The 280,095-nt window shown below is 43.8% G+C and overlaps 4 protein-coding genes across 4 annotated transcripts; 2 read left to right on the top strand and 2 right to left on the bottom strand.

The window, feature by feature from the left end:
* Positions 1–4,579: 4,579 nt before the first annotated feature.
* Positions 4,580–25,562, bottom strand: PRR11 (proline rich 11). Its single transcript, XM_060258826.1, is given in 11 exon segments — positions 4,580–5,018; positions 7,240–7,336; positions 7,467–7,526; positions 7,665–7,774; positions 9,821–9,919; positions 12,125–12,214; positions 12,216–12,350; positions 20,957–21,088; positions 21,737–21,875; positions 23,359–23,505; positions 25,505–25,562. Coding segments are annotated over 10 exon segments (1,041 nt in total). The 5' UTR covers positions 23,469–23,505; positions 25,505–25,562; the 3' UTR covers positions 4,580–4,949.
* A 246-nt stretch (positions 25,563–25,808) lies between these two features.
* On the top strand, positions 25,809–52,936 carry SKA2 (spindle and kinetochore associated complex subunit 2). The gene is made up of 5 exons (XM_060258825.1): positions 25,809–26,224; positions 39,223–39,312; positions 44,013–44,189; positions 45,591–45,677; positions 52,578–52,936. The coding sequence occupies exons 1-5, from the start codon at positions 26,036–26,038 to the stop codon at positions 52,605–52,607; spliced, it is 573 nt and encodes a 190-aa protein (XP_060114808.1). The 5' UTR covers positions 25,809–26,035; the 3' UTR covers positions 52,608–52,936.
* A 10,150-nt stretch (positions 52,937–63,086) lies between these two features.
* On the top strand, positions 63,087–114,355 carry TRIM37 (tripartite motif containing 37). Its single transcript, XM_060258815.1, has 25 exons — positions 63,087–63,125; positions 67,438–67,539; positions 69,536–69,576; positions 70,349–70,465; positions 71,242–71,329; positions 73,076–73,198; positions 76,398–76,521; positions 77,746–77,813; positions 78,392–78,516; positions 79,576–79,626; positions 80,515–80,596; positions 81,621–81,697; positions 82,904–83,083; positions 84,086–84,200; positions 85,007–85,219; positions 86,021–86,157; positions 87,775–87,869; positions 90,292–90,492; positions 94,680–94,988; positions 97,497–97,628; positions 105,900–106,086; positions 108,110–108,228; positions 112,229–112,390; positions 113,146–113,230; positions 113,681–114,355. Exons 1-25 carry the CDS (start codon positions 63,105–63,107, stop codon positions 113,682–113,684), a joined length of 2,958 nt encoding a protein of 985 aa, XP_060114798.1. The 5' UTR covers positions 63,087–63,104; the 3' UTR covers positions 113,685–114,355.
* A 216-nt stretch (positions 114,356–114,571) lies between these two features.
* On the bottom strand, positions 114,572–255,630 carry PPM1E (protein phosphatase, Mg2+/Mn2+ dependent 1E). Its single transcript, XM_060258816.1, has 7 exons — positions 255,491–255,630; positions 144,741–144,859; positions 124,433–124,632; positions 123,442–123,630; positions 121,680–121,823; positions 120,686–120,779; positions 114,572–119,534 (listed from the first exon to the last, which is right to left on the bottom strand). The coding sequence occupies exons 3-7, from the start codon at positions 124,619–124,621 to the stop codon at positions 118,465–118,467; spliced, it is 1,686 nt and encodes a 561-aa protein (XP_060114799.1). The 5' UTR covers positions 124,622–124,632; positions 144,741–144,859; positions 255,491–255,630; the 3' UTR covers positions 114,572–118,464.
* Positions 255,631–280,095: the final 24,465 nt, after the last annotated feature.

Here is a 280,095-nt window from a genome sequence, read left to right as displayed (position 1 = left end):
TCTTGAGGAGGTTCAGGCACAGTATAATTGTTTACTTATGTATAATAATGTCCAGTGGCTGAGTGGAGGACGAGTCCTGGAGAGATTTGTAGCCTGCTTGGATGAAATTAGGCTGTTTATGAATGAAAAAGGGGAGGAATATCCACAGCTCACTGATATGGCCTGGCTTACCAACCTAATTTTTTTTTACAGATTTTACACTACACTTCAATGTACTGAACAAACAACTACAAGGGGTAGGGAAAACAGCAGAGAGGATGTTTTGTAATATCAAAACATTTGAGAGAAAACTGCAGGCTTTTGAAAGAGACCTTGAAAGTGGGCAGCTGAAATATTTTCCAAATCTAAAAATGCATTTAGAAAATTGCACAACATTTGCAGACAATCCTACAAGCCATCAGGAAACTTACAAGGAATTTTCTAGCATTGTAGCTGCTACAAAGGTGAATTTTAATAACAGATTTTTACAGTTCCGTAAGATGGAGACAACCCTGTGTTTTCTTACTTCTCCAGATAAAGCCAAATTTGAAGAACCTGATCTTTCCTGTTTACACTGGTTAGATTTAGGAAATCTGGAAATGGAGCTATTGGGATTTCAAGAAAGCTATATCTGGAAAAATAAATTCTATGACCTGCGTGAAACACTTGAGAAGACAGAAGGGATGACAAAAGGGCAGCACAGTTAGTTCTGAAAATGAAATCCTTAAAGTGTGGAATTCTCTGCCAAATAATTTTAAGTCGATGAAAGCACTTGGGATTGCTTTCCTTACTTTGTTTGGATCATCTTATGCTTGTGAGCAGCTGTTTTCAGCTTTGAATAATATCAAATCTGACACCAGAAACAGATTAACAGATGACCTGAGTGCTACATGTGTTGCTCTCAAACTTACAAAGTATGAGGCAAGGCTAGACAAATGATCAGCATGAATATGACAGCAAAAATCATTAATTGCTCAAAAGCATGCCAAATGCAAACTTTTACCATTCAATAAAAGTTGTTTGTATCATTGAAAGCTCTGTTATCATGTTTTTCTTTAAGACAAAGATGTTACTGTATGAATTGTTTTTTCTAAACTAAAACCTCAGTATTCAGGTTAAATTGCGGTGTTGGCAATTTGTGATAAGTAGGTTTTGGGTTGCAGTTTGGGCACTTAATAAGAGCCCCGTGGCGCAGAGTGGGAAAGCCGCAGTACTGCAGTTGAACCCTCTGCTCACGATCTGAGTTCGATCCCAGCGGAAGCTGGTTCAGGTAGCCGGCTTGAGGTTGACTCAGCCTTCCATCCTTCCAAGGTCAGTAAAATGAGTCCCCAGCTTGCTGGGGGGAAAGTGTAATGACCGGGGAAGGCAATGGCAAACCACCCTGTTAAAAGGTCTGCTGTGAAAACGTTGTGAAAGTAGCATCACCCCAGAGTCGAAAACAACTGGTGCTTGCACAGGGAACCTTTCCTTTCCTTTGGGCACTTGGTCTCTAAAAGGTTCGCCATCACTGACCTAGAGGCTGTAAGGATATCTCAGGTTTGTTCAATATACAGTACACATATGGCTTTTCTTGCAGAAAAAGCCAAGTAGGAACTCATTTGCATATTAGGCCACACCCCCTGACATTGTTTTGCATAGGGCTTTTTAAAAGAAGCAGCACAGTAGGAACTATTTGCATACAAAGCCACACCCCCTGACACCAAGCCAGCCGGAACCGCGTTCCTGCTCAAAAACCCTGTGTGTGTGTATACACACACACACATGCATGCCTGGGAATCCCTTGAAATTACAGTTCATCTCCAGAATATGCATATCAGTTTCCCTGGAGAAAATGGATGGTTTGGAGGTTGAACTTTATAGCTATGTATCCCACTAGCCAGCCCAAGCAGGCCTCGCTCACCCAGGGAGTGGAGAAAGGGTGGCATGGGCTTCTCCAGGAGTTAATGAGAGCTGCTGGAGGTGTGGCAAAGCCGCTGGTGGCTGGCATCAGGTTGCTTTTGGCTGGTGGGGGACAGCATATGCTAATGAGCGCCACCACCTATTTTTCTACAAAACGACCCCTGGGTATAGTGATTGTGATGAAATGAAATTTGAAATAGATTTCTCTACGTAACACTACACCTCACCCCCCAAAAAGGGGTGTGTGTGCTCTTTGGCATCTTTGTGCTTGATGAATGGAGCATCACGAGTCTCAGTTAACTTCCAACAATTAGAAAGGATTATTTTACACATTTATCTCCTATTTTGACATATTTATTGCTGCAGTGTTGTCCCACCTTAATTAAACCCAAACAACTGTTGACCCTATAAGCTTGTTATTCCTGTTTCATCTCAGAATCTCTTAAAATATCTTCATCACGTTACACGCTAGTTTGTTCAGCCTCTGTCTATTAAGTTTGAACGGTTATCTTCCATTTCTGTGTATCTGAGGAAGTGTGCACGCACATGAAAGCTTATACTCAGAATAAAAGTTTGTTGGTCTTAAAGGTGTCCCTGGACTCTAACTTTGTTCTATTGCTTCAGACCAACACAGACTCACCTGGATCTATACCCCAGAATACTAATACTACTCCCAGGAACTGCCTCTCTACTCTGGGGGCTGTCACTGACAAACCATCATTCCATTCTGGAGGCTATGATTCCAGTCTCAGGACACTTATGCTACTCCTAGAGGTTATCAATGCCAGCAGCTTGGGTAATGCATTTTAAGTTGCTTTCTTTCCACCCCTCCCTCTCATCTTGCAGCTCTCAAACATTTGATGTCCATGTCTTGCAGCTCTCAAACATCTGGCATTTATTCTATGTGGCTCTTATGTTAAGCAAGTTAGAGAGCCAGTTTGGTGTAGTGGTTAAGTGTGCGGACTCTTATCTGGGAGAACCTGCTTTGATTCCCCACTCCTCTGCTTGCACCTGCTGGAATGGCCTTGGGTTAGCCATAGTTCTCAGAGGTTGTCCTTGAAAGGGCAGGCGCTGTGAGAGCCCTCTCAGCCCCACCCGCCTCACAGGGTGTTCTGTTGCAGGGGGAGAAGATACAGCAGATTGTAAGCCGCTCTGAGTATCTGCTTCAGAGAGAAGGGCGGGGTATAAATCTGCAATTCTTCCTCTTCAAGTTTGGCTATGCCTGGGTTGTACCTTCCTGCCACAGTCATTAAACTCTGGTGTGTTTTAGCATCGGTTTCTGATCAGCGTATTGCATTTTTGATCCAAGGTGCTCAGGCTATATGGATGCCTGCCACAGTGAATGTAATGCATTCCGTATGGGCCTGTCCTTGAAAACAGCTTGGAAACTCCACCTGGCCCAGAATATCACAGCTCAATTGCTATAGGGAGTTAGGCAGAGTTTGCATAGGACACCTGTTCTGTAGTCACTCTATTAGCTATTGGTTAGGTCCTAAGTTCAAGTAACGGTGCCGCTTACAACTCCTGGCCCAGGACCTGCATATCTGTAGGTTTAAGTTTAATCCCACCCACCCCCCAGTGATGACTTTATATCCTACTTATTCTTCCTGAGGGTGTACTTGCACCCCCATTACTTACAGCTATTAGGTATAAAAAAAATAGCTTCTGAGCATGTTCAGAATGCCTTTAGGCTACAGCTGTTCCCTGGAGAAATAGGATTTCACAAACCTGGCCATGTTCAAAGGATCTGTGGGTGCTCTTTTTAAACATGCGCACAGGAAGAATGCTAGCCCTTTTGTGGTTAGAACGACGTTACAGCCAGGGCTTTTTTTTGTAGCAGGAACTCCTTTGCATATTAGGCCAAACACCCCTGATCTAGCTAATCTTCCTGGAGCTTACAGTAGGGCCCTGTAAGAAGAGCCCTGTAAGCTCTTGGAGGATTGGCTACATCAGGGAGGTGCAAAGGAGTTCCTGCTACAAAGTGAGCCCCGGAACTCACAGCCCCAAGATACTCCCTGCCTGTGCTCAGAGGCACCGTTTCCTAAAGAGCTAAAACAAGCGAGGTGAGGGGAGACCAATATTTTTTGACACTGTGACTGGCCCCGCTGAAAAGCCCGAGCTCAGCTTTATCATGAAATATCCTGTTCTTACCTCCATTTTTGTACTTATGTCTACGCAGGTGAAGTAACTTGTCACAACCCCAAATCACTTTGCACTGGCTCAGAGGCACTGTTTGTTAAGCTATTGGATTTGGAAGATATTGGATTTATCTCCTGCCCCCCACTCCGAATTTCAGAGCAGCTCACAATCTCCTTTACCTTCCTCCCCCACAACAGACACCCTGTGAGGTAGGTGGGGCTGAGAGGGCTCTCACAGAAGCTGCCCTTTCAAGGACAGAGTCTCAGAACGGCCTACAATCTCCTTTCCCTTTCTCCCCCACAACAGACACCCTGTGAGGTGGGTGGGGCTGAGAGAGCTCTCACAGCAGCTGCCCTTTCAAGGACAACCTCTGCCAGAGCTATGGCTGACCCAAGTGCGAGTGGAGGAGTGGGAAATCAAACCCAGTTCTCCCAGATAAGAGTCCGCACCCTTCACCACTACACCAAACTAGCTCTTAAGGTTCAGGCAGACCTCTAGCACTGTGCAGAATTCTAAAGGCACACAATCTCTCCAGGTTTACAAATAACAAGGCCTTGAAATAGAAGTTTAAAAAATTATTTTTACAACACAGAAAACTGAAATGCTATTGTCATACAAAGCTACCCAGAGAGGTTGAAGCATGGCCAAGACCGTTCAGTGGTGATAAGTGGCAAAGAGCCTCTGGGCACCGCTTTGGCCACAACACTGATATGGCTCCCCCAAGCCACGTTGGCGCATACAGCCAGGACGAACAGAAGGATGATGGGGCAAAGTTTCCTCTTGCCTGCTTTTCTGGGAAGCAGAGAGCTTTGCTCTTGAGGACAGCAGTGCTGACCCTTTCCCCCATGCTTTCTTAGTAACAGACTCCTTACATCCGAGGAGAGTCATTAGTGACCAAGAGGGCCTTGAACACAAAGCTGGGCGACGCGGTATTAACTTTGCTCCCCAAAGCTGCTTCCTCTGGGCAAGTGGGACGGAGAGGGACTTTTGGGGTGAGCCAGCTGTTGAAGAGACAGAAAGGACAGAAGGAAAGGTTTCAGTTTTCAGTAGAATCTTTGATTGCTTAAAATGGCAAGCAGTTTGGGGCGGCACTGGGGTGAAGCCTCCACGAAGGATGTGTGAGGCTGCTACCATGCCAAAAAAAAGGTTAGCTTCCGAGACCTGACGGGATCGGGCAAAGAGGTGTGCTACTGAAGCAACATTAGAGGCTAGAATTAACTGTCTCCTGCGGTAGCCAGAATTCAATACAAGACTCCAAGGAGGGTGACAAGCAAATTTTTGCAAGGTATGCCGGGGGTGGGCGGGCAATAGCATGGCCTTCTGGCTAGCTGGGCCTCCCGGAGGCCTTGTGGAAGCACTGTCAGTCAGAGTAGGTGGCCCTAGGCTAGACTGACCAGTGGTCTGACTCCATACCAGACAGCTTCATAGATTCATAGAAGGAAGGGCCATTGCTTGTGTTCCCTCTAAGGTGGGCTAGTGGGAGCTAGCTCACAGCTCTTTTGCCTCTGACGCGCACATTTTTGTCTTAGCTCAGGAAAAATGGTCCCAGAGTGGTCCCAGAGCAAACTCATTGATGCAGGAGCTCACAGAGCAGAATTTTTGCTCACAAGACTCCACAGCTTAGAGGGAGCATCGGTCATGGCTCCGTGGCAGAACACTTGCTTTGCACACAGACAGTCCCACGTTCCACCCCTGCTGCCTCTAGTTCAACACAGCAGATGTCTCTGGTAGCAGATCTCCCTCTGTCCAAGTCCTTTGAGTACAGGCATTGAGCTCATTTATTATGAGGGCTGGATCTGACACAAACGTCACTTTGTCAGGCCGGGCTGTGTGTGCCATAAAACAACACCAGGTACCAGGGATGTAAACTATTTAAAAGGCAGCAGCTGGTGAGCTCCGAGTTGTGTTATTTCTCACTGCAGTGCAAAGGAAAACCCACACGAATGGACTGCAGATCCAGCAGCGCAGCAATGGGTAGATACTCCCACACTGCTTGACTGCTGCGCATGAGCATTCTGACATGACGTAGCTACAACTGGAGCAGCTCACCCCCCCCCCGAAGGCCTGTAAATGTCCCATGTGGAGGAGGAGTGGGGAGTCACATCTGGTTTCCCAGATTAGAATCTGCTACTCTTACCCACTACACCAAGCTGGATCTCTAGAGCAGGGGTGTCAAACTCATTTGTTATGAGGGCCAGATCTGACATAAATGAGACCTTGTAGAGCTGGGCCAAGTCGGGTTGGGCCGGGCCATGCGTGTACCTATTTAGGGTTCGGTAGCAGAGATATAGAATTCATAAAGGACACAGACAAATACAATATTTTTTTTTAAACTTAAAACATGTTTAAAATGTTAGCACTTGTTAAGGTACTTTCTTTGTATTTCTCCCATGGGATCCAGGGAACAGGGCAAAGGAAGCTCTGGCTCTTTCCTTCCTTCCCCAGGGGACTGGTGGGGGAGGAGCCTCAGCCAATAGAATGAAGAGAGGCTTGGCTCAGTAGCTCTGCTGTGCTTTTGAGAGAGCCTGGCAAAGCAAGCTCTGCCTTCCCCCCCTCCTCCCCCCAAGGGATGTGCCTCAGCCAATGGAGAAAACAGAGGTTTTGCTCTGTAGCTTCTGTGCAATTGAGGAAGTCTGGCAAAGCAAACTGTGATGCAGAAGGAAGCAAGAGGAAGGGAAAAGGAAGCATATATATATATATATATTTATTTATTTTATATATTTATTTATTTATATATTTTTTGGCCACTGTGTGACACAGATGGGCCATTGGCCTGATCCAACATGGCTTCTCTTATGTTCTTATGTGACACAGAGTGTTGGACTGGATGGGCCATTGGCCTGATCCAACACAGCTTCTCTTATGTTCTTATGGAACTCCTGATGGCACCTGGGTTTTTGGGCCACTGTGTGACACAGAGTGTTGGACTGGATGGGCCATTGGCCTGATCCAACATGGCTTCTCTTATGTTCAGATGACAGCTGGTTGCTCGGGGGCCTATAGGAGCCCTCCGGGAGCCTGATTCAGCCCCCAGGCTGCATATTTGACATCCCTGCTCTATAGCTCTCTAGATATCAACTGGTGGTGGTTGCAGGGACCTCTGAAGACTAGTGACAGGCCACTGAAGACCCTCTATCCCCACTTTGTGCTGAACATCTGCCACTCATGCTTCTGTTGGGCGGCTTCAATTTAAGGTGCAGTTATTATGATAGATTGCCTTGCCTGAAATTTGCGGCGAAGCGCCTGGGTCATGAGCGGGGTCAATCCTGTGCCAGTCTCAAGGTTCTCTTTGTGGGTTAAAGGGGTTCCACCTGGGCTCCTGCAAGAGATGAAAGAGTAAACAACAACCAACACCAGAGAGCAATTGCTTTCATTTTCAGTTTCCCTAAAAGACTTCTGCACCACCCTTCCCCCCCCCCCCCCCGCAATGAAAAAATAAAAAAGATTACCTCTGAATAGATACCCTTCTTAAGTGTTTTCGAAAATCTAAGCAACTTCTGCCGGGTGTGCTGGAGGGAAAAACAGGACGCAAACAGTAAAATTCAAGCCCAGGATTGAAAAGCAGACCTATACTGTTTTACTGTTAGTTTACAAGCGTCAGTAACGCAGACGTCTACGAAATCAGAGGGAGCAGCAGAAACCCTCACCTTGAACCGTTTGCACTGCCGTTAGGTGGCGCTGCAACTTTGGATTTCAGATTAATGCTCTGTAAATCTGAGATGGTAATTAACGCCCTCCGTTTCTGCAAAGGCGATCCCTTCAGAATATTAAAAAAAAAAAGAAAATTATATATATTTTAAAAAGTCCATCAAGGTCACAAGCGGTTGGTAGCTCTATAGTTATGGCATCTTGCATTCCTAAAACTGAAACAATTCCAATGATAGCCTCTGCTCCACCCCAAGCACGGTCCACTAAGCCTTACAGAACTTGCTCAGCGTGTCCATCTGGCAATGGAGATTACTGGGAACTACCTATACACTTTGAAACCAAGCTTTTTCAGGGGCCACAAACTTTGTTTTTCACAGGTAAAGCCGTGAGGAAGCATTGAACAAGCTCTTATAGATTACCTCACAGGTGACAGCTTTCATGCCTTTGGAGTCCTCCAATACCAAAAGAAATTTATCTGACTACTCAGTGCAGGTTTAAGTTCACCAAGGAAAGGATGAAGGTGCTGCCTGCAACTAAAAATCTAAAAGGCAGCCCCATATATTCATTTATGTGTATTTTTATCCAAGTCCTACATTTTTCACAATGACTTGACTGTATGTTGTTGAAGGCTTTCACAGCTGGAGTCCATTGGTTGTTGTAGATTTTCCGGGCTGTGTGGCCGTGGTCTTGGCATTGTGAGACCTGACGTTTCGCCAGCAACTGTGACTGGCATCCTCAGAGGTGTAACTAGGGTTGCCAAGTCCAATTCAAGAAATATCTGGGGACTTTGGGGGCAGAGCCAGGAGACTTTGGGGGTGGAGCCAGGAGACATTGGGGGTGGAGCAAGGGTGTAACAAGCATAATTGAACTCCAAGGGAGTTCTGGCCATCACATTTAAAGGGATAGCACACCTTTTAAAATGCCTTCCTTCCATAGGAAATAATGGATAGGGGTACCTTCTTTTGGGGTTCATAGAATTGGACCCCCTGGTCCAATAGTTTTGAAACTTGGAGGGTATTTTGGGGAGAGGCACCAGATGTTACACTGAAAATTCGGTGCTTCTACATCAAAAAACAGCCCCCCCGGATCAATTTCCCATTATTCCCTATGGGAATTGTTCTCCATAGGGAATAATTGCCCAGTAGACATTTTTCCCCTCCCCCCCGGCTGCTTTCTGATGACCCTAAAGCGGGGGGGGGGGGGCCTCCAAACCTGGGGACTGGCAACCCCCTCTCTCTCTCACACACACACTGGGTCTGGTTCCTCCACAAGGACATCTGAAAAGAACAGGGGCTACGCTGCTCTCTCTCTCTCTCTCTCTCTCTCACACACACACACTTAGTTGCTCTGAAACTAAAGCAAAACAAACAGAGGGACTGTGTTGCTGACCCTTCCCATTAAGTACTTCCTGCTCAACTTTAAAGGCACACACACACACTTTGAAACAGACCTGTTTGCAGGCTTCTAAACCTGCCCAAGATCTAGTGTGGTGGCTGTGGGAGCGGGGTTTCCCCCGCCAACCAGCTAGCTGGGGGCAGGGGGAGGCCTGTAAAACCGGGGGATCCCCTGCTGGGACCTGGGGATTGGGAAGCCTAGGTGTAACCCTGAAAACTGGATTTCTCTCTGGGTCAAACGACTTGACTGCTAACTTGTTCTTAATTGGCTATGAGTGGTGATTTGGGGTCAGTGAAAAACACAACGCAACCCACCAACCAACCACTCAAGATTTGGAACCGTTGCTTCTACCTGGCCTTCCCACAATCCACATTCAAAAGGCTGCATAATTTAGAAAGCTGATATGTGATTCCGGGAGAAATCTTGGTATATGTGTGCCCACAAGGAGCGGCTCGTTTTAGTTTTACCTTTGCTCCCTAAATTGAAGCTTATAGATAGGGGTACAGAATTCTGCTCTTGTACAGGGCAGTGACTGGAGCCAGGGAGCAGTTGTACCAAATGACCCCAGATACAATTTGCCGGGCACATCCACAGAGTCTTCCTTACAACATCGCAGCTTCCATCACTGTGCTGCCCCCAGGTTTGTTTCACCAGGTCCTGTGTTCCAGTCTGTTGCCACAGAGGCAACTCAAAGGATTCTTAGGCTGCCGCTCCAAACCACCTAGCCCAGAGTATTTTAATATTAACTGTATTTACATACCTTTTCTATTTTCAGGCAACTTTGTGTCTTCTTTAATTTCACGCTGAGGAGATCCTTGAGGGTTATTTGCCTGGGCACATCTGTTTTTGACAGAGCATCCTGTACCAAAAGGCGAAAGTGGCAAGGCAATGAAAGGGGGGAGGGAATGAGAAAGGAGTTAAGGTCACTTCGGCAGAGCTCAGATCCCTAAGGTCTTGCTGAACTCTATAGTTCGGACTGAACCACTGTTCCCTCTAAGCTGAATTAGTGTGCGCTAACTCACAGTTTTTCAGCCTCCAGCTCACACATTTTTGTCTTAGCTCAGAAAGGATGGGCCCAGAGCACACTAATTTATGCAGGAGCTCTCAACTTGTTATGCTGTGTGTGTCTGATAGGTGTGGAATGGTAACTACTTTTTTTTTTTTTTTTTAAAGAGAGCTTGGATAGAATCATACCAGAATGGTGTCTCTATGGCTGTTAGCAACAAGAAGAAGAAGATATTGGATTTCTATCCTGCCCTCCACACCGAAGAGTCTCAGAGGCTCACAATCTCCTTTACCTTCCTCCCCCACAACAGACACCCTGTGAGGTGGGTGGGGCTGGAGAGGGCTCTCACATCAGCTGCCCTTTCAAGGACAGAGTCTCAGAGCGGCTCACAATCTCCTTTCCCTTCCTCCCCCACAACAGACACCCTGTGAGGTGGGTGGGGCTGGAGAGGGCTCTTACAGCAGCTGCCCTTTCAAGGACAACCTCTGCCAGAGCTATGGCTGACCCAAGGCCATGCTAGCAGGTGCATGTGGAGGAGTGGGGAATCAAACCTGGTTCTCCCAGATAAGAGTCAGCACACTTAACCACTACACCAAACAAGAGTTAACTCACTTGTAAAGCCCACCCCCCCCTGCAAAAAAAGGGGGGGGGAAGGAGGGGGGACAACAAAACCCCAACTCAAACAAAAAGATTAACTAAAAAGGTTCCATGAGCAAACTCCAAAAACACAGAAGACACACTTAAATTATAACAATAAAGTACGTTCAACAGCAGACAAAGAAAACCATAAAAAGAGTTTATCCCATGCTAAATAGCCAATAAACCATGATAAGCAATAAAGATATGGGTAGCTAGATCTATAGATTTATTGTAGACATTGATTTATTGGCTATTTAGCATGGGAGAAAGTCTTTTCTGTTTTCTATTGCTGAATACATTTTAGAGCTAGCTCAATGACAGCCAGAGGGGGATAGTAGTTAGGATGTCAGACCACAGAAACCTCAATTCATGAAAAGAGCAGCGGCCCAATTATTTTCTCCGTCAGTCAAACTGATCCTGCATTCCAACTTCACTGGCTACCAATTTCGTTTCCAGGTCCAATTTACAATGCTGAGCTGGAGCATTAAAATCTTGAACGATTTGGTTCCAGGACACCTGAAGGATCACCTTCTCCAGTAGGTTCTTACCTGGACTCCAAAGTCTTTGGATGAGGCCAACTACATGCGCTGGCGCCTGAGCTGTGGCACAGGACAGCAGCAAGAGCATCGAGTCCTCTCTGCAGGAAGACACGGCTGGCACCCTGCTTGCTAGGATGTAGGAAGCTGGTGCAGCTAAGTGAACCCATCTGATCCTTGCTGCTTGTGTAACATTTTGATGTGATCTTATCAACAACAACAACCTTTAATGGCAATCGAAAGGTTGTTGTTGTTGATCTCATCAGTATCTCCCCTTCCTTGTTGCTGGTATATTGTTTATTATTATTTTTAAAGATTCTACTGTCAAAAAGCAGTTATTTAAATACTTTAACAAATCCGTAAAGAATAAATCCAAGGTCTGGTATGATGCTTGAACATATGAAGCTGCCTTATACTGAATCAGACCCTTGGTCCATCAAAGTCAGTATCGTCTACTCAGACTGGCAGCGGCTCTCCAGGGTCTCAGGCTGAGGTTTTTCACACCTACTTGCCTGGAGCCTTTTTAGTTGGAGATGCCGGGGATTGAACCTGGGACCTTCTGCTTACCAAGCAGATGCTCTACCACTGAGCCACCGTCCCGCCCCAAAGGTCACCATCTCTCCACCTAAGCCTGCCTCACAGCGTTGTTGCGAGGATAAAACAGGAGGGAGAGAAGCTATGCGCACCTGAGCTCCCCAAAGGTGGTGTGGACAAGCAACCAAATAAATCATAGAAACATGTAAAAATAAACTGACCCTCGACCTTCAGAAGCAGTCTATTCCTGAAAATCAGTCTGCCTTTCATCACCACCTCCCATGTTTCCAAAACACAATATACTTGTCTAAACGAATCTCTGACCAGACAATTTGTACAATCACATCACCTGTTTCTTAGTGCCTTCAGTCTTACTGAGACACCGAGGTACTGGTGGAGGTGGCAGTGGAGGGGGAGGAGGGGGGGGGAGGAGGTGGGGGCGCAGGTGGCATCAAAGCTTCAGAATGCAAGGATGATGATTCCACAGGGCGAAGAGGCACTTGAGAGGAATGCTGGCACTGGTCATCCTTTGCCGTCTGGCAAGATGTTTTTTCCAAGGCAACTACAGTCCCCTTCTGTTAAACACAACAACAGACAGTATTTATACCATGGGGGTAAAAGTCTTGTGATCAACCAGCTCAGGTTCCTATCCCACAGTGAGCGGACCTTACAGTTGGGCTGACGGCTCTTCTTTATGCAACCGGACCAAACCCCTCCCCTACCTGGTTTTAGAAGCTTGCTATTAAATAATCAATGCTTATTAACACCAAAGCAAGAAGTATTTATTTGTATTTGTATGTGTACGTGCACCTGGAAGTCATGGCGACCTCTGGTGACCTACTAGGAGCATGGAGATTATTTAGAGAGGTGACTGAATAAAGGCTGGCCCTGCCTCCGGCTCTGGTATTCTAAGGAGGTCTCCCATCCAAGTTCTTGCCAGAGTCAACCTTGCTTAGCTTTCGAGATCTGATGAGATCAGGCTTGCCTGGGCTATCCAGGTCAGAGCCAAAGCGAGATTTATGAACAGTTATTTGCCTGTGGCGAGAAGAAATGACAACCAAATCTTTCCAAAAGTTGGTGGGGTTAACTGCAAATGATTAATACTACCCACAAGGATGTGTAACTTTTGAGGTGTCAACCCAAAGAAGTTTTGAACTGCTCGTGAAAATTCTCCCACAGACGTCAATAAGGGTTAATACCTGGCCCGCCAGTTGTTATATCTAATAGCCAATTGTACCCCAATCTGTAGATACTTAAATTCCAGGATTGGGCAGATGGAGATGCAAGCTTAGGGCCCAAGGTGTGCAGAAGAATTTAAATCATTTCTCTGCTAGAGCAGTGGGGGGAAGCTACTGTAGCCAGGCAGGAGTACACTTCATCTGGACACCCTAGGGAAGTAGCAGAAGACAACCCTCCAGAATCCAGACCTGGTGCGGATCCCTGATCCCCACCTCTCTGAATCCCAGTTTTGCTGCCTCAGTGGTGGCAACTCCCCTACCCCTCCCAACAAATGAGTTCGATACCCCTGCATTAACAAGTATTACATGTCTTTATTAAAAGTCTTACTACTTTCTTTGCACAGAAAGACAAAATACATATGTATGCTTTTTACAACACAACCATGCTAGAAGGAGACTTTTTAAAAAACAAAATCCGGGAATAACAGTCTCCATAAGAACAGCAAAGGGAAAGGTTAGGGAATTATTTTTTGCAGGGCTTTTTTGTAGAAAAAGCCAGCAGGAACTCATTTGCATATTAGGCCACACTCCGTGATGTCACCATTATTTCACATAGAGCATTTTGGTAGAAAAAGCCCAGCAGAAACTCATTTGCATATTTGGCCATACCCCCTGACACCAAGCCAGCCGGAACTGCATTCCCGCTAAAAAAAAAACCCTGATTTTTTGGCATCAGAGAGAGAAGGAAAAAACAGGTTGCTTACCTGTAACTGATGATCTTCGAGTGGTCATCTGTGCATTCACACCCATGGGAACAGGGCACCTGCGCTGATCCAGATCGGTACATTAAAAAGCCCGGAATTTTAGTGCTCTGCAGTCAGTGGGCATGTGCAGAGCCCCTACTGCGCATGCCCACTGGGCGGGGCACAGATATCCCGCCAGTTCCTTCTGACCGCTGTCAAAAAGTTGTTTTTTGGTTTTTTTTACTAAGATCAGCAAAGAACCGACAGCAGTGGGGAAGAAGGGTGGTGTGAATGCACAGATGACCACTCAAAGATCATCAGTTACAGGTAAGCAACCTGTTTATCTTCTTCGTGGTCTCTGTACTTCACACCCATGGGAGACTAGCAAGCAGACCTACCTGGAAGAGGGTGATGGAGGTCAGATCTAGGTAGCCGCCTGCAACACTAGACATCCCAACTGAGCCTTCTGATGGCGGCGGAAGTCCAGAGCATAGTGCTTCGTGAAGGCATGCGGCGAGACCCAGGTCGCTGCTTTACATATGTCAGACAGAGAGGCACCCTGAAGAAAGGCCGTTGATGTAGCCAATGCCCTTGTGAAATGTCCTCGTATAGGGCCCAGTAGGGGTCTTTTAGCTAGCAAGTAGCGCAACTTGATGGTCTCTGTAAGCCACTTTGACAACTGTTGAGCAGAGATTTTAGTACCCTGCCTGCATGTAGCATAGGAAATGAACAAATGAGGGTCTTTCCCATAGGTTCTTGTTCGACTTAAGAAGAACAGCAAGGCTCACTTTGCATCTAGAGAGTGCAACTTCTTCTCCTCTAGAGAAGAAGGGTTAGGGAAGAATGTTGTGAGTGTGATTTCCGAGTTCAGATGAAATTTAGAGACCACCTTGGGAAGGAAGGTGATGTCAGGTGCAAGGGACACTCCGTCATTGTGGAAGCGTAAGTATGGAGAATCAAAACGGAGTGCCCTGAGTTCTCCCACTCTCCTTGCTGAAGTGATGGCGACAAGAAAGGCTGTTTTCCAGGATAGGAGAGTCAATGGACAAGTCGCCCTGGGCTCAAAGGGTCTCCCCGAAAGTTTATCCAAGACTAGGGGCAAGTCCCAAGGAGCTGAGATCTGCTTGGTTGGAGGGTGTAACCGCAGTAAGCCCTTCAGAAAGCGTTTAGCCAATGAATGGGCAAACACAGAGCAATTGGGAGGAACGGTGGCTCAGTGGTAGAGCATCTGATTGGGAAGCAGAAGGTCCCAGGTTCAATCCCTGGCATCTCCAAAAAAAGGGTGCAGGCAAATAGGTGTGAAAATCCTCAGCTTGAGACCCTGGAGAGCCGCTGCCAGTCTGAGAAGACAAGACTGACTTTGATGGACCAGGGGTCTGATTCAGTATAAGGCAGCTTCATATGTTCATATGTCTATAGTCTCGTGGTTGGCAGAAATAGTAGCCAAGTAGACACGGATCGAGGAGTGGTTAAGTCCAGAATTCACTAAGGACAGTATCAAATATCACAGGCAGTCTCACCTTCGCTGGATTGGTACTGTGAGAGCCCACAAAGCAGGTAAATTTCTGCCATTTGTAGTTATAAGATTTGCGTGTAGAAAGTTTGCGATTGTTTAGAAGGACATGCTGCACTCTCGTTGACAAGCCAGAGGAACAATCCTCCATGCTGTCAGCTTGAGGTGAGGAATGTTGTGAAGTAGCAGCTTCCCCCCTTGTAGGGACAGGAGATCTGGTTTCAGAGGGAAGTGTCCTCTGGACAGGCCCACCAGCACGGAAAACCAACTCTGATGCGCCCACCAGGGCATTATTAGTATGCAGTCTGGATGGTCGCGTAGTATCTTGACAACCTTGGTCAGCAACGGCAAAGGTGGAAATAGGTAGAGGGATAGACTGTTCCATGGAAGCAGTAAACTGTCCACCAGCAAGTTCTCGCCCCTGCCCCCTCCCCCAAAAAGTTGTTCCTACAGGGAATAATGATAGCAAGCCATACAGGCTGAATAGTTAGAGATTTTAACGCCCAGGGCTCCTGCTGAATAAAACTTCCTGCCAATGTTATTCTACCCTCTTTATCCAGAGGGGTAGACGAAGGTAGGCTGCTACTAGTACCCCCCGGAACAGAACAAGGGGCACTTCTTGTTCTGGTTCGCTGCAAATACGTCGATTTTAGGTTGACCCCAGCGACGGAACACTGGTAACAAATAAGCCCAGGATATCTCCCACTCGTGAATCTGAGCAGCTCCCCTGCTGAGGGAGTCCACCTATACATTGAGTTCCCCTGGTAGGTGGGTTGCTACAATAAAGATCTGCAGACTGATGTATTCCCCCCAGATCTCCATTATTAGAGTGCACAGCTTCCTTGAGACAGCCCCCCCCCCCCCCCCCGTCGGTTGATATAACTGAGGGCTGTTGTATCGTCTGTAAGGATGGCAACCGTACGTTGAGCTATGAGAGAGTGGAATGAGCGGAGAGCATATTGAATCGCCAGGAGTCCCAAGAAGTTTATGTGGTGTTGCAAGAGGGAAGGGTGCCAGGGGCCCCCCACACAGAGGCCATTCAGGTGAGCACCCCATCCCCAAAGGGATGCATCCATCACTGTTACCAATGGGGGAGGAAGGTGGAAGGGTGCACCTTGTAAGATGTTTCCTTCCTGCTTCCACCAATCCAAAGACTGAAGTACTTCCTCGGGAATCCAGAGATTCCGAAGAGGCCTGGCTGAGCAGTGGCAATGTCTTATGAACCAAAGTTGCAGAGTCCGCATGTGCAACTTGGCGAATAAGAGTACACTGGTTGTTGCCACCATCAGTCCCGGGAGGCGCCGGAGCTGTAAGACAGTGCCTGACGTCCGCGTTTGCAGTAGGTTGATCAGGGACACAATGTCACTCGCTCACTGTTGTGGAAGAAGAAGAAGAAGATATTGGATTTCTATCCCGCCCTCCACTCCGAAGAGTCTCAGAGCGGCTCACAATCTCCTTTACCTTCCTCCCCCACAACAGACACCCTGTGAGGTGGGTGGGGCTGAGAGGGCTCTTACAGCAGCTGCCCTTTCAAGGACAACCTCTGCCAGAGCTATGGCTGACCCAAGGCCACGCTAGCAGGTGCAAGTGGAGGAGTGGGGAATCAAACCCAGTTCTCCCAGATAAGAGTCCGCACACTTAACCACTACACCAAACTGGCTGGAAGGAAAGCTCGATACCCTCCGGTGTCCAGCACCACTCCAATAAACTGTACCCTCGTAACCGGGGTTAGATGAGATTTTTTGGCATTTATTCTCAGACCTACCCTGGTGAGAAGACCAAGGGTGGTTTCCGGGTGTTGAAGGAGGAGGTCCCACGAACTCGCGCCCCCCCCCCCCCAATCATCTATGTACGGGAACAATATTACTCCCTGGAGATGAAGGTAGGCTGCTACTACCACCATAGTTTTTGTGAACGCTCTTGAGGCAGTAGACAGGCCAAAGGGGAGGGCCTTGTACTGGTAATGATCGGTCCCAATAGCAAACCGGAGGAACATCCTTTGGCAAGGGTGGATGGTAATATGGAAGTATGCATCCTGTAAATCCAAGGTAGCCATCCTATCTCCCTGCTTAATTAGAGGTAAGATGCCTTGCAGAGTCAGCATACGGAGTTTTTGATACCCGATGAATTCGTTCAACCCCCGGAGGTCCATGATGGGTCTTATCCCTCCATCCTTCTTGGGAACTGCAAAGTAACGGGAGTAGAATCCTTGTCCCCTGTAGTGACTGGGAACCCGCTCCATTGCTTACTTTTCCAGGAGGTTCTGTACCTCTTCTAGGAGAACCTGGTTTGGAGGAGTTATCGCAAACACAGACGTGGTCAGGAGTTGAGCAAATTCTATCCCATAACCCTCCTCTATGATGGCAAGGACCCATCGATCGGAAGTGATGAGACGCCAAGCTGGTAAGTACTGGTAAAGGTGAGTGAATCCAGAGACTGGGGGGGGAGGGAAGTAGGGATGGCCAAAATGGGAAAGTCAAAGATCCCGCTTGGGGTTATGAGCCCCCTTTGATCTCGGCTGCTGTGATGCGAATGATGCAAACTTATGTTTGTTGTCATAAGACGATCTCCCTCCTGGTTGAGACAACCGTGGTTTCCAAGTTTGGTCTGGGGACTGTTTCTGGAACAGACGCTTGTTCCAGGGCTTATGCCAAGGTTTTGTTTTGGGTGTTTTAGAAGTAACAGGAACACCGAGATTGCGTGATGTCTTGATATTCTTATCCATCTCTTGGAGGACGGAGTCAGTAGTTGAGCTAAATAACCCCTCACCTTCGAAAGGGAGATCCTCAATATAGGCCCTGGTGTCGGATTGCAGGGCTGTAGCCCTAAGCCAGGCATGGCGACATAGTGTGACAGCTGAAGTCAAGGTATCAACCATGTGCTTTGATGCTGCTAACTGCTGTCTTGCAAGCATCATACCTTCCTTTTGAAGTTTCTTGGCAAGGTTGCTTTTGTCCTCAGGTAGGGTGGCAAGGCACCCCAAAAGTTGTTCCTACAGGGAATAATGATAGCGAGCCATACAGGCTGAATAGTTAGAGATTTTAACGCCCAGGGCTCCTGCTGAATAAAACTTCCTGCCAATGTTATTCTACCCTCTTTATCCAGGGGGGTAGAATGTACCTTCCTAGTCTTACATGATGAGAATACCACGACAGAGTTCAGCCGAGGATGAGTGAATAAGAATTCTACTCCAGGCTCTTGCAATGATACATATGGTCCAGTCTGTGGGAGGAGACAGGTGTGGAAGCCGGTTTCTTCCAAGGTTCCTTGATGGGCTGCAAAATCACTTTAGTGACTGGAAGGACTATAGCTGTAGAAGTGTCCCTTTGCATTATATCGAAAACTGTGTCATCGATTGTGGGTTGAGGCTGGACAATCGGTAGAGAAAGAGCCTGAGCCATTCGCTTAATGAGGTCACCATAGGACTTGAGATTCTCCGACAGGGAGATAGGCAGATCCTCGTTGATTTGAGGATTAGGAGAGGGTTCCGCAGGTGATTTATCAATGGAACCTTCAGCGTTGGAATCGGAGGGTGCTCCACCAACTTCAGAGTGTTCAGACAGGCACGGTGAGGAGGGCGCATCGACGGCATGAGTCTCCTGAGGCATTTCAACAGGCTTAGACACACGTGGTTTTTCCAGCTTGTGAGACTCTGGTTGAATAGGAGCCGGAGTAGTAATCGGTGCCAAGCGTCGGGTTGGAGATCTATAAGAGACTCGGGAGCGAAAGGATGCTTCCGAGCATTGATCCCAATCAGGTAAGTCATGTGGAGGGTACCACAGGTATGGTGGGTTAAACAGGTAGCCCCCATACAAATACGACCATTGGCGCTGGTCCCAGGTAGGTGGTGGCGGTGGTTAGCGAAAACCCAACTGTTGGACTAAATCAGGTTTGGCTAAATGTCTCTTATGCGGTTTATCAGGCATAGGATCAAGTTGAGTACCTTCTGGATCGGAAGGGGAGTCTCTGTCACTGTTTCTCTGGGAACCAGAGCAAGAGGATGATGTCAGCTGAGTCAGGTCAGTCTTGGGCTCGGAGTTCGAGAGAGGCTGAGTCCACAGTTGCCTTGGTACCAAGGGGCTTCTTCGACGGACAGGGGAGGTGAGATTTCGCCTGTTTAGAGAACCTGGCACAATGAGCACAGGAGTCGACTCAATAGCTCTCTCCTATGCACAGCAGGCAGAGCTTGTGGCCGTCTGGAGGGGCGATTTTATTTCCAAAACGCACACAGCGTTTGAAGAACCCCCAACGCTTGCCCATAGACTATAGAGGGTAGCGGGAACCAAGGAATTGGGGGGGGGGTATACCCCGGAGGGTCGAAAAAGTCACTAACTGGTTTTTTAAAATATATATACTCAAACAGGAACTAAAGACGAAAAATGACGATGAAGAGAAGACGTAGAAATGGGCAGAAAAAGATTTACAAAGGTAAGTACCAACCGGAGCTGCAGAAAAACGGACGGTTCGGCACAGCGGTCAGAAGAGAACTGGCGGGATATCTGTGCCCCACCCAGCAGGCATGCACGGTAGGGGCCCTGCGCATGCCCACTGGCTGCGGAGCACTAAAATCCCAGGCTTTTTAACGTACCGATCGGGATCGATGCAGGCGTCCTGTTCCCATGGGTGTGAAGCACAGAGACCACGAAGAAGATCACACACATACCATATAAATCACTAACCACCATTTTCATCATTGTGCATTTCTCTTTGCCTTGACACCAAGGTTAGTAAATACAGCTCCTATAACAGCTATGAAACTAAGGGGGAACCCTGTGCTGCCCTCTTTAATTATTATTTTTTTTAGTTCAAAAATACTTTTATTAAGAAATTTCAGAAGAATACAGAGTAAAAAAAGAGTCACCACATAAACTATTACAGCAATGACAAGCAGGATCACCTATAGTTGCAGTATAGGCACAACATGGCTTAAGAACCTGAGAATATTCAATCATAACTGCATCATGTGGATTGAACTTACAGCAAACAACCTAGCACCAGGGATACTTTTTAAAATGGAAAATCCAGATGATGTATGAAACAGAAAAACGAAAGAAAGAAAGAAAGAAAGAAAGAAAGAAAGAAAGAAAGAAAGAAAGAAAGAAAGAAAGAAAGAAAGAATTACATAACTACAAAGACATAACTAAATCAACCACTCCTGTGCCCCAGAGAAGAGAAGAAAGAACAGAAGTCGAGAAGAGAGGTTAGAAGTACACTAGAGACATTTGTGAGAGTTTCCTCTTTAATTCCATTCCTCCTTTCAGTGGCTTCCTTGGCTCTTGCACTCTCTTTCCCTGCTCTAGGTCTCCAGGTGACCTCTGTGGTGGAAGAGAAGAGCTTGCAAGCTAACCGGTTTCCCCCTCCTTCCCTGCTTCACACACTGTGGAAATAGTTATCTACCTATGGGTCAGTGCTCAGAAGCTGACTGAGGTAAAAATTCTAAGCATGCTTACTTGAGAGTAAGCCTGCATAAAGTTCCTCCTTAACCTCTGGGAGCCACACAATATGTGTGAAAGAGCCGTAGTTTGGCCACCTCTGGTATATAGCTTAACACAGAGCAGTCATCTGGCTACCCATAAGCTTGCCCATTGTGCTTGGATGGGAAACTTCCTGGGAATCCAATGTAAGTGTAAAGATGAAAAAAAAAGTGGCTTGATTACTGTCCTGTATGAATAACCTCCTTAAAATAGAAAGAAACTTGAGGGATACACGTGTGTTAGAAAACTCAAACTTTGCAACAAGTGATCTACCTGGATTGTTGATTGTAGCGCAGCAAATTCTGTTTCAAGCTTTTCCAAACGTTCCCTAAGTGCATTTAATTCCTCCAGGGGCACATGTGATTGAAAAGCTGTGTTCTTGATGACTCGGAAAAACTGGAGGAACTGCAGGAGAAAGAAAGCTGGTTTCCTCTAGAAGCAGGCACAAGACCAATGCACACCACAAGAGAGAGAGAGAAAGGGGGGGGGGAGGGAAAGAGTCAGAGAGAGCAAGCCAGAAACAGAGAAAGAGCCTCCCCCCTTTCCATTTCTTACAGATGGGAAGGGGAGAAACCAAAGAGCACAGCTTGCATGACTGGTGGCTCAGTGGTAGAGCATCTGCATGATAAGCAGAAGGTCCCAGGTTCAAACCTTGGCATTTCCAACTAAAAAGGGTCTAGGCAAATAGGCATGAAAAACCTCAGCTTGAGACCCTGGAGAACCGCTGCCAGTCTGAGTAGACAATACTGACTTTGATGGACCTAGGGTCTGATTCAGTAGAAGGCAGCTTCACTTAATTAAACCAAGCCTGCTATTGCCATTCAGCATCTCAAATCATCTTTATAAAGTTTATATCTCTGATATTTGTGTTAGATATTATGGCACAGATCGCCTGGTCCAACAAATGTCAGAGTTGGCCCTCTTAACAGTTTGACACTCCTGCACTAGTTCTTAATCACAAGTGTAACAGCACTGTTTGCAGGTGTGCTCACTTCAGCTGGTGACAAAGGGGAAAAAAATTAGGGGATTTAAAAATCAACAACAAACTCTTACCTGGATGACACTGCTCTGGCACCAGCAGTACCAACGGAGCAATGTTGTGACCAAAGGCCTCACTGCTTTTGTTATGTTAGAAAGAGTCAAAGCCCAGGAAGGAAAAGGCCTACTTTGGTTCAAGGTTGAAACTGGAAGCCTGCCAAAGACAGTGCCAAACAGAAATTTTAAGGTGACTTGGAACAAAATTCCACATCTATTCTTTTAAAGCATATTTAGAACTATAAACACTTCTATTCCAGGGAGAGTCCATGCATGTCCTTATTCTAGAAGCCAAAAGGTGAAGGTACAGTCTTCCTTCTTAATTGTTTGCTCCCAAGCCTGACAGTGGTGGAACACTGAGTAAGTCCAATTCAACAGGGCATATAACCACAGGAGGTGGCGGCAGCTACAAGCGTAGACAGTTTCAAGAGGGGAATGGATAAGCATATGGAGCAGAGGTCCATCAGTGGCTATTAGCCACAGCTTATTGTTGGAACTCTCTGACTGGGACAGTGATGCTCTGTATTCTTGTGCTGGGGGGGGGGGGGCAAAGTGGCAGGGCTTCTAGCCCCACTGATGGACCTCCTGATGGCACCTGGGTTTTTTGGCCACTGTGTGACACAGAGTGTTGGACGGGATGGGCCACTGGTCTGATCCAACATGGCTTCTCTTATGTTCTTAACATCCCATGGCTTGAAGAAGTCCTGGTCAGTTTCAACAATAGCGTAGACCAAGGGTGGCCAAACTGCTCTTTCACACATATTGTGTGGCTCTCGAAGCCCCCACTGCCCTGTTGGCCAGCTTAGAGAAGGTACTTGTTTCTTTAAATCCCTTCTCCAAGCCAAGCCAGCTGGTGGTTTGGAGAATGAATTTAAAGTTAAAATTGCTTTCTTTTCTCCTTCCTCCTCCATCTATTTGCCTTCCTTCCTTCCAGCTCTCATACACCTGACATTCATGTCTTGTGGCTCTCAAAAATCTGATGTTTATTCTATGTGGCTCTTACTTTAAGCAAGTTTGGCCACCCCTGGTGTAGACAGTCCCAAGAAAACATGGTCAATTTGACAGATAGGTACCAAACGAAGATTTCAAATTAAAACATTCCAGCGTGTATTTTACTGTGATGCTTGAGTTTTACTGAATGGCACTCTTCCTGAAGATGTTTGGCCACAGAGATGGTGCGATAGGGAGGACCAGAGGTGGAATTCTAGCAGGAGCTCCTTTGCATATTAGGCCACACACCCCTGATGTAGCCAATCTTCCAAGAGTTTACAAGGCTACATCAATGGGGTGTGGCCTAATATGCAAAGGAGCTCCTGCTAGAATTCTACCCCTGGGGAGGACATTCTCCCCACTGGGGGCTGTGGAAAAGGCAAGAATGAACCAGGACTTCTGCACAAAACAGGATTTATTGGGTCACATTCTGATGTCACAAAAATTCTGTTTGTCCATGACTGACAGGAGCACAGCTGGCAGGGCTGTAGCCATCAGGGGGAGGGGCCTGCTAGGGCCAATCAAATCTGCAGTGCCCCCACTCACTCTTCCCTTTCAGGGAAGGTTACTGTTATTCTGTCATTTGCATAGCATAACTCTTTGAAAAAACACATGAATACAAATGTTAAAACAAAGCTGGGTCTACTTACTTTGACGGGAGAATGCTTGAGCACTGTGGCAAATGGATTCTTTCCTGCTTTTTAAACCTGAGCGTCACACTGGCTCTTGGTTTTCTGCGTCGCTGTTTATATTTGGCCATTTCCCCCCCAGCTTTAGGCGGAAGTTCATCTGGAAGCCTACCGTAAAATAATAATTTTGAGTTAATTTTTTAAGCATATGAAGAAATACTTTCCAGCAGTAATGCATACATTTCTGCCTTTCTAGTTCAGCATATATTATTCTTAAATGTAGAAAAACCCCACCGATTAATTTGGGTTAAATGTCTGCAGCAATATTTGGGGAAGGGGGGGTATTATCCTGGTTTTTGTCCAGGTCCTGTAAAGAAATATTTCTTCAACAGTCTTAATATTTTAAATTTGTTACTGGAAACTGAATGAAAACCAACCATGGTTTAAAACCAATAGATAAATATATATATAGATATAGCAAATAAACAATAAAACCCACTGATAAAGAGGAACAATATGTTTTAAGGAAATAAGATATCATAGAGCTGGAAAAGGTGCAAGGGCAGCCAAAATGATCAAAGGGATGGACCAGGGGAAGCCAAACTGTGGCTTGGAAGCCACATGTGGCTCTTTCACACATATTGTGTGGCTCTCAAAGCCCCCACTGGCTGGCTTGGAGAATACATTTAGAGTTAAAGTTGCTTTCTTTCCACCTCTCTCCTTCCATCCATCCATGTATCTACCTTCCTTCCTCTCAAACATCTGACGTTCATATCTTGTGGCTCTCAAACATCTGATGTTTATTCTACATGGCTCTTACATTAAGCAAGTTTGGCTACCCTTGAGCTGGACCATCTTCCCTACAAAGAGAGAGTAAAATATCTGGGGCTTTTCAGCCAGAAAAAGAGATAATCAAAGGGAAGGGGATGATAGTGGAGCTTGGATAGCCGAGGAGGACATGGGTGTCCAGACATTCTCTGACAGCTAACACACACCAGCTAAGAGAAGTAAAGACGACGACATTGGATTTGTATCCCGCCCTCCCCTGCTTTTTCAAAGAGAACCTCTGCAAGAGCTACAGCTGACCCAAGGCCATTCCAGCAGCTGCAAGTGGAGGAGTGGTGAATCAAACCCGGTTCTCCCAGATAAGAGTCCTCGCACTTAACCACTACACCAAAAGGAGGGTAAACGGGAGTAACTAAAACACTCCCCAGAAGCTTGCTCTGTCCACACTGAGAACGCTTCTTCCAAGGGAGTAGAGCACCAGAGAACGCTTGTCATTGTAAACACAAAAATGTTTAATAAATGAAAAAGGGCATATCAGTTAATCACAGAAGAAGAAGATACTGGATTTATATCCCACCCTCCACTCCGAAGAGTCTCAGAGCGGCTCACAATCTCCTTTACCTTCCTCCCCCACAACAAACACCCTGTGAGGTGGGTGGGGTTGGAGAGGGCTCTCACAGCAGCTGCCCTTTCAAGGACAACATTGGATTTGTATCCCGCCCTCCACTGCTTTTTCAAAGAGAACCTCTGCAAGAGCTACAGCTGACCCAAGGCCATGCTAGCAGGTGCAAGTGGAGGAGTGGGGAATCAAACCCAGTTCTCCCAGATAAGAGTCCACACACTTAACCACTACACCAAACTGGCTCTCCACAGCAGATCTGTTCTACAGGATGGAAATATTCTCCACTGAACCTGCATCCCTAAGGAATCCTCATTGCATCGGACTGACAGTTGCAAGTCTAAATAGATTTACAGCATTCTAAATCCACTCCAGCTTGCAGGGGATAATGAACAAGATTCAGCTCCAGCTGAGAAAACTCTAACGAATACTTACACTATGTTTTACCTGGCAGTTCCATGAGACAATCTGAAATCAGGCTTTGGCTTGCGGGAGAGGAAAGCAAGGGAAAATATAAGCAACAATCTTTTCTGTCTTTCTCCCCCCACCCCCACCGAGATCCACCACAGACCATACCCCCGTCTTTCCCCCTTACCTCTTAAAGCACAAAAAAGCATCAGAGGTAAAAGAAAAAGGATTCTTCTTTCTGAAGAAGTCTACATGCACACAAAAGCTTATACGCAGAATTAAACTTTGTTGGTCTTAAAAATGCCTCTGGATTCAGACTTTGTTCTGCTGCTTCAGATCGACACAGTTACCCACCTGAATCTACAAAAAGGATCCTCAATCCTCCAGACCCCGGCTGCATCTGCTCAGCTTCCCTTTTACCACACCCAACAGTTCAAACTGAGAGCCTGCCTCCTCTAGAGCCAATCACGGCTCGACAAATGAGACCACCAATCAAAGCAAGTTTCTCTGTCCTCTGTACGCCAAATTATGTCACGAAATACGTGATTGGACAAATTCCAAACTAATTAGCATTCCAACGCGAAACAGGAGCCAATCAGATCAAAAAGCCGGAAGGAGCGGGCCCCCTACAAAACAAGCGGAGGAGAAATAAGAACGGCGCCCTCAACGTCCAGCCCGCCTTTAAAAAAATGAAAAAGGGTAACCAATAAAGATCCTCGTGCCTAACCTAGTGACCAATAAACGAATGAAGCTCCAGCTTTGTTCGCAGGCCAAAGTTGCCCCGTTACCGACCAATCAGAGCGCAGTAGGTCTCATCAGCACCGAATAGGGGCTTTCCTCTCATGTTCTGGAGTTACCTTATCGTGTCGTCCAATAGGCTCGCAGATGTCTTTGCAAGGAGCCAACCAGGCGGCGTTCCGAGTGACAGCTGACCAATGGGAAGCGCTGTCTCTTCCCGTTCTCCGTTTTCCACAAAGGCGGGGCCGGTTCGGCGAATGGAAGGTGGGCGTGTCGGTGCCTCAGGAGCTTCAACGATTCAACATGGAGGCGGCGGTTAACACTCTCGAGGCGATGGTGAGTGCCGGGAGTGTTGAAACGGAGCTGGGCCACAATCCTTTTTTGTAGGCTGAGGGGAAAAGCAGCGCGCCGGTGAGGCGGAACCGACCAACAGCACAAAAAAAGGGGACGAGGAGAAGAGGGAAGAACGTGAAGGGACATCCTTTTTTTTTTTTGGTTAAACCATTTTCCACGCTGGGGGGGGAGACGATTGTGTTGGGTGAGTCCACTTTCCTTTGAAAGCGGGGGGAGGCTGAAGAAAGGGGGAGAAGTCGATGGTTGGGGAAGCGGTAGTCTTTCCCACCTCACTCTCAGGGGGCGTGGCTAGTCCCGCGAGGGGGCGTGGTCTGCCGGGCTAGTCCATTTTGTCCAAGATAGAGAAAAGCATGGCCTCTTACACTGGTCTCTTTCCCTTGCTCGCCTTATTTCAGTGCAGGAATCCTGTTAGCCTGGTCTGTTTTCTTAGAAAACGTGTTGGAGAAAACAAAGGCAGGGGAGGGCTTGGAAGTTATTTATTTAGTGGATTTATATTCCGCCCTTTCCCAAGTGGACTCAGGGCGAATTACAGCATAATAAAACCAGTTAAAATACAGCAATAAATTAATAGAATACAAGTAAACAACACAACTCAGTAAAGATAGCAAAGGCGGGGCAGGCTCATGTAATAATAATTCAGACGATACATTCGAAGTTAACTTGGACCAGTTCAATTCCCATTAATGTAAGGAGCTGAATGAAGGGGAATGTTATCAGATCGTTGTGGATTGTTCTTATCCTTTAGGAAGAAATAAATGGGCATGCAGCTTAATGCTTGTAGGTATCTTTGCAGCACGCCTGGTTCTACCCAAGCACCCATTAGACTTTGGAACAACTGAATGGAGGCAACAGGTGTGTGTCTGTTGGAAAAGAGTGTTGTTGTGTTTTTAAAGAAAAGAAAACACTTGTTTCTGTGAGTTGGGTAATCCATGTTGAGTAGGCAGGATCTTGCTTTCTGTGGATCTGCTGCCCTGTGCTGCTTTGGCTCCACCTGTGCTGGAGCATCTACAATTAGAAAACTGCAAAAATGCTGTTAAGCCGCTAGTGCACTTTTCTCCAAGGGCAGAAACCTATTTCTGGAACTTATTACTCCTTTGAAACAGGGTATAGACATCAATATTTACTTTGTTCCTTTATATCCTCTGTTTTTTATCCTCACATAAACATGATAGAAGTTTACAAGATGGGTGACATGATAGAGGTTTACAAGATGGGTGACATGATAGAGGTTTACAAGATGGGTGACATGATAGAGGTTTACAAGATTATGCATGGGATAGAGAAGGTAGAGAAAGAAGTACTTTTCTCCCTTTCTCACAATACAAGAACTTGTGGACATTCAATGAAATTGCTGAGCAGTCGGGTTAGAACGGATAAAAGGAAGTACTTCTTCACTCAAAGGGTGATTAACATGTGGAATTCACTGCCACAGGAGGTGGTGGCAGCTACAAGCATAGACAGCTTCAAGAAGGGAATAGATAAGCATATGGAGCAGAGGTCCATCAGTGGCTATTAGCCACAGCTTATTTTTGGAACTCTCTGTCTGGGGCAGCGATGCTCTTGGTGCATGGGGGGGCACAGTGGAAGGGCTTCTAGCCCCACTGGTAGACGTCTTGATGGCACTTGGGGGTTTTTGGCCACTGTGTGGCACAGAGTGTTGCACTGGATGGGCCATTAGCCTGATCCAACATGGCTTCTCTTATGTTCTAAAAACACCAGAAGGCAGCTTGGGCTGAAAGTATGTGGCCCAGAAGTGGGGGTTTAAACCTGGGTCTCCCATATTCTTATCTGACACTCTGATTCCTACTCCATGCTGCCTCTCAATCTGGAACTTTTAAGTAAAACAGGCTTGCTCTGAGGAAAAAGCCTCCTTCCTCTGGAGGAAGTTTATTTAACCTGTCTTTCTCCCCATTGGGAACCCAAAAGTGACTTGCCTCACTGTCCCCGCCTCCATTTTATTCTCACAACAGCCTTATGAAGTTGTTTAGGCTGAGAGTGTGTGACTGGGTGAAGGTTTTATGGAAGATAAGAATTTCAGTTGGGGTTTCCCAGATTCTAGTCTAATGCTACACCACATTAGTTTAACTTGGTGAAGGGAACATAAGAGAAGCCATGTTGGATCAGGCCAATGGCCCATCCAGTCCAACACTCTGTGTCACACAGTGGCCAAAAAACCCAAGTGCCATCAGGAGGTCCACCAGTGGGGCCAAGACACTAGAAGCCCTCCCCCTGTTGCCCCCCCCACTCCAAGCACCAATAATAAAGAGCATCACTGCCCCAGACAGAGAAGAGAGTTCCAACAATACCCTGTGACTAATAGCCACTGATGGACCTCTGTTTCATATGTTTATCCAGTCCTCTCTTGAAGCTGTCTAGGCTTGCAGCCGCCGCCACCTCCTGTGGCAGTGGTCAGAGGGCTATGTTTTACTGTAGCAAACATCTGTGCTTTGTGAGGCTAGCAGGGCTGTTTGCAACTATAAAACCTGCAGTGTTCTGTTAGTGGGACTAAACCCCCTTCCTCCCCCCCCCCCCAAGAAACACACACACTTACAGTCAAGGTAACACCATCTAAGGTACTTATCTCACATATAGGGGTTAACATGGTGCAGTGTACAACTGAATGCGTCCATATGAACATATGAAGCTGCCTTATACTGAACTGGACCTTCGGTCCAGTCAAAGTCAGTATTGTCTACTCAAACTGGCAGCAGCTGTCTAGGGTCTCAAGCTGAAGTTTTTCATGCCTACTTGCCTGGACCCTTTTTAGTTGGAGATGCTGGGGATTGAACCTGGGACCTTCTGTTTACCAAGCAGATGCTCTACCACTGAGCCACCATCCCTCCTACCATCCATTCCGCTCTTGTCCCAGTAGAGGCATTTTTTTCTAGTCCACATTCCTGCTAAATGGGTAGCAGTAGCAGATCATGTTTAGGCCAGTCCATTCCATCCTGGTATTGAATTAAGCAAAAACTAGGGAGGACTAGTTGGGACCAGTTCAGGGTGAATGGGTTATATGTTGCTGGCCTGCTCTCCTTATAACCTGTATACAAAAGATGCAGTTGGAGAATACCTGGACCTATATATTCTCTTCTGTTTTCACTTCATTTGGCAAGGTTTTTCAGTTTCATTTTCTGCACTGATCAGGATTAGATCAGTGCTTATCTCAGTTAACTGACTTTGTTCAAAAGCTCTAATTGTTCATAATATATATTCATAAGTTTATATACAGTTTGGTGTAGTGGTTAAGCGTGCAGATTCTTATCTGGGCGAACTGCGTTTGATTCCCCACTCCTCCACTTGGACCTCCTGTCATGGTCTTGGGTCAGCCGTAGCTATTGCAGGGGTTGTCCTTAAAAGGGCAGCTGCTGTGAGAGTTCTCTCAGCCCCACCCACCTCACGGGGTGTCTGTTGTGGGGGGAGAAGTTATAGGAGATTTTAAGCCATTCTGAGTCTAAATCTGCAGTCTTCTTCTTTTACACAAGGTCTTACTTTGGCATACTGATTCTTCATATTTTCCTCTCATTTAGGCACCTGCAAAATGTTTGCATTTGAAGAAATTCCTATTTGCTTTTTTCAAACTTCCTAGTTCTGGAAGAAGTAGATAAATTTCTTCTGTATGCAGGTTTGTGCCAAAAGGTAAACAACACTTTATTGATATAATTTGTTTTAAAATTTAGGCCTAAGTAACACATCATATTCCAGTTGTCCTAATAGAGGACAGCAGGTCCTCTAAATCCTATCCCCAGGCAGGGTCCTGATAGCGCTCAGGATCCCCCACTCCCAATGAAGGGATGTGGAATTGCTATTCCATGGAATCGTCTCACATTTTGCTTTCAGCATTCAGTGGACCATTCAGAGACCAAGCAGCCTTGTGTTCTTGGACTTGAATTCCTTTTCAGGAGTTCAGGACTGCTATGTAAGATGCTGCGGTCATTTAGGAATAGGCTGAGGGTCTTAAACAAACATAGTATAACTTTATTCAGATTAGAGAATGAAAAGACCTAACAGACCTGGTTTTTTTCCTAAGTCCTTCATAGCAGTTTGCCTGGCCAATTTACCTCAAGCCATCAGTAAAATCTGGTCTGAAACTGTCCAGATTTTGGTACCATGAAACCATAAGAAAACATGACATGGGCTTCTGAATATTACACGTTGCTTTCAGTTTTGGAGTCTCTTACGTGGTGCCTTTCTTAGGAAAGTGTAAAGCGAATTGCTGTTTTTCATCTCTGCAGATTCTGGGCCAGGTGACATCCTAGACAGCAGATCTTGGCTTGAGATTACTATTGGAGGAGTTGGCCTGGTGGCTCACAGCCCTCAATTCTTCTGCCTTTAAAGTTGGTGTGTCTTGGAGATGGAGCTTTTGTGGATGTGTGTGTTAAATGAAGCGCTGGGATTATCTTTATTCCCCCTCCCCTCAAAAAATATACTGGAAGCCCGAAATGAGATCTTACTGTGTTCATAAACCACATCTTTTGTTGGGTTTCATCTCATTCTTTAAACACTGTGCAAGCCTTCATATGGCATTCTTTCCAACTTTGGAGTTACCTGCTTTTTTTCTGGAGGATGGGGAGGGAGTATTCTTCCGAGGTGGTTTAGTTCTGCTGCCTTCTGGATGGCGAGAAGTGTCTGTCCACTGCCCTTTTTGTGTTGTACTACTAGCGAACCTGCACAAAAAGCAGTGCAATGTTAAAAGGGCATTGGCCAGCAGTGCTGTTCGCCTCACTGCATTGTTCCGGATGGCCTTGCCCAGTCAGCTAAAACACAGCTGGAAAGGACGGATGCCATTTGACTGTCGTGTGTCTGTTAAGAGATGTGTTAATGTCTAGAGCAGGGGCACGGAATACTTTACATATCTGGATGGGATAATACACAATACTTATTTTTCTGGGAAGCCCAAAGTTTGTACTGCTTTGGTAACATAAAATGTGTGAAATACATTACTTAATTAGCACACAAAATCAGATTGTTAATTATAAAACTATAAATTTCAGAATTTAGAAGTACAAATTCTTTTTTACTGGCAAAATTATAACTTATACCCAGTATCAGACAGCAAGAGCTGTCGAATTTGACTCCCTATGCCACCTAAGCAGGTTTATCATAATTTTTGTCACAAGATGAGATATGAAAAACAATTGAAATTAGTAAACAGATTTTGCAGTAAAAATAGTATAGACAGAAATGTCTAGTAGCAACCAAAATTGCTACTAAAACTAAGCTATCAAGTTAAACTTTCTAATATTGAACTCTTTAATAATGGGTTGTCATTAAACACATTATGGCATATTAATTGTTGCCCAGATTGTTGATGTTTAAACAATAAACATACCATTGGAAATGTTAAACATCTGTACGGTATACATAAGATATCGCTTTATCATTCTGTAGATTTGTCTTGCACAAAATGTTCATGCTGCACGTTTACAGTATGAATTTCCTTTTCTTAAGGATAATTTTAGTCGTTCCAAAAGAGAAAATGTTTCATTGGAATTTTGTTTAGTCTTTCCCAACCCTCCCCCGTATTTTCTGTTGGAAAAACTGAAGGCCCCAATTTTTTCCAGAATGTTTCTAGTCTCTTCCCCCTCCCCCTGGCCTTCTCGTCTGTGGAGTGGACACTAATCAACTTGATTTGGACCAATGATTTCTATGCCCAACAGTTCTGATGTGTCTGCACATTCATTCCATCCTGATGCACATACAGCGGCCTCATAAATAATCCCATGAGTTGCCAGCCTTCAGATCTGTTACTCGCTTGGATGCCAGCATGTGCCACAAACTATTACCTTAGCACTTCCAAAATATATAAACAAAAATCCACTCTCCCAATCAGTAAACGCTTCTCAGCTTGCTCACTTGCAGGTCATTTTTCTTGCTACTGATGAGTAGGTGGGTGGCTGTTTACAGGCCTGACAAGCGGGTGCATGATGCACCCAGAAACGTGTGCTTTCATTTTGTGCCTCCACGCTGTGCTAGCTTGGCTGCAGCTTGTGCACAGCAATGCCGAAGAGGAATCTGCAGTCAGGAATGGGCTTCTTCTAGCCGCCTGTTAAAGAAAATGCCCTTGAGCCAGACCACTCAACTCTGGGAGAGGTGGACTTTAGAGCCAGCAAACTAAGGCAGCTTGCAGGTTAATGCAGTTTTAAGACTAGCGCAATATGACAAGGTCCCAAACCTTTTTGAGCCTTTGGGTAGCCTGGGTGCTGGGTGCATCTGCAAAATGGCTGCCATAGGAGGTTGAGCCGCACGCTGGAAACCCAAGTGCAGGGGAGAAGGGGGAAATTTTAAAAGCACCCTGGGAAAGAGGAGTTAAGAGTAAGACCAATATTGTGGTGGTACCGGCTGCTGAAACGATGTTATGTGCGCAGCCAGTCAGAAGCCTAGCTGGGCAAAAGCCCCACCTGGACCCACCCACTTTCTAAAAACACTTGGTGGACTCAAAGACATGTTCCAGCAGGCACTACTGGGATCCATGTAGAGTAGGGTGTGGAGGAGTTTCAAATGGGCTGATGGAAAGGGTCATGGGTATCTGATTTTGATCCCCCCCCCCTCTCGCTATGGTTTAAAGATAAGGAAAATCTTGGGGGGGGGGGGTTCCAATCCTACTAACTGAAGCTTTCTTGCTCATACCGTAGATGACAGTCCCTCTTGTTTTTTTAAGCAGCAGATTCCTGGTGCTGACCTCAGAAGTATCCCTCTGCTGACGAGCGCTCTGACTTCATTGCACTACTGTTCCTTCCAGCTAGCAGTGCAATAGTATTGTCAAAGCACCTGTGAGCAGAGCCTGCAGCGACTACCTTCTGGCTTCCATCTGCTATTTCAGAGTTCATGCAAGTGAATCTATCCATGGAGCAGGCTGGAAGATGCTTCCTTGCCTTGCGCCGGTTATTAGAATGACAAGCTGCAGGAAGGAATCCTAAGTGGGTCTATTCACCATCCTACTCCTGTCTATTCAGTGAGGCTTACTCCCAGGAAAGTGTTTTACGATTGCACTGTTAGTTGATGATAACTGTAATGAATTAAATACCATGTTCTTTAAACAGGTCTGGCAGCTGATGTGGTCACTGCCCTTGTCGTCTCTTTTCTAGTTGAAGTGTCTCTTGAGTAGACACTTGGTAGGTGGGGGTAGTGTTGGACAGATTTGACCCAAGCGCAATCATTATTGATGCTTAAAGTGCTTGATTGAACTGAAATCTTGATGAGCTGGTTGGTAATGAAAGCTTTGCTCTTGGTTCTCGTTTGTCTTCTGTAAATAGGGAAAGAAAAAGAATGTTTAAGGTGGCCTTTCTTTTTTGAATAAGCAGGAACCCTTTGGCTATACATATAATTAGGGAGGGACGGTGGCTCAGCGGTAGAGCATCTGCTTGGTAAGCAGAAGGTCCCAGGTTCAATCCCCAGCATCTCCAATTAAAAAGAGTCCAGGCAAATAGGCATGAAAAACCTCAGCTTGAGACCCTGGAGAGTAGACAAGACTGACTTTGATGGACCGAGGGTCTGATTCAGTAGAAGGCAGCTTCATATGTTCATTCATACATACATACATATATATATATATATATATACACACACACACACTCTAATTGAATTACTTCTTTATGTATCACAAAACGGCACATAGCAGCTCGGGAGAACTTTAAGCTGTATTTCAGTTGTGGTAAAAGGAAGACTCAGCAAATGGATTTTACAGTCGTTTGGTAGCCCCTAGTTACTTTGAGGTCACTGTTGTCCTCCATCAAGCCTGTGAATATTGTAACAGTATCGGGATACTAACATATTTGTTTTTTTCCCCTTTTACTGTTGAAAAGCAGGTATTTCTTGCACACATGGCCCTCCTGGAAGTTCAAAACTGGCTACTTGTTTCTGAGTCAACATCCGCTCTGAGCATAGTCACATAACTCCTTTAAGTACCCAGACAACTGGGGATAAATGATAAGGAATATTGCAGAGGTTCAGGTACCACCTTCAGCCTTTTTGAGGGGGCTGGAGAGGAGCCAGACAAACCCTATTCTAGCCTTAGTGTATCCTTATTGTTGGTTGCAAAGCGTGGCTGTCTTAAATGGCTCCAGGCAGCAGGAGGATACAGCTCCTATATGTTTGCCCTTGCTCCTTTAACAGGTTCTCTTGCTCCCCTTTGCCCACCATTGGCTGGAAGGGAAAATGGAGACAAGCTTGTAACAGCTATTGGGAGAAAAGCGTAGAGGAGAGAAGCACTGGCAGAATGGAACAGGAAGTACAGTGGCTCCATTCTCCTTGTCTATCCTAAATAGAGCCAGTTTAGTGTAGCAGTTAAGTGCACAGACTCTTATCTGGGAGAACCAGGTTGGATTCCCCACTCCTCCACTTGCAGCTGCTGGAATGGCCTTGGGTCAGCCATAGCCCTTGCAGGAGTTGTCCTTGAAAGTGCAGCTTCTGTCAGAGCTCTCTTAGCCCCACCCACCTCACAGGGTGTTGTGGAGGAAGAAGATAAGGAGATTGTAAGCCACTCTGAGATTCAGAGTGGAGGACGGAATATAAATGCAGTATCTTCTGTCTCAGGCTGTATAAAGTCGGTCACAGGTGAAGAATTAGCGACTGTAAGTAGCCCTGAGTTCATGGCACTTGCCTAATGCTGCTCTTTCTAATGCATTCCTAAGCCAGAACAGTGCCAAAGGTGTACATCTTCTCTGATCCCTTCTAGGCCTACTGAATTTTCATCAATCAAAAATATTTGCCCTCTTTAAAAAAAAAAAGAAGGCAGAACTGCTTGTTGAGTTGCAAGCAATAGATTCCTCGGTTCCATGCTGTGTGACAATTTTTATGTCGGTTTTGGTATCTGATGCCAAGTCTGAACATGCGCAGGGTGTAACTGGGAAGCCTTCAGCCACTGGGTGGCACCGTCTTTAATGATGGAACCTAACTGTAGTTTGGGCCACAAAATGCAGTGCTGCTTGGAGAATCCAGTGGCCCCTGGGAATGAAGAAGGTAACTGTGTGTGTTACTTGCCATCATGTTGCTTCTGACTTAAAGCGACTCTATGAATTAATGTCGCTTGGAAGTAAATATACCGTGCCCTAAGTGGTGCGCTGTCTGTGAAGGCATTCTTTGCAGTGCTTTTGCAACTTGGGTGGTAACGCTGTTCCCAGGACTCCTTACAAGATACTTTGAGGAGCCAGTCAAAGTTAATTAAGTAATCATTCTGAAACCTTGCCATCTTCTTTGGTTCCCCAGTGGCTCATTTACCCTGAGTACAGGGTTAACAGTGAGGTTACAGTGAGGTTTGATTATCCATTCGTTAAATTGTGATGAACTGGTTTGAGAGCATTTTTTTAAAAAACAAGTGGGTGAACCTGCAATATAGCGGGGAGGAATAGTGGGAAGCATGAAATGATGGCCGTCTGGCAGTTCATCAACGTTCTCCCATGTGCGTGGACTGCTTGCATAAATAAAAACCATGAATGTGCTTTCCGGTGGCTGATCTTTTTTCCCCAAGGGGAGGGCAGCTGCTGAAGGTGGTTCTTTTTTCATAACCTTCCTCAAAATCCACCCTTTAAAATAACACCTTCAGGGAAGCTTAGCTCAGCTGACGTTGCCTTCGCATAAATGCAATCAGAGCAGCAGCACCGATTCAGTGTGCACCCTGCTGTCTTTGCCTCTCTAGGCCTTCCAGGGGGCTGGCTCTTTGGTTCACAACAATTTTGTTTTTGAGGCAAAGGCATTCTGTTATCAGGGTGTGTCTTGTAAATGAAAAAGCGCTTGCTTTCTCACCACTCTTCAAACCTAGGCATTGTGCAGAGAAATCAGATTTAAGGTGCTGTCTGCAAGACTTGTAATCAACTGAGACAAATGCGGGGGGGAGGTAAGATGGGCATTGGGTTTCGAAGGCTGTGAAACAAGTGGGTCTTCAAGAGAGACGTTGCTGAATGTTGAACACTTCAATTTTGCTTAGAAAACATTAATTTCTACTATCATGGGCAGTCCCCACTCATGATAAATCTGCAGTTCCATCCCTTCTTTGTATACATATCAGTCATATTCTTGGATCAGGGGTTGTTGCCTGATCCCAGTGCTAAGTTGTGTACTGCATGGAGTCTTTGCCCCAAAGGGGTATTTTCCTGTTTCTCACCCCTCTCGTGTTAAAATTCCGTAGACCCAGCAGCATGAAGCGTCCACATTTAGAAGAGCAAGATTCGAGTCCTGTGGCAAAGATTGGCAAGATTTCCAGGCTATTAGCTTTTGAAAGTCAAATCTCCCTTCTTAGAGAGCCAGTTTGGTGTAGTGGTGAAATGTGCGGACTCTTACCTGGGAGAACCGGGTTTGATTCCCCACTCCTCCACTTGCAGCTGCTGGAATGGCCTTGGGTCAGTCATAGCTTTCACAGAACTGTTCTTGAAAGGGCAGCTGCTGTGAGAGGCCTCTCAGCCCCACCCACCTCACAGGGTGTCTGTTGTTGGGGGAGGAAGATAAAGGAGATTGTGAGCCACTCTGAGATTTGGAGTGGAGGGTGGAATATAAATGCAATGTCGACGTCCTCTTAGTATCTAATGAAGAAAGCTGCAACTCTCAAAAAAGCTTGGAGATCTTGTCAGCCTTTACGGTGCCACTGGATTCTAACTTTGTTGTTCTGCTGCAGACCATCATGGCTATGGATCAGTCACATTTTCTCATTGTATGTAACGCTTCCACCAGGACTTTAATTCCAAACACTTTATCGTTCCCCACCGGATTGTGCCCAAGCTCTAAGGCCTCCTCATTGGACGATGTGGCCCTGAGGATGAGACTCTTGTTATACTCGTATACAAACCCAGGTTTTAATAAAACTTTATTTATATATGAAGCATATTGGTTTTAGTATGTATAACTATAATTTCAGTGGATAAAACAATGGAAATTAATAACTGCTGAGGTGTCACACTCCACTTCACTAGGGATGGTGGCTCAGTGGTAGAGCATCTGCTCGGTAAGCAGAAGGTCCCAGGTTCAGTCCCCGGCATCTCCAGCTAGAAAGGGTCCAGGCAAATAGGCGTGAAAAACCTCAGCCTGAGACCCTGGAGAGCTGCTGCCAGTCTGAGTAGACAATACTGACTTTGATGGACCGACGGTCTGATTCAGTATAAGGCAGCTTCATATGTTCATATGTACCACTCCTCACTCTCAATTCATTCTTAAGGTTCTGTCTGCTTCTTTCTCTCACAGTCTTATAAGACTGTGACAGTATTAGGGTTGACTCTCTTCAGCCACTACTATGTACTCTTAGTATTATCAGTCTCTTCTTTAGAAACTTTTAATGCCTTTCACAGCACTAAATGGGCTTCTAACCAGAAGACTGTGGTTTCAGACTGTAGGCTGTTTGACCAGAGCCAGTTTGGTGTAGTGGTTAAGTGTGGGGAGAGAGAAGGGTGGGGTATAAATCTTCAGTTGTCTTCATCTTCTGATGCTCAAAACTGCTGATTTCTCTCTCTCTCTTTTTCTCCCTCTCCACACACACACATGCTTTAGCTCTACCCACACTCAGTTTAGCCCCATCCACACTCAATCACCCCACTCACTCATTCTTCCTCTTTCATCCCCCTTTATCTACCGCAACATACCAACAATTGAAGGGAACACACATGCATTCAAATCACTACAGTATCTATCCATATTTAGAGGTGGTGTAACATTCTTCATACCAGTGCTAATAGGCAAATCAGGACAGACTTTGGCCTCTGTGGTATGTTTGTTGGTCCCTCAGGGCAACTACTTGGCTCCTGTGTGAAGCAGGATGTTGGATTAGACAGACCACTGGTCTGATCCAGCAAGGCGTTTATGAAAAATTGAAATTCACATCCACATATTTTTAAAGGTGCCCACAAACGGTCAAAATGCCAAAATAAGGGCAGTTATACACCAAGGGTGAGTATCAAAAGATACAGCAGTGATTCCCAGACAATGTGCCAAGGTTTGCCATAGTGTTATCGAAGTTAAACGACTAAAATAGAGCCCATATTAAGGCTTGCATGAACCTAAGACACTCCCCCCCCCGCCTCACCTGGTGGGGGCCTCTTTTGTGGGGCTGTGATCCTGTTGCATCTCTGAATGATGCAGTCATACCCGATAACAGTCTATTCCAAGAGAGAGAGCCTGGATCGATTGAATGAGGGCATGGCTACCTGGATGAGTTAGTTTACCATTTGCAAGTCTGCACAAGTCATTTCTCTGAGTTTTTCTCCTACCAGATAGGTTGAATACCTAAAACAGCAACTTCCATGTACACATACAGGGAAAGAAGATCTTTCACAGCCTGGGAGTAAACTTTTATAGGCATAAGAGCATTGTGCCCCCCAGCTTTAATTTGCAAAGGCAGTGTGCATTGGCTATCAGACTTGGGGAAACTTTAAAACAGGTATTCAGAGCATACATTCTTGGTGGCGGGGTATTTCGCAGAACTAGTAAGCCTTCTGACCCATGGACTACTGCATGTCAGTAGGATTTTTTTGCCAACCAAGGACAGGATCTCCTTTCAAATATAGCTTTGATTCTCAGACTGTTGATCTCATTTTTCTGGATTGTTCCAGCAGCCTCTTTTAATGTAACAAGCCGTATTGTTGCTTTCATGCTCATTGTACATTTGTCGCTGTTGTTCAGTCGCACAGTCGGGTCTGACTCTTTTGCGACCTTATGGACAAAGTCACGCCAGGCCCTGCCACCAAGTATGTATGCTCTGAATACCTGCTTTAAAGTTTCCCCAAATCTGATAGCCAATGTACGCTATCTTTGCAAATTAAAGCTGGAGGCACAATGCTCATGCCTATAAAAGTTTACTCCTGGACTTTGAAAGATCTTCATTCCCTGTATCTGTACATTACATGAACTGCTCTTCCTGAGGCTTTATCCATGTTTCTCATTGGGTTATTCTGTTCTCTCTCCTTCCTGATGCTGCAGCGTTGCATGAGGATATGCAGTCGCAGCCCTCTCATTTTAAATGTACAGACGTGGGGTTTGATTGATCATTCTGGGTGTTCTAGTTCCAGGTGGCTGAATCTGATCTGGACAACATTCAGAGCATGCTGGAGTTTGAAACGATGAAAGGGATCCCTGGTGAATTGTCTCAAGAGGTACTGTTCTCAGACTTGAAACTGCAGTTAGCTGTACTAAGAAATTTCATTAGCTTTTAAGCAGCTGCAGCTGGGGTAACTAGCTCATACTCCTTGGGTGATAACAGATGGGCAGTTGGGAGCAATGTTCCCTTTAAGCTGCAGGGTCTTGTGAGCAAAAAATCTACTTCATGAGCGACTGGCATTAAAGTTGTGAGCTCCTGCATGAATTAGTGTGCTCTGGGGCCATCCTTCCTGAGCTAAGACAAAAATGTGTGAGCTGGAGGCTAAAAATCTGTGAGCTGGTTCACACTCACTCAGCTTAGAGGGAACACTGGTTGGGAGGCATCCTGAATTGGGCCGGCTCAAAAAGAGCCATCCTGAAGCTTCCACACGCTCCCCGGTGAGGTGGCCCCATCCTGTCTACAAGGCGACTTGGCACATTCAGATGGGGAGTGGACTCAGAAGCCGGACTGCTCTTTTTCTCCCTTGAAGAGTCAAGTCCTTGTATGCTCACGTGCTCCAGCGCTCTGGTTAGGTTTTACAAAAAAAACAAACAAACTGGAAACGGCTTGGCAGTTTCTCTTGCGCCCTTCAGCTTCCAGACTCGGACAGGGGAACTGGCTGTTGGCTCAGAAATTTGCTACCATTTCAGGAGTGGTAGCTGTTCGATCCAGCCTGTGGAGGCCAGAGGATGGGGTGAGTATGGAGCAGGGACAGGGGGGGGGGGCAGGTGTTTATGTGTGGAAGGATTTTTTGGGTCAGTTTCAGAGCCATCTCTGAGTTGGCCCAAAGTGTCGGTCTGTTATCACCCCTTGTGTCTTAAGTAGCTTGGCAAGAAAGGTCATTATTTTGCTGGCCTAAAGAGGTGTGGATGTTCCACTTAACCATCATTTCTTTTCCTAAATAGTCACGGGAATTGTCGAGCGAGGCTGCTGACTAAAGACCTTGGCTGTTGCACAGAATAGCAACCTCCATGGCTTTGTGAACCAACTTACGGCAGGGAGGGAGCTTAAACACGTTTGAAAAAAAAGAATGCTTTGATTTAGCAAACATGATCTGTACAAGAATCAGTTTTAGCAGGCTGGTTTGTTTGTAAGGGTTGGATTTGCAGATTTGGACACTGGTTGTACTGGTCTTAGACGCAGCAGTTGGCTCCCAGCCTTTTATTTTTTTGTGGGGGATAGACTACCGAGGAATGCATGTGATAGATGTCTATAAAATTATAAATGCAGAGCCGGTTTGGTATAGTGGTTAAGTGTGCGGACTCTTATCTTGGACCGGGTTTGATTCCCCACTCCTCCACTTGCACCTGCTGGAATGGCCTTGAGTCAGCCATAGCTCTGGCAGAGGTTGTCCTTGAAAGGGCAGCTGCTAGGAGAGCCCTCTCAGCCCCACCCACCTCACAGGGTGTCTGTTGTGGGGGGAGAAGATATAGGAGATTATAAGCCGTTCTGAGTCTCTGATTCAGAGAGAAGAGCAGGATATAAATCTGCAGTCTTCTTTCTGACTTCAGCTCTGGGTTCCCTGATGAAACTGATCAGCACTAGGCTCAGAATGGACAAACGAACATGAGATGTGATGATAAGCACATGCGTTAATTGCATATACTAGCAAAACTTTTGATCATCTCTAATTTGAAGAAGAGCAAAAAAAGATTTATTCCTCATTGAAGCAATGCAGATAACATACAAAGAACTTAAAGTATCAGGCCGTACTATAAATATTCCAACACCTGCCAAGTTTATCATTGCACGACATTCAACTGCCTGGGGGAGAAAAGAATTCACTTTGAAACAGATGAAATTTGGCCTGGGGTTAATTAGAATAAGTGAGGCTTTATATGAGGAACCTCATGTTCATGTGAAAGTGATCAATTTTGATCCAATGAGTTCAATTTGATCCAATGAATTCAGTTGTTGGCATGGGGGGACAAAACTGTGCTTTTTGTATTCAACAACACTTTCTGCTGAGCCTTTTGCCAAAGCAGTTGGAAATAAAAGTAAAAAGTTATGCCATAAAACTAGTTTGATAGTTTTATACTCTACAGAACTTGCAGTCTCGTTGATAGCAATTCAGAATTTATTGCAGGGACATAGAGAAGTTCCTGGGTCTCTGGTATTTTTTTTTTAATGAAACTAGAATTTTTTTGACTACCAACCTAATTGAAAGCAAATGTATGAACACAGCTAAATAGAAGTGGGTTACTAATATATGAAAATACTTAGGAGTTACTGTATTTACAAATGTAAATGCTCTAATTAAAAGTAATACGAACAGCTGGAAATATCATTAAAAAAAAAAGGCATAGCAGACTGGAGTAAGGTGAAATTCTCCAGGCTTAATAGAATCTCTGCAGTGTTGGTTCTTACCAATGATGCTATGAGAGCAATCCGAAGCAGGTCTACTCAAACGTAAGTCCCATGTTAATCAGTGGAGTTTATTTTCAGGAAAATGTCCTGAAGATTGCAGCTCATGTCTTTTTCTAACCATTCCATTGATACTACTATCAGAAAATACTGCAAAATGGCAGAAACATTGCCTGATATAGTATTTTATTACAGCCATAGATACCCTCCTGATATAGGAGGAATGGGAGCTCTGGAGTGCCAACTCTAGCAGCACTTCAGCTCAGAAATATTCTTCCATTTATTTCAGGGAGCTTTGGCAAACATTGCATAGACCTAGAAGAATTCTCTGTTAACTGTTATACTTTAGAGCAGGGGTGCCAAACATGCAGTCTGAGGGCTGTAACAGGCCCACAAGCAACTAACTGTTGTCTTCTTTCTACTCCCTCTCTTGCTCTCTTCTGCATCACAGCTTGCTTTGCTCAACCAAGTTACAGAGCAAAACCTCTATTTTCTCCACTGGCTGACCAGCACATGAAGCAACTTATGTACAAAAGCTCACAATGCCCAGCCATTTCAAATCAGACCCTGTTAGCATATACTTGAAGCTGGAATTGTTTGTCCAAATGCATCATTTCAGTACTTACCAACATGAATCCCTTTGCCCTATTGTTGCCCACTCACCCAGTCATCCTTGATTTTCACCATGCTGAATAATTTTGTATCATCTGCAGCCTTGGCCACTACACTGCTCTGGATCTGTGCTCCCTAACTGTGTAAATAAATAGAAAGAAAATTTTAATTGACCTATGGACCCTAATCCACCATTTATCTCCGTCTGCCTCTGTTAAAGTTCAGACTTTCAAGTACCTCTAGTGAGATTACAGTATATCTACAAAGAATACCCAGCCTAATCGAATTAGTATAAGAAACCAAAATAGGTTCTGGCCGTGATGGAACGCAGTTCTATTTCACACTGCTGTGTAAAACTCTGGTAAATGGTGGGTCAACAGGTGGCTGCTCTGTTTAGGGTATTTAAAAACACTGTCAGTTTTTGACATCTTGGATTTTTCTGTAAAGCAAAGAGTTCCTCCAGTCTATCAAAAGATCTCGTTTCTCTGCAAGGCCCTGATCCACAGGTTTAAGTATCTGCAGATGGGACCATGTTGCGAACTAGAGAGATCAAGGGTTTGGAGCATCCTTCCTGTGAGGAAAGGCCAAAGAGTTTATGGCAGGGGTGTTGAACTCATTTGTTATGAGGGCCGAATCTGACATAAATGATCTTATCAGACTGTGTCATGGGCCAGGCCATGTGTGCACCTATTTAAGATTAGGTAGCAGAGATATAAACTTTTTAAAGGACACAGACAAACAGGACTAAAGTTTTTTTTTTTTAAAAAAAACCCCTTAAAACATGCTTAAAACGTTAGCACTTGTTTGTCTTAAAGGTGCTTTCTTTGTATACCTCCCATGGGATCCAGGGAACTGGGTAAAGGAAGCTCTGATTCTTCCCTCCCTCCCCAGGGGACCAGGAGGGGGAGAAGCCTCAACCACTGGAGAAAATAGAGGTTTTGATCTGTAGCTCCTGTGCGATTGAGCAAGCCTTGCAAAGCAAGCTGTTATGCAGAAGGAAGCAAGAGAGTGAGAGAAGGAAGCGGGCAAAAGCCAGTTGTTCGGAGACCTGATAGAAGCCCTCGGGGGCCTGATTTGGCCCATAGGCCGCATGTTTGACACCCCCCTGGCTTATGGCTTTTCCACCTAGGAAGAAAGGAAGATGGCCAAGGTAAGGCATATCAAAAGACATATGGTATAAACTCAGTGGGGAACATTTCTCAACACTAGAACTTTTTTGGGGGGGAGGGACATAATTCAGTTAGCAATTCAGTTAGCAATAATGGGGATGGGTGCACATTCTTTTGGGGCTCATAGAATTAGACCCCACAACCAATCTGCTTTCTGATAACCCTTATGGCCTCCAAACCTGGGAATCTGCCCCCAACTGGGGACTGGCAAGCCTGTGACCCATTTTGAATGGTTTCAACAGATACTTTGGCTACTGCTGAGAAGTACTTGAATGGAACACGGTTGAAATTAGTGTGTGTAGTTTTAGCCTTTCACCCTGACCTGGATGGCCCAAGTTAGTAGCCCTTTGTTTTCAGATGTTGGAAGCAGGGTGGTCCTGATTAGTATTTGGATGGGAGACCACCAAAAAAGTCCAGGGTTGCTGCACAGAGGCAGGCAGCGGCAAACCACCTCTCTTTATCTTGCATCTCAAAACCCCCTGCGGGGTCGCTGTAAGTCAGCTGCAACTCGGCAGCACTTTTCACCACCAATTTTAGCCTCTCAAAACGTTTTTCTTGCCTCCTGCCCTAGGAAAACCCTCTGGCTCTCATACAGCAGCTATCAGTAATGAAGTCACGTTACAAAATGTTGTGCGAGCGGCTGGACAGGATCTCTGCAGAGCAGCAAGAGTCGGTGCGTTCTATCAACGCGACCCTCAATAAAACGCTGAGGCTGGTTGAGAAGATACAGCAGCATGCCGGGATTGAGGTGATGCTTTTTGATGTATTTCATTTCTTGTATCTGTTTATCCTGAGCAGCCTACGGGGATCCCAAAGCCATCGAAATACAAAGGTTCCTTGTGGGAGGGGATTCTCAGCGGGAGTTGGATCCTGCCATGGTGGCCTCTCAGTGACTGCTGGAGGCATAAGAGCGTGAGAGTCAGTTTGGCGTAGTGGTGAAGTGTGCGGACTCTTATCTGGGAGAACCGGGTTTGATTCCCCACTCCTCCACTCGCACCTGCTGGAACGACATTGGGTCAGCCAGAGCTCTCTTATCTGGGAGAACCGGGTTTGATTCCCCACTCCTCCACTCGCACCTGCTGGAACGACATTGGGTCAGCCAGAGCTCTCTTATCTGGGAGAACCGGGTTTGATTCCCCACTCCTCCACTTGCACCTGCTGGAATGGCCTTGGGTCAGCCATAGCTCTCGCAGGAGTTGTCCTTGAAAGGGCAGCTGCTGCAAGAGCCCTCTCAGCCCCACCCACCTCACAGGGCGTCTGTTGTGGGGGGAGAAGATATAGGAGATTGTGAGCCGCTCTGAGTCTCTGATTCAGAGAGAAGGGCGGGGTATAAATCTGCTGTCTCCTCCTCCTCCTCTGTGGGATCTGGGCATGATGGAGGAACACTTGTCTCTTTCCTAGCCTGCTTCAGGTGGCCTGATCCATTTATTTGTCGAATTTCCGTAGCGATTCTCCAGAAAAATTCTACTCAAAGCAGTTAACAGGCAATTTAAAAAAAAAAAAAATCACAGCACAACAGAATTAAGAGCAAACAATAAAATCATACCAACTCTAAGAATCTTGAAATGGGAGATGTAAGAGCTGCATTTCCCCCCCCCCCCCGAAACTGTTTGTTAAATGTCTTCTAATGGCAGCATGGAAGATAGGGGGCCCTGAGTTTCGTAGGCCCCCCCACACACACACACACTGATAACAGTTGGACTTCTGTCACAGCAACAATGATGAAATTTGGCAGCCCTGATAATATAACATACCTGGGATTTCTCATGCTCCTCCCATGAAATTGTTAGGGAGTCCTCTGTAGAAGCACCAAGGAAGGCCGGTTTCTGAAAAGTCTGCCTGCTTCTTGTTGCCATTCTGAAACTTCAGGGGAACACTAAGCATTTTCCGAGGTTCAGTCCATGTTGGGCAATGCCGAGTTAGACCACTACTAAACAAACCCTCTTGTGCACTCCAGAAACAGCCTAGAATCTTTTGCAAAGTATGAGCGTTCCAGGGTGTTTGCTCTGGGATTCCCAAGCTGATAGATTTCTCTGGAAAGAGCTTCCTAAAAACGACTGTCTCAGTTGAATAATTTGGATGCGAATCACGTTTTGTGCTTGTGGAATTGCAGGAGACTTGCTTATAACCTGAATTCTTTTCTCCCTAGACCTTGCCTCTGTCTGAAGAACAGCAGCTTGCAATTCAGCAGATAAGGTGCCATGCCCTTCAGAAGACAGATGCTCCAGCAAAACAGGTAACTGGGACTTGGTTTTTGTGTGGCTTCTTTCTCAAGGCGCTCCATATAGGATCTTGACCATGTTCTGAAAAAACCAACTGCCAAGGTCTTCATCTGGTAAAAAGACAGCTGCCAGTTTCTCTGTATGTTTGGGGGCGAGCCCTGTAATGTTTTGAAGAGATCATGCGCATGTGTTAAGGGCTGGCGGCTGGCCACAGCTACCAGTATAGGATGCTTATGGTGTGCACTCAGTTTGCCAGTACTTCTTGGTGCACCTTATTATGTCTTTGCTCATGCACAGACACTGTACTGAGCACTGTGTAGATTCCATGCAGTGAAAAGTCAGATTCTGCAGCCTATGTAAATTAAGCAAATTGGCAACACTGTGTTTCTAGTGCAAACCTTCCTAGTGTATATCTTATTCAATCCTCAGCCACCTTTACGTTCTGCAGGGCTTTTTTAAAAAGTAAAAGCCCAGCAGGAACTCGTTTGCATATTAGGCCAACACCCCCTGATGCCAAGCCAGACAAAACTGCATTCTTTTGCGTTCCTGCTCAGAAAAAGCCCTGTATATCTTTACACTGCATATCTGTATAAAGCCACCTTTATGCTGTAAATCTAATTTGATCCTCAGCCACCTTTACCTTCTGCACCAGGTCTCAGGTACTGCTTGTGATCTAAACCAGGAATATTTCCCCTCTGCCTGCCTCTATTATTCACTATTCCAGGGCAGTCATAATGTCTAGAAATCTCCTTTGTCACCTTTTGAGCAAACATGTGCTTGATCAGTGTGAAAGTAGTCAAAGCACACTGTCAGTCTCTCCACAACCATATACGTCAGGGTCCCCCAATGTGGTGCCTATGGACACCACTATTGGTGCTCACCAAGTGTTAGGTAGCAGGTGGGGCTAGATAGGCCTTCTGCCCAGCTAGGATTCTGATGGCTGGATATTAAAAGAACCTTGTGTCAGTGGCATCTGCCACTATAGCATTTTTGTTTTCTTGCTGTTCTTTCCCACTGTATTTTAAAATTTACCTCTTTTCTTTCCTGTACTTGGGCTTCCAGTTTGGTGTAGTGGTTAAGTGTGCAGACTCTTATCTGGGAGATCCAGGTTTGATTCCCCACTCCTCCACTTACAGCTGCTGGAATGGCCTTGGGTCAGCCATAGCTCTCATAGGAGTTGTCCTTGAAAGAGCAGCTGCTGTCAGAGCCCTCTCAGCCCCACCCACCCCACAGGGTGTCTGTTGTGGGGGGGGGGAGATATAGGCGATTGTAAGCCGCTCTGAGCCTCTGATTCAGAGAGAAGGACGGGGTATAAATGTGTAGTCTTCTTCTCTTTATGTGTGGTTCTACATCCCACAATAGTCATTTTGTGGTTGTGACCACCACCCTGTGCCAGAATTCCAGAGGTACCCACAGGCTTATAAATGTTGGAGCCCCTGACTTATGAGGTGTAATGGTAGAAGCAGCAGGCTGGAGGCTCTCTCCATGGCCTTCTGACTCTATACAAGTTATTTGGTATCTGCAGCAGCCGCCTGTAAAATGTCTTCCCTGTTCAGATCATACATTATCAGCAGAGGCGTCACAAGGGTGGGTTGCACCCTGGGGTGTAACTGATTCAAGTCACCCCCCCCATTGGGCATCACCCCTTTTGGAGGGCTCCTCCCCTTGTCAGTCCAAGCCACCGATCTGCCTCTTTTCCCATGCCCCGGTCTCTCCGCGGCTTCTGCCCCGCCCACTCCCCCTTCCCCTCTTTCAGTAGTTTTCCTTCTGTCTCCTCGAGCCCCGCGCCTTCTGAGCGTCCCGCAGTAGAGGACGGACGAGAAGGCTGGGCGAGAATCAGCCCTGTGATGCTTCTGGAGGTATTTCTCCCTGGCTTTTCCCTCACGTGGTGGGATCCAGAGCGGCTTACAGCAGCCACTTTCTCCTTCTCCCTGAGACTGAGAACGAGAGAGCGGCTTTAGCTCTCCACCGCATCAAGTTGTAGGGAGTCTCAAACGTTGAGCTTCCCCAAGGGAGGGCTGGGTGGGACTCCACCTGGGGCAGTTTCCAGCTTCGCTCCTGAGCCTGCTGCAACCCAGGTGGGAACGGACTTCTGCTTAAGCCTGCCTAGGACTAAGCATGCCCAGGGGAGGTCCTTCCCCCTCCGATCTCGGACTTGGACCGCCTTGATGATTCACTACTAACAGGGGTGGCGTTCAGCGGAGAACTCTAGGAACCACCGCCAGAGTTTTCTGCGCACCAAGTTCTCTTAGCCCTCCTTCTCTCGCTGCAACTGACAATTTCAGAGAACGCCCCTGATCGACCGAAATCCCACTCGGGGGAGAGCAGCTCTCCGGCTTCCCTGCTGTGGAATAGTTGCAAAGGGTTCCTCACTGGAGCGTCCCCCCACCCCCGCACCTTCCAAGTCCGTCCAAGCCAAAGGGGTTAGGATTTGCGCTGTTGTCAACGGGCCAGCCCGTTGGGGGGGGGGCATGGGTCAGTGCCTGGGGCCAATAAGAATGCTCTGGGGGAGGGCCGATGGCCCCCTTGGCCCCGCCCTAGTGACGCCGCTGATTATCAGGTACACTCTCTTCTTCTGCCCCAGCCTTTTCTGATATCTGACAGTGTGGGAAGCTGTTACCAGTGCACAATATCTTGCTTTGCCCCTTCCAGAGTACTTAGCCATATCCTGCATCACCAGCTCTCTTGCATCACCCCACTTCAAACTCTGATCACTAAGGTGGGCTATGAGAGGTAAGACTTTCTTCTGGACAAAGAGACAATAGAAGCAGAACCAGCCTTCACTCGGTTTCACTGCTGGAAAGAAAGATGGCAGACTTTGCCTCATATTCAGCTTCCAGGACATCAACAGCTTTATCTCCCCCACAAGGTTGAAGATGTTAACTTTACTGTCTATATTTCCTGGCTCACTTCTTTTTTCTTTTTGATTTTTATTAAACTTTATATAGTACAGTTAGATATTTAACGTATAATAATCAGATATATAAATTTTTTTACTGCAACTAAATCAACTTATTAGAACAACCTAACAAGCCACTCTAATTAAACATTTCTAATTACAATTTCATTTCACTTCAATAAAATAAATTAACAAATATTAGTAGCCTTTACTTAGATGTGCAGAATTAGAAACATTTAAACATATCTATAGTTATTAGGAAATATATTATAGTTTGCCATATATTCTAATACCGGATACCAGGTTTCAGTAAATTAAGAACAGTGAGTACTAGAGTTTGTTTGTAATAGGATGTTTGATATTTTTGCTATAATAAAACATTTCTATATCTTGTCATACCACAGTGAAAGTGAGGGTGCCCTTTTGTCTTTCCATTTAGCAGTGATGACCAATTTAGCTGCACCTGTGAGAGTTAGAATATGGGGCAAGTGATACTCTGTATTCTTGGTGCTTGAGAGGGGCAACAGTGTGAGGACTTCTTGTGTTCTGGCCTCACTGATGCACCTCCAGATGGCACCTGGGTTTTTTTGGCCACTGTGTAACACAGTGTTGGACTGGATGGACCATTGGTCTGATCCAACATGGCTTCTCTTATGTTCTTATGATCAGCTGCTTTCTTGTTTGTGCAGATGTGAGATCCTTCAAAAAATTTAAAAGCAATGCTTCAGGAGTAAAAGTCAATTTGCATCTTATTGTTTCATGTATGTGCAATACTGCATCTTGCCAAAATTTATAAATGCATTTCCACCAGCAATAGATACTTTCCTAGATGTCCACAATTCTTCCAGGACATTGGATTATTTTCTCAATTTATGTGATGCTGTCTTAAAGGTGTTAGGTACCATCTGGCGATTAAATTGAAAGATTGTAACCCAGTATTGATAATACTTGATATAAAATGGGTGAATTTCTTATTTTATCCCAATCACGCACAGTAAAATCAACATTACAGTCTTTTTGCCCATAGACTTTGCTATCACTTTGCTGCTTCTGGAATGGCCTTGGGTCAGCCATAGCTCACGTAAGAGTTGTTCTTGAAAGGGCAGCTTTTATGAGAGCTCTCTCAGCCCCACACACCTCACAGGGTGTCTGTTGTGGGGGAGGAAGATAAAGGAGATTGTGAGCTGCTCTGAGATTCAGAGTATAGGGCGGGATATAAATCCAATATCATCATCATCATCTATCTCTGATAAGATTTATCTTATCTGGATCACTTCTGTTCAACTCAGGCACCTGTTTTTATATCTTAGCTTGGCCACAAGGTAGTAAATTTCAGCATTCTGCTGGTGGAGTTGTACCTTGCCAATACAAAGACTGCCCTTTGCCTTGTCACCATCCCCGGTCTTTGAGCGTGTGGCAACTGATGCAGCATATGTCGTCAAAGGGGTGACTTCCTTTCCTTTCAGAGATGTGTAACTCTTTAAGAGATTACTCTTGTCATTCCCTTCATCACTTGCACATTATCCTGTAGCAGTCTAGCAGTTGACAGAGAGCGGGGCGAAGACTTGTTCACATCCCACCCGAACTGTATCAGGGCACTCCATTACGACAACAGCTGTTGTCCCTTTGTTCATCAGCCCTTGTATTTGGGTTTTCAGGGACCGAGCTTCTCCTTCTGCGGCACTCCAGAAGGTTGAGCTGCCTGGTGGCTTCTTCTGCCAACACAAAGTGCCACAATTACAGCAGCGGAACAGGCACAGGGCAATGCCCTCCAGCTCTGTAGGAATCACCAACTCTCTTGCATCACCCCACTTCAAACTCTGTGATCGCTAAGGTGGTAAACAGAATAATTCATCAGCCTTGGTTTGCCAAATTCCTCTGTGGAGCCAGGTGACACGATCCTCCCAAGGTCTACCACCTTCTATCACAACATCAGGGCAGGGGTCTCCGCACCCAAATGTGGGCTCCCTGAGTCTTTTATGCAGAAGATTAATTCAGGACATCCTGTCTCAAGGGACCTCAAAGCAGGACAGCTTTTTCTCTCATCGCTCCTATAACAAAAAGCAGAAACACTTTTGTATGCATGCCTCTGCTCAGCAGTAGGATTCTTTTCTTAGCTCTGGGACTTCTATCCTAGAGCATCTGCTTTGTTACACTCTTTAGATTTGCTGTTCTTTTTCTCGATGGCACCACTTAGGCAGTTATAGACCCTATACACCTTCAGCCTATAGTGAAAAGGCTTCTTGAGGGCCCAGTTATGCTTCGCGCACTAATAAAGATCTCAGCCAAGGACAAATGTAGACTGTAAACTGCTTTCTGGGGCTGTCTAAGAATGCTCAAGCTGACCGTGTTCTCAGCATCTAGTAAAGGCATCTGTCTTGAATAATTCTGCAAAGCAGCTGCCTGGATTCTTATAACGTCCTGGATGCTGGACCCTGAACAGATGCCTTCTGTGGCAGAGCAGTGTAACATGCTGTGCTGCACCTATCCTTGCCTCCAGCTTGGTGGAGAGCCAGTTTGGTGTAGTGGTTAAGTGTACAGACTCTTATCTGGGAGAGCCAGGTTTGATTCCCCACTTCTCCACTTGCACCTGCTGGGATGGTCTTGGGTTAGCTATAGCTCTGGCAGAGGTTGTCCTTGAAAGGGCAGCTGCTGTGAGAGCCCTCTCAGCCCCACCCACCTCACAGGGTGTCTGTTGTGGGGGGAGAAGATATGGGAGATTGTAAGCTGCTCTGAGTCTCTGATTCAGAGAGAAGGGCGGGGTATAAATCTGCAATTCTTCTTCAGCTAATCAACTTGCTTAATCTCTTTTTCTCTCATTGATAAGAAAAACAAGTTGCTTGCCTGATGCCGGTGTTCTGAGTGGTGATCTTTGCAGTGTCCCAACCTGCCCTTTCCCACAACTGATGCTTAAAATTTGGCAGAACGTTCTTTCTTTAAAAAGAACCGAGCAGGTAGCTGTGGTGACTCCTGCCTCCTGGAGGATGTGCATTGGCCGTGTGGGCTCAAAAGGGAGACGATTTGGGCCTAAATGCCTAGATCTAGAAAGATCCAAATTGAATATGCAAAGAACACCAGCTACAGGTAAGCAATCTGCTTCTCTTCCGTCGATAGTGAAAAGGGACAGAGGAAAGCAACCCCCTGTCTATGCCTGGAATCATATTCAGGGTCAGGATAACACTGGAAGATGGCATTCTGTGGTAGTGGTTGCAAAAGTATGCTTGAAATTATTTTGTTAGATAGATAGATAGATAGATAGATAGATAGATAGATAGATAGATAGATAGATAGATAGATAGACAGACAGACAGACAGACAGACAGACAGACAGACAGACACCATGGGTGGCCAACAGTAGCTCTCCAGATGTTTTTTGCCTACAACTCTCATCATCCCCAGCCATTGGCCATGCTGGCTGGGGCTGATGGGAGTTGTAGGCAAAAAACATCTGGAGAGCTGCCATTGGCCACCCCTGATATACACGTTTCATGCTGCTGCTTTGTGTGCATCGAGTTCATAAGTCATATCTAAAGGAATATGATGAAAAAGTATAGCTTGGGATCACTGAAATGCAAGTGGAGTTGAGTCTGCAAAATAAAACTTTCCTGTTAACCTTCCTTCAGCTCCTCCACCAGCTGTTCCTGAAGATTAGGGATCCTACAGAACAGCGTGGAATGTGAAATGGGGGAGTGGTGAAGACATAGCTTATGGTTAGGAAAGGTTGAGAACCTCCTCCCCCTACTTGTGTAAAAGGCTTTGTGGATCCTAGCCCCTATCTAAAGTGTTTGGACCTGCGCTGGCTATTTCATATGTGAACACTGATTGTTTTTTAAAGGGTCGTCTTTTAGAATAGATATTTTTGCAAATATTAAAGAAGTCCAGTAGAAATATGACAAATCAAATTCTAAGCTTCTGAGGCTTTAGAGCAACTTCTTTAAAGTGCAGTGGGTGTTTTAAAGACAGGAAGAAGTATTTTGAGTTCCTAATATGTTTCAACTTATTTTCCCCTCCTCAGAACTGTCCAAAGGAACACCAGATCCATTGATTCCAGAAGAACTTGCCGAAGTTTAAGCGGCTAGACAAGTTTGCAGATGTTTTAACTTTGGTATCCAGCTCTTTATTACATAGTTCCTAAATTGTGTGCAGGCAACCAAGACGGCTGTGGTGTAAGTTAATATATGCCCGCAATCGTGATATTGTGTAACATTATGAAAATTGATTTTAACTGTCAAAATGGTGATATTTTTGTTGTATGGAAATTTTCAAATAGTGACCTTACGCTGCATCATGATAAGGTGAACTACAAAGTGCATGTGTAAATACTACTTGCAAAATAAATATTCCATGCTTTTAAATGGATGAAGTAATACAAAATGGGCTTTATGGGGCTCTTTTTTGAACTACAAGCTCTGTGGTAGGATTTTTTGCCTGATTGCTAGAAATAACTTGGAGGTTGGCTGCTCGGACGGTTGGATCCTGGTTTTGCTTCCTATTGTCACAGATTCCAAGCGGTCCTCTTTCTGGAATGCAGCAACCCCACGGCTGACTCGAATGGAAGCAACACGAGCTAGGCTTGGCGAATTGCATTTATTCAGCCGACATATTTATGGGCTGTCCTGTCCATGTCCTTTCTAAATAATAAAATAATGACACACATTAAACATTACACGCCCTCACAGATGACAAGACAGGACATGCCCTAAAACAAAGCTTTCCTTAGCAGCAAAAGATAACAGCAATTTTTTTTTAAAGGCTCTTTTCACAGTGGCTCGTTCAAAATAAACATGGATTTGGGCTACCTCTGTTAGTATAATCAAAGCCTGAGCTTGTGAACTCATAAAAATGACATGAGTTAATGAGGGAGAGCCGAACAAGAAGAAGTCTTGCTGGTGGGAGACAAAATAAATGCAACTTTGTACAGAGCTGTTTCAGGCGAAGCCCATCACTGTTAGACAGGAGTAGCTGTATGCTGGCTTGCAGTGTAAATGCCTTCTGTCAAATTCAGTACAGCTCAATTTAACTCTAGTAGGCTTGTATGTTCAGTGAGCGAATAACTGTGGGGCGATATAAATAGCAGATTCCAGAGAGGCAGCCGAGTTGTTTTGTTACAGCAAACATGAGCTTTATCAACAGATTTATTGCGGCGGAAGCTTTTGTGAACCAGAGCCTGCTTTGTCAGATGCATGCAATGCTGTAATTGGTCAGCAGAGATTTTTTTTTTTTTTGTTCTCTATGCCGTATCTTTAGCAGTGAGATTGCTGAACAAAGTTTGAGTCCGGTGGCACCTTTAAGACCAACAAGACCAATCGGGGTTTAAGCAAGTAGCCGTGTTAGTCTGTCCTTGTAAAAGGAAACAAAAATCAGTGGACTCTTAAAGACTTTAACATTTATTTCAGTGAGAGCTTTCGTAAGTCATTCATACTTCATCAGCTGCCACAATAAATCAAAGTAGAAGTCCCTACCATAGACCTTTATTGGCATTAATACAAGAATACAGTATACTTTAAAACCAACAGTGACACTATAGAATATAATAAGAAGTCAAGTTGCACCTTTAAGACCAACAAAGTATGAGAACGAAACGTCTGGAAGAAAAACTTTCTCCAGTAGAACACGGCACTTGATCCCGAAAGATTCTACAAACCCTAATGATGTTACCAGCCGTGAAAACCTGAAATCTTTGACAACAAAGTATTATTCAAAATGTAAGTTTTCGTGTATGCATGCACACTTCTTCAGACGAGGAATCAGGGCCCACCAAGCACCAAGAATACAGAGCATCTCTGCCCCCAGACACGGTGTTCCGACCCTGCTTTATTTTCCACACCAGACCAAAATGGCACTTTCTTTGTCCAGGGCTGCCTCTGGACCTTAAGAGTTGGTGTTTGTAAACAGCTGTTGCCCTCGTTGTTTCCTATCCTGATACGTCCTGCCCTTGACCACCTGTGTGATGGTTCCCATACTAGAACACTCTCATGAATGACCTAATTTTGGAACCTGTTTGGTTAACCAAACAAGGATTGAAGCTGTCCTTGTGATGAACAAGAGCGGATGTAAGAGCGGCTGGGTGCTTTTGCTGTCTATGAAACTAGGCAGTCCAGTCCTTGCTGCTCTGTCGCGAGTCTCCCAATTTGGTTTCCTCTGTGATAGTTACATTCTGCGTTGGATGGGCCCAGGCTTGCCTGATCTTATCAGACCTCAGAAGCTAAGCAGAGTCAGCCTTGGTTAGTACTTGGATGGGAGAACAGTGTGCTGCATTAAGTGTTAAAGAAATTACGTAACAGAATCCTGTTTACAGTTATATGCAGCAGTATAGATCAGTTGCAGTAATTTAGCCAAGGAAGTCTGTGCACCTTTTTTTAAAAAAAATTATAGTCTTTTTATTTTCTCCAAAACCCAAATACAAGAGTAAAAAACAAACAAAAAGAAAGAAAGAAAAAAATAGGATGGAGAATGCAGTTCCATACATGGCATTGCAATAATGTGCAATCGTATGTCTTATTCACAAATTTTTGTATCATAAGAACATAAGAGAAGCCATGTTGGATCAGGCCAATGGCCCATCCAGTCCAACACTCTGTGTCACACAGTGGCCAAAATACACACACACACACTGTGGCTAATAGCTACTGATGGACCTCTGCTCCATATTTTTATCCAATCCCCTCTTGAAGCTGGCTAAGCTTGTAGCCGCCACCACCTACTGTGGCTGTGAATTCCACATGTTAATCACCCTTTGGGTGAAGAAGTACTTCCTTTTTTCCGTTCTAACCCGACTGCTCAGCAATTTCATTGAATGCCCACGCGTTCTTGTATTGTGAGAAAGGGAGAAAAGGACTTCTTTCTCTACTTTCTCCATCCCATGCATAATCTTGTAAATGTCTATCATGTCACCCCTCAGTCCTCTTCCCCTCTTCACTCTACATATTACCTTAGTGACCTGTTAACCGGCTTCATTCTCAAAAGTAATAAAAGTTATTTATATTTGCATATTCAATCATCAAGCGGTGACCCATTCCATATTTCGTATTCTGTTCTGTTCACAATATATTTGGCAGAGAATCTATCACTCTCATCCCCTTCATCCTTTCCCCCCTCCCCCTTTTTCTTTCTTTTATTTTTGGGAGGATTGAGATCATTTGTCTACCAGTTTGTGTGGTACAGCCCTATTAACTGCGCAGAAAAGCTCTCAAACAGTTCAGTTTTGCATAGTTTGCAGAAGACCAGGAGAATGGGAAATTTCCTGACCTCTTCAGGCAGGCCATTCCACAACGTGGGGGCCAAAATGGAAAAAACATGGTGTATGGGCAGTTGTTGATTTTGCCCATTTGCAGGTTGGCACCTGCAGAAGCCCCGTGCTGATCCCCATCTTACAACCGTTTTTAAAGGTGGTTTAATCAAGAGTTTTAATGGTAGTTAAATGGAGCTCCATCTTCAGAGGCAAGAAACCACTCAATACCAGTGTTGGAGGAACAGAGGGAAGACATGGCCTCTTTGCCCAGCTTATGAGCCTTCTGGGGCCATCTGCCTGGCCTCTGTGTGAAATGGGATCCTGCTAAAACTCACTTTTGCTGAAAAGCCACAACCTGATTAGCCTGTAATCCCTACTGAAGCTAAAGCCAAATACATGCACCTGAAATGAATGAATATTCCCCTAGTTTATCTTCCTATGTTTCTTCCCTTTGTCTCAAACTTACATTGTACATTTCTTGGGGCGAAGAACTGTAAACTTATTGTGTTGGAGATATATTATTACAAGTGGACCTGTACTTTCATTTATAGTCCATTGTTCACACTCAAGGCAGGTAAGTATAATAATAACTTTTCAATGAGCGTGTCAGTAAGCAGATTAAAACAATATAACAGCAAATCAGTAAGTGGCTTACAAGATGGTGACAGCATTTGAATCTAAAACCAGGTGGCTCTTCCAAAAGGGTCCAAGTAAAACCAAGGAAGCTAATTTAACTATGAAATTTAAGGCTAATAAAGTAACCAGAAAGTGTGTCAGGAAAAAAAACTCACTAGTTTTTTTTTTTAATTTGTACTGCCTTTGTAGAAAATGGATGAAGAACAATTACCTTTTCAAGGCTTATGAGTGTTCCAGAGTGAACTGTAACTAAAGTAGGTTGTACAACTATTTGTTGGTTAGCAAAGGTGCTAGACTCCTTTAAGGAGCTCTGCTTCAGAGAACAATTCTGTCTTGTATCATTGTATGCCTATTTATTTGGGAATCAGTCCTCTTGAGGTCATTCTAAATAACTGCTATGGGTTAGCATTTTTCTGTCTGTTCAGCAACAAATCCTGTTTGGTTTGTTAACTGAAGATTCCTTTTGAAAAAGCAGTTTACGAATGAAAGAGCCAAATTTAGTTTCAAATTGTGTTCTGTGTCCAGTTCCTTTGAGCGTGTGCGGAGTTCTCACTACACTAGACCACAGTCTCATCTGGGAAGTCAAGGAAAAAGGCATCCTCACCTCTGCTTCTGATTTCTGAGGAAGAGCTGATACCTGTTCTATGTATAATCTAAGTCCACACTGTTAAAAGTGGTTGGAAGAGTTTTTTATGACTTTTATTGAGATTGTTTTTATCCGTCCCTGCTGCAAGGTCTCGGTGGCTAACAAGACAAAAATTAAATATTAAGACACACTTTCTATCTATAAATAACTTAAATAAATTTTTCCCATATTGGGGCCAAATAAATCGGCTGATACTAAATATTAGTCAGTGTGAACAACAGCATGGCAACAATGTTCGGGGTTTATCAATCTGAAAAGTATCATGCCAAAAAGCTGCGAGTCTTTTGAAAGGCCAGGAGGGAAGGGAGCTCCTAGTAAGCATGAGGAAGGTTGTTGTTCAGTCGCACAGTCGTCCGACTCTTTGCGACCCCATGGACCAAGTCACACCAGGCCCTCCTGTCTTCCACCATCCTCCGAAGTCTGCTCAAATTCATGTTAGTTACATCAGAAACGCTGTCCAGTCATCTCACCTTTTGCCTTCCCCTTCTTCTTTTGCCTTCTGTCTTTCCCAGCATCAGGATCTTCTCCAGTGAGTGCTCCCTTCTCACTGGGTGGCCAAAGTATTTGAGCTTCAGCTTCAGCATCTGACCTTCCAGGGAACAGTCAGGGTTGATTTCCCTGACTGATTTGATCTCCTTGCAGTCCAAGGGACTCTCAAGAAAATATTATAAACAGTGTGAACAACGGCATGTCAAAAATGTCAGGGATTTATCAGTCTGAAAAGTATTGTGCCAGAAAGCTGCAAGTCTTTTGAAAGGCCAGGTGGGAAGGAAACTCATAGAAAGCATGAGGAAGGGGCTGCCCTCAAAAGCCCAGTTACACAGGTGGGCTGCTTATGAGGATGGGTTTGAAAGCCACAGAGGATTTTAGCTGCTGCATGCATCCTTTATTCAATCTTCTTCCTGGGCAACTTAAGAGTTGTGTGGAGGCAGGTTAATCAGTTTTGTCCCAACATTCTCAGCATTCTTCTCATTACTACGGGGAAGCCATGATGGATACTGTTATAAAAGATCCAGGGTTCTAATGGAAATTTCTGTTTTAGTACAATGGGGAACAGAGGACTGAATGCACACTCAGCAGTAGGTAAGGGACAATTGCTGTCCAAATAGATGAGTAGCACTGCTTATTTGAGCTAACGATGCTTGAATGTTTACGGGAATCTCTTCTCCCAGCCGTCTTTTCCTAGCCGTTAAAAGAAGCCTGCTTCATGATTGCAGACGTTCTGGAAACTGTTGGAGCAAGAATCTACATAAACCCAGTCTGACAGCTACAGTATGACAGCTGGTGATCTAGCTGCCAGGCTAGGTCACAGTGACCTGATCAGCAGACCGGCTTGAGCCGGCAGAAGCCAAGTGATGCAATCTGCTGAGTCAGCACGGCCAGGATTGGCTGCTTGGACTATATATGATCTGTGTGTGCATCACACAGGTCTCTCCCTGTGAGATGGTGGTTAGGCGAAGCACTTTGTCCGTGGAGGTGATATTGTATAGACTGCACAAGAGAGCACTTGTTGTGTATATATGTTAATACACCTTTTGGCACTAGTTGCACGTGTCTGCCTGATTTTCTTTCCTGAAGCCCTGTGTCGGGCAAGTCATCTCCCTCACTCTGCTACTCCCGCTCCGACAGGGTTATGGGCCCAGGGCGGCTCCGCTGCGCGGAGGAGAGAGTTGAGAGTTGAGCTGACTGTGAGTTTGGAAAGAGCCGGAGGCGAGGAACGCCGGTGAAGGCCACAGAAGCACCACCGTTCTCTGTTTGAGAGCCAGAGGGACGTCGGCAGCCAGCTGTGAGGAGGAGTCGGCACGATGGCTCAGCAACAGCTTGGAGTAGCCGTTGAGAAGCTCACCTCAGCCAACTACGCGGTGTGGAGCCTGAGAATGCAACACTACCTCAAGCGTGAAGGGCAATGGCTGTTCGTGAGTAACCCCCCTGCTGACTTATCTCCTGCCGAGACTGTGTTATCGGATAAGGCACTGGCCAACATAGTGCTATCTATAGGAGATGACCAGCTGGTTTATGTGCGAGGGAAGGACACTCCCAAGGCTGCCTGGGACGCGTTGAGTGCGGTGCATGTTAGTACCACTGCTGGTTCCCTCATGGCCTTGACAAGGAGGATGTTCCGCACCGTTATGCCGGCTGGAGGGTGTGTGAAAGATCACATCAAACGGCTAACGGACTGTTTCGTTGAGCTGGAGGCAAGAGGCAAGACTGTAGCTCCAGACGACAGAGTGTACATTTTGCTGTCGTCGTTGCCACCTGAGTACACTCCCCTGATAACTTCTCTGGAGACGGTGGACGTAGCGACCCTGACCATGGAATACGTCTGTGCCCACCTGCTTGACTTCCAAGAGAGAATTGCGGCCGTGAGCTGTCCGGGGGTGTCGGCCGGGCAGCGTGCTGTTATCGGTGTGTCCGGGAAGACAGCCAAGAATGAGCCAGCTTCTGCTGCTGGCAGGCGTCCGAAGGTGGAGGAAGTGGAGCCGACTGCGTTTGCAGTCCGTCGCTGCTATGGATGCGGGTCGTCGCAGCACCTGCTCCGAGCTTGCCCTGAGAGGGAGAAGAGGCGGGGGCGTGTGCGGCGAGAGCGGAGGACCGCCAGCCCGTGTGAGGAAGCAACCCGGCTGGTCACGTCTGCAGTAGAGAGCACAGGGTCTGCTTGGATTTTAGACTCCGGGGCAACGAGCCATCTCTGCTGCGAGAAGGAGTTGTTGAAAAACATTGACAGTCCTGAGCATAAGTATGTGAGATTGGCTGATGGGACCACTGCCAATTCTGTTTGCTCAGGCAATGTGGAATTTCCTGCACTGAAATGTATGTTGCAAAATGTGTTGTATGTACCCTCACTGCAGTCTAACCTGTTGAGTGTTAGCACACTGTTTGACCAGGGATACCAGGTGAGATTTGAGAAAACCTGCTGCAAAATCCTGGGAGGTGGGGGAAAGTTGCTTGTGACAGGAAAGAGGGAAGGTAAACTGTATGTGGTCCAGAGTGATTGTGCCCAGGTGGCTCAGGTGTCGAATGAGCCTGTGCACAATAATTGTATACATTTGCTCCATAGGAGACTCGGGCACTGCGGATTTAGGGCGTTAAAGAAAACCCTGGAGCTTGTGCCTAGTTTGAAAGTAAATCCTTGCGAATGTTACTTGGATTGCCAGGTCTGCAAGAAGACCAAAAGCAAGGCGTGTGCTGTTGCTAAAGAAAGCTCAAGGGAAAGCACACGAGCCCTGGAACTAGTCCATTTAGACGTTATTGGCCCATTGCCAAAGAGTCTGTCGGGGAGGAGATACTGCTTGGTGGCCACCGACGACCACACGAGGTACGCGTGGGTTTTCACCATGGTGCATAAGTCTGAGGTGTATAAGACATTCACCAAGTGGGTCAAAGCAGTGGAGAGACAATTAGGGGTTAATCTCCTGGCTGTACAAACCGACAGAGGGGGGGAATTCTTATCTAACCAGATGAAACGTTGGCTGGAGAACAAGGGCATCGCCCACCGTCTGACGAACCCGGCAACGCCCCGAGAAAATGGGCATGGGGCTGTATTGCAGAATGTGATGTATTGCATGTTAGAGGATGCACAACTGCCGATGACCTATTGGGCAGAAACCATACATGCAGCTGTTTTTTTGCAAAATAGGGTTTGGTGTAATACTGTGAAAAATGTGCCTTACAGGTTACTGTTGAACAAGACCCCAGATTTGAGTTCTTTAAAAGTCTTTGGGTCACGGGCTCGGGTTGGCATCCACTCCACGAGTAGCGGGGAGGGGGATGTCCGGGCAGAGAGCCTAATTTTTCTGGGCTACAAGCCAAGGGCCAGGTGTTATCGTTTCTGCAATAGCAAAAGCAAGATAACACTTAGTAAGAGTGCCCAGTTCAATGAAAAAAGCAGCTGGCCAAGGTTGCACTCCTTGCAGAAACAATTTGTCCTGCTGCCAAGTAGCAATAACGATGTTGGAGCGCAGCCCAGAACTCCAGCCCAGGAGGTGGCACCCAGTGGGGCTGGAGAAGGTGAGCCGAATGCTGGCACAGAGCCTGACGAGCAGAGTCAGGAGGCAGAGCCTCAAATGCAGGAACTGGAGGTAAAGTGTGAGAGTCAGGAGGTTCAACGCCCAATTACAGGGGCAGAGCAACCAGCCCAGGAGGTGGGAACAGAGCAACCCGAAGAAGACAAAGCTGGTCCAAGCACAGGGCCACGGGTGTCTGCCAGGTCCACCAAAGGCCAACGTCCCGCTAGGTACAAGTGTCCCTATGTCACTCTGACTGTCAATCCAGACCCACCCGGATTTGAGGGAATGCTAAAAGAAAAGGCTAAGAAATGGAAAGCCTGGGTGGCAGAGTGCGAGGCAAGGGAGAAGGAGGCTGAAGCCAAGCGTCTGAAAGAGCTGGCTGAACAGGAACACGATGATGTGTTTTACAATCATGATGAGTTCCTGAACGAATTCCGGAAAGGGTTCCGAGCTACGTAAATATGAACTGTAATGTTGCTGGTGGACATGTATGTAAACTGTGTAAAGTGTTTGGGTATACTGGGTTTAAATAGATTAGGAGGTGTGTTGGAGCAAGAATCTACATAAACCCAGTCTGACAGCTACAGTATGACAGCTGGTGATCTAGCTGCCAGGCTAGGTCACAGTGACCTGATCAGCAGACCGGCTTGAGCCGGCAGAAGCCAAGTGATGCAATCTGCTGAGTCAGCACGGCCAGGATTGGCTGCTTGGACTATATATGATCTGTGTGTGCATCACACAGGTCTCTCCCTGTGAGATGGTGGTTAGGCGAAGCACTTTGTCCGTGGAGGTGATATTGTATAGACTGCACAAGAGAGCACTTGTTGTGTATATATGTTAATACACCTTTTGGCACTAGTTGCACGTGTCTGCCTGATTTTCTTTCCTGAAGCCCTGTGTCGGGCAAGTCATCTCCCTCACTCTGCTACTCCCGCTCCGACAGAAACTACCCAGCCTGCTTAGTTAAGAGAAACTGAAGTGAACAGTGACTCATGAATGTCCTTCCCCTGCCACAAACGTTGTTAGTCTTCAAGGTGCTCCTTTCTAAGAGAACCAGTGTAGTATAGTAGTCAGAGTGTCAGACCAGGAACTACGAGATTCATATTCGAATCCCCACTCTGCCATGGCAAGCTTGCTTGTGTGACCTTGGGCCAGTCCCACACTCACTTCCTAGCCTACCTCGCTGGGCTGTTGTGAGTATAAAATAAAGTAAAATAAATGCATTGTCATCAGGATTGTCGCAGAGGGCTGTCATACCCTTCAGTCTGCTGGCCTTTTGCAATGTCTTTGCTGACATAAGGAAACTTTTGGAGTTATTTAAGGAACGCATGACTCCAGACCTTTCCTAGTGCAGTCTTGCACTGGCTTTCCCGGCAGCTGTTCAGTCAGTCAGATTTTATTTGTATCCCGCCCTCCCCGACCAAGCGGCCAGGGCGGCTAACAGCAAAACTCAATGTATACATTATACAATAAATAGCATTTAACTATAATTAATTTTCAAGGCGAAAGGCCAATCATCTGAATGTTGCAAAAGGGGAGGGGGGGGACCTACTTTCCCTCTACACGTACATGTATCCTCCAACAAGCCAACTAAAGCTCCGTCCTAAATGCTGCAAGAGCCCGACAAGGAGCATGCGCGCTACTCCTCTCTTGTACTCCCGCAGAAATGCGCCGGAGGTACCCAACCGCGTCCCGTTGAGTGGCGCATGCGCTTTCGCATTGACCGGCGGCACGGCTGCGCAGGCGCGCTAGGGAAGCTGGCTGGTCAAGTTCTCTCCCCCGCCCCCCCTTTCCCGTGCTCGCAACCGTGAGGCGGGATGAGGAGAGCCCGTTAAGAGCCCGCTCGCTCGCGCCTTTTAAATTTTTACCTCAGGAGGACGTCGTCGGTACGGCTGGGGGCTGCCGTTAACTGCGAGGGGGGTGTGCGACTTTCCCTCTCCCCCCATCGCCGTTTCCCCCCCGAAGAGCTCCCGAAGGAGAGAGGGGCGCCTGGGAGGGCCCCGGCGGGGAAGCGTCGGCGCCATGGACGAGCAGAGCGTGGAGGTGAAGGAGTGAGGCGTGGGCCTGGCGGGCGGGGGGTGTTGGGGGAAGGTCCTCTCCTCCTTTAATTTAGTAATCTGATTTTCCCCTTTATACCCCGCCCTATCCCGCAGGTGGGCTCCGGGCGGCTTACAACGTCATCAAACCAGCGGTCCCCCGACCTTTTGGCCGGTTTTGTGGAAGGCGGTTTTTCCCATGGGGGGGGGGGGACGACGGTGGTTTCGGGGCGATGCCCCCCTGCGCTTCCTCTCTGTCTGCTCGGCGTCCCGGTTAAGCGGGCGGATCCTTACCTGGGTTCGATCCCCGCCTCCTCTGCAAGGGGGCTCTGGGCGGCTGGCAGCGTTATGAGCCTTACAAAAAACATGAAGCAAACCACCTCCGGACCAGATAATATCATAATTACGGAAGTAACAAAGACCACGGGGTGGCTGCCTGTCATTTTATCTTCCATTTCTGCATCTTTCTCCTCTAAAATGGGCAAGGATGAGACCATGACTGGGTGCCTGAGGAGTGACTGAGGGCCCGGCTCGGAGGTTGCCATAGCGCAGGACTCCTCCTGGGTCCCGTCCTCCTCCGCTTCCGGCTTCCCAAGGTTGGGGTGGGGGGGGGGGCTTCTTGAAAACCGGAGCTCCCGGGGGAGTGGAAAGCAGTGGACTCGGGGGGTATCTATTGTCATGGCGGGGCTTAGAGGCTCAGCTCCCCCCCCCCCCCCAGTGTAAACTGGCTCAGGTGCCACTGTCCCTCTGGCCCTCACCCTCCTCCGTGGGCTGCTAGGCGGCATAGGCAGGGGCTCTGCTTGGTGATGGCCCCAAGACCTGCTTTTTCTTGGGATCACGAGCAATGGTCCCTCTAAGCTGTGAGCAAAAATGCTACTTTGTGAGCTACTGGCTGCATTAAAGTTGTGAGCGACTGCATAAATTAGACCTGCTTTCTCTTGGGATCATGAGCGATGCTCCCTCTAAGCTGCAGAGTTTTGTGAGCCAAAATGTTACTTTGTGAGCTCCTGGCATTAAAGTTGTGAGCTATTGCATAAATTAGACCTGCTTTCTCTTGGGATCATGAGCAGCCCTCCCAGCCCCACCCACCTCACAGGGTGTCTGTTGTGGGGGGAGAAGATATAGGAGATTGTAAACTGCTCTGAGACTCTGATTCAAAGAGAAGGGCGGGGTATAAATCTGCAATTCTTCATCTTCTTCAATACTCCCTCTAAGCTGCAGAGTCCTGTGAGCAAAAATGCTACCTTGTGAGCTGCTGCATAAATTAGTTTACTCTGGAGCCATTTTTCCTGAGCTAAGACAAAAATGTATGAGCTGGAAGCTAAAAAACCTGTGATCTAGCTCACACTAAGCTTAGAGGAAACACTGATCATGAGCATTATAAGCAAGGTGGGGGCGGGGGGAACACCCTGTTCCTTGTAGGCACCGCCACCATCCCTTCAGTTGCAGTAGTTTGGTATGTTACTCTTAGGACATAGCAACAAGGAGATCATTTGGGGTAATAACAGAGAGAAGAAGGATTGAGAATAAGGATGGAAGGATTAAAACAAGAACCCATTAAGAGAGTGGTAGGAAAGGGATTGGAAGTTGCTATGGCCGGGCTCCACAAATCTAGGAGGCCATGGTGCTTAGCAATTTCATTGCTGCACCTAGTATTTTCAGCAGTCGAATTTATTGTCATGCCTCCTGTCTTATGACATAAAAATGTGTGTGTATGAAGTTTCTTCTGTTGCTTATTTGTGTACTTCACACCACTCAGTGACGGTGAATGAATTCATTTCTTAAACAGTTGTGCTCTGTACTGTCTCCACTATTTAATTAAATGCAGCCTTTAAGATGAGATTATCAGAAATTGAGAAGCTGAGTGAGAGGTTAGCTTTCTGCTGTGGTGATAAACTACCGAGGTTATATCATACTTATTTATTTATTTTTCATATATTTTAATAATAAATTAAGAGTTTAAGGATTGCATTTTGTGAGATCAGTGACTAGAAAGTATGGTCATTAAAATGCAAATCCCTGAAGGGTGGAAATGAATCTGGCTCCTACATTTTTGTGCTGGCTCCTAGAACCAAGGAAAATTTGTTGAGACCAATGCTGTTGTGGTGTTATGATTCCTGTGCACTAATCAGAGAACAACATGCATCTCTGTTGCTGCCTGCAAGAGGAAAGGGCCAGTGCTACTTGCCTTCTGGAAGTGCCTGCACGCTACTTTGGGATCGGAGCTTCTGAGTCTTTCAGCAGAATGGAAGCTCAAAGATGGCTGCTTGAAAAGTATTTGGTGCAGGCTGGATTTGACCCAAATATAGCTATGCCCCCCAAACCCCAAATCTACATTCCTACTGTTTAGGTACTCTTCTTCATATTTTCGCATATGTTTGGGAGGGACTGTGGCAGTGCTGGGTGTAGAGGCAGCATCGGGAGCTCTGGATGACATCCTTCTGACTTGCTCTATTCACCTTGCAGCCTTTGTGTGTGGGCTGGACATTCAGCTTGTACACTATCTGGTTTCTGGTTTTCTGGACTCTCCCTCTTTGTATGAAAACTGACAGACTCCACCTTAGAGATTGCATTGTCAGTTGAATTCTTCTGGGTTCTCTTTCTTGGTTAAGCACCTCTACATTTCTTGCTTGAGAAAGGGCTGAGATGTCTCTGCCTTTTGTGGTGGTGAGCTGGGGTTACCTCATTGACAGGAGGGGGCAGGGCATTATGTGATGGAGGAATAGTACATCAACTGGTCCCCTACTTGAAGGTTGTATTGTCACGAGGCTTGAATTCCAGCTTCCGTGATTGTAAATGTTGGAGTGAGTGCTCCTGTACCCAGGTGTGTTTAGTTCTGTGACACACAACAGATTAGTGTGAAAGGCACAAGTTGCAGGACTGTTTTCTGTGATGTGAAAGACTGGATTTAAAATATTTCTGAAGGCACCAAAGTCACTTTATATATGGGTAGATTGCTTCTGTCTCTAAAGGCACACTGCTGCTTATCAGAGTGGAGAATGTATCTAGGGAATATATTTAGGGTTTGTATCTAGGGAATGTATCCAGGGTTTGTATCTATACTGTGTTGGTTGTATGAATGAAGAACACAAGATAAAAAACTCTGAGATCTTCATTTGATCATCCCTATTTTTGCAGTGTCTGGTCTCATGTGACCTCTTTTCTATTTGATTTTTAAAAAATGAGATTGTGATTAAAGAAATGTTACATTTTATTAGGTTTACCACAGAGATGTTGAGACAGGAAATAGGAATGGCAATATGATCCCATATTTTGGTATCATATCTGAACCGAGAAGATGGACATTCTCCTGGTATGCAGATATGGGCTTTCTGTCTGTACAGTAGTGGTGAACAAGCCAGTGTGGTGTAGTGGTTAAGAGTGGCAGACTCTAATCTGGAGTGCTAGGTTTGGTTCCCCATTCTTCCTCCACATGAAGCCAGCTGGGTGACCTTGGGAAGTCACAGTTGTCTCAGAACTCTCTTAGTCCCACCTACCTCACAAGGTGCCTATTGTAGGGAGGGGAAGGGAATGTGATTGTAAGCAGTTTTGAGACTCTTAAGGTAGAAAAAAGCTGCTGCTTGTTCTTCTTTTGCTGCTGCTGAAGAACATCCATTCCCTTATGGGCATGTCCTTTTTAGGAAGTCTTCTGAAAGAATTTAATTTTCATTTAAGACTAGCTTTTATTGTATTCTGAATGAGTGCATTTGATTGTGAGCTCCTTTGGCTACCAGTTGAGAAGAAAATCAGTTTAAAACCAAAATAAAATTGAAAGAATTAGAAGGAATGCAATATTTGTTCTTTGAACTTGTGCAAAAGTAGGATGTATTCCACAGCCCAGGGAAGGTTTCTAGAATGTGTTCCTTCAAGAGAGTGTCTTTCAAGAAGTAAACACACAGCTGCAGACAAAGATGCTGTGAAAGATGTTTCTGATGCCAATTTGTGGGTGCTGCTCTACTTCTGTGGATGACATAAGCATCTCTTTGCTGAATTTTTTATTAGGATGAAAGTTAAAGTACCTGCTTACCGTTATGCTCTGATTACCAAACGCAAGCATAGAGTTATGAATTCGGAAGAAATGAAAACTTCAGCAGAGGTTTTTTTTTTTTTAAGTATGTTGGCAGTATTATATTTGCATGATTTTAAAGGCTAAATTTTAGGATATGCACACATAGAAGCAGGATACGACCGAGATCCATATTGTACAAGTCAGCAGGAACAAACTGGGCTGTGCATTTATGTATTCAGGGATGAGCTTATAGTATTGATATATTTATTTCGTCTTAATCATGTTTGGAATTTATTTATTTTTTTTGCAGAGCATTGCTGAAGTGTTCAGATGTTTCATTTGTATGGAGAAATTGCGGGATGCCCGCCTGTGTCCACATTGCTCCAAGCTCTGCTGTTTCAGTTGCATTCGGGTAAGCAGAGCTGGCATATGTTTCCATCTTCTGTGTATGAATGGATCAAATGAAGAAAAGGATATCTGGTGGTAGTGCCATCAAGTCACAACTGATTTATGGCAACCTTGAGGGATTTTCAAGCCAAGAGACCTTAAAGGTGGTTGGCTATTGCCTGCCTCTGCATCATGACCCTGGTATTGCTTGGAGGTCTCCCATCTAAATACTAATCAGGGCTGACCCTGCTTAGCTTCTGAGAACTGACAAGATTGGGCTAGTCTGAGCTGTATCTACCCCTGCTTTGTGTGCTACAGACCTTTTACTTTAGCTACCAACAGAATATGGAGAAACAGAATGGCTTCCAATTGGCAAATGTGTCAGACAAGGATATGTTTTATTTCTCTGTCTTTCTAGTCTATATGCAGAACATATCACATAAGAAATCTGGCTTAGATTTAGATAAAGGTGGAGTGAAAATTAGTGGAAGGAACATTAACAATTTGAGATATGCAGATTACACCAGATTAATGGCAGAAAATAGTGAAGACTTGAAATGACTACTGATGATGGTTAAAACAGACAGTGCCAGAGCAGGATTACAGCTGAACATCAAGAAAATAAAAAGTAATAAATACTGAGGAATTACACAACTTTAAGGTTGATGAAGAAATTGATTTTGTTAAAGGTTTTCTGTTCTTGGCTCAATCCTCAACCAAAAGAGAGAAATCAGAAGGAGATTGAGACTGGGGAGGGCAGCCATAATGGAACTAGAAAAGATCCTTAAGGTCGTTTTCGCACTCACCTTCAGCTGGCGCGAAGACCCTCTTCACCGCGCAGGATCTGCGCGGATTTCGCACTAACTGCTGCGGAGCAGCCCGAAAAGCCGGAAGCTCCCTTCGCAAAAGCCGCTCAAACGGAAACTTGCTTTTTGGCGGTTTCCGTTTGAGCGGCTTTTGCGAAGGGAGCTTCCGGCTTTTCGGGCTGCTCCGCGGCTGTTAGTGCGAAATCCGCGCAGATCCTGCGCGGTGAAGAGGGTCTTCGCGCCGGCTGAAGGTGAGTGCGAAAACGACCTAAGTGTAAAGATGTGTTGCTCGTGACCCAGATAATTCATATTATAGTATTCTCCCTTACTGTGTGTGTATGAAATTAGACAATTAAGAAAGTTAACAGGAAAACAGTTGATTAATTTGAAATGTGGTGGTGAAGGAGAGTTTCACAGATACTATGGATTGCTAAAAAGACTAAAAAATGGGTTCTAGGTCAGTGCAAGCCTGAATTCCCCCTCAAATCTAAAATGACCAAGCTGAACCTTGTTGTACTTTGGTCGCATTATGAGAATACAAGAGCTGCTGGAAAAGGCTAGGAAAAGTTGAAGACAGCAGAGAAAGAGGAAAGACCCATCATGAGATGGATTGACTCAAGAAAGGAAGTCACAGCCCTCAGTTTACAAAACTTGAGCCAGGCTGTTAATGATAGGATATTTTGGAGGTCAGTAATTCATAGGATCATCATAAGTCAGAAGCACCTTAATGGCACTTAACATGCACACCAAGTTTTATTGTTCTCTGCTAGTCCAATGTTGTTACTGCTGCATCTAAAAATTAGGTGGAATTGTAGTAAATGTCAGTACAGAGCTCATGTTACTTTCCACACTAGCCTGTGCTGATTATTTGTAGTCTAAAAGGTGTGTTAATGGAGGTGGGAATAATATGAAATTTCCTTGCCTAGTTAGCTGTAGCACAGGCCACTATCCTAAGGAGGTCTGCTCATGTTCTTAGTCAGGTCTATTTAATGGTGCTTACTCTGAAGAAAGTGTTTTCAGGATTGCACTGTAACTACCCACATACTGAGACCTCACCATCTTGTGTATTTCTTTTCTAAAGAAGGTAAATACCTGTGTGTGTGTTTGCATTTGCATCCCTTACCTAAGTCCAGACATAGAGAGATCTGTGATGTTATTTTCTAATATTTGTTCATTTCTTCTGTATCTTACAAACTCTATATCTTTGTTTGACAGCGCTGGCTTACAGAACAAAGAGCCCAATGTCCTCACTGTCGGTAAGCTATCTGTTACTCTTGGGAAACGCAGAAACAGAGGTGGAAGGGACCTCGGGTCATGTAGTACAACTCCCTTCACAATGCAAGAAGTTCCCAACTGCCTCCCTCCATGACCCCTGCTCTTTGTCCAGAGGAAAGCAGACAACCTCCAGGATTCTTGGGCCAATTTGGCCGGAAGGAGAATTCCTTCTTGACTCCAAAGTGGCATGTACTACTCCCAAGAAAAGTCTGCCCCATCCTATTGTTTCTCCTACCTAAATGCAGGACTGTACATTTATATCTGTTGAAATTCATTTTGTTTTCACCCAGTTTTTCAGCCCATCAAGATCATCCTGTACCTTGATTCCGTTTTGTACTGTATGTGCTACCCCTCCTAATTTAGTATTAGCTTAGTAAAAGCTGCAGATTTAATGAGCTTTCTTACAGGGGAGAATCTCCCAAAGCAAACGCAAAATTATTTGTAACCTCAGCTTGTCTTGTAACATGAGAATATCAGCATTTCACATTGATATTAGAACTACAGTACTGGTCAGAAAGAGAGTCTGTGTGTGAGTGCATGAAGGGAAGAGGCAAATTTCAATAGGATCTTTCTCTGTTCTTCCTCATTTATGTCTTCTGTTCCCCATGTAACACTATACTAAACTGACCCACATTGTGTTTTAGAAGTTGTTGATCGTATATAAAAGGATAAATGCCAGTTGCTGAAATATTTTCTGAGGGGCCAGAATTGATTTGGGATTGTTGAACTGAATTATTTTAATTTCACTTGCAGGTCTCCACTCCAGCTGCGGGAGCTTGTCAACTGTCGCTGGGCTGAGGAAGTGACCCAGCAGCTGGACACGCTTCAGCTGTGCAATTTGAACAAGCAGGAAGAAAATGAGAAGGACAAGTATGTGGGAGTGGATTAAGGGTTTTGAAAAGTTCTGGCCAAAGACTCTGCTTCAAATAGGGAACAAATTTCAGTTCTTTAAATCTCCATGGACAAGAGTGGGTATAATGCTGGGATTGGATCAATAGTTGTATTAATTAAAGTGTTAAACAAGATTCCATAGTGTTTAGGCCTATAATATCGAATAGAGGCTTGAAAGTCACCTGACTTTCTTTGTTGATGGAAGTGTCAGCCCAGAGCTCTCACAGTTGCTTCTACTCTGTTTTTGCCATCAAGAGCCACTGGCCCTATTGATGTTAGTACATATGCTTTATGTTGAGTTTCCTGGATGACGGGAGGAATGAAGTTGTGTATCCACCCTTGTGATACTCAGGGACTTTGCTTTTTCAGGCTCACCGCTTCTTGATAACTGTTTCCCGTAATTTCCTTATAGTAGAATTTAGTTCAGGTTTGTGGGAGGGACAGATGTTTGCAGAATAGGGTGACAAATGGAAAGGGAAATGATGTCTAAAGGTTTGGAAGACTATGTACAAATGAAAATATCAAAGAGAAAATATGAGAAAGATGCTATAACCCAAAGTCGACTCCTCATGCCTATATGAATAAGGTCGTGTAACTTATCTTTGTAATTTAGCAAATCAGAAATTCTTCTAAACCGGACCGTCAATGTATAATAAAAAGCTTCTTGGTGGCGGTGTACTTTAAAAGTAATTTTAAATACACTGGCTTTGCAAAAACAGCTTTTAAAAACTCTTAAACTTTTTCTTGTTTTAAAGGTGTGAAAATCATCATGAGAAACTGAGTGTGTTTTGTTGGACATGTAAGAAATGCATCTGCCACCAGTGTGCTCTTTGGGGAGGAATGGTGAGTAGAAAGCTGGGTATAACTGTAGAGCCACTGCTGATTTAAATTCTTAGTGTTTCTGGACTGCCAGTTGTGTAATTTTTTCTGTAAAAGGAGCTCAGCAACTGTGGCTTATTGAAATTAACTTTCTCGATGTAGGCTTATGATTTGTGGAGGAGCATCTTTCATAGGTTGTTTATATGCTATCATCTCAGAAGAACTGGATTTAGATTTCCTAAAAAGGAGCTAAACTAATCCTTCCTCTTAACTACAAAACATAGTTATGTCTCCTGATGTGACAAGCACCCTAACCCAAAATGCGTAGAGACTTAATGCTTTCTGTTTTAAATAACTTTGATTACCCCTTGCCAAATTTCATATGTCAGTTTTGGTGAATTGGGTGTACCCTTTAAGCTCTGTGACTTACTGACAGAATATCTGCCTTGCATGCAGATGGCCTAAGGTTCATTCTCTGGCAGCTCCAGTTTAAAGGATCTTGGGTAGCAGGTGTTGGCCCTTCTCTACATGGGAGAACATTACTGGTTATAACTGACAGTATTGAGTTGCATGAACCTATGTCTGACTTACAGCAAGGCTCAAATCCTGGGAACCAGGTTGCATGTCATATGTCTCAGTGATCCTCAGTGGATGTGCAGCACTTATTTATCATCTCACGTCAGAATATGCTTTGTTATATCTTAATTTTACATTGTTCAGTGTTGGTAGATGCACTCATATCTTGACAGTTTGCTTTCTTTCCTGGCTCCGGTATTTGAAGTAGTAATGAAAGCATGAGAAATTGAGAAGGTTGTGTTAAGGTTAGAGGTTAGCTGTTTGTTGTTATGATAGGCAGGGGTACTCCATATTTATTTCTGTACCACAGAACTTTTGTAATCCTTTTAATAAAAATAATGGGAAACAGTGAAGAGTTTAGGGTTATTCTTTGTGGTTAAAAAATCAGAAAATACAGTTATTAAAATACAAAGCATGAAGGCTGAGAAATGAATCTAACTCTTAAATTTTGGGATTGGCTTCTAGACCCAAAGAAAATTTGTCAAGGCCTGAAGATGGTTTAGTATTTTTAAAAGGAAGTATTTATTTGGACTGAGCGCACTGACTCTGAAAGCAGAAGGCATAGAACTTGCATGCCTTGCAGCTCTTGTAAAATTTTAAATTAGCAGATGTTAAACAACCATGATAGTGAGAATTCTGAGTGGAAAATTAAATAGGACAAGTACTCTATTGAAATAGTTCAGGTTGAAATACCTTCTTCCGTTGTAACATGACTTTTTAAATTTCAAAAATAATTAATTTGTTATAATATTAGTAATAATTGTTGTAGCTGGTAGCTTTTAACAGCTTTATTGAAACAATGTTCCTGTGTTTTAAGTTGCTGCATTAAAGAAAAACATTTATTCTTGATGGAGCAAGCTCTGCTTTAACATGGAAAAAAAGTCCTGGCTGCCTGCATTCATAAGCATGCCTAGGGTATTTAATTTGGCCCTCTTAGGGAATAAGAGCTCTAAATGTCTACATGTTCTGAGTGTTCAGCCAGTTTATTTTAATTAGCTAAAGAACTGTGCTGTGAATCTCATTTTTGGCAAGTGTTGTACTCTAAATCACTTTCTGCCTCCAAGAGACTGGAAGAATACTAATGCATCAGACATTGTCTACTCTGTGAAATAAGGCAAAAGGAAGCATCCTGTTTTGAACTGACGCAATGAAGCTAAAATGTGTGTGCATATCTCTCTGTGTCTTTTTTGGTAGCATGGGGGACATACATTTAAGCCATTAGCTGAAATTTATGAACAACATGTCACAAAAGTGAATGAAGAAGTTGCAAAGCTTCGCCGGAGGCTCATGGAGCTGATCAGTTTGGAGCAAGAAGTGGTAAGGAGGTAGCCCTTTCCCCTTCTTTTTGAACCAGTGTGTCTTCACTCTTCATAGTAAACTTGACAGTTGACTGCATGTTGATGGAGCAGCAAAATCATCATCCATAGATATCACATAAGTTTTGTCTGTGGGATACAGGGCTCAGGTATGGCAGGTGTGGGGATGGAGAAGGATAGAGAAACTGGCATGCTCAGTCTCCTGAGAGTTGATGATATCATGGAATTTAAGTCAGGAAAATTCCCCAGTGTTTCTCTCCATCTGGGATCTTCAGCTTGTCCTGTAGTCTGAGAATATCAGCATAACAGATTGATATTGTAACTACCGTTGGTCAAACAGGGTTTTATTATGCCTGTAACTGACAGCTTTGTTTTGTATACCTTATTATAAGACTACAGATTTAAGAAGCAGAAAAGTGTTCTGTTTGATAGTATCTTTTCCTTATGTCACCAGAGGGCGCTTTTGAGACTGTGATAACGTATACTGCCTGGGATTTTTATGTTATGTCTAGACAGTGTCTGTAATGTTACGAAGAGTAAATGATAGCCTGTCTTTGTGTCTGCAAGATGATCCATTTCAGTCTGGATTTAAGTCTGTGTTTGGGAAGGAAACAGCTTTTATCGCCCAGACTGTTGATCTTTACCAGATGGTCAATATGGACATTGTATCCCTGTTGGCTGTCTTGATCCTCTTGACTGTGACACTCTAGAGGGGACTGGCTGAGTTGTGTTTGTGGGGTACAGTGCTTTGGTGGTATAACACTTACTTGACTGGCCAACTCCAGAAGGTGGTGCTGGGAGAGGGGCTATGGCTCAGTGGTAGAGCCTCTGCTTGGCATGGAAAAGACCCCAGCATCAATCCCCAACATCTCCAGTTGAAAGGAGCAGGTATTAGGTAACGTGAAAGACCTCTGCCTGAAACCCTTGAGAGCCTCTGACAGTCCTGACTTTGATGGACCAAGAGTCTGATTCAGTAGAATGCATGTTCATGATTGCTACTCAGGCCTGTGACATTTATGCTGTGGAGTCCAGCAGAATTGGATAGGTCTTTGGAAGTGCCTGGAGATGGTAAGGGGGTGTATGAGGGTCAGTAAAAACAGAAGATTGACATTCTGTTGGTCAATGACAAAGTTGCAGTCCCCCTGAAGGAATATATGGCTTGAGGGCGCTGCTGGATTCGGGTTTATGTTTGAGGCTCAGGTCTCCTCTTGGGCATACAGCATCTTTTGTGAACTCTGTTAAAATGCCATGACCCTTCCTCAGTTGTTGTGATCAGGGCATGATGATCTATGCTGTGTTTAGCTGTGGATTGGATTATTGTAACACATCAAGTGGGGCTGTCTTTGGAAACTGTCCAGACACTTTTGGTGGTTCAAAATGCAGCAGCCAGCCTGCTCTCAGGAGTCACATATTGAGATCTTGTCATCACTATGATGAAAAATCTGCACTGGCTTCCCGTCCATTTCTGGACACAATTTAAAGACCTTAAGCAGTCTGGAACTGATGTATCTATGGGACCACCTCCTCCGCTATGTCCCTGGAAGAGCATTACGCTCTGCTGGTTGGAACTTGCTGGTGATCCCTGGCCCTAAAGAGGTCCAGCTGACCTCGATGAGGGCCAGGTCTTTTTCAGTCCTGGCCCCAACTTGGAGGAACACTCTGCCTGAAGACACCAGGGCCCTGCAAGATCTTCTACAGTTTTGTAGGGCCTGTAAGGTGGAGATGTTCCACCAAGCCTTTGTATAAGGATGGTGATAGTTGCCACGCTGGCACCTCTCTCCTTTGCCCTATTGGGGGGTCCCCCTCTGCCGCTGATGCAATGTCTGGTAATCTGTCCACACAGCACTTTAATGAGACTCCATTGGGATGTGTAATTTGTTTTAATTTAACTGGTTTTATTGATTTATTATTATTATTATTATTATTAATTGCATATGATGAATCACCCTGTCCTGGCTAGTGCCAGGTTCTGGGCGATGTACTACATTAAAAAATACATATATATAAAATCAGTTAAGTTAAGAAGGTTACAAACCCTGATAGCGTCTTTAAAGTGCTCTTATTCAGTCATTCACATCAGGGGTGGGGGGGATCCAGTTTGGTGTAGTGGTTAAGTGTGTGGACTCTTATCTGGGAGAACCGGGTTTGATTCCCCACTCCTCCACTTGCACCTGCTGGAATGGCCTTGGGTCAGCCACAGCTCTGGCAGAGGTTGTCCTTGAAAGGGCAGCTGCTGTGAGAGCCCTCTCAGCCCCTCCTACCTCACAGAGGGTGTCTGTTGTGGGGGGGAAAGATATAGGATTTGTAAGCTGCTCTGAGTCTCTGATTCAGGGAGAAGGGTGCGGGGTATAAATTTGCAATTCTTCTTCAAAAGGGGGTGGAGAGAAAAGGTGCCAGCAGCATGGCAACCATCGCTGTCCTCATGCAAAGGCTTGGCGGATCATCTCTGCCTTACAGGGCCTGCGAAACTGTAAAAGCTCCCACAGGGCCCTGATGTCTTCTGGCAGAGCATTCAACTGAGTCGGGGCCAGGACTGAAAAAGCTCTGGCCCTTGTTGAGGACAGTCGGATCTCTTTCGGGCCAGGGATCACAAGCAGATTTCGACCAGTGGAGCATAATGCCCTTCCAAGGACATGGAGGAGGCGGTCTCGTAGATACATCGGTCCCAGACCTCTCAAGGCCTTAAAGGTCATAACCAAAACCTTGAATCTAACCTGGTACTCAGCCGGCAACTAGTGTAGCTGGCGCAGCACAGGTAGAATATGTGCTGTCTGTGGTGTTCTTGTCAGGACTCGCACTGCTGCATTCTGGACCCATTGTATGTATGTATCCTATTTCTACATTGTACATTGCCCAGAGCCCGGCACCAGCCGGGATGGGGCAATTCATTAAGTCAGATGATGATGGTGATATATAAGTGCTAGTTCTTATCTATAAGGCCCTAAATGTTCAAGGATCTTCCTTGTGTAACTGAAAGTAAGCTGCAGCAGTCATTTTGTGGCTGACTCTGTCTCCTGTGACAGCCATTTTGTGCTGCATCTGCCACATTGGCTCAGAATTCCAGATATAGCCACAGGCTCAAGAAGGTTGGGAACCCTGGACATGAGGCAACCTATGAGTCTCTCTTGATGTTATTTCTTTTTTCAATGAATACAGACATAGCTGGCTAGAAGTGAATTAATACTTCATATGTCTTTCAGGAAAGGAATGTAGAAGCTGTGCGCAGTGCGAAAGATGAGCGTGTTCGAGAAATCAGAAATGCAGTGGAGATGATGATTGCTAGGTTGGACACTCAGCTGAAGAACAAACTTATAACACTAATGGGTAGGCTTATCGTTTTTTGCTTTTTGTTGATTTTGGGATTAGGGGATCTGGACCTAATAAAATTTTCCTTTGGGGATAAAACTAAGCTACACCTTGGTCATCCCACAGAAGTTCTGAGACAGCAGCAATTAGAATTTGGAAAAAGAAAAACACTGAGAGAAACTAAAATGATAGTTGTTGAACACAGTGACCAGTCTCCCACTCGCCTTATGCCGCTCTCCCTCTCCTCTTCTCTGCGGGGCTTCCTTCGGATTTCACACCATCTGCCCCAGGGGCTGCAACTAGCTTTACCTTTTTCGCACGGCAAACACAAACTGGTTTTCAGAGGATCCTGTTTGCTGTGTAAAAAAAGAGGCGGCGCAAGTTGCAGCCTCGGGGCAGCTTATGTGAAATCCGACAGAAGCCCTGCTGAGAGGAGGCGAGTAAGAGGCTAGTGGGAAATCGGTGAGTCACATTTTTGTAGCTTTGTTGTTAATACTTAGACCACCTTATGTTATCTTGATAACGTTTATCGCAACCGTGTGTTAATCAGCATTGTTTTATATGAATTTATGTTGGGGCTTGGAAGCCCACCCAGTGAGTTCATAGTTGAACTGAGTCATATCAGAGACTTCGAACTCATGGGTTTAAACCATCAGACTGTACAATATCCTTTTATATACATCTTTAAGTTCTAGAATTGGGTATGAGGACAATTGAAAAACATACCCAAAGTTGTCAGGGTTACCATGTTTAATCAATATCAGTAATTTTTTTTTTAAATTCTGATTGGTGCTCACCATTAATTGGTTGCCATTTTTTAAGGAAAATTATTTTTTAGCAACTGTTTGTAATATCTCCAGATAGCAGGCAAGTACTGCCTTTGGAGGCATTCCCCATTGTTTTTTTCTTGTACTTGCAGGATGGATTGCCTGTTCACAGGTAATGCCTTCTATGCCATACACTTGCACACCTTGTCTGAAACATGTACTTCAACTTCAGAACCATTGTTCTTTGTGCTGTTAATTGATCAGTTGCTCTGCTGAATGAAGCTAACCCAGTATTTTCGTTGCACTCTTTGGGGCACTCTTAGACATTTCTGGGTAAAGTGATCAGGGTTCTTTTGTCTAACCACACACTTGTAAAATTCATATTTCCCCTACATATTGTTGGGTGGGAATAAAGCCTCAAGCAAATTTAAGTCTGAAGAATTCTATCTTCATTTTCTGTTTGTCCTCCGATTAGGGCAAAAGACTTCACTAACCCAAGAAACAGAACTCCTAGAGTCCCTGTTGCAGGAAGTAGAGCACCAGGTAATGGAAACAAAATGGTTTTAAGCTAGCTGAGGACATTTCACCTGCTTGAATCTGTCCAATCCCCCCATAATGTGAACTTGGATTAGTTTGAAATTAGTTTTACATGCAAATTCTCTGAAGAACCTTATTCTTGTGAGCTACTGTAAGCTTGTTAGTAATTAACACCCCCCACAAAAACTAGCATTCTTCTGTCATCAATTAAATGTGTTGTCAGAAATACTAAAGTACCTGGGAAAGTTTGGGCCACTTTTTCTGCCCAGCTACCTTTTCTATGAGATTGATGTTTATTTTATTAATCATATTAATTTTTATTAATTAAATAAAATATATCACACCTTTTATTATGGCTCGAGGAGGATTACAAATTACAATTTCAAGAGTTCAAAATAAAGCCCTAAATAACCACCCTTCCATCTGAGTTCTTAGTGTTTACATGTCACTGCGCTAGATATCACATCCCAAGCATGCTATACCTATAACTGTTGCTACTGTTTCATCTGGAATCTAGCAAAAGAACAGCTGCTTAAACTGTTGCCTGACGTGGTTAATAATATCTCCTGCTTCCTTTGTTACAGCTGCGTTCATGCAGTAAAAGCGAACTGATAATGAAAAGCTCAGAGATCTTGATGATGTTCCAGCAAGTGCACAGGAAGCCCATGGCCTCTTTTGTCACTACGCCTGTCCCTCCAGACTTCACAAGGTACAGCCTCAGTAGCCTCTGACAGGCCTGCTCCTTCTTGGAGAATGTTGTAACAGAAATTATAAGCCTGGTTTACGCAAGCCTTCCCACACCCACATGTAGAATATGATGTCTGAAGAGTCCAACTTGTGTAAGCGATTGTTGTCCTTCTAATAGGCGGGCCGTGGGTCAAATCTGTGTGCAGAATTCCTGGGCAGGTAACACATGCCCTGTGCAAAGAGGGCAGAAGAGGTCATGCTTTAGCCATAGCTCATCAGTCCTATGTGCTGTGTAAAAAAGGCTTCTCATTCAGTTCAGTAGCAATCTCACCTCAGTTAAGTGTTTATGCTGGATTAATGTGCAGTCGCACGGATAAAAACTGTAACATAATATTTAGATTCAGGTGGATAGCCATGTTGATCTGAAGCAGCAAAACAAAGTTTGAGTCTAGTGACACCTTCAGAGCCAACAAAGTTTTATTCTGGGTATAAGCTTTTGTGTACAAACCCACATCTTCAGGTACAGCGTATACAAGATACAATATTGGGATGCTGTTTTTGTATGCCTGACCTGAGGCCTGCTCAGATCTCAGGGAGAGGTAGTGAGCGTGCCTCAGGCTATGAGATCCCCTTCCCCATGCAGGTGGAAGAAAACAAACTGAACTGGACTTGTCCAGTATCTGATCCTAACCTCTGTTCTGTTCAACAGCATGATCTGTAGTGGAGGTATCCCAGCATGACAGCCAGCCTAAGAAAATGTAATTAGCAATATTGTGGATGAAGTCTGAAGCATCCCTGAGTTTTGTGGGTGTATGTTTAGCAGGCCTCAGATTCAGTGGGAGCTCACAGGAGTGCAGCTCCTGAACCTTCCTGAGAATTCCACCTCCTCCTCAGAGTTCCACCTCCTTGTCCATTGAATAGTATGTGCAGCTGCATAACAATCCCTGGATGAGCTCCACCAACTATTTTTCTACAAAATGACCGCTGATGTTCAGAGTGCCACAACTTGTATTCCTGTCCATGTTTCAGTGACACCTGGAAATCCCACTGTCTTATTCATCATTTGTTTTTCTCCCTGCAGTGAGTTAGTACCAGCCTATGATTCAACTACCTTTGTCCTGGAGAATTTCAGGTAGGAACATGATTTAGGTAAGTATGAGTTTTTTGCTTGTATAGAAGTAATCTCAGGGCAAAATGCGAGGGAGGCTCAAACCCTAGAAGTGAGAGGCAAGTGCTGGGATTTGACCCCCAGCACAGGTGAATTAGGATGGGCAATACATTTGTATAAAAGGGAACTCCCCACAAATACACACTATTCCTTGTGTTATTGTTTCTGTGATGGGGGCACATTGAAAAATTGAGCAGAGCCAGCTGATCATATGTGACTCACCAGTTAGACTCATGTCATCAGCTCATTTTTGCAGATGGAGTAGAATTGATTCGGTCTGGACTGAACTGACCTTATGGTTCCGAAATCTGTTCCAGAAGCCATTCTCAGGCTTTGAAACTTGGGTTTCCATATCACGTGTTTGCTGCAGTTGGAATGTGCTTTTTAAGCATATACAGAGTGCCTCTCCCTGAAACTGCAGTGAAAATTTGAGGGCAAAAGTTTTATACCAAAAAGGACTGTGTTTATCTGGATGGCATAATGAAATTCAAGAGAAGTCCCACTTACAGAATTTTGTTCAGAGAAAGAAAAAGTTTAGTGTGGAAGTGGAATTAGGAGAAAGGATAATGTGTCTATGGTTTTGAGAAAAGTGAGGGAGTTAATGGCAGAAGCCTTGGAAGATGAGATGTGATGGATCACAACAGCATAAAATAGGATAGTGTTGAATGATGGAAAGGAGTAATTTTATGGTATAAGATGATGGAAGAATAACTCTGGTGAATAACACTTAATTTCACGGCTGGAAATAATGTGCTAAGAGGCAATCATTTCTTAAAGTTCTTCATCCCTGTTTTGTACTGAGGGCTTTACTTTAATCTCTTCATTGGAGATTTCTTTTCATTTTCTTTACAGTACTTTGCGCCAGCGGGCAGATCCTGTCTACAGTCCACCTCTTCAAGTTTCTGGACTATGTTGGAGGCTAAAGGTTTATCCAGTGAGTTTCAGCGATAGTACTAATAAAAAAGTTACTTGTTTTACCTATGAATTCCTCTCCCATTGCATTATAACATTTTCTAACTTGCTGTGTTCAGAAGCATTGTATTCTTAAAGATGTATATAAGAAATGTTTATGTTTTCAATGTAGGATGCCATTCCCATGTGGATGGGCAGACTTTTCCTTACATAGGGAAGCCATAGATTTGTGGAATACCTGCTTTAAAGAATCCTTTTTGTATTTTTTGAAGCTCGAGAATAAGAATCTCTCTGAAAGCACATGGAGCAAAAAGGGAGTAACAAAAATTCAATTTCATTGTGCTTAAATCCTGTCTTAGCATAACTTGGTCTGCTGGTATCCATTCTGTAAATTTGGGGGAGTGGGGAGTGCCCTGCCAGTGAACAACGTCTTAAAATGAAGAAGAATGAAGTGGCAGAGGGCATTGAAGAGACTCAGTGTGCAGACAGTTTCCTAAAGGTGGTGATTCTGGACTCCATCAGTATTGGCATCCAAGCATGAGTTTTGGGGGGAAGTAGGCAGCTGAAAGCTGCTATGGGATCCCAGACAAAGTTTCTTGCTGCCTCTTTTGCCTTTACATTCAGAACACATGCAAGGTAGTTGATTAGCATAAGCAGGGCTTTTTTTGTAGCAGGAACTCCTTTGCATATGAGGCCACACACCCCTGATGTAGTCAATCCTCCAAGAGCTTACAGGACTCTTACTACAGGGTCTACTGTAAGCTTCAGTAGGATTGGCTACATCAGGAGGGTGTGGCTTAATATGCAAAGGAGTTCCTGATACAAAAAAAAAAGCCCTGAGTGTAAGTATATTGTTACTATTCTCCTAACATTTGGGCCCCTAAAGTTTTGAATGCCTATCCCCCTATCCACACCAGCAGTCCTGGTAGCAAAATAATTTTCTGTCAGTTTATATTTTCAATTTGGGGAAACTGTGATATAACACACCTTCTTTTCACAGCCACTGGACACTTTATAACAGACTTAACTTTTTTTTGTCTTTAAAGGATGGAAATGGAGTTGTTCGAGGCTACTATTTGTCTGTATTCCTTGAGCTTTCTGCTGGATTACCAGAAACATCCAAGTAAGAAAAATGGCTAGGTGTTTCTCTTGCTCCCTCTGTTTTGATCTCCAGGGTACTGCAGTGCTTGGAAGGATGCTCACAAAAGCTGTCAGAAATTGGGACATCGGATTTAAAGGAGTTTGGGGCTTTTAATTTTTGGATGGTGGGCAGAGAAGGGAGCATCCTAGAGGCTTCTAAATAATATGCAGTGCAAAGTAAATGGGTAGAACTTCCTTCCTTTGCCCCAAATACTGCAACTGAGGCAGGGGTAGTATCCAATTAACTTGATGGGCAATAGGTTTAAGACTTACAAAGGAGATGCATTAACTTGCAGAACTCAGTGCCACAGGGTAAGTGATGTTTCCAGGTAGAAAGTCATGTTAGTCTAGTGGAACCTGGCAGGCTAACAAAATTTGTTGTATATTTTAATTTATGGCAAAATTATAAGCTTTTTTTTTTTTCCCATTAAAGGTCAGTTCATCAGATGCCCAAAGTGTTATATCCGTTAGGCCAGGGGTCTCCAGCCTTTTTTGAGGCTTGTGGGCACCATTTGAATTCTGACACAAGGTAGTGAGTGCAACCACAAATTAGCAATCGCAGGAGGTGGGACCAGTGACAAAATGGCCACACATCCAGGAAGCCTAGGTGCAAGTGATAAGAGGAGTAATTTTTAAAAATACACTGGAAAAGAGTGAGAATAAAACCAATACTGTGGTGGCAGCTGCCACTGCAACACTGTTATTTCAATCTGCACAGCAAGTCAGAAGCTCTGCTGTGCAGGAGCTCCATTAGGCAAAAATAGAGTCCCACCTACTTTCTAAAAACACTTGGCAGGCACCCTGTTGCTAAACTTTGCCTTAGGTAGATGTACTGATACTAATGACAGCAAAACAGAGGCCCAGCCATTGATAAAAGGTGGTTAACCTAAAATTAAATTTAGGAATGTGCAGGGTGAAACTTGTGCTATTCTACAAATCACAATTTTAACCTTTTGAGTCCTGATTGAATCTTGTCATCTGAATGCCATTTAGTTCAACTCTTCTAGGTCATCTATTAGAATTCAACTCTGTAAACAGAATATTTAGAGTCAGCACATTCAAATTATGGTAAAATAAAGTTTGCCAGCTCTTCACTAAAAATGCTACCTGTTTCATTTTAAAAGCACCTTTCTGGAGAATCGTTCTAGACCATTTGCAGATCATGGGGTTTGTTCTTTTGCCTTTTTAGGTATGAGTACCGTGTGGAAATGGTTCATCAGTCCACAAATGATTCTTCTAAAAACATCATTCGAGAATTTGCATCTGATTTTGAAGTTGGGGAGTGCTGGGGTTACAACAGGTTCTTTCGGTTGGACTTGCTTGCCAATGAAGGCTACCTGAACAGGCAAAACGACACGGTCATATTGAGGTAAGCAAGCACGTCACTGAACCAAGAAATAGTCTGTTAGTCATGCAGAAGCAATCACAGTAAGCCTGGCTGGGGCAATTGGTACTGCATGCTGTTCTGACCTCTAGCACTCATGCAGTGCTATTTGGATAAAAGTGTGTTACTAGAAAGATTTGGCTTAATTGTTAGTGCAAGTGTCAGATGATTTGAGGATTTCACCTAACTAAATCACCTGCCTTTCAGCTAATCTATAAATTAAATTTGGCTATTGCCGTTTCATCTGTGTAGGTGATCTGTCTAGTACTGAATGAAATATGGAATCTTTGAATCTATTGAACACGTGCCAGCATTCATTATAAAGAAAGGCCATCTGTAATATTTTTTCTGCTCCTTAAGAGTGGTAGAATATTAACATAAGAGAAGCCATGTTGGATCAGGCCAATGGCCCATCCAGTCCAACACTCTGTGTCACACAGTGGCCAAAAAAATCAAGTGCCATCAAGAGGTCCACCAGTGGGACTAGAAGCCCTCCCACTGCCCCCTGCCCAAGCACAATATTGGCCATAATGGCCTCAGTAAACAGTGTGTGCTCCTTTTCATCCTTATTTGGTTGATTTTATTATTTTTAAAACTGCAGGTTAAGGGTTTAGAGAGAAACAAGATGAAGGTGGGGAGTGCGATTTCTCCTACCCAGGGTTCTGCTTTAGCAACATTGGTGCAAGCGTTCCACCTGCACTGACTTTCGGGGGTTTTTTCCTTCAATATTTCAAATTTGTTCACAGTCATAATAGTTCAAGGATTTGTGTTCTTTTCCATTCTACGTACTTTGAGGAGGGGGTGTCACTTGAATAAGCGGATTCCTACCATGTCTGTGGGTGTCCTAATTTTTCTGATATTATGATTGGCTTGAAAACCAGCCACTCTAATATTAGGTACAGTGATTCTTCTTGCATGGGGCTTTTTTGAGTTTTATGAAGTTTGTTCGCCACCTCCCCTCCATGCTTCATGACCACTTCTCTAAAGGTTCCAGGTGCGTTCACCTACCTTCTTCCAGAAATGTCGGGATCAGCACTGGTACATTTCTCAGCTAGAAGCTGCTCAGGCAAGCAATGTCCAACAAATAAATAATCTCAAAGAGGTAAGCAGCAGCTTGGTATGCAAATGCTAGACTTAAGAGCAGTTAATGATATTGGATAACGCTACCGTTGGCTACACAGATGGCAGAGTCTTTGGGCTAGTGCGTTGTTGAGGAACAAAACATTACAGCATTTGTCTCTTACCAGTTTCTCACTAGTTTTGCTCTGCCCCCTGGCTTCTGTCCCCCCCCCCCCCCACGCAAGTTATCAATTTCCCACCAGTTGCTCTGTGGCTGCATTTTGATGCGGGGCTCCTTTCAGTTCCCTGCACAGCATTGTAATCCTTAAAAGACAGTATCACAAAACCATGTGGGGAACTGGAGGGAGCCCCACATCGAAATGCATCTGTGGAGCAACTGTGAGAAATCGATTGCTTGCACAGAAGCCTGGGGGTGGAGCAATGCTAGTGAGAAATCGGTCTCTTTTTTGTTCCCTCAGCATTTGCTAGTTGAGGCATGCTTTTCTTCAGAATTAGAAACATTTTGACTCTTACACATGAGAACTTTACTCTGTATGTAGCTTTTCTTGTTCCTTATACGCTCGCTCTTTCAGTTCCACCCAATGCAAAGACTGCCTCCAGGAAAGATCATGTAGATATGCAGTGGTCATCTTGCTCTTTAGATGGTGTTCACATGAGCCTTTAATGGTTTTGTTTAATACATTTCTCGTGGCTTGCTCTTGTGTGTGTCACCAAACACGCTACATTTGGGAATGGTTATTCTAGAATTGTATTGAACTACTATTGCTTTAGCACTGCTTTAGGTCTGTTATATATTAACATTTTCTTTTTTCTGTTTCGAACATTAAGAGGCTTACAATCGAGCTGTCCCGTACCCAGAAAGCCCACAGCGTGTCTCCTCCAGACACTCATCTTAGCCCACAGAGTGATGATGGCCCAGAAGCAAGACCCAAAAAGTCGGGACCAAACTCAGAATTGCGTCTTGAGACTGTGGCTGCAACAGCAGGGCCTCGAGATGCCAAGGATGAGGAAGAGGAGAAAGTACATTATGAAGACTTTAATGTAAGCGCCTATCTGTTGTGCTCCCAGCATTCCTGGCAAGCTTAAGTCTGTTCTATGCATTAAATAGAATGAGGTGACTGAATGCTGGGGAGGTGGAATGGAGTGGACCGCTTCATACTAGTGGCAAGCAGTTAATTCCTTTACCTGAGTAAGTGGGAAAACATAGGACTGCATGGAAAGAGCTAGACTAGAATCTTTGTTCTTGATGTGCCGACTTCACATAAAACTTCTCAGAGGGCAGGATTATTGTTTGCTTTTTGGCAGCCATTTGTTGATGATTATGCCAGTTCAGACCCATTCTTGCATAGATCCACTAAGTAATAATTTCTTGGAAGATACTCTGATTCATCTTAACACAATATTACGATGAAGTGGTGTTATGCAAAACCTAGTTATGCTGTTCTTTCAACTCATGCTCAGGAAAGGCTTGGAAACTTATTTAAAAATCATATCCTTTCTTAACTTAGACTCAAACGTTTGTCGTGGATAATGATTCCAATACCCATATGTAGCATGAGATTCTCACACTATAAATGGATGATGGTTTGGAATAAGTTGGTTCCTGGATCTTTCCTTTCTTCGTCCTTTGTGTATAGAAGTTACTAGTTCAGGGAGGGGGGGGGGAGTAGATTCTGAGTTTCACTCCACTGCTTTATATTTCAAAAGTGCAAGGGTCCTCCCATTGGCAGGGCCTAAGCAAAAGTCACTTGCATAGTCCTGTAATCAAATAAGGGGATTGACTTCCAGATATTCTTCTTAGTATTTCAGCTACTTTTTTTTTCCTGCATGACTTGTCTCCAGCATGAACTCTCAGATGGAGATCTGGATGTTGATGTTGCTGGGGAGGAAGAGATGAACCACCTGGATGGCAGCAGTTCCTCTGCTAGCTCAACAGCAACCAGCAACACAGAGGAGAACGATATAGATGAAGAGACCATGTAAGTGGCTGCAAGAATCTTTTCTATTTGTTGTTCATCTTCATTGCAATGAAATGAGGAGCTGCCTTTGTTTGAAAGCAGATTCATACATTTGCCAGGCAGCTTGCAGAGCCAGACCTGCACATCTTCAGCAGAAGAACTCAGCCAGGTGTCTTCTAATCAGTTCCTGTTGCAGTCTAAAAAGCTCTAAATATGTCCTGAGTCAGTGGCAATAGTTCCTATGGGCTGAGGACCTAGTCTTTGCATGCAGGAGAATGAGTTCTGGAATGGATTGTATTGTTTCACATGGCAGGTGTGTGGATCATATTTTTGAATGTTCCTCTAAATAAAAAGAGAGCCCAGTGGCGCAGAGTGGTAAAGCTGCAGCACTGCAGTTGGAACCCTCTGCTCACGACCTGAGTTGGATTCCAGCGGAAGCTGGTTCAGGTAGCCGGCTCAAGGTTGACTCAGCCTTCCATCCTTCCAAGGTCGGTAAAATGAGTACCCAGCTTGCTGGGGGGAAAGTGTAATGACTGGGGAGGGCAATGGCAAACCACCCCGTAAAAAGGTCTGCCGTGAAAACGTTGTGAAAGCAGCGTCACCCCAGAGTCGAAAATGACTGGTGCTTGCACAGGGGACCTTTCTTTTTCCTTTTCCTTTTTCCTAAATAAAAAATGGTCCCTCCCTGCCTGCCTGTAGAAAATTAGCACCTCAAGAAGCAAGTTATGGTGGCTTTCTCCCTGATGTGCTATATATTTTAACACTCAGGAATGTTTTCTTTTCCTCTTCTTGGGTTAGCATTTGAAATGGCATCCTTGCCTGACTTTGTAATAGACTGCCTTGACCACCTCAGGGTTTTGCCACCTTAGTGTGCTGCTGGTTTTGCTAAACCAAGCCTGAGCTGCTTGTTATCAGGTGGAAGCTGGAAAAAGGTCAGAAGGTGAGATGACCGAGATGACTAAGAGGTTGGAGCACCTTTCCTGTGAGGGAAGGCTGAAGAGGCTGGACTTTTTCAGTTTAGAAAACAGACATGATAGAGGTTTATAAAATTATGCTTGGGGCAAAGAGTATGGATAGAGAAGTTTTCTCTCTGTTAAAATACTAGCACTTGGGGCATGCAATGAAGCTGCTGGGCAGCAGGTTCAGGGCAGATGAAAGGAAATACTTTCATCAGTGAGTTATGGAATTCACTGCCAGTGGATGCAGTGATAGCTACAAGCATGTGTGGCTTTAAAAGAGGGTTCCACAGTTTCATGGAGAAGGAAACCTCCATATTCAGAGACAGCAAACATGTGAATATCCGTGCTAAGAGGCAACATTGGGGAAGCCCTTGGTCTCTATGTCCTGTTTGTCTGTCCTTCAGAGGAATTGGCCACTTCATGAAAGATGCTGCTGATCTAGATGGACCACTGGTCTGATCCAGCAGGTCTCTTATATTCCTCAGTGCTGAATGAAAATCCAGACATGTTTGAATTGGCCAGCTTCGTACAATAGCAATAAATAAAATGTACGTCTGTGCAGCTTAGAATCCATTAAGATACTTGGAATGATAAGTTGAAGATGGGAGCCTAACAGAGCTGGGTGTTTTTGCCTTCCCTCCCCCCCCCCCCCCCCCCAAAAAAAAATCTTGCTTGTAAGGTCTGGAGAGAATGATGTGGAATACAGCAATCACATGGAGTTGGAAGAAGGAAACCTTGTGGAGGAAGTGGCTTGTGCTGCAGCTGGTACATCAGGTATGCAGGAAGACCATTTTCCTTGGGCCTGTATCTTGGTGTCAAGCCTGATCTCCCTTGTTCTCCTGGCTCTCAGTGTCATGGCAGAGGCAACACAGAGCTGTGTGTTCTGCAGGATTTTCTATTTTTGGAACTGCTGCATCATGTACTGTGTAGTGATTATTGCAATGTAGGGCAGTGTTCCCATTGGCTGCAAGACGTAGAATGCTTGCAGCTGGACTTTTTTTAAGCACGTCAGTGGAAGACCAGCACTTTCCAGTGTGTTCTGTCTAAAATAGTTCGTTCTAAAATAGAACTAGTTAGTGTCATTCTCAACTTGAGTAAAACTTCCTTTCCCGCATAAGATCCGATACACTTTTGTGCATACGTACTGTAAATACATTGTATGGTTTAAACTTGCAATCTGTGCTGGGGAAGGGAGTAAATGAATAGTTTCTCGCACTGCAAGTTTGACTAATTCAGATGCAGATTCATAGTATTATTAGGACTCAGAATCACAGATGACTTGTTTTAAAACTGATATTTGAAATGCCATTGCTGCCAAGATCTATTGGGAAATGTAGCAAAGATCTGCTAATGATTCTATGGGGGAGACACTGATGGGTTTATATTGCAGTTCTCTTAACTGTCTAAACCCTATTGTGGCTCAGTTAGCAATCACTGGCATACGACAGGTAAATTATACCTCTGATGGAATTCTTTCTAAGCTGGGAAATTAATTCATATTTAACTGATTAATACCACCCCCCTTACTGGAGCAGAGACGGGGTATAATATATGCAGAACAAAAGTGACTATGTCCTGTTTCCCCCCCCCCCCTCCTTTTACTGCTGCTGTCTGTAAAATCCTTACTCAGTGATGCCTCAGCCCACCTAAAGGAATCTCCCAGTGTTTTAATTACTTGTTCCAATTTGCCTGCTTTGGCAGAGTTCTTCACATGAGTGCTGGAATCTTTCTCAGATTGGACTTAAATAGCGAGTCCAGTTAAATACCTCACAACAAGCAATTTTTTTCTCCTGTATTTAATACTAATATGGGGAGTATTCTGCCATCAGGGGTAATACCTGTTAAGGTGTGGTATGCAAGAAGCAGGAGGACAAAAAGTTAAGTGGGAATTTTAAGATATGTAGGATGTAAGTCCACAGATCCTGTGAACTTGCACAGTTTTACGAGCCCTGCTGCTCACACATAGCTGAAATAAAATCCATGGCCTAAAAGAGAATACTTCTCTCCCCATCCCCCCCCTCAAGAAGGCAATTCTTGCTCTTTAAAAACACATGGTTATTTGCAAGCCAGTGTACAGTGTTTCTGTGGTACTGCCTGTAGTTTCCTGATGTTACAATCAGGTAATTGGAATGGAACATAAGAGAAGCCATGTTGAATCAGGCCAATGGCCCATCCAGTCCAACACTCTGAATCACACAGTGGCCAATATATGTGTGTGTATATATATATACATATATACACATATACATAAATACACACACACACATATATATATACACACACACACACACATATAAATACTTTCTATTACTACCTTGTAACTACCTCTCTGTTACTGCTGCTCTTCCTCAGGCTGGCCTACAGTTTGATGGAATTCCCCTGTGTTTTGTTGGTGTGGTGGGAGATTTGTGTCATCTCTTGTCCTACTTGGAATGCCCTGGTATGGTTTTATGGGATTATTTTGACCTCTCTTCCTTCATCCCTTAATTAAATTTGATTAACTAAATATGGGGCGAAAAGAATTCACCCACATGATCTTATATGTGCCCAGTGTTTCACTTAATGTGGCCTGGTGCACGTGTGTCCAGCTATTCATGCAGCATTAGTGCACCAGTGCTGTGCCTGCCTGGGGAGGCTTTGCTATCTGAGCCTGACATGCTAAAGCTGCACACAAAGTACCTGAGAGCTCAGCTTAGATGAGATATTGGGTGTCAGAAGAATGAACAGGTATGATCTTATTCACAAATGTCATGTTTGGGACTGGGGCGCTAATAGGGCCTCCAGAAGAAATTACGGTGTGGGGAAGTGAGATAAAGATTTATTTCTTGATGTATGGATATTAGAAAAGATTGTGGGGAAAGGGAGTGGAAACATCATTTTTTAAGGAAAAGAAGTCTGTGATTGCTATTATATTCAAGGTTTGCACCTTTAAAGCAAGCTAGGGATGGCAGAATTACCTAATGCAGCAGACCAAGTCTTCCCTGTTCGACACGAGTTCTAGTATAACACTGGGGCCTGAATTCCCCTATTCCAGCCAGCCATGTGACTAGGTAGCCATAGCCAAACAGCAGTCCCACATTCACATTATAGGAATTTATAATGCTGATGAATTTTACGAAACCCTCCAGGGCTACTGATACACGTCACGTGCTTGTAGCTGTTAGCAAAAAAGTCCTTGCTGCTGTTCTTCTTCCAGGTGGGAGCCATGGATATCCTACCACAGGCGGCCGTATGTCAAGGCGGGGAGGAAGTGCGCTGGGCTCTTCTTCCAGTGCCAGTTTACTTGACATAGACCCCTTGACTCTGATACACTTGTTGGACCTGAAGGACAGAAATGGGATGGAAAACTTGTGGGGGCTGCAGCCACGCCCTCCAGCTTCACTTTTGCAAAGCAGAGGTGAGTGGGTAGCTCTAAAAACCACCATCTTCCCTCTGTCTGGGAAATTGTTGAAGTATGCTCACATCTGTAGTTTCTCCTCATTTGTGGTGCTGCTTTAAGAAATCTTTTATTCTAGGTGATTATTCTTTAGTGGTTCTGGGCTCCAAATAAAAACCACCATCTTAAACCTTCTTATGCGGAAGTAATCCCACGGGAATCAACCAGTCTAATCTCACATAATGTGATTAAGGGGCAAATAACCATCACAATCATTGATGTAATAATGCATAAGAGTTTTGCAAAGACAATCAGTATATTTGGGGCATGTTAAAATGGTGTTAAAGTAATGGGATGTACTTGAAGACCATATATTGGTGTTGGGGTCTCTGAATTGCATGATAAAGGTGTACATAAAGGAAAAACAGTGAAAATACACAAAGGGCACTGTCACATCCACTTTGCAACTGGATTTTACTGTGTAAAATGGCAAAATCCTTTTGCAAATAGTCGCTAAAGTGGATTGAAACTACATTGTTTAGCATGTGTGAATGCACCATAAAATGTAGACAGTAAATGTCTCTGCCACATGTGTCTTCCCTCACAAGGAAGGGCCAAGGGTAAGAAATTCCTCAGAAATGTCCATTTCTGTGGCCCATCTTATTGGTTCTGCATTTGGTGGTACTTGGAAGGATCAAGCCCTGTTTTCTTAATAAAATTCTGTTTTCCTGTACTGATTTATTTTTAAACATTGCTTTTGTCTTAGAGCAGTAGTTGTATTCCATGTGGAGGCATGAGGAGCCTTCATGCTCCTTGCCTCTGCAGTGCTCCCTGCTGTCAGCACCGTCCCCCCTTTGTCTGTGCAGGAGAACCTTGCCAGGCCCCTGCAGCCCAGCAACACATGCCTTGACAGCTGCATTGAGGCCTGTAAAGGGTTGAGGAGGTGGGGAGTATGTCCCTCTCTAGACTGGCTGTAGGCAGAGCTTTCATTTGGACACTTGCCTGCAGCTGTCCTGTCCTTTTCCCTTTGAGCTGGCGTGAAGGATGGTTTTTCCTGTGACTTAAAAGGGGAAAGCTGCAGAATCAGCATGGTTTTGTGTGAAAGAAGAAAAAACACTGCAGTTGAGGAGGGACGGTAGAGCAAAAAGTCCAGAGCAGAAAGGGCTTTAAAAGAACATGGGAGCCTTGTGACAGCGTACAGCTTTGTAGAGCGGGGCTTATTGCCTTGAGGAAAGGGAATCCTAGTTTACAAAAGTTTATGCGATAATTTAAAAAGTTATTCTTTAAAAAGGTGTTATAGGACTCCTGTTTGATTTTATTACACTCCCTAATACACATAACACATACCCCATACACACTTACGTGTACACGAACTGAGAGCCAGTTTGATGTAGTGGTTAAATGCACAGACTTTAATCTGGGAGAACCAAGTTTGATTTTCCACTCCTCCAAATGCAGCTGCTGGAGTGACCTTGGGTGAGCCACAAGTTCTTGCAGAACTGTTATCTCAAGAGCAGTGCTGTGAGAGCTCTCTCAGCCCCACTTACTTCACAGGGTGACTGTTATGGGGGGAAAAAGGGAAGGGGATTGTAAACTACTCTGAGACTACAAGTGAATGGCAGGGTATAAATCCAATCTCCTCTTCTTTAATTTCTCAAGTGACCCTAAGTGGATGAGCATGTTTAGTCATGGTTTGATTCCTCCTGGTGAGACGATAACTGTAAGCCAAATGCAAAAACAAATATATAAACTTATGCATTTGACACATTCCACAGTGTGATTAAAACAAAGTACATTTTAGATTGTTAGTGGTGGGTATGCATCGACTTTGGCTGCAGGAGGTTAAATTAATCCAAACTATTGTTGATTTGCAGAGCATGGCCCTGAAACATGGCAGTTCTGTGCTCATATAGCATCCTGTAGGAAAAATAGGCAGTTGGATGCTTTCAGATGCTGAGGTGCCTATAGTCAGTCACCACCCTTTATGTATCTGACCCACCCGCATTTCTCAGCTCTCAGAGAGAGGCAGTGTTTCGGGATAGACCACTTAACCCTGACTGCACTCGATAGGTGTGTGAAAATCCAGGGTTTACCAAACCTTGACTGAATATATAACAGTGGGAAAAGGCGACTTTAATTGTACATGTCCTTCAGCTACTCCAGGCCAGTGAAGGTCAGGGGTTCCTCTTGTTAGCAAAGAATCGGTAAACTAAATCACATCTGGTAAATAGACTTGGCAGGAGTGACGTACTTGTTCTAAGCTAATTGGCCTATAGCCAGCGATATCTTGTTTCGGGTCACTTTGAAACAACCATTTTGTTGACTTAATAGAGCGGAAGAGAAATGATGATCCATCTGGTACACACGCATGCACACATCTTCTTTCCATCCTACTGTTAGGATAGACAGAGAGCGGCTGGAACGGACTTTTGACTGGTGGCTTTTGATTTAACCTCGTGCTGTTGCTAAAGAAGAATGGCTGTATAGTTTTGAGTCTGGATTCTTCTAGAAAAAGATTTTAAAGACAGCCTGGTGTTTGGTGGTGAACAGAGCTTTGCTGCAGTTTTCCTTCCACAATTCTTGTTCTTGATCCCTCTGGGTGGCCAGAGGAGGATATTTGTTAGTCATTCTCTGTTGTAGTGTAGGCATAGTATCCGTTACACCAACTTTGTTTGTTTTCTTCTGAACACAGGTCAGGGTAGGAGAGCTGCTTTCCAGTTTGATCTGTTATTGGTATGATGGGAGATCCTTCTATTTATTGATGAAGATGGAGATATTGGATTTATATCCCACCCTCCACTCAGAGTCTCAGTGGGATATAAATCCAATATCTCCATCTTCTCACAATCTCCTTTATCTTCCTCTCCCACAACAGACACCCTGTGAGGTGTGTGGGGCTGAGAGGGCTCTCACAGCAGCTGCCCTTTCAAGGACAACCTCTGCCAGAGCTATGGCTGACCCAAGGCAGTTCCAGCAGCTGCAGGTGGAGGAGGGGGGAATCAAGCCTGGTTCTCCCACGTAAGAATCTGCGCACTTAACCACTACACTGTCACTATGGATGGATGTCAGCACCGCTATAACCTGAGGAGGGGTGTCACTATTATGTGTAAACAGACAGCTTATAGCATGTGCTGCAAAACAGAAAGTAGATCTGAGAGGCTTAGATGATCTACCTGACAGCTGGTGGCTGGCTGCCAGAAGGATTGCATCAGCCAAGCAGAGTCAGCATGACACAGCAAGTTGCTGATTGGCTGTCCCATGTATAAATGTACAGAGCAACTGTGGTGAGTGTGGGATAAAGGAGTTGGAGTGCAGCGGAGCGTTTTGTCAGTCAGGAGAGTGAGTTGGTGTAAATAAATGTATATAGTGGTTTTACAGCTACTGTGTACAGCCTTCATTCTTGCGTCGCTAAGCATCACCCTCTGGGTCTCTCTACGCGCATCGACATACACTGGTTCTCTTCTTGGAGAGGAACTTCCAAAAGAAAATCTCTTCCAACTCAACTGTAACGCTGCTTTATTTAAGAATAGATGTCTCACACCGTTCCATGTCAGGTTAACCTCAAAACTCCTGAAAACATTAGCTAAAACATTGTCAGCCAATCCCAGCAATAAACCAATAAAGTACAAGTGATCAGCTGAAACCTTAAGCCACTTTTTATACAAAATGCTACACGGAGGTCTGTTTAAATGTCGCTTTATATCTGTTAAAGCTAAATGTGTCTTGCTCCAAACAATTCAGATTCTTTGTCTCATTCTTTTGAAGTGCTCACATTTAACATGGCTTGCATATTTTGGTTTTGCAGACTTGTATATTTTGGTTAGGGGAATGAGAGAGCAAAATCTTGGAGGAAGTGGACTGGAGTGTGCAGCACCAGCCAGATCACAGATTTCTGAGCTCATAGCTAAGTGAAGCTGGTGCCTTTTGTGTAGACTGCTCATGGATCTGCATTGCTCATGCCATCTTTTCATTTGCCAGAGTGTGTAGTGTAGTCTGGATTAACAACAACAGAAAGGGGACCAACCCCATGGTTTCCTTCCAGGTCCTGAGTGGTATGAGCTGATGGCCTGTTTTCCAGCATTGTTACTTGATTGGGAATGGTGAATAACTACAGGACAGAAAAGGCCCGTTTAGATGCTGTGGCCTGTGCATTCTCAAGGGGTGATGCTGGTGAGTGTTAACCACTTTCCTGTTTCCTCTCCCTGAAGCCTCTTACTCTTTGAAAGAGCGGGATCAGCGGAGGCACCAGGCCATGTGGCGTGTCTCACCAGACTTGAAGATGCTGAAGAGATTGAAAAGTCAGATGGCTGAGGTCCGCAGTAAAATGTCAGATGTGAAGAACCAGCTGTCAGAGGTCCGGAGCAGCAATGCCACATCTTTTGATGGGCAACCCACCTACTTCTCCGGTGACCAGGGAGCCTTAGCTGCATGCGGGGCGGAGAGCTACAGCAAGCTGCAAGAGCTGGCGCGGGAGGTGCTGATGAAATCCTTGCTCTCAGGCTACTGCGTACAGAACTGTAAGTGGGGGTGGGTTTAGCTGTCGCTTCTGGAGGAGGGGAACTGTCTAGCTGTCTGAGAATAGAAGCACTCATCCTTTTAATAGCCTAGACCTGAATGTGTCTCTTCGTGGAGGAGATGCTGAAAGAACTGGTAGCATGAAGAAGCCATGTGCTGTTTTGGATTTGAGTAAAATTCACTCTGCAGAGCTAGTGGTAACCTCTCCCATAAGAACTGTTCTCGAAATAAATATACCTGAAGGCCACCAGGGCAGATTGGGGAGCTCAGCTTTCTTATCAACACAGCGTCAAATGGATGGGTAGTGTGAACTTTAATCTTGGGTTTGTTTTTTTTTACCAAATTGGTGCTATTAGTGCCAAGGTGTAGTTGGCATTCTGCCATGCGCATCCTTTCAGCCTGGGAAGCCTATCCTTAGTTCTTGCAGGAGACGTGGTGACAGGTTTCCTGGGTGGAGAGGGAAAGATCAGATTCAGAACATGCCTTGATTCCCCCTGATAAAAGCAACCCCTGCAGCAAGAAGATTGGGTGACCAGTGCTACTTTTCCTGCTGCAGGAGCCTGCTGTGAACCAGCCCCTAGCAGTGGAAAGGGGGGGGAAGGACAGCAAGGGCAGGTCACTTCAGACCAGTGGCAGAGGGCATGGAGCTGGTCCATGCACCAATTCCCACAAGAAATTCCCACTGGCAGTCCCCCAGCACCTCAAGCAATCCTCCTATGAGAAAAGCAGGGCTCCCAATAGAAGAAGAGGATGATGAAGATATTGGATTTATATCCCACCCTATACTCTGAATCTCAGTCTCAGAGCGGTCACAATCTCCTTCCCCCCAGAACAGACACCCTGTGAGGAAGGTGGGACTGAGAGAGCTCTCCCAGAAGCTGCCCTTTCAAGGACAACTACGAAAGCTATGGCTGACCCAAGGCCATTCCAGCAGCTGCAAGTGGAGGAGTGGGGAATCAAACCCAGTTCTCCCAGATAAGAGTCTGCGCACTTAACCACTGCACCAAACTGGTTTGAATCAGGGTTTGAGCAGGATTTGAATCAGCACTTTCTTTGAGCTGCAAAAGGGGGGAATCTGATGGGAGTGAACAACAGCACACAGCGCTGGCACTCCTCTGCCAGCTTTCCCCAAGTCCCCCTCCTCCAGCGGAACAGCAGCAGCAACTGCCTGGCTGTACAACTGCTGACTTGTTGCATAGATTTGGATGAACAGGGTAAGAGCTCCACGGGCAGCTTGGCTCCTTGTCAGAGGGGCACAGAAGAGTAGAACTCTGGGCTGGTAACTAAAGGATGCCTGGATGGGAGCCAGACAAGCTAGGAAAGCTCCCCAGAGTAATTGGTGGATGAGGTCCGTGTTGAAGCAGGGCCACTGCTGCTCTCTCCCACCGTGTCTGAATTCTCTGGGATATGGGAAGAGAATGCTGATGGAGGGCCTTTCTTTTTGCCTTGCCTTGCCTTTTTCTGCCTTTCAATTCCGCTTTTTATTCACCCGTTATCTTTTCTCCTGTCTCCTTTTTTCCTTTTCCACCAACTGTTCCCCTCTCTCCTTCAGCCTTGGTTTTTCCCTCTCTCTCTTCTTTGTCAACCTCTTTTTTTTTTCTTACCTTACCCTGCATCTTATTCCTTCCATACAGATTATCCCTTTCCAGAAGAGAGAGTTAGATCCCTCTTACTTACGCATGCCAGTGCATTGAATGTAGTGAGCAGCTTCTGTTGCAGAAAAACAACTTTGACGGTGTTTTCCCCTGTAAATTTTAGCCTCCCACAAGTGAGTGCAGTGCATCAAGCACAGCTGAGAGAGAACTGGTGCCTCTCTTCTGAGGACCTTACCAGATGTGTGGTGAGAGTTCCATGTTTGGAGCTCGTGGCATGTTTTTGAAAGCTCATTTTGAGGTATACAGTGGCCCACTTCAGACTGGAACCCAGGATACATGGGGAGAGGGAGCTTAAGTGTTCCCCATCCTCGCTTCTGTTTTTCCAACCTGAAATAGCTGCAGGGTGGGGCATGGTTGCAGTCAAGCACCACTCCAGTAATTCCTTGAGTTGAGCACCTCTGGAGTGGACCAGAGCTGTGTAACTTGTGACCCACCAAGCCAGGCTCTTCTGAGAAGCCATTTCTTGTTCCCCATTGGATGCCTGACAGCCTTTCCAGATTTCGCTGTTCTGGGTAGATTGGAAAATTAAGTTTCTCAAGCTGCATTATCTTGGTGAGTCACAAGACAAGCAGTTTCTTGAATCAGGTAGCTGCTCCTTGAGAGATGATGGATCAAAATTGGAATAATGAGCCCTTGAATTAGTGTGGCAGTCATAGCTGGAGGAGTTTGTCCTGGGGCCCTGAGAAACTTCAGGAATTCCAGGGACAGATTGTCTTGGAGCGATCTGGCTGCTTGCAGACTCTCCTAGACAGAGGGTGGCCATTTGTATGTGAAGTGTCCAGTTGCAAAATCTTCCTGAAAAATGTGGTCACGGTTGTTCTTCAAGACATTAAGGGGCATGTGTTTGTATTGCAGCTACACACAAGAAAAGCCATTCACCCAAAGCTGGTCGAAGTGGGGCAGCAGGCAGCTTGTCTCTGCGAAGAGCCATGGACTGTGGAGATGGAAATCTTCGCTCCAAGGGAGACTGTCAGAGCTCCTCTGAAGGTACAAACAGGGAAGCAGGTCGTCCTGGGAGTTTTTCCCCCCCACACCTCTGGGCCACACAGCTCTTCTGAAACCTTCTTAAGATGGAAAGTTGTGGGATCTCTTCCATATGAACTGAAAGCTGCCTACTCCCATCCCCTGAGTATTTTGTGTGTAATTTCTGCCAAGCTCACAGTTCTGAGAAAAAGGGCATTCTGTGGCATGGGCGATTCCAGTCGGTGGGACAGCTTCTCAGTTTTGGTCCAGTTGGTTCTGCCCCAAAGCTGCCTTTGCCTTTTCTCCTCAGAGCTTTCCTTCCTTATTCATTTTCTGACTGGAGCCCCTAGGAAACTGTAAGTTACAACACCAAGCTTAAAGTGGGTGTTCTCTGCCTATCCCGTGATATTGTCTGTCTGACTCACTTAGCATGCCGTCTCCCCAGCCCAGTCTAATTTCTGTGGCCTGCCTTACTGAAGAGGTCACTCAGCAAGCATGTCCAACAGCCAGTGTAATTGTTCCCAAATGTAGGGAGATTTGGCTGCTGGAATAAGCAGGTGGAAAATGATGTCAACAGAGACCAGCGTTTCAACACATATACACCTGAATGTGATATAAACCCCACATATATCCAGGCACTAGGATGCCAGTTTCATTTGTAAAGTGAATGCATGTTGATTCTTTCTTTCAAATGTACACACATACATGCAGGGCATGCATCCATTCACTGTAACATGGGAACAGGGCTTCTTTGATAGCTAGTCAGAATTTTACTTTCTGGTACCATTGTTGCAATAGATGAAGACTTACCTCTTAAATGTCAGAGGATATAAAACTGGCATCAGCTGCTAAACATGTGGTTTTTAAAACCTGGATCCAGTGGCTGGAAGGAATTTTGCAAGTTCTAACTCTCTCCCAAACTCTGGAGTGTTAAACTTAAGCCATACAATGCAGCCAGGTCCCTTGCAGACTTCAGCTCAGATTCATTTAAGTTCTCCAGAACTATGGCAGCTGATGTTGAGGCCAGGCTGCTGTCAGAAAATAGTTTGTGGCAGGTCCCTTTCCAAGATGAAATGCTGTTGGAGGAAATCGGTAATTAAAAGGTCCTAGAGACCAAAGAAACATGTCATGCTTTCTGCATGCAAAAGAGGAGAGGAAACCAAATCACAGGACTTCCAAAGTATGAAGTTCTCCTGGAACAGACCAAGGTTTTAACTGGAGCCATCTTCCTCATCTGCAGGCTCTTTTTCAGCAAAGCAGTGCACCTCTCAACACCCCCCAAGGCTTACCAGTCTTTCTCTGAACTGTTAGTTCCTTCACTGCCAATTTTTCCAAGCCATCACAAACATCTCAGCTTCACCTGTCATCAGTTGCGCTTCTATTACATAGCTGTTTCCTTTGGATTTTGATCTGCTTGTTGGGCATTCCCCAAGATCATGATTTCCTCAGTTGTGCACTTATGTCTTCTCCCTCGGGGGCAGAGGACATCTTGGTGAGGAGTTTCCCGACATCTGCTCAGGGAGGCAAGAACAACTCCCTCCCTCCTCCTTCCTGTCCCTGTTGTGGGAGTCACCTGCCCTCCCGTTCTTTTCCTGACTCATCAAGAAGAGAAGTTAGAAACTAGAGTGTCCTACTTCTGTTTTGCTTACCTCATTAACTTTAACCGTTTTCTTGATTTTACTGGATCTTTCTTACTGCTCTCTTTTCCTTTCTTGGCTCCTTGATTCAGGAAAAGAAGAGAGTGAAGACAGAGCTCCATTAAAGGAGCGGTGACTAATACAGATCATTGGCTTGCATGGTGCATCTTTTGGCTACTCAAGCCATAATTTGTCAGAAGGACAGCGATGGCTTCCCTGAAGCAGAGTTGGAGGCTCCACTCATGGCAGGTGCAGAAGAGTCCTCAGACTGAGCAGGCAGTGATCCTAACAGGACTTCCTTAGCTGTCATAGACACGCGAACAGGAGCTGAACAAGCACTGCCTTCGGAAATCAGCTGCTGAGTGCTCAGCCTGCTCAAGGCATTTTGATCATGCAGAAAGGAGGCTGTGAAGGAGCCACAAGTCAGCTGGGTGTGGGGACTGGCAAGAAATATTGGAACTCGCTGATTCAAGTCTCCATAGAGACCCAAATGATCCTGAGGGCTGATGGAAGCATAATATACTCTCGCCAGGCCCTTTAATTTCCCTCCAGAGTTGTTCTCACTAATTAGGCATGAGGGAAGAGATTGGGAGTTTCTGCCATTTGGGAAGCCTTAGATCAGGCAGTGCTTTTATCCAGCCCTCCCATCTCTCTTCCCCTCCCCCCTTCCCACAAGGCATGAGAACTCAGGAGGAACCTAATTGATTAAAGAAAGCTTTAGATCAGGGGTCCTCAAACTACGGCCCGCGGGCCAGATGCGGCCCGCTGAGGACGTTTATGCGGCCTGCCGGGTTATGGCAAAATCAGACCGGAAGTGACGTTCGACCTAAACTCGCGTTAGCAATGCACACTTCCGGCACTGGGCTGAGGCGGCAGAGACAGAGTGTGAGGCGATACCGAGGTGAGGTGAGTTCCCAGGCTGGGGTGTGTGGTGTGGGGAAGGGAGAGAGATGCAGAAGACGGAGAACTGACGGCCCGCGGCCTTGTACAGTAACGGCAGCCACCACAACAGTCTGTCCCTCCAACAGTCTGAGGGACAGTGAACTGGCCCCCTATTTAAAAAGTTTAGATGGCCCTGCTTTAGATGGCCAACAGCAGGCAGAGGTCATTCTAGTGGCTCCCTTTTGGTCTTGTCATCCCTGGTTCTCAGCGCTACTTGGAATGTTGACAAATCCACCTCTGAGACTTCCTGTATTCATGGACATGCTACAACAGGGACCAATCTAGCACCTGCATCCGAATTGGTTAAACTTGATCACTTGGAGACTGAATGAGATAACTTCCTCCAACTAAGTTATAGCGTGAAAGTCGTGGATACTCTTCTTGCTTCCAGGAGGCGGTTAACCAATAAAATATACAACACTACTTGGAAGACATTCGCTCAGTGGTGTGGGAGAAAGACAGCTGATGCTCTAAACCCATAACAAGTTACTTCTAGACTTCCTTCAAGAAAGACATTGATGGAGGTTTGAGAGCACTCAGATGGCAAGTTGCAGCAGTGTCTACAATGTTATGTCAAGTTGAAGGCGTCTGTAAAGAGATCCACACTTAATCAAGGGAGAAAGATTCTCCACAGATGCATAAATTTCCAGCCTAGCATTTACATACCATGCTTTCATCCCTCACCAAACCACCCTTTGAGCCAATTAGAGATTCCATTGAAATGGCTGAGAATGAAAACTCTATTCCTGGTGGCCATCGTTTCCATGAGAAGCCTGTCAGAGCTTGGAGTGCTTTCCATCAAGTCCAAGCTCTGTGTCTTGCACAAGGATAAGGTGACATTGAGAACCGATCCAACCTTTCGACCTTCCACAGATCTCAAGCAATGAGTCTTTCATCTTTCTGTCTGAACCTCAATCACCTGAGGGAAAGATCATGGCACATGTTTAATGTCAGGAGTCCCCTGAAGGTGTTCATATGCAGAACAGGACACATTAAAAAAAAAGATGTCCTGTTGGTTTCTATTTCCCCACCAAATATGAGGAATAAAATGTCTAAGTTAGCCATCAGCAGGTGTCTTAAGGCTTGTATCGCTGAAGCATACAAACTCAACAAGTGGAACATGCCACATGGATCCACAGCTCATCCAGCGAGGAGCACGGTAACCAACACTTCATTTGCTAGACACACCACGGTGGAAGAAAGTATGCAAGACAGCAACATGGTCATCCATCTCTATGCTATAAGATAAGCACGTACAATTTGCCTGATGCTGCCTTCAGCAGAAGAGTACTTCAACATGTCCTAGACACAGAAGATGATGACCCACCCAGGACATGAAGACACTGCTGTGGGAGGTCCCACCAAGATGTCCTCAGCTTCAGAAGGATAACGCCATTGGATACTTACCGTGAAGGGTCCTTCTCTTCTGAGGATACTTACCGTGAAGGGTCCTCCTCTGAGGAAAAGGAGGACATCTTGTCCCTCCCAAGTCACCATCAATCAGTCAGTCAACCAATAAACTGCAGGATTTCTTCCTGTCTTAACTGTTCTACACTTAACTGTTCTTAATTGTCTTTTGTTAATGTTGTGCATTACCTATTCTATCCAGTAGAAAAGAGTCCAGTAGCACTTTAAAGTCTAACAAAATTTGTTGTTGGGTATGAGCTTTTGTGAGTCACTGCTCACTACTTCAGGTATCTTCAGACCTCATGAAACACATTTGAGGTTTAAATATCGCCCACCCCTTCTGGAAGTTGTACCATGAGAAAGACTCCGCCCCATGCCCTTAGCTGACATCATTAGATATTGGTCTCACTCAAAGTCAGAATTTTTTCTAAACGTGCCTCGATTTACCCAACCAATCCATATCGTTCTCAGGATACCTTGTTCTTCTAATGGATGCAAGCCTTTGAGGATGAAGAGCACATTGGGGACCTGATGGTCCAGAGATGATGGACAAGAGAAGAGGCTGCACAAAGTGTAACCTGGCTTGAGATCAGGGCAGTACATCTTGCCGGACGCTTTCAGCCATGACCTGGTCTGAATGGGTGAAAGCCTGTGCTGCTGGGAGGACCAATGTGCTCCCTTGTACAAAGAGTGTACTGCTTTACATAGCTTTCCTCAACAGAGACCAGGCTGGTATCTCTAACAGTACTGTGGGTCCAGGACAGACTACTTAAGCTGCCAGAAACACAAGTCCTCAGCCCCATAGCGTTCATGGCAATACAGAGAATGTTTGGTGTCCATCCCTGGATCTCTTTACGCTGCCAGCAAAACACAACAATACAGAGATTCCTCCCCCTTTTTTCTCCCTCCAGTGGAGCAGACATTCTCACTCAGGATTGGCCATCAGGCCTACTTTACACCTTTCAGCCAACACCGTTGCTTTCTGGAGTTTTCAGGAAGATCAGCGAGTCCAAGTTGGAAGTTGTCTCACTGGTCGCATGCTGTCCCTGTAGGCCGTGATTTTTGGACACCACCTATAAATCACTCAATTGCCACAGCTCATTTCACCTGCCCACAAAGTATATAAACGAATCCTGTTTTTCTGACTTTGCTCTGCCTGGAAGGTGAAGCAGAGACTGCCGAGAATGAAGCAGGTCACCGATACCATCTTAGCCTCGTGAAGGATTGCCGCAGACTGTGTTCAGGAAACATCCTGGAGGTCAGGACTTTGTCAATGTAAGCATGTCTCATGCCAGCTGCTGGCACCAGAGAAACCTGAGGCTCTCTGCAGTCTAGCCCAGATCCTGTGGCCAAACACCTTTTAAAGTACTGGGTTTCAGGTTGGTCATCAGTCCTGGCCTAAAAAGGGAGCAAGATCTCTTAGCGACATATCCATGCTAAAGTGCTTCTTTCAGTAAGCTTCTCTTCTCTGAATCCTCCAGTTCGCAGTGATCCCTTGTGCTGATCTGCACAAAGTCCTGTGGGAGCTGCCTGAGCACCCTTTGAGCTGATACGTACTATTTACCACTTCGTCCCTCAAAGTGGCTTTTCAAGAAGCAGTCACTGCAATCCAAGGGTACTTCTGAACTTGGTGTCCTGACAGCCAGAAAGGAGCTGCTCTGCATGTTCTTCCAAGTCCATGCAGTTCCCTGGATAAACCCTCCCTCCTTTCAAAAATCAGCTTTCCCTTTTCAGAGCTGATGTGGCCATCCATCTCCCCACATCCAAGGGAAAAGGAATGGCGTAAGCTGAGCGTTGGTAAGTCTCTGAATCTGCATCAGATGCATGCTCTGCTTCTGAAAAACAGATACCTTTCCCCCCTTTCCAACTTAAATGGGGGGAAAGTAACACTGGCAAGACTCAAAGTAAAGTGTGAACCTCTCTAACCTAAGAAGTCCAACTCATTGCTGTCCCATCCGGACTTACCAGGACATTCTCCAAGGAAAGCAGCAGCTTTGGTTGCATTTGGCACCCAGGCACCTCTGGAGGTAATCTTTAGAGTGGGCCCAGTGGTACAAGACTGTCTACTGGACTTGTGAGATGTTGTGCATGTTGTTCTTCCACATCCCAGCCTGGATTTTCTGGCCCACTGACAGAGAATGGGACACTGGAACTTAGTCAGAAGGTTTCCTCTTGTTAGCGGATGAGTGGAGTCCAGCCCGGCCTGGAGTAGTTTGGCTGCAGGGCTGCTGAAGGAAGATCCGTCATAAATTATTTGTTTGCGTCCCTTTTGTTTGCTGCCTTACCTTCATGTGCAGACCTCCAAGGTGGCAATTTTGTTTTCTGGGCTAGTTCTTTCACACTCTTTCCCTTCCTTCCAACTGATTGTTAAGACTGTGCCAGTTAGCTTGAGGCAGCCTAAATAGCCCAGATTGCCCAGAGCGTGGAAGCGAAGTAGGGTTGGCCGTGGTCAGTACTTGGATGGCAGGCCACCATGGAAGACTCGGGGCTGCTTCGCAGAGGAAGGCAATGGCAAACCACCTCTGCTCATCTTTTGCCTTGAAAACCCCATGGAGTTGTCATAACTCAGTTGCAACTTTATGGTTTATTATTACTGTGAATTGTCACAGAGAGATACTTAACTGGTGGATGGTGTTCTGCAGTTTGAAATCTAGCCAAGTCTTTGGGAACTGCAGACGTATCTTTGCAGGCTCCGTGCTGTTCCAGGCAAGGTGTTATTTGCTCAGTGCCCAAGATGCCTAGGTGTTTGTTGAGACTTCAGGGCACTACTCCAAGGACCCAATGACAACTGGCACCATAGTCACCTTCTTCTCCCCAAAACTCTTATTTGCAGGTCTTGGTATTTGTGATCATGTTCTTTCTTTTCTGTTCTGCTGTCTTGACTCCAATGTCAGTGATCCAAATCCCATTTCTCTTTTTTCCACAATTGTGATATCAGGGGTGTTACACTCCCGGTGTTTATCTTTGAATCGTAAGTCTGAAAAAAAAAATCTTTGTTTCCTCAATCTCCATGACCTTGTCTGGTTTGTGCTCCCATGAGTTTCAGATCAACGGTAAGCCATACTTCTTGCGAAGATCCCAGTGCAACAGAGCTGCAACTCTGTTGTGACATTCTTTAGAGTCAGTTTGAGCAATTTCACTGCAGGCACTGACCATGTGGTCAACTGTTTCCTGATGTTTTCTTCCAACATCAGCATTCGCTGCTATCACTGGTCTTCTGAATCTTGGCTTTCCTACCATTTGTTTCAAGTGCCTGCTCTTGGGCAGCTAGAAGGAGTCCTTCTGTTTCTACTTTCAAGTACCCATTTTGGAGCCACTTACAAGTGTTTTCTAGAGCCCTATGGTGCAGAGTAGTAACGCTGCAGTACCACAGTCCTAAGTTCTGCTCACGACCTGAGTTCGATCCCGGCGGAAGCTGGGTTCAGGTAGCTGGCTCGAGGTTGACTCAGCCTTCCATCCTTCCGAGGTAGGTAAAATTAATACCCAACTTGTGTGTGGGGGGAGTGTAGATGACTGGGGAAGGCAACGGCAAACCACCCCGTAAAAAGTCTGCTGTGAAAACGTGAAAGCCACGTCACCCCAGAGTCAGAAATGACTGGTGCTTGCACACCTTTACCTTTTGACACCCTTGCAAGTGCTATAAATGTGTGTGGGGGAGGCTTAATTTTTTTTCTTTATTTAGTGTGGCCCTGCCTGCAGGCCAGAGGTCAAGTGAGGTCCAGCTTCCATCCACCTGCCAAAGAGAAATGTTCACACTGAAGTTCCAGTTGAGTCAGGAGGCAGGGCCTGCCTTTAGCTTCCTGACCCCGCTGGTGGTAGGCATCCTCCTCTAGATTGCTTTTGCATTTGCTTTTCTGCGTGGTAGAGTCTTTAGCCTTTAACCCTGAAGGCAAATGCGGATGTCTGTTTCAAGAAGGTGGTGGTGGGGAGATGCTGGCTATGATTGCTGTGGGAGAGCAAAGAATGCGGCAGGGGTTGCCCTTGAAGTGAAGCCAGCTGACCTGCATGCTGCCTCTTGAATAGTCCTCTTTATCAGAAAATGCTCCCAATAAGAGTTGCGTTGGATCAGACGGAAGCCCATCTGGTCCGGCAACTGGTTTTCCAGCATCTGGGACTGCAGTAGAGGATGATGAGTGTGGAAGTTTTCTGTGGGAGCTTTGCTCAATAGCTCTTCATAGTGCTAAGGTGACAGAATTATGTCCTTGCCCCAGACTGCTCTTTGAGGCCAAGGGCTGTTTGCCATCATGTTAGAAACCGGCCATTGCAGTTTGGGTGGCTGTTTGACAGACCTGCCTCTCTCTTTCTGTAGGTTGCCTCGGGAACATGAAGCCCAGCAGCCGACACAGCTCTCCCAGGTGCCCGACTAGCAGCTGTGCCTCGGAGGCATCGGTGAAGCCTGAAGACAGGCATTGTGAGGCCTCTGATTCCGATGCCAGCGCTTCTGGTTCAAATGGCATTGCGCCGGTGGATAAAGCAAGGAAAATCGTAGCACTAGGGTAAGTTTGTGTCGAGTTGCTATTCGGTACAGCTTGAAGGGGAAGGCTGTATTCAAGGGTCACCTTCAGTTTCTTGTAGAGCAACCCTTTTGCCCATCAACTCATGGGTCAGTTTGGTGTGGAGGTTAAGGGCTAATCTGGAAAACTGGGTTTGATTCCTCTCTCCTCCACATAAAAAGCCATCCTGGTTACCTTGGGTCAGTCACAGCTCTCTGAGCTCTCTCAGCCCCACCTGCCTCACAGGGTGCCACTTGTGAGGAGAGGAAGGGAAAGGAGATTATAAGCCACTCTGAGACTCCTTTGGGAAATGAAGGGCAGGGCATAAAGCCGACTCTTTTTCTTCATTAGTAGCCATTCTGTCTTCTTCCCTTGCCTTTTGTTCTTTTGTTATCTCCAGAACTTTGTTGCTGCACAGTACTGAAGCCAGCAATTCTGTGACATGTTTTTGTCACTAGTTGCACTGATCTAAAGAAGTATCCAAAAATGCAAAGCCACACAATGCCACTTATTGCGACCAAGGAAATTAACAGACAGTAACGTGCAAGCTTCTGGGTTCTCCTAAACTCTGCGTCTGCTTGGCAAAAGAGAAGGTGGGAGGCAGGAAGAGCAATGTCAGGCCCTTAACCAAAGGCTTGTTAAAGGCAGGCAGAACTGAATAGATTAGGTGCAGCAACTGTGAAATTGCACCAGAGGCTTCTGGGAAGGAGGAGGAAGAAAGGCTTGCCTGCAATTGAAAGTACAAATAAAAAGGTTGATCTTTCACTGATTAGAACCCCCAAGACCCTTAAAAGGCTGAGATCATTCTTCTACCCAACTAGAAAGATAGTCTTTTCTAGTAGCTGAAATTTCTCCATTTGGGAATTAAGTGTGGAGGGTAAATAGTTGTGCAGATTCTCCAATGGTCCAGGGTGGGTCAGTCTTTACTTTTGGGATGTAGTTCCTCCTCTCACCAGGCAGGGTCGCTGATCTTTGCGATTCCTAGAGGAGAGGGGCTTACCCCACAGAGCCTCAGTCTTTGGCCCTGCCTTTAGGCAGTGGGACATCATTGGGAGCGCTCTGCAGAGAGCGCAATTTCAAAGAGTGCTGCTGAAGCGAGCACTCCCAAGACTTTTTTGTCTGAATATATCTGGAGAGCACCTAGGACCTTCAGGGAGATGCTACATCTGCTTCCCTCTTCACCTGGGGAGGTGGAGGCCAGCTGTCAGCAGTAGCTAAAGTGCCTTCTCTCCAGTGCCGCCTGCCCTCTCTTCTCTGGGATGAGGGTGGAAGGGCTCCGCTTCACACACCCCTTGCCACTGATAATGGTGGTAGGGACACTCCCTTTGCCCTCTCCCCAGGGTGGATTCAGCCACAGGGTCTCCAGCCCTAGGACTGGGAGCTTCCCCAGTCACTCTCAGAGGAAGTGTTGGTGGCAGCTGTTTTTCAGAGCACTCTGGCCCTCTGCACAGCTCACAGAATCCCTACCTTGCCGTCTCCACACAGCAGGGCTGGTTGTGACCGCTGTTCCACCCCCTACCTGACCTCGCTAGGTCTCACTAGCACAAAATGTTTTCACATCCACCATAAGGTGCATCATTTGTGACAATAAGACTGCAGGTCTGGAACTGACCCAAGGGTTTTTACAGTTCATACCCTTATGCAGTGGCCACCTCCACAGCCCATAGGATTTCTGTTTCTGAAGATCATCTGCAAGGCTGCCACCTGGAGGTCAGTGAACGCTTCCCCTGGGCATGATGGGTTCTTTCTTTCTTTTGTTCTTTCTTCATCCTTCCTTCCTTCCAGTTGTCCCATCCCAGCTAGTGCCGGGCTCTGGACGATTTGCAACAATGGGTAAAATGCCATTACATAACACCCCTGAGGTGGTCTTCAGTAGGAGGGTCCCAGGGCACACCTCCACTTTTCTAGGCTTTGCAACTTGGGAGTGCTTAAGTAGTGATTGCCCAGGGTCCTGATTTGACATTCAGATGCTTGGATGCAATGATCAGCCTCCCCTCCCTTTCTCCCTCTCTCTTTTCTTTTAAAGTTCCAATTCAAACAGATGCCGCCTGGAAGGACCTGAGTCAGCTGATTTGGAAAGCAACACTGAAGCTGGAGAGCTGCAGCCTGGGCTTTCTGTAGGAGCCTCGGCAGGCCCAGAAGAAGGTAAGCCCAAGGCCAATATGCTGACGAAGGGCCCAGAAACCAAACACGCAGGTGGACATCCTGAGTTCTGAGACCAAAGCATTCAGGTCCAGGGTCTCAATGGTCTGGTATGGGATGGCCAGACTGTGGCTCGGGAGTCACATGTGGCTCTTTCACACATGTTGTGTGGCTCTCAAAGTCCCCACCACCCCGTTGGCCAGCTTGGAGAATGCATTTCAAGGTGTTCTTTCCACCTCCGCTATCTATCTGTCTATCGTCTATCTTCTATCTTTCTATCTACCTTCCCTCTCTCTCTCTACTCTCTCTCTCATCTCTCTCTCTAACTTCCTTCCTTCCTTCCTTCCTTCCTTCCTTCCTTCCTTCCTTCCTTCCTTCCTTCCACATCTGACATTAATGTCTTGCAGCTCTCAAACACCTGACGTTTATTCTGTCTGGCTCTAACGTTAACCAGGTTTGGCCACCTCTGTTTTTATCTCGATCACTGCAAAGCTAAGAGGAGCGCAGGGCTGTCAGTGTAGATGCAGCCTTTGGAGTGCTGTCTTTGTCATTCAAGGCACATTTTGCCAGTTCTAAAGGCGCCACTGTACTAGATGGCTGTGCCTAAAGCTTTTTGGCAATACTTGTCATTAAAGCAGGAGGGGTGGAAGGACTTAATCACTTCTGTTGTAACATCTTGGCCCAAAGCTCATGCTTTGCATTTGGAAGATCCCCAGTTCGGTCCCTGGCAACCTTAGTTTAGGTTGAGGGTATTATAGGGCTGGGGAGAGCCAGGTCTGCATGCGTAATGCAAAGCTGGATTCCTAAAAGTTTCTGAGGCTGGTTATGTGTATGAATCTTTTAGGATGATTCAGTGTGATGCATTCAGTCTGATATATACATATGTACTTCTGGAGAACCGAGAGCAAATTTTAGCTTAGCCACAAATTTGGGAAGTATCGCCTGCCTCTCACTTGGGGAAAAATGGTCCATATTACAGAGAAACAGGTTGAGCACAGACTGAATAAAGGGCTGATTCACGTCCTGAGTCTGAGACTTTCCCCCATCTTAGCACAGCATAGCCTGAAGCAGGCTTAGCGGTGATAGAATCTTTGCTTTCACTTACCAGAAGCCACATTCAGGTGGTTCAGAGTTTGAGTGGATCCCCTTCTGGGGACATAGAGTTGACTATTCATTCAGGAGGTGGTTTTTTTCCCCCTTAAATCTTATAGAACTTTGCCTCCCACCCCTGCAGCACATTTGAATTTCAGTTTGTGACGAATTGCTGTTCGGAACTGGTGTTAAAAAGCCAGCCTCCATCGTTATCTACAGCGGGCAGCCCTGTGTGGGTGTTGCGGAAGGGGTCTCTGCCATCGGCTGAATTCTCCTTCTGAGTCATTATGCTTAAGGCATCATTAGCTCTTGCAGGCTTAGCTGCTGTAGGAGGAAGGGGAGGATATAGCTAATTTGTAAGAAGTTGTATTGTAGAAAACCCTTGGAAACAAAGATTGCTGTTTTATTTCCTTCTGGATAAGGAAACAACTAGAAGTAACAAAACCATTTTAGTTGGGTATTTTTTGCAGCTGTAGAGACAGCAAGCATTGGTAGTTCTCTGCTTTATAAGCAAGGACAAAGGGACTGGGAGTCTGGTAATCAGCATGCCACGGTGTGCTGGGGAATCCTAACTTTAACCTTTAGGGCCTCACGAAATGAGGAGAATATCCTCTTTAAAGGACATGGCTTGACAGAAGCCCTGCTGTGATCGTCTGTGACTGCAGAATACTTCTCAGTTTCTGTAGAAAAAGCAATTCCAGGTGTGAGTGGGGATATTGTCGGGAGCATCAGGGGCTCTGCTTTGAGAAGCTGGTCACTGCAAATCAGCTTAAGGGCCATAATGCTTCCTTCCAACACTATTAGACTTGGATGTGTAGTACAGCTGACTGGTGAACTGGTTGGCTGGCTACCAGCAATGGAAAGCAGCCTAAAGGCCCCTCATTAAATACAAATGAAATTGGGAGTCTTCAACCTAAAATCTTCAGCTGAAACCATATGGCTTAACAGCCCTGCCTGACACTTAGTGCTGGGGGGGGGAGGTTTCCTGGACTCCCCCCCCCCTTTAAATGTTTTGAGAATGCAGTTGTAAGCAGCATTATGTTCAAAGTGGCTAAGGATACATATAGCCAGTGGTGCAGAGGCTGTGGCTAACCGTTGTTTTCTGTTAGTAGCTGTCAGTTCTAATCCAAGCTTGTAAACACTAACTGGACCTTAATTTAACCCTTAGTAAGGAAAACGCATTTATATACTTTTTATTTTCGTAACTTAGACTCATTATACACAGTTACAGTATTTCCTTCCAGCATCGTTGTGAAGATAAAATAGAGAAGGGAAGAAAAGCACGTGCTATTCTGAATTCCTTGGACAAAGGGCAGGGTTTAAAAATGGTTAAGTGATAGAAATTTCTTTTACAGAGAGAAAAAGGCAACATTTTAAAATTAGGAACATTAATTTCCCTCCTGGAAGAAATATGAGAATTTTACTCGGAGCAGTCTTCTGGGTTTTATTCACTGTCACTGAAACTGGCTGGCTCTTTGTAAAGCTTTTTTTTTTTTTAAGTAGGCGACTAGCAGAAACTCTGATCTCAGTTTCAGAAATTCTTTTACAAGGAAGCACAAAAGCAGAAACAAGCTGTCTGTTCTGGTTGAGAATCATTGTGCTCTTGGGGAGCTGTTTGGGCCCCTGAGAAATTGACCCCTTAATAGAGTCATTTGGCTCTGTCTGGAACTGGTTAGAGGACACTCACTGGCTGAAGCACTAAGTATAAATAAGACTTGCTGGCCAGGTAAAGATTATCCAGTGCTGTGAAACCATTGTGCTTGCAGAAGATTTGCAGTACATCCTGTGCATGGTTTTGTTTTGTTGCTGTAGAGTCACACAAATTATTCAGAATGGGAAACAAGGCAGCAAAACAGGACATTTTCTGCTCAGTGAAGGATGACTCCTCCCATCCACCAACAGAAATGTCCATCTTCAGCTTTATTCGTCCTGTAGGTGACAGGGCACGTCTCAAGTAAAGAGCCAGTTTGGTGTAGTGGTTAAGAGCTGCAGAATCTAATATGCAAAACCACGTTTGATTCCCCACTCCTCCACATGAAGCCAGTTTGGTGACCTGGGGCCAATTCCAGTTCTCAGAACTGTTCTCTCAGCCCCACATGCCTCACAGGGTGTCTGTTGTGGGGAGAGGGAAAGGAGATTGTAAACCACTCTGGGACTCCGAGTGAAGGGCAGGGTCTCTTCTTCTAAAACAGCAGTGTGAATTCCAAAAATGTAATTTGCCAGTGTGATCCTTTGCAGAATGAGTGAAGTCTAAACCCACTGGCTTTACTATAATTGGATGAAACTGGGGGTAGTAACTCATGAGAGGGCCTTCTCAGGCATGGCTCTGGAACTCTCTCTCCAAGGTGATTTGCCTCTCTGTTTCTGTTGCAGTTTTTCACCAGCAGGTGATCCCACCCCCCACCCCCACCCCAATCCTGATGAATGTTTTAACGGTTGATTTCATGTCTTTGGGTGTAATTGAGCTCTTTTGTTTTAATGACGTGTGGGAGTTTTGTTAGGTTAGTAGTGGTTTTACAGCATTTCAAGATGGGATTGTGTACACTTTAATTTCTTAGCCATCTTAATAACCTTGCGAGGACAGAAAGGTGGGATATACATTTTATAAATAAAAAAAATGGAGGTCAGGGGGAAAAAACCACAACCTTGAAGGGTAACTAGCTTGGCTAAAGAAGAGAGCCCCCAAACCCACATCCTTGGGTCAAGTGCAGACAAACCATGAGTGTGTAAGCTTTTGCCAGAGAGCATGCACGGGTGGGGCTTTCTTCCATTGCAGGGGATCTCCTGCTTGGAGGAAATGCAGGGCTTGCTTAATGCCCTTTGTGCAGGACGCCTCCCATGACCACCTAGGCAGTGTTCTTTAGGCTTGTTGTCTCTTGGGGCCCTACATGCTCTGTTCTCCTGCATGTAGCTGGGCTTTGCCCGAAGCACGTCCTTCACCTCCTGCCAGGCATGAGCAGCGATAGCGACATTGAATGCGACACGGAAAATGAGGAGCAGGAGGATGCGGAAGTTGCCAGCGCCTCCTCAGACGTCTTCAATCAGGCTTTCCGGACTTCATCTTCCAGCGAAGGTAGGAAGGCACCTTTGCAGAGACCACAAGAACTACTCCACCTGGACTGGTTTCTCGCTGTGTGACTCGTTCTGCTCCCTATTTCCCCACCACCAGGGCAGTTCCTCATGAGCACAAGCTTATGTGTGTGGATTTCTGTGTGTTGGGCGGGCTTTTTAAATGTGATCTAATGTCAGGAGATCTAGCAACCCAGGGGTTGCAAGACTTGTTGTGGCCAAGGAAGCACAGAGACCGATACTGTATCACCTCCCTTTCGCCAGAAGGGCCACAGTAAACATTCTAGAAGAGTAGTGGGGCCAAAAAAGCAGGCGTCTCTTCAGGACTAACGTGTTGTTCTTGCATAAGCTTGGCACCATCCCCACCTGGGCTCATCCTAGAATAAGACCATGTTTGCCTTGAAGGTGCCACAAGATTCTTCCTTAATATTACTTATGCAGCATAAATCAGCACAGGAGAACGGTGTGTGGGGATGGTGGCTACTTCTTGCTTTATCCTCATACACAGGCGTGAACACACAAGTAGGGAAGCAGGCATACTAGGGTCCCTAGGACCTGAGTAGATTAGTAGCCAACATTCTGCACATCATTGCTGTAATTTGGGTGTGTGGTTTTCCCCTTCACCATGGTTGGGAAGGCAGTGTGAGTAAAGCTGCTTGTGAGCATGTCCCAAATGGAGAGCCACCCTCTTGCTTTTGTATTTTTTTAAAAAAAATTATCTTTCACACTGTTGCTTTCTCATATTTGCTTGTATTTCAGCCTTAGAGTTGTGCTCTGTTTTTCCTGAGGGGGATGAAGTAGGCTCTGATGACCTCCCATTTGCTACAGGAAAAGACTGCACAAGGTAATTGGCTCCTTAACTATCAGTAAGCCACCCTAAGTCCAGTACCAGAAGGCTTCCGTTGAAAGAACGCTGCAGCATCTCTCAGTACAGCCACCCACGAGCCAAACCCTGCCTCAGGGGACACAAGCCTTTGATACAAGCATCTTGCTATTTGATGAATGGGAGATTGGCAGGTCTTTCCTGCTCTTTCCTTCTTTTCCTGACTTAATGTGGCCGAAAGCAGATTTGTTTTATCACTGCTTTATCACAGACTTTGTTTTATCACTGCAATACTAATCAGCCCTGATAACAAATGGTTGTCAACATTGCCAGGTCCCATTTGGCCAGTAACCCCAAGAGCTTCCTAAGGTTGAAGGCATGAACACATCCTTGCAATTCTGCAGTGCGGCTTTGTGCTTCCGTGGGCTATGACAGAGTTCCATGTGATCTCTCTCTCCCCCTCTCTGCCAGGTAGAGAATCTGCTGGGAGTGGCTGTCTGAAGCTGGATTGACACACACCAGCCTGTCTCCCTTGGAGGTGGCACAACCCAGCCCAGGGGCTGTTTCCGGTAACATCTTGTGCACGCATCCCTTTTTTTTCTCATTATGCTGAGGATCTTCTTGTGCTGCTTTTCTCAACCTGCTTGGTGGCCAGCGCTGCCACAATAACTCATGTCCTGTGCCTCCTAGTGGTGCTGGAACCACAGCTGGGTTCCATTTTGCTGCAAAAGTAGTTGGGGGCGAGATGGGAGTCTCTCCCTGCCCCATGGTTAAATGGCATGAATTGACACTAATAGAGAGGTGTTCTGCTGGTGAGGCCTAAGCTACTCTAAAGGGAGAGGCCTCTGCACTTCTCCCTCCATCCCCAGTCCCGTTTTGGCTAGTTGGGAACACTGGTTGCCAAACTCTGTGCCGCTGTGCATTGCGCACTTCAGCTGCTAAAGATGGTGTGAGCCTGTGCTGAATTGGCTGTTCCCTTAAAAAGCATGAATTGCTGTATAAATGTTGTGTGCATTCTCACATCTACTGAATGTTGTACTGAACAAAGTTTATTCTTAAGTGATGTTTAAAGTGTTGTAAAAATTCATTATACAACTATAGAGTTATCTGCCCTGTTTTTAATTAATAAAATGAACCTGGAAATGACTCTGTGCAATTTAATATGCAAACATTTGGCCCGGCTGCTAAATGACTCGGCTCGGCCTGCCACCCTCTTCCTTGTGTGCTGATGCCCTCTTCCGTTCTGTGGTGTGTCAGGGACAACTTTCTCTTGAATATGTTGTTTGAACCAATCAGTGTTTAGAGCAAATAGCTTTTGGTTCCAGTTTAAAAACAGGGGGTGCCTTTAAATAAATACGCCGATAAGATTAACAGTTGCTGTTTTATTAAGAGATTGGTAGAAGTTGAACATAGTCCTTACCTTTTTGTGAACAGCTTTAATAAATAAAATATGGCTAATACATCATTCTAACTGAACTTGTGAGCTACAGGAAAAATTGTCCCAATAGATCTTAGCACAGTAGTATTAAGTCACTTCTGTAGTAAACTGACCCACTTCATTAGTTTCATGATAGCATAAGTATCTTTCAACAGGAGCCCAATAATACACTTGGCATTTTAATGTTTTAGTAATAAGCTGAATCTGATTTCCCGCTGCACCTAGCTAGTCTTTGACTCATCCTTATATCTAGAAGAAAAAATGCAGCAGCCAAGAGGGTTAAGTAAAACAAACTAGTTAGGTGTTTATCATTTAGTTGAATCTTCCTTGAGATGTATTTTCATGACACTATCAGGGTTAATACTGGTAGCTACAGAAACTCTTTAGAGTGACAGAAGAATAAAAACCACTCTATCAACTTGGGTTCCTTAAAGACATGAGTTGCGCATGGACAGGTGCAAGATTTTTTTAGCGGTTATGTGCAGAGAGGCTTAACTTGTAGACACAGCCAAAAGCCCTGGCATCCTGGCTCGGTCTGCCTTTAAAGTGAGCTATTTCTTGGGGGAGAAGGCGCTCATCTCCCCTGCCACCACAGCATTTTGGCAGGTCAAAAGGGGCTACTTGGAGTACAGCTCTCACATTGTGTAATGCTGAACTTCCTCTGCATAGTTTTTCTGGCTTAACAGAATGTTCCAGGACTGTGGCTCTGTCTGGCAGTAGAATACTTAAACACACTAGTGCTTTCCCAGTAAACTGAAAGTTCTGCAAGCAGCCTTTGAGAGGGAGGAAGAGAACTCCCGCGTGTGTCCCATTTTCCCTCCTGTCTTGTCATTTTGAGCCAGGAGCTACAAGTATCAGGCAACTTTCCTCCCTTGTTCTGTTGTTCAACTGGAAAATCGTTTAGTAACGGAGCTGCAGAACTCTGGTCCAGCCTACGTGAAAGGACAGAAGGAGAACAATGCCTAAACTGCAGAGATCGTGGATGGGGAAGAGGAAAATAATATGCCTCCCAGGGTTGTAAACTCACAAGGACAATTGATGGCACTTCTAAGTATAAATATTTTAGTGCAACTGGGCTAGATCAATGGCTTCCTGCTCCGCTGCTCCCTTTCCTGCCGTAGAACTCAGAAGTTGTACCTCAGAGGGGGCTGCAGGAATCCCCACAAAACTCACAGTGAATGAACTCAAGCAGGTTTTGGACTGCCGTGAATCTCCTGCCATCGTAGACGACTTAACCTTGTCCCTTCTGCCATCTTCCTACCCACCTTAATTAGCTAATGTGGACTGTGTGTAAACGCCGGGGATTCTTCAGCTCTTTATTGGAAAGGTTCTTGGTTACGCAAATGTCACCACTACTGAAATACACAGATTTACAAAACACTTCAGACATTCAACATTAACAATAAATACAATTAGATTCCTATACTTTTTGTACATTATCACCAGCTAGAGGATCAAAGTACAAGATACAGAACAGTGAGATACCATTTTCAGTTAAAAAGAGGAAAGGGACTTATTGCTTACGTCAGAGCAAGCAGCAAATAAGGGCACAGGAGTCTGAACTGAAGAGAACTACTTCCTATCACTAGTGGCATTAAGAAGAAAAAACACTTGTCACAAAGCACTGCTTTTTTTTTTTGCCTAGTGTGTAGAGTTGAGCAGCATATATTGGACCAACAACTAATTTTAAGTACATATTCTACCATGGTTAAAAGGGTTTGCTTCACAAATGGCTCCTACATACTTCTATACCACTAATGAAATGAAGGAATGAACACTTGCTGTTTGTAACTGTCTTGTACCAGGCCACGCTAAGAATGGATGGCAGCTTCCCTCCCTCCTAGAGGGATCAACAGGATGAGCAGCAGATAATCCATGTGTGAATCCACAAAGATTTTTTTTTTGGGGGGGGGGGTCACTTTTTTTTGTTAGCACAAAAGCATACTTTGAGGCTACAACTTCTCAATTATGCCTGCACTGAGGAAAGAAGTCTGACATCGGCTACATTAAAAAAAAATTTTTTTTGACACATCTGTGGGAAAAAGCTAAACTCAACTGTATGAAAACAGCTGTCAGGTAGCAGAGACTTAAATCATAACCTCTAATGTAAAGTTTTATTTTAAAGGCAGCAGAAGGGATGCTCTGCCAATGCACAGGCTGCTCTTCTGCCGCTCCTCTAGGGGCCTTGATTGGTCACACAGGGCACCAAGGGCTCACAGAGGATGACAAATGGAACACTAAGTGGGTCCTTAAATTTCTCCCTCAGAGACAGAAGACATCTGAGATCTTCAACTTGCTCAAAAGCTTTCCTCTACAATTTCATTAAGTCACTTCAAGGAAGTCAACCAATGAAACACTACAACATTCCTCTGGACTGGCTGCATTTCTAGCCTGCAGGCAAACTGTTGGTGTTTATAGACCAGTTAGCAATACTGTCAGGCTCAGCCTAAAGCACCCTCCCCTTGGGATTTATGCGGAATAGTCAGAACTGGGTAAATTACGTGCCTTATGTTGGGATCAGTCTATCAAAAGATAGTGGTCAGGAAGCCATTTCTAACATGCTGTCTGTCTTGCATTTCCCCCCTTTAGTTAATACTTTTGCCCATCAGGATGTAGGAGGTAATCCACACCTACAAGTAATTTCAGAGTTTTAATTTTTCAACTGCTGCAACGGCAGATTCACTCAACCATCTCCTCTCTCCCAGGTGCATTACGACATCCCTTAAGAGCTTCACCCCCACATTCTAGTCTCCCCTGAAAAAACACCAAGAAATGCCCCAACAGCTGAGCCCAAGACGACACCAGCATTTCTGCTGTCTCCTACTTCCTTTAGATGGCCTGGAGTGAACTGGGAAAGCAAAACTACCAGTGAGCTTTTGGTTCCATAAGTTCATAGCGTGTTTGTGTCTGGACTAGCTCTAAATTGGTTTGACACCTGAGAGTTTTTTGGTTTTTTTTAAAGGATTAGTAGGAAGCTGTTATTGGAAAATACTGACCATGATACTATTTGGTCTCTATGATACTTTTAGATGCACATTATTTAACATTACCTTTTTAGTTTAAAAGTAATCTGTCACAAAGCACCAAAAAAAAAATCCTCCCAAGCTATTGAAATGTCAATATAATTTTGACTCCAGCCACAGAAAATAATCACTTAAAACCTACAGAGAAGTTTAGTATGCCTTCATTTTTAATGTTACGGGGGGGGGGGGATCACAAGTTTGAATTCATACCTTGGTGAGTCTTATTAGATATTTAACAAGGGATGGGCAGGATGTAGTGCTAGATTACCTGTTAAACCCCCCATATGGCTTTTAAAAACATACCTGCAAAGCATCTCACTGGCTATATATTTTGCTCTGTTAACCCTAAACCCCAAAGGAAACCCTTTGCAACCGACTAGTGAAGTCTTCCTGCCCACTCCCCCAACTCGCTTACAAAAACTGGCAGGTTTAAAACAGGGACTTTCTGAAAATATTGCTCCACAGACTCAAAAGAGGTTTCACCTTTCTTTTGCTGGCTCTTGTAAGTAGTGCTTTCCTATCGAGTCCAGGTGAGTCAATGACGGTACCTAGTTCCCATGAGCAAATGAAGCTTTAGATACGTGTATGTCTGTGGCATTGCTTAGAGAGAGAGACTGGCACGCCAGCTGCTATTTCTTGAGACTGAAACACTGTTTAATTCCTAGATCTATTTACACGAGTGGAGCATTCCACAATAGTAATTCTGAAGTGCTCACTCTTTTTTTTTTTAATTCTCATTCTGTGACTGTCTAACCTAACTATTGAAAGAGAAGAGGGGAACACAGAGGAGCACATTATTTTTTACAGCTCCAGAGAAGCCCAGGGTCTGCTATACAGTAGCTCAGGAAAATCCCCTCATCGTGACTCTGATAACAGCTAGAGAAGCCTTGCCAGAAACGGCTTCTTAGTGACTTATTCCTGCGGCCGTTCACACTGCTAGCTGAGTGCAGAGCAAAGCACTCCTGGTGGGAAAGTGGCCGGTGCTCAAAGAGAAGTGTGTGGAGCTTTGGCTTGAGTCTGGCCAGCCGCTGCCACCGCTTGGTATCACAGAGGTGGAAATGAGAGAAAATGGAGGCTCTTCGGGCCCAAGATTTGAACTGCTCGCCCTCCAGCCTCACACAGATGGGAGTCTCACTCACCATGTTGTATTCGTGCGGGCTCGTAGACCCAAAACTAAGGAAAGAGATCTGCCTTGGGAGACTGCTGGGTCCACAGGTAGGAGGTGCAGCGTCAGGCAGCGTCTCATTCTCTGCTGATAAACCATTAGCCAAGGTTGCTCTCTTTGGTACACCAGCATTAAACCCTTGATCTGGGGACAGGCGTTTGGCACTCTGAAGTTTGCTAGCTTCTGTTTTCCTTAAGTCTATATACCCTTGGTCTTCCAACAAGTCAATTCTGCAACCTGTACTCAAGGTAGTTCTGTCCGTGAAAGAATCCACTCTCCCATCGTACCCTAGGTCTGCGGGGGCCGAGACCTGGTGCTGAGGCCATTGCCTTTTGCAGTCACCATGGTTTTCTTTGTCGTCGCCGTTATCCTCCTGCCCGCCTTGGAAAGAGTTTTCTGTCCACTCTGACTCCTCGCTAACACTTACTGCTGCGCTCATGTCCCTGAGAAAGACCACGATGACAGTGATATTGTCACTGGAGCCAGCATCTCGAGCTGAAGCCACCAACTTATGTGCCACCATGCTGCTGTCCCCGTTGTTCTCCTTCAGGTGGTCAGCCACCACCTTCACCGCTTCATCAGGGTTCACGGTGTCATAGAAACCATCACAGGCTAAAATGAGGTAGTCTTCGGATCCGTCCAGGACCACAGAAGCAGAATCTGCATCCCCACAGATATATGGCTTATGTTCTGCATCACCTGAAGCAGATGGATAAAACACATTCAGGAAAAGTTTAGGCTTCTGGCAAGGATGAGAGAGCTTTCTTGAAGTAGGTATGACCTTTCTTTGAAGTAGTGGGACTGCTGGAGTGCAGACTTATAAGCAAGGACAAGTATGGCTAATAGGGGTAAGACATTCAACCACCATCACAAGCTCCATGCAAGTCTCCTCAGCTTTCAATTAAATCTGTTATGTTTCTTCTTTGTGGCTTCTGTGAAAATGTACTGGCGGAGGTGGTAGGGACACAAACTTCAAAGCCCTACTCAAAACTGTTTGAGATCCTAAAGCGTTTAGCCTGATCTTAAAGCTTGCTCAATGTAAATCCTAAGCAGAGTCACACCCTTTTATGTCCAGTCTTCAAAGAGCGTAACTCTGTTTCTGATTGCACAGTTAGCGACCAGCTTGCAATTTTGACCCTTCTGGTGTTCAAGCCCCAGGCTTCTGGAACTCAAAAGCCTCACTAGATATGGACTGTACTAGAAAGGCAAAATGCATATTGCAGAGGACTTGAAGCTGCAAGTCAGACTGTTCATAAAAGGAGGGGATGTTGGGGGTGTCTAGAGAAGAGACAAGCAAAAGCATATTTATGTGGGTGCACGTTCTGCTTGCAAATGACAACAGTTTCAGCAACCACCAAACCATCAGATCTCTCTCTAGGTTCCCACATTCTGGGCTGGTGCTGTAGTTCACAAACTCAGGTGACGTGTTCTGAAAAAAAAAACCAGTTTCACTTCTAGACAATTCCGCCATGCTCACAGCAAAAAGAACATGCTGTCAGCCACTACGTGTGTAGCAGAGGTCTCTACCCATTGAGACTACTGGCAAAGAGCCTCAGCTATAATTTAAAGCCATGGATACATGAGAAGAACAAAACTTTTAACATTTCAGTCCAATGAACATCTCACGTATCAGCGTTACACTTAAGGGAATTTCATTGCCAAGGTACTGCTTTCACTGCCATACCACAGAGTGGATGTTTTCAGGAAGTCTTTGCCCCCAAATTTCTTGCCTGATTGGTCCCAGCCAAGTTAGACCTCATGTATGACCAAATGGAATTAAAACTAACAAGCATGAGGGGATAGGGAAGGGGAAATAAAATGGGCTAGACATCAAGATTTCAATTTCCTACCAATAGCTCTGGAGACAGACAGACTCCCATTGACTCGCCAAGCCCCGAACCAGACCACACAGCCTCCAAGGGCCTCAATGCGTTTCTTCTCATCCTAAACCACAAGGTAACACAAAAGTTGATCAGAGTCCTTGGTGCTACTGGGAATTTTCCTGAAGATTTTGATGTTCTCATGCAAGGACGACTCCAGGTTTTGGGAGTCTGAGCAATAAGCCCTGCGGTTGCCCAGCTGCTAAGCAAAACCTCATTCTCCCGCTCTCCGTCTGCTGTTCCCACATAGCGGGCATATGCAGTTGATTGGTGTGGGGAGGGCCAATGGGAACCAGGGAAACCTGCTGCTCCACTCCCTTTTCCCAAGAGCCCTCTTCATAAGAAGTGAGAGATCAGCCAAAAGGCTCCCCAACACTTCTGTGGTCATCTTCCATCTATGGACCCTGTGCCAAGGCATGGGTCTTGGCAGTTGCCCAGCCATACTGACCCCTAATGCGGTCTGTGCTCTCTGGCATAAAATAAACTTCTTGTAACAACAATTTTTATTTCCATAAGGGATTTCCTGCCGAAATAGCAACAATTGGTTTGTCTATGCTAGCAACTACATGGGCTAATGAGAGCCAGTTTGGTGAAGTGGTTAAGTGCATGGACTCTTATCTGGGAGAACCAGGTTTGATTCTCCACTCCTCCACTTGCAGCTGCTGGAATGGCCTTGGGTTAGCCATAGCTCTTGTAGGAGTTGTCCTTGAAAAGGCAGCTTCTGTCAGAGCTCTCAGCCCCACCCACCTCACAGGGTGTCTTGTGGGGAAAGGAGAGAAAGGAGATTGTAAGCCATTCTGAGTCTCTGATTCAGAGAGAAGGGCAGGGTATAAATCTGCAAATCTTCTTCTAATGCATATCTAGTGCCTGATTGACAAGAATGCAGAAGGGATAGAGGATGGCTATAACTTTCTTTTCTTTGGGACCACAGACTTGTATGCTCTGCCACCCACACCGTTCTCACCTCTCGATCAGGCTTGTGCGGCTTCATCAATTCCACAGCCTGACCCCTTCTCACAAGCATCACTTGAGAGTCACCCAGCCATGACACATACAACATGTTCCCTCGGATGAACGTCACCACACCAGTGGTTCCACACCGTAAGCTCTGGGGAGAAAATGTTGTCCTAGTCTTATTACAGGCCAAAAGAAGCAGATCAGACATTCCAGGCATGAGTTATCAAATATGGGGACATCTCACCTTTCAGGATGGTGAAACAACTGATTTTTTTGTCAAATTAATTAATTCCTATCAATATTCTCAACTTTGTCCCATCTGTGGATACTTAAATCTGGGGACTGGGGCCATGGACAGACAAGACATCTTTCTGCAAACCTGAGAAGCCCCAGGATTGCAAAAGAATCTGAAATCTAACATGCATAAATAAAAATTTTAAAGGGGGGGGGGAGTTAAAATCTTCAAAAAAAAATAGCAGGATTAATTGCAGCTTTACGATACAGTTGCCCTCAGTGGCTGCTGCTAGGCAACTACAATATTCAAGGCTTGGTTTCTATCAGGAAAAGCAGGGGATGGGGAAGGATCCCTTTCCAGAGCTCTTTCAGCATTTGAGGGAGGACTCATTGTGGGCAAGCCCAGCAGCAGTCGCACACATTCAACCTAATCTACCTCACAGGGTTGTTGTGAGGATAAAATGAAGGAAAGGAGAATGATGTAGCTGTTTTTTTGTCCCCAGTGTAGGAAAATGTGGGATATAAATGAAGTAAGTAAATCATGATGGGTCGCCATCCTGGATGGGCCTTTGGCCTGATCCAACATGGATTCTCTTATGTTCTTATAACGGATAAGAGGAAGTACTTCTTCACCGAAAGGGTGATTAGCACGTGGAATTCACTGCCAGAGGAGGTGGTGGTGGCTACAAGCATAGCCAGCTTCAAGAGGGGATTGGATAAACGTGGAGCAGAGGTCCATCAGTGGCTATTAGCCACAGCGTATTTTTGGAACTCTCTGTCTGGGGCAAGTGATGCTCTCTATTCTTGGTTCTTGGGAGGGGCAACAGTGTGAGGGCTTCTAGTGTCCTGGCCCCACTGATGGACCTCCTGATGGCACTGGAGTTTTTTTGGCCACTGTGTGACAGAGAGTGTTGGACTGGATGGGCCTTTGGCCTGATCCAATATGGCTTCCCTTATGTTAGTCTGTCTGTAGCAGTAGAAAACAGTAAGATTCCAGTAGCACCTTAAAGACTATTAAAATTCAGATACTATCTGAAGTGAGCAGTAACTCATGAAAGCTGATACACCATCACAAATTTTGTTAATCTTTAAGGTGCTACTGGACTCTTTTCTAAATCATATAAGTGAAGATGTCGGGCAGATAAAAGGCTGGTTGGTGCAGGAAGCAAAGTCAAGAGGGGGTAAAGAGGAAAGAATGTAGGGAAGGGGATATGGGGAAATTAGGTGCCCTCGTGGAGTCAGCACAGCAACCAAAGGGAAGGAGGGATGGATAAAAGTAGGTTGACTGGTGCATGGAAAGAAGATACGGAAGCAGGAAAACAAGAGAGTCTACAGGACTTTGAGGAAAGAAACAGGAAATAGTGGGAAGGGGGAAATAAGATGCCCGCTCAAGCCCTTGCAGGTCCGCTGCTTGTCCAATCTATTCTTCAAGCCAATGGGAGTAATGAGGAAAGACCACAATGCCCTGAAGCATAATCTGCAACAGAACTCACACCTCAGTTCTCAACTCCACCCCTCCCCGGCTCCCAATTCACCTCTCTGGCCGCCTTCTGCACAAAGCGCTCGTCTGTCACTCGGAAAGCCTTGCACAGGGCCTCCGCAGGGTCATGCTGGAACATCTCCTGGTGCACCAGGTTTACGTGGAGGTGGACAGAAGCATAGATGGCGGCATCCACCCCTCCGTGGCCATCATATACTGCAAAGAAGGCCTGTTCCTCTTGGTCCTGCCAAGAGAAGCCCGTTGAAATGCTGAAGCCACAGGCAACTTTAGATATTTAAGAGTGCTTAATGCTATGGGCTGAAGCCATACTTGATAGAGAACTAACTAACAGGAAAGCGTTAACAGAGGAGACGCCTGCAGCACAGGGGATTAAAGAATGGGAAAAAATGGCTGTAACAGGACTGCAGGATTGGTAGTTTCTCTGTTTACTTCCTTTAGTGTTATTCTCCAGCTACTTCTGTTTATTACAATATAAAGAATTGGTACCAGTGTGCAAATAGGGAAATAATCAAATCACCGTTCAACAATAAATATTCACACTCTCTTTGTGTGTACATGCTATTGATTTAGTGCAAATATAAGACAAAGTGAAGAGCAAAGGAACAATAAGGTATGAGTACTCCCCCAAATCATACACTTAAACGTTTCTGCATAGGAACCAGCCTTAACCAAGTCCATAAGAAAGAGTTTTAAGGTGCAGTCCTTAAACGTTCCACTGTGACGTTGAAATAGAGAGAAAAGGGACCATATAGAAAGGAGTCCTCATGGTTTCGCCCATCTCAAACTTCGTCAGCCTCTTTTCTCAGTGTTTTTCGGAGCCACAGTAGTTACGTTACAGACACGGATCAACGTGTGAATATTTATTGTTAACCAGTGATTTGATTACTTCTGTTTATTAGGCTTTTTTGCACCTACAGAAAGTGCTATATATTGAAGAATATTCTGGGAATTCCCATCTCAGAGGCCACTTGACCTCTCCTGGTTGGCCACTGGCAATTCTTCCTTCCTCTAAACAGGCTCTTTACCTCAAGGTTGAAAAGTGTATTGAAGTCAGGGATGCAGACATGTTTGTCCTCCATCTTGCGGCGCATGTTTTTAATGGCGTGAATGGATGTTTCATAATAACGGCGAGGATTTCTTTGTGGGGGAAAGTCCTTTACCCAGCTGCTGCAGACGTCATGAAGCTTGCTGAACACTGTGCGGGCCAACTTCATGGTTTCCACTTCTGTAAAAGAACAGAAACCAACATGTGACAAAATCCTTGCTAAGAATTGAGCCTTCTGATCTCTGTGGAAAGAGGGAGCAAAGCGGTGTTGACCAGGTATGTCAAAGCCTTTTTGTCAGTTTATATTATCAAAACTTTCAGGCCTGTATAAAATTCTCTGTACGACCACTGAGTGCCAGTGAATCTGAGTATAACTCTCCCACCCACCCACATTGTGAAAGAACTTCCTCCACACAACTAGCAGAAGGCCCTGAGCAGTACTCATGGTTCTTCAGAGAAACCCTAACAGAAGACCACAAGCAGGAGTGATGGGAAGACATGACCAAGGCAAGATCTGTTTTGGGGGTGATGGGAAAAAGGCAAGTGAGCATCTTGACGGATTGCTTAGAAATGTCCCCCAGTCCCAATCCCTATTCTTAATATGAAAGTCTAATTCTGGGTGCTCAGCAGTGAAAATATGGAAGTGAAAATATGATGATGACATAATGAAGAAGACGACTGCAGATTTATACCCCACCCTTCTCTCCGAATCAGAGACTCAGAGTGACTCACAATCTCCTATATCTTCTCCCCCCACAACAGACACACGGTGAGGTAGGTGGGGCTGAGAGGGCTATCACAGCAGCTGCCCTTTCAAGGACAACTCCTGCGATAGCCCAAGGCCATCCCAGCAGCTGCAAGTGGAGGAGAGGGGAATCAAACCCGGTTCTCCCAGATTAGAGTCCGTACACTTAACCACTACACCAAACTGGTTCTCTGTAAGACAGAGTCCTACTGTTCATTTTAAAAAAAACACCTGCCAAACCGACACAATCCTAGCATGGTCTCCAGTTGCTGGCAGCGGACATCTTCCCAGGGGTTCAAGCTTTCTGATGCAGTCCCAGCATAACTTGGCAGTGGTGGCCATTTTGATATAAAAGGTTATCAGATCAACTACATGGTGATTTAAATGTTCATATATCTTTGCGCCTTCAAGGAACTCAAGTAGCATAACCCCTCCCTTCCCAAGTTATGCTCAACAGTTCTGCAGGTTTGGTTAGGGTAGGAACTAGTGATTGCTGAGTTGGGATTTGTCCAAGTCTACCTGATGCAATCGCCACTCATAAAACTGTGAGGAAAAACTGAGGTTAGGAAGTCCCTCCTAGTCAGAAATTTGTTTTGTTTGCCACTCTTTCCAACAGATGACCGACAATGGCTCGCTTCAGCACTCTACATTTGTGAAAATCTCTACAAGGGAACAGTGATGAAAGGTGCCCATTTGCTGTGCTGATACTTTAAGTGCACCCCCTCCCCAATAGCATGCACACAACCGGCATCATTAATAATTACAGCTTCTGTTTTATTTTTTAGAAAAAGCCCTCAGCCTACCCACCCCCGTGCAGCTGTAAATTACTCATCAATCGTTAATACTGTGCTGCAGAGCGAGGGCTGAGTCAGCTGCCATGCAGTCCATGTCATGCCCCATTTCATCTTCCCCCTGCTGCCAGAGAGCCCTTGGGACTCCAAGGGAGGCTTAATTTCAACCCTTACAGCAAGAGGCCCAGCCCAGCCAGTTTACCTCACAGTAGAGGTTGCTACTAGATGACTGCTTACAAAAGAGGGGAAGGGAAGGAGACAAACGGAGGGCCCATTTCAAGGGTGGATTTGTACATTGTCTTCACATGCCATGACTGGAAAGGAAGCAGGAATGCTTTTCTCCTGAAGCTGGCATGAACTCCTGTGGAATTATTATTGGAAATAAATGCAATGTGCATGTCAAGTGCTTGGGGATTACCGCCTTGGTACATAAAGAGTCTTGATGGTCCACACAAAATGTGCGCTTGCTATGGCTGTCAGGCCAGTCTTGCCACGAAGCCTCACATTTTGTTTTTAGAAGCCACCAGGTAAAAAGCAGTGCTATGGGATGCTTCATGGGCAAGGAAGATAGTTTTGGGATTTGCCAAGAACTACAGCTGCCGAGGTCATACTTACATTAGTGATTGTTGTTTTTAATTGTACATGATAAGCAAAAAGTGTCTATTTTATAGTTTTCCCTGAGGAATACTTTCTCAGAATGGATGAGGCTTATTTCCAGTTCATCCTCAAAGAAGCATATTATAATAGGGATCTGTATTCAACAATGAGTCTAGTTTAAAAAAACTGCAAAAGTAGAGATGATTAGTGGCTGGAACTGGTTCTTGAATTAGCATTGCAGGATGAGGGCTTCTAACTAGACACAGTGACTTGTGTTCTGGGATACAACCAACAAAAAAGCAGGTGTCAAAGCTAGGTGAGAAGGAGCTTGGTATTAATACAGACTTTTAAAAACTCAAACATTGTTTAGGCTGTTTACCTGTAACTGCTATTTTTCAAAAGGTGGTCTCTGCATTCACATTAACCAGCTTTATTCCTACACAGAGATTCAGTTTGGAAAACATCTAAAGCTAGATTCCAAACACAAGAGGCCTGTACCCCCAGAGTCACATCCATGGCTACATATATGTAAGGGGAAGGAATCACACCTTATCTGTCTCAGTTCCTTTCAAACCTAGTATGCTGAGGGATGTGCCCATTTTTTCAGGACAGGTGGACACATTGTGTGAATGCACAGATGACCACTTGAAGAATAGCAGTTTGTTTATTTAGGATATTTCTATGCCAACTTTTCAGAGTCCTGCTCAAGGTAGCTTACAAATAAAATCATGTCACAGAATTAACAAGCCAGCCATAAGCAGCATAAAAACTATCTGTAAAACAGAAGCAGGCTATTTAAAAGTTGCTAAGATAAAACCCCCAATTAAAAGCCTGAATGAAAACCTGTTTTGAGCCTGGGGCCTGAAAGAATGTAAAGCAGGCACCAGGCAAGCCTCAAGGGGAAGGGCATTCCAAAGGTGAAGTATTGCCAAAGGAAATGTCCCGTGTCTAGTTGCCATGTGCCTCACTTTTGAAGGCCCCAGGGTACAGAAAGAGGAGGGCTTCAGAGGCAAATCTTAACTGGCAGTCTGGATATTATGGGGGGAGAGCCGGTTTGGTGTAGTGGTTAAGTGTGTGGACTCTTATCTGGGAGAACCGGGTTTGATTCCCCACTCCTCCACTTGTACCTGCTGGCATGGCCTTGGGTCAGCCATAGCTCTGGCAGAAGTTGTCCTTAAAAGGGCAGCTGCTGTGAGAGCCCTTCCAGCCCCACCCACCTCACAGGGTGACTGTTGTGGGGGAGGAAGGGAAAGGAGATTGTGAGCCGCTCTGAGACTCTTTGGAGTGGAGGGCGGGATATAAATCCAATATCTTCTTCATCTTCTTCTTCTTCGTCCATCAGGTACCCTAGCCCCAGGGTATTAAAGATATGAAGAAGTCTGATTCAGAGAGAAGGGCGGGGTATAAATCTGCAGTCGTCTTCTTCTTCTACATGAATCTGCTGGGGGAGACCATCTGGGGATTTGGAGTGAGGTGCAACCAATATGCGGATTATTCCCAGCTCTGTTCTTAACAGCTAGGTCAGGTGGGTCTCTGCCAAGTCCTGAACAGGTGGAAAATCTTAGTAAACCAAAGTTGTCTTGTCCAAAACAGAGTGATTAGGATTTAGTGAAGAAGGCAACATTCCCATTAAGGGATAGATTCTGGGCTAAATGATCAAGGTAGATGGGGACACATAAGGGGTGACTCCTCTAACTGCTCCTCCAAGAAACAGCTAACAGGTTGGATATCCAGAAAGCGGCCACTGTTAGGCAACAAGGTTATTAGGATAAGTCCAACTTCTATGCCAGAATATTGTCTTAGGTCTGGAGTAAGGGCAGTAGAAACATGAAGAAGGTCCCACTGCAGGTGCAGACAGTGATGGGAGTGGTGCTGTGTTTTAGATGCTTGTGGCTGATGATTCTCCTTGTATTTTTCCTTCTTCCCAATAACTGAAAATTAAACTTGATGCTTTTTAGATTTATCCTCCCACTGCCTCTTTACCAGGAAGATGGCTTTTTTCCCCTGGAGAAGCCTGGGGCCAAATCTGGAATCTATGTAGAAGTGCTGAGGTACTGTGGAAGTGCCTGCTTGTTAAACTGAGGTAGAAGATGCAGATCTCTACAGGGTGCTATTCTCTCAAGCATGACACACCAATCATGGCTGCTAATTGGTAGTCTTCTGCACTTCAAGTGCTAGAGCACCACAGAAGACTATTGGAGAGTACAGGAATACGGTGAAGACTGGAGAGAACTAAAGGGAGGAAGAAACAACATTCTTTTTAGGATAAAAACTAAAGCTCAGAGAAGGCAACTCTGAAGGATGTTCCTTAATGCTCCAGCAGATGAAAGAGAACTCAGCGGGAAGGTGCAACTCCTCCTCCTTAGACACACACAGCCCTAGCTGAGTCTCTGAAGGGAAAGGACTTTTATGCCTAATTGCTAGGGCTAGAACTTTTGGTATTAAAAACCTACAGGTGCAAAAACTGTCAAATGCAATGCACAGAACACCAATGCTAGGCCAGGGTGGTTTGTTAGTCTGTTTATTTACACATGCAAGTTAAGCAGACAAAGGTCTTCAATATTTCTCTCCTTGCAAGGAAACTGATCCAACACTGGCTGTACCTACTACTTGGTATAGCGGGAAGCCATGAGGTACACCATTCAGCCATCACAAGTTTTTCTGAGCAAATGAATGAACATGAGATGGTAACGTTGGTGCTGTTAGGCTTGGTGACTGGGTTGTTAGCAAGCTTAAGGGGTCACTGTAGGTATCTTGGTTTACTGCAGGCCCTGGTCCCAGAGTCAATATCCATGTTAGGTAATGCTTTATTGTAACATATAAGTTGTTTAAGGTTAGGGGGCTGTCCTTGGGCAAGAAAAGCTCCATCTCCCATTGCCTGTGAGACAGGGATATCTATCCAGCATAAGTTGTAAGATATTAATCATGCACTTGAATGGGTTGAGATGTGAGCTGAATGTGACCACCAGTGGTGTCTTTTTTTAGGATGCGTTTTGTAGCAGGTTATCCCGACATTATTTTCTACATCAGGAGTGTGGTATAATTTCAAAGCCCTAAAATTTAGTTGGTCTTTAAGGTGCTATTGGAGTCAGTTTTTTCTACTACTACAGACTAACAGGGCTACCCACCTGAAACACTCCAGAATAAGACTGCTCAGCAAGCCAAGAAGAATACAGTCTGAATGGATATTACATTCTCACTGCCCTCTGTACAGAATCCTACAAGGAAGCATTACTCTCCGAAGGTTTCCTGCAGCCAGTCTAGCACTTTGACGTTCTTGCAGAGTGGGAGCAGATCCTGGATACCTACAGGTCCAGCTTTGCATCCTACCTGGCAGAGCCTGGTGGCTCTCTCAGAAGTCAGTGGGAAAGCCTCCCTCGCAGGCTCTGGCAGGTGGCCTCTGGCACTGCTCGAACATTGTCAAGCAGGCATCTCTCTGCAGTGTTAGCCCCTCCCCGGCCACTGTTCTTGGCTTCTTGGGCTCTTTCCCTGAAGACTCCAACCCTGATTCTGGTCATAGAGGACCATGACGCTGGCTGAATGGCTGTATGAGTACATACTAATGTTAGAGGACATCAGTCACAAGAGGTTAATGTCTCCACTTGACAAGATTGCAAATAAGGTTTGTGAGTCTGGGTGGAGGATACCAAGGAACCGTGCAGTGATCTTATTCTTTCTCATGCAATTTTTCTGGGAGGTGAACGGGTTCTGTCCTTCAAAGGAGAGATCTTCAAGTCTTGGGAACAATGGTGCAACACAGCCAGGAGTGGCGCCCAAGGGCTATGCCGGAAGCAGTGGATCTACCGCAGGAGTCAGTGACCTGTCATGGGACATTTAGTTGCTGCTTTTCAAGCTTGAGGTCCTCTGCCTTAGAACCTTGGCCACAGGCTTGTGCTCTTATGGAAGCAAATCAACGAACATAGCCATTTGCTCCCACGGAAACATTTGGTAGCATCCCATAATGGCATTAAGGTCTGCCATGCATACAGTCATGTTTAGCATATGCTTAAGAGTGCAAATGCTTCTACATTTCTATTCTAAACAAGCAAAAAGGGCCCTTATGTCCATCATGAAACTGAGTCTAAAGCAGGAGTTTGCCTCAAGACACAAAATTCAGATGGGATCTGAATCTCATGTAGTCAAGCAGGCCCTATTAACACACTAACCACTGTCTTCTACGGCTTCTCAAGTCTGGCATAAGATTCTACCACCTGCCATACAGTGAGGGGTGCGGACTTGTGTTCTCATCCAGCTAATTGCTACATCAGTGCTTTAGCGCTGTGCATTGCAAATTTAAAGGCATTCTGAGTACAGCAGCTGCAGGATATTCCATGTAGATTATCAGTTTGAAAAATGTCAACATTTCCTTGGAGACTGTCAAATATTTATGCGAGTTTAACAGATCTCAATTTGGAACTAATGAGGGCTGCTCAGCCAGAACAATGACAAATCCGCTTCACTCACCTGCATAGGATGGGAAAGACTGCAATGCCTATAAATAAGGAGAGTGTGCCACATAGCTTCTCACCCACCATTCCAAAGTCTGCTACAGTCAAGAACTGTGCTTTTATATTTTAAGCAACACCAAGGGAGGAAAGGATGACAATATATTTTCCAGGCTGAACAACAAGAGTCCTGTCAGCTTATCCTATGAGATACTATCTTTCATCCTAACAAGTGTTCCAGGGAGCAAACTGAGGAAGCTGAATCAGCAGAACCCTGAATAAATTACAGTGTGGCCTTGAGCTGGTGGATGGAAAGTTCTGCAGCATCATAAAGATGAGCAAGTGAGATGAGAAAGTTTGTTTCACTCTTTAATGCAGGCATTCCAGACAGAGATGACACTGCTGCCAAAGATAAAAGTAACACGGCAAAGCTCTACTCACAGTCCTTACACTGTTATCTGGAGAGGTAAAAAAACCCAACTTGTTTGCTTGTCATAGGTACAGCACAACTCTTATGTATGAAAACAGAAAAGTAAATAGTGAGGTAAATCCTCAACTGCATGAGAACGGCAAATGCGTAAACATTGGCCCACTGGAGTTTGGTTAATTACAATAAATGAACTGACTGTATGAAAACTGAAGAAGGCAGGACACAGCTGAATTATTGCAAAGGAACTTCAGGAACACAGTGGAAAGGGAAATTACAAGTTATTACAATACTTGGAACAAAAGCCTCCCCAGGATGTAGAAGATATTGGAAGAAGAAAATATTGGATTTGTATTCTGCGCTATACTCTGAATCTCAGAGTCCCAGAGCGGTCACAATCTCCTACACACACACACACACACACACAACAGACACCCTGTGAGGTAGGTGGGGCTGAGAGGGCTCTTACAGTAGCTGCCCTTTCAAGGACAACTCCAGCCAGAGCTATGGCTGACCCAAGGCCATTCCAGCAGGTGCAAGTGGAGGAGTGGGGAATCAAACCTGGTTCTTCCACACACTTAACTACTACACTGAACTGGCTAACAGGGATACTGGTTTCTTATCTTACTACATATGCTAATCTCATTTAGTCCTTACATCTGTATTCTCACCAAGAAGGGGCATACATTTTATTGTCTTTCTTATTTGGAAAGTGACTGTAACGTAATGCAATTAATAGTAGAATGTAATGTAATTTGGAATGGTAGATTGGAATGTATTTCTCTGGTGACAGGAGATATAACACTGCACAACTAGTCACCCCCACCTTAAAGTAAAGGATGCTGTTAGTTACCTCCATGCTTGAGAGGAGATGGATGGAGCATAACAACAGGGTCCCAGTTAATTACATTAAGCATTCCACAATTAAGAAGGGAACATTTGCACATCAATCTCCAATTCTGATATCTTTATTTGCTTCACTGTGTTTTCCTGTGAAATTAAATCCAAGCAAATGGTGGCCATACAAACTAAGCTTGTTATTCCTGTTTGTTCCTTGCATCTATTAAACAATTATGTTAGAATCACAGAATTGGAAAGGACTTCCAGTTCATCTAGTCCAACTCCCTACACAATGCAGGAAATTCACAAATACCTCTCCCCCCCCCTACACACACCCAGTGGCCAGTGTTCCCTCTAAGCTGAGTTAGTGTAAACCAGCTCACAGATTTTTAGCCTCCAGCGCAAAGATTTTTGTCTTACCTCAGGGAAGGATGACCCAAGAGCACAATAATCTATGCTGTAGCTCACTTCAATGCCAGTAGCTCACAAAGCAGAATTGAGCAAGAGTAATATCAAATGCTGTAGCTTCTTGAGGCTGCCCTTTCTGGGGGACTTCTAAGGAGTTAATTGGAAACTTTGTTGTTTGGGTTCTGTTGTTTGTTTGTTTGTTTTTTTGTAATGGCCAATGGCTATACACAATAAATTTTTGACTGACTGACTGACTGACAAAGCAGAATTTTTGCTCACAAGACTCTGCAGCTTAGAGGGAACATTGCCAGTGACCCCTGCTCCATGCCAAGGAGATGGCAAAAAACCTCCAGGATCTCTGGCCAAACTGACCTGGAGAAAGATTGCTTCCTGACCCGAAGTGGCGATCAGCATTTCCCTGGGTATGTAAGAAAGGGCCATGAGAACTAAGCACTGATGCAACCCTTCCTGCCCTCCTTTTCAGGATCTCCCTAAGTTCGCAGAATCAGCATTGCTGTCAGATGGCTATCTAGTCTTTGTTTAAAAGCCTCCAAGGAAGGAGAGCCCACCACCTCCGGAGGTACTGTTCCACCTCCCTGTTCCATTGAGGAACAGCTCTGTCAGAAAGTTCTTCCAAATGTTTAGCCAGAAACTCCTGATTTAATTTCAACCAGTTGGTTTTGGTCTGACCTTCTGGGGCTATGGAAAACAAGTCCACACCATCCTCAATACAACAACCCTTCAAGTACTTGAACATGGTTATCAGATCACCTCTCAGTTGTCTCCTCTCCAAGCTAAACATATCAAGCTCCTTCCAGGGCCAGTGCTAGGCTTGCTGACGTCCTAGGCTGGGAGAGCACCCAGGAGCAGCTGCTGCCCTTCCCACACTCAGGAAAGGTCCCACCAATTTAAACTGCCTGGGAGGCCAGCACCTGCTCCTGGGTGCTCTCCCAATCAATTGGTAGTGCTGGAAGAAGCAGCCAGGCCGGCCTGCCCCTCCATTTAAAGAGCCTGCCAACCAGCTGGTAGTTACCTGAGTCCTCCTTTTTCCCCTTCCTGAAAGATGGGGACAACATTTGCCCACCTCCAATCTTACAGCACCTCACCTGTTCTCCAAGAATTCTCAACAATAATGACCAGAGGCTCAGAAATTGTGTCCACAAGTTCTTTTAGTAACCTTGGATGCAGTTGATCTGGCCCTGAGCACTTCATTTCATTTAAAGAAACTAGGTGTTTGTGTACTATCCCGTGCTGATCCTTGGCTGCAACTCTCTTCCTTCATTGTGTTCTGGTTTTGACATGTTTATTTATTTATATTTATATTTAGACTTATATCCCGCCCTTCCCACCGAAGTGGCTCAGGGCGGCTTACAACATTATAATTCACATAGATTCAGCTTAAAAACATTTACATAATAATAATAATAATAATAATAATAATAATAATAATAATAATAATAATAATAAATTTTTATTTCTATCCCGCCCTCCCCACCTCAGCAGGCTCAGGGCGGCTAACAACATTTTATAAAAACATACAATAATAATAATAAAACCTTTAAGTTTAACAATATAAAACATCAACAATAAACTTAATAACATTAAAAACCAGTTCAATAAATACAGTTATTCTGCGGTATAGTTCTTCAACCGCGTTGGCGGCTCCTTAATTTCTGATCTTCCTAACAGTCCGGGTGTGCAAATTTGAAAAGGACATAAAAATAAGAATAAAAACCAGCGGTCTGTAGATGCATTTCTAGTTCCATCCAGAAGATGTTCTCAATGTCATTTTTAGTTCCATCCAGAAGATATTCTCAATGTCAGTTAGTTGTTATAGGCCTGCCGGAAGAGGGCTGTCTTACAGGCCCTGCGGAACTGCCCTAGGTCCCACAGGGCCCGTACCTCTTCCGGCAGCTGGTTCCACCAGTAAGGCGCCGTTACCGAGAAGGCCCGATCCCTGGTGGATTTCAGGCCTTTGAGTACCTCTCCCTCACAAGAGAAGACTGAGGAAAAGTAGGAACTGAGCAATTCTGCCCTCTCTTCGTAACCTGTTACAACTTCACTTTCCTGTCCCTGCAAGAGGCCTACCATGTCCTTGCTCTTTTTCTTACTTTGAACATAAGAACCTTTTTTGTTGTTTTTAGCATCACTCGCTAGCCGAAGCTCATATTCAGCTTTAGCTTTCCTAACTCTCTCTCTCTACAAGCACTGGTTATTTGTTTACATTCATTTTAGGTAATAAGGCCCACCTTCCTGTTCCTAAATGAATCTTTTTTATTTCTCAGGTCCTTAGAAAGCTGTTTATGGAGCCACCTTGGCTTTTTTAGACTCCTCCCATTTTTATTTCTCATAGAAATAGTTTGTGATGGTGCCTTCAATATTTCATTTTTTAAAAACTCCCACCCCTCTTGAATTCTCTTTTAAGTATTTCTGACCATAGGATTCTAACCCAAACTTTGTCAAAATTTGCTTTCCTGAAGGTCCAATCTATATGTCTGACTACGTACAGCTTTTCCCTTCCCCAAGACCGTAAATTCCAAAATTACATGGCCACTACTACCCAGGGTGTCCACTACTTTCACCTCATCAACTATAGAGAGTTTGATGAGTCTTGATGAGTCTTCCTGTTTTTGAACTCCCGGTGCCTTCATTAAAGCCTCCTTGGACATCATTACTTTGCATACTTTTGCTGGGTGGTGATCTTGCTTCCATCCAAGGAGGAATGGAACTTTATTGTGGTTGGCTTTGCTCTGTTGAGTTTTGTTCTTGTAGGTTTGTGGTGGCATGCTTTCCTCTTGACATGCGTGGCAGCTCATCCTTGGGTTGGGCTTCACTAGGACAAGAACACTTTCCAGAGAGTTGTTCTTTTTTGTGCATTTTATCATCAAATGACTGGGCAAGCTGGCAGCCTCAACAACCTGCCTGCAGCAACAGCATCACTTTACCATGGGGCAGTGTTTTCCATACTGAAGTAGACTTTCTTCTCTAAAGTATATTTTCCTTTCCCCAGAAAAAAAAGTTGTGGTTGTTAGAGAACGAGTGATCATGGTGCATCTCTTTTGTCCCAGGCAAGGGGCTTTTTTGGATGCATTTCCTCTTTTCTTTGACTTCAGGATATAATTCTTTTCTCTCACCAGATGCGGCTCGAGGAGATTATGCCGTTTCAGCTCCTGATATATTCTCAAGTGAAACACTTTGATCTGTAGCTTTTCTACCTTGGCAAGAATGTAGTCTTTTCCTTCAACTGCATGAAGCCTTTCCATCTCATAGCAGGCCAGATGATCATCAGCCTGAAGCTATCCTGAAGTCCTGATGAACTCATAATGATGAAATCAATTTTCTGTTGCATCCTGCACGTTTGAACCCAGGCCCCAAGCCCCAGACCAGCATGCGTGGGGCTACCACCACCAGTTCAGGAAAAACTTCCTACTCTTTTCTGTCGCATCCTGGATATGTGTACCCAGTAGACAGCATACCTCTCAAAACAACAATTTAGCCTCTAGCCCTCAATGGAGGGAATCATCAGTTACCAACAAACACCTTCTCCTATATTGGGGAGCAATACGGTATGCTCATGTTGTATGCTTATTTGCTGCTCACCCTGTACTGATATGTATGGACTGGAAACTTCCATTTCAATGTATCTGACAAAGTGTGTGTGCACATGAAAACATACCTTGAATAAAACTGAACTTGAATTTTGAACTATTCATGAGAACTTATTTCAATCAACATTTATCAGAGCCAGTTTGGTGTAGCGGTTAAGTGTGTGGACTCTTATCTGGGAGAACCGGGTTTGATTCCCCACTCCTCCACTTGCACCTGCTAGCATAGCCTTGGGTCAGCCGTAGCTCTGGCAGAGGTTGTCCTTGAAAGGGCAGCTGCTGTGAGAGCCCTCTCCAGCCCCACCCACCTCACAGGGTGTCTGTTGTGGGGGAGGAAGGGAAAGGAGATTGTGAGCCGCTCTGAGACTCTTCGGAGTGGAGGGCGGGATATAAATCCAATATCATCTTCTTCTTCTTCTTCTTGGTTGATGATAGCGGAATAAATTTCTCAAGGATCCTAACTGTGCCTTAAGGCACCAAGGAAGTGAAATGTCTGATTGTAGATGTTACTGCTATAGCTAATTCAGACTAATTTCTAATAATGAAACAAAACCAATAAGAACTGCATACATTCTACACACCATGTATGATTTACATTAGATTACATGACAGCTCCAGCACAGACCCTCAACTTTGGATCTTTAGGTATGAAATCCTTCTCCCTTTCTGAAGCTGCACACAACTGTGCATGTCCAAGGCAAAGGCTGCAACTTTTTCCTCAGTTCTTCTTGAAGAGCACCACATTAAGTGAAAAAGCACTCATTAAAGGAAAAGAAGGTGGGCTGTGTGACTGCCTATAGGACCACTCAAAGGTACATTAACACACAAGCAACCTGTTTTAGTTCACCGTGGTCTCTTTGCATCACACAAATTGGAACAGAGCCGCAAGGAGGCCCACCAGGTGGTAAGTGCAGGTGAAGTCCCATGAAGAAAGCCAAGGCAAAAGGCTGAGATCAGGTGGCCACCCTGCTGGATTCTAAAATGGAAATTCCTTTATTAAAAGCCACAGACACTGCCACAGCTCTCGTGCACTGTCTTTCAGAGCAGTTTGTGAGCCAACTCACAAAACAGCATTTAACACCCAACGGGAAGAGACGTTATGTCCCGTTAAGTCCAAAATGACAAACAAGAAAGGCAGCAGAACAAAATAGGGGTCAATTGCACCTTTAAGACCAACTTAGTTTTATTCAGAACATAAACTTTTTTGTGTGCATGCACACTTCTTCAGATAAGGAATGAGGTACAGTAAGCAAAACCACATATAGCTGGTGGGGTTTGGAATGCCAAGTGGTACAAAGTTAAAAACCAATAGCAGAACAGTAAAATTAACAAATTCAGAAAACCTTTGATATTTTTCTGAATTTGTTAATTTTACTATTCTGCTATTGGTTTTTAACTTTGTACCACTTGGCATTCCAAACCCCACCAGCTATATGTGGTTCTGCTTACTGTGCCTCATTCCTCGTCTGATGAAGTGTGCTTAAGAGCACACGAAAGCTTATGTTCTGAATAAAACTAAGTTGGTCTTAAAGGTGCAACTGACTCCTATTTTGTTCTACTACTTCAGACACACACAGCTGTCTGTTTGGATCTATCTACAAAGAAAGGCAGCAGTTTTTCAGACGGTAATAATTATATCCTAATAGGATGCTAATGCCAGCCTAGCATCCCCTGAGTAAAGAATCCTTTCTGCTTCATAGAATGGCTTATGAAAGAACAAAAGTAAAACCAGTTCCTAGTTGATGAGAAAACTAGAAGGAGATATATTTAAGTTTGTGTAGATCTAAACAAGAATGTTCAGAATGGAAAGTACACTGTTCACCATATTTCTTGGTAGGGAGTTCAAACTCTTGGAGAGGGGTAGAAAAGTGACCTCTCTGGTGCATCCTGCCTTGTCAAGGGTAGGCACCCATGTGATGCTGGTGATGCCCTCCCTCTCATGCAGAAATATAACAAAATTTAATTCTGGGTATAAGATATCACATGCATGAAGTGTGCATGCACACGAAAGCTTATATTCAGAATTGAACTTTGTTGGTCTTAAAGGTGCCACTGGAATCAAACTTTGTTGTATTGTATGTTGTCGAAGGCTTTCATGGCTGGAGTCCATTGGTTGTTGTAGATTTTCCATGCTGTGGTCTTCGCATTGTGAAACCTGACATTTTGCCAGCAACCGTGACTGGTATCCTCAGAGGTTAACCCAGAAAACTGGAGTTCTCTCTGGGTCAGCCCCTGAGGATGCCAGTCACAGTTGCTGGCAAAATGTCAGGTCTCACAATATGAAGACCATGGCCACACAGTCTGGAAAATCTACAACCAATTTGTTCTATTGCTTCAGACCAAAACAACTACCCACCTGAATCCATCTAGAACAGGGTTTCCCAAACTTTTCTTTCCCATGGTCCGGTTATTTTTACACTTCTCCTTCATGGCCCACTAAAATTCGAGGGTGGAGCCAGGAGACTTCGGGGGTGGAGCCGGGATACAGGAATTATGTCATTTCCTGTGGTGTCACTTCCAAGACAAGGCCACGTGATGTCACTTCCAGGGCACACTGAACCAAAATTCCACCAAAACCAAAACTCCACCTTTTCCTGTGATGGCACTCCCCCAAACCTGCCTCTTCTTCTGAAGTAACTTCATTTTCAGAAAAATCTCTCTGAAACTCACGCAGAGCCAAAATGGGGGTGGAAAGTGGGTGGCCTGCAACTTTTTCATACATTCCCAGGGTCCTCTCTTTCCACCCTCACATGCACCTATCTGTTTGTGTGTTCTTCTCCAGCTTGCAAGCGCTCCTAATGCTCATGTTCAATTGCCTGCACCACCTACACACCCCTTCCTCAACAGCACTGGCCAGTGTATGCAGTTGGAAGTGCTGTTGCCATTACCATCAGGAATGCCAGTGCTGTGTTATCACCCACACTGGGCCCTGGCAGCTGCTGTACCTCAAAATATGCTGATACATTTAGTAGGCCCTTCCTTCAGCAGCTACTACTGGAACCCTGGAACCCTGCCTCAAGCTACAACCAAGTTTGCTTGGTTTCAAGAAAACCTTTTGACAGCTATTTTTCATACTTTTCCTTGACTGAAACACTGGGAAATTGCTGTGAAAGCTAACAGAGAATTGTACTGCAATTAATGAATTAATTTCAAGTTATATAAAGTTTATACAAGCTTTTCTGCAGTTATCCCAAAAAGGATATTTATGAGGGGCTTACAGCTTTTTACTGGCTGTGTTTCCCATGCCTTTAAAGCAACCTGTTGTGCCGCTATTTAGCCAGTGAACGTCTTTCATCCTTTTTAATATCTACAGGAGGAGTTTAATTTTAGTGTCAAACAGCTGTTAAAAGCAGGACCAGTAAAATGGTGCCAAGTTCATAGTACCACCATTTCCAGTGCTGTTGAGATATACAGCAGTAATCTCCAATAATCTCTTTCTGCCCCATACCTCTAACTCTCACTCACACAGAAATCTCATAGAAAGGCCAGCTGGCTACCACTGGGGGTGCCAATTTTTCATTGACAGAGCTCCTATGTCTGCAACAATAGTATAATGAACAGAAAAGTTTCATCCAGTAAAAATGGAAGGAAAGAATGAAATGGAAGGAAAGGAAAGGAAAGGAAAGGAAAGGAAAGGAAAGGAAAGGAAAGGAAAGGAAAGGAAAGGAAAGGAAAGGAAAGGAAAGGAAAGGAAAGGAAAAGAAAGACATGGAAAGAAAAACGTAAGAGAAGCCATGTTAGATCAGACCAGTGAACTATCCAGTCCAAAATTATCTCACACAATGCCCAAAAAGCACCAGAATGTCCACCAGTGGGGCCAGGGCACTAGAAGCCCTTCCACTGTTGCTTCCCCATACCCCCAGCACCAAAAATACAGACTGAGCATCCCTTGCAGACGGAAAAAAGAAAGAAGGGGGAACTAAGGGGGGAAAAGCCTTACTCACCATCAGATTACCCCAGGCAGCAACAATTCTGCCCAGGGGTCATTTGGTTAAAAAAAAAAAAAAAAGCTACTGGAATGCCCACTCTCCGCCCCTCCTGGCTGAAAAAAACACACACCCCTTCTTTGCCGCCCAGGCCTCCCGGGAAATCTCCCCAAAAGAACATACTGCAAGGCACATGAAAGCTCATACTTTGAAGAACACTTCATGGATCTAAAGTGCCAGTGGATGCCAGCTTTTCTCTCAAACACTGGGAGAGGGGGAGAAGGTAGGAGAGGCAGCCCAGCTCCTCTCTGCACAACACAGAGATGGGGGAAGGAAGGAAGCCAAACAGAGCTCAGGCTTTGCAGCCTGTATCAGTCTTCAAGGCTAGCTTTTCTTTGCACAACACAGAGACAGGGGAAGGAAGGAAGCCAAATGGAGCTCAGGCTTTGCAGCCTGTGTCAGTCTTCAAGGCAAGCTTTTCTCTGTACAACACAGAGATAGGGGAAGGAAGGAAGCAGAGCAGAGGTCATGCTTTGCTGGAGGCGGGGCTAGCTTTGGCTTTTCTTGTGGCCCGGTACCGGGTCTCAACCCTGCAAATGGGAAACAGTGATCTAGAAATATGTTGTTGAAGGCATGTTACTATGGGAAGGGCAAAGTGGAAATTGAGTCAAAGGCTCCACTTAAGAAAGGATTGAAACACTGAGAACTAAAATGCAGGTTGGAATAACTAGATTTCTAAGAAGTTCCTTCTGGTCCATGGAAGACATAAAAAATTTAGATTGGTGGGAGCCTGCATACCAGAATTGTTTGCTTAGGGACCTTTGGAGGTTAGAGTGGTGAGCCCCGTTGGTCTTGAAGCAGTGTGCAGTTGCCACACACTCTCCAGCAGCAATTTTTGCCTTGGTATCAAGTGTTAAATTAGTGGGCCACAGCTATGCATGCCAGCAAATAGTTATAGATGCAGCCATGGTCTCAGTTACGGATAGCTACATAACAGAAGATAGCCGTTTGCTGCATTATAAGGCAGAACATTTTGTTCCTGTAGATATTTAGCCAAGATCTTTTCGTCTAATGATAAGTGTTCAAGGATAGGAGGAATTCCATTCCCCCCCACAGGAAATACTGATAGCTTGCCAATGTTGTTAACAACTCACAGAAACATCATAGCAAAAGAGTAAATCTTCCTACCAGCATCTTTCCACAGAGTGGGGGAAATGATGGCCCATATCTTGAGACACTTCTACAATTGTTGAACTGAACTGGGGGATCAGAGAAAATACCATGGGCTCAGCCACTGAATGCAGAAGGATCAGAGGTCAAGACACTATACTTGGTCAAAATGCCATCTTCAAAGTCAAAGGCTGAACCCAACCAGATGGATGATGATGAGAAAGATGTGGAAATTTCAATTATCATAGTGAACTGGAGTCACAGTGGGGAGAAAGGAAACAGTATCAACAAACAGCGGTGATGAAAAGACTTTGGAATGACAACCCACAGTGGAAGAAACATCCCAGCCACCTGCGTGGCATCCCTCACAGTCTCAGTAATGTAGTCAATAACATGGCAAGCAATACTGATCATAAGGACTGGCATCCAGCAGAGCAATGTCTAAGCCAGGCAAGAGGAGTCTTAGTATTGATGATGCAAGGAATCTAGTCAGAAAGTCTGCAATAGTACATCAGTGAGTGCTTCCTCCCTTAGATGGTATGAGTGTAAGACATCTCATAAGGAGTCATCAATCTGCCCATGAGAGAAAAAAATGACAACTTTTGGCATCTGACAGACATTCTCTAACAACTGAGGGGGTGCATGGATATGGAGTTTTATGATCTTGTCCAAGACCGTGCCCAGCCGCTTGGAGTCTAAGGTATGGGAAATTCATAACGAAGGTGATGCCCAGCCAGGACAGTTGTAGGTGGAACCACCTGTTTAGTCAGCTTTGACTAATGTTTGTCCTTCCTCTTACATTCTGAAATTGAAGGGAGACAGAGGCAGGCACTTCAGTTTCTGCAGCTTGGGTTTAAGCCAGATTCACTGTCTCAGAATCTGAAGGTACTGATGGGTCCAGAGTCAGGATCACAATCATGGACATTCAACAAGACTGGTTTAAAGATTGATTTAGGTAGAGACTTGCTTATAGTAGACTAACAGAGTTAAGACTGCAGAAACCAGGCATCTTGTAAGGCGCAATAAGTGCTTCCTCTAAAGGCATAGCACATGGATGAAAAAAGTGATTCTAGAAAGCTTGTTCTGTAAATTTTTGATGGTACCTACAGCCATCAATAGTGTCCTTTGTCGCCCTGACATGGATAGCCCAGGCAAGCCCAATCTTGTATGCAGCACTAAATATGAACCAATAATACTGATGCTATCTTGGATTTTCGGATGGTAACTGTAAATGTAATTGTACATGTATGAAATTATTTTTAATGATTTTTATTGTTTCTAATGTATTTTGACTGTTGTTAGTTGCCATGAGCCCGATAGGGGAGGGCGGGATAAAAATATAATAATTAAGTAAATAAATCTTGTCAGATCTTGGAAGCTAAGCAGGGTTGACTGTGGTATTAGTACTTGGAAGGGAGACTGTCTTTGAAATACCCAGTTGGTGGGCAAGCAGGCTTATTCAGCCACCTCTCTGAATATCCTGCAGCCCCCCAGTAGGGGGTCAATCACTAGACGTCAACATGACTTCCAGGTGCAAACACACATGCACAAAAAATACATTTAAAAGGGGGGGGGGTCTCTTGCCAAGGCAGAATCTGTGGAGGGCACCTTACGCTGACACTACAGGCACCTCTTGGTGATCTTCTCAGTCATACACTGGGGGAGGGGAGAATAATTTTTTGTTCACAAAACTCCCCAAAACAGCTAATGAGGCAAAAGACTAGTAGATGGAGAAATGGTAGGGGGGAAAAATGAGGCCAAAGTTAGAAGAAAAGAAAGTTTATTCTCACAAAGAGAAAAACTGAAGTCAAAAGTTTCTTGTTAGGCAACTACCTGTTGGGCTTGTGCAATAATGTGCAGGCTCCAAAGGCGGTAGAATTTTGAAACTGAAAGCTTACCACCTATAGAAGGCTCTAAAATAGATAATCTCTGCAGATGGAGAGTCCATTTGTGTCAGGCATGAAGAGCAGAACATTAAAGAATGCTCTAAAACTGAACCACAATGATCCAACGCATTTAATATTTATTATTTTAATAGCAGAACAACAACTGGTAAAATCTTCAGCATCCTAATTAACACTGAAACTCTAAGAGAGCAGCCAATTAAGTCTGCCAGTGTATGGACAATCCCACCCAGGTTTCAAGCACAAAATGTTAACCATACTGTTCCTCACTCATCCTTGTTTGTAAACCAAAGCTGCACTGAAAGATTGTCCCATAATGAACAACATGAAGATTCAGGCACTGATGACTCTATCACTGCCTTTTCCAGGAACACAAGTTGGACAATGTGAAGTGTCAGCTTGATTACCTCTCCCTATCCTCAGTCCACACTAAACCTTCCACCTTAGTTGGCCCCCATTCCCTGATAAAGTAGGCAACAAAAGGACTCTCTCATAGCCAGATAGAGACAATCCCCCCAAAATTCTGCTCCACCCAAAGCAATCAGCAAATCCCATTCTATAATATACACATGATATCCAAATAAATAAACTACCTTTCAGACCAAATGTTATGTTATTTCACATTAGTTTCCTGTCTACTAAAGACAACTCCTTCATTGATAAGAAAGTCCATGCTTCAGTCCAGATCTCAATGTGTGACACAGTTGTTGCTTTTCACTTTTGAAGGATTGTTTGGCTATTACCGATGTGTATAGAATTCAGAGCCTTTTTCCTTTCAAGAGGTGCCAGGAAGAAGGAATGTTCCTCAATACTGTTAGGTGAAGTAAGTTCCAGAGAACATACTACTGTAAAATTAATGTGTCTTAGGAATTTCTAACCAAAATGGCATGAAACCTGGGCATAGCTATAACATATATATTAAATTTGCACTTTAAATTTGCTCCTTACCTTTCCAACATTTACTTGTCTGATAACCCCAATTTAAGGACTCTACAAGGAATTCAATAACTGCAGTTTATTTATGTATTTGCTTTAATAGTAACCTAAGGTCTAAAGAAGTTTAACATTATTTCTTGCCAGACAGTTTTCTGGCAAGATTGCCAGGGGAAAGTTAACAACTTGATTCAAAGTAATTAAAAATAGAGGAGAGGGGGAGAATTACATTTGCTCCACATATCCTACAGGCTGATAATCAACTGGTGAATTAATATTTTGATTTTTTGCCTGTCCAAAACATAATCTGTTATGGGATATGGGGAAGAAACCACTCTGAGTCAGGGCAGATCAACTGGCGCTGTGTCATAAGAAGCCATACAACCTACTTCTGTAGGATTGTGATGAAAACCCACTGATCTGGGACCAGTAAGTATGAGGTGGTTGTACAGAACACATTACATACACATAGTGACATCACATATACAGGCACTTACGTATGATCCCATCTGGGCTATCCTCATGTTTGGGTAAGTAGTGTGCAGAGAGATCACTCTGAAGTACTTCATCTGCCGTTGCACGAGCTAAAGCTGCTGCCAAAAGTGAAGGGCAATTACTGGAAGAGAAAGAATATAGAATAACTGATTTTCAGCTAATAAAACAACTAGAATTACACACAAACTTGCACACACACAAACCTTGGAAACAGCTATTTCTTAAACATTACTTAAAAGTCAGTGTGGATTTTTAAAAATAATCTATTTATACCTTCTAATAGCAACCAATTGTAGAGTTATATAATAAGCGCATCTTTTACTTTTCTTGGCATAGGCAAATGTGAGCTGCATGCTGCAATGGCTAAGATAAAAACTGAGAAGCAGAAAATCCCTGATTCAAATTTTTCCTATGCCATTAACACATTTAGGAGTCTGATCCTTAGGTGTAAGCATTATAACTGGTTTCTAGACTACATAGATTGTTTATTTATTTAATATTTATGTATTCAAAACATTTATTCCACTTCTGAAGAAAATGGCAGTTTGGGAAGATGGATTGTATGTCATGAGGTCCCTCCCCTCCCTAAACTCCACCCTCCACAGAAAGCATGGAGGTGAAGGGCAGTGCCCACCACTGGCCCACTGGACAGCCTGGCAAACCAGCCTGGCAAACCAAGTGTATATGTGCGTTGGTGGGGAGAGGGGGTTGCACCATCCTTCACCTCCTTATCTTCTGGGCTCTGCTTGCAGTTCCACCGGCCACCTGATGGAAGCAGTCATGCTACTCTGTCTGCTTTTGTGCTTTTTGTTGATGTTGAGAAGGCTCTGAGGTAAAATGGGATGCACTCACACAGGGTTGAGAAAAGCCATCCTTCCAGTCAGAAGGATGATGTATGTATGGTGTCCATATACCCCATCCCATTGCTGCTGGTGCTGCACCGCCCTCCCCCCCCCCCACTTTCTTATTGCTTATCACACTGGCAAAGATGTATTGACCAGATGAGAAACCGGCCCCCCGAAAAACTCTGTTGAAGGGCTAAAACACACATATACACTTGGTTTGCCAGGCTGTCTATAGTCCAGTGGGCCAGTGGTGGGCACTGCCCTTCACCTCCATGCTTTTTGTGGAGGATGGAGTTTAGGGAGGGGAGGGACCTCATGACATACAATCCACCTTCCCAAACTACTATTTTCTTCAGGAGAAATAAATGTTTTGAATACATTTAATATTAAATAAATAAGCAATCTATGTAGTCTAGAAACCAGTTGTAATGCTGTGAGATCTCCAGCCCCCAGCTAGCAACCCTACTGCAGAAGGCAGAGAGCAAAGCCACCCCCCCCCCCAGCAGACTCACCAGGCTATTGTAGTCTGGCAAACCAGCTGGGGGAGGCATGCACCTCTCTCTGCTCCCACACCTTATTGCTCATGACAGAAGGACATGGAGAGCAGGACTGTATTAAATTCAAGGTTATCCTTTTCATCAAGCCTTCTCTTTTTGGAGGGAAGAGGGTATTGTCTTAAATACAGCATTGTCCTCTTCTGGATGAATACAGTATGATCCTATTTGGTGTCTCAAGGTTTGCATATATTACATCTCTGTCCTTGCCCTGGAATAACTTCTCCTCCATTCCCTAGCATCCGCTATCTGTTCTAGCTCCCTCAGTACCACCAGCTGGTGCTGAGGAGTATAGGCTCGCAGCTACTGCAGAAAGAACTCACCACTGTCTGCAACACAACTGTGCTCCTCCAGATTTTTTTTTTCCAAAGCAAAAATATCTTATGACACACAAAAATACCTACTCTAACCGATGGTCAGCTCTCAAAGAAAGCACTGGAAGGCAGCAACAGCCTTCCAGTTTCACTCAGTGTACTCAGCTGTTATCCTTTGTACTGCTTAGGTTATCGTTATCACTCTGGCCAACAAAATTGCCATTCCATTAGAGGTTTCTAACTTAAATACACACGCCACGTTTCTCAGCTTTTTCAGTTTTTAGCATTTGATGCTTATGCAAGTTACATAACCATAGGGTTAAAATTAAAAATACCAGCAATACCCCCCTTCAAATGATATCCTGTCAAGGTGAAAAGTTCTAGCCCTTTAACTTAAATGCCATCTACACAAGCCCTTTCCTAGCATCAGCAGCCACGTAATCTACCCACGCAGCTACTTCGGCTCATTAATATGCACAGTAATGAAATGAAACACAACTATCGGGGGATATTGGAGAGCAAGTCTGGTGTAGTGGTTAAGTGTGCGGACTCTTATCTGGGAGAACCAGGTTTGATTCCCCACTCCTCCATTTGCACCTGCTAGCATGGCCTTGGGTCAGCCATAGCTCTGGCAGAGGTTGTGTTTGAAAGGGCAGCTGCTGGGAGAGCCCTCTCCAGCCCCACCCACCTCACAGGGTGTTTGTTGTGGGGGAGGAAGGTAAAGGAGATTGTGAGCCGCTCTGAGACTCTTCGGAGTGGAGGGCGGGATATAAATCCAATATCTTCTTCTTCTTCTTCTATGGGTGGCTCTTCCCAGCACTAGGTGAATCCTCAGATACCATTTCACCTACAGCAAGATGCTGAAACTCAGCATCTATCAGCAGTGATAAATGAGCTTTTACACACACCTGTCCTCTCATTCCCCAATAAACAAAGAGTTCACATATATTTTATAAATCGCTTTTTGGCTGCATTCTGGATGGGGGTGGGGAGAGGGGCGTATTCACACGTCATGAACATCACTCCTGCAGTCCTGACGAATGCACAGGGCATTGCTACTCACATAGCATGCATGCAGTCATGAGAATTAGGCTTCAGCAAGAATGATCAAGGCAGGCCACTGCAAACGGAAAAACTTTGAAAATAGTGATAAAGTAATAATGTGTGTGCTCTTCTCAAAGAAATCCAAATTTAGTCCTAAAACAGATCAGATTCTGAAACCCGACTCCATATATTAAGCACAACCAGTGCTTTTCTTTTATAACATATTTTAATAAATTTTTCAAAGTTAACTACAAAATAGAAACAGAGTAATTCAACAACAAATTTATAAACATGGATGTGATCAGAAGCAGTCAATACTTATATACATGAATGGTAGGCATATGAAATCATACACTCTTTAGTAGTTGAGCAATCTCTTATCAGTCGCTATTTAACATTGATAAGAAAAAGCAAAATAAAGAGCCTTTACCAAAGTTGCCATTTCGGGAATCTCTTTTTGATCAATCAAATGCTCCAGGATCGGTTGCCAAATACTATAAAAATCAGAATTCTCTAATTCTATGTCTGCTTTTGTCATGTCAGTCAACTTTTCCATGATATAGCAGGAACTCAGAGGAAATGCAGTTCCAGCTGGCTTGGCATCAATGGCTGTGGCCTAATATGCAAATTAGTTCCTGCTAGGCTTTCTCTTCAAAAATTCTCTTGCATATGTAAATGAGGGCTTAATATGTAAATGAATCCCTGCTGTGCTTTTTCTACAAAAAAAGCCCTGAGTACAGCCTTGTATTTGGAATATGTGTGACATTTTGTAGCTTATAAAAGGACCTGCAAGTTCCTTTCCTGATCCCTTTTTTTAACGACCCCCCCAAGTCTGAAGTAAGCTGTTTCTGATTGTGTGGTTTTTGTCTTGTCTTTTATTTTTCAAAGTTGATTTTTCAATCCAAAGAGAATTGTGCAGTCCATTCTCTAGCTCCACTTCTTCTAATTTAATTAATCTGTCATTTGGCTGACTGCTTGATGGTATAGCAGCTTAATATGGGAACTGCCAGTCCTTCTCTCTCTCTCTCTCTTTTTTCATCTTGCAACACTTTAAATTTAATTTTTGATATTTTGCCATTCCAAATAAATGCATTTATTTGTTTCTGCCAGTCCATCAGAATTTTTTTCTTGTATATAAACTGGTAGCATCTGAAACTGGAAGTTCAGTTTTGACAACATGTTCATTTTTACTGTGGACAGGGCGTTTTTGTTTTTGTTTTTTTTTAGCAGGAATGCACAGGAACGCAGTTCTGGCTGGCTAGGCATCATGGGGTGTGGTCTGATATGCAAATGAATTCCTGCTGAGCTTTTTCTACAGAAAAGCCCTATGTGAAACATTGGTGACATCACTGGGTGTGGCCTAAGATGCAAATGAGTTTCTGCTGGGCTTTTTCTACCAAAAAAGCCCTGACTGTAGATATTCTTCCCATCCATGATCATTTTAGTTTAGACCACTTTGCCAAGTCTCCTTGTAGCTTTGTCCATGTATTTTTTGTAATTGTCCTTAAACAGTGTTTCATTTTGTCCATACCCAAATATTTGTCTTTAATGTTATTTCACATCCTGTAATTCTCTTAACAGTATCTTCCTGCTGTGTTAAAAACGTCATAATTATTTTAGTTATTCTGTATCCTGAGGACCAAAACTTCTCAATCTGTCCTATAACATATGACAGCAAGGTACAACATCATCTGTACAGCTTCTAAGTTTAAATTCTTCCCCATTGACTCTTAGTCCTACAGTGTTTGGATCATGTCTTATCTTGGAAGCCAACATCTCCACTGCAAGTATAAATAGGAGTGGAGATAACGGGTATCTTGATGTGTACTTTTTTCCTGTTTCAAAACTGTTTTTTTAATAGTCCATTTACTATAATCTTTGCTTGATGTTCTGAATAAATGCTTTGTATCCAATTTGTGAATCTGGAACTACAGTTCAGGTGTTGTAGCATTTTTTTTTAAAGAAAGGACCATAACCAATTGCCAAAAACCTTCTCAGAATCCAAAAACATAAACACTGCTTTTGTCCCCCTATTTTAATGGATTATACTGCATTGATCATAAAATGTATATTATATTATTGTTCATAAAGCTCTTTGATACAAAACCAGTCTGGTCCAGATGGATTATTTCCATGATACATTTCTTTAGTCTTTCAGCCATAATTGAAGTAAAAATTTTGTAGTCCACATTCAATAAAGAAATAGGTCTGTAGGATTGTGGAATTAATTGATCATTATGTATCGATGTTACATAAGCTTCCTGCCATGAAGGAGGCAAAGTTTTTGTGGTGATTATTTCATTCATAACTTTTTGAACTAGCAAAATTAGTTTATCTTCCAAGTATTTCTAGTACATTGCTGTAAGCCCATCTGGGCCAGGTGCTTTATCTTTTTTCAGTTTTTTTAATTGCTTGGGAGATCTTTTATATTGTAATATTTTGCTCCAGAAGTATTCTATTATAATCTGAAACCATCTAAATGGGTGCATTTTTAATATAAGGTCTCTGGTATAACCCCCTTCCCCTGATATTATAATTGTTCTTGAAAAGCACCACAACATTTTGATATTTGAGCTGTCAGGACATTACATGTTGACCCTTCTGGAATCTGCATAAAGAATGCAACCTTTCCAGTAGCATTACATACCAAGCAGCTATATAGATATTAAGTAGGTGGTGAGAAAATCCTTGCTGGTCACATTTTTCCAATAGTTTGGACCTGTACAATGCATACACAATTAAGCCTGCAGACTTAAACTCCTTATCTCCTTATCTAACAAGGTATCAATTTTTATTGTTCTGCTGGGTTTCTGCAAAAGCTGCTTAGAATATCTGAAACTATGTTCTTTAGTTTGCAGTACTGGTGTTTGGCACAATATTCACAAGTTCAAAGCTACACTTTTGCAATCTTGAAGATAGGCAGTTCCCACCAATTAACTTTGGAGGAAACAGCCTGAAAGAAAACCCATGTAATATTATCACTGTGCCCTGAACTGGATGGCCAAGGTTAGCCCAGTCTTGTCAGATCTCACAAGCTCAGTAGGGCTGGCCTGGTTAGTTCTTGGATGTGAGACAACCAAGAAAGTCCAGGGTTTCAATGCAAAGGTAGCCAGTGGTAAACCACCTCTGAACATCTCTTGCCTTGAAAACCCTATGAGGTTGCCATAAGTCATCTGTGACTTGACAGCATTTTCCACCACCATCATTGCATTTGCTTGTGCAAATGGCTCTGTGTATCTCAAAGAGCCAATAATGAAGTGAAAAAGATCTTGCAAGCCTTCCTCCAAGCAGCTTTGTTTCCGTTCTGTATCTGATAATAAACAAAAGAATCTACCAAGCCACGGCACGCTTAGCTCTGCACTTAAAGGTAGTCAGAGAGTTGTCAATGTTGCTGGATAAGATGGAAGGGGAAAACAATCTCAGGAAAGCTCCCTTTCTCTGTCAGGATATTCTCTTCTAATAATACCAACAGAGAGCAACAGAATTAATTGCCTTTGACATCTGTACTTTGTAAATCTTCTTAGGAAGGCTTTATAGGACCGTGCAGTGCAAGCAGTGAAGTGATCAGCTAGGGTAGTCCCTCTTGCTCTCAACTAGTAAGAATCAAAATCTCTTTCCAGCAGCTTTTATTAAAGGATCGTAAATGGTTTGTTTCGTACTGTCAAACTAGACTTGCCAGAGTGCTACAAGCTAGACAATGAAAGCAATTCCAACCGTTACACTGCAGTAAAAAGGTAAAGGTAGTCCCCTGTGCAAGCACCAGTCATTTCCAACTCTGGGGTGACGTTGCTTTCACGTTTTCACAGCAGACTTTTTACAGGGTGGTTTGCCATTGCCTTCCCCAGTCATCTACACTTTCCCTCCAACTAGCTGGGTATTTATTTTACCGACCTCGGAAGGATTGAAGGCTACCTGAACCTCAAGCCGGCTACCTGAACCAGCTTCCGCTGGGATCGAACTCAGGTCATGAGCAGAGGGCTCTGACTGCAGCACTGCAGCTTTAGCACTCTGCACCACGGGGCTCTTTTACACTGCAGTAACCCCATATAAATTCCCTATATTCTGTACTGATCTGGACTTAGCTTCAAGTTTAACCAGTGTTAAGATCAGGATACATATTTTCATTTTATCCCTGTGTAGTGCTCCCTTGTAGGTGTTAAAATAAACACTTGCACCAACCGTGATGTACATGTTTTCTTCCCGATGTCACACAAGCAAAATATCACATGTAAAATGAGCCCTCAGTAATTATGGATCCAAAATTAAAACGTTAATATACTGATCAATACTACAAATAAAAAAAGTTCTGTCAAGCAGAGGCATAGAGAAGGAATTCCCAAAAGTAAGGGAAAAGAGTGAGGGTCAGTGTGGGTTAATACCTTGCATCCAGGACTATTGTAGTCCAGTGTGCATAATACCAAATGCTTTGCTTCATCCATTGATTCTCTATCTGACCTTGAACAAGTCAATACCTCTCAGTCTTCACTCTCCAGCTGTAAGAGGAAGCAGCAGTCACCATGAAGACAAAAGACTATGAAGATTAAAAGCACCAAAAGAGCTACAAGCTTTAATCATCAGATCAATCTGAAGATTTACTTAATCACTTAAATTTATAAAGACAGGGCTGATCTTTTGAGGCACACTTGATTGTTTTTAAGCTATTTTGATTTCTGTGTGTATCAGACAATTTAAGATGGTCCAGCTATGAGTGGTAGCTTGTTTACTATGCTGTAAGACTGTACTTCTCTCAAAATCTCAGGAAAGTTATAAATTGTGAGTCCGGGTAATATGCAAAGCATTTAAATATAATTAGTTAAAATAAAAATAATTGGTTGACAGTCCAAGCATTAATAAAAGTTTATTTATTCTGTGTTTTATTGAAATGTGGTTGTTCCCTAACAAACGATGTTAAGAAAATTTCCTGGAGATGATCTTTGAATAGCCCAAGAAAATTTATCTTATCACTTTAGTTATATCTTTGTTTTCTACTGAAAATGTAAAGAAACTCATGCTTCTTTTAAAATTACATTTGTCCCTAGATAAGAATGAAAGGCCACCTTTACTATTTATTCAGTGGCAGCTTTTATTTATTTAAGTTATCCTATACATAGAATGTCTCTACAAGACATGTCAAAATTTCAGTAAGATGTAAATGCATTTAAATTGTTAAAAAGGCAGTTAACTGAAAATTCTTAAATTGGTCCACATTTCTCATATTTTTACATATCAAATGTATTCTGCAGCTGTGCTTTAATGGTATTTCTAAAAAGGCACAGCAACAGCTAATGCCTTTCGTGTAGTGGAGGTCAGGATATAAATCCAATATCATCTTCTTCTTCCCGTAATGTACCCAGCTTGCTGGGGGTAAAGTGTAGATGGCCGGGAAAGGCAATGGCAAACCACCCCATAAAAAGTCTGCCAAGAAAACATCATGATGTGACATCACCCCATGGGTCAGTAATGACTCAGTGCTTGCACAGGGGACTACCTTAACCTTTTTAATGCTAGAAGATGCCTTTATCATCCCAAATTGTTTGACTCAGAGACGGACAGAGAGAGCGGCATCCACGCTGGCTAAGCAGCCGGTAAAGCTTTGAATGGCTTACTTGAGCACACAAGGCATGCCAAGAGAGTGCTATTCTTGGCTGGGATGTCACTGCAGAGTCTCCTCTCCTTAGTCCAAAAGCATCAACTTTCCCCGTCTTACTACCCTTCTGAGCTGATCTACACTATGCAGTCTTGTGGCATTTCCACAGCAGGTGAAATCTCTGATACTTTTTTTAAAGGCATGTAAGTGCCAGCAAAACGGGAGGATGCATTTTTTAATGTATGGTGAAACCTGAACTAATGCAGAGAGAGAACAGATTTATCTTTTAAAAGGTGGGGTAAAGCCATTTGAAATGACAATGTTGAGACAGCAAAAGGATGTCTGATAAAACCAATTTCGGGGGAAAGATGAGAAAATATTACTGGATGAAGCTGCTATCTGTAAAGTGTCACAGGAAGGGATAGACAGTTGCCCAGTTAAATACAAGATTAATCTTTCTGGGCAATAATAGCTGCAGGAAACAGATCTTACAGAGCACCACCTGAACACTACATGACTTCTGATTTGTAATACCTACACAGTTGGTGCACAGACAAGTTTCCACCTATTTAATATTTATATCCTTCTTTAAGAGTTAAAAAAAAGGACTTTGGAGAATAAATGAAAACAACAAAAGGAAAGGAAAAACCTCCAACTGTCATCTGGGTTTTCTTTAGTAGGTGATGTGGAGTGGACTTAATTATTCTAGGCCATAATTATTTTGGAAGGAGAGGGTACTGCTGCCGAAAGTCTACCACAGCATATTAGTTTGCAGACTGCACTAAGATGCCAGGAGAAATACTTATGGGCCTACTAGACTCTTGTTTAGCCTTCAATGGCCTAGAGTACTTAGGAAATGTAGGCTGGAGTCAAAATAATACTTCCGCCTATATACACAAACTCAGCTGTCTTATGCTGCATTTTAGTTATTAATGTGTTTAATTCATTATATGCCACCTTTCTCCTCAATGGAGACCCCAAACAGCATACACTGTTCTCCTCTCCTCCTTTTTATCCTCACAACAGCCCTATGAGGAAGGTTAGCTGAGAAGTTGTGACTGGCCCAAGGTTACCCAGTGAGGTTCTATGGCATGACTGAGAATTCAAATACAAGTCTCTCACATACCAGGCCAACACTCTTAACCACTACACCACAATGGCTCTAACCAAATCAGAAATATCAATCCACAAACTTCTGAAGCTGACACATTATTCTTACTACAGTGTACAATGTTCTTCCCTGACTTACAAGCATAACCAAACAAACATCCTTTGAGCAGATTTGCTTGGCACTTAATCCTTATATCACATTTTCCTTATGAGCGGCACTGCTTCACAGGCACACACACATAACCATGCTCTGCTCCTATTCCCCCAGTCTCACACTGGAGAACCAATGGGGGGATACTGGTTAAACCAAAAATGGGGACACCCAAGTACACATGACCAGCCATGAAGTTTACTTTGTGACCTGGGGCCAACCATTCTCTCTCAGCCCAACCTATCTGAGGGTGCTATAAAAATAAAATGGGTGCAGAGAGAACCATGTATACATTCTTGAACTTTTAAAAAAGGGTGGGATAAAAACATAACAGAAATGCATACCAGCATCTCTACTTTGAGGCAACTGGATGATCTGAAACCTCAGCAGTTAGGAACCCACAACTTCACACTTTTCTTTTTAAAGAATCATAGAGTTGGAAGCGACCTCCAGGGTCATCTAGTCCAACCCTCTACACAATGCAAGAAACCCACAAATACCTACCCCAAATTCACAGGATCTTCATCGCTGTCAGATGGCCATCTAGCCTCTGTTTAAAAACCTCCAAGGAAGGAGAGCCCACCACCTCCCAAGGAAGCCTGTTCCACTGAGGAATCGCTCTAATGATCAGGAAATTCTTCCTAATGTTGAGCCGGAAACTCTTTTGATTTAATTTCAACCCATTGGTGCTAGTCCTACCTTCCAGGGCCACAAAAAACAATTCCACACCATCCTCTATATGACAGCCCTTCAAGTACTTGAAGATGGTGATCATATCACCTCTCAGCCACCTCCTCTCCAGGCTAAACATCCCCAGCTTCTTCAACCTTTCCTCATAGGACTTGGTCTCCAGACCCTCACCATCTTTGTTACCCTCCTCCGGACCCATTCCAGCTTGTTTATATCCTTCTTAAATTGTGGTGCCCAAAACTGAACACAATACTCCAAATGAGGTCTTACCAGAGCAGAGTAAAGTGATACCATCACAGAAGCCACAGCAGTATTAGAAACTATAGTCTGGGAAATCTTGAGCCTTAAAATTGTAAGCAAAGAACATATCCAACCAAATTTAGATAAGAGTACTAATCATTCTAGAATCAAAGTATTGGAGCATGTCTTCATGCAACTCTTAATGGAGTTCAAATGTGTTGTTTTGGCATATGCCAAGTCTGTGGTAACTGCCAAACCCTATACTGAAAGATTGGGCAAATCATGAAGATAAGAATAGCCATGCTGGATCAGACCAAAGGCCCATCTAGTCCAACATTCTGTTCACACAGTGGCCAACCAGCTACCTCTAGAAGCCCACAAACAAAAAGGCCGCAACAGCATTGTCCTGCCCGTGCTCCCAAGCAATTGATTTAAAGAGGCATACTAACTCAAGTAATGGAGGAAGCAATCCACCATGATTAAAAGCAATTGATCATGGGATCAATACAGGTGGTAGAAGCCCTGCAGAAGAACACTGAGCACCACCCTGTGCATAATTTCTTTCTTAAATGCAAATACACTGAAAACATAAAAAGAGCTCTGCTGCTGGATCAGTTCAAAGTCCGTCTTTTCTAGTATTGCGCTTTCTACCATAAGCCAGCTTAATGTCCCTGGGAAGCCCACAAGTAAGCACTAGAAGTAACAGCTATTGCCTCCTCTCTCCCAGCCTAAACAATTGGCATTCAGAGATGTTCTACTTCTATATGCGGATGTTCCTCCAGCCATCATGGATAGACTTCTGCTGCAGGAAAAGCAGCTCTCCAAGCTGGGTGAATACGCACCAGAAAAAGAAATGAGGTTCAGCATAAGTAAATGCAAAAAGCGACATATGAGAAATGCTTGTTTGTCTCAACATTTTCAGCAATATGCTGCTTGAATTCACTTTTTGCTTGCCTTATTGTCAACTGACTCATGTTTTACCACAATCTGTACTTCCTTTTTGTTCATCTTGTTTGGGCAAGCCTTTCTCATTTTATAAAAGGAGCATTCATGCTTTTTATGATTTCCTTGACTTGTGCTGCTTCCCCACAGGGGCGATTCCACATTATGCTCTCATTGCCACTGCAAACGTATTGGCAACAACAGAGCCTGGGAGGATTCTCCATTCTTTCATCCACCCCACCCCACTTGCTGGCTTAAAAAAAAAAGAAGTAGGCATGTTGCTACAGTGTAATGCTGCTATAGAAATATACCTACTGCTGATTTTTTTAAAACAGTAAAACGCCTGAAGATGGCAGTGGGAGGGGGTAGGAAGCATGAGGAGAAATTAAAGAAGAGATGGCACAAGATATGGGTGAAGAGGTATGGAAATCTGTATCTTCTCATCCATGCTCTTTTAGGAAATATCTACCAAAGCTTGTGGAAGCTCCCACCACCACCACCACCAAGCTATTATCTGGGCAGGGAACACACAGTCAAGTTCCTCTGTTGGGTCAATAATCTTTGGATCACAGATCATGCTGGCTTTCTTTCTTTCAGACTTGGTTTTACTTCCCTAATCTGAATTATAAATTTTATCTGGGCTTCAATTAATGTGGATTTTGCTCCAAATGTCACATAGATTACTCTCTTGCTTTTCCCTGTTAACTTGGACACTAACATCGGACTTCAAATCAGTTATGAACAAATTCAACAGCACTGGCTCTAACACAGGATCCTTTGGGGGAACTGTACTGATTGCTTCCTTCCATTAGGAAAGCTGTGCATTTATCCCTCCTGCTTTCTGTATGGTAACTGTCCACTTATCCCATGACTGAAAAAGTTTGTAGATTATAAGAACTGGCCAAGTACAGTTTCTTACATGATTCTGAAATGTCTCTGAGCCTCTTGCATGCTTAAGTATATGTAGAAGATATGTACTGAAATGTCACTTTGGTGACACATGTTCAAGGGTCTGATATTTTAACTGCATTCATATTCTATCTCTCTTTCAGGTTTGAATACTTACTCCCTATTAAAAGCTCTGTCTGTAAATCAAAAGACCACTTCCCACATATTTGACATTAGCTAGTCTTTGACAGTCTTTAAAAACCTGTTCGACCTGCCAACCACATTACCTAGTACAAGCAAAGAGGAACGTGCAGCTTTTTAGCCTTAAAACTGCAAGGTTTTCCACACAGGTTGTTTGCTCCAGCTCAGATGACACTGGGAAGTGGGGGGTTTTCCTAACTTTCCCTCAGCATCATCATGCTTTCATGCAGCTCCTGCATACTCCCTGGTTTTGCTGTGTTCTTTGTGCAACCTGCTTTGCCATTTTTTTGAAAGATCACAGCAAAGTCAAAAAATCCACAGTAGGTATATTTCTATAGCAGCATTACATTACAGCAACATGCCCTGTAGGTGGAGAAGTCTAGATTAATCTCACCCACATCAGCACCATTTTTCCTGCCCCAGAGGAGGTCACTTATCCTGGAGAGAGCATTCAGTGTTTTTTTAATGGGTAACTGTATTAACAATATAATGATGTAACATATAGTTGGCTCTCAGTCTGCCACTGACTCAGTTAAGGGTTCAGATTCAATATCAAGAATGTCTCAACATGCAAATTAACAAGCAGGAACAGTATGACTGAATAATCAAAATAATCATTTAAAATAAAAGGATGACACGATAAATTAACTGGCAGTTAGGAAGAGGTAGACATAGAAGAAACAATGTAAACCTCTGACTATTTTTCCATTATCATCATGTTTATCACTTGTTTTCCACGCAGGCAATATTAGCGCAGAATTCTGTACTTCATTCTTTTACATGACTGCTGTGGAAACGGGGGTGAGTAGCGTAGTAGCCAAGTCTGCAGATGATGTGAGAGCATTCTGAAACTGAAAGTGGATTGTGAAGAGCTTCCAGAGGCTTTGGAAATTAAGTGGGCAACAATGCAGCAAATAAAAGTTCAGAGTTAGTAAGAACAAGGTAATGCATATTAGAACAAAAAAAAAACACCTTAACTTTAAATATATGCTGATAGGGTCTGAACTGGTTGAGAATGAGACTGAAAGAAATCTTGGGGGCTGCAGTGGATAGCTTGATAAAAATACAACCTAACATAGAGCAGTGGTGAAAAGGGCAAACTCCATGTTTTGGATTATTAGTTAAATGTATATATTTACATGCCCACCTTTCTCCTGGACCTCTCAGGAGCCAGTAATAACAATATAAAGACAAACGTTAAAAACAAAAAATCTAAAAACATTAAATCCAGCTAAAATCATAACTACCACCCAGCTCAGAAAGCTCCTAAAACTCTCTGGAATATCTGTTTTGCAACCTCATTGGAAGCCAGGAGCATAGGAGCCCCCCAAAACTCTTCCTGGAGGCATGGGTTAGCCAATGAAAAGGCTGGAACAAACAAAGTTGCTGCACAGGAACATGAAGGGAGAAGTCATCCTTCACATATGGGTCCCAGATCATGAAGCATTTTAAAGGAAAGCACCAGCACCTTGAACTGGATATGGAAACTAATTGAGCCAGTTAAGAGCCCTCAGGATCAGAATATCATGATTTCACCAGCTAGCCTCAGGTAACAAACAGACTGCTGCATTTTGCACCAGCAACAGTTTCTGGATTATCGGCGAGTACAGCCTGACAGAGAGCATTTTATAGTCTAGCCTTCAGCCTGACCTAATCAGGTAGCTGCAAATAAAAAGTCAGGTCCCTAACTAGATATACCTGGGGAAACAACCATTGGTTACTTAGAAGAGTCCTTCTCCTCTGAGGGCTAGAGGACATCTTGTGGGTGATTCCCATCCTTCATTTAGGGAGGCAAGAACTGATTTCTTCAGTTCCTGTTCCTTTGGCGTGAGTCACCCTCAACCTCAGTTCAGTAACTTTGACAGCAGTAATAACTCTAAACTTCAATAACATAACTAGAAACAACATGAATAACACTGTAACAAGAATAGATTAAAAACAGGAAGTGAATATCAAAATGTGAAATAGAATAGGGGGGGGGGAATTACAGGATAAGGAGGAGGAGGAGATAGCCCAGGAGGCCAAGATGTCCTCCAACTTTTAGAAGAGAAGGACCGTTCTCACTATGTAACCAATGGTCATTCTCCCTCTGAGGCGGGAGGGATCTTATGGGATTTCTTAAAGCAGTGCCCCTAGTTCTCCGGAGGGTGCTCATCACTGTTGTCCTCCAAGACTTGTTGCAGAACTCTATGGCTGAATGCTACATCTGCAGAATCACAGACAGTGATTTTATAATGTGTTATGAAGGTCAAAACTGAGGACGAGTGGCAGACCTCCTCTACTGAAGCCTGTCTTGCAAAGGCTGCATTGTCACTGCACTAAACACAGAACATGTCATTATGCCTGCTGGTACTGGTAGTTTTTATCTCTCGTATGCCTCCGTGATAAAAGACCTGATAGTTTTACTCATGGCCGAGCTTGACATCTTCCTTCCAGTATGTGGTGGAGAAATATTTATGAAGAGAGCATCTGTCTTTGTAGTGCTTCAGCGATCCCTTGATGTCTAGGGTACACCATACCCTTTCCTTTGGATGACTGTCTCTGGACAGAAAGAAAGCAAATAGATTTCCTGAGTTCTGCGAAAGGAAGTTAACTTTTGGTCTGAAGGTCTGTTCAAAGAACTAGTTTTTCCTTGTGAAAGACACAAAGACAGGCAGAGCCCCTGACTTCACAGACAAGAGCCCCAAGCTCTGATACGCTCCTGGTCGAAATTATGGCTGTTAGGAATATGGTCTTCATTCTCAGATGAGTCAGGGATATCTCTTTGATGGGTTTGTATGGAGCCTTTCTTGGTGCTGACAGTACTGTGTTCATTTCAATTTCCAGGTTGGAAATCTGTAGGTTTCTGTTTCCAGATATATATATTTTTAGAGACTTCAGAGGGAGAACTTCCATTTAAAGCTGTAGCACTTCAAGTTGGTATCACTTCTGTGTTACTGGGATTCAAGTCAGAGTTGTACTCTCTATTCAGTCATTGGGCCAGGGCAGAGACTGCAGTAGCTGGTGGCTTCTTCAAAGTAAGATATAGCTGGGTGTCATCAGTATATTGATGACAACCTACTACAAAATTGCAGAAAGATCTCATTATGGGACTTTACATAGATATTAAACAGCATGGTAGAAAACACAGAGCCTTGTAGCACCTCCCCTCAAGTCAGCTCCCAAAGGGATGATTCAGAATCACTCACTGCAACTGTTTGTGAATGGTCTGATCAAAAGAACCAGAACCATCTCAACTCTGACAAGACTCACTTCACCTTCTAGGCAAGTTTCACATGGTCCAGCACATCAAAGCAGCTGACAGATCTAACAACAGTAGTAGAGATGCATTCTTTCTGTTCCTCTGAACAAAGAGATCATTCACAAGTGCCATCAAAAGTGTCTCTGTTCTAAACACAGGCTTGAAGCCAGACTGAAAAAGATCAAGGGCAGTTTTCTCATCCAAGTATTTCTGTTCTGCCACAGCCCATTCAATAACCTTTCCCAGAAAAGGAAGGTTCAAGAGAGGTCTGTCAGTATTCAAGACCTACTTAAGAACATAGTCAATACTGTAATACTACAGTACACCCTTTTTTTGGAATACTATGAACAGTTCTGTTTACTATATATGAAAAAATGAAAATTTCAGAGCTAGAAAACAGGCAACCAAGATGATTACGAGGTTGGAGCACCATTCCTATGAGGAAAGGCTGTAGAATCCGGGACTTTTCAGTTTAGAAAAAGGGCAGCTAAGAGGGGACATGATCAGATAGAGGCTTAGAAAATGATAAATAAAAGCTATCTCTATCAGATAAGAGGCTTTCAAAATGATTCATGATGTGGATAGAAAATGCTTTTTTCTCCCTCTACCATAATACTAGAATTTAGCAGCACCCAATGAAGTTTATTGGCATTAGATTGAGGATAAAACTGGAAATATTTTATTTAAATATAGTATAGCTGAATTTAAAAATCAGTTAGAAAGATTCATGGAGGATGCATCCATCAATGGTTGTTAATCATGGTTAGTAAAGGGAAACTCCAAATCCCAAGGCAGCAAATCTCTGTGCTAGGAGACAATATTTGGGGGAGGTCTTGGCCTTTATGTCCTGTTTGTCCCCTTCCCCAGAGCAATCGTCTGGCTACTGTGTGAAACAGGCTGCTGGACAAGATAAACCATTGGTCTCATTCAGCTGGGATCTTATGTCCCTGGTCCAGCTTCTATACCAAACCATTAATCTTAATTTGGCCATTTGTGATTTAGTGATTGACATTAATGAATGATTCATGCTGAAGGGATGTGAGCCATAAAGAACTGCAGATACATGAAGCAGAGCTGAAACAAACACTGCCTGTGGCTCCTGTGTACTGTTTCTTCCTTACCCTGTTAACTGATTTTGAAAGCAGGGCCATTAGAGTCAGAAATAGGAAATGAGCATCAGAAAACATGTAAAACAACATCTGGACCACTGTGTTTAAAACAGTAAGCCTGAAAAGGCTGTGCCAGCCTTCAGACTCCAGAGCTGTGTTTGGATATTATTCCTCTTACTACCACGGTAGTACTAGGGCTAGGTCCAGATCTCATTATGGGACTTTACTGCACCTTTAGTTGCGGCCAGGGTACACCTGCTCCCTGGCATGCAGGACCTGCTGATAAAGGCTAGTGTCAGGTCTGGCGGGCCCAAGATTCCTGGGTTCGCTGCCAGCCTGCCACCTCTGCCTGGCAAGAACCGTCATGGCCACTCTTGCTCCCCCCTCCCCTCAGTGCTGCAAACAAGACCTTGAGTGAGTCTGGGCCCTGGCTTTCAGGAGCATCCAACTTCTGCTTCTGTATCTTCCTCTGCTTTATTATAGTGTTTTCCCAAACCGGGGGTTTGGTACAATCTTTTTGGAAAGACTGCAATCAAAAAGCCTTTGGGCAGATGGGAAACTGTGCTTTTTGCAGATCCTGCCCACATCAGTACCATTGTCTCAGCCTTCCCAGCTGTCATTTCCTACACACACACACAAACACACACTCACACAGCTTTAAAACAAATCAAGAACTATTACCTTAATATAGCATTACAGTTTGCCATGATCTAATAGTTCCCAGCTTTTAGTTAAAAAAAAAAAAAAGCCTTTTCATTACAAGCCAGTAGACCATGGCAACAGATCATTATAATGTTAATAATGCTATACTGCCCTAGCAATTCCTGATTATTTATAAAAAGCCCTCCACCAGAAGGGGGTAACAGTGGCTGTGAGGGCTAACCACAAGAAAAATGAAAAGAATATTGCTGTGTGAGCATTCCAGTGACAGCAGCAAGAGCTACACAACAAATCATCTCCATGTGGAATCCACCTTGCTCTAATCTGCTTTTGGCAGTTTAGCATAACATTATGGGAGAGAACAGAGGGGGAAAGAGATCTATGGAAGCCTTGGTAGGCTGTGTTTGGGTTTGCAGGTCACAATGTACAGGCCTAGCTAAGCTGCAGGAGAAAGCTTCCTGTTCTATTGCAGGTCCCCAACTGTACATATACACACATAATTAGTAGTATTATCAGTATAATAATGGAGCCCAGTGGCACAGAGTTGTAAGCTGCAGTACTGCAGTCCAAGCTCTGCTCACGACCCAACTTCAATCCCAGCAGAAGCTGGGTTCAGGTAGCCGGCTCAAGGTTGACTCAGCCTTCCATCCTTTCAAGGTCGGTAAAATGAGTACCTAACTTGCTGGGGGCAAAGCGTAGATGACTGCGGAAGGCAATGGCAAACTACCCTGTAAAAAGTCTGCCAAGAAAATGTCCTGTTGTGACATCATCCTATGGGTCGGTAACAAGGTACCTGCATAGGGGACTACCTTTACCTTTTACACCTTTCTTTATCAGTATAATAACAACAAACTAGGGAAATGTGGATGTTTGCCGGTCTGAAGAACAGACTTCCTTATCTAGGGAACTAATCCCATTACAAATCCTTCCATCTTCTCATGGCATGTTGTATCTGACTGGGAGGGGGAAGCCATTTACAAGCACCATAGGAAGTTAGAAGGTCTCATTGATTCTCTCTCTGCTTGGTTCTCAGTCAATTTGAAAGCCAGTGTGATTCAACATCTTGCTAATGCTTCCCTTAGTAAAAGGAAGAAAACATCCCTCAACCTCAGCTCCATTATCCAAAACCAGAGATTAATTTAATTTTATACTTGAATGAAAGCCTGCACAGAGTTTTATTTACATCACATAAAGCTTTTATTTTAAAAAAAATTGGTCTCCCTCCTACCAGCATGATGTGGAATATTCTCAGCACAGAAGAAAAGATTTCTGATGACAGGAATCAACCTAGGGAAGTACATACATACCAATATTATCTCATCCACTTTCGACAATGGATAATGGTTTAATTAGTGCCATGATCCTGCCCCCAAGTATGTTTCAGCTATCAATGAATTCTCTTTAAAAAATAGAAAGAATCTGAATCTGCAGGTGATCCCAAAATGATCGCAATAACAGGAGAGCTCGCAAACTGTTATATGTATAAAATGTTTTGGAGAGGGGTCACGGCTCAGTTAGAGCATCTAAAGTGTCAGGGTTTTTTTTTATTTATTTAAAACATTTCTGTGATGCCTTTCCACCCAAACAGGGTCCACAAGGCACTGAACATCAAAATGCTACAACATTTTATTATTAATTATTATTGGGGGTATGTCAAACAAAGCAAAAAAAAAAAAAAGACTATTGGTTCTTACCGTAAGGGGTCATTCTCCTCTGAGTACAGGAGGACATCTAGGGTGTTTCCCACCATCTTGTCAGGGAGGCAGGAAATAGAATTATTATTCTTCCTCTTCCCTTGACCCAGGAACACCCATCTCCTTAGTTTGGATACTCCGAGAAGCAGTTTCTAGACTATCAACCTTACTCAGAAAAAACAAACAGCAAACGGCAATAGTAACGAGTTAAAATGCAACAAGCATAACAGAAAGAACTATAAAGCAGCAAGGAGTGAGAGTAGATATGGCAGAACAGACCCTAGAGTAGAGGCGATGCAACGAGGTAGGCAAGATGTCCTCCTGTACTCAGAGGAGAATGACCCCTCACGGTAAGAACCAATGGTCGTTCTCCCTCTGAGTCGAAGGCCATCTTGGGTGCTCCTATAGCAGTAGATTAATGACTGGGTGGGGCATTGCTCTCTTCCAGGAACATATGCTGTAAAACTTTTCTGCCAAATGCTGCTTCTGCTGAGCTGTAAGTGTTCAGTTTGTAGTGACGAACGAAAGTTGAAATGTTGCAGCCCTGCATACTTCCTCTATTGAAGCGTATTTGTTAAATGCCACGTTAGTTGCTGCACTTCTGGCTGAATGTGCTGTGATTCCCTTGGGTACATCTAGCTTCAGTGCTTTATAGGCCTCAGTGATGCATTGCTTAATAGCATAGCTGATGGCTGAAGTTGACATCTTTTGACCCACCTTTGGTGGTGAAATATTGATAAACATAGCATCTGTCTTCCGGATTGGTTCAGTCCTAACTAAGTACACCTTAAGGCAACATCTGACATCCAAGGTATGCCACATTTGTTCCCTGGGATGTTTAGGATCTGCACAGAATGATGGTAAGTGAAGTTCCTGCGACTTGTGAAATCTAGACACTACCTTGGGTTGAAAGGTGGGGTCCATGCGAAGGACCACTTTGTCTTTGTGGAAGATGCAGAGTTTTCTCTTCACAGATAGCACATTAATTTCCGAAACCCTTCTCGCCGATGTAATCGCTATCAGAAAGATGGTTTTCAAGTGTAACCATTTTAAAGAAACGTCCTGTATAGGTTCAAAGGGTGGTTTAGTGAGTGCGGATAAAACGGCATGTAAATGCCAGGTTGGAAATCTGTGCACCTGTGGAGGATACTTGAGTGTGGGCCCTCTCAGAAATCTCTGTATGTGTGCATGTTTGGAAATGTCCCTTCCTTGTATCAGACCCAAAACTGAAGTTAACGCTGCTACTTGTCTACGTAAAGTGGCTGGCTTCAATCCAGACTGTAGACCATCTTGAAGAAACTCCAATACAGATGGAATTGATGGATTTAAAGGATCCTTTGCCTTTCTGCGACACCACCTATGGAATGTCTTCGAAGTAGTATTGTAGATCCTGGTGGTGGACTCCTTCTTGGAGGCCAATAACGTGTTAGTAATCTCTGAAGAATATCCTAACTTTAGGAATGTAGACCGTTCAATTTCCACACGGTCAATTGCAGCCATTCTGGGTGTGGATGCCAGATCGGTCCCTGTGTCAGCATGTTTGGTGAGATTTTCAGTTGAAGAGTTGGAGCTGTCAATAGCTTCTGGATAGTAGGAAACCATGAACATCGTGGCCACCATGGGGCTACTAAGATAGTCCGTGCCCTCTGGTGCTGTACCTGGCGGAGAAATTTCAATAACACTGGAATCGGAGGGAAGGCATACAGCAGCCCCTGAGGCCAAACAACTGTCAACGCATCCACTGCTGCTGCCTCTGGATGAAAGAATCTGGTGCAAAATCTGGGTATTTGATAATTGTTGTGAGAAGCAAACAGATCCATGATTGGTTGGCCGAACTGGTCAACTATCTGTTGAAATAACAACATCTTTAACCTCCATTCTCTTGGTTGTACAGATGTTCGACTGAGCCAGTCCACTTGAATGTTGGCAATGCCCTTGATGTATTCCACCCTGATGGACAGAAGATGATACTCCGCCCAGGTGAATAAGTTCTTTGCTTCTCTGGACAGGGCGGGGGATCTCAAACCTCCCTGATGGTTCAGGTAAGTCTTTGCAGCCACATTGTCCGTTCGCACCAGGACATGCCACTTCTGTACTTGTTTGGTGAAGAATAACAGCGCTAGCTGAATCGCCCATAACTCCAATACATTGATCGGAAGCTGAGTTTCCGATGGTGACCAGCGGCCCTGTGTTGGGATGTTGTCTAGTATTGCTCCCCCAGCCTGACAGACTGGCATCTGTGAACAACTGCATCTCCCTGGGAAGGAAGTAAATTTTCACTTGGCGAAGATTGGCATCCCTGATCCACCACTTTAGAGATTTCTTGAATGCTAGGGATAATCTGTGGGTACTGATCTGGTACTGATGAAGACAGAGTAAGTTTTGTAGAGATCTCATATGTAGTCTGCCCCACTGGACTGCGTCTATGTTCGAGATGAGTAGACCCATCAACTTGGCTAAAGTCAATAATGGAGTGTAAACGCTCTGGACAATCTGATTCGTGAGCTGCTTGGTTTTCTGGATCTTGTCGTTTGGGAGAAAGAGTGAGTTCTTTCGGGTGTCTATTACCATCCCCAGGTACTCCAACCGTTGTGTTGGTTCCAGAGAGCTTTTGGATAGATTTATGAGGAAGCCATGTTCCTGTAGACAACGGATAGTTGTCTGAACATCCATAGAACTTTGTTTGGACGATGATCTGATCAAAAGATCGTCCAGGTATGGATGGACATGAACTCCCTGTTGTCTGAGATGGGCCACAACGTTCACCATCACCTTCTTGAAGACTCTGGGGGCTGTGGCTAATCCGAAGGGGAGCGCTCTGAACTGGAAGTGTCTGCGTCCCACGCAGAATCAAAGGAACCACTGATGAGATGAAAAGATCGGGATATCCAGGTATGCTTCTGTAAGATCCAGAGACATGAGGAACTCCCCCGGTTGTAGAACCTCTATGATTGTCTTGAGGATCTCCATACGAAAGTGTCGATGAATAAATCTGTTGAGAAACTTTGGATCGAGTATTGCTCTCCAATCTCCATTCTCCTTGGGGATGGTGAAGAAAATTGAATACACACCCCGACCCAGTTGGTCTGTTGGCACGGCTCTCGAGCAGGTGTGCTATGGCTTTGTTTGTAATTGTTCTTTTTGCAGAGTTTTTTCGGACCGGGGATACTAGAAAACGTTCCGGTGGGGTCTTTTTGAATTCTATTGCATAACCGCAGGATACAATCTCTAATGCCCAGCAGTCTGCCTTGGAAGCCTCCCAGGCATCTGGAAAGTGATGCAGTCTTCCCCCCACCAGAACTGAAGTCCAGTCACGGCTTGTTGGACTTTGGTTCCCGATCCTGCTTGTCCATACGGTCTGAGTTCTGTTTGGAGAATCTGAAATTATTAAATTATTAAATCCTTTTCTGAAGGACTGCCTTGGTTGATTCCAGGACGATCTTTTGTTGTCTGGTCTAGATCTGGCCAAGATGTGTGAAGAACGAAAGGACTGAGAACAAAAACCTCTTATATCAGGTCTCCGAATGTTCTTTGGCATGGCCTTCTTTTTATCCTTAGCCTCCACAAGGTGTTGAAAAGAGTTCAGTAGGACTAAAGTTAGAAGAGTGAAGAAATAATCAAGAAATAAAAATAAGGTTGTGAGAAAAAGACCCCTAATTTCAGAACATCGTAGTCACCCATTTGGTTGCCAGGGTGCCTGGAGACTCAACTCGCACACATCTGCCAGAAAACATGGGTTTTGTCTACCAAACGGTAAGGGACTTATGTGAGTACTAACAGCCACAACGTTGCAGCAGCACTCCGTATCTCTGGAAGAGTGTTAACCAGGAGAACAGACGGGTTTCCAGCCACTCCGTGCGTGCACCATCTTGGCCGTTGCAGCGGAAGAAGTTGCGCCACCAGAAACTGTCTGGGCAAGCGGATTCCAGGCTTGGCCATAGGATCCATGTTGGGAGGCTAACATCACCAGCAACTATCTTCCTGCAGTGCCAGACTGCATGACAGCGAAGCGGGAGGCTCACGTACTCAACAGATGTCACCTATGCATAAGGCAATCAAGCTTATCTTAGGCGTGGATCCTGTCAGACTGCCTAAAGCCTTTGTCCAACGGAACCCAAGACAAAGGATGGTGCCAGTAGAGGAATGAAGAAGAGGAAGAACATCTTCACCCAGAGCCAAGTTTCTTTGTATAGATTGGGTGTTATCTTAGGTAGCAATTTGGCCATCTATTGTCACCTTTTAGATAAGTTTTGATAGCTTTTAATCACTTCCACCCCAATAATTTCACCTATTCTTTCCCTTAATGGTCATCCTGGAGCCTCCCCCTTTTGGCCCATTGTTACCTGGAAGTCCAATCAAGTAACCAGGGCCAGGTCTGCTCATTGGCCAGGTACAGGCATCCAATCAGGTGCCCCAAATAAACTGGCTATTGGCTACCGCATAAGTCCAGCCCTTATGGTCATTGCGGAGCCTCCCCTTTTTCTGAGGTCATGCACCAGCTGACCACCTGTCATCCACCCCTGTACCTCCCCATCCCCTATGGGCTCAAGGTAGTCCTTATAACCTGTGACCCAGCTCCCCACAGGTGTGCATCTAGCAGTACCCCATTCCTGCTGTTTAGATACATCCCCGATTCTTGGCCAGTTGAGGGTCCCATTCCCCCTAGTCCTCGTTTGTCGCCATTGGAGCCTTCCTTGAAGACTACGATCTGTAATTATCACCCTGTTTGTCCATCCTTATGTTACCTCTATGCATTTCTCTCTATTTTTATTAGGACTGTATGTGTGTTGTATGTATCCATTACCTTGTATGTATGTTCTATAATTTCTGTAATAAATTTTTAATTGTTTTACTTAATTAGTGTCCTTGGTAAATTTAGCAATAATTTCTGGAAGTGGAATCCTGTATACATAGATTCTAGATCCTTTTTAAGACAAAGGTGCCCACCTGTCAATTCCCCAACCTCTTTTGAGGGCATTTTGGCTTACAAGGTAATCTAATACTTTTGGAGCAACTAGTTGCTCTCCCTTTTGAGGCAGGAAAGAAACTGAGGAGATGGGTGTTCCTGGGTCTAGGGAAGAGGAAGAATAATAATTCTATTTCCTGCCTCCCTAACAAGATGGTGCGAAACACCCAAGATGGCCTCCGACTCAGAGGGAGAAAAAGGCTTCACCCGCAGGTGGAAGACAACTAGAGACAGACATACCTCCCAGGGAAGGGAGTTCCAAGGTTTTGATGCGCAACCCAGAAGGCTGTTTCTCATGCTGCCACTCCTTCTAGCCTCAGGTGCAGTCACTAGCATCTCCAGAGAAAAGAATAATGCAGGAGGTGATGTGAAAAATCTCAGCCTGAGACCCTGGAGAACTGCTGCCAGTCAGGGTAGGCAATGCTGACCTTGATGAACCAATGGTCTCTGACCCAATATGGCAGATTCATGTGTGTTTATGTACAGTCTTATCCTTAGCAGCTGTAAGCATCTCCCTAGACTAGTATTTTACAGATGATGACTGCCATACATAATGCACAGCAAAAGATTCGGTGACTTGGCACTGAAAAGCTCTTACACCATCCATTTCAGTGAAAATTAATCTACTCCCATATCAAGTAAGGACCATCCTGCCACCTTAAGAGGTTTTGATCATAATCATATTTCCCTTTTTGCCTTAGCTGCCCTTTCTTGCTTCATATTCTTCTTTTGGCTGGCTATTAAATGGCAGCCTTTCAACAGCAATCCAATTTACTCAACTCTAGTGGGTGTTGGCAACACTTGCATAAATAATCTAGATCAAGTTAAAGCAGAAGGGTGCCTTAGTTGTATTCAGTGATTATGCAGTATCAATGAACTCCACGATTACTAGAGAATGTGGTATAATCTGATCCTCTTTATTTATTTGCTTATTAAACCTATGCTGTCCCCTAAGGAGCATTATCTACCTGCCGAGAACTAATTAAAATAAAATGAAAAGTTCCTTTAAAAGGTGAAAATTCAGTTCCATGGAATCCAGGGATGCAGGAGCCAAAGTGCTTAAAGACATGAAAGGAAATTGCACAGTAATGGTTCAATTTATTTCAGTGGGACACTCAACAAAGAAAACAATGAATAACTGGACCTCAGATTTTTCTTTTTGTGGTACTGCTATTTTTAGCAATTTAAAGTAGGGTAATCAGCAGGTGTGTTTGAACTGAGAGTAGTTTTTCCTTTGATGCATTGCTTTCGTACGAATTTTGTAGATATGCTGAATATTAACTTAATGCTGCAAGCAATACTCTGCCATTGACAGCTACTGTGGTGTAGTGGTTAGAGTGCTAGACCAGAGCTAGAGAGCCCCAGCTTCAAATCTCTACTCAGCCATAAATCTCATTGGATTGCTCAGTCCTATCATTCTCTTCTGACCTCACCAGGCATGATGGATGGATGGATGGATGGATGGATGGATGGATGGATGGATGGATGGATGGATGGATGGATGGATGGATGGTAGACAGACAATCATTTTATTGTATGTGGCCATTGGCCATTACAATATAAAATTAAAAGTATAAAATTTTACATAATACTTTAAAAGCAAATCTTCAGGTTAGAAATGTGCACTTCTAAAATTTGGAAAATTTAAAATTATAATAGCTATGCTGGATTATAGGGCTCAGTGTGGTGCATTACGGGGAGCCACCTTGTATCACTTATAAAAACTGTTCTTTTGACAATGGAATTAGATTCAGACTAACTTCAGATGATCGCATGCTTCTCTCCCAGTCTCATGTGATCACTGCAGAACCATCTTTCAACAATTACAACAGCTGAAGTCTAGACCCAGTCATTTTGCAGGATGAAGTATGATGGCAGAAGAATCAGATACTCTGATTTGGGAGATACTCTAATTTGGGTATAAAACCTCAAAAGTAGCAAGGGCTGAGTGAAGCTAGCTACTTCACAGAATATGCCACATGTCCAATCAAGTTTTGTCAGGAAAAGTTAGCCCCATGTGTGTGGGTTTATTCTTGAGATTCGCCCTCACCCTCCAGTGCATTCTTCAAAATTGGCAATGTGATAGACATTAGAAAGATGCATCTGAACAATAAAAGAACACACCTAATTTAGACAAGCACTTCAGTTAATTAAAATGTTGTGCTAAATACGTACTAATGAGTTAAATAATTATTAACAGCTTCATTAAATACTAAGTTAACTATTGCTATCAATACTAATTAATTTGTGTTAATGAAATTAGTATTTATTTGCGTTTTGATAACTGATTGCACGTCTGACCTGACTGAGTTGCATTTATTTCAGATCCACCCCTGATAACAAATTTAATTTAACACACCATTATAGGATTTACCTAGCACTAGGGCTTTTTGAGCAGGAATGCACAGGAACACAATTCCAGCTGGTTCGGTGTCAGGGGTGTGGCCTAATATGCAAATGAGTTCATGCTGGGCTTTTTCTACAAAAACCCACTGTCTAGCATTGCTCTACTTCGAACTCTTATGGGTATTCCATCTTAGTAAACAGTCACCAGAGAGGAGACTCTACTTCCCAGTTGTGGGAGGGAGAAGGACAATGTACCCCTTACAAGGAAATAAGGGACGGGGAACCCTTGACTCAGACTGGGACTGCTGCAACTGTACCCTGGGCCCACTTTATGCACTACCTTCAACAATAAAGTAAAATATCATAAACATTGATTTCAGTACGCCAGTGCAAACATGTAGGATCAGAATGTCAGACACATTCTGACATGAATAAAAAGAACAGTGAAATAATGAATTCAACATTAGATTGATGCCAAAACAAACTCTACATTTCCACTCCATTTTTTCACTGCATATTTGGCCATTTTTGTATGCAGTTTCTAACATGTACAGCATTTCCCAGTTAGGCTGTTGGGTTTGGGAGGAGCCTCAAATTCCTACACCACACAGTTAATGAAACTCCAGGCACCAGCATACTGGCCAGATGCTAAAAAAAATTTCAAAAACATTGTCAGCAATTGTACATATACACCCCCTAGCTGTCAGTTAATTACACTGGTCACAATCTACATTTCACCAGGCAGCAGGCTATTAAAACACGTCAGCCACTACATGACGAAACAACACAAAAATGAAATACGGGGCTTTGTTTCTGAATGCACAGCCTCTGTCTCCCAGACTCACACAACTGTTTAGCTTGCCTGCAGCAATGCCTCTATATATAGATCTTTTGCGCACAGACGTTATACAGATAGCTTCTGAATGAGATGAGGATTTCAAACAAGTCTGGGAGAGGTGTGTTACACCAAAGATGTCTTTTGTGCATACAGCAGAAGAGGGATCAACTCAGAAATCTATTACAAAAGCAACGACTTTTTCAAAGGCAGATCTGCACTCTGAGTCCTGGCTCAAGAAGTTCTGGGGCTCAAAATCAATAATTCAAATAGCACTTCTTCCCAATGACTCATAGGTCACAGTCCATCTGGAAGTCCTCTGTGAGCCTTATTGATTAACAGGTGTCACACAGGAGACCTTCCTGAAGAATGTTACATGCTCCATTGGATAGACAGCTTTGCTCTGCTTTGCTTAAAAGCATGGAAAGTCTATTGCCTGTGGTAGAAACTCAGCTTGCCTTGGAGCCACCTCCAGTCCTGAACACCATTTGGCAGACTGAAATATCTGCAATTAAAAAATCAAAACAAAAAAGTACTATGACACCTTTGAGGCAAAGCCTCAGCTTAGCCAGCAAGGACCATATATATTAACCATGTCTGAACCTCCAGTTCCCACAGACTCATTTTCCTTCTGATAATTTGAGACAGCTGCAGTTTTCCAAGTGCACTTCTGGCAAACTATGGTTACTACAAACTAGAATTTATCTCCAAACGAGGGACTAAAATTTACTTTAAATCAGGGAGTCTCCAATCTTTTGAGCCTGTGGGAACTTTTGGAATTCCATCACAAGGTGGTGGGCACAGCCACAACATGGCTCCCACAGGAACCAGAGACAAATGTCCATTTGTATGCACCAGTGTTCCCTCTAAGCAGAGTTAGCGTGAGCTTCCAGCTCACAGATTTTTGTCTTAGCTCAGGAAGGATGACCGCAGAGCACACTAATTTATGCAGTAGCTCACAACTTTAATGCCAGTAGCTCACAAAGTAGAATTTTTGCTCATAAGACTCTGCAGCTTAGAGGGAACATTGGTATGCACACATACACACACACAGGAAGCCCTCATGCAAGGAACAAGAAGAGTAATTTAAAAAAATACACTGGGAACAAGAAAGAATAGAATCATAGAGTTGGAAGCGACCTCCAGGGTCATCTAGTCCAACCCTCTACACAATGCAGGAAACCCACAAATACCTACCCCAAATTCACAGGATCTTCATCGCTGTCAGATGGCCATCTAGCCTCTGTTTAAAAACCTCCAAGGAAGGAGAGCCCACCACCTCCCAAGGAAGCCTGTTCCACTGAGGAATCGCTCTAATGGCCAGGAAATTCTTCCTAATGTTGAGCCGGAAACTCTTTTGATTTAATTTCAACCCACTGGTTCTGGTCCTACCTTCCGGGGTCACAGAAAACAATTCCATACCATCCTCTATATGACAGCCCTTCAAGTACTTGAAGATGGTGATCATATCACCTCTCAGCCGCTTCCTCTCCAGGCTAAACATCCCCAGCTCCTTCAACCTTTCCTCATAGAACTTAGTCTCCAGACCCTCACAATCTTAGTTGCCCTCCTCTGGACCCGTTCCAGCTTGTCTATATCCTTCTTAAAATGTGGTGCCCAAAACTGAACACAATACTCCAGGTGAGGTCTTACCAGAGCAGAGTTCTTTCACCTTTTTGATGCTGATGGACCATCATGCATCAAAATGGTTGACCCTGATCCAAAAGAAAATTACATCCATAGGAATTTCCTTGGATGCATTTTATCTATCCTCTGCCTCTGCGGTATTTCAATCCATCAAACATAGACTACTAGATATCCAGTTGCAACGTCTGACTGAGGCTGCTCGGAAATCTTGCTCCCCAAGTCACCTGGGTTTATCCCAGACTCCTGGGCTTCTAGCTCCCTATTTCCTCTTTTTAACTGATCCTCACCAAAGAAGGGCATTCATGCTGGCTAGATTCAATGCATTACCATCGGCCATCCTCTTTGGAAGATACCATAGAATCCCCCACAATCTTAGACGATGCCCTTGTAGCCAAGGAGTCATCGAAACGGTCCCTCATGTTCTTCTGGACTGCTCTTTCTATAGCAGTCCACGAGCAAGATACCTAGATGCACTGCTCTCCGACCATCAAGGCCTTTCTGACAATGCCAAGGTCCGCTTTTTACTCCACGGGAAACACAACTTTGTCACTACTCATGTTGCTTGCTTTATACAGGTTGCGATCCAAATCAGAGAGCCTTTTACTCATGCATAGCCCACAGCTATTTTATGTCATTTAACTTTTGCTGGTTTTTAAGGTTTTATTATATTCTATAGTGTTACTGTTGGTTTTAAACTATACTATATTCTCACATTAATGCCAATAAAGGTCTAAAGGTGAACCAGAGCAGAGTAAAGCGATACCATCACATCACGTGATTTGGACTTCTGTTGATAGAGCTCAAAATGGCATTTGCCTTTTTAGCCACCGCATCCCACTGTTGACTCATGTTCAGCGTATGATCCACTAAGACCCCTAGATCCTTTTCGCACATACTACTGCTAAGACAAGTCTCTCCCATCCTATAACTATGCATGGGATTTTTCCTACAGAATTGCAGAACTTTACATTTATCCCTGTTAAAATTCATTTTATTTGTTTTAGCCCAGTTTTCCAGCCTGTCAAGGTCATCCTGTATCCTGTTTCTGTCTTCTACTGTATTTGCAACCCCTCCCAGTTTAGTATCATTCAGAATAAAACCAATACTGTAGTAGAAGCTGCCACCAAAACAACAATATTTTAATCTGCATAGCCAATCAGAGCTCGAGTGAGATGCCCTGCTGGGAAGGAGCCTTCCAGGCCCTACACATTTCCAAAAAGCGCTTGGTAGGCACTAGGAAAGATCTCACCAGGAGCCATGGTGCCTCCAGGTGCTACACTGGAGACTCCTGTTTTAAACTCTGGTTAGCATTAACCAACTTTTCCCCCAGTCCAGATGTTACAGCAAACTAATGATATTTCAAATTGGAAATGAGCTATGGTGGTATTTCTGAGTGTCAAATGATGTTTAGGAAACTGTCTCTGTGACATCTTAATTAAGCTTGTGGGAAGTAAGTTTTCATGGGCAACCCTTTATTTTATTAGTTGCATTGGTTTGTCAGTAGTGGCTGTTCATACGGTATGTAACACATTTTAAAATGGAACTGACAGAAATTAACGGCAAAAGGATAACACCCAATGTCAGACTCCTTCATAAGTTTCAAAGCAGACCAAATCTAAGCTTAAATGAAGGCTCAAATTCAATGGCAACTTGCACATTTTCAAATCTAGAGCCATAGTCTGGTAAGTCTTTCTCCTGTCCTTTAAGAAGAACATCTATAGGTTTTTCTGTTTTATTCAAATAAGGAATTTAGCAGACCGGCCTAGGTCCCACACTGGGTACATGCTGGATGTAATTTTTTGCATAGAAAGGGCTTCTGGTGTTGGTAAGGGGGTCATTTTTACTTTCTGGGCCATGGCTGGACATTTTCTGCTATAGGCACATGTGGCTATGGTGTCTTTCCCTTGCAGAGGTAACCAGGCAGTTAAAATGATCCACCCACACAGACTGATGGATCCAAATGGATACTAGAATGCTCTATGGAAGGGTGTCAAAATCATTTTGTTATGAGGGCCAGATCTGACATAAATGAGATCTTGTCAGGCCAGGCCATGTGTGTAAAAAAATGTAAGGCTAGGTAGTTGAAATATAAACTTTATAAAGGGCAAAAACCCAATTAAAGATTTTTAAAAAATTAAATATAATGTGCTTAAAAACTTATCACGCTTGCAATATTTTGTTGAACAGTCTCTGATAACTTACACCTCTTGCTCTGAATCAGTGCATCAAAAACTGAAGACAATGCCTATGCAGTAGCAATCTTGAGCATGCTGTTCAGGTGTTGTTTAGGTGTGCTTCTGCAAGTTGCAAACCTACTTTTGATTTACTGACATTCATTACCAAAATCTCATGGTCAATGCTTTGAGCCTAAGACACAGAGGAAAACATGAAATGGCTGGGCATTGTGAACTTTTGTACATAAATTGTTTCATGTACTGGTCAAGAACATGTGACGGCACCATGACACAGACTGAGGGCTTTGTGTTTGTCTATAAAACTACAGTCTTCCCCAGAAAAGAGAACTACAACTCCTATGTGGCAGTGCAAGAATAGAGAGACAGCCAAGTATAGTGGTCAGTATCAGCCTACTATCTAGGAAGTCTATTCAAGATTCCTAATCAATCAAAGGAAATAAAAGGAAAATGTGAAATGTGAAAGAAAAATAAAAGGAAACTTGCTGAGTGAACTTGGTCTCGACACACTCTCAGCCTAATCCTGATTATTGTTAATCCTCTTTTGGATCATGAAGGCATGAATAAAGTGAAAAGGGAGAGGGAAATCCAGTTGCTCCCAGGAGAGCCCTATCTCAAACATCAACAAACACCTCTTGAGAAGACCGCAACTGGAGATGATGCCAAACACCAAATGAATTGTGGTCAGAAATTACAGGAAAAAATATTAAATAAGGATTTTCAAACCTATTGTGTGTATTTTTTTAATCAAAATTGTGTAATTACAAAAGTTGCAAATCATTTCAAACACAGAACATCACACTGGTTAATAACAAGGATAAAACATGACTCGGTAACCCCTTGCATGGAGGGTAAATTTTTTTTTAAAAGGCACAGTCTCAGAAAAGGCTAAAACAACCCACAGGAGATTAAAAGGTCATTCAGAGGTTCTCTCTTTTTATACAGACTTCTGTGGATCAATAAACTTGATTGCCCCTTGCAATCAGGCCACACCACTCTTGCAATGGAGCCACTAGCTGGAACAGCTGTTTCACAAAGATCATTGCTTCTTCAGGCTCCGGAACAGGGACTCACTCAGATCAACGAAATGTTTTCACCAAAATCACACACTCCATCGAGTCAAGAAAATGCTGGCCTCTCTAGAAAGCTCAACTTTCAGGAAGGAGCCTTAGCCAACCAAAGGAAGCGAAGCACGGATCAGTAGCTCTGAAGAGTTACTGAAAGAGCCTGACAACCCAGGTGCTCCCAATCACACAGCAGAGCTACAGAGATAAGCTCCTCCATTGGCTGAGGTTCCTCCTCTCTCCCCCTCCCTTTGGGAAGAGGGAGAGGGAAGAGGGAAAGACCAAGAGCCTGCTTTGCTCGACTGCCTCTTCAAAGGAGAGAAATAAAAAATGGCGACCGAAGGAAGCAGGCAATGGTCAGTGTCTAGCAGGACTGATTGGAGCCCTCTGGCCAGACATTTGACACCCCTGCTCTATGGAATATTGAGAGCCTTAAAAACAACTCCACAGACGCCCCTGTGGGAACCTACAATATTAGGCTCCTTAAAGCTATAGACAGGGTTTATCATCAATGTCCTATCCCTATTCCAAACAGAACACTGCTTACCAGGTTTATACTAACGTTATGGGGACTAAATAGGGTTGGAGAGAAACGCTGGCAGAAACTTGACAAGGTGCGTGCGCTAGAAGACACACTAGAAGGCCAATACTTCTTGGTTACAATTGTCTTCAGACTTGACTGCAAGATGGAAATTGATGGTTTCCATTTGCGGATGGATATGTGGAATTTACCAGTTAGTAAATCTACTGGCCTCTTTTGACACAGCTGTCTGTTACAGTAGGTAACATGACAGAGGAAAAAGAATTTTTAGAAGTATGAATTTCAAAGAGAAAAACAATTAATATCCATCTCCAACATCATCAATGATTTAGATATGAAATGTGAAGTGGTACACTGACCAGCATGAAAGCACACTACTCTCTGAAACCTAACAAGCTGATCCCTATACAGGCAGATTCAAGAGGAAGGGAGCAAGATGCCATCTACCCAAGAAAGTGCTGGAAAAGGTCAACAGAAAATATTAATGTAGCAGAAATATGTCCATAAATTGCACTTTGGTATCTACCATGTTCATGAAAATTACAAGCAGATCACGACAACCACATGAAGCTAGAAAATTCAAACTAGGTGTGACCCATCAAGCTTGTCATCCTGACTTGTATAGCCCAGGCTAGATGAATCTCATAAGATCTTGGAAACTAAGCAGGGTTGGCCCTGGATAGTATTTGAATGGGAGACAACTAAGGAAGTCCTAAGGAATGTCTCTTGCCTTGAAAACCCTACAAGGTTCCTGTAGTCAATCATGACTCGAAGGCAGTTTCCACCAGATTGTCATGGGTCACAAATCTGAACACATTTCCACAATTTAGTAGATTCTTAACACTTCTAATTGTCTTCATGCACATCACTGTTGCCATTTTAATCCAATCCATCTTCAGTTCAAAGAACAAACTATCCTAGGGTTTGATTAAAAGCAAATGAGATCTTGGTTGTTTTCACAAAAACCTCTTGCTCTGGGCTCTCCACACAAAGAACAGCAGTTTTCATTTGGCCTTTCACACAACACTGTTGTACATTTGCTCACCTTCTGGGTTTTCCTACCTCCACTGCAGGTTTTCCCTGAACTTGCTTAAGTACAGACTTTTTGGGAACTTCATGCCCAAAGCAAGTTTGGGAAAGTATGTGTCAGACTCTGTTCATTGATACTCTTCTTGAATACTGATCACTAACCGTATTGATTAACAAAGATATATGCTTACTAACCCATATTAGTAGAGTAGTAGAGGGGGGGCCAAGTAGGGACTAGCCCAAGAGTAGCTTCCCAGGAATATCAAAGGTTGTTAGCCAGTCTTTGAAGTAGAAAGTGCCTGGTAGATTCTCACCTCCCTAGAGGCAGCGAGGACATTGCCGCCAGGAAATGTAACCACCAACTGTAGAAGATAAGGGGGAGCCGTGTGAAATGTCTCACATGCAAAGACAGCCTTTGTTTGGGGAATTGGGGGTAGATGCAAATGCTTTGATGCATTATGTTAAATACCAATGACTCAAACTGCTAGCCATCAGTTCCAATGCCTTTCATGTTGAAGTAACTTTGGAGAATACAATAAATGTAACTTTGTTTCAAATAACTAAGTCTGCTCATTTTGGGAACTTCAATGAACCTTCGCTGACAGTATGGGTGTGAAGGTAAGGATATCCACAAACCACCCTCCTCAATCAGCAGCATATTCTTATTGGGATTTTATTTTATTCTCAGTTATTGGCATAAGCTACAATGTTAAATACAGTGTTAACCAGTGTTAATGCTGTGTGGGGGGGTGGGCATGAGTGGAAAACACAGGTACCTGTGCTGCAAACACCTTTAAATGCAGTGGCAACAAGAGCAAATAGGAATGAAGCCAAAACAGAATTGCTTCCCCATGTACAAGCAACCCCAGTTCAGTTCAGACAAAGCCACATTTTGGCAAGGACAAGTCTTGGGTTTTCAAACAGTCTCTTTCCCTGCCACCCTGCATTGAAGAAATTCAAGACTTATCCTTACATCCTAATAAGGCAAACTACAGTGTGCTACAAAAAAAAAGAAGGAACTAGAGATGTGAAGCCTCCTAAAAAAACTGGGGAATGGGAGGGGCTTCCACCATTTTTTCCAAGGAGTTCTTTTTAGGTTTTCCAATGGAAAAATGAAGACATTTTGAAGAGCACGGACTTCCCAATATATCTAGTTTCCTCTTGAATGACTCAGTGCCCCCAGATGTATCATATTTTGCATGTATTCGAGATACAGCACTCATTCTGATTATCAAAGGCCATCACCAAGAATGGCAGAAATGACTGGACAAATTTTAGTATAGGATACTTGTAATATTACACAAAACTTCTCTCTGCAGAAAGTAGTTTTGTAGAAACCTGAAAGAATGCCACTTAATTGACACAGCAAATACAAGAAAAATAACTTTGACCTTAGCTAATACTGGTAAAATGCATTTTTGTATTAATATGTTCCTACCCCATGGCATCTTCAAAAATACTACAGGAGGTAGATGAGACAAAGAGACTGTGTTTGGCTCAAGGTCACCCAGTGAGCTTCACTGCTAAGTCAGGGCTTGGGCCCAGATATCCCCCAGTTCACCTAACACTTTATAGTGCACTGGTTCTCTAGTATTGCATTCTGATACACTTGTAATTTAAGTTTATTTCTGATATTTATTCTAAGCTAATTCTCCTTATTCCAGCTTTATCTTGAGAGGTGTTATTTTTCAGGGGGTGGAATCAATGCTCAGATTTCATTTTAGTTCAGCAAGCTCTTTGCACCTTTCTCTCTAATCCCCAATACTCATATTGCACTGTAACCCAGGGCTCTGCATTTTCCCTCTGTCTCACACCATCAATAAATGTCAGATGCTGCTATAAACCAAGAATATCTGAAAGCCCCAGGTGGGACAGACAAGTGGCTGTTCCAACTATGTGGGCGCCAGGCCGAGTACACCAAAAGCCAGCTAGACAGAGAAACAGACTGTACCAGAGGATGGTGAGCAGAACTGATGGGAAACTCAGAAAGCAGAAAACAGTATCCATAATACTGCAAGAGGCTCATCTGAAAATGAAAGCTGATATGGAGTCTGCAGGCAGAGAAGAGAATATTTAGAGTAAAATATTTTGCACGATTGGAAAATCTGTAGTCATTTACACTACACTGTCCCCCGCCCCCTCCAGAAACATTGCTAATGTCAAATGGAGTTATGCCTGAGGCAGAACTAGGACTTATTGCTTTAGCTATAATGATGAGATGCAAATTCAATAGCTGTTTCACTTTTGGAAACAACTTTTTAAAACAACAATAATGTAGTAAGTTAATTTATTAAACTGCAGCAAGGTCAAACAAGAGGAAATGCATAGACAGTTCCAAAAGCTACTTGGAGGTTTGGGGAAATTAAAACAAGTAACATAAAAGAGCGACGATATTTTGGGATGCTAAATAAAAAAATATTTAGACAATTCTAACATTTCCTGATAAGATAAATGGTAGCAGATAGGGAAGCATTTCTGATCAGCTTTGAGTTTTAGTGCAGCCCAACCTTTAAAAATAATTGGTTCCGTACTATGAGCACGGATTTTTCCAGTGAATCCCTAGAATTTAGGCTCAGGTTTAATACAGTGAGCTTTAAGTCAACTGGGCTAAGCAAGTTCCCAACCAAGAGTCAGCTATTACTAGTTTCAGTGGAGATGGTTGAGCATTAGATTTATAGAGTGAAATCTGGATTGATAGCATGGTACCTTCCACTGAGATGAAGGGCCATTTCAACAGAATCCCCCCCCCCCAAAAAAAACACTTTTGTATTGTAATAGAGTCAATTGCCCATATTCTTTTTAGCTGCCCCCATTGTAATTAACTTCTCAACCAATATATTACTTGATGGCCTGACCATCTACAGAACGTTTCTGAACGACCAGGGCTTTTAAAAAAGCAGGAACGCAGTTCCGGTTGGCTCTGCATCAGGGTGTGTGGCCCAATATGCAAATGAGTTTCTGCTGGACTTTTTCTACAAAAAAGTCCTGTGAACAACAAAAACTAAAGATTTTACTATCAGGCAAGATGAAAAAGTGTACATGTATTTGTCCATGCAGCTGCAAATTACTCATAAAATACTCCAACATATAGCTTATAGGCTAAGTTGCAGGGAAAGGAAAACAAGTAACTAAGTTTTGCAATAAAACAAATAGGCCTATGAGAAAATGCCACCGTTTTAAGCAAAGCTGTTTATGTTTTCTGATGCTCAATCTGTTTCTTCTTTATCATGATTTGTGTTACATAATCAGACCATGGCAGATTTCTCCCCAAATGACTCATTTTAGTGTTATATTTTATTAGTGCCAAAGGCAATTATAAAACCTGCTCCTTTAACCAAAACCCTCCCCCCCCCCCCAATTTGTAAAGGTCATTTCAGGGGTTGACAATATTTTAATACAATAACGGAGGTAGCTGAAGGAACAGATGCTTATGACAACATTAAACTTTGAAAGTTCCAGAAATGGCAAAAACCAAGGCATACAACAAAGCTTCCTTGAATAATGACAGTTCCCCAACTTCATATCTCTTTCCATAGCCATCTTTGCTAAAATCTGTAGCATACCGATAATTTTCTTGCCCAAAGGACAAACAGAGAAGTCTGAATTTTGTGACATTTAGCACAGTATTATAAAAAAAGAGTATCAAACTTTCATATTTTCATAAGCATTTGCAGCCATACAGTGATGAGTCAGTCACCAGCAATACATTACCTCATGAAAATATATAAGCTTAATTTAGGAGTCCCCAAGGATCACATTGTATATTTCTTTCAGCCCTTTGTTCTAGCAGGACTAAGCCCCTAAAGCATTGTTATTCTACAAAACTGTAGAAATTCTTATAAATTTTCAAGCAGCTAAGCCTTAGCAGAAAGTTATTGACTCAGCGAAGAAAGGGACTGTGCTCAGAATGAAATATATAGCACCAGACTGCTGGTTAGGAAACAGTTTATAGAAGCCAAAACAGACAGCAAGTTCTACAGTGTGAGCAGCAACATACATCAGGATGGCATAGTAATTAGTTGTCTGAGATGTTTATCTAGCAAAAGGAGAGTAGGAAAAAAGATATTGATACAGCACTACATCTACTGATGTGCTCTAGGAACAATTAATTATGTCCCTAATCCTAAAGCTAGGGGAGGGGGTGATCCTTTCTCTACAGCATTCTCCGATAGGAAATAAGTATTGCTAACTGCACAATGTTGGATATTGTAACTCTGTATGCAAGGGGATCTGGGAGAAAAGTTAAAAAGTGGCTATTAGTCACAGTGTGTATATATATAATTTTTTTGGCCACTGTGTGACACAGAGTGTTGGACTGGATGGGCCATTGGCCTGATCCAACATGGCTTCTCTTATGTTCCCATTGGGCATTTTCGCACTCACCTTCAGCCGGCGCGACCCCCCTCTTCACCGCGCAGGATCTGCACGGATTTCGCACTAAACGCAGCGGAGCAGCCTTTTGCGCCGGAAACTCCCGGTGCAAAAGCCGCTCAAACGGAAACCGCCAAAAAGCAGTTTCCGTTTGAGCGGCTTTTGCGCCAGGAGTTTCCGGCGCAAAAGGCTGCTCCACGGCATTTAGTGCGAAATCCGCGCAGATCCTGCGCGGTGAAGAGGGGGGTCGCGCCAGCTGAAGGTGAGTGCGAAAATGCCCTTACTCTTGGCTGTTGCTTGCCTTCTGTTTCCTCTTATATAGGATTTTCTTTATTCTCTCTTTTACCTGGTCTTGGAGCTGGTAGCAAATTACCCTTATTTAAGTTACTATGTTTATAGTAAGTTAAATGTACCTACATGGATATGTCATGTAAGTGTCCTATTTTATTTCTTTCTCTCATTACCACTGGAGTCAGATCATCTTTGTAATTAGTTTGAACAGCATTTTCCCCTTAAACAAAAAACATGGATAATCAAAGATGCTTTGAAAAAGCTTCTGCACTTCCAAGGCAAACGTTTTTGTTTTTACTGGGGAAGGAGGTGCTCCTTTCACCAAAATTTTCAGAAAAAATATAAAACTTTATGTCCTAGATGCTTTTTAAAAAACTTTCAGCACTAGAAGAATCCTGAATGGTTAAGGAATGTATTTTAAAAGAATAAATTGGATTTGTATATATTCTTTATTGCCTGGTAGCATGGAAGTAGCCATTCTGCTGAGTAGGCTGCAACAGAGGTTGCTGCCTCTGGAGCATGCATCTGCATTTTTCTATTTGTCCAAATAAGTAAAAATTACAGAATTTAAAAATAGTTCTCTGGTATTTCCACCTAAATTAACCAACATTTCATGACCCTGATCAGTTACAGTATGTCCTATAAACCATACAGGCTTCAAATGCAAACTATGAAGAAGCATACTTTTTTCCACATTCCACTTTGCCTGGCCTTTTCACAGGAGCCCAGAAATGTAATAACTTGGGTGGCAGGCTAACAGAAAAACCATCTGGTGCACAGTCATAACTGTATTGTTCAGATTGGAGAATGACAAGATTCAGTTCTACAACAGTAAAAAATGTCGCATTTTAATCCCACTATATATTTGCCCTTGGACATCATTTTTCTTCCAAAGCATGCAGAGCAATGAAAGAGTAGAGAAGTATCAAGCTGATGACAAAGTCAGAGATATAAACAAAATGTTAAAACTGGGAGGTGCACATCTGCCCTATGGTTGCATTCTGAACACTGCTTCAAGTTGGGGAAATGAGAGGTGCAGGAGCCTTTGCATACACTCCCATTTCCATTGTGTTCATTTGGGAAGGGAGAGAAACTGGTTTTCCAACTGCATCAAGAGAGAGAAAGTTGTTCTAAAAAATTATTTATTTAACTTCAGTCCCAAATCATTAGAACCTATGAAAATCTGGTATGCACGCATCATTAATCCAAAATTCAATACTTAAATATTGTGCACAGTAATTTTACAAAAGGATATATTGTGATTATTCTGTCAAGTCCCATATCACATGGTAGTTAGCCAGGACAACCAAGAACAAGAATGCATTCACACATTAAGTAGTACCTTTTTCCATCCATAGGAGACAATGTAACTGCCAATCAACGTAGTGACACTCACAACAGAGCTCAGTCCTTTGTTTCAGAGTCAACAGAATCCAGGAAAGTTGGGTTAAGCTAGGTTGACTCAGAGAGTCAAGGTTAACTAGGAGTCTCAGAAAGCTAGGTTTAGACACGGTATCTATCTAGAACTTGATAGTATATAAACATTCCAAAAGGCATAGATGTGTAAGGCAAAAGATATGTACAGCATTATCTGAACCACAAAGGTCACATCACCCAAAGCGTCCTAAAGCCTCCTGGGAAACAGAACCAAAGTTTTAACTATAGAGTCTAGTTAATACGGAAACTGAAATAGAACTGGGGAATTATAGGAAGTTGACTGAGACTCAATCCAGCCTTAATTCTGCAACACTTCACATACGCCAAGCACATATGATTAATACAAGCATCATCTGTGGGAAATGTCTGAACAATTGTGTGTGGTACAGAATAGATGGCATATTTAACTGCATATTTAGAAGAATATATTTGACAGACTAGATGCACACATGTTAAAGTGCAACTCTACAGAGACTACACATGTAACCTATGTGACATTAAATCTATGTAAGAAATGAATCAAGTAAAAGGCAGCTTTTATGCATACATCATGCTTTCTTGCCTCTATTAGTAAGTCTTTCTCTCTTCTCCAGAATATGCTGTGCACATACTAAACACTGGCATGATGTTGCAGCTTTCTGCAAAAAGCCTGTGATGTTATTAACAGAGAGATTCCTGCAGGATTTTCTTTGCACTTCCTGCTGGGAGAAATTCTATTTTCTAGAAAGAGCAAACAAGGCATTACCTCATACAGACTTAACCCAGCAATGTCAGCTCTGACTGACCAGGTTTAGAGTTGTTCCTCAGTCTACAGTTTTCAGCACAGGAATGACCTGTGGGAACCCATTAGAATGGACAGTTTATACATGCATCTCCTTACAATAAAGGCATGGGGAGGCTAGGGAAACCAAAGAAGGGAATGAGAAAAGAAGAGGGAATAAACTGCAGGAAAATAAAAGCATTAAATCCTGGCAGTACTTTGGGTGCTTCATTAGTTCAACTTTATTAGTTCTGCATAGTTTAACAACCATTTTATTTGTCATAGTAAAATAAATGTTTCTTTTTATTAAAAAGAAAGGGGGGGAGAAAAATAGCTTCCTGGTTCTATGGAAATAGAAGAAGAAACAATTCCTGTTCAATTATTACAATCTCATAGTAAAAAAGCATGCAGACGCAAGCAATTAGAATCACACAGAGAAAATATTATAATCTATGTTATTTGCATATTCTCTGTCAGCAAAGGCATCCACGTATTTTTAGCTGAAATTACAGAATTCCTGATACGGCAGGATCTAAAACAATATTTTCTGCAGGGGTATTATTTTCAAACAATTTTAGGTAGTTTTAAAGGTCTATATTCTTTAAAAAGAAAGGAAATTCAGAACTAATGAAAAAACGTATTCTGCTCAGCCTGTAAAAATCCAGTTCACTGCAAGTGATGAGGACAGCCATTGCTAAGGTATTTAATAAATCCCCTTGAAATAAAAGCAATTTAAAACAGCAATTTATTTAAATGCTCTGCTACGCCTTATTTTAGCTATTGCATCACTAGAGCCAGCTAACTGTTAGTATTTTAATGACTTCTGGTTATGTGATATTATGTTCATGTAATTAATTTTTGTCTGAAAATCTCTGTAGCTACCATGCAACACAAAACATTCAGTCATGGACTTGTCTACAAATGGTGATGGTGCTATATCAATAAACAACACATGCCCACAGAGTCACACCCAGTGTGGCTTCCACATGAACCTCTTGGCTGGCAGACAGTATTTCCAAAAAGCCATGCTTTCCCATTAAACAGAAACACATCCTTCATGACATGACAGTACTGGGAGAAAGGAACAGTTTGTATCAAAATACAAAGGAAGCGATGATAATAATTCTAATGTGTTAGCTAAATACAATTGTGAATAAATTTTAGGATATGGAACAATAAGCATAAGAAAATAAGCACAGTATTAGATCATGACATAGCACTAGCAATTACACACACTTAGGATTGTATCGAACAAGCAGTAGGCACATGAGGAACTGTTGGGGGAAGAGATAAAAATGCTATCCCACCATAGTCTTCCCGTCCAAAATTAGCTGATTTCTTCTCCCCATCCCCCACTTTCCTTTTTAATGCACTGCTCTCAACAGACTGTCCCTCTTGAAACCCTTTCTGTTCTTATTAAACCAAGATTACACATTTATTTTGGCAAATTTATTATTTTATTTTTCTACATACTTTGAGGGAATCAGAGATACGTAATTTATCTGTACATTTGTCCTGTTCTACAGCATTTGTCATCTACACTGGAGTCAGTCACTTTACTATTAAATGGGGTGATATATAGAACTAATTTTGGATCCAGTATCAAACAAGTGCTCAGCTGAAACAAGATCAGAATTTCTACCATAAAAATCTGAAGAAAAGTGAACGATATAGTTTTCAACCTCCCAGGTTATCTTAGGTTGTAATACATATGTGTGAGAATGAAATTACCTATTCCATGCTGCATATTGTTAGAATTATCTTGAGAACATTCGAATGCAGTAAACTTATTAGTCCTAGAGACAGGTCATTGTTGCACATAATGTCTACAATTGTTTTTCTGCAACAGTTGCTATTATAAATACATCCCTTATTCAAAATCCATAGACAAAACACAGCTATAAAACATTGTGATGCAGTTTAGGGTCTCTGCTGATGTAACTCAACTGAGAGTGGTAGTCAAGTCTTCAGAATTAGATTAGTCATGTTTTCACTCATTGGTAATTTCTGCTACCCTGTACAAAAGGATACTAAGAGAAATACAACATCTGCTAAGTGGATACTATACACTAGGGGTGGCCAATGGTAGCTCTCCAGATTTTTTTTGCCTACAACTCCCATCAGTCCCAGCCATTGGCCATACTGGCTGGGGATGATGGGAGTTGTAGGCAAAAAAACATCTCGAGAGCTACCGTTGGCCACCTCTGCTATACACAATACCCCATAATGAGACTCTGGATTATATTTTTATTCACATTATTGATAGTCCACCTTTCTTACAGAGACTCACAGATTACTTAGGGTTTAGGGGTTTTTTTTTACTTTAGCGGTTGCCTGCCTGCTGGCATCAATGCCATCTAAGTGGGATCCTTGTTCTTCCAGACTGAACAATGAGCTTCCTGGATCTCCACTCCAAAATCCCATGAAATGACAGATCAGTCAGGCCCCACAACCACCAGATTGGCCATGTCCACATAAGAGCTGCCTCTCTGAGGTGTTGGTGGCTGTGTAAAATGGCCACTGTTGTTAGCTGAAAAGTTTGAACTGCCTTTGGGCCTTGGCACATTCTTCACTAAGCATTTTTTGTGTGTGTGCCTTTCATCTCCTTGCAACAAAGGGCTGACCATTGCCACTGAGGAAGGTCAGTTGTTGGTCTTGCCGGTTTCCCCAGCAGTCTACCTTGTGCCCAACATTAAGGATAGGTTAGTTTCTCCCTCAGATAGAAATCCATTGCTGCCACCTTTCTGTGCCATAATTAGAGCTGCTGAATGGTCTCATTCTCTGTTGCTGCAACAAAATGGCTGCCATCGCCAGAGTGATCTCGACAGCTGCCCTTTGCCACTCTCCCGGAGATCGGGCGAGGGAAGGAGTTTTGGCTGAAGGAGAACTTGGAGGAGGGAGATAGGATGGAATACAAAACTTTTAGAGAACAGCGAAGGACTGAAAAGGACACTGAAGATATTTAGCATAGAAAAAGGCAAAGCCCATTTGTTAGTTGCTCTCCCTGTTAAAGCAGGAAAGAAAGTGCAGAGGGTGACTCCCACAGGCAAAAGACAGGAAGTTGAAAAAAATTGTTCTTGCCTTCCTGATTGGATGGTGGGAATCACCCTTTAACATGTCCTCCACCTCAGAGCAAGAACGAGCAGACTACAAAATCTGAAAACAAGCAGAAATCTGAAAACAGCTGAAACAAAACTTAAGTGTTGACATGACATGTTAAAAACAATGCAGAAATTACACAGTAGGATAGTACTTACGGTAACACAGAGAAGTACTGTACTCACTAGCTTAATCCACAGTCCCAATACCTTTATTAAAGCATCTTGGATAAAGACAGCCATGTACTGGTTAAGAGTGGCAGTCTCTAATCTGGATAACCAGGTCTGATTCCCCACCCCACATGAAGCCTGCTGGGTGAACTTGGACCAGCCACAGCTCTCACAGAACTCTCTCAGTCCCATCTACCTCACAAGGTGCCTGATGTGGATAGAGGAAGGGAAAGGAAATTGCAAGCCACTCTGAGATTCCTTAAAGTAAATAAAAGCAGGGTATAAAAACCTATTCTTTCTGAAACATTTTGTTACAAACAGCCCTAATTGCCTGTGTAAAAACACCACCCCGAATAATTCAGTTCTACATAGTTTGTGTTAATACGTAAGAGTGGGAGCCTTCCTGATCAGGCAAGCCATTCCATAAGGCGGAGGCCACAACAGAGTACACACATGTACAGGCAGTTGTTGATTTTTTACCATTTACAGGGTAGCACCTGCAGGAGTAACAAACCATAGGGGGGAAGCAGTCCTACACATATGATGGACCAAGGCCATAAAGGGCTTTGTATATGATAGTCAATACCTCGAATTGAGCCAAGAAACTAATGGGCAGTCAATAGAGCAGCTGGAGGTTTCAAGCCCTGTTTGATTCCTGATAAGTTAGCTGAAGCATTCTGCACCAATTGGAGTTTCTGAGCTAACTTCAAGAGGAGACCTATGTAGAGTGCATTACAGTAGCCTAGTCTAGATATTGCCATAGTATGGATCCAGATGGTCAGATCAGCTATGTCAAAGTAGGGGGCCACAATCAGGATTACATTGTGTTGGAAGAAAGCTTTTTTTTTTTTTGCAGCTAAATTAACCTGTTTCTCCAACAGCAATGCTGTATCCAGTATTATGCCTAGGATCTTAGCTGAGCCAAGCAAGAGTCAACTGAACCCAGTCAAAAGAGAGAAGCACAATGTCCTTCAAGATCTCCATCCTTCCAATCAGCATCACTTCCGTCTAGTCTGGGGGTTCACTGTCAGTTTGTTCTCTTTCAGTCATTTAACCACAGAAGTCAGGCAGCAGTTCAGTAACTCTACCACATCACCAGTTGGTTTGGATATAGAGATGGATGTCATCAGCATACTAATGACATCCAGTTCCGAAGCTATGAGTGACTTCTCCTAAAGGCTTTAGGTAGAGGTTGAATAACATAGTGGGATAAGACTATGGCCTGTGGAACTCTACGAGACAGCTCCCACACTGAAAGATAGTTGGTCTCCAATGGTCCATGAGGAATGTTTCAGTCCACACGGAACAATTTAAACCAATCCCAAGCATATCCTCTGATGCCTACATCTGCTTCCAAATGCATTCAAAGATGGCATGATTTAACATATCAGTGGCCATAGATAAAATTAGTAGAAGCAACAAAGAAGCATGGCCTTTGTCTACATTCAGATGGAGGTCATCAACTAAAGCCGCCAAGGCCATCTCTGTCCCACTGCCTGGCCTGATGCCATGCTGAAAATGGTCCAGAGGACATGAGTTATCCAAGAAGACCGGAAGCTGGTCCGCTACTGCTCTCTCAATCACTTTTCCTAAGAAGGGCACATTAGAAAATGGATTATAATTTACCACAAAATGTAAATATTTTTTAAAAGTTCCAGTAATCAGGTTATGAAAATTGGATTGCATTTTCAAAGTAGTAAACAACACAACTAGAACTGTACTAAAGCAATCAAAGTTCAGAACATAAAATATTCAATACCTCCAACTAAATAAGTAAAGAAAGAGGCTTCAGATATGATCCTAGGACAATTGTGACATGACATGTTAATATGATCCTAGGACACAAGCCCCTAAACTGCACCCACATGTGCTTTGTAATAGCTGCCTACACTTGGCAAAGGGGAGTTGCCAGAATGGGTCGTTATAAGCTATTTTGGTTCTCCCCATCTGATTTCCAAGGATATTTCCTAAACGCATCAATTTTGTTGAAATAGCTTTGCTTGTATGAGTGAAGCACCCTTAGTAATATGTTGTAAAATTCTTTTGGAAGGTATATATTTCCCCACAGTACATCTTGATGAAAGGCCACCCGGTCTAGAAGCCTCCACAGACAACTTCTGATGATCCTTGCTGAAGGAAAGAATTTCATAAACCACCCCAGCAAAAGATTTATTTCTGGTCACAAATAATCTTACTTCATTCAGTGGTAATGGAGAAACCTCTTCTCTCCTATGATCTCCACTTGAAACTATGAGGTCAGGTTTCTCCATTTACATTTGTTTATTACCAGATTTGTCATGCTTACAATAAAACATTTTTAAAATAGCTTCACTATTATACTTTGTGTAGTAGATGCCCATCTAATACAAGCTACCAACCCTGAGTCTAATTAAAGATCTTGTGATTCACCCACATTTGCTGCAAAAAGAAGCAAATAAAACAAAAGCCTAACACAAAAGGTACAATAATTAACTTTCCCTTTCATTTCTAATTACTACTAGCTGTGAAGAGATCACAGAGAAGGCAAGGTTTTATTTAATTCAGAGACCACCTGCATGAGGTCCTTTAAAAACCTGCCTACACTTCGGGAAATTCACTCCAGAAAGCTACCCTGAACAAAATAAGGACATTTTCTAGTTCCTGGCTCCAAGTTCTCCAAAAAAAGGGGGGAATTATTTCAGCCATTTCACAGATTACTTTCCACCACACAGTTTCTAAGAAACCAATTATCAGCTGACAGCTAATGTTTAAGGAAGAGATTCTGTACTCCACTGGAGTATTAAAGAGCAGTGGGGTAGCTATAGTTATCCTCATCCATTTGTTTTCTAACTCAAGCCCTGAATGAATCTGAGAATAGATTTCACTCAATGCTCTTCAGTGAAATTATTTTCAAGCAATTTAGATTTCCTTCAACAAGCTTCAGAAGATCCTTCGGCAATTTGCAACCCACTTATTTTAGATCTTCCCACAGAAAGAGAGCTCATCACAGTTATTTTGGTGCCCGACACTCAATTTCTCCATTTTCACTCAGACTTATCGCCACTCACACTTTTATTAAGACACCTCATTTCCACAAGATGATTCACCTTGTTATTGTGATTTCTGTTACAAGAATTACCAAAAAGAACCCATGCAATCCAGCTAAAAAGGTTCATACAAGGGTTTTCATTCTCCCTTTGTATTTTTCCTCCTTAAAATGCTTCTAGACCCCACACATTCTTCTTTTGGGTCCTAAACTCTGCCTTGTCTACAACTACTCCATCTATGCTAGATTTGTCCACATAATGAAAATGGTAAGAATTTTAATGCAAGATTGCTTCTCATTTAGAGGCCAGTCATCTAGTCATTTCAAGCTTTCTACTGCAAATGCATACCAAGCAGAAGTGCTTTAAACAGCAGGAAAGTGCATGGTGAGCAACTCTTGTGTTTTTCTGATCAGAAACGAGAAGATTTATCTCACTGTGTATCTTCCTTCTTGGTTTATTTGTTTGTTCTCAGGTTTATTTATTTATTAACATTTATACCCCACTTTTCTGCCCAATCAGGGCCACCAATATATGTATATGATTAAAAGCACCTTGCACCTAAAAGATTAAAAAAAAAAGGCACGGACATGCAAAAAGGGACCCTGGGGAAGCTTGGAGACTATTTAAAACTACAAGTCCTAGAAGCTCAGATAAAACATATATCACAGGTTAGGAAAGGCACAAATGGGTATGGGAAAAGGCTTGCATGGTTAACAAAGTAATGGAAGCTGTAAAAGGTAAGAAGGATTCCTTTAAGTGGTGAAAAGCTAGTCCAAGTGAAGTTAATAGAAGGGAACACAGGCTATGGCAAATAAAATGCAAGTCTGTGATCAGGCAGGCAAAAAGGGAACATGAGGAGCATACTGCAAAAAACATGAAGACCAACAATAAAAATTTATTCAAATACATTAGAAGCAGGAAACCAGCCAGGGAGACAGTGGGGCCCTTGGATGGCCAAGGGGTAAAAGGATTACTGAAGGATAGGGTGAGCAGCTGAATGCATTCTTTGCCTCTGTCTTCAATGTGGAAGATGAGAAGTGCTTGCCCATTCCAGAATGGTTGATTTCGGGAGGGTGTTGAAAGAGCCGAGAAAAATTTAGGTGACAAGAGAGAAGGTCCTATGACTGATAGGCAATTTAAAAACGGATAAATCACCAGGTCCGGATGGCATACATCCAAGAGTTCTGAAAGAACTCAAAGGTGAACTTGTGGATCTCCTGACAAAAATATGTAATCTTTCATTAAAATCTGCCTCCGTTCCTGAGGACAGGAAGGTAGCTTATGTCATCCCCATCTTTAAAAAGGGCTCCAGAAAAGATCTGGGAAATTACAAGTCAGTCAGTCTGACTTCAATACCAGGAAAGTTGGTGGAAACTGTTATTAAAGAGAGAATTGGTAGGCACATTTAATGAACAAAAGCTACTGAGGAAGACTCAGCATGGGTTCTGTACAGGAAGATCTTGTTTCACTAACTTGTTAAGAGTTCTTTGAGGGAGGGAAAACATGTGGACAAGGAAGACCCAATAGATGTTGTTTACCTTGACTTTCAGAAAGCTTTTAATAAAGTTCCTCATCAAAGGCTCCTAAGTAAGCCCAATGATCATGGGGTAAAAGGACAAGTCCTATTATGAATCAAAAACTGGCTAATGAATAGGAAACAGAGAGCAAGTATAACTGGGCAATTTTCACAGTGGAGGGTGGGAAGCAGTGGGGTACTGCAGGGCTCAGAACCGGGTCCGATGCTTTTTAACTTGTTCATTAATTATTTGGAGTTGGGAGTAAGCAGCGAAGTGGCTATGTTTGTGGACTACACTCAATTTTTCAGGTTGGTGAGAACCAGGAAGAATTGTGAGGCACTCCAAAGGGATTTGTTGAGGCTGGGCAAGTGGACATCAACATGGCAAATAAGGTTCAATGTGGCCAAGTGCAAAATAATGCTAATTGGGGCAAAAATCCTAACTATATAAATAATAGTTGATGGGGTCCAAAGTGGTGAGAGAGAGATCTTGGAGTAGTGGTAAACTCACTGAAAATGTTGAGACAGTGTGCACCTGCAATTAAAAAGGTCAGCACTATACTGGGGATTATTAGGAAGGGAATTGAAAACAAATTAGCCAGTATCATAATGCCCCTGTATAAATCAATGATGCGGCCTCATTTGGAGTACTGTGAACAATTCTGATCACCACACCTCAAAAAAGATATTATAGCATTGGAAAAAGGCAACTAGAATGATTAAAGGGTTAGAACACTTTCCCTATGAAGAAAGGTTAAAATGCTTGAGACTCTTTAGTTTGAAGAAACATTGACTTGAGGGGTGACATGATAGAGGTTTACAAGATTATGCATGGGATAGAGAAGGTAGAGAGAAAGAAGTACTTTTCTCCCTTTCTCATAATACAAGAACTTGTGGACACTCAAATTGCTGAGCAATTGGGTTAGAACAGGTAAAAGGAAGTTCTTCATCCAAAGGGTGATTAACACATGGAATTCACTGCCAAAGGAGGTGGTGGCAGCTGCAAGCATAGATGGCTTCAAGAGCGGATTGGATAAACATATGGAGCAGAGGTCCATCAGTGGCTATTAGCTACACAGTATAGATGGAACTCTCTGTCTGGGGCAAGTGATTCTCTGTATTCTTGGTGCTTGGGAGACGGGCAACAGTGGGAGGACTTTTAGTGTCCTGGCCCTACAAGTGGACCTCCTGACAGCACCTGGGGTTTTTTGCCACTGTGTGACATACAGAGTGTTGGACTGGATGGGTCATTGGCCTGATCCAACATGGCTTCTCTTATGTTCTTATGACCTCTAATGTAGATCAAATGACAGGTGTTTACTGGAGCAAGTGGTGTTTAAAATGTCCCAGTCCCAGATCCTTCCTACCCTTGAAGACAGCTCAAAACATAGTTAATACAAAGCATACAATTTAGGGTCCTACTGAGATGTGCTGCTATAACCATATCAAGCCATATTACATCTTCTACCACTGCTTCCAATTTGTGACCAAACCCAACTTAAGGTGCTGATGTTAATGCTTAATGTTCTATAAAGCTGGACTTGAGGACTTACTGAACTGTCTTCATCCATATTGTCTGGCCCAGGACTTGAGAACTGCATAAGTATTCTTCATGGGGGTTAACTTTACCCTAAATTTGGTAGGCTAGAACTCAACAGAAGGCTTTTTCTACTGTTGTCTTCCATCCCACACATACACACCTCCTTGAAGGATTTTCAGATTGGCGTAATCACTTACTTGTTCTGAAGGACCGTGATTTATACTAATTGGCTATGATAGGGCATTAATTTAAATGTTGGAACTGCCGGCAGAAGGGACTTTTATCTTGGCTTTTATATTTACATTATCCTGGTTTTTATGTTGTGCTGTAAACTGCCTTGGTGGTGGATCAACTTTGGGTGAAAGGCAGTTAACAGATCTACTAAATATTTTTTTAAAAAGTGGTAAAAATCATAAGATAGCTCAAGCAAAAAATAGGTGTGCAGTGGACAGCATCAATAACACAATTCCATAATTACTACTGTGTTAAGCCAGAGCTTATTTAAGTGTTGCAATACATAAATCAGACTAGACTTTGCAGAAGATGATTAATAAAATAAACTAAAACAAGATAATTAAGATTCTTATATCTCCAGGTTTGACTACTGATCACAGCAAGCATTCAAATAGTCTTGGATATATAAAGAACTAAATGAAAGACATACAACATTCCTTATCATGAAGTTCTGATTTTTTTTTCAGTTGCTATAACAACATGCAAAAGCCTTTTATTGCCAAGGACAGCGTCAGCTATTTTTAAATACAACAGCTGGATTTGTGCGCCTGAATTTCACTCCTAAGATGACAAAAGTGCTTTATTTTTTTCTCTCTCAGTATTAGAGCAGAAACATCAGTGGCTGCTGCTAGAGGAAGATAAATGACATTTATGTAGGTATCATAATGCAAAATATGGTGATAGCCGTCTGCAGGAGTAATATAGTAGATCCTTGCCTCAAAAATTTGCAGTAAGAAAAAAATCAACAATGCAGGGTCAATAAAGCAGTTATGAGATTCTTCCTGCTAAAGGCTGGAAATACTCTCTCCATATTTAATGTTACTTCTTTGTTTACAAATCAAGCCGTTAACAACATGATGAAGGATAACATATTGGATATTCTGTAGTGCTGTATTTTCAACAGCAGCTGCAGAATTATTGTAACTCAGAACTCAAAGTCTACTGCCTTGATATAAATTTACTTTACTCATACACAGACCTAAATAATGTTATGTTTGTGCTGGTCCTCAAACACTCAACATTGCCCTAACAATGAGAGACAGGACAATTTTTGAAGAAAGTCCTCCAACACATTGTCCATCCTGATTAAGACATGTTGGCCTAGTGGAAAAGGGTTAGGTCAGGGGTGGCCAAATTGTGGCTCAGGAGCCACATATGGCTCTTTCACACACACTGTGTGGTTCTCTGAGGCTGAGAAGGAACTTAATGCAGGCTTACTCTCAAGTAAGCATGCTTAGCATTGGGGCCCCAGTCAGCTTCTGAGACCTGACCCACAGGTAGGCGACTTTCCACCATGTGTGAAGCAGGGGATGAGGGAGATATAGGCAGACTTGCAAACTCCACCCAGAGTGGGGAAAGAGAGTGCAAGAGCCTAGGGAGCCACTGGAAGGAGGAACAGAATTAAAGAGGGCTGCGCAGGATTTCCCCTTAAGTTTCATAGTTCTTGTAGGAGCTGTACATATGAACATATATGCACATATATGAACATATGAAGCTGCCTTATACTGAATCAGACCCTCGGTCCATCAAAGTCAGTATTGTCTAATTAGACTGGCAGCGGCTCTCCAAGGTCTCCAGCTGAGGTTTTTCACACCTATTTGCCTGGACCCTTTTTAGTTGGAGATGCCGGGGATTGAACCTGCAACCTTCTGCTTAGCAAGCAGATGCTCTACCACTGAGCCACCACTGTATTTACTGTCCTTGGTGTCAACGCAAAGAGAGATGCATAATGATGCAAATGGCTGTCAGTTATTTACATGATACACGTGTGTTTTGTTCTACTGATACTAAAAAAAAATTCCCTAAAGTTTCCCTGTGCTAGTTTTATGGGGACTGTTATTCCCAGCTTTTTAAATAAAAGTCATCTTCTAGCATGGTCATGTTGTAAAGTGCATTCCTATGTATTTTTTCTTTCTGTGCAAAGAAAGTATTAAGAATTTTAATAAAGATGTGTGCGATATCTGTTCATGTCTTGCAGCTCTCAAACATCTGGCATTTATTCTATGTGACTCTTATGTTATGCAAGTTTGGGCACCCTGGGGTAGGTGGATTGCTTGAAGCTCCAGTAGGTTGATGGGGAGGATGGTCTACTTGTCAGACCACCAACCCTGCACTGGTGAATCTTCTAGTATTGTTCCCCACAAGAGACTGGCATCTGTGAAGATCTGTTTCAAGGTCAGTTTGTCTACAAAACAAGACTGGTCTTTACTGTCAGTGGAACTCAAATGGCAAGGATCTCAGGAGTTTCTGTAAGGGCCTTGTGCAAAATTGATCCCATCAGACAGAGTCAATGCTCAAAATCAGAAGACCCATTAATTTCACAAATGTCATTAGAGATAAATGCCTGCAACATCTTTCAGTTTCTTGGTCTTTGTTTCAGTTAGGAAGACACAAGATGCCCTCCACCTCAGAAGTAGAAGAAAGGCTTTTCCTGAAGAAAGCTGTTCTTCAAAATACAAAGCCAGAGCCCTTCTAGCATCAGAGTAATGGAAATGTGGTTTTGTGATAACTTTGTTTCTTTAATCCAAACCAGTGCTTTAGACTACCCTAATCTACTCCAGGATTTATCGTCAAACTACGCATGATAGACACAGCACTACTATTTTACAGCGTAATGCAGGCAATTTAAACATGCCACAATGGCCCAGTCCTTGCTGTTTTGGCACCTGAAAAGTCACGGGAGGGGGGACAGCAGTGCCTCGCTCCACTGCGTTGCAGGCCTGAACAGTGTTGGGCCATTGTGGCCTTTTAAAATTCCTCACATTAGGCTTTAAAATGGTAGCAGTGTCCCTGGGTCACACTCAGGAATGCCACTGTGTGTAATTCTGCCATAAGTATGGCCAAGACAGATAAAAGGGAAACTGTTACTCCACACAGAGAAAAATCCTGACATGAAACCTGTTTAAAAATATGCTGACTCCTTATTCTGACACCTACCATGGAGGACACAAGAGAGGGGTCCTTTCCACCACCAAAAATTGATTGAGAAAACCACTTCCAGGCTAAGATGGGGAAGCTGAGGAGAAACTGAAGCAGCTCAACAGCACACACAGCTAGGTGATAACATAAGGAAGCAGTAACTACAGCAGAGATAAATTCAAAAAGCCTATCTGAAGTGAAAAACTAAAGTAAGAAAAAAACAGGTTGCTTACCTGTAACTGATGATCTTCGAGTGGTCATCTGTGCAGTCACACACATGGGTCTTGCCGCAGGCAACGGATCCATTCCTCGGAGCTCCAATAGCTCGTTTATAACGTCTTTTGGCGCGCTTTCCTCCCGCTCTGGGGAGCAGGCAGCGACCGCGCATGCCTGGAGCGGGGGGAGAGCGCCCCTTCCACTCAGTTTCTTCCAGCCGCCGCCGGCAATGACACTGTAAGTTTACGGAAGAATCACAGGAGGCCAGCAGCGGGGAAGGCTGGGTGGGCGTGTGTGACTGCACAGATGACCACTCGAAGATCATCAGTTACAGGTAAGCAACCTGTTTATCTTCTTCGTGGTCTCTGTGCAGTCCCACACATGGGTGACTAGCCAGCTGGATGGACTGGAGGAGGGTGCTGGTAAAGAAAAAGGTTAGTCACAGGAAAAATCAAATCACATGCAATCACGCAATCAACCATCATGTGACGTGGTCTGCAGTGTAAAGATGGAAGCGGATGCACTCACCCCTGGCTTCAGAGGAAGATGGATCTGAGGACCGCTTGGCCGAAGGAGGCGTCACGTCTCGCACGAACGTCCATCGCATAATGGGAGACGAACGTGGATGGAGAGGACCAGGATGCAGCCGCACAAATGTCCTCTAGAGACACGCCTTGTAGAAAGGCCGAAGACGTGGAGACCGCTCTAGTAGCGTGGCCCTTAAGGCCGTCGGGCAAAGGCTGTTTAGCCAGTTCGTAGCACAACCTGATGGCACTGACTACCCACTTTGACAGACGTTGGGTAGAAATTTTAAGACCCCTGTGGGGGTTTCCGTAGGCCACAAACAGATTAGGGTCCTTACGGAAAGGTTGTGTACGATCAAGGTAGAAGGATAACGCCCTTCTAACGTCCAAGGAATGCAGGGCTCGTTGTCCCTGGTCGGATGGGTTGGAGAAGAACGTTGGTAGAGAAGTTGAGGTTGATAAGTGGAACTGGGAGACAACCTTAGGCAGGAACGCAGGGTCCGGTCGCAAAACAACTTTGTCCTTGTGGAAAATGGTGTAGGGAGGATCGTAGCGGAAAGCGCATAAGTCACTTGCCCGTTTGCCCGAGGTGAGGGCTACGAGTAATGCTGTCTTCCAGGAAAGGAGATTGAGGTCTATGGTAGCCATAGGCTCAAAAGGGGCTTTCATCAAGCAGGAAAGGACTAACGATAAACTCCATGTCGGAACAAATGGTTTAACCGGTGGGTTGAGGTGCAACAAGCCCTTGAGAAAGGACTTTGATAAGGGATGGGAGAACACAGTCTTGCCATCGATCGGCTTGTGGAAAGCAGAAACCGCAGAAAGGTGAACCTTCACAGAGGAATAACAGAGTCCGGATTTCTGTAGGGAAAGTAGGTAGTCCAGAATTAGGGGAAGTGGAGCCGTTTCCGGCTGCAGCTGAGAAGATGTTGCAAAGGAACAGAAGCGCTTCCATTTACGCTGATAAGAAAGTCTGGTGGAAGGCTTTCTTGCGTTGAGGATGACATTGGCTACTTCTGTAGAGAGGAAGGTGGCCGTATTCTCCAGGCGGTCAGGGCCAGGACCCGAGGGTTGTGATGAAGAACCTGACCGTTGGCTTGAGAGAGGAGGTCGCCCGCAGGAGGAAGCCGGCAGTAAGTGTGGCGTGACAGTTGAAGCAGCCTCGTGAACCACGGTTGCCGAGGCCACCATGGCGCAATGAGGATGCAGTCTGTGCCATCCCGAGTTATTTTCACCAACACACGTGTCAGAAGGGGGGTCGGTGGAAAGAAGTAGTGAAGGGGACCTGTCCAATCGTGCAGAAAGGCGTCGTTGCCCCTCCTGCAATAAAACTGAGGACACTTGGCATTGTTCCTGGATGCAAAGGCGTCCACCTCGGGTGTTCCGAAGCAGCGGAAGATGCTGCGAAGGTAGGTCGGAGTGATGGACCATTCGTGGTCGTCTATCCGAAACCTGCTGAGGGAATCGGCCAAGGTATTCTCCACACCGGGGAGATGAATGGCAGTCATAAATATGTTGTGTTTGACACACCATTCCCAGAGCAGTACGGCTATACGACAGAGACGGAGGGATCTGGTGCCCCCTTGCTTGTTTATATAATAAACAGTCGCCATGTTGTCCGTAGAGATCTGGACATGCTGGCCCTTTATTAATGGGAGAAATGATTGAAGAGCTCTGTGCACCGCGATCAGTTCTAAGCAGTTTATGTGCATGAGTCTCTCGGTGGTCGTCCAAAGCCCTCTGACAGTTTTGTCCTCTAGGTGGGCTCCCCATCCCCACTTGGAGGCATCTGTTGTTATAGTGGTCGTAGGGGAAGTCGGTAGAAACGGCTTGCCCTCTAGTAGATTGTTGGGCACAGTCCACCACGTGAGAGATAGAAGCGCTCTCTGTGGGATAGTGAGCAGAGCAGCTTGCGGTTGCGTTTGAGGGTTGTAGGCTCGAACAAACCAGATCTGCAGTTGTCGCATTCGCAGTCTGGCAAATCGAAGGACAGATGTCGTTGCAGCCATAAGGCCCAGCAGGCGTTGGATTGTGAACGCAGACTGACGGGGTTGCTGTTGAACTGCCTTGGCTAGGGCAATAATAGTGCATGCCCGATCCTCTGGGAGAAAAGCTCGATGCAGGGAGCTGCAGAGAAGGGCGCCTATAAACTTGAGGTCCTGGGTAGGTGTGAGGTGCGACTTTGATGTATTCACGCGGAGACCCAGGGAGCTCAGAAGAGTGAGAGCTGTGTCGAGGTTGTGCTCCAATTGCTGTTGTGTCGGGGCCACCAGGAGCCAGTCGTCGATGTACGGGAAGACTGGAATGTTCCGAGTGCGAAGTGCAGCTGCCACAACCGCCATGCACTTGGTGAACACGCGGGGCGCAGTGGAGAGGCCGAAAGGTAGGGACACATATTGGTAGTGGTCCCGGCCCATGGCAAATCGTAGATACTTCCGATGTTGAGGTCGGATTGTCACATGGAAGTAAGCGTCCTGAAGGTCTAGGGAAGCCATCCAGGAATTCCTGGGGATAAGAGGCAGAATGGACTGCAGGGAGATCATTCTGAACTTCCTGTATGCGATGTGCTTGTTGAGCTTCCTTAGATCTAGAATGGGACGCCTTCCTCCATCCCTCTTGGGGACAAGGAAGTATCTTGAATAGAAGCCTGTCCCCCGATGGAGGGGGGGAACGGGCTCTATGGCTTCCTTGTGGAGCAAGTCCAGGATCTCCTGACGGAGGAGGGGAGAGGGGGGGGTAGCTGTGAAATAGTGGTGGCGAGGTGGAGAAATGAACTCGATTGCGTAACCTAGACGCACGATGGTCAGCACCCAGGAGTCGGTTGTTATCGAGTTCCAAGTCGGAAGGAACGGTGACAGACGTGTGTTGAAGAACGGTACGGGGGAGTCAAAGAGACTGTTTAGAAGGAAGGGAGGGTTTTTTGGCCTGTTGTGACCGCGGTCTTTGTTGAAACTGCGGTTTCTGCTGGCCAGTCTTCCTCTTCCAGAAGTCGGTACGCTTAGGTGACCCTTGGCGTCTTTGAAATGATGGTCTCCAGGGCTTTGCACGGTTGGGACGCTGGGAAAACGGTTGGGAAACTCCCAAGCGCTTGGCACGTTTGCGGCCATCATCCACCGAGGCTAAGACTTCGTCAGTAGAAGCATGGAAAAGGCCGAGGCCATCGAAGGGAAGGTCTTCTATTTTTTGTTTAATGTCCGGTTGTAGATTTGTGGACCTCAGCCAGGCGTGGCGTCGTAAGGCAACAGAGGATGCAAAAACCCTGGACGAGCAAGAAACAGCATGGCGTATGGTGTTGATCTGTTGCTTGGACACTCTAGATAGCTCTGATACCAAGCCGGAGGCCGTTCTTTGGGAGGGTTCAGGAAGGGCGGAAATAAGAGGCGTAAATTGGTTAGCCAAGTTGTAGACATAGGCTGAAAAGTAGGCTAAATAATTGTTTAGTTTAGAATTTGTAGAGGCAAGGCCGAAAATTTTTCTTGCCAGGGTGTCCAATTTCCTGCCTTCACGGTCAGGAGGTGTCGGATGTCTGGATGGTTTAGCCTTAGTGGCTGAGTGCACGATAATGGAGTTGGGCGCCGGATGAGAAGCAAGAAATTTAGCCTCAGGAGCGTGAACTCTGTAGAGAGAGTCAAAGCGTTTCGCGGTAGGTGGAACCGAGGCAGGTTTGTCCCAGGTTTCGCGGAGGCCTTCGAGGTGTACCGGGAGCATGGGAAGAAGCGAGCCCGGTGGAAAGTCCGTTTGCACGAGGTCGTGTACAAGGTCAGAGACCTTAGGTGAGTCCGACGGAAGAGTAATGTTGAGGGCTTCGGCCATGGTTGTAATTAGGTGGAGATAGGCCTTGGACGCATCAGATGGAGATAGTCGGGGCTGTGGTACCGAATCCGAGGCTACCGAGTCAGGACGGTCCTCGGAGTCTGAGGATGCTGACGATTCCGGGTCGGAGTGGGAATCCTCACCCGAGGGAGAGTGCGGGGGTCGGATCGGGTCCGAAGGAACAGGTTGAGATTTCATCGTCTGAGCAGGTTGGTCTGTAGGAGTGGAGACCGGAGGAGCAATCGCGGCCGAGGCTGATGGAGTGCGCGGTCTAGCGTCCTCTGTCTGGTAGTGGTCCCGGGGTCGCTGTCGATCAGAGTGACGAACAGATTCCCGAAGCCTTTCGCGGAGTCGAGGGGAATAGCGAGAGTAGTCCGGCTCTCGGATCCGATCCCGAGGATAGGCATGTTCACGGGTCCGATCTTGGTCACGGGGTGGAGAAGAGAGGTCATGGTCGAAGCCGCGGGGGCGTGACTCTCGGGTCCGATCCCGGGAGTAATCACGGCGTGGAGAATCGCGGAGTCGTCGAGAAAAGTCACGGAGTCGATCACGGGGTCTAGGAGAGTCCTCGTATTGGTACGGGGAATAACCTGAGCCCTCAAGAGAAGGAGAACGAGAAGGACGATGAAAGCGAGAGTGGTGCCGGTCGTATCTGGGGGCATAATAGTCCCGATAATAATCAGAGGAGTCGGAGTCTCGGCGCCGGCGCGGTGATCTGGAGCGAGCCTTGAGCGGTGACCGGGATCGTAGTCGACGTGAGGGTGAGCGAGAGCGCCCCTTGTTTGAGGCCTGAACGGCCGAGTCCTTGTACAGGGGAGAAATCCCGACGTCTCGGAGGTCCTTATACAGGGGAGAAATCCCGATATCGCGGAAGGATCCGATTCGAAGCGGGGGTTTCAGGTAGGTCTGGGTAGACTCACTAGTAAGATCGGGTTCAAGGAAGTCGGTCGGGACCACGCTGTGCACCGAGGGCGAACGAGAGTGGACCGGTATGACCTCAACTGCTGTAGATGTGTGAGGCGTCAGTTGGGGCATGTCGGTGATGACGTCCGACGGAGTCGTCAACTCAAGCGGAAGAGCAGGCTGAGTTGGAGTCACAGGATCCATGGAGGTCGATGTCGAGATTGGAGGCTGAGGCTTCTTGGGAGCCAAGTGCGCGTGGAGTTTCCTCGGACCCGAATCGGCCGATCCGGGATGACGAGACTTTTTGTGCGCCGGACCCGTGGGTTCCAGGTGGCGCGATTTCTTCGAAGCCTTATGGCCGGTCTCGGCGTGCTTCGAAGATTTTTTATCGGACTTGTGTTTCTGTTTAGCGAGAGACACGTCCGTAGAAGCCGAATCTCCCGCTTGTTGTTGGGGAGGCGGCGAGCCCGATGTGGGCATAGCCCTTAAGGACAACTCGATCAGGAAACTCCGGAGCCTTGCCGCGCGGTTTTTTCGGGCCTGCTTTCCGAAATTCGCACAATGAGGGCAGGAGTCGACTCGGTGAGATTCCCCCAAGCAAAAAAGGCAGTGGCTGTGGCCGTCTGTAGTAGGGATTTTGGTCCCACAGCGCGTGCACTTTTTGAAGGTAACTTTCCCTTCCATGCGCCCCGGACAAGGGAGGGGGGGGAAGGGAGAAAAGGGGAAAGAAAGCGCAGAACGGGTTTTTTTTTTTTTTTTTTTGGGACGAAAGAGAAGATATAAGAGATAGAAATACGATACCAGTGAAGGAGGAAAGAAAGCGGATGAAGTAACAGACGAGCTAAGGAGGAACGCAGCGAGGGAGGTGTTGTCCGGGCGGCGGTAGGAAAGAAACTGAGTGGAAGGGGCGCTCTCCCCCCGCTCCAGGCATGCGCGGTCGCTGCCTGCTCCCCAGAGCGGGAGGAAAGCGCGCCAAAAGACGTTATAAACGAGCTATTGGAGCTCCGAGGAATGGATCCGTTGCCTGCGGCAAGACCCATGTGTGGGACTGCACAGAGACCACGAAGAAGATCTATATTTTCATATCTGTTGCTTGATATGCCCTTGATTAATGGAGGTGGGATTGGTTTACAGCATAGTTTTGGGCTATGCAGCAAATAAGCTTGGACCAGCCTTGAAAATATACATTTCATTTGAATATCTCTGGTTCCTATTGCACATAGTTACACTGGCAAGAAATGCTCCTTTTCATGTACAAGGGACATTTTGTAAAACAGGATTCTGTATGTTATTTTTCCAGGTTCTGGTACCAGCTGATAATGTACAATTACAATAAATGCATTCCAAACCTGAGCCATTTTAAGAACTGAACAAAAATAGCCTATTTTGTCTGTTGATCAATTCTTGTACAACACAGAGTCAGGTAAATTGCCCAGTCTTTAACACAGGACACTTCACAGTTACATAATTGCCCACAGTTTAAAGGCAAGAATTCAAAAGAGGACGAAAGAGAGGAAAGCCACAGGCATCATTCTCTATTATATTTTTTCCGTTAATAGTTTGGTTCTGACTGACTGCACAAAGCATTACGATGTGATATTCATTAAAAGAATACAACTTATTTGTCACAATGCCTGAAACTTGATCTATAAATATAAGGGATAAATGTAGCAAGTCACACTTCCAGTAGTTCAATCCCATGCACTGATATTTGCTAGACTCCCCCTGCCCTTATTTTATGATTAATTCTTATTTCCCAAAGTATTTTAGTGAGGGATTTCTTTGAAACATACTCATTCACTAGACACAGGTAGTACGCAGTAGTTCAAACCTCTCAGCACAGTCTCCTCTTTAGGTATGCACCTAAAAATGTAGAAGTGAAAATCCAGCACAGTATGCTGTTATATTCTCCAGGAATTACAAATGACCAGCTTCCAGTCTTAACAGATGCTGAGTGACAACCTGAATCTGCTGCCACAGGTGTGAAAACTAGCAAGGTGAAGACCCAGGAGAAATGGGGGGGGAGGAGGGTTTAGGTTTTCTTCTTTTTCCCCCTTTAACAGAAAGTTGGGAACACCAAAGGCTCCTGCAAATATTTTCTCTTGGAGCAAACTGCTTTTTAAGATGAAGTTTTCCTTATTTGAATTGTATAGGATGAAGATTTTTATGTCAAACAATGCAGAATGCTAGACAATGATAATTCCAGTGTATACTAGATATATTCAATATTCAACAATATATTTATTTTTTGAATAATTTTAAACTAACATCTTATAATGCATATGATGATAATAAACTTTATAACATCAAACTCTTCATTAGTATAACTTAATACTCAAATATGTCCCTAGCCCTGTTGAAACTATGACTGATTTATCACCAGCAGTTGCTGCGCCCCTGGGCTTCTGCTTCAGCTGGCTGTGCCGGCGCCTTTTAATCCACAGCTACCTCCCATTCCCTTGCAACGACTGGATCTCCAAAAAAAACCCAGATCCAGTTGCTGTGAGGGGGGAATGGGTGGTGGCCTGCACCAACAGCACTACTTTATTTACTGTAATATTTATGTTTTCTAGTTTCACCTTATTTTTTCCTACTTCTCAGATTTCAAAAACTAAGCCACACGTGCTAATACAATACAGCCAGAGTCCCCAACATGTTTTGAGTCTGTGGACATTTTTGGATTCTGATGCAGGGTTGTTCTGCTTTCAACTTCAGTTCTTCATTACTCAAGGGAAAGGCTGGAGAATGAAATGGTAATGAAAGGGCAAAACCCTAATGTGCTAGAAAGAACTGTGCTCTTTCAGACCACAGGCGGCAGATTCCAGTTTTGGATGTTCCAGAGTGTAATACTGCCCATCAACAGAAAGCCAGCACAACACGAGGAAGATTCTAGCCCCTCTAGTTACTATGATCCTTTTATATTCTTAAGGAGATGATGCGGAGTGCTCTAAAATGTGATCTTCTACATGGAGTCTACTTTCTCAAAGCTCTGTCACCTCGTTCTGTCATCTAGATAAACTATAAACATGAACAATACATATTCAAAAGCACATGTGCCCCACTGTTCAAACTTATGGGGTGAAAAGTTGTGCAACATGATTTCCTACAATACAACTGCAGTCATTCTTGCTGTAATTTTAATATTTAAGACTGCGTTTTAGCATGCAATATGACTTTACCATCTTCAAATCACTCATCTTTCCCACAAGCATCTTATTCACTGTAACCTCAATACTTTCATTTTACAGATTAGGAAATTAAAATTTTTCACATTTGAGCTCCTTGGAGGAAATGAAAAAGATAGGGTACAAAAGGAAAGTCCTATGTAAGCCAACAACCTGGTGAGGTAAAGTGGGGGGAGAGGAAACAGAGAAAGTCATCCAACAAGCAGAGTTCAACAAGCCTGAAAAATCTGCTTTTGACAAAATGGGTCCACTATCCCAATGACTGTGGGAATCACCTCAACATGAGCACTGCTACCTAGAAAAGCTAGAAAAACTGGGATCACTAATGGATTTAAAATCTTTTTAACCAGATTTTTTCCAGAGCAAGTCAGCAGCCACAGCAGGTAACAGCAATATAAAAACAGTAACACTGCATACAGAGATGGACTGACTCAATAAAGGAAGTCACAGCCCTTCAATTTACAAGACTTGAGCAAGACAGTTAATGATAAGATGTTTCAGAGATTATTAATTCATAGGGTTGTCACAAGTCAGAAACAATTGACAGCACATAACATGCACAGAGATAAAAATTAATTTGCATTAAACTACTACTCTAAATACACCTCATGTCCAGCTAACAAGATGGCTCTCCTCTGCGCAGAGTCAAACTGACCAAAAAGCTCCCCAGAATAATTCTGTTTCAGAATAATTCCGTGGGGAGGGATGGTGGCTCAGTGGTAGAGCATGTGCTTGGTAAGCAAAAGGTCCAAGGTTCAATCCCCGGCATCTCCAACTAAACAGGGTCCAGGCAAATAGGTGTGAAAAACCTCAGCCTGAGACCCTGGAGAGCCACTGCCAGTCTGAGTAGACAATACTGACTTTGATGGGCCCAAGGTCTGATTCAGTATAAGGCAGCTTCATATGTTCACAGTCTTGCTGGAAAGCAAGTAGTATAGAAACCCCCTTCTTATAGGAGGCTGTTCCGCAAGCATGGGTTTATATTTAAGAACATAAGAGAAGCCATGTTGGATCAGGCCAATGGCCCATCCAGTCCAACACTCTGTGTCACACAGTGGCCAATATATGCGTGTGTGTATATATGCACACATATACTTAAATATATGTGCTATATGTGATGCCTACAAAAATGAGTTCGATTGGAAATCTATATACTTTGGGTAAAATTTTTGTTGTTGTTGTTGTTCAGTCGCACAGTTGAGTCTGACTCTTTGCGACCCCATGGATCAAGTCACGCCAGGCCCTCCTGTCTTCCACCATCCTCTGAAGTCTGCTCAAATTCATGTTAGTTACATCAGTAATGGAGAGATAAGGAGGCCTTCCTGAAGGAACAATGCAAGGCAATAGAGGAAAATAATAGAACTGGAAGGACAAGAGATCTCTTCAAGAAAATTAGAGAAATCAAGGGAACTTTTTGTGAAAAGATGGCCATGATAAAGGACAAAAATGGTAGGGACCTAACAGAAGCAGAAGAGATCAGGAAGAGGCGGCAAGAATACACAGAAGAATTATACAAGAATTATCTCAATGTCCCGGACAACCATGACAGTGAAATCGATGACCTTGAGCCAGACATCCTGGAGAGTGAAGTCAAATGGGCTTTAGAAAGCATTACTAACAACAAAGCAAGCGGAGATGATGGTATCCCAGTTGAGCTATTCAAAGTCCTAAAAGATGATGCTGTTAAAGTGAGGCACACATTATGTCAACAGATTTGGAAAACACAACAGTGGCCACAGGATTGGAAAAGATCAGTTTATATTCCAATCCCAAAGAAGGATAATGCCCAGGAATGTTCAAACTATCGCACCATTGCACTCATTTCACATGCCAGCAAGGTCATGTTAAAGACCCTACAAGCTAGGCTTCAGCAGTATGTAGATCGGGAACTACCAGGAGTTCAAGTTGGGTTTCGGAGAGGTAGAGGAACTAGAGATCAAATTGCCAACATTTGCTGGATTATGGAGAAAGCATGGGAGTATCAGAAAAATACCTATTTCTGCTTCATTGACTATGCTAAAGCCTTTGATTGTGTGGATCACAACAAACGGTGGCAAGTCCTTAAAGAGATGGGAGTACCAGACCAACTCACATGTCTCCTGAGAAACTTGTATAAGGGTCAAAAAGCAACTGTCAGAACAGGCTATGGAACAACTGATTGGTTTAGAATAGGAAAAGGAGTTTGACAACGATGTATGTTGTTACCCTGCTTATTTAATTTATATGCAGGGTTTAACCTTGCTGGAATGTGAAATGAGTGCAATGGTGCAATAGTCTGAACATTCATTGGCATTACCCTTCTTTGGGATTGGAATATAAATTGATCTTTTTCAGTCCTGTGGCCACTATTGCATTTTCCAAATTTGCTGACATAGTGTGTGCATCACTTTAACAGCATCGTTTTTAGGACTTTTAATAGCTCAACTGGGATACCGTCATCTCCGTTCGCTTTGTTGTTAGTAATGCTTTCTAAGGCCCTGTTTCTAAGAGCAGCCCTGTTGGATCAGCCGAAGGCCTATCTAGTACAGCATCCTGTTTCCTCCAGGGGCCAACAAGATTCCTGTTATTGCCCTCAGCAATTAGCATTAAGAGGTATACTACCTTTAAACAAGGAAGTTCCATTCAGCCACTTTAGCCAATAGCTATTGGTTATTAATGGACCTAATGATAGAGAGTCAGTATGGTAAAGTGGTTAGTGTCAGACTAAGACCCATGTTCAAACCCCCACTCTGGAACAGTCACTCTTTAAAGCTTACTCTACCTCACTGTTTTTTTGTTGGGAGAAAATGGAGGACAGGCGTACCACCCTAAACTCCCTATGGGAAGTATGGGATAAGAACGCACTAGATAAGACAGTCCTCTCATCTGACCTTACTCCTCTGTTGAGGGAAGGGGTGCTTCTTTTGTTGCTGTTATCATACTGGATCTTATAGGCTGGGAAATATACTTTAGAATTAATTTTAAAAGCTTTTTAAAAGAAACTTCAGTGAGGGAAATGGTAGTAAAAATGTACTAGTACATAACAAAACCCATTTGGCCAATGCAATATTCGAGCTCTTCTGAATGAAGGAGTTATAAAGAATTTTTGCCTGTTAATAAACAGGAATTCGTCAGGTAATGATGCAAAACTTCAGAAAGTCAGTACAGTGTAGTGATCAGAGCACTGCACCAGGATCTGAAAGATTTGAACTGCCACTCTGCCACAGAAGCTTTCTGGGTGACCTTGGGCCAGTCACCCATACACTAGCCTTCCTCATAAGAATGCAAAAATAAATCGAGGACAAGAAAACAATGTAAGTCAGTTTGTCCACACCCCCCCCCCCCAATTGGGGAGAAAGGCAGGGTATAAACGAAATAAATAAATACATGATTGAACATCACTGTGCCAATTAGAGTAGCTTTTTCATCCTATTTACAAATTCAGGAAATAAGCAATTTCAGCATCACAGCCTGTTTTATTAGAATTCTTCTAAGTCTATGGTTGCAGATATAGCAAGTCCTTGAGAAGCAATTTCAATGCTGTGCTTTCTTTTACCTTGACCCTGAATAAAGTGGAAAATAGGATAAGGATGTTCTGCAAGTAAGGTATTTTGACAATCACTTAAAGGCTGTCGGAGTTCAAAACCACTCATGAAACAATGTATTCCCAAACTGAGAAAGATTGCATTTTGTTATCTGAAGGGGATAAGATATCAAGACATTATAGTGTTCTCCTTTCAAACTGCATTTCTCTGCATTTTTAATGTAAAGTCTCATGGTAGTTTATCAAGATGAGATAACCACCTGGATTCAGTTAGCCAATGATTCCTAAAAAGAAAGAATCAACTGCAATGTTTCAGATAAAAGTAATGCTATTCTTTAGTATGCTTTGGTCTTTAATTAAGAACAAAGAGTTGCATCATCAGATGTTAAACTTTGAATGACAGACAAAACTGAAATTATTTCTACTGTCATGGAACTAGTAATTATTTCCTCCAGAAGAAACACCGACTCTGTCAAAGCTAAAACAAACCAAAAGCACTTTAGTTTTACAGAAAAAAGCTGCTATCATTTTCTCTATTTTTTGCACTTTTTGGGGGGGGGGGGAGTTAACTAGTGCAGATATGTTGCAACAAAACTGTTCTTTGGATATCTCAAGTGTTATTTTACCTTATGTTTTTGTATCAGACCTGCAAAAAACAAAAACAAAAAAGACAAGAGGGAAGAAAGGGGGCAAACCCTAATCCAAGATTCCTGACCAATCCACCTAGACACAAGGCAGAAGCATTCTGTGTGCTATATCCACAGTCAAAAGCCTGAATGCTATCCATTCACATTGCATTGATTTCAATGGGATGCATATTTGGAATTACCCCCACCCTCACTCCAAAACTGATACAAACATGGCAGACCTGCTTCTAAGCACAGATCTTCTTAAATGGATTGGAGGTCTTGGCTCAATGAAGGCAGCTGCAGGAAAACCCATTGCAGCCCTTCCGCTAGATTATTTGTAATGGAGGACACATGCCCCCTGGGGGGTGATCTACAAATCTTAGGGGGCATTCAGAACTTAGTGAGGGAATAGAGGTATTTTAGAGTTTTAAGGAGTCCCTTCTCCCCATTTGCAATATATGGCTTCTGGCAGCAAGCGACAGTTGTTTGACATTGCTCAACTCACAATGAGGATGCCATTCCAGATTTCTTCCACAGCTCTTTTAAAAGCAGCAAACAAGAATTAAATTTAACATTAACAACTTATAACCATCAGGCATGCCTGAGTTCTCTGTATCATATGAATGCATATCATCAATATACTTCTAGAAAGTTACTATGAGTCTGTTTGGTACTTCAGATTCTCCTAGGGCCTCCCTCCTCCTAACCAAGTCCTTCCTTTGAACTGCCCTTTCAACCACAGCCCACACCTATTCTTCTTCAGTGGCAGCACCAGTGGGACAGAGCGCCCTTCCCAAAGAGGCACAGAGCAACTTTCCTCACTTTCCTGAAAAGTCAAGTTTAGGTTATTTTTTTAGATAAGTCTTTCACATTTAATGTCATCAGAGATAAAGTTGCATAGCTATGTGTTTCTTGTCTGTTTTCTATTTTAATTGTGTTACTTGCACACACGCATATGTGTGTGTGTAATTGTATTTGGTAAACATTCATGATCCACTGTGATCAGAAGAAAAGACAACATGGAAATATTTAATTAATTGAAGAGCCTCCAGTTATGTTGGTTACTTGGGGAATGGTCATGGATTAAAGGCTAAGAACAAATTTGTTAAGATCTATAAAGTGTCCTACGCAGACAAAGCAACTGCAGCAGATCTACATGCGTGTCATGTTCTCAGGGCGCAGGCAGGAGGGAGTCAAAAGTCGGTCTGAAGTCAAAGTTCAGGGAGTCAGTCAGGAGCTGAATCACCACAGCAAAATCGTGAACCAGAAGCAGAAGTCAGTGTCCCAAGCCAAAGGGTCAGGGTGACAAGGAATTTAAACCGGCCAGGAACTGGAATCAGGAAGGAGCGTGGATGCAAGCCAGGGAATCGACTTGTTGCTTCCACGAGGTTGCCAAGTCCTGGCTGTGAGTTATATGGGCGCCTCAATCAGCCTGCCCCCTGGGTGGCCATAGTTCTCCTAGTAATCAGGGCTAAGGGATTGGAAGCATTGGCGTGCAGCACACCTGGGTTCTGTCAGTGTTTGTTGAAGATGGCTGTGCATTCTTGAGATGGGAGGGGGAGAGCTTGGAGGAGACTGATTGTCAACAGCCAGTGAGGGTGCCTGGAATGTGGGGAGAGTGATTGATGGGCCAGCTGTTGGTTCTTCCTGGTCTGTTAACCCTTCCAGCTCCCCCTCCTCAGGGCTCATGATAATGCGATGGAATACAGATCAGGCATGTAGTCTCTACTATACCAATCCATCATGCACAGAATGGATTTTTAAAGGGCATATTTGCTCTCATAGTTTATGCAAGGGGTGTTAAACGTACAGCCCATGGGCCAAACTGGCCCACCTAGGGCTTCAATCAGGCCCGCAGGGCTCTCTTTTCCCTTCTCCCCTCCTCTGTCCTCACCCTGAGAAGCTCAAGGCTGCCAACATCCCCAGCTCCTTCTGCCTTCTCTTTGCAGAGGCTAAAGCAGAAAGCAAAGCTGCAAAGAAAATGCAGAACTGATTTTCATTCAGGCTTCTGCGCAGGGCAGACATGAACGGAAAATCCACTCCATGTTTTCCTGGCAACTTTGTCTATGTGTTTCAATGGAGAGGAACTCTGTTTAACTTCCCAGCATTCCTATGGGCCAGCTGAAGCCTCCTGGAGTTGTGTGCTTGCAAATCAAGCATTGATGCTTTGAGCCAGCTTTGTCTCTTCTCAGTGGAGTGAGAACTAGTGCCTAGAGAGTACTCTAACTTGGGAACCCGCAGCCAAAGGGGGATATTACACTGGAGAGCCATTGCTAATCTGAGTAGACCGGGATGGTGGGGAGAAAATTGCAATGCTTTGCCATTTCATGTTTCCTCAGCTGAGAGCATTTTTTTTTCGTTTCTGCTGTGATCATTGTGCTTTTTCTTTGCTTTATTTTTGAAATTGCATTGCAAAATCCCACTATCCCCCCCCTTTCTGTTTTAAACAAAATATTGCAAGAGTTTTAAACATTTGTATTTTAAGTTAAAAATGATATCTTTAATTGTGTTGGCCTGTGTCCTCTATAAAGTCTAAATCTCTGCTACCTGACATTACATTTTAGGTTGCGCATGGCTCAGCCCCACAAAGTCCCATTTATGTCAGATCCAGCCCTCCTAACAAATGAGTTTGACACCCCTGGTTTAAGCAACCCTATGGGGGAACCCCTTCCCTTTAGACTCAGGCTAACTGACATAATGGTAAGCTATTTTCTTCCCTTAACTCCCACTTCTGGCTAGGTGGCACCAGAGTAATCATCTTAGAAGCCAACAACCAAAGGCAGCATTAGGACAATGTATTAGCCATCATCTGCTTTGGGGGAGAGTATTATTCAAACAAGGTTTTCCTACAGAATTCAGGGTTCCACCCACAATATGCAGGAGCCTACTTTGATTATCTTCCTGGACTTGCTTTGAGGCCCAGCATATCCATAGATTGGACACCCTCATCATCCTCATTCATCACCATCATCATTGTGGTGATGGTGAAGAGCTGGTTTTATACTCCACCAGGGCTTCTTTTTCTAGGGGAATGCAGTGGAACAGAGTTCCGGAATCTTAGTAGAAACAAAATTCTCAAAAAAAATGTTTTAAAGTTCATGAGGGACACCCATGTTTTCTCCTTCATTTCCATCTTGAGAGTTCTGGCATCTCTTTGTCCAGAAAAGACACCCTGTGTCCCACCTTTTGCTACCTGAAGGAGTCTCAGAGCAGCTTACAATTGCCTTCCCTTCCTCTCTGCATAACAAATACCCCATGAGGTAGGTGGGGCTGAGAGAGTTCTGAGAGAACTGTGACTGACCCAAGGTCACCCAGATGGCTTCACGTGGAGGAGTGGAGAATCAAATTAGAATCCACTGATCTTAACCACTACACCAAGCTGACTCTCTTAAATGGATAAGAAATCAGACAGATTAATCATAGACTATCATTAAATACCAGTGCCAGATACATGGTCTATTTAAAATGTAGCATAATTTAGACATTTTCCCTAATCCTCTCTGTTCAGGAAAAGCTTTCTCCTCCAAACTAATATTACACGTTCACAAAAAAAAAGGCACCTAATGTCTAGCAGCTTGAAACTCTCAGTGAAAGTCAAAATTAAAGATGTCTATGGACAAGAGTCCCCTTATCAGCAGCTCTCCACCACATTATGATGACATCCAGCTGAGTGTCAAATGACCATTAGAATCTTTAACCTATGTGTTCTTTTCTCAGTCGATTCAGCATAGTAAGATAATCTCTTCTTGTAAAAAATCATTACCTTTTTCCTTAGTACCAGCTTCCTGTACCACTCTATACCTGCTTCAATCGTCTGATCCTTAAAAAGGCTTTTTAACACTTTGCTCTGTATCTATTTTCCCCCTCCCTCCTTCACTTCCTTGCTTCCATTCATTGCATGCAAGGTCATCCATTAAAGACATCTCCCTAAGGTAGGAATTTATTTTAGAAATAAAATGTTTTCTACTCCACGACACACTCTGACATAACGCACAACAAATACCAACACAGTAACAGCCTCTTTTCCTTCCTCCCATCAAGCTTACTTCCTTACTTCAACAAAATCTCTTCTCATACCAATTTTTTTTATAAAGTCTTTCACAAAGACCTTTCGCAAAATTTATCAGACTTAGCCTGGCCAGCCGTGAATTTTATCCTTCTCTCACCCCATCCTTGCTATTTCTTCATTAAAACAGATCTTATCCTTTTGCTTTTGTCTCTGTGCTCCTTCAGTTATAAAGCTAAAAGGTCAGAAATCTATTTTTTTGTTCAGTACAGTGCTGACACTGGATACATGTTTCAGAGTAAAATAGGAAAGCAATGGGCACAATTTACAGAAAACTCTAATTACAGAAAGCCACACAACGCCCATGTGGTGCTCTAATTCAGGGGTCCCAAATATGGTGCCTATTAACATCACAGCATCCACAAAATGTTTTTAAGTGGGTGGAGTCAGGTGGCTTTTGCATATATATGTATTTGTATATATATATGTGTGTGTATACACACACACACTTAAAACAATAGCACTTATTGCTCTTAAATGTGCTTTCTTTGTATTTCTCCCATGGGATGCAGGGAACTGAGCAGACGAAGCTATGGATCATTCCTTCCTTCCCTAGGGGATAGGAGGAGGAGCCTCAGCCAATAGAAGGGAGAGAGGCTTGTTTCAGTAGCTCTGCTGTGCAATTGAGAGAACCTGGAAAAACAAGCTCTGCCTTCCCCCCTTCCTCTTCAAGGGAGGAGCCTCAGCCCAATGGAGAAAAATAGAGGTTTTGTTCTGTAGCTCCTGTACGTTTGAGAAAGCCTTGCAAAGCAAGTTGTTATGCAGAAAGAAGCAAGAGAGAGGCAGAAGGAAGCAGGTGACAGCCGATTGCTCAGGGGTCTGATAGGAGCCCTCCAGGGCCTGATTCAGTCCCCGGGCCACATGTTTGACTCCCTGATCTACACTGTATTACTGAAGTGAAGCTGTGGCGATCATTTTGTGACTGGTTCTGCTTCCTGTGGCAGCCATTTTGTTGCCGCAACTCACCATGCCATGTCAGAATTCCAAGTGTGCTTGCAGGCTCAAAAGCTGAGGACCTTCTATTTTAACCCATGGCCAGAAAGACAATAAACGAAGTCTGAAAGTCACAGATCAGCAATAGGCTACCCAAGATATGCATTTCCCTAGCCTGTCAGAGAGAGAGAGCATTTCACCAATTACCCTGCAGATGATGGACTGTCAGCCAACTCCACTCTGCATGTTTGGGGGTGGGGTGCTTCATAAGACAAACCCAAACCTAACTGTCCGTCCACAGAGATGGCTCAGTGATATATAAACCAAGACACCACTTTCTTAAACCCTTCTAGGACTTAGATGAGCTATTTATCAGGCCAGCACTGGCACTGATGCCTTAATTGTTACTGCAAGCCATGAGAACCACAGGCCAAAGTCCTTTTTGGCATTCTCTCAGATCCTGTGTAGCTCTTATTCCTTAGAACCTATACCTGTCACTTTTCACTGCTGGACTACTTGCTCAAGGTCAATCCCAGCCAAGCCTTCCTTGGCAATGTATAAATCTGCAGCCTGGCAGCACAGGGCAGCCCCTGTTTGACAGGCAATGGGAAAAACAGTGGGCCTCGATTTAATGGATCCAATCTGAAGCTTTTTCAACATCAAGACAAAATCAGAGACGACAGACAGGAAAGCTAAACTGACTACTTCTCTGAGGGAGAAACACTAAAGGCAAGTTTTAAGCGTTGTTTCTTGTTGTTATGGAAACACTGAAAGCAAAGGCAGGGGAAAAGAAGAAAACGAACAAAGAAGCAGTTGAAACCGCAAGTGAAAGGATGCTCTTGCCTCCACCAATACTAATGTGTGTGTTTCAGAAAAGAACACCATACCTCCCCTTGAAAGGTTTTAATTGCTGTTACTCAACCCAGTGGTTCAAAATAATAAGCAGCTTCCACCTACGGAAATACCCAGGAAAAAAGCTTAGAAGTTAAATAAGAATGGAAATAAAAGCTGCAACCATTTATGGAAACTGGCATGGGTGTTTTTCCTGATTATGTATATATAAATGTTAATTAAAAATGAAGTATAAAACATTACACTATGGCCCAAAGTACACAAGCTATCCCTCTAGGTTAAAGTCTTCCCATTATTAGCAGAAACACTGTTTCAAAAGAAAAAATAACTTTTATTTAATATATATGTGAATGTATAGTTTATACTGAAGAAGAGAGAAGACTGGATTTATATACTACCTGAGCTAATAGTTTATATATGTTTTCTTTCAAAACTGACAACACAGTTTTGCTTTGTAAATTATAACATTCCTTTACAGTTTATTTGCCTGCTGCAACCAACTTACCCTCTGGCTCACAACATGAACATTTTCAGCCTGCCTTACAACTGTTTCCATGCCAAGAAATAAGAAGCAACATCTACCGATCACTCTTCCGTCAATAACTCTTAAGTACGGGAATGTCCCATAGGAAAAAGAAAACCACAGAGATAAACTTGGGTGAAAAGATGCAGCCAGCAGGTTTTTCCTGTCCAGTTCAATGAACAAGTACAGATCAGAATACGATGTTGCTGCATGGAGGAGGGACGGTCAAGTGACTTGAGGCAAAACTTAAAATTAGCCACTATGTGGAAGTATTGGCTATACAAAAATTAAAACTGACCAAATTCTCTCCTAGAGTTGAGGTAATCACAAGGTGTTATGGCTCAGTAGCAAAGCATCCACTCATCAAGCAGGCCCACCTGAGAGCCACACGGTTGTGCAAGGAGCTCATTTAGACACAGTTCACTTTCAGCACAGGGATTCATGCTAAATACACAGGAAATGACAAATCAATCAATCAATCAATCATTTTATTTATATCCCCCCTCCCCGCCGAAGCAGGCTCAGGGCGGCTAACAACATTAGATCAAATACATTAAGTTATACAACAGTGTTTAAAAACAGTAACTAATATAACAATTTAATTAAAATTCTAAGCTTATTAAAATTAACATCCTGGTGCTATTTCAACAGATGGTAAAATTACTTAAGCAGTCTCTTTCTTTTAATCGGTGAAGGCCATCCCGAAAAGAATGGTCTTGCAGGCCCTGCGAAACTGATCAAAGTCCCGCAGGGCCCACGTTTCTTCCGGGAGCTGATTCCATAGGTGTGGAGCCACAACAGAGAAGGCCGCATGCGGGTACTCTGTAGTTTTACCTCTTTCGGCCCAGGGATGGTCAGCAGGTTCTTCCCTGCTGACCTCAGTGCTCTCTGGGGTTCATATGGGGAGAGACAAATAGCCAAGGATTTAGATGGGGCAAGAAGGTATGAGAGGAGATAGAAGGTGATTCAGGGGGTGATCTAAGGTCAGCATCCAAAAGTGAGCATCAAGACTGGGGTATTATATGTGAAAAAAAATCATGAAAAAACAATTTCAATAAAACCTCCATAGCAAGTATACTTATTGAATAATAAACTGATTTAAAAGGAATGTTGAATACCTATACACATTAAAAACTATGCTGCTCTTATTAGCTGTGACCTTCTATAAAATACATTACATTAAAGGATACCTTTCTATGGTCCTTTCTGCACTAGACTTTAATCCTGGATCAACCCTGTCCCCATAATGGCATTTTACCCAAGTTCACCCTTGTTTTTACCTCAGTTTTTTTCCCTGTTTCTACACTACACTTGAGTCAATCCCTGTTCTTATCTCTGTTTTTTTTTTTCTACAGTACACTGAAGTCACCCCAGTTTTGCCCCATTACTGTCCCGGGATATATGGATGCTGTTTTGTCCAGGGTTTTCATGCAAGGTAAATGAACTCAGAGAAAACCCAAGTGGAGGTCCAAGTGTAGAAAGGTCCTATAAAAGGTAACCATAGAAAACAAATCTGACTTTTTATAGCAAGCATTATGAATTGACAGAAGTCGTATAATTTATTATTGTAGCTTTCCTACAGGACTGTGAAATAACTACTAGTCCTAGGATTCAGAAGATGCTGTCCTGTTTTTCATCAGGATCATACACAAAAACCATGCACGGGCTTGTGTTTTTATTTTAGGCATCACTGACTACTTGAGCTTTACAATGCGCCCAATAAAATACATTTAAAACGTATGAATATTTATGAGTACCAGCAAAATGGCATGGACCTTTACTTTTCTTCTAAATAAAAAACACTGTATCTGCAAAATCCTAAACACTACTCAGTAAACATGGAAAAGATTAGAAGCCCAATTTTGGAAACCCTATTGAACAAATGTGTGCACAGAATTACAGCCTTAGCCTTAATATAAGTGAATTTGCTTAGCACTGTTGCATGAAGACAGAGAGAGCCAAAATGGAAATCTCTCTCTCATCTCTAGGCAGGTACAGTTCAAAGGTTGCATAAACAAAGGCTTTGAGTTATGCACCTGGATTATATGGGCTATGTTTAGTTGCAAAACAATGTCCAATTATTATAGAAGCCATATAGTACATGTTATTGTTTAGCACATATATTAATTTCAAAATGGAAAACCTATTAAACCAAGGATACTTCAGTTCATTAGGAAATCAAGTAGAAAACCTTCACCAAAGACCAAGAGACATGAAAAATTATGAGACAGGCATGGAAGGTTCTAAAGGAAGGTGAAGGAGAAAAGCCTATTGACAAGTAAAGTAGTTCAGAGAACCATAAGGCAGGATGCCTCAGACCAGAGAGATGAGCAAGAACACCTAAACATGCCAGTAGTTTTACAAGTCACCTGACTATTAAAGAGTGGTCACATCTTCTAAAGTATCCTCTGTGTGACAGCATTTTCCCTGCCCCCCCCCATTTATATCCTGCTTTTCTTCCTTGGAATTTAAGAAAACAAGCACATAGGATTCCCAAATAGCTTCTACCATTTAGGTATTGCTTGACATCAGCAAGTATTATACTGCTTCAAGGTCACTCTTTCTTTTTTTTCCTAACCAGACTCCCTAAATGTTACTCCAGGAACCAAATTAAAGATCTCAATTGCATAATATACCCAGGGTTTCACCAAAATGGATTATGTTGATGGCATATGAACTGTGAGAATATGCTGTTGTCATACATATGGTTTTAAGCTGCTATTAAATGCAAAAGTGGGATGCTCCACTAACACACCAACATGGTTCAACACAAAGGACCTTCAACAGCCACCATCCCAAAATTCCATGTAGTGACATATCACAATGTTGCAGAGGACAGGTGCAAACACTGAACCAGGTTTCAAAAACTCACGCTGCTCAATTGCCAGCTGCCATGCAACTTGACAATAAAGAATTTCATGTGCACAGTATTGAAAATGACACACAACGCAGCAGAAAAGGATCAGACCCCAATGGTCTCAAATGCTCAGCTGTCTTGGACTAAGTAAACTTAGTTATAGGATTAAGATGCTGGGAAACTTGCACTCAAAGTTACATTTCTTCCTTCAGACGAGGAGTCACCCAATGACCCCAAAGACCAAATGTAATATGGCAATATTTTTAAAAAGAAAACCAACATAGAAAGTACTATCAAATGAGACACACATAACCATGCTGTGCTCTCCAGTTAAAAGGTCTCAGGTAACACGGCTGGAAAAGGTTTCTGCACAAGACCATGGAGAGCCGCTACCATTCAGAACAGGATGATATTGCCATTATACTGGGCCAGACGGATTAATGGCCAAGACTCCACATAAGGCAACTTCATTTCTTGGGGGGGAAAAACCACTTGCAGTGATGTTCAAGGACTGTTTTCCAGCCAGGGCTGAGTAACTAAGCATTCAGCTCTGCCAACCCCTGTGCCTGAGGCAATATAAGAACTTCTGCCTGAAGAAAAAAAAAAAAGGACTGAGACCTATCCAGACTGGATACAGAGACAATTTAATTATGGGATGACTATAAAGTCACTTTTTGTGTATTTCTATTTTAAATTTAATTTGTAGATTTTATCAAATAAACTACTTTGAACCCTGCAGAGAAGCAGAAAAGCAGAATAAAATTAAGGTAACATATTTATATACTGCATTACATTTTCAAAATAGCTCAAACAAGTTAGCAACAAAAAGACAACAAAAACAAACAAAATAATAAAATAAACTTGACATTACAGAATCTAGATGAGCAAGGGTCTGTATGCCAATACCTGTATTTAAACAATGTATCTGTCTTCACAGAACTAATAGACACCATTATGAGTTTGGTCATCCATCATTTACCCAATTCAGTAGCACTCTAGTTTCTTCAGGGCAAAGGTTTCTTCACCTTTGTTGCAGCTATATCTCAGACATCCTTTTGGAAACAGAATATCATATAAACAGGAAGCATCCACAGAGAGTTCTCTTGCCAATGGTTCAAACACCGAGAGCAACTGCAACCAACACACAGTCCAGAAAAATTGACAAAAGTGAGAAAGCAGTGAGTGGGCTCAAATATGGTACAAAGCAAAAAATTATTGTTTTGTGTCATTTTCTTTACCCTCTCTTTTGCATTTTAGCACTGACATTTTGTGTAATATTTGTAAATTATAGTGGATTTTAATTAATAATAACTAGTTACTATAATTACAGTCATAATCCTCTTTCCCTAACATAAGGCTTTTTACTCCTCCCACAACACACACCTGTACTGATGGAAGCACATCCTGCGATGAATGCTTGTATTTGCATTTAAACATGAGGTCAAGTACTACATTACAGGGGTAAACACACTGATGCATACCAATTATGCATACCAAAAAAAACATAGCAGATGTGTTTAAGTCCTGAACAATTTGCTTGTTTAAATGAAAAGCCAGTCTAGAAGGCCATAAATCTGATTAGAGCAGTAGGGGACAGGGTGCTTGCAGGCTATGTATCCTACAAGATGTCCTTCCATCTTCTGGGAGAGGGGAGAGATCATCACTATAGAAAAAACAAGTATGAGAAAGCATTGATTGCTTACCATGAGCCTGCATCTAAATTATTTGACAGAAAAGACTAATTGTTCACAAATTCATGCAAAAGCTTTGAGTTTCAGTGATTCCAAAAGGATGAACCATGTTTCATGAGGTAGCACGTAATGTTGCTATGGTAATTATTATTTTTCCTGAGCAGTGTACATTCAGTACTGATTCTGAGTTACCAGAGTGCAATTATACCAATTAGAATGTGTATAGAATTGAATTTTTCTACTTTAAATTCTAGCGCACATAAAAGGTGATGGATTGGCAGGCTACAGGAAAAACACATAAACTGATACTTTCTCATTGGTCTATAACAGCGAACTAAGAAAGCCACTGCCACCACCTCTGACAAGATGATGATGATATCGGATTTATATCCCACTCTCCACTCTGAATGTCAGAATGGCTCACAATCTCCTTTATCTTCCTCCCCCACAACAGACACCCTGTGAGTTTGGTGGGGCTGAGAGGGTTCTCACAGCAGCTGCCCTTTCAAGGACAACCTCTGTCAGAGCTCTTGCTGATCCAATGCCATCCCAGCAGGTGCAAGTGGAGAAGTGGGGAATCAAACCTGGTTCTCCCAGATAAGAGTCCATACACTTAACCACTACACCAAACCGACAATGCAAGCTTTTGGTGGCTTGCTGCTAAGGGCTCCACCATCACCCTGGACAGCTTGTGGGGCTGCTTTACTGGTATTTGTAGGACTAACTGAATTGTAACCTGCCAAGTCTGTGGAAGTGCAAAGCAACAGTAACTTACTGACTCGGGTGAATCACATCTCACATTCCATCCTTCTTAGTGATATTTATATGTGATATTTAATAGTTAAAAGCAGAAACGTTCATATTGTAAATTCTAGAAATAAACTAAAGACAATTTCGGCAAGGTATGATTAAAATCTACAGAAGAAATGTTATAAACAGTTAATGGAATCAGAAGGAAACAAACTAACAGGAAACAAAAAAAGGGATTAGAATTAAATTAAGTATACCAACAGCTGAAAGTTCATAATATTTTAGCATCAACTGGAGCATTAGATAAAGCATTTAAACTTCTAAAGAAGGATTCTGAATACAAAACTGTTTGGTTTTGTTATGTGATCATTTCAAAAATAAAGATAACAGGACACAAAGTAATTGTAGGATTAGAGATTTAAACATATTTAGGAAAAATCTGTTAATGAGCTTTCTAGCTGCAGCTATTAATGAATAACAGCCCACTGGCTGCCCATTTGTTTTGAGGCACAATGCGCTGGTTCTTACCTTTAAAAGCCCTGAATGGCTTGGGGCCTAGGTACTCAAAGGACCACTTCCTCACATACAGTCTTAGCCTGGCTGCCAGTTAAAATCTGGTTTACAAATTCTGTTCTGTGTAAATCTGCTTTTAGAGGTGAGGTAGATGGCAACCAGAGACAGGGCTTTTCAGTGGTGGCATCTCACTTAGGGAATACCCTTCCCTTTGAGGCTCATCTGGTGCCTACACAACTCATGTACCATGCCACAATGTTTCTTTTGACCTAGGCTTTTAACTGAGGAGGTGATTTTTAGCATAATTTTAAAGGTCCGTTTTTCCTCTGATTCGTTTTATGCTGTTCAGTGTTTTATGCTTCTACATCCTAGCTGTGTTTTTTATGGTGGGTTCACAACTTTTATGGTGATTAAGTTTTATTGATCAAGTTTCATATTGTAAGCTACCTCAAGCATGTTCTCTTAAGAGGCAGCATAGGAATTTTCTAAATAAATAAATGATTCTACCAGATGATTTATCAAATCGAGCAAAAAGTGAGTTTGAAAAGAACTGGTTCAAGAAATACTAACCTAGACATTTCATTAAGAAGCAGCTCACAGAATTCAGACTTCCATTTTCAAAACATATAAAGTTATCTTTTTGGCCCAGTTCCTAGTCCCTGAATTATGGTTCATTTGCCTAACATCAGCCTTTAAGTAAGGAATCTCATTTGTTCACTCCGGTAATCACCAGCTAAGAACAGCGCAAGCAAGAGGGACTTTACTTAGGCCTTTTGAGTCACTTGCTCACAGACTGTGTTTATCAGCAATCAACATCTGGAACATCTCATATAAGATACTGTAGCAGCTGAGGCTGCGCTCCTCTTTCAAAGGAAATGATGTGAAACTACAAAGAGACCAATAAAATAAACTGGTATTTTGTTTAAAGGTGAGGGAATGACACACATATATTACAGATTATGGTTTAGAATAGCGGTGTCAAATGTGCAGCACGTGGGCCTGATCCAGCCCCCAGAGGGCTCCAATCAGGCCCGGCAGCAATTGGCCATCCTCTGCTTCCTTCTCTCTCTCCTGCCTCCATCACCATTTTGGTATTTATCCAGTGTGATGCAGCCCAGCAAAGTAACCTCTCGCCTTTTCCCTCTTCCCCCTCCCTCTTCCCCAACAGAGTGGGAGGGAAGAAGAGATCAGCTTTGTAGCTCTACTGTGAGACTGAGAAAGCCTGGCACAGCTAGAGTTCTCTCAATCAAAACTAGAGCTGTGCCAGGCTCTCTTTACTGCACAGCAGAGCTACAGATTCAAGCTCCTCCATTGGCTGATGCTCCTCCCTCCCCCTCCTTGGAGAAGAGGGGGAAGAGGGCATGGATGGGGGGGGGGGAAGAGGGCATGGATGGGAGGCTACTCTTCTCTCTCCCCCCCTCTGTTGCTAAAACTGGTTTTGCCAGGGTATAACTGGGTTCCCTCACCCTGATCCAATTTTTATCAATAGGAAAGCAAAGTGGACTATTTCTTTTGCACTGTATTCATGCCATCCTGATCCAGTCTCTCTCTCTATTCTTGCACTGCCTCATAGGAGCTGAAGACTATGGTTTTGTAGATAAACACACAGCCTTCAGTCTAGGTCATGGTGCCTTCTCATGTTGTTGACCAGCACACAAAACTCACAATGTCAAGCCATTTAATGCTTTCCCCTGGGTCCAAGGGCACTGAGATTTCTGTAATGAATGTCAATACATCAAAAGTAGGTTTGCAGCTTACAGATAAACACTAAACAATGCCTGAACAGCATATTTAAGATTGCAAAACAGATTTCAGAAAGAATGCAACATGGAAAACATGGGAGGTGCACAAAAGTCATGGAAAACATGAGAGGTGCACAAAAGCGCCACAATGCTGTGGGGAAACAGGAAAATTGAGAAGAGCATCCAAATTTGGACAAAACTACTCAGTAAATCTATTGTGATCACAGATCCATGTTAGTTCCAGGGACTGGGACTGCATGAGGAGATTACAGAATAATCACTTTTAAACAGAACTAATTATTATGTTGGGATTTTTCACTACACTTCTCGTTACAACTTCTGACAACAACAAGAACTCTTTTCATATATATATATATATAATTCATAAGATTCTGTAAATGTGGCATTTCAATTATTTAAAAAATTGCTACAAAAGTTATTGAAATGAACTTTATGTTCTGAGGAAATTATGCTAATACTTAAGAATTGTCCCTTGAAAAACAGGAAATAGCACAAGCTGCAAATATCACTTCTTTTTTACTGACTCACAACGGTCGATAAAATACTGGAAAGAAAAAGCACTCAGTAACTCTCTTCACTGATACCAATTATCTATGAAGAATAAATTTGTAATACCTTATCATGAAAAGATCCATGAAATATTTATTCTAATAAAGTCCCTAGATATGAACAACAAAAGGCAAAAGAAAGGTACCACATCAGATGCCTATATTAATCCTCTCCATCTTGCATTTCGTGGAACAAAAGCCATTATGTAGTAGTTTACATTGCTGTCTTAGCACATTCTTCATTCACTGCCTTTGGGAGACTGCTTTCCCAAAGAGAAAGGGAGGAAGAGGAAGTGATAGGTATTAATAAGGCCACCTTCTTATAATCTGCCTACAGGGAAAAACCAGAAACATCTTCCTTTGGCTAAGCCTATGAAAAATGAGAAGAAAAGGGATATTCTGAGATCTCAGAGAAGAGGCCAATGACCTATATAACCAAGAAAGTATGCCTCATTTCCCTATTGAGCTCTAAGTATGGTTTTATTACAAGTTGTGGCAGAAAAGACTTGAAAATACTGATTCATTTGTTGGAACAACTTGGAAATACTGATTCGTTGCTCCAAAAGAACTGCTGGGTCAGACATTGTTATCCAGAGCTTATACATTTGGGTGACACCAAATGAAATCACAGCAGTTACAAAAGGGCTAATATTCCAAGTGAGTTCCAGTACTATCCTCTCACCAGTTGCACCGAAGAAAGAATACTATTTAAAAAACAAGAGGAATGCCCTATAACATAATGGCATAATAGGAGATTTCAGTTTTAGCTCTTGGGGTTCAGCTGTTTTTCTCCAAGACAGAAAAATATTTATATAAACACATAGTAAATTAGAACGTGAAGAAAGGTTCGTTTTTTTAAGAAAAAAATAATGGCACCTTTGTCCCCATTTAAAGATCCCCATGGGGAGCAGGGATGGGGTACAGGTGAGGGGGCAGGGATGGGGTACAGGTGAGGGATGGCAAATAACCCAGTGCTACCCCCCCACCCATCCATGGAAAAGTTGTCTTCCACGAAACCAGTCTCCAGTGCCAAAACAGTTGGGGACCACTGCACTATAGGATACAAACTGTAGCAGCAAGCTACAACTATTTCAGATGTCACTATTTTCAGCTTAATAAAAATTTACTTCAACCTCAGCAACTGAAAAATCGAAGGCCCAGATCTCCACAGTACCTATAAATTCCATAGTGACACCTCCTGTTTTCAGCAGTTTTTATTGTAGCATCTTCTGTCATTCTCAGTGTATAAAAACATTGCTTGTTCAACTTGTATACTATTAAGTATTTCCTGTATTATAGGCATATCACACAGTGTAAATCAATGCAATAAAGAGAATGGGACAACCAATAAGCAATGTAATAGGATGAGGTTTGCAGGAATCTGAAACCAAGGACAAAACTGAAGCAAAGCATAAGTATTAACATGACATCCTATGCAAAGCAGAATTTCATAGTAGCTTTTCATAGTAGCTTTTCATGACATCCTATGCAAAGCAGAATTTCATACATTAGCTTTTTGTTGCGGTGAAGGCAATCAAGGTTACGCCTACATTTATTTCTGTAAAATCACAAGAAACTGTGAGAATGACAGGATTAAGATTTGTGGTAGCAATAATCAGAATATCTTGGTCATTAAAATACAAAACCCTTAGGAGTCTGGCTCCTAAGTTTTGGGGCTAGCTCCTAGCCAAAAAACAAAATTGTCAAGGCCTGTTCAACATTATTTCCCCACAGCCAATGTGAAAAAAGCTACTTCATGGTGATGTTTGAATTAAGTCATATGTCCTTTTGGATGGTACAGAATAATAATAAAGACAAATTATGTATCTTTATGTTGACGAAGGCTCTCACGGCTGGAGTCAATTGGTTGTAGATTTTCCAGGCTGTGTGGCCGTGGTCTTGGCATTGTGAGACCTGACGTTTCACCAGTAACTATCAAATTTGACCCAGAGAGAACTCTAGTTTTCTGGGTCATACCTCTGAGGATGCCCAGTCACAGTTACTGGTGAAACATCAGGTCTCACAATGCCAAGACCACAGCCACACAGCCCAAAAAATCTACAACAACCTAATGAAATTTTTAATCCTTCATTCTTGTGTTCCAGTTAAACACAGAGGCTGTGTCCATACCAGTGTACATAACATGCATTTCATTTGTACTTTTAAGTACTTAAAATACCAAGGAACCAGGATAGGTTTTTGAAGTAGATACAATTTTCAGTGTGATAACTGTTTCACTCTTTTGGGAGCCTGCAATTATGAAAAAACCTGCCTGTAGATGGAACTTCATAGATGAGACATGACTGCAGCCAGTGACAGTCTGTCGTGTCCCTTTTAACCTCCTTTATGCTATGCTTTCTTGTCCATACCCTGCCCCCATATCAATTAAAAGAAAAAAGGATGACCACAAATTTCAGATAAATCTCTCCGTAATCTGCCCAGCGCCACTGAAAAAAGCACAAAGAAATCCCAGGAAGTTGCCTGAACCCAGCCCATGTCTATGTAGCATCCAAGGACAGCCCAGATGCCCTAGAAAAATCCAACGCTGACAGACATTTAACATGGGAGGCACTGAAAGGAACATGTAGCCAGATGGCATAATCACTGCTTGTAGCTAATGCGGCAGACAAGAAGCCAAATGACAGTCTCAGGAGCAGTACGTTTCCAGTCTGGGCTCCTCCCACACCATTTAGTACCTTTTCCAAGGCTCAACAGAGTGCCATAAAGCTCTGCTCCCCCACCAAGAGGGACAAGACAACCTCAGAGATCAAGGACAACTACTCTCTCTCTCTCTCTCTCTCTCTCTCGGCTTGGCTTCGCGAACGAAGATTTAAGAAGGGTGCAATAGTCCACGTTTGCTGCAGGCTCGCTGGTGGCTGACAAGACCAATGTGGGACAGGCAGGTCCGGCCACAGCGGCTGCAGGGAAAAGTCTGATTTAGGGTTGGTCCTGTAGCAGTGCGATTCTTTTAGGCCACCTTTTCTAGGCCCCTCTCCGTGTGGAGCAAGCAGTGCTGTCCCTAGATAAGGCTGCTTGGTCGTTCAGGGTGCTGCCGAAAGATGCTTTCAACTACACATTCGCATAATTGACTCAAACATCTGAAAACGCTCAGGTTTTGTGGTTTGTAAATCCAGCCTGAAGCATCACAAAACTACCTTCAGGTCACAATACAATGATAAATGAAATCCTTATTGATCATTTGAATTCATCTCTTCTTTTTTAACCATTCAATGATTTGTTCCTCTTTTTCCATTATCTTCCATTCCCTTGTAACGGAGCAACTGTAGGAAAACTGCTGTTTGAAATACAGATGGTATAAAAGGCAAGAAAAGGCAGTCCTATATGACTACCGATACTTAACTATAGACACAGGAATAACAGCAACAACATACCGCTCCACAATACCACAAGAATGTTGCAATTTTAAAAATTCTAGCTCGGTATCTAGGGTTGCCAAGTCTCAACTATTCCCTAGCGGGAGAATTGGGGGGGGGGCGTTCTGGGAGGGGGCGGGGCTACCCTCAACACAATGATGTCATGTAGAATGATGTCATCACGCTGAGAACGCAGCGCTGCACACTCACACTGTTTCCCCAAACATTTAAAGGAACCTTCCCTTTAAATGGTTGGGAGGGAAACAAGCATTGGTGCTGCAGACCTTCTAAGCCCCTATGGCTTGGAAAGGCAGAAGCAAGCAGTTTCTGCCTCTCTGAGAGAGCGATCGCCAGGTTCGGCTACCCTTCCAAACCCTGATCGAGGCTTGGAAAGGCAGAAGATAGCGGCTCTCCTTGTCTCTCAGAGAGCGGGCACTGGGCTCAGCTGCCCTTCCAAGCCCCGATCGAGGCTTGGAAAGGCAGGAGCAAGTGGCTCTGCTCCCTCATTCTGAGACAGCGGATGCCTGGCGCTGTTGCTCTTCCAAGCCCCCATCAAGGCGTGGAAAGGCAGAAGGTAGCAGCCCTGGCTCTCCCTGAGGGGGTGGGCGCCGAGCTCAACTGGCCTTCAAAGCCCGAATCGAGGCTTCGAAAGGCAGGAGCAAGTGGCTCCTGCACTCTCTGAGAGAGCAGGTGCCCGGCACTACTGCCCTTCCAAGTCCTGATAGAGGTGTGGAAAGGCAGAAGGTATGGCTGGGCTCAGGTGCCAATCGAGGCTTGGAAAGGGAGGAGCAAGCAGCTCCCGCTCTCTCCCAGAGAGCCCACGTTGAGTGCACTTGCTTCTCAAGCTGCAAATTTGCGGCTCGGGGTAGGTGCAGTCTGTGCCCATGGGGCCACTGGGGGTGTGGCTTCCCCCGCCCGGCAGCTGGCTTGGGGCGGGAAGAAGCCCTCCAAACCGGGGAAACCCCCGCTCGGAACAGGAGGTTGGCAGCCCTATCAGTATCAAAAGTGGAAATGAATTCACATATGCATTTTCAACTATGACACTTTCCTTGTAGAATGGCCTGCCTGAGATAATCAGAAGGTTCCCATGCTTTTCTCAATCCACAAACTATGTAAAAAATGAACTATTCAGGAGGAACAAGAGGAAGAAAGGAAATGGGGATATATTGTAATAAAATGACTGGAAGAGAATGGACCATTGGAAACTTACCATGATATATGGATTATCTGTGATGGAAGACAGGAGGGCCTGGCGTGACTTGGTCCATGGGGTTGCAAAGAGACTTGACTGTGCGACTGAACAACAACAAATGATTGTGTTTATGTTCTATGTATGATTTAGATCATTGTAGATTATTGTATTTTATTTATAATTTCAGTTTATATACTGCCCCTTCCCTGAGTCCACAGGACTCAGGGTGGCTGACAACAAAAAATGCAATATAAAACCAACAATAAAATAGGTAACTTAAAAGAACATAAAGTGGCACCAAAGTAAATACAATAGGTATTACTGTTCCACAAGTGAGAGAAAGCAAGGTGGTTGGGAGGAAGGGAGTGCCAGATAAGATGGTACCCATCACTCAACCAAAAGCCTGGCAGAACATCTCTGCTGTATATGTCCTGCAGAACTGCAGGTCTCACAGGGTATGGATGCTATTTGGCAAAGAGTTCCATCAGGTAGGAGCCAGGACTGAAAAAGCCCTGGCTCTGGTTGAGGACAACAGTTTGTATTTCTGTGTGTTTGTAAACTAAGATATCTTCCACCCCAGAGCGAGAACAGAACTGTGAACTACTACTGTGTATAGTATGTATTGTCTGTATAATATATATTATCTGCTTGTTGTATGCATTGTTATGTTCTCACTGCATTGTTTTACATTTATGTAGTACCATTCTGTACATTGTGTAATCAAGTATTATACTTTATTGTCTATTTAGGATTTCTGTAATTCTAGTCCTATTACACTGTTTATTAGAAGCCTCATCCTATTGATCACATTGAATTACACTATGTAATTCATTCTGAGTCTCAATAGAACAGGAGGACAATAATATAAATAGGGGCTGGTGTCTCATAAGAATTAGATCAGAACTCTTCACCCACATTCAACCTTTGCACCACACTGTTCTTACTTTACTAGCCAAATAACTGCTTTATAATAAGCAGAGTGTCTTTTGCTGTAGTCTTAAACGAGATTTAAAAAAAAAACCCATTAATGCCTGAGGAAGAATGGTCTGTTCACCAGACCTGGATCAATAACCTGGATCTTTCCGAGTCTGAAGAAGCACTCTGGAATTGGATCGCACTGAAATGTCTAATAGCGACACTATTTATTCTACCAGACAAGGAACAGGAGTCTCACAATAACAAGAGTTCAAATAGCTTGTTTACTATGAAGTAGCACAAAAATAAAATAACTTGAGTTCATATGCAGCTCATTTACTTCTTGAAGACTCAATGGCTGCATTCACATATCACAGACAGATGTTCAGCCTCTCCTTGTGAGCACACAATAATCGAAGCCTTGCTGGTTTCAGGTGCCCTCACCCTAACTCCAATGTCTTCTATCATGCTCTTTACATGAGGGGATGGCAGAGAAAGCATACAAGTGTGAGAACTAATCACCCTGAATAAACAGGGATTTGTTCATAACATCTGAATAGAGCCAATGTAGACTGAGACACTGCCGTACATATATATTTTAATTGCCAGGTCACATCTAAATTATCAGCTTTATATTAGAGGAATAAACATTACTTCTGAGTATTTGGCATTATATAGCTCCACTGCTTCTGACAGAGCGGCCAAGAAGATTGGCATTCTATCAAGGATGAAAAATAGCAGTATGCATTGATGACAAAATGAAGGTGGTATGCTATGCCAGGAAAAATAGTACTCTGTAGCCTCCACTACCACAATTAGTTTCTGATGTGAATTCCTGTGAAATGAAACAGCAACAAACACTCTGGTGATATATTAATGTTTTATTTACAATAAAATTACTTTAGACTGCCCACTCATCATATTACTCCCAATGTGACATAATAAAATCAGGAAATTCAAAGCCTCAAAGAAAATAAGAAATTAAAATACTATCCAGTCAAAAAGAGAAATATTTTTTTAAAGCCCACCCAATCAGGTAAAAAAAACATTTATCTGGCAAATGAGTTCAATACCAAGCAACCTGTTGTGGGAACGTAGTTCCAAAGGGGAGGAATCACTGCTGTAAAGACCCTGTCCATAGAAGATACCCACCTGAACTTTGATGATGGGATCAGATGAAACAGAGTCTCTTAATATCTCAGCTGATTAATAATGTCAGTCAGAACTCTCTTCTTTAACTGTTTTAAACTAGGGATAAGCAGTTGTGTTTAGCCAGCTTGTATATTTTAGATGCATGCTATAGCTGCTTCAATCGGCTACTACCAAACAACTGCCAAAGGTTGTTTGGTACAAACAGAGGGGCTTGATTTGGCCCTAAGAACATAAGAAGAGCCCATCTGATCAGACTCATGGGGCATGTAGTCCAGCATCCTGTTGCACACAGCGGCCAACCAGCTCCTCTGGAGGTTCAACAACAGGAGAGCCAGTTTGGTGTAGTGGTTAAGTGTGCAGACTCTTATCTGGGAGAACCGGGTTTGATTCCCCGCTCCTCCACTTGCACCTGCTAGCATGGCCTTGGGTCAGCCATAGCTCTGGGCAGAGGTTGTCCTTGAAAGGGCAGCTGCTGTGAGAGCCCTCTCCAGCCCCACCCACCTCACAGGGTGTCTGTTGTGGGGGAGGAAGGTAAAGGAGATTGTGAGCCGCTCTGAGACTCTTCGGAGTGGAGGGCGGGATATAAATCCAATATCATCTTCTTCTTCTTCTTCCACTAATGTTGCCTCCTGGCACTTCCACTGATGTTGCCTCCTGGCACTGGGATTCAGGCATTTACATCCTTTTAACATGGAGGTTCCTTTAGTCACTAAGGCTACTGATATCTTTATCACCTATCCTCCATGAATTTCTTCTAGTCCTCTTTTAAAACGGTCTACAACTGTGGTCATCATGACATCCTCTGGCAGCAAATTTCACATTTTAATCATTTGCTGTGTAAAAACGTTATTTCATTTTGTCTGTCCTGACAACTGAACCTACTGCCCATCTGCTTCACTGGATGTCCTTGTGTTCTAGTATTTTGGGAGAATGAGAAAAAGTTCTCTCTATTTTTTCTAGCCCATAAATTTTATAAATCTTTATCATGTCCTTTATCATATTTCTTCAACCTTTTATCGTATTTCTTCATCACATTTTCAAACTTTCTGTTTACAGTTCAAAGAAACCTAGAGACAATTTGCATATTAGGCCACACCTCCTGATGTCCCATTGTTTTGCACAGAGCTTTTTTGTAGAAAAATCCCAGCAGCAGGAACTCATTTGCATATTAGGCCATATCCCCTGACATCAAGACAGCCAGAACTGTGTTCGTATGCATTCCTGATCAGAAAAAGGCCTAGTTAGTTCATATGCTCTTATTTTTCTACTAATCTTACCAAATCCACAATGAACTGGTTGCTTACACATGGACAGCTACAACTTCCAGGATTGTAGCTACCATTGTTTTAAGCTGCAGAGATGACAAGAGCTACCATATTGCCCCTCCAAAAGTTATTAATAAACACAAGAATTATTTTGTCACATACCCAAATACATGGAGAAAATACTGCCTGCGTGTTTCTTGCTGCTTAAAGCTTTCATCCTAGGCCAGATTTCAAGGCACGCAAGCTCTTTCTATTGAATCAGATAACCATGCTGATTGCTCCCTCATTATTCCATGATGCTATTTTCCAGTCTTTACCTTTCAAGTTCTTTCCCCTTCCAAGGTTTGAGGTAATATCATTATCTAGCTCCTGACTAGCACTGATAAAGCAGCAGCAAATGTTCATTTGTTTGTAATACAAAATCTTCTGATGAGAATCTGCTACATGGAAGTTAAAGAATGTTTTCTCCTTGGAGAGTTTGCAAAGAGTGTCTGAAGAATGTAATGCAATCAAGCATAATTAGAAACAGGTTTGGGTCAAGTTGTTCACATTGCATTGCTGCATGATTGCCAGAACATCAGTGCAGAGGCCATGCTAATCTTCTCCAAATCCTTCCAGCTTCAGTAGAAGTAACAGTAAGATCTTCACGAATGTGTGGGAGGACCTTGCTAATCTTGTACAATTCATATCTTGGGTTACAACAGAGTTGCCATCTTAATTTACATAAATGCAACAAAAAGCTTGCTTCGACTATACCCCAACTAGTTCAAGCTACAACTGTAGGTAGAATTAAACACAAACAGGATCATTAAGTTGTCTCTGGGGACCAGAAATATAGCTCTGGCAACCAGCAGTTAAAGCCTCTAGCAGACTTCATTGCAGGAGTCACTGTTTAAAATCTAACAGTAGCACAGTAGGCACAATCTCAAACAAGTCTATTCCAGCTTGTGCCTCAGTAGCACCATACTGGGTACTGAGTTGGAACACAACACAAGTGTCACAAGTTGGACAAGGAAAGATTGCTATAAACCTATCCATCAAGCTCCTCCCCCTATGAATCCTTTCACCAGGCTCTAGGGTTGCCAAGTCGTACCTGGCTGCTGGCATGGGAAGTCTATTGTACCAAAGAGTTTTTACCCAAATGCTAGAGCATCCTGTGCATGATGTGCCCAGCACAATGACATCATTTCCAGGTGACATCATCACACAGGGCACATTAGGTGTTGACAAGAGCTTTTCAGGGGCAGAGATCCTCCCACCAGCCAGCTCTGTGATGGCAGGTCGGAAGCCCCCAAACCAGGGGAAAACCCACCCCTAGCAGGAGGCTGGGAACTCTAGCAGACATTCATTTTGCCTCTGTGGAAAAGAAGTGAAAGAGCCTCTCCTGACTATGAAAGTCAACATTTGGCTTTAGTTATGTTAATTCACTTTTCAGCCCTGTCTATAAATTTGAAAATTTTCTTCCATTTAATTGTATCAGAAGTGTATGTACCACTGGACAAACTGTATTCTATTGCTTTAGACCAACAGAGCTGCTCACCTGGATCAATCTGCCATCTGCGCTTAAATCTTTTGATGAAGACAATTTTGGGGGGTTTTTGGAAATGTATTGCTAGCTGTTCCACCTTGCAATATGCAGTGAGAGCCCAAAGGGCCCTTCAAAGGCCTACTTCAGTATGCAGATGACACGGTCATTTTATCTCAATAAAGCACTTCTTAAATATTTTGTCTTTTTTGAGTTTATGAATTTTGTCTGTGCTTGGTAGCCAAATGTTCTTTAGGGGGGTGTTTTGTCAGAAAAAAATCTATTCCTATATATTTCCTTGAATTACAAAAAGTATTCCATTACTCAAAAGGGGGGAGGGGGGAGGAATGCATAAAAGTATTGAGGATGTATAGTCCTTCTTGGTGAGAGTTTAGCATATGTAATGAAATAAGAAGAAACCAATATTGCTGTTAAGTTTCGGGGATGGAGTGTTTATTCTGAGTGTTGTAATAACTTTTAATTCAGCAATTTCCTTTTCCATTTTGTTCCTGAAGTTCCATTGCATTAAAAAAGCTACTTTGAGATAACCCACTTAATGTTCTAGGAGGTTAAAGTGTTCTCCTACAGGTTTCTCAGTCTTTAAAATTATGAAGAGTTTTATTTGAAAGACTTAATGGAATTTCTAAAACTTTTCTGTGGTTTTTAATTCTTGGCCAACCAACTGCAGACTTCTTTCCTATACAGTCTTTCATGCCCTAGAGTCAATCAATCAATTAATCTGTTTAATATGGTCAGAGACCCATCAAGTAGCATAACCCTTAGAGTCCATAACCATGAAGAATTGTCTCTCCCAGGACCTCTCCATATGACTCCTACACTCCTCACAGCAAGGCTTAATTGGCCAGTCTATCTTACCAACGTGAGCATTTTCAGGGGTAGCTCTATAGAACCATCTACTAAAGACCATATACTTTTCCCCAAGCCACCTGACATTTAGAAAAAGATGCAAGGCAGAGCTGGTCCAGAGAGCCTTGAATGATACTAATTGAGCTGGTTGCTTGGTGTTCGTGACCCCTGCTCATCTAAGTAATAGCCTGGTCATTACAATGCTGGTATATTCAGTTTTTGTAATGTTTTAAAGTGTTTCATTGCAGGGGTAAACTTATTGGGTCCCTTTGAGGGAAAAAGGTGGGCTAAAATTTTTAAATAAATACATACTATCTGAAATCCATCCCTGGGCATAATATTTAACAGCTATCTCAGGAGGGGTCATATATTATCCAGAAACAGATGTGGTGGGGACCCATAGCTCAGTGGTAGACAGCATGCAGAAAGATCAAGATTCAATCTCTAGCCATCTCCTGCTGAAAAAAATCTTGCATAGCACTGCTAGACCTCAGGCAGACTGCCACTTAAAGTAAATGTGAACAATCTTTAAAACCCTATGTCTACAGGTGTAAACAGAAATATATGTAATTCCATCTAAGGCCTGAATACATGCGAGTAAACTGAAAATTATACTGGATAGCAACTCAAGACCAAAGGGGGAAAAATCTCAAAAGACCAATCACTTTCAATACTTCTGCAAGATATGTTGGCCTAGCCAAGACAGCAAACAGAATTAACTCATACCAGATGCTGACAGGCCTTAGCAAAAGATAACAGAATTAAGGCCAAAGAAAGTCCCAGAACTGACTAGCCCAGACCTGAAATAACTGAATCTTCACCAGAGAATTCCCCCCAGAAGGGGAACAAGTCTAGGAGCTGGTTCCAAATAAAACTACAATTTCATGAATGAGCTCAATTTTCCAGCTGCTGAATTTCAACATCCATATTAAGGATCAAAAGGCTATAGACAATATCAGTTTTGTCTAAAGTAAGGACAAAAACACCTTTTAAAAGTACACAATTGATTCAAGTGAGAGCACTATCTTGATATCCAGCATCTCAGATCTGCCCTTCGATGCACATATGAACATATGAAGCTGCCTTATACTGAATCAGACCCTCGGTCCATCAAAGTCAGTATTGTCTACTCAGACTGGCAGCGGCTCTCCAGGGTCTCAAGCTGAGATTTTTCATGCCTATTTGCCTGGACCCTTTTTAGTTGGAGATGCCGGGGATTGAACCTGGGACCTTCTGACTACCAAGCAGATGCTCTACCACTGAGCCACCGTCCCTCCCCAAATCCCACATCTTACAAATGACAGTGAATATGAATCTCTAAGGCAGCATAAAGTTTACAACCTACTATATTAGAAAATTGTATGCTAAAATGAACAATACAGCTTTCTTTTCCAGAAACTCCAGGAATTAAACAGTTCCTCTCTAGAGGCTGAATCAGCAGCAGGTTTGTTTGAATGAAAAAGGCAAAAAGGGAAGTACTGCAAATTTTGAAACATCAAACATATTTTTTGCCCCAAAGATCCACTGCAGAACCCAATGGCACATTCTCCTTACGAAGATTAAAACAAGGAAATAATTATGTTGGTTTTCATTGACCTTTACAGTGCAAACATTTAGCACAACCCAATCATGTTCGTTAGCAACACTCTAGCTGTATCAGATTAGTCAGTCTGGCCATAGCAAAAGATTCTTTTGCTAGGCCATAAATATCTGCTACGTTTTCTCACTCTTCAGGGTGTTATTTGGTGCTGTTGGAACTGCATGTAACAAATTAAAAGAAAAAAAGCCCCGGTCTAGTTTATCCAATTTGCTACAAGAATAATATTACTGCTCTAAAGCTCCAAAGGTTTCCCTCCAACATCCATAAGTTAAAGGTAACAATAAGAAAGCATGCAATTAATGTTGCCTCTTCAGGTAAAGGTCTACAAACATTCTCCAACTTTCCAGAGAACACAATGCATTTATGAAAAACGTTACTTCCTATTCTGATTATAATGGTCTACATATAGAGACAGAAGTATATTCATAGAGAAGGGCTGCTGGTGTTTCTCACTTCCATTTCAGAACCTTTCAAATGGAGATAGAATGGCTCACTGCAGAGCCACAATTATCCATATCAACATTAACCTATTCAGATACAATGAACAGTTACTCTGAATAAAATCTGGCAAGATTTTCAAACCCAACATGTTCAGTAATAACTGGCTGACGTTTTATATTCTAGAGTATGCTTAATAGTTTGTGTTCTAGTATTACCTGTATAATTTTATATTAGTAACTTGTATGAAATTAGGTAATTTTCATACTTTCCCTCATATATATTTTACTGAAAATCTTTTACTAAACATTCAGCTTGCATTATTTAGCATAGTTGTTATACACCCACTGCACTACCTTTAACATCTGACAATCTACCTGTAAGTCAAAAACTTACCAGAGTTTCAAGTTCAAACCAAAATATTCATTATTGTCAAGTCAACACACTTAGTTAACCATTTGTTGGTAGTTCATCATTCATGCCCTGATGCTCTTAACCATTTCTAGCAGTTCTACTGGTTTCTTTCATTTCCTTTAAAAAAAATTCCACACACAGCAGATACCAGCGTCTATTTTCTGAATAAATGTCTTCCTTATGTACAGCTGTTTAAAATGCCATCTGATCTGCCATTTTCTGAACAATAACTTCTCCTTTCAAGGGTAAGTTCATTCACAGAATAAAAAGTCCAGTAGCACCTTTAAGGCCAACGAAGTTTTATTCAAGGTATAAGCTTTCATTGTTGGTCTTAACGGTGCTACTGGACTCTCACTTTATTCTGTTGCTTCAGACCAACATGGCTACCCAAGTGGATCTATGTTCATTCACAATTCAGCTTTGCTTAACATGCTTGGATTATTATTAATTCAAACCATAAGTCAAGTACCCTAACTATCGCTCAACACATTACTAGGAGGTATGTAATATAGTGCTGAAACAAGACTTTATGGAAATATTCCTCTCTGAATGAAAAAGATGATAATACCTATCTCCCATCCTTGCCTACTTTCTACCATTTCCCCTTTTTTCCCCATCTCCAGTTCAGGATTGGCTCATCTGCTGTCCATTTCTCACTCCATTACTGGCAATCTCACACATTCACCTGAACCCATTCCTCATTTTTCCTCTGGCCCTGCCCCTTGCCTTCCAAAGAAAGCCAGAACTCCACCATCCCCATACACACACTGTACAATCCCATCTCTTTTCAATACTGAACCAGATTTTACTTCCTCCAATCTACAGCTGCATAGACCTGTTGCCAGTTTACACAACGTTCTTTTTTTAAAGAAAAGAGTAGGGGGTAAAGAAAGAAGTGCACTATTCATTCACTAGCTAAGCTACTTCCTCTTGGACAATGGCTTGTTTTTGAGCTAGCAGCACTCCTGTTTACATCACTGAAATGTTTTGTGTTTGCTTCTATTGCTTGCAAAGCATTTGGGACATTCTGCTCACAATCTGTGCCACAGGGAAATCTGCCAAAGCTGTTGCTTTTCTCCAAGTCTCTCAAGACTATTTTCTTCTACTGAGGCCTGTAAGTTTTCTACTGACCTGAATAAATGTCCTAAATCATAAGCTTCAACAACTCACTGTTTGGGGTGGGGTTTTTTTTTTTAATCTTCTGGTTTACTCATCTGTTGAAGAGTCTGTTTCAGCAAGCATTCTGCTACTCTCAGTTAGTTACCTTTGGAATACTGCAGGCAAGCACATTTTCCTCAGTAAATAATATTAATGGCTGCTGAATGTTTAAAAAAAATGCTGGCTAGAGAAATTAACATGGGGTAGCCAGCTCAAGGTTGACTCAGCCTTCCATCCTTCCAAGGTCGGTAAAATGAGTACCCAGCTTGCTGGGGGTAGAAGTGTAGATGACTGGGAAAGGCAATGCCAAACCACCCCATAAAAAAAGTTGCCATGAAAACATTGTGATGTGACGTCACTCCAGAGTCAGAAATGGCTGGTGTTTGTACAGTGGAGTACCTTTACACCTGCATGCCTCTAAGGGTGGGGGAGGACTCTTCAGAAAAGGTACTGTGCTAATAAACAAGCCACTTTAAGCCAAGAATCTAGCTAGTTAGGCAGTACAATATGTTTTTAATCTTGGGATCAGGAGGAGTGAGAGCAGGACCTATAGGGACCTCTCATTCTCCACTCTCCAACTGAGTTCAGCCTATTTCCTCCTTTTTTGCCCTTCATTTCCTTCTCCATCTCTGATATCCCTTGGGCATATTTACAGCTTACACCAGGAAGCTTGCCATCATGTTTTTAATACTATTGAGTTTATAGATTTTTATGCATTTATATCAATTTTAACCGCTTCAACTATCTCTTCTGACTCACCTGAGCCCACTTTTGGGGAAGGGTGGGACAGAAATCTCCAAAATAAATAGATTAGGCCACAGTTCTCAAAGACATAATCTGATTGGTGTTTCTCCCAATAACTCATTCTCACTCAGATGAGACACTGTACTGGAAGTCTTGTCATCAGGATGTTCCCCTCCACCAAGTCAGAATATAACACTGGGTAACAGAGCATCCTGCCTCAAGAGATTATCACCGGGACAAAGAAGAGAAAATATTGGCTTCTTCAGTCCTAAAAATGTAGTTATTCTGCACATTCTTGCTACATGAACACTGTTCCTTGTGGGTGTGTTAAGTGCCATCAAGTCACTTTCAACTTATGGTGACCCTATGAATTAATGACCTCCAAAATAGTCTATCCTTAACAGCCTTGCTCTGCTCTTGCAAATTGAGGGCCATTCCTTCCTTTATTGAGTCAATTCATCCCATGTTGGGTTTTCCTCTTTTCCTATTGCCTTCAACTTTTCCTAGCGATATTGTCTTTTCCAGTGACTCTCTTCTTTTTCATAATGTGATTAAAGTACAATAGCCAAAGTTTAGTCATTTTAGCTTCTAGGGAGAGTTCATACTTGATCTGATCTAGAACCCACTGTCTTTTTAGTGGTCCAGGGTATCCGTAAACCTCCCTCAACACCACATTTCAAAGGAATCTGCTTTGTCAGCTGTCTTCATTGTCCAGCTTTCATAACCATACACTGTAATAGGGAATACTATGGTATGAATTACCTCGATCCTGATCGCCAGCAATTCATCTTTACACTTAAGAATCTTCTCTAGCTCCTTCATGGCTTCTCTCTCCATTCTCAATCTTCTTCTGATTTCCAGTTGCAGTATCCCTTTTGGTTGATGATTGCACCAAGAAACAGCAGATCTTAAACAATTTCAATCTCTTTGTCAGCCTTAAAAGTTGCATAATACCTAATAGTCATTACTTTTGTTTTCTTGATGTTCAGCTGCAAACTTTTTTTTTGAATTTTATCCTTCAATCTTCATCAGTAGTAATTAAAAGTATTTGCTATCTTCTGCTGGTAATGTGGTGGTTATCTGCATATCTCAAACTGATAATGTGCCTTCCACCAATTTTCACTCCACCTTCATCTACATCTAAACCAGTCTTTCTTGTATATTCAGCACATAGGCTGAACAAATACATCCTTGTTTGACACCTTTACCAATTTGAAACCATTCTGTCTCTTGTCCAAAGTACAGATTGTACATCAAAACAGTGAAGAGATTCACAGAAAGAAAGAATGACCAAGAAGAAATCATGAAGGGAATCACAAAACAATCCACAATACAAACAATAAAAAGTTTTGTATATTAACAGAAATATCAATAATGTTCCAATCCAATATCATATAAGTGCAATGCTAAATGCGACCTCCCCCCTCCCCGTTCATTAAAATGCAGTATAGTCCATCAATTTCAAAGTACAAATGTGGAATTGAAAGGACGTTTCAAGAACAACCTCAATAGAGTTTGCCAGCTTTCTGGTCTGTTTCAAGACCTTTTTCAAGGAGGGGGTTGAATGCCATCCTGCAAATTCTTATCTGCCATGAGAGCCAGTTTGGCGGAGTGGTTAAGCGCCCCACTCCTCCACTTGCAGCTGCTGGAATGGCCTTGGGTCAGCCATAGCTTTCGCAGAAATTGTCCTTGAAAGAGCAGTTTGTGTGAAAGGTATCTCAGCCCCACCCACCCCACAGGGTGTCTGTTTTGGGGGAAGATAAAGGAGATTGTAAGCCGCTCTGAGTCAGAGAGAAGGACAAGGTATAAATCTACGGTCTTCTTCTTATCGTTCCAAGCCTATAAAAAACATACATACAATAGTAACAACCATAACAGAAATTCAAAAATGCAGGAAGTATAGAAAATACACTCACCGCTTAAATACAGTTGACAATCATCACAAGCACAAATATTCAGATAAAAATTCTCAACTTGAGTACCACAATGATCAGCTTAAATGCATGCCAGAGTTTCCTAATTACAGACACCTGTATAGATTTTAAAGACATAAACTAAGAACAAAGATCGTGGACAGAAAAAAGGCACAGTTCCCAATATTATGAAACATTACAGAAAACATGAAGTCAATGCAATAATTAAGTTCCATTTCTTTTAAAAACAACAATAACTTTTCATAATCTACCCTGAGTTAAAAGCTTTGCTGCAAACTGCAAACACAAACTGATTTTCTTTTGAAATTATCTTGTATGCTCCAGTAACCAATGTAAATTTGCAATATGATCTCTAGTGCCTCTTCTGAATCTAGCTTGAACATCTGGCATTTTTCGTTCCACATATGATAAGTCTTTTGTTGTAAGATTTTGAGCACCACTTTACTCCCATGATAAAGTAATTTGATGGTCAGATAGTTATTGCATTCTTTGAAGTTTCCTTTTTTTGGAACTGGGATTTAAATGGAGCATTTCTAGTCTGTGGGCCATTGTTTTGCTTTCCATATTTCTTGGCATATTCTTGTTAAGATTTTCACGGACTCTGCTTCTGTGGCTTGAAATAGCTCTACTGATATCACTGGTTATTTGTTTTTCCCAGCTGCTCCCAGTGCATTTTTCACTTCACTTTCTTTCAATAAACAGTCTTTGTTTTATTTACTATCTGAGAAATACAAGTTACAGTAAGCATGTAATGACAGTCATAAAATAATTACACAAAGAAACAAATTTAAATAGATATATGTAATATTCAGTTACCATAAACAAAATGCATCTAGGTGCTTCCCCAAAAGATTGTTCTTTGAAGGAATCTGTCATCCTTTCATCTCTTCTTCCATTCTATAAAGAACTTTTAAAAATAAATAAATAAAATACTACACTGATCCTGATCAAATTGCACTGGCTACCAATTAGTTTTCTAGCACATTTACAACCTGGGACCAGGATGCCTCCACCATGAATCTACCTGGTTGCTGAGGTGTGATGAAGCCCAGCTTTGGGTGCTACCATCATAGATGGAAACCATGACAGGTCTTTTCAGTGGTGGTACAAAGACAATGGAATGCCTTCCACTCTGAGATGCAAAGTATCTCAGCTTTTAGTTTTTAAGAGGGCAGCAAAAATTTACCTGTATCATCAAGCTTTTGATTTGGTTTCAGTTATGTTAAAAGTCTTATTTGGTTTCTTCTGGAAGTCAACTATTTTATATAATATGCCTTGTAGATTTTAATTCTGCATTATTTGTTTAGATAACATTTTACAAAGTACTGGAGGAGCCTTATGAACCAAAAATCAGCATGCCAATATTTCAATAAAAACATTAATATTATTATTACTATTATCATTACATGTAGCTTCAAGTACCAAGGTCATTCTCCCAACTGAAGATGTTAAGGCCCCAGAAAAACACTTTTGAGGAGAGCCAGTTTGGTGTAGTGGTTAAGTGTGCAGACTCTTATCTGGGAGAACCAGGTTTGATTCCCTGCTCCTCCATTTGCAGCTGCTTGGATCAGCCATAGCTTTTTCAATCAATCAATCAATATTTATTTCAGCCAAAGACCAGAACAGCAATAAAGGAAGACAACAAGACAACTCATAAGAGTACAGTCGATGAAATCAAGGCTCTTCCAAATATTTCCTCTTCCAAATTGCAACGTAACAAAATTTTGCTACTGCCTGAGTTATTGAGCTCTGTATATCTTCCAATAAAAATTTCTGTAGTACCTCAGTTCTAAAATTTATATAAAACTCCAAAGGTTTGGATTTAGATAAAAGTGGGGTAATTAGACGCAATCTTTCCTCTTGATAAAGTTCACAGTGGAGAAGGATACACGAGGCCGTTTCTACTGCTTTTTCTGAACAAAGACAACATTGTTTCTGCATTGGTAGATGGGAGAACCTACCACCTAATACTGCAGATGGAAAAATGTCAAGGCGAGTCCTTGAGAAAGCCCATCTATGTCTCGAATATGTTATATTCGATAGATAAGGGGCAAGGGTATAATCTGGCCATGATTTTAATCTGGAATAATTTGTGGGGAGCAGTGCTGTATCATTTTGGAGCTCAATGTCACTCACTCTCTGAAATACCAGAGCTTTTGCTTCATTCAGGCCCCTATAAAAAAGTTCTTCTGGATTCAACCCAATTGATCTGATTTTTTCAATAATCTTAGTAGACCAGAAAGGATAGGGGTCTGCTGCAAGAAAAAATGGGATTAGGCCCTTCGGCTTTAACTGAACTCTTAACCAAAAGCAAATTGCAAGTTTCCATATTTTTAACTTTACTATAGAAAGCTTTCTGGTCTGTTTCAAGACCTTCTTCAAGGAGGGGGTTGAATGCCATCCTGCAAATTCTTATCTGCCGTCAGAGCCAGTTAGGTGTAGTGATTAAGTGTACGGACTCTTATTTGGGAGAACCAGGTTTGATTCCCCGCTCTTCCACTTGTAGCTGCTGGATAGCCTTGGTTCAGCCATAGCTCTTTCAAGAGTTGTCATTGAAAGGGCAGCGTCTGAGAGAGCTCTCTCAGCCCCACCCACCTCACAGGGTGTCTATTGTGGGAGATGATAAAAGAGATTGTAAGCCGCTCGAAGACTCTGATTCAGAGAAAAGGGCAGGGTATAAATCTATGGTCTACGGTCTTCTACGGGAGTACTGAAAAAATTCCTATGAAGTATTTTCTTTTTTCAAATGTGAGATGCTTTCAAAGACAAGGTGTGCATGTTTAGACATAAACAGCCTTAAATCCAAAATGCTTGTCTGCACTTTGAATACCTAATCTTTGTGAGAGGAGTATGCAGGGCTCTCATCACTTTTGAACTGTTGCCTACCTTCTGTTGCCTGCCTTCTTTTGACCTGACACATGGTTGACCTTTTCATCTCTCCCTTAAACCACTGTGACACATATACCCACAGACCTTATTAAAAAGCAGCTTATTGCCCTACCTTGCAGAAGAAAGGAAAGAAGTTAGAAGGAAGTGGGGCAGAAACTGCACCAAAACCTCAGAGGGAAACAGAAAATTTAATTGAGAACTTATTAAAAATTAATCCAGGTGGGCAGTCATGTTGGTCTGAAGCAACAGAACAACGTAGGAGTCCAGAGGTTTAGAATGCAAGTTAGAATCCAATGGCAAAATAGTGAAATTAACAACTGAAAGAACATTTGGTTTGGGTAACATTTGTGTGGGAAATCAATAAAACAGTAATATGCCAGAATGTGAGAATGTCTGTTAATTACTCTATTTTGCCACTGAATTCTTACTTTGCATTCTAAATCACTGCCTACCAGCTATAATTAGTTCTGCTCACTGTATCCCATTCCATTGTCTGATGAAGTATGCATGCATATGAAAGCTTACATTCTAAATAAAACTTTGTTGGTCTTAAAGGTGTTACTGGACTCCTACTTTGTTCTATTAAAAATTAAGGTACATATACTAAGATATCATCACATGTATCACCTTGCAGTTTTCATTTCCTAAAAAAGCCTTTAAAAATACATGTCTGCACTTAGAACAAAACCTAATCTTTGTGAGAGGAGCATGCAGGGCTCTCATCACTTATTTATCTTTGAATCCACAACCTCTGAGTTGGACAACAGGGGACTACATCTTTAAGATAGCCACAAAGGTGTTATAAAAGTAGTATAAACAGTGGAACAAAACTTTATAGCATATTCTATTGAGAGACTGATACCTATGCTTCTCCAAAAGAGGAAGCAATGAGCACCTTTATTTACTGAAATTACCATAAATTGGCAGCAAAGCAGAGGGGTTGGGTTTTGGTTTTTTTTAGCATGAGGTGATTTGGCCCTTGTCCTAAGCCTTACAAACAAATGCTAAATATGTAAATCTAGCTAAAGGGACATTACATTAGGAGAATCCTGCCTGAAATAAGGACAACTAGGATTACATCAAGAACTGTCACCAGTTAAGGTTGATGCAACTTGGCTAGAAGGGTCACTAGTCTTCCATGAGAACCAGTTCATGTCTGACAGATACAAAGCACAAAATAATTTTTGGTATTTAGTAAATATCTCTCAACTGGTCTATGGTGCTGGAAAAGAGAAAATGTGGTTCAAAGATAAATAAGAGGGAGTGTTACTGATTTGTTCTTTTGCTCTCTTTTGTCCATTTTCTAAAAAACCTAACAGAGAAAATATTCTTATTCTTCAAATAATACAGCACTGCAGTGAGAAGACTGTTGGCTTACACTTTCAAAGGGAACCGTGAATACTTGTGTGAATGAGAATTTAGAATTTAAGGTAACAGATATGTGTGACCTGTTACAACACTGGCAACGCTTCAGGGGGATAATTTTGAAAGCCTGACATACTACATGATTTAATTTACCAGAAAAAAAGTACAATGGTCGTACAATACTTGATCTATCTTCCTGGAAAAGCAACTATCTGCATATAAAGATGTTTTTGAAAAGCAATTCTTGCCATCTGCTTTGTCATGAGATTCATAAGTTTCAGGACTTGGAGCTGTCCAAATAAGAATATGATTTCTCCAGTCAACCCAACTGAAGATACACAGATTTCCTGCATGTCCATGTGTTTCCACTAGCTTCACTTTGGGAAGCCAATTTCCTAATACTGACTCAGTTTAAATAAAGGAGGTTATTTTGAACAAGCAAAGTTATTTAATAAAACTTCTATACTGCTTTACCCTAAGGCTCTAAGTAATTTGAAATAAACCACAAACAATAAAATCAATACAAAATGGTTACTACATATACAGCCTACCTTTCTACTCAATGGGGACCCAGAAGTGGTGTATAACATCTTCCCCTTCTCCATTTTATCCTCAAAATAACCTGCAAAGCAAGTTAGGCTTAGCACATTTGACTGGCCCAAGGTCGCCTAGCAAACTTCCATGCCGGCAACCAACTTGGGTCTCCCAGATCCTCCTAGTCCAACATTCTAATCCCCTAGACCATATGTGATGGATCGGAGGGACTATGACCATTTATAGATTATAGAGTTCAGTTCTCATTACCAGTTTGAAATGTTTTGGGTTTTTTATAGGATAGAAGCACTCCAGAAATAAAGATGAACAGCAAAGAAGCAAGGTAGAACGTTGGGGTTTTTTTTTTAATTATCCTTAATTTTTCTACGGAAAACCTTCCACCCCACATATGTAAATATAGCCTATCCATAGTTGGAGGAGCCATTGTGTTGCAAATCAACCATTTTACACAGGCTAAGTGTAGGATATGAAGCACTGACAAGATGTGGATGCAACCTTAATTCTTTGATCTCAAACAAAAAGCCATAAACTTTTAACATACAGTTATGAAATTGGAACAGTTATAACTATAGTTACATAATAGTTTGTATAAGCAGAACGCAACTGAAAATAAGCAATGTAGCTATCCCTTAAATACAAAAATTAGTTCTATGTCATATACTCCATCAAACAAAAATAGAACAAGGAAAAGGAATTAGCATTTTTCTTTAACTAAGCAAAGCATCTGTGAATTGGCTAAACAAAGCAGAATTTTTTATTTCAGTACTTCTTATCTGAACTTCTAGAACAGCAAAATGTAGAAAGCCTTCAGGGCAACATTTTTTAAAAACTGATTTCTTTAATCAGGAAAAATGGGGGGGTTGTATTTTGTGTGCGTGTGTGTGCGCACACCTGGAAGTCATGTTGACTTTTGATGACTGACTCCTACCGGGGGCCTGGAGGATATTCACAGAGGTGACTGAATAAAAAAGCCTGCCCCCGCCTTTTAACTGGGTATTTGAACATATATGAACATATGAAGCTGCCTTCTACTGAATCAGACCCTCGGTCCATCAAAGTCAGTATTGTCTTCCCAGACTGGCAGCAGTTCTCCAGGGTCTCAAGCTGAGGTTTTTCACACCATTTTGCCTGGACCCTTTTTTGGAGATGCCGGGGATCGAACCTGGGACCTTCTGCTTACCAAGCAGATGCTCTACCACTGAGCCACCATCCCTCCCCTTGAGGACAGTCAAGGACTTTCAAGGACAGTCTCCCATCCAAGTACTAACAATCGACCCTGCTTAGCTTCTGAGATCTGACGAGATAGGGCTTGCCTGGGCTATCCACCTCAGGGCAAGAAGAATCAGATTTTTAACTAACTTGGTCAGATCTAGAAGTAATTCTACCAGTAGCACATCAAAGATGCACTAGGGATTGGATCCAAAGAACCACATGGAATGAAAATCAACAGATGCAGTACTCCACTAACAACAGCAAGTGCTAGAATAGGAGTCTGTGCAATATGATATAAAAGTTCTATAGCAGTCCTTATGTAAGCACTCATGCAGGTTTATGGGGCGTAGTAGCAGGAGCTGTATTAACAGCCCTTTTGTCAACAAAAGGCATACAGAAGAGCACCTCTGAATCCAGCCTAACTAGTCCAACTGATTCTTGAGGCAAGCTTGCTTCAGTTCAACCAGCCTCTTTCATACTGCACCACCAACGCCATCTGAAATCTGTAAATCATCACATCAATTGTATACATATTCCAAACTGATGAGCAAAGACAGATTTTGAAAGTATTTCCCTGTTCAATCATTAGTTCCCTGCGGCTATGTTTTCCATTGAATATAAATATAAACAGAGCAAACACACAATCTAGTTAACGTGCTCAACTGCAGGATTAATTATTGAAGCACCCAAGGGCAACTCTCTTCCTTATATATCTAATATACAACAGTACTGTTTGCTTCTTTACGAAGTACCCTATTAATACAGTCAGGACAGTGCATTTTTCCTAATGAAGTGAAAAGAACACAGATGGAATGATTTACTAAGACAACTGTATTCATTGTACAAAGCAGGCAGGTTGACTGCTTTCACCAGAACAGCCGGTCTTCAGTCAAAGAGAAGGCTAAACAGTACCAGAGCTCATGCTCAAACAAGAAATGTTTATTTGACAGGCCTAGGAATAAAATGTCTCATCTTGCATCTATCTCATAAAAGAGGTTTACAGCATTGACTCCTTTTAGGACAAGGACCAAGAGAACAAGTGGGCAATTTTGGACATGTGTTCAGTACACCTTGGGAACTGCCATATCTCAATGCATACTCATTTTGTAAATGAGGCACATCTTTTTTTTTCTTCAGAAGTATGTTATATACTCAATGACTGGATCTCAGTGATGGAATTACATGCCTCAGGTATCTGGTTAGTATTCCGAAGCAAGGCGAAACAGTATGCTTCTTCAGCTCAGTGCTTGCTTTCAAGGTTCTGCTACTTTTGTTGACAGTCATATGTCTAGAATATAGTTTTGGGAAATGTTCCAAAGATGAACAATGGGCTGTGGCTGCCTATGATACATACACTATTGAGGTTTACACTTTCTTTCTTTGCTTCATGTTACAGTGTTTTTTGTTCTTTGATTTTTACCGATACGTTAAGGGTTTGTGAGGTGTCTTTATGCTGACCTTTTATAACGTTACACTGTAATATTGTTTCACAGTTGGAAATTGTACAACGTTGGCCTAAATGGAAAAGAAAGAAGCAGCAGCACACAGGAAAGAAAAGAACATACGCAGCTCAAGAAAAGTCCTGATCTTGAAACAAAACATTTCTATCCAAAGTGAAAAGTAAAAAAGAGAAGAAAGCCTAGTGGGGGTAGGAGAAAAGAAAGCAAATTACACGGCAGAATCAGCACAGTATTTGTAGAATGCCAACGTGCTCCCCTGATGCTCAGTTTGCCTTTCTGAGGTGTATGCACAATGCCTTGCAAGACACAGGTACTCATACAGACAAAAAGGCACCTCAGCCTCACGCCCACAATCACATAGGTAGCACCTACTCAGTTTGTGTCCTTCTCCCTCATACCTTTTCAGATATTTTAAATATGTACAAGCCTACCTTTGTGCCAAGAAGCTGGTACCCGTTTTCACACAGAAACTTTGGAAAGTTCACAGCAGTATTATTTAAGGAACTGAGCAGCACACTAAAAATGAAGTTAGTAAGAATGTTTATCCTATAAATTTTTGCCTCCTAGGGCTTATGTGAAAATGGTAGGATAAAACACTGTGTTATGGGAATGAACTCAACACTAGCTCAAGGTATTATGGGCAGACATCAGGGATAATAAAGTGGGAGAGGATTTTTTCCTGTGTGACTTGGAAGGGTATGAATTAGCATTTAAACTGGGGACAGAACACCTTGTGAATGTTGTCAATACTCATTACTCGAAGTTCCCATGTGAAACATAATGCCTTTGTGATTCTGAACCCAAATGTACATAACTGCTCTTTGGTTACCTCCAACATTTCAGGCAAGCCATTTCATTGTTCTCCAGCTGATGTCATCACATATGGCATGAGATAATACTTTCAAACTGGTTTAATTGCTTTAATGTGTTGTGTTATACTCATCAGAAGCTGTACTAACACAGTTTTTGCTTTGACCTGGAAAGAGGCTCTACAAAAGCTAAAGATCTCATTTCGGAAGCCCACAAAGGTATCTGAATATGTTAAAGCCAACAGAAACACAACAGATAGTTCTGTGTGTGCAATGTTTTGCATTCATTAACTATTCATGCAGTTTTTCCAAACAGCAACAAATCATAACTACACATGGGGAACGTTTTAAGGATTGTGGCCTAACTACACAATACATTGTACTCATGTGCCCCTCCTTTAACCTCACCGCAGACTCTGTCAACCAGATGTGCTCTTGGCATTTCATGCTTGGAACAGACTTCCAAGGTGCATGATGGCCCAATTGGGACTGGGACACAGAGGGAGGGGGAACTTACATATACCCATGCATGTGGTGCTCTTCAGTACATTTAAGTTTCCTCAATGGCGCAAACTACAGTCATACCAGATTGGTAAACCATCATAATGGGAAGGCCTCAGTCCTTTCTCCCCACATGCTAGGGTCATGCTCTGAATCAGCCCCCATGCACCTGGGAATCCTCAATGTACATCTATTTGTCAGGAAACAGGGATAATGTATTGAGCAGTTTTGGTCCCAAAGCTCACAACATATTAAACACTTATTCCCATCAAAAAGAACTCTTTACCCATTTCTATATGGATTACAGAAAATTTAAATATTTTAGCCATGTTCTCATATACAATTAAATTACTGTTATAAGTTCAGGAGGGAAAGCCATTTTTCTTATCTACTTTGGTAACAGAGATGGGAGTATACATATATGAAAATATGAACTCTTTATTCTTCTAAGCTCTCATCCTGTTGCCCATTAATGCAAAGATGGCAACAGAAATAGTATCACTGAAGAATCTGCTTGCTCTCTCTGTGCCAATGGAGTAACACCTTTTACTACAATTATCAGCTCAGTGACAAAAAGCTCCCTGGCCTGCTGTGCATATTTTCACAGGTTCTTTTCTCTCCTCCAGCAGTATCAGTTTTAAAAGGTTTCTTTTGAAGAAAACAGCACTAACAATCATTTTTATTTCCAGCCTACCAAGCTAAAACTGAACACAACACAAAGCATGGGTAACTGAGCTAAAGGTTTAGGTCCACAGGCTTTTCACACTGGGAACAGACTCCGTCTGTCTACTCTTTGTGGTCCAAATCTTTCACAAAGCATAGACCTAGAAACCAATTCCATATAATTCAGTACACAAAGCATTCCCAAGTCCATTAAGTTTCTGAACCCTTTTCCCCCTGGGAGATAAAGCTTGCAAATACCTTTTTCCCTCTCACTCCCCTTTGCATTACCTCTTAGTAAACAGCTGTGGAATACTCATCCCTATTTTGGCAACATATATATGAAGCATATTCCCCCTCCCATACAAATACACACAAGCACACCCCAAAATTAATGTTTTAGGCCAATCTATCCACACTTGCTTTAAGAAGGAAAGCAGCATTATAATTAAGATAATTGTACCAACCCAAGTATATTTCAGAAAGGAGAAGCCCATTCTAAGCTTCCACCCTCAGATCTCTCAACTGCCAAGCAATTCAAACCACCACCATTCAAATAAAGCTCCTTGCCTTCACCACCGCCCAGCTCTTCCCCAACAGTCTCCCCACCTTCTATGAAACCTCTGGATATCATGCACTGCCCTCCACATTTAATCATATCCACTGAACAGCCTATAATCTCACAGTGTGCTTTGCTTAACCCATCAGCCTGTCTTCTATTGCCAATCTCCTTTTGACCTGGCAAAGACCTCCCAGCCACACAAGCCAAGCCTACAATCTCTGTTCCCCTATTCCCTCCTAAACCCACCACCAGGTGCACCAAAATCTAATATCCCTCTTCAGTTTTCTGAAACCAACTTCTTCCTGGTACACAAGCCTCCTTGAGTCTTTCAGCTCAGGCAACCCATCTCTCCCAAGAGCCATCTTTGTCCTTCCCAGGCCATTCAAGGCACAGTTCACTAGGAGTGTTTTGGATAGCTCAATCCTGGCATCTGTTTTCAGTTCTCAACCATAGAACAGATAGAACAGTTAAGAGTACACCCAGAGTGTTCTTCCTTCACCACTGATCTTCCCCCCCCTTTTTTACTATTATTCCAAGTACCCCTTTTAGTGACTTCATCATTTGCAACAATACAATGAGCTATAAGTTCAAATAAAAACCAGAAAAAGAATTAGTTGGCTAGACTTAATTAGTGTGCAAAGCTTCCAAGCAGGCTTGAGAGCCAGCATCACTTTGTAAAAGAAACTGACCCACATCCCCTCCTTTACCCAGCACAATATCCTGTTCCCTAGCTTCTGATGCCATTTCAGGCTTCTTCAACATGCCACAGGGCCAATTCACTACCATTTCTTCTCAACACCATTTATTTCACCCAAGTCCACTCTCCCTTTCCACTTAATCTCTTCAGCCAGCCTCTTTTAGAAAAGGAACAGGAGAACAAATTGGTGCTCAAACCCAGCTAGAAGCCCACCACACAGAAGAACTGCTTTCTAATCCCAGAGAGCATTCAAACAGGCCACTCCACATGCACACATGGGAGTACGCTTTGTTATCAATTTGACATATTCCTGACTTGCTGAAGAAGGAATAGGGTGATTTTTAAAATCTGGACTCCAAAACAGAATCCTGGCTCAAATGAAGCTCAGCACAATTCTGAACACTATTTCTGAAATTGAGGTTTGCCAGCAAATCACCCAATTCACACAGAAACATTGTTCCTAACTGATGGGGGGATTAAGCTGAAGGAAGTAATATTCTCTGTACATGGACAGGAACACTACTTACTTCCTCACTGCACCCATCTGTACAGCCAGGTCTGAGGTGGTAAACAGGGAGGAACTAAATCTCGCCTTATCCTGTGCTATCAAGAATTACGTTTATAAAAGGAAGACAGGACTAGAGAGGTGTGTCCCCCTTTAAAAAATAAAGTTATTTGGCAAAGTGGAATCCTCTATAGCACCAGGGGTGGCAAAACTGCGGCTCGGGAGCCATGTGTGGCTCTTGAAGCCCCCACTGCCTGGTCTGCTGGCTTGGAGAAAGTATTTTTCTCTTTAAATCACTTCTCCACACCAAGCAGGCGAGCAGATTGGAGAATGCATTTAAAGTTAAAGCTGCTTTCTTTCTACCTCTCCTTCCCATCTGTTTGCCCTCCTTCCTTCCATGTTCGTGTCCTGCGGCTCTCAAACATCTGTCATTTATTCTATGTGTCTCTTATGTTAAGCAAGTTTGCCCATTCTTGCTCTATACATACTTAGGGACACCTTTCCTTAACTACCATCTGCATATTCCAGGGCTGATAAAATAGAGGGGTAGAATCTCTTTAAAAAAAAAAAAAGTCCTAAAGCTGGGGAGGAGAAGACGGTAAAGTGTGCACATCATGCTCCAGGGCTCCTTTTCCTTTGCTATTCTGTGTATCTATCTAATCCTGACTGGACAGCCCAGGCTAGTTTCTGGATGGGAGATCTCCAAGGAATACCAGGAAGTGGAAGCAGGCGATGGCAAGCCACCTCTGAACATCTCTTGCATTGAAATCCCTATGAGGTTGCCATTAAACAGCTAGGCACTTTCTACCACCATCCCATCTATATATTCCATGAATGACATGGAGGGCAGCCCTGTGTCTCTTCTAAACAAAAAATCCCTGAACTGAAGGGGAAGATGGAGCCCAAACCCATAGACACCTTATTCTTTGCAGTCTGCAAGTAAACTGGGAAGGGAGGGGGAGAGGAAGAGGAGAGAGAAGGGTGCTGCTCTTTCAACAAAATAAAAAAGTTACTTAGGACAGGACTGGGAAGAAACGCATTAATCTTCTGTACACTCTCAGAGGCACCTCTCCTTAGCTATCCACCTACATATTCCATAAGGCCCATTGTCTTTGCTACACATGGGTACAGTGAAGGACTGAACTAGAAAACCATGCGTTGGCAAGACTGAGAAGGCACATTTTTGGAAGCAGAATCCTGCAGCTGGGGAAGTGGGGGGGAAGCATCACACTCTGTCCATGCTCTGAAGCGAGTTACCTTTGCTATCCATGGGCACATTCCAGGACTGAAATAGGAAATCATGCATGGGGAGGGAAGAAGAATGAGAAGGCACATTTTTGGAAGCAAAATCCTGGAGCTCTGTGTGTGTGTGTGGAGAAAGGGAGCCTCACACTCTGCCCATGCACTGAGACACGTCCCCTTGGCTCTCCACCTGCCCATTCTGAGACCCATATTGGGGGAGGGAGAGACTGAGAAGGCGCATTTTTGGAAGCAGAATCCTGGAGGGGCGAGGGAGGGATCCTCATACTCTGCCCATGCTCTGAGACACATCCCCTTGGCTCCCCACCTGCCCATCCTGAGATCCATATAGGGAGAGGGAGAGAGACTGAGAAGGCACATTTCTGGGAGCAGAATCCTGGAGCTGTGTGTGTGTGTGGAGGAAGGCAGCCTCACACTCTGCCCATGCTGAGACACATCCCCTTGACCCTCTACCTGCCCATCCTGAGACCCATATTGGGGGAGGGAGAGACTGAGAAGGCGCATTTCTGGGAGCAGAATCCTGGAGCTGGGTGTGTGTGTGGAGGAAGGCAGCGTCACGCTCTGCTCATGCTCCGAGACACATCTCCTTGGCTCTCCACCTGCCCATCCTGAGACCCATATAGGGGGAGGGAGAGAGACTGAGAAGGCACATTTCTGGGAGCAGAATCCTGGAGCTGGGTGTGTGTGTGGAGGAAGGCAGCCTCACACTCTGCCCATAAACTGAGACACGTCCCCTTGGCTCTCCACCTGCCTATCCTGAGACCCATATTGGAGGAGGGAGAGACTGAGAAGGCTCGTTTTTGGAAGCAGAATCCTGGAGGGGCGAGGGAGGGAGCCTCACACTCTGAGACACGTCCCCTTGGCTCCCCACCTGCCCATCCTGAGACCCATATTGGAGGAGGGAGAGAGACTGAGAAGGCGCATTTCTGGGAGCAGAATCCTGGAGCTGCGTGTATGTGTGTGTGCGTGGAGGAAGGCAGGCTCACACTCTGCCCATGCGCAGAGACCCGGCTCTCCACCTGCCCGTCCTGAGAGAGCCCCAGCTGGGCGACGCCGCTTCGCCCGAGGCAGGGCCGCTCCAGGGCTGGAGAAGAGGCTCCGGGGCCGCCGCCCGCTCCCCCGCCCCGCCCTTCCTTCCTTCCCTTCCCGGGACTCACTACTTGTAGAGCTGCTGCAGGCAGAGGTCCAGGCACTCGCCTTCCACCTCCTCCTCGGTGATGTGTTCCGAGAGCGGCCGGGGCAGGGCGGGCAGAGGCGGCGGCGGAGGGGTGGCCGAGCGGGGCGGCGGCGAGGGCTGCGGGGGTGCCTCCGGCGGGGTCTCCTCGGTGGCGGCCGCTTCTTCTCCCGCGTCCTCTTGAGGGGCGGCGGCGGCATCATCCTCTTCTCCGCCTCCTTCTCCCGCTTCCTCCGCTTCCACCGCCTCCTCTTCGTCCTCCTCAGGCGGCGGCGGCTGCTCCCCCTCGGCGGGCTCTTCTTCTCCTTCTTCTCCCCTCACGGTCTCCTCAGCCTCAGCCTCGGCGGCTTCTTCCTCGGCGTGCCCGGCTTCGCCTTCTGCCCCGCCAACGGCTGAAGCAGCGGGGGCTGCTGCTGAGGAGGAGGAAGGCGGCGGCGGCGGCGTCTCCTCTCCGAAAGGTCCTCGGAACTCGACCAAGAAAAGCTCCAGGAAGCGGCAGTAGCTCCGCTCCTCAGCGTTGGGGCCGCCCGCGGCCATCGCTTCTCATGCCCGGCGGCGGAGCGAGAAAGAGCGAGAGCGACGAGCGAGCACCGTCTCCCCTCAGCGCCCGCCTGCCCGCCCTCTCGGCTCGCAGCCTCCCTCGCTCCCACTTGCCGCTTCCCGGCGCGCTCACACACACACACACACGCGGCCGCCTATCCGTGACGTGCGCGCTCCCGAGCCGACAGCCTGCCCAGTTGAGAGAGAGCAGGAGAGGCTGGGGTGGGGGGGAGGCGGACGGGCTCAGGGGCACGCGCCGGCTGAGAGCGCGAAGTGGGAGGCGGAGGGATTCTTCCGCCCCTCGGCCGGCCGGCCGCTCTACCTGCGCGCGCGCACACAAAGGGCGGGAAGTGTCCTCTGTGGGAAAAGGGCGGGTTTTTAACCGCCTGAGGGGAAGCGGCTTGTGGGAGGAAGGGGGGGGGGGAGATTCCAAAAAGGAAATCAATTTCATCTTAAACAAATCTCTCTTTATTCGCCACTGTTCTAAAATAGAGGGGACGTTCACAAAGCAGGAGACCGTTGTAGGATGTGAGGCGACTTTATCGTCGTGAACGACCACACCAAAGTTAGCACAAATTCACAAGACGGTTTAAAACACACAAAAAACAAACACAAAATCGAGAGCGCTGTCAAGCCAAGAGGTTCCTGAAGTGACTTGGTGGTGTACCATGAGCCACAAAACCCACGTTGTAGAATAACAACTGAAGCAACACTGGGATCCCCCCCCCCTTTTAAACCTTTTAAAATTACCCCCCTCCCCAGTTCAATTGGACACAAGTATAAATGCAATGCATTCTTGGGCATGTCTACTCAGAAGTAAACCCCCTGAGATCGAAGGAACGTGGGTTTGAACATATGAACATATGAAGCTGCCTTCTACTGAATCAGACCCTTGGTCCATCAAAGTCAGTATTGTCTACTCAGACTGGCAGCGGCTCTCCAGGGTCTCGAGCTGAGGTTTTTCATGCCTATTTGCCTGGACCCTTTTAGTTGGAGATGCCAGGGATTGAACCTGGGACCTTCTGCTTATATATGAAAATATGAAACTGTCTTCTACTGAATCAGACCCTCGGTCCATCAAAGTCAGTATTGTCTTCTCAGACTGGCAGCGGCTCTCCAGGGTCTCAAGCTGAGGTTTTTCACACCTATTTGCCTGGACCCTTTTTTGGAGATGCCAGGGATTGAACCTGGGACCTTCTGCTTCCCAAACAGATGCTCTACCACTGAGCCACTGTCCCTCCCAAAGGGTTTAAGATTGCAGCCTAGACATTCATAAATTAAGGCTGGCAAAAGAAAGGGGAAAATGATGTTTTTATTAAATTAGTAAAAGCATTCTAAAGCCAGAGGGGGGGGGGGGGGACAAAAATACAACATAAACCATCAAGGACTAATGTTTTCTTTTAATCTGCTAAAATCATTTTCACTGTTTTGCATACGACTTCACTGCCAGCTCTCTATAGATGTAGGGCTGCTCATTCCCATCCCATACTGTTGTCTGATGAAATGTGCTTTTGACACATTAATGCTTACATTCTGAATAAAAAATTTGTTTGGTCTTAAAGGTGCTACTGGACTCCCGCTTTGTTCTGCTGCTTCAGACCAACACCGCTGCCCTTGCCCACCTGGATCCAAAATGAGTTTCTGTGGAACGTCCAAATCTTCCTTCTTTGAGCGATGTAAAGCAAAGTCTACCAACTGCGAGTCTATTTCCTCTGCAATTATTAAATGGTCCCCGAAGCAGCCGAGTTTAAGCAGCCCTTAGCAAAAACAAGCACTAGGGGGAAAGAGCTTAAGGCAGGGGTGGCCAACATCGCTTAGCGTGAGAGCCACATGGAATAAAACCAGATGTTCGCGAGCCTCAAGGCATAAATTTCAAATGTTTGAGAGGAGGAAGGAAAGGAAGTAGATGGGGGAAGGAGGGGGGAGAGGTGGAAAGGAAGCAACTTTAAATGCATTCTCCAAGCCACCCGGGCTAAGAGAAATTATTTAAAAAGAGCAATGGCTTCTCCAAGCTAGCCAGTGAGTCTGTGGGAACTTTGAGAGCCGCACAATATATGTGAAAGAGCCACATGTGGCTCCCTTGGCTGTAGCGATGTTTTGAACTGCTGTGATTATCAGGTTTTGATGGGAATGCATTTATTATTGATAGAAAGGAGTTTTAAAAAATTTAAAGTATTTTTAATGCAATCTCTCAGCACCCTTCCCTGAGAAGTAGCTTACAGTATAAAACACAATTAAACATCAATCACATATTACCAATCAATGGAATAAGGTTATTTGATTTGCACTTTTTTACATTCCCCTAGGTTTACACATTCCCACACCCAAACACACACTTTAAATGTTTTTGCCTCCTTTCTTCCATCAAGTTCAAGGCAGTATAAGTAGCATTGTTCTCCTCCCACACACGCCCACATTTTATCTTCACAACAATCCTGCAAGGTAGGCTATGCTGAGAAACTGTGAGTAGCTCAAAGTCCCCCTGGCTGAAAGGAAACTCAAACCCAGCTGCCTCCAAATCCCACACTCTAGCCGTTAACCCACACTGGCTTTCCTTTTCTGTTTATCTCTTTATTGTAACCAGATTGTTTCAAGCTGCATTTTCACACATTTTTGTATTACATGGGACAAAATTTGAGTCCAGTGGCACCTTTAAGACCAATAACATTGTACTGAAGGTATAAGCTTCCATATGCATGCACACATCTTCAAACACATGGCTTACTTATTTCAGAACTCATGAAAAGAATTTTGGTTTGAAAAGCTATTTTAATGACCCTGCAATAACATTCGGAAATATTGTGGTTATCACAGCAGGATTTCATAACACTGCGCGGGGGATTTTGTTTTTAAAAAATTAGCTGGTAATAATATTTGTAAGCCACTCAATATTTAATGTGATGCTTTTTTTACATCTATTCTGAACTTTATATCTTAATTTATTGAAGTGCCGGGGGGGGGGGAAATAACTTACATAAAATTAATAAATAACATCTGGTCTGATATTTCGTCTCTAACCACAATCAGAATTTCAAAACATGGGATTCCCAGATACTGCAGTTGTACCATGGAAGCTGGTGTGATATTGTGATTAGAATTGCTGGACTAGAAAGATCAGGTTCAAATGCCTGATTTTTGGGGTCAGTCTCCCTCAGCCTGATCTACCTCACAAGGGTTTTCTCCTCAGGAAAAATAAAAAAGTAAAGGTAGTCCCCTGTGCAAGCACCAAATTGTTACCGACCCATGAGGTGATGTCACATCATGACATTTTCTTGGCAGACGTTTTACGGGGTGGTTTGCCATTGCCTTCCCCAGTCATCTACACTTTACCCCCAGCAAGCTGGGGACTCATTTTACTGACCTCAGAAGGATGGAAGGCTGAGTCAACCTTGAGCTGGCTACCTGAGCCCAGCTTCCGCTGGGATTGAACTCAGGTCGTGAGCAGAACTTGGACTGCAGTACTGCAGCTCACCACTCTGCTCTGTAGCTAAAAAGACATAAAATTAACATGTTTCCCAGTCACCAAACTCCATACTGCAAAGGGAGTCCCAGTACTTGCCTTCAAACACTTGCAGAATCAGCTCAGAATCTTATCATGTATGTAGCTAGCATCACAATATGCTTTATTCCTTTGATCTGCACAAATGGCATATTTGGTTTACAGAATTCTGGGGGTTTTGTAACAGATTTTTTCCTGCCTTTTAAAATTATTCGCTGCAGCTTTTTACAATTCTGTGTTGTTGTGTTCAGGCAGTTCTGCTCTGTTTCAAAACAAGCTATGTAGCAGTGTCCAGGTAGGGATGTTTCACTAATACAATTATACTAATGCTGTTAGCCAAAATATGGGGCATTCCCGCAACCTGGCTTGTTGTTTACCTTTATTTTCATGACAAACAGTACAGCCAGAGACTTGACAGGAATTACATAAAAACCTGTGTGTGTGTGTGTGTGTGTGTGTGTGAGAGAGAGAGAGAGAGAGAGAGAGAGAGAGAGAGAGAGAGATTTTTTAATCCACTCCTGAAGACATACTTTTAGAGCCAGGATCTGCATCTTTTGAAACTGATTTAGAAGAAGAAGAAGATAGAAGATATTGGATTTATATCCCGCCCTCCACTCCGAAGAGTCTCAGAGTGGCTCACAATCTCCTTTACCTTCCTCCCCCACAACAAACACCCTGTGAGGTAGATGAAGATATTGGATTTATATCCCACCCTCCACTCCGAAGAGTCTCAGAGCGGCTCACAATCTCCTTTCCCTTCCTCCCCCACAACAGACACCCTGTGAGGTAAATGAAGATATTGGATTTATATCCTGCCCTCCACTCCGAAGAGTCTCAGAGCAGCTCACAATCTCCTTTCCCTTCCTCCCCCACAACAGACACCCTGTGAGGTGGGTGGGGCTGAGAGGGCTCTCCCAGCAGCTTCCCTTTCAAGGACAACTTCTGCCAGGGCTATGGCTGACCCAAGGCCATTCCAGCAGGTGCAAGTGGAGGAGTGGGGAATCAAACCCAGTTCTCCCAGATAAGAGTCCGCACACTTAACCACTACACCAAACTGGCTCTCCAGTTTGTTCAATTTTGTGTTTGAAATCAGCATAAATTAAAGAGCTAACATAAGACAGTGGCACCAAAACAGCATTTGTAAAACCTAGGAAACAGCAAGGTTATTTTAAAAACCAAGGAGGAACAGTCTGTTTGCAACTGCTGAAGTCTGTGTTTAACACTCCCACCCAGTAAAAGGAGAAGATTTGGAGAGGCTCCCCTGGAAGAATTATATCTCAGGACTTTCCTCAATAAGTCCTTGGAAGGAGCAATATACATGTTCACACCAATGTTCCCTCTAAGCTGAGTTAGTGTGAGCCAGCTCACAGATCGTTCTCATAGCTCAGGAAAGGATGACCCCCCAGAATAAACTAAACTATGCAGTCGCTCACAACTTTAATGCCAGTAGCTCATAATGTAGAATTTTTGCTCACAAGACTCTGCAGCTCAGAGGGAATATTGGTTCACACCTGCCTTCATCTTCATACTGACTTCCCTCTCCCTCCTCCTAACGGAGCAGTCCAGCTTGGAAGCTAAGCAGGGTCAACCACAGCTGGTTAGTACTTTCATGGGAGACCACCAAGAAAGACAAGGGTTTCTACAAGGAGAAGAGCAATGGCAAAAACACCTCTGCTCACCTCTTGCCTGGAATTGGGTTATCATGAGTCAGTTGGGATTCAGACAGAATGTTCTTCTTTCTGTTCATTATTTTCCCCGGCACACCCAGAGATCGTGGGGTCTGACCACAGCCCAGACAGAAGCCACATGAGTTGGTGGCAGCAGCGTTGAGGACAATCAGACTGAGCAGAAATGTTGATTGCTTTAGTTGCTATTGTTTCAGCCCACCGCTTTAGGTATGAAGAACATAAGAACCTAAGAGAAGCCATGTTGGATCAGGCCAATGGCCCGTCCAGTCCAAGACTCTGTATCACACAGTGGCAAAAAACAAAACAAAACACCAAGTGCCATCAGGAGGTTCACAAGTGGTGCTAGAAGCCCTTCCACTTTGCCCCCCCCCCAGCACCAAGAATACAGAGCATCACTGCCCCAGACAGTTCCAATAATATACTGCGGCTAATAGCCACTGATGGACCTCTGCTCCATATTTTGATCCGATCCCCTCTGGAAGCTGGCTATGCTTGTAGCCGCCACCACCTCCTGTGGCAGTGAATTCCACGTGTTAATCACCCTTTGGGCGAAGAAGTACTTCCTTTTATCCATTTTAACCTGACTGCTCAGCAATTGCATTGAATGCTCATGAGTTCTTATATTGTGAGAAAGGGAGAAAAGGACTTCTTTTATTAGCATCATATAGGAGATGGGGGCTTTCCCCTGAGCTTTCTAGTTCAAAAAAATTACATAAATCGGGATGGCCAAACTTACTTAATGGGAGAGTCACAAAGAATAAATGGCAGATGTTGGAAAGCCACAAGACACAAGGAAGGAAGGAAGACAGAGGGAGGAGGGAAGGAGAGGTGGAAAGAAAGCTACTTTAACTTTAAATGCATTCTCCAAGCTGCCAGATGGCTTGGCTCGGGGAAGTGATTTAAAGAAACAAATGCCTTCTCCAAGCTGGCCAGTGGGGTGGTGGGGGCTTCAAGAGCCACACAGTATGTGTAAAAGAACCACATGTGGCTCCCTAGCCACAGTTTGGCTGCCCTTCCCATAGAACATTTCCATAGTTTAGAGTGCAAATTATTTTAGCAATCCTAACATCTCTCTAAGGTACATCAGTATGTTTATAATCATATTCTAGACCAGGGGTGGCCAAACTGTGGCTCAGGAGCCACATGTGGCTCTTTTACACATATTGTGTGGCTCTTGAAAGTCCCACCATCCCATTGGCCAGCCTGGAGAAGACATTCGTCTCTTTAAATTATTTATTCAAGCCAAGCCGGTTGGCAGCTTGGAGAATGCAATTAAAGTCGCTCTCTCTACACCTCTCCTCCTATTTGCTTTTCTCCCTCCCTGTCTTGCGGCTCTCAAACAACTGACATTTATTCTATGTGGCTCTTACATGAAGCAAGTTTGAAGCCCTGTTCTAGACAGAGGGCTGAGATATAGTTTGTTTATATCTACCTGTTGGGACCTTTTTTTAGCTAGTAACTTCTGATCAGAGTTTACAACATTTACCTTTGAAGATATAGATGCACACAGTGCATTGCTATTGAATAGTTACCAAAATGTTGAGCTTTTATTTCGTTCTCATGGCAGCAGGAAAAAAAAAGCCTGAAAAACCTGATTGCTTTTAACACTTCTGAATAGCAATTCCTGGATTCTTGTGCTGGATTGAATGCAGCCATTAAATGTGGACAGATTTGACAGATGCCACCATTTGACTGGGGAAGGCAATGGCAAACCACCCTGTAAAATGTCTGCCAAGAAAACGTCACGATGGAACATCACCCCCATGGGCCGGTAATGACTTGGCGCTTGCACAGGGGACTATTACCTTTACCTTTACTTTTACCATGTTAAAGTGGCTTGGGAATAGAAATGCCACATAAGGCCTGGAACTTGATACACTGGAGGAGGCGACATCCCTTAAGGAAGCAGGGATGCATCGGCCATGGAGTTCGAAGGATCAAGGAAGACAGGCAATGGTATTTAAGCTAACTGTGAGTCTTTTAAAAATATCTGCATCTTGATTAATAACTATCTCCGCAATGCTGAATCAACTCTGACAATGTGAATTCAGGCTCTGACGTGGCCACAGGCTTTCTTTTCTATTTCACGCCAGATTGTGTGTAAATGAAGCAAATTAGCTATGGACATTGTCCAGCGTCTCCCTTCGTATCAGACACGTTGCCCATCCCTGCTTCAGAGTGTTTATGACACTCATCCAGTATTTATCCTTCTTGACATTGCCAAGGTCATTGAAGCAAACGACTCTGTGGGTGAGATGCTTTGTCAAATGTCCGCGTTCATGGGGCAAGTTCTATCATAACTCGCTTCAGCGTTTGGGCTACAAAATTAAAGTATAAAGTTCTGCAACATCCATGTTGGAGGAGAGAAATGAAAAACCCGCTTTATTAATCTATTGTGTGTTGTGTATGGTAGCCATAGGCGTTGCGGCGCAGCTAGCATCCAAATCTGTTACTGATTTATGCTGACTTTATGATTCAGGAACTGTAACTGCAGAAGATAACTATGAGTTATCGGGGTCTACGAAGGAAAGTCATATTCAGCAGAAAAATATAAGTCCAGTCAACATGGCCTAACTTACAGATACTTAAATCCACAGATTGGGGCCACGTAGACAGATAAGAGATCATTCAGCAAATTTTAAATATTTCTCCTCAGTTGTCTATACGGAGATGTTTTTAATTTGCTTGAGTGATAGATTCAAACATTTATCATGGCTTGGCACCAGTGGGTGTGGCCTAATATGCAAACCAGTTCCTGCTGGGCTTTTTCTACAAAAAAGCCCAGGTTTTAATTATGTGTTTTTGTTGGCCTGAATGTTGTTTTTTTTTTAATCCGGTTTTATTATGTATTTATTATTATTTTTCCCCCCGCGTTTGGGGGAAAAAGTAAGAAAAGTAAATATATACAGGGGTCATTTTGTAGAAAAATAGGTGCTGGAGCTCATCCAGTAGCTGCACCTACTGTTCAATGGACAAGGTGGGAAGGAGGAGGCGGAACCCTCAGAAAGGTTCAGGAGCTGTGCTCCTGTGAGCTCCTACTGAATTCAAGGCCTGAATATATATATGTATATATATTAGGGAGTAAAATTCCCTCCAAATATATTAGCATTGTTTGTGCAAGCACAGACAATGCACTTCTTTTGGCCAGCAAAGATAAGTGGAGAAGGCGGTGCTGCATGCGAGCAGGGAAAGGAAGTAATTGGCTTTCTCGGCAGTGGCTGTGTTCAGGTTGCTCCGTCAGTCTAGCAGGAAAGGGCAGGAATCCTGAGTGTGTGTCTAGCTGGACTTGGTGAAGCAGCTGGTAACTTTCCTCACCTACACACTCTCTTTTTTCCCTTGTCTCTTACAGTTTTTCCCCCACTCTAGGTCTCCAGGTGAACTCTCCGGTGGTGGAGGAGAGCTTGTAAGTCCACCTATTTCCTCCTCTTTCCCTGCTTCACATACAGCGAAAATAGTCACCTACAGAGGTTGAGATCCCGATGCTACATAAGAGATGCCATGTTGGGTCAGGCCAATGGCCTATCCAGTCCAACACTCTGTCACACAGCAGCAAAAAAAACCTCAGGTGCCATTGGGAGGTCCACCAGCAGGGCCAGGACACCAGAAGCCCTTCCACTGTTGCCCTCCCCCAAGCACCAAAAATACAGAGCATCACTGCCCCAGAAAGAGAGTTCCATCTATACCTTGTGGCTAGTAGCCACTGATGGACCTCTGCTCCATATGTTTATACAACCTCCTCTTGAAGCTGTCTATGCTTGCAGCCTCCTCCTCCTGTGGAAGTGAATTCCATGTGTTAATAATTCTTTGGGTGAAGAATAATCTTGAAACTTGAGAGTAAGCCTGCATTAAGTTCCCCCTTGACCTCTGAGAGCCACACAATATGTGTGAAAGAGTTGCATCACATGTGTCTCCTGAACCACAGTTTGGCCATCTCTGCGCTAGGGGAAGGAAAAGGCGGGGAAAGATTTTCAGCAGATATCTGGAATATAATCAATACAGCATTCTGATTTAAAACTCCATATTGAAAATGAGAGAGTTGAAGAGGAGGATAAATAATTTCCCCCTGTATTTCGATTAACCCAGAAATTTTGTCTATATGGAAATATCCATCAGTTGTTAATACGGAGATGTTTTTAATTTGCTTGAGTGATAGATTCAAACATTTATCATGGCTTGGCACCAGTGGGTGTGGCCTAATATGCAAACCAGTTCCTGCTGGGCTTTTTCGACAAAAAAGCCCAGGTTTTAATTATGTGTTTTTGTTGGTCTGAATGTTTTTTTAAAATCCAGTTTTATTATGTATGTTTTTAAACTGTTAGCTGCCCCGGTGGCCCTGATTAGGATAGAAAGGTAACATACAGATGTTGTGAATAGATCTCATCTCCCCAACAGTCCACATGCCTCCAATCTCCACTCACTTCTGCACTTTTTCTTCGTAGTCTGGGTCTACCCTCTAACCTTGTTGGACGTGGGGTATTTTTTGAAGTTAAAAACTGACAACTGTCAATTCCATCAACTTTCACACCCTGCATTTAAAACAAAAATGAAGCCCTCCCCCCCCCAACCTATGTGCACTGCTCTCCCTCTTTTTCTAATAACATATGGAATGAGAGGACTTGGAGAGAGAGGAGAGACGGCAACCTTTCCGAGTCTGCTGTGTGCTTGAAGGTTGTCTCAATGTCACTGAATGGTCAAGTGCGGTTTCCCCCAAAACTATGGCAAACCTAATATACCCATAGATGTATCCAACGCTAGTGGAGGTTTAGAGCAGCAACTGAATAAGGATTTATTTACCTAATTTATAGACCAACTTTTAAAACGAGACTGGATTGTCAAATTAAAAAAAAATGACATAAATACAGTATATAAGCTGTGTAATAAAAAACTGGCTGAAATGTTAACATTCAAACTACAACCCTGCTCTCTTTGCAGAAAAAGTGTGGAAATACATACCGGGGAACCAGAGTAGAGCCATTGGTCTAGGATCCCACAAGACTTATACGCAGATTATGCTGTGAGCCTTTCAAGGAAAATACATAAAAACAAGGCAACCATTTTTTTTTTGGAGGATCGTCTTCATAACCAAATCTGTCCTCCTTTTCACAGAGATTATCTGTTTTAAGACGTGGATAATTCTGAATTCAGCATACTAAAATTAAACAGAGCAGCATGCTTTTCTGTGCCCAAACATATGTTGCACTACATTCCATCAAGAGATGCTAAAACCTTCTGAACTGTGTTAAATTCTTGCGCATGACAAGAAATAAATGGGGAAAAAAAAATAAAACAAAACATATTGTGTTCCCCTTTCTCCAGACTCTGTATATATAACATGTATAGAGCATATGTGGTGATTCTGAACCCAGAAATCACTAGACTGGGTTGTAAAGCCTGATTGTAAAGAGGTTTTTCTCCTTTCAGATTCCAGCTAGGTCTCTTGACTGCAAAACAACGGTCTGCGTTTCCAGAGCTAATTGAATTGGAACGTGACCTTCTGATAACTGCTTGCACCTGTGGGAGTTGGTACCCTCTTACCAGCTAGCCACGCCACTTAAGAGATTCCTTTCAGCTGAAGATGTGAGAACCAAGGCCACTCTTAAATCATGTGAACTGTACAGCAACTAATGAAGGAATTACATCACCTGCTTGGTTCTGATTGGCCACTAAGGGTCCCAGCAACTAATCATAGATCCAGGTGGGCAGCCGTGTTGGTCTGAAGCAACAGAACAAAGTAGGAGTCCAGTAGTACCTTTAAGACTAATAAATTCTTATTCAGAATGTAAGCTTTCATATGCATGCATAAGAACATAAGAGAAGCCATGTTGGATCAGGCCAATGGCCCATCCAGTCCAACACTCTGTGTCACACAGTGGCCAAAAAACCCCAAACAAACACAAGTGACATCAGGAGGTTCACAAGTGGGGCTAGAAGCCCTTCCACTTTGCTCCCCTCCCCCCAAGCACCAAGAATACAGAGCATCACTGCCCCAGACAGAGAGTTCCAACAATATGCTGTGGCTAATAGTCACTGATGGACCTCTGCTCCATATGTTTATCCAATGTCCATATGTTTATCCAATGCTTGTAGCCACCACCACCTCCTGTGGCAGTGAATTCCACACGTTAAACACCCTTTGGGTGAAGAAGTACTCCCTTTTATCCGTTCTAACCTGACTGCTCAGCAATTTCATTGAATGCCCACAAGTTCTTGTATTGTGAGAAAGGGAGAAAAGTACTTCTTTCTCTACTTTCTCCATCCCATGCATAATCTTGTAAACCTCTATCATGTCACCCCTCAGTCGACGTTTCTCCAAGCTAAAGAGCCCCAAGTATTTTAACCTTTCTTCATAAGGAAAGTGTTCAAAACCTTTAATCATTCTACCGGTAGTTGCCCTGTTCTGGACTTTTTCCAATGCTATAATATCCTTTTTGCGGTGCGGTGACCAGTATTTTACACAGTATTCCAAATGAGACCGTGCCATCGATTTATACAGGGGCATTATGATACTGGCAGATTTGTTTTCAGTTCCTTTCCTAATAATTCCCAGCATGGCGTTGGCCTTTTTTATTGCAATCGCACACTGTCTTGACATTTTCAGTGAGTTATCTACCACAACCTCAAGATCTCTCTCTTGGTCAGTCTCTGCCAGTTCACATTCCATCAACTTGTATTTATAGCTGGGATTTTTGGCCGCAATGTGCATTACTTTGCACTTGGCCACATTGAATCTCATCTGCATATTTCATCAGACAATAGAATGGGGTACAGTAAGCAGAGCTACATATAGCTGGTGGGCAGTGGTTAAGAATGCAAAGTTAGAATCCAATGGCAAGATAGTGAAATTAACAAATTGAAAGAACTTTTGGTCTGGATAGTATTTGCATGGGAAACCAATAAAACAGTAACATGTAAGAATGGGAGAATGATGGTGAGAATGTCATACGGTAATAAATGCAGTCTGTTAACTGCTCTGTTGCTTACAAGTCTGGGTTAAATAGAGAACATGTCTTTCCCAGAGGTGTTCCTGTTCAACTAATTTACCTTTTTAACATTTAACATACATTATAAACATCATTCTAGTTTGCTGTTAGAAAAAAATAAATTAAAATATAGAGGAAGATGGGTTTAGTATATGTAATGAGATAAACAGACAACATCCTTTATTTGAGTGTGTCAATACAAAACCACTATTCTGATACTATTCTAAAAGAGAAATATATTGGAATACTGTGGATATTTAGCTATACTTGATGAGAATGGGTTTAGCATATGTAATGAGATAAAAAAAACCAGTATCCCTGTTCAGTCCTGGGGAGGTGTTTGCTCCAAGTTGTTGTTGTTGTACTAATACTTTGTAATTGTTGGGAGAGAGTGAATGACTCTTGATTTGCTCAGATCAGAGACACTTCTGTCTTCACTCCATGACCAGATGGCCTGAACTTATGACGCTCCATCATGCCAGTGGTAACTAGCCATCGAGACTCTGTGCCTGGCTTTGGAATACTTTCTGAACCATTCTCATGCCTGCCTGCTTGAACTCTGGATAACTATGGACTACTGTGTTATTTAGTGTGGCTCTTTGTTTTCTGTCTTTCCTCACAAGTCTTGTCTTTCATTATATTGCACACAAATAAATCGTTTATTTTGATTAACCCGTTGTGAAGTCTTTGCTCTTTTAAGTCTCAAAGCTAAGTCCAGCGACTTGACTGCTCGCCTATGGTTAAAGTTGTTATTCTGATTCTCAGTGCTGCAGGACAACCTTGCAGGTCTGGTGTTGCTGTTAGTCTCCTCGAAAGGCTTGAAGGTTGGCTCTGCCTTCATTGCTGTTGGGAATTTAGTCTCAGAGCCTAGTGGTAGCTACCTTTGAACTACAGGAAGGGTCTAGCTTCCCTGCAGGACTTTGATCACTTTTGTTTTGACCCATGACCTGGAAACGTGGGGGCTAAGTGAGACATTAGACCAGGGGTGTCGAACTCATTTGTTTTGAGGGCCGAATCTGACATAAATCACTTGGTGGGCTGAGGCATGTTGGGCCGGGCCGTATGTGTAAGATTAGGTAGCAAAGACATCAACTTTATAAAGGACACAGATAAACACAAAGATTTTCTTTTTTAAAAAGAACTTAAAATAAAACATGTTTAAAACATTAGCACTTGAGGTCTTAAAGGTGTTTTCTTTGTATCTCTCCCATGGGATCCAGGGAACTGGGCAAAGGAAGCTCTGTCTCTTTCCTTCCTTCCCCAGGGGACAAGGAGGGAGAGGAGCCTCAGCCAATAGAAGGAAGAGAGGCTTGGCTCAGTAGCTCTGTTGTGCAACTGAGAGAGCCTGGCAAAGCAAGCTCTGCCTCCCCCCTTCCTTCCCCAAGGGAGAAGCCTCAGCAAATGGGGAAAACAGAGGCTTTCCTCTGTAGCTCCTGTGTGATTGAGCAAGTCTTGCAATGCAAGCTGTTACGTCTGAAATCCACCAGGGACAGGGCCTTTTTGGTAATGGCCCCTTGCTGGTGGAACCAGCTGCCGGAGGAGGTGAAAGCCCTGTGGGACCTTGGCCAGTTCCGCAGGGCCCGTAAGACAGCCCTTTTCCGGCTGGCCTATAACTAACTGGCATTAGAAACTCTATAGAAGATGCAGTGTAGTAGTCTGATTGATCGCCTGTTTTTATGTTCTACCATTTTACTGTTTTAACGGTGTAATTTGTTGTATTTTAAATCCAAAACCTATGTTAGTTTTTATGTGTTGTAAGCCGCCCTGAGCCACTTCGGTGGGAAGGGTGGGATATAAATTGAAATAAACTGAAACTGAAACAGAAGGAAGCAAGAGACAGGGAGAAGGAAGTAGATGACAGTCAGTTGGTCGGGGGCCTGATTGGAGCCCTTCAGGGGCCTGATTCGGCCCCCAGGATGCATGTTTGATACTCCTGCATTAGACCATATGGACCCAACACCGCCCCTTCCAATACCGTATGGTTATGAACTCTACGGAATGTTATAAGAAAACTGTTTAGGGCTGCCAAATCCAAACTGGGAAATATCCGGAGATTTTGGGGTGGAGCCTGAGGAGGGCGGGGTTTGGGGAGAAGGACTTCAACGGGGTCCAGTGCCACAGAGCCCACCTTCCAAAGCAGTCATTTTCAACAGGTGAACTGATCTCTGTAATAGGGTGACCATAATGTCTGAAGGCCAGCCAGGGACAACGGGGGGGGGGAGGCAGGGGCGCGCGCGCCCTGTGCGCGCGCGCCGCCGGAAACAGGAAGTGACGTCACTTCCGGTGACGTCATGCCACCACCGGAAACAGGAAGTGGCATCACTTCCTGTGACATCATTTTCCCCGCGTCACCTGCCGGAAACGGGAAGTGACATCACTTCCTGTGACATCATTTCCCCCAAATGACATCATTTCCCCCAAATGACATCATTTCCCCCAAATGCCACTGCCGGAAACAGGAAGTGACTTCACAGCACTTCCTGTGACGTCCCCAAAAATCCCCCAAATATCACCGCCGGAAACAATTTTGTTCTCAAATCCTGTATATACTTCATCAGTATATGGGATAAGGCACTTTCTCAACTGTGCTGCATAATGCAGCCTATTTATTTTGTCCTGTTGGCTCTGTTGGCTCTATCTGCGCCACCTTCATCACTTTCGGGGTGTGGATCCCCCAGTTTGGTGTAGTGGTTAAGTGTGCGGACTCTTATCTGGGAGAACTGGGTTTGATCACTGGGTTTGCATTGTGCAGGGGGTTGGACTAGATGACCCTAGAGGTCCCTTCCAACTCTAGGATGATTCCATGATTCCCCACTCCTCCACTTGCAGCTACTGGAAGGGTCTTGGGTCAGCCATAGCTCTGGCAGAGCTGTCCTTTAAGGGCAGCTTCTGGGAAACCTCTCTCAGCCCCAGCCACCTCACAGGCAGTGTTCCCTCTAAGCTGAGTGAGCGTGAGCTAGCTCACAGATTTTTAGCCTCCAGCTCACACATTTTTGTCTTAGCTCAGGAAGGGTGACCCCAGAGCGCAATAATATATGCAGTAGCTCACAATTTTAATGCCAGTAGCTCACAACTTTCATACCAGTAGCTCACAAAGTAGAATTTTTGTTCACAAGACTGCAGCTTAGAGGGAACATGATTCACAGGGTGTCTGTTGTGGGGAAGAAGACAAAGGAAGTTGTAAGCCACTCTGAGACTCTGATTGAGAGAGAAGGGCAGGGTATAAATCTATGGTCATGTGGAGGTTGGCAACCCTGAAACGGACATTTCTAGAAACAATGGTCTAGAACTTCTCAGATTCTAGAGACAAGCAGGAAAGCCCTAAGAAAGAAGCAGGTGAGAAGAGGGACCCACCTCCCTAGGCAGAAAAGCAGAAAGTGTTAACTTTTTTTGGGGGGGCGGGGATGTGCAATAACAATTTAGATTTGTCCCAGGAGCGCAACTGCAACTAAAAATGCTCACAATGAACACAAAGTGTATTAGATGCTATGAATAAACTTGACTTGACGCTGGCCTTAATGTAAACAACTATTGTCACACAACATGCTATCTGATTAGTGGGACTCAGCACCCTGCAATGTTGTGCAGGCCAAGTAATGCTGGGCGGATCCTACACCTGGGCACGATGAGTGCTGAAACAATGGAATGGACCACTTCTGACTTGAGGTCATGTTTCTCATGCTCCTCTTAATGACTCCTTGCAGGGCTTGCTTTTTTTTCTTTTTTAAGCAGGAACTCCTTTGAATATGAGGCCACACACCCCTGCTGTAGCCATTCCTCCTGGAGCTTACAGTAGGCCCTGTAAGAAGAGCCCTGTATCTATGCCTGGTTAGATAACCAAGACTCTTAAGATTCTCTGATGGGAACTTATTTTTTCTTTCCCCCCCTGTATTCTATATTATAAAACCTGTACCTATTGGAACTGTTAAAATTATTGGATAATTTTAACAAAAGTAGTTGTCAGGCTCTGTTCATTGATACTATTGCTGGATGCTGATTACTAACCAGATTGATTAATGCACATATATGCTTACTAACACATGACAGTAGAATAGTAGAAGGGGGACCAGGGGCCCTGAACTAGACACTGTGGGGGGGGGGGGGTTCCTCCAAGCCCTATTGTCCCAGTATGAAGACCCTCTGCAAGAGACGAGGGCCATCGCCATGCTCCAAAACCTGCAGCAGGGGACGATGACAATCTGGGAGTACACATCCGAATTCTGGACCCACTGTGCCAAGATCCGAGGCTGGAGCGAGATGATGAAGATAACAGAGTACCGACGGGGCCTGAACGCCAGCCTCCTGGACCGGGCCCTGGGGCAAGCGAGGCCCACCACCTTAGTCGGGTGGATACAGCTGGCAGGTGAGGTCGAGACCAATATGAAGATGATGGCCCTCCAATGCCAGCAGCAGCAAGGGGGCAGGGCCAGGCGAGAGACCAAGCCGAGCCCGAAACCAGAAGCCGGGGGGGGGGAGCAGCGAGGGGGGGGGAGCAGCAAAACACCTCCCCTACGACTCGCAAGTGCTATCAGTTCCAATGCCTATCATGCTGGAGTAACTTTGGAGTATACAATAAATGCAACTTTGTTTCAAATCACAAGTCTGCTCATTTGGAAACTTCAATGAACCTTCGCTGACAGTAGTATACTATAAAATGTGAAATGGATTTGGTGTAGCTGAGACAAAAAATAGTAGGGGACAATTTATGCTAAGAAGTTATTGTAGAATTATGATTTTTGAAAGTATGTAAAATAATACCAGAATGTATTGTGTTTTCTATTCCCCAATCCCCTATCCCTGTCTTTTTTCTGAAACTAATAAAACTTTTTGAAAATGAAGAAAAGCCCTGTAAGGAGGCTCTTTTTGGAGGATTGGCTACATCAGGGGTGTGTGGCCTAATATGCAAAGGAGCGCCAGCTGCAAGGAAAAAAAAAAAAGCCCTGTCCTTGACAATAACAAACCAGCACAACAGACAATGGCCTTTCTCTTGTCTGTGCTATTTTTTCTATTTGTGGGATTTTTTTCTACAAGGAAGAACAGGAAATTTCTCCAGTCTGAACAGTGTGACCCATTACTGCCTAATTCTCCTGTATATGCAGTAACGCACAGCGTCATCAAGTCACAGTTGGTTTACAGTGACCCTGTAAAGCAGGGGTGTCAAACATGCAGTTTGGGGGCTGAATCAGGCCCCCGGAGGGCTCCTGCTGTCGTCTGCTTCCTTCTCCCTCTCTCTTGCTTCCTTCTGCATCACAGCTTGCTTTGCAAGGCTTGCTCAGGATCTACAGAGCAGAACCTCTATTTTCTTCATTGGCTGAGGCTCCTCCCTTGGGGAGGAAGGGGAGAGGAATAGCTTGCTGTGCCAGGGTCTCTCGATTGCACAGCAGAGCTATTGAGCCAAGCCTCTCTTCCTTCTATTGACTGAGCTCCCCCCCCCCCCCCCCGCTCCCCAGTCCCTGGAGAAGGAAGGAAAGAGCCAGAGCTTCCTTTGCCCAGTTCCCTGGATCCCTTGGGAAAAATACAAAGATAGCACCTATAAGACCAATGAGCGCTAACGTTTTAAGCATGTTTTAATTAAAATATATATATATTTCTGTGTTTGTGTTCTTTATAAAATTTATATCTCCGTTACCTAATCTTAAATAGGTACACACGCACACACGGCCCAGCCCGCCATGACTCGGCCCAACAAGGTCTCATTTATGTCAAATCCGGCCCTCATAACAAATTAGTTTGACACCCCTGTCCTATATCTTAGCATTGACTGACTTGACTGATCTTAAATAGGTACACACATGGCCCGGACCAACAAGGTCTCTTTTATGTCAGATCCGGCCCTCATGAGTTCGACACCCCTGAAGATTCTAAGGCAAGAGCTGTTCAGAGGTGGTTTGCCATTGCATGCCTCTGCCTCCCGCTCCTGGTATTCCTTGAAGGTCTCCCATCCCCTATACCAGCCAGGGTCAACCCCACTTAGCTTCCAAGATCTCATGAAATTGTGCTAGTCCGGGTTATCCAGGTCAGGTGATCTCCGGGTTGCCAAGTCCAATTCAATAAATATCTGGGGACTTTGGGGGTGGAGCCAGGGGACTTTGGGGGTGGGGCCAGGAGACATTGGGGGTGGAGTCATGAGCAAGGTTGGAACAAGTACATTTGAACTCCAAAGGGAGTTCTGGCCATCACATTGAAAGGGACTGCACACCTTTTCAATGCCTTCCCTCTATTAGAAATAACGAAGGATAGGGGCACCTTCTTTGGGAACTCATGGAATTGGTCCCCCTGGTCCAATCCTTTCGAAACTTGGAGGGTGTTTTGAGGAAAGGCATCAGATGCTATGCTACAAATTTGGTGCCTCTACCTCAAAGAGCCCCAGATACCTGCAGATCAATTCCCCATTATTCCCTATGGGAATAATTCTCAATAGGGAATAATAGAGTGCCCAGTAGACATCTCCCTTCCCCACCACTTTCTAAAGTGGGGGGAGGGCCTCCAAACTGGGGAATCCCCTGCCCCCTCCCTCTCTCACACACACACTTACTGGGTCTGGTTCCTCCACAACTTTACTTGGTCTGAAAACAAAAGCAAAACAAACGGAGGGTCTGTGCTCTGACGAAACTGCTGCACCCTTCCCCATGAAGCGCTTCCTGTTTCCTGCTCAGCTTTAAAGGCACACATTTTAAAAACGGACCTGTTGCAGGTTTCTAAACCTGCCGGAGCTCTAGAGGTACATGGTGACTGTGGGGGCGGGGCTTCCCCCTGCCGGTCAGCTGGCTGGGGGCAGGGGGAAGCCTGTAAAACCGGGGGATCCCCCGCTAAGACCTGGGGATTGGGAAGTCTAGGCGACCTGTATGCATCAACCAGACTTGTATTTAGTAGGAAATGATAACATTACAGGAGAGTGCCTAGCAGAATGCTTAATAATCATAGCGCAATCCTTATGTTAGTATATCCTGTGCAAAGAGCCAACACACACTGTGAAATTCCCCTCTCAGCCCTGGGCTTACTTCCGTCTTCTCCACGGTATAAACTCTGCCCTGGCCTTCTCCTTGCTTAAACAGTGCTAAGTAACAGTACTCTCTTTATTTTATTGAATGGAGTCATGCTGCCTTAAGGAAAAGCCAGCATCAAACAAACCTTCATAACACCATAAAAATAAATTACAAATATAATTAGTGTACACCAGGGCAGAATAATACTGATTAATTAGCCCTTCTCTGTAATTACAGCTTCAGACTCAGTAATGGAAACCTCAACCTGCAACGCGTGGCGCAGAAAATCTCCACGATTGGGGATGCCTTTTATTTCATTTTCTATAAGGAAATTACTTTTTTTGTGTGTGGCATGTGCTCCAGATGATGATCGACGAGGGTTAGGTCTAGAGCAGACCTTGAAAGGAGCGTGTTAATGTGCAATCTTTCAAAGGAACACATTTATTCAGGGGTCATTTTGTAGAAAAATACCGTAGGCGGTGGAGCTCATCCAGGGATGGTTATGCAGCTGCACCTACTATTCAATGGACAAGGTAGGTAGGTGGGGAGGAGGAGGGGGACCCTCAGAAAGGTTCAGGAGCTGTGCTGCTGTGAGCTCCTGCTGAAGTCAAGGCCTGCATTTATCTACTTATTCAATTTATAACCTGCCCTCCCCACAAGTAGGCTCAGGGCGGGTTACAGGTCACATAAACCATGACAAGAAAACAATACGCTGTCACAAGGGTCACATAAATTAGAAGTTAGAATGGTAATAAAAACCAGCACGAGACATTGCCTTGTTAGTGACGCTATGACCTTCCCTCTAAGCTGCAGAGCCTTGTGAGCAAAAATTCTACTTTGTGAGCTCCTGGCATCAAAGCTGTGAGCTACTGGTGTTAAAGTTGTGAGCTCCTGGCATGAGTTCCTGGCATTAAAGTTGTGAGCTCCTGGCATTAAAGTTGTGAGCTGCTGCATAAATTATTGTGCTCTGGGGTCAGTCTTCCTGAGCTAAGACAAAAACATGTGAGTTGGAGGCTAAAAATCTGCGAGCTAGCGTACGCTCACTCAGCTTAGGGGGAACATTGGCTATGATGTTCCCTTCTGAGCGGTGCCGATAACGCTGGCTGCTGACCACAAGGCCAGAGGAAGAGCTTCTATCCTTTGAGCCAAGAAAGAACCTCCATCCTTTGAGTCCAATTTTTAAGGGACTCCATGTGCAAACTGTTGGAAGGCTTGAAATAATCGGAATAGTTGCTATCCTCTGATTGGATTTGAATTGTGAAGACGGTCTTAGTGGAATCAGTACCCAACTTGGAGATTTTTCTGCTGTGGTATCCTTTCTACTTTGTATATAAACTTGTCTAAGAAACAGAAATGACCTTTAAAGCCCTTTATGGTCAGGGACCTGCCTATCTACGGGACCGCCTTTCCCCATATATCCCCCAGAGAGCACTGCGATCAGGGACAAAAAATCTGCTGTCTGCCCCTGGCCCAAAAGAAGCCAGGCTATCCGCAACAAGATCTAGGGCCTTCTCGGTGGCAGCACCAGAACTCTGGAACACCCTCCCAGAAGCTATAAGGGCCCTGCGGGATTTGTCGGCGTTCCGCAGGGCCTGTAAGACCGAACTGTTTAGGCAGGCTTTTCTGGTTGACTGAAAATGGGCTGCCACCGGACATCCTACAGAAGCTGGCGGTCATAGTCAGACCCCAATACCGCCAGACTAGACTGAGATAGCGTACTAGTTTTTAACTTGATAAATGTTTTATGGTTTTATATGTTTTATGGAATTGACTGTTTTTATGATACTGTAAGCCGCCCTGAGTCCGCTTGCGGAGAGGGCGGGATATAAATGTAAAGTAATAAATAAATAAATAAATAAATAACAACCAAAAAAATCTATATTGTAGCACACAGTTTAGCTGAGGCAGCAGGCATCCGAATCCCTCCATCTATTGGACTCCCCTACCGGTAGCCCTGGCCTTGCGGTCGCAGCAAACAAGTGGCAACACAGTACAGACCAAAGCAAGCCAAACTATTAAATTGTGTTTTTGTGATGTATGTGAAGGCATGCCTGGACGTGCTGGGTTCAAGACCCTGCCTGGCTCATTGGAGCTATGGGACCGAGCTTGAGGTGCATCACAATAGACTGAGAGGATCCTAGGATCTGCCAACGGGGATGCATATTCTAGTGAAGGATGCAAAAAGGGCACAATCACAGATGAGTTTCTGCTTCTTGGGGCTGGGTTTCTCCTGTCACGGCCTGGGGCCGGGTCAGGCGAAGTCCAGGGGCAGTCCAAGGTCTGTAACTGGTGAGCAAAGAGGGTCCAAGGCACCAAAACCAAATCACAGTCCAGGTATCGCAGGTCAAAGGTTCAGAAGCCGAAGTCAGGGGGGTCCAGAAGTCAAAGCCAAAGTCAGGGGGTCCAGAAGCCGAAGTCAAAAGCCGAAGTGGATGCTAGAACGTCAGGTAAGTGACTAGTTGCTTCCACAAAGCCTCCTCCCAAAGCCCACAGCTATATAGCTCTCTGCTGGCTGTTGCCCATTTGGGCTAATTGCTGGCTCAGAGAGGCAGCCAGGATCCTGCTGAGACTCAAGCATCCTCACTCCTAGAAGGGCCACAATCCTTTCAAAACTCAGGGCTCAGAGAGCGTCTTGCTCGTGAGCGTGCCGCCCTCCTCCGATCCCTGAGGTCCTGACGAAGGCGGTCACGCACACGAGCCACCCGAGAGGGCGAGGCAGGGGGGCTTGGATCTTCTCCATCAGGAGGCAAGGGCACTGGTGCAGGTGGCAGGGGCACAGTTTCTTCTGCAGGCTCAGCTTCTTCTGCAGGGTCCCCAGTACCCATGACATCTCCTGCCCCAACTATATATATATATTGCCACATGTTCTACCACTTAGGAGTAGATGCTGAATCACTAATAAAGAGCTTTAATCATTACGCAAGAGCCTCCTCATGAATTGAGCCCAGTATTTAATCGTTTTGCTTGCTTTGGTCTGTACTGTGTTGTCACTTGTTTGCTGTGACCACAAGGCTACCGGTAGGGGAGTCCAATAGATGGAGGAATTTGGATGCCTACTGCCTCAGCTAAAAGCTTTTCTCCTGTCTCTCCGGTTAAAAGCCTTTTGCCGTATCAACCAAAAACAACTGACAAAACTGAGCCTACCTCTAATCCGTTGACTCCCCTCCCCCAGCCATCACGTTACCTTGACACTACGTTTTTCATTTTCTACCACTACTTATATCATCTGTCTCGAGTCCTAGTGAGAAAGGTGGGCTATGAATAACCAAATAATAAATAACTTTACGCTATCATAAAAATGGCCCTTTTCTTCAAAACAATAGCATTACATATTAACCATCAAAAGATCCCTTTCCAGAATCATGAGTTCTTTTTCTTTACCTGGACCACCCAGAGTCCAGAAGAAAGTTTTCTTCTCCTTACTTAGGCTAGATTCAGACCTGCAAAAAGGTGGCAGAAAGGACTGCTCCACTGAGACTGCAGGCGTAGATTTCAGCTATGAATGTTCTTTTGGGGGTAATTAGGGTTGCCAGCCCCCCCACCTATAAATACTCCCTGAAGGGAAAAAAAAACAACAAAAACTATTACACAGGGTCATTTCATAGAAAAAGAGATGCCGGAGCTCATTAGCACAACTAATTTGCATAACTCATTTGCATATGCCGCACACCCCTGACATCGCCAGAAGCTGCACTAAATGATATCATCTCTGCATCTACCTTAAAATGCTCCTGGAATTATAATTGTCATCATAAAACCTTATTCCCGTCATACTTTTTAAATTACTTTCTCCTGTGTGGCCACAGTGGCATGAGAAAGACTTCCATCTGTCTGCTTTATGTTTTTTGGCTATTTTCCCTTTTTTGGGGGGGGGGATATTAGAAAGTTTGTCAACTCTTATTAGAGTTCAGCAAAATTCTCACAGGGGGTTTGAAGAATGGAACCCAGAAGCAAGTATTGAGGGGAGGGGTAAGAAAGAAAGAGCGCAATAAAATGTAGAGGTTCCGGAGCTCTGCTCCTGTGAGCTCCAGCCCAAAATGAAGAAAAGTGTTACTTTTCCCTCTGATTGCAGATCTCTTTTTCTATTTCCTGGGAGTTGTTAAACACATGGGACATATATGAACATACGAAACTGCCTAATACTGACTCAGACCCTCGGTCCATCAAAGTCAGTCTTGTCTACTCAGACTGGCAGTGGCTCTCCAGGGTCTCAAGCTGAGGTTTTTCATGCCTACTTGGCCTGGACCCTTTTTAGTTGGACATTCTGGGGATCGAACCCAGGACCACTGCTCTACCAGTGAGCCACCATCCCTCCCCGATTTCAAAAGGCAAGAAGCCTCCCCCCACCCTATGAAATGGAAGAAGATGATTTTGGATTTATATCCCACCCTATACTTTGAATCTCAGAGTCTCAGAGAGGTCACAATCTCCTCTACCTTCCCCCCCCTCCACAACAAACACCCTGTGAGGTAGGTGGGGCTGAGAGTGCTTTTACAGCAGCTGCCCTTTCAAGGACAGCTTCTATGAAAGCTATGGCTGACCCAAGACCATCTCAGCAGGTGCAAATGGAGGAGTGGGGAATCAAACTGGGTTCTCCTAGATAAGAGTCCACACACTTAACCACTGCACCAAACTGGAGCAGCCCAGTCTGTTCTTTCAGGGCTCTGCCACCTCATTGGCCAGCATCTCGAAGGCCCTTTGCTCCCCCAGCAAAAGAGGCTAAAGTTAGTGTGAGTAACAGCGGAAGGGTGGCTTGTTTGGGACAAAAAGGAAGCTCTTGCCAGACTTACACAGAGAATGCTTAATTTCCTTGTTTCATTAAGTTTATTCTGCTTAGAAGCTAATTGGTTCCCACAGAGGATCTAAATGAAAGCAGAAGAAAGCCACTGTTTTGC

This window comes from Heteronotia binoei, chromosome 18, assembly GCF_032191835.1.
Source record: "Heteronotia binoei isolate CCM8104 ecotype False Entrance Well chromosome 18, APGP_CSIRO_Hbin_v1, whole genome shotgun sequence".
Classification (NCBI taxonomy): domain Eukaryota; kingdom Metazoa; phylum Chordata; class Lepidosauria; order Squamata; family Gekkonidae; genus Heteronotia; species Heteronotia binoei.
Note: the sequence above shows the minus strand (reverse complement) of the source record. Positions and strands in the feature narration are given on the sequence as shown.

What these genes read in the sequence shown, in the direction of transcription:
- SKA2 (XM_060258825.1), top strand. Translation starts at nt 26,036, where the DNA reads ATGTCTTTGCAAGGAGCCAACCAGGCGGCGTTCCGAGTGACAGCTGAC. An exon ending in TTAACACTCTCGAGGCGATG is followed by an intron (nt 26,225 to 39,222) that starts GTGAGTGCCGGG and finishes TGGGTGTTCTAG; the next exon opens with TTCCAGGTGGCTGAATCTGA. An exon ending in AGCAGCATGCCGGGATTGAG is followed by an intron (nt 44,190 to 45,590) that starts GTGATGCTTTTT and finishes TTTTCTCCCTAG; the next exon opens with ACCTTGCCTCTGTCTGAAGA.
- TRIM37 (XM_060258815.1), top strand. Translation starts at nt 63,105, where the DNA reads ATGGACGAGCAGAGCGTGGAG. An exon ending in AGGCTACTGCGTACAGAACT is followed by an intron (nt 94,989 to 97,496) that starts GTAAGTGGGGGT and finishes TTTGTATTGCAG; the next exon opens with CTACACACAAGAAAAGCCAT. An exon ending in AGGAAAATCGTAGCACTAGG is followed by an intron (nt 106,087 to 108,109) that starts GTAAGTTTGTGT and finishes TTTCTTTTAAAG; the next exon opens with TTCCAATTCAAACAGATGCC.
- PPM1E (XM_060258816.1), bottom strand. Translation starts at nt 124,621, where the DNA reads ATGAAGTTGGCCCGCACAGTGTTCAGCAAGCTTCATGACGTCTGCAGC. An exon ending in ATACACTTTTCAACCTTGAG is followed by an intron (nt 123,631 to 124,432) that starts GTAAAGAGCCTG and finishes TTCTCTTGGCAG; the next exon opens with GACCAAGAGGAACAGGCCTT. An exon ending in TGCAGAAGGCGGCCAGAGAG is followed by an intron (nt 121,824 to 123,441) that starts GTGAATTGGGAG and finishes TTTTCTCCCCAG; the next exon opens with AGCTTACGGTGTGGAACCAC.